This window comes from Battus philenor, unplaced genomic scaffold (genome assembly GCF_028537555.1).
Source record: "Battus philenor isolate CCGP_79_NKW_IND1 unplaced genomic scaffold, ilBatPhil1.0.hap1 SCAF_10, whole genome shotgun sequence".
NCBI classification, from domain to species: domain Eukaryota; kingdom Metazoa; phylum Arthropoda; class Insecta; order Lepidoptera; family Papilionidae; genus Battus; species Battus philenor.
In genome coordinates this window covers 869,632-1,157,989 of record NW_027181662.1, presented here as the reverse complement: position 1 = coordinate 1,157,989, position 288,358 = coordinate 869,632, and the positions used below count along the sequence as shown (strand labels likewise).

General features: G+C 34.4%; 9 protein-coding genes across 13 annotated transcripts in view; 4 read left to right on the top strand and 5 right to left on the bottom strand.

Moving 5' to 3' along the window:
- The window catches only part of LOC137926317 (zinc finger protein 423 homolog), a 123,777-nt gene extending 25,209 nt beyond the window's left edge, over positions 1–98,568 (top strand). The window contains exons 2-4 of the mRNA XM_068769921.1: positions 85,247–85,474; positions 96,763–96,850; positions 98,371–98,568. Coding sequence (XP_068626022.1) covers positions 85,247–85,474; positions 96,763–96,850; positions 98,371–98,521 — 467 coding nt within the window. The 3' untranslated portion in view covers positions 98,522–98,568. The remainder of the gene's footprint in view (positions 1–85,246; positions 85,475–96,762; positions 96,851–98,370) is intronic.
- On the bottom strand, positions 79,610–82,940 carry Daao1 (D-amino acid oxidase 1). Its single transcript, XM_068768194.1, has 2 exons — positions 82,802–82,940; positions 79,610–80,897 (listed from the first exon to the last, which is right to left on the bottom strand). Exon 2 carries the CDS (start codon positions 80,892–80,894, stop codon positions 79,884–79,886), a length of 1,011 nt encoding a protein of 336 aa, XP_068624295.1. The 5' UTR covers positions 80,895–80,897; positions 82,802–82,940; the 3' UTR covers positions 79,610–79,883.
- Positions 87,983–92,793, top strand: LOC137925185 (uncharacterized). The gene is made up of 3 exons (XM_068768586.1): positions 87,983–88,315; positions 89,821–89,972; positions 92,304–92,793. Exons 1-3 carry the CDS (start codon positions 88,130–88,132, stop codon positions 92,572–92,574), a joined length of 609 nt encoding a protein of 202 aa, XP_068624687.1. The 5' UTR covers positions 87,983–88,129; the 3' UTR covers positions 92,575–92,793.
- Positions 98,569–102,004: 3,436 nt separating the features above from the next.
- Positions 102,005–137,689, bottom strand: Fmr1 (synaptic functional regulator FMR1). 3 transcript variants are annotated; one of them, XM_068769645.1, is made up of 15 exons: positions 137,533–137,689; positions 137,107–137,159; positions 136,873–137,026; positions 121,785–121,948; positions 120,379–120,588; positions 117,058–117,144; positions 116,671–116,818; positions 115,048–115,191; positions 112,750–112,887; positions 112,042–112,192; positions 110,439–110,529; positions 109,440–109,599; positions 108,344–108,449; positions 104,662–104,727; positions 102,005–103,053 (listed from the first exon to the last, which is right to left on the bottom strand). In XM_068769645.1, the coding sequence occupies exons 1-15, from the start codon at positions 137,581–137,583 to the stop codon at positions 102,842–102,844; spliced, it is 1,935 nt and encodes a 644-aa protein (XP_068625746.1). In that variant the 5' UTR covers positions 137,584–137,689; the 3' UTR covers positions 102,005–102,841. The 3 variants fall into 3 exon arrangements, with proteins under 3 accessions (XP_068625746.1, XP_068625753.1, XP_068625759.1); XM_068769652.1 differs by having other exon boundaries at positions 120,379–120,528; positions 137,533–137,688; XM_068769658.1 differs by lacking the exon at positions 104,662–104,727 and having other exon boundaries at positions 137,533–137,687.
- On the top strand, positions 137,330–145,460 carry Gmer (GDP-L-fucose synthase-like protein). Of its 3 annotated transcripts, none has more exons than XM_068769669.1 (8): positions 137,330–137,419; positions 138,503–138,654; positions 139,780–139,894; positions 140,421–140,549; positions 141,153–141,226; positions 143,223–143,362; positions 143,912–144,040; positions 144,936–145,460. In XM_068769669.1, the coding sequence occupies exons 1-8, from the start codon at positions 137,345–137,347 to the stop codon at positions 145,169–145,171; spliced, it is 1,050 nt and encodes a 349-aa protein (XP_068625770.1). In that variant the 5' UTR covers positions 137,330–137,344; the 3' UTR covers positions 145,172–145,460. The 3 variants fall into 3 exon arrangements, with proteins under 3 accessions (XP_068625770.1, XP_068625779.1, XP_068625784.1); XM_068769678.1 differs by lacking the exon at positions 137,330–137,419 and adding an exon at positions 138,179–138,266; XM_068769683.1 differs by lacking the exon at positions 137,330–137,419 and adding an exon at positions 138,288–138,432.
- Positions 145,461–146,632: 1,172 nt separating this feature from the next.
- Positions 146,633–160,068, bottom strand: LOC137926453 (glutamate dehydrogenase, mitochondrial-like). Its single transcript, XM_068770054.1, has 11 exons — positions 159,808–160,068; positions 158,644–158,767; positions 157,544–157,651; positions 156,088–156,180; positions 155,542–155,628; positions 154,519–154,685; positions 153,199–153,336; positions 151,388–151,549; positions 148,804–149,008; positions 148,071–148,213; positions 146,633–146,873 (listed from the first exon to the last, which is right to left on the bottom strand). Exons 1-11 carry the CDS (start codon positions 160,066–160,068, stop codon positions 146,757–146,759), a joined length of 1,605 nt encoding a protein of 534 aa, XP_068626155.1. The 3' UTR covers positions 146,633–146,756.
- A 2,196-nt stretch (positions 160,069–162,264) lies between these two features.
- Positions 162,265–169,316, bottom strand: alpha-PheRS (phenylalanine--tRNA ligase alpha subunit). Its single transcript, XM_068768017.1, has 6 exons — positions 168,973–169,316; positions 167,359–167,713; positions 165,283–165,560; positions 164,444–164,584; positions 163,905–164,112; positions 162,265–162,523 (listed from the first exon to the last, which is right to left on the bottom strand). Exons 1-6 carry the CDS (start codon positions 169,243–169,245, stop codon positions 162,303–162,305), a joined length of 1,476 nt encoding a protein of 491 aa, XP_068624118.1. The 5' UTR covers positions 169,246–169,316; the 3' UTR covers positions 162,265–162,302.
- A 1,105-nt stretch (positions 169,317–170,421) lies between these two features.
- LOC137923149 (saccharopine dehydrogenase-like oxidoreductase) lies at positions 170,422–194,394 on the top strand. Its single transcript, XM_068766298.1, has 9 exons — positions 170,422–170,529; positions 170,956–171,124; positions 182,431–182,618; positions 183,844–183,973; positions 187,012–187,126; positions 188,665–188,751; positions 189,269–189,656; positions 190,898–190,992; positions 193,654–194,394. The coding sequence occupies exons 2-9, from the start codon at positions 170,956–170,958 to the stop codon at positions 193,748–193,750; spliced, it is 1,269 nt and encodes a 422-aa protein (XP_068622399.1). The 5' UTR covers positions 170,422–170,529; the 3' UTR covers positions 193,751–194,394.
- Positions 194,395–197,741: 3,347 nt separating this feature from the next.
- LOC137923935 (homeobox protein Hox-A1-like) lies at positions 197,742–259,977 on the bottom strand. The gene is made up of 2 exons (XM_068767191.1): positions 259,427–259,977; positions 197,742–198,536 (listed from the first exon to the last, which is right to left on the bottom strand). The coding sequence occupies exons 1-2, from the start codon at positions 259,929–259,931 to the stop codon at positions 198,142–198,144; spliced, it is 900 nt and encodes a 299-aa protein (XP_068623292.1). The 5' UTR covers positions 259,932–259,977; the 3' UTR covers positions 197,742–198,141.
- Positions 259,978–288,358: the final 28,381 nt, after the last annotated feature.

Here is a 288,358-nt window from a genome sequence, read left to right as displayed (position 1 = left end):
TTTAGAAACAAAAAGTCCTTAACATTAAAAATGTTAGAAGCAAACGAGAGGCCAATAAAGGAGGCCACGAAAAATCGAATGGTCTTAAACCTTTGTGATAGCACCACAAGGATTTTGGGGATAGGTTGGACTACTCATACCCTGAGACAGGCTGTCTAAAATTGCAAAACACGAGGTTAGATCGCATTGTGATGTCTGACCGAGAGATACCGCGATCACTCACATCGCGCAGAGGGCGATTACTGGGAGGGGGTGAATCCTAAATAACCCTGTTCTCTCCCCAAAAGCAGGGTATCTGATGAACTACCAGAGAATTTCCTTTCAGATACCATAAAAAAGGGGAAAGTCATCTGTTCATCATTTGGGTAGAAATTCTACTCTAGGCTTGCTGGCCGATGTCTTCACTCCAGAACATCAAAACTGCCACTTAAACCTGTTATCTGTTAGGCTATATCGGTTACCTTCGTTCGTCTACGTACCTCAACATCCTGATTCGATTTAGTAAAGATATCTCACATATATCTCCCTCTTTATCTAATATATAAAATTCTCGTGTCACGGTGTTCGAACTTGAACTCCTCTGAAACGGCTTGACTGATTTTTACCAAATTTAATATGCATATTCAGTAAGTCTGAGAATCGGCTATCTATTTTCTATACCCCTAAGTGATAAAGGTTGTTCACACTTAATTTTTTTTTTTATTTTTTTAACGAAATATTTTGTTTTTATTTTTTTATGATACAGCATACAAGAATACATACAACCATAAATTTTCACCCCTGTACGATCAACCCTTATTTTTTATTTGTAAATTAAAATATCAATTTTTTCTGCAAAACAACGTTTGCGGGATCAACTAGTATATGATAAATTAAGTATTTTAGGTAGTTATTTTAGGACCTTGAATAAGTTCTCGCTGTTTTTTGAAAGATGGTGTTGCGGCACTCCGTGCCTGGAATTTCGTACGGTAACAAATCACCAAAGTAGTGCTATATGTAACCTCAAATTATAGTAGAATAGAGTTTACCACAGTGTCAACTACATATTTATTTGCCTTTTGTGAAAATGTGTACTTTTGTGCCAAATAAAGTGTTTTTGCGGGGAATTTTATTGCACTGCTTTATTCAGAAAAAATCTGCAGCAGAAGCACACAGAATTCTCGTATTATTATAATATAACTTATTATGTATCAGGTCATTAACCTTTTAAGTTTGATTCAAGTTGAAATGAAGTCAGCAATCACGGACTACTTACAATTAAGTTCTATACTTGGAACAGCGCCATGCAACTCGACCTGCGGCTGCCTCAGACGTGACAAGTGGTTGTGCAATTAGTATTAATTGGAGGTGTACTTACTTCTTACTTAGCGTTGCAGACTCGAAACGAAACTATACTGGAGTGTTTCACGAGTTACTGATAGAACAAATGTATTTTAAAATAATAAAAATTTTCAATACTTCAAAAATTTTATTTATCACATGTATCGTAATCGAATTCTGGAAAATGATTTAAATCTTAAAACAGATTCTATTAAAGATTCAAATTCCAAAAATTTTTATTCGAGTAAAGATTTCCAAGACTTTTAAATCGCTAGTAGACATGGCGTGGATAATACCACTGTCGCTATTGCTAGATAATAGATGGATAAGACAGATCATCGTGATGATGTTTGGAGGGGCCTTTGCCTTACTTAGACGTCTATCAGCAGATAGATGATGATAAAGTACGACAAGTACTTCGTCATCAAGAACAATGATAAACTACAACCTGCTCGGAGCGTTGATCTGTTCTAAAGAGTCTGACAGAAAAAATAGTTGCTATTTTAAATGGAATTTAACATTTTTTAATGTAAATTATAATATAAATCATGTAAATGAGTCAAAAAGTTACATACATTTAAAATGAATGCTATAATTTAATTTTCTAATGGATTCAGGCGTTACTTTGCGGAAGTCCGTCCCAAGTAAGGAAAGGACTAATAACGACTGCTGCTACATAACGGAAGTAGCTATACTTCCGCTATGTAGCAGCAGTCGTGCAATAAAGCGCACCGCCCGCCAGCCCAATGCGAAAACAGTGCGAACTACACAACTGCCATCGTTACCGTTACGTATTGAGTGATTTAACCTTTTAGTCCTTTTCTTACTCATAATTTAATTTATTTAATAATATACCATTTAATTTTATATACAAAAATAAAAAAGAAAATACATTCAGACCAGGAACTACAAGTTTATTTTAATTAATTTTTATTATTGTGTCTGTCACTATTTTTATATAAATGTATTTAAATCGTAGCATATAAATAATATATCATTAAATATATATTGAAAAGCGACTATTGAAATACTAATTTTTTAAAAACTTAAATCTTTAGCTTATAAAATTTTTGGATACAGGAAACCTTTAAGTTATATAAGGAGTTAAAAGTACGATTTACATAAGTAATATGATTATAAATATATGTATAAATTTAAAAGTAAAAACTGACAAATTAACTGTACTCACGTAAATACAGTTCCGCAAAAACAAAATAATAAAGGAGAACCGAATATACGATATTTACTCTATTTAGGTTACTTAGTCTAACAAAGAAAATATTTGATTACGAATAAAGTTATTTTCGATATGTAACTTCCTTTATTATCATAAAACCGTTACAAATCACGAGTTACAGAACCCTCTAAACCAGGGCTTCTTAAACTATGGGTCGCGACCCCAAATGGGGTCGCGTAGCAAAATTCTGGGGTCGAGAGATTTTAATGTCAAATATTTATATATATCATTTTATAACATCACTAGAGTTGGTGGAATACATTGGACATTCAGCGTCTAGACACGCGCATTTGTTGAAGGTTTTAAACTAGTATAAATACAATTTTATAATTTTTTGTGCAATTTTTAATTTTAGAATTTTGTATGTTTCAAAACTAATTCTTCAACTATATATTTTCATATGTATATGTATATTGTTACCTAATAAATAAATCATGGAAAAATATTAATTAATTTTTTTATATTTGTATGGGGTCGTCAAGAAACTAGCAATCATAAATGGGGTCGTGAATGACAAAAGTTTAAGAAGCCCTGTTCTAAACAATAAACACAGAACCCTAGAATCAAAAAGCGCCGTAATCATGCATCACCTTGAAGTTATTCATAGATTTTTGTGTACGGTTCTCGGAAATTCTAACCGAGTACTATCTCGAACTTACTAGAACCTTCTCCGTAGTATAAGTCTACTCCCCATGTCGACAGTTCAGTGTTGTTTTTCGAGTTATAAAATTAAGATCTGCGATCAGTGATACAAAGTGACTATTTAGTAAGTTATTTGACCAGTGATTTCTTGAGCGATTTGAAAGCGTAGTTTAGACTAAGCGAAAATATACTTTGTGTTAAAGTAGGGTGACCATCTGATTTGTAAATAAAGGACTCCTTGTGAACCTGTGGTGTTTCATTTCGAGTCAGAACCCACAGTACTTATTAAAAACGTATAAAAAAAGAAAAACTTTTCTTTATTCCGTTTATCTGTGATTTCGTTGTTGAAGCGAGAGGAAAAACCTCTATATTTTCGTGCAAATATTTATCCGGGGAAGTGTTTGAAACGGCGAATTGACTCTATTACTTGGGCTTAAGTCAACATCTTGACTTTACTCGACAAACGATCAAAGAAAAATCAAGTGTATGAAGAGAAAAATGTTGGCATTTTGTTTTGTTTTCGCTACTTCGTTTATTAGATTTTTTTATATATACATTTTATCGGCAGACATTGTTCTATCTTATTTACAGTCAATGGACGCTCACTGCAAGGCTTTTTCTAAAAGTCACCACCACGAATGATCCTGCACTACCTGTATTCAGCGATTTCCCGTAACCTATGTTTTCGATCTACCTAGTGGACTAGCTTTGGTAAAGCCGCGTCTACCGTCTTCCTTCGAGACTTTCGGCCACAACTGCCTTCAGTTTCACGATTACTTCTTTGAGCTGCATCGGTAATATTAATTCTTCTTCAAAACTCCTCTTTTCTAATTCGATCTCGCAGCGAAACTCCGAGCATAGCCCTCTCCGTTGCTCTCTTGTTGATTTTGACCATTTTTAATAGGACCGTCGTAAGTGACCACGGATATGTATGGCGCTGTGAACGCTGCCTATTCGAATCGGACACTGTGCAATAAAGACAATGCTCTACAAAACGAACCCCTGCAGATTTTAGTCGTAAGTCATACCCTACTATCCGATGTGCCAAATCAAATGCCGGGTGCTGTATGACAGTCAAAGATTTTTAGTGACCATGTTTCGGATCTATGTGTCGCTGTGAACGCTGCCCATTCGAGTCGGACACTGTGCAAGAAAGACTATGCTCTACAAAACGAACCCCGGCAGAATTTAGTCGTGAGTTTTACTCTATTATCCGATGTGCCAAATCAAATGCCGGGTGCTTATTACAGTCAAAGATTTTTTTTAAGACCTCCGTTTCTTGGGCGTCTGATCTTCTTTTCCTTGTGTGGGACAGAGACGTTACGAATTCGGGTAAAATGAGATCTCTTATTTACTCCTTTTATTTTTTACACGACCTTTGATTCTTTGCTCGCTGATATTCCTTCTTGCGTCTCCTTCCTTGATCTATATTCCAAGATCACAATTATTTACATTAATTATCACAGATAATTTTTTGTTATCACAGAACCTTTATATTTATTTATATTTCTTTAGTAATTTATTTGGCACTGTTTTTACTTTGTTTCTAAAAAACTTTTACTAATATTTTTTCCTAATACCTAAAGGCTGTGAAAGTCAGAGCAAGGTTTATCTTAATGCAAATTATCTTGTCTCTATCATGTGCCTCGCAACTTCCATATTAGTTTCATCACTTGGAAGTCCCACACGTGGGCCATCACCTCGATAAACCTGTCGTAAATCAAAAGCTAACTGAAATCTATCGTCGTATTGTATGTTGTATTATAGTTTGTTACTAACGAAGCCTTCAGCCCATTTTCACATGTTAAATCTATAATTTCAGTAAAATATAACTCCTGTGTTAACATAAATTTGTGAATATAAATAAATAATGATATAATTCGTTAAGTTAAATTTACGAAATGTAAAATTATATTTTTAATAAAATTTTGGGGTAGTCATTTATAAAAGCTTTTAGAGTCATGAATGTAAATAGTGGTCTATTATTGATTTAATTTGCTGAATAAGGTTTAGCTTTTAAGCCTTATTTGAAGTATATATATATATATATATATATATATATATATACACACACATAATAAGAATAATAATGTTCATTCTAGAATATTTTAATTTTCAAATATGCACAAAACATCATAACAAGGGGTGCAAAAGTAATGTCATAATGTGAATGTCACTTAATTATTTAGCTATATATATATATGTGTGTGTGTGTGTACTACAAATAAAGCTTGTTACATCTCTAGTATGACTTTTTATATCTAGTAACTTCTTTGTAGACGATCGTATCGACGTTTCAGTCCATATACGCAAAGCATACGTATAATATATATACGTATAATATGTACTATAATCGCCACGCTCGGTAGGCGGGTTAGCGATCGAAGTGTGGTATTATGGTACCCAGAGAACGCTGGTGCCTGTCCTTTGGAAATTGAGTTGTAAACAGTGGCAATCCTATATAATTAATGCACAAAGTGTGAATTATATAAGTATAGATCTCTATAATTGAACCCGTGACCTCCGATTTCAAGTAACAGTCCTTTATCTCTAGGCTACCATTACTCACTCGACAATTGTACGTTTTTACAATTGCTCACTTTAAGTTCCTCAAAATTATAATATGATAGATTTTTTTAAATAGCGCTTGCTATTGGGGACATCTTGTCCAACCCATATCTTGGTTTCACAGAGACAGTTTTTTACTTTTTAATAACTCTCTCTCATTCTTTTTTTATCCGTCACATTATTTTACATTCCTATTCATTTCTCTACCTTTTATACCTTGCCTCTTATTTTTCACCGTTCTTCTTGGATTGTTACTTTACAAATTAGATTCATTTATTTTATTTCACATTTTGCTATATTCTAATTTCTTATTTTTATTGTTTTAATTTATGTCTGTATCACAGTATATTTTGTTATCAATTAGTACTGCCTTTTATCACCTTTTATTACTATATTTACTACCTTTTGGCAGTAATCCAAGAAAGTCTGGCAGCTTCCCTCTTTACTTATCAATGAGGCGATGTTCCATTATTCTATTATTTCTTGTAACCAAAATTGTCATTCATCGCGCCAATTTCGTGACAGCCGGTGATCAGGTGAATATAATACTCGTATATTTAAACGGTTTTATTTAGTTCGACCCGTACGGAATTTATTTGGATCAAAATTAGAAATTGAAATTTAAGCACCTTCCCGTTGTCAGATTGATCTGAAATTTGGTACACACATTTAATTTAGATGACAATACAATATAATAAACTCAATAACATTATAAATCTAAGATGGCCGCCGATACAAAATGGCGGATTACGTATTTTTCCTTAACCCCCTCAATATGGGTATCAAATTAAAGGGCTACACTAGTAAAACACGATGATTATGTCAAAATTTAAAATTCAAGATGGACAACGTTCCAATATGGCAGACTAGGTACATATTTTTCTATAACCACCACAATATGGGTATCAAAAAACTGTTTAACTTAAAAGTTTTTTAAATGTATTTATGTTAGTATATATATATATCATGACTTCATTTTAACTCAGGAAAAAAACCGACAAATTTGAAAGTATTTTTTTAAGTTTATTTCGAGTTAACTTCAACACGGTACAATGATGCAGACAAGTGCGTATTTAGGGAGCGTTTAAAAGTAATTACAAATGGCGCCATAGCTCTCCGCCGGCGCCATACTTTTAATGAGTGTTACCGCGCGTTCGTGTACACAACTTCAAACTGAAACTTTATTAAAAGTGCATTTCATTTGTATAAAACTCTTTTCAATGTAACATCCTGTTTTCTTGATTTATACAGAATTATTTCTTATAAATGTAAAGGATTTAAAGGTGATAATGCATAGATCATCTACTGCGAAATAAATTAAAATATATTTTAAAAATTAGTTACACTTTTGTGCAAATATGTACGGTATTAAGATACCTTATAATATCTCCCAACTTTTAACTTATCCTTTTATAAAGCATATACATATTTCCAATCATTCTGTATATAAGAAATTTCCATTAATGTACAGATTTATCACTATATCTCAGAAACTATACGGCTTAAAGAATTGAAATTTGGTAGAAATATTGCCGAGGTAATGTTAGCTAAGTACGTTTTAAACGAAATTCCACCCGCATGAAGGGTTTCAACGATATAAAAATTATATAAAGATTACAAAGCTTTTTATGTAATTACACGAACAAAAGGTAATGAAGGTTACGCGGCAGGGAAACATAATACTCTGATAAAAAAGTGAGGTGAATTTGTTTATAAAATGTAAATCCTTTATTTATTCTTTCAAATCAATTTCACCCCCTTCAAAATAATCCCCTTCCGATAAGCACTTTTGCGAACGCTATTTCCATTAACCCAAACTGTCGATATATATATATATATATATATATACACCTGTCCCCCGATTTACACGGTAGATACGTTCCTGAGAAAAACGTGTAAATCGAAAATTAAATATTTTCAACTCAAAACCGTGTAAATCGAAAAGCTTGCAGAAAATGCATATTTTTGCATAATTTAACAGTTGTGATTATTTTTTTCAATATTTTTAGGTGTACACAGAAATAAAAATCAAATGCATTGGCAAGTTAAAATATTTAATATATTACGGAAACAATGTTTTTTTATTTTAAAATGCATTGATAAATTAAAATATTTAATATATTACAGAAACACTGTTTTTTTTATTTATAATAATCCAAATTATGCACTCACTTGTAATTTACGAATATGGAAAATGAAATCTTTCTGAAACTGTGAAACTTTCACTCAAATACAATTTTCCGTAGAAAAAACTTTAATTTCATGCGAAGAAATAAGCTCGGGATTCCCCGTGAAATGTGTAAAAAGTACACTTGTTCAGTCACAGTAGCATTTAGTAGAGTGCGATAAAAACAAAAAAAAAACCTTATTTGGGAAACCGTGTAAAAGGGAAAACGTGTAAAACAAGTACCGTGTAAATCGGGGGATAGGTGTATATAGTAGTTTCTGTAAATATAAAAAATAACTCTTCCTTTCTCACTTTTACAAGCAGGTAAAATGGAGGATATCAAACATATCCTCAGGGTGACTTGTAAAGCTTAAGGCTTTTATGAATTTCAGTAACAGTTGAGTGCCGGTTTGACAACAAAAAGGTTTAAAGCCTTTAAATCTATTTCTAACAACGTACAATGTGATCATTCTGAAGTACATATAATACATTCATTTATTATTTATATTGGAAAGCGACATGCAAATAACTTCTGGATGTACATAGTCTGCAGCGACAGAGTAAAAAATAGAGTAAAAGTGCAGTATAGTAAGAGTAAAAAATCCTTTAAGTGATATAGCATATAATTATTTCCTTATTCACTATTTCATTATTTTCATTTATTTAAAATTGAACACTTGCTAGAAACAGATTGAACTATTGATTAAGTTATCATTAAGTTTAAGCATACGAAGGTTTCATGCGCTCTAGTCTTAAAAAAACTTACACGAACTCCCACCGGATTTTTTTGTTTTCATTTTTATTACATTCTTAATTTAGTAGGTAGTGCAATACATTTCCTAACAATATTATCGATTAAAAAATTCTTCATGCTACAATTGGTTCTTTTTACAATTTCATTGTTTAATTTTTAACAAATATGTATATATATATATATCTATGTATATATATATATATATATATATATATCTTAATATATATAAATCTCGTGTCACAATGTTTATACTCAATGGACTTCTAAACCACTTAACCGATTATAATAAAATTCGCACACCATGTGCAGTTCGATCTAACTTGAGAGATAGGATAGTTTAAATCTCAAATTATAGTCGCAATTTTAATTTATTGCTAATTATTGTCTGTTATTATTTGACAGTCACAATTATCTGTTAACTCCAAATGATTCTAACAGATGTCGATACCTTTCGACTGGGTTGAGTAAGTAATCAATAGATGGCGCTGCTATGGTAAATCTACGAACGTGTCATATAAGCTACATTTTAACAGCATAATTACCACGTGTTGTTGACGCTATAAAATTAATTAAATTTATTTTGTAGTGAACGAAATACCGTATAATTCAATTATTTCCACTTTTTAAATTTTCACAGCAACGCGTGGCCGGGTCAGCTAGTATAATTATAGATGGATAGATAGATATTACTATACATGTGATAATAATGTGCCGTGCAATCTTAATTACCGCAGCGAATTAATTGATATGTGAGAATAATATAGGGTGTCCAAAGAAGTTACATTTTCAATAAGTCCACCTTTCCCAAGTCGGACTGACAAATGAGCTTCTAGCAGTAGAGAGTATGTCGGGCCAGCAAGTTATTATTTTGTTTATGCTATATGAAAATTTCTTTCAGAATAATTTGGAGAAAATGGTAATACAATTACATAAAATTGTAGTGTCTGTTTGTAATATTTAAATAAACGCCTTATAGCACACGCATATGTATATATATATACAACAATTGTACCAAAATTACGTTTATTTTTTAAAATGTTGGTCTGTCCATCTGTTTGTTTGTTTGTTCTAGCCAATCTCTGAAATGGCTGAACCGATTTTGACAGTACTCATACTGGAAGATAGTTGAAGTAATAAGGAGTAACTTGGGCTACTTTTTATTTAGAAAAAAAATTGTGACGAAAAACACTAAATATTTTTTTTGGTAACTTCCACGCGGACGAAGTCGTAGGCAGAACTAGTATTATTAATAAATTTGAAGATAAAAGCCTTCACCATCCGTGATTATATGATTAAATCATGATTTTATCGATTTCCCAATAGCACAGATTAAAACTGCCTGCAACTACCTTTTTTAATGACAATGTTTTCTATATCCCTTGTGAGCAGATATCATATGCTGCGCTTACCTGTCTGTAGTATTCACTCACTAACCATAAGATCGTAGCAGCTATCTATTTTACTCGTGTTTTGTTCATCTATGGGCAAGTCATATGTCCACTAGTGGACGTACTTCGATTGAAATGATGGTGACGATGACTATACTTTTAAATGGAATTAAATGAACAAAATAATGAAATGACAACACATTTTTTTAAAAAAATATAAAATACATTCACAAATTGACTCTTAGACAATGGCATGAATGAATTAATAAAATTTGTTTTTTTTTTTATCGTTTTTAGTCATTTTAGGGGTCATTTAGATCTCCTAATCAACGGTAATTCGCTAGGAGATATTAAAGGAATACTAGGTGTGTTTTAACTTTATACGATACTGTTTACTGCTATTTTTATGGACACCCTGTATAAACATATTGTCAATATGAATAATGCATTCCATGAATACATATCGGGTTTATATGGTTAATTAATAATATGACGGATATGAGAAACATTTATAATATATAGTTAATGTAGATTTGGCGCGGGCGTTTTGCGGTAACTAAGTCCTTCGGCCGTCAAACCGGAACCATTACGTTTCGCTCCGGAAGGTATTGTCATGGTTGAGATTGCTCATCTAATGAGATGTAACATATATTTGCATATAGTATAGTGTTAAGTTTAATTTTAATGTAATTTTAATCTGAATTTTACATATTTACTAGCTGATCCCGCAAACGTTATGCAAAAAAGTAATGTTTTTAATTTACAAATAAAAAATAAGAGTTGATCGTAGAGGGGTGAAAATTTAGGGTTGTATGTATTTTTGTATGTTGTATCATAATAAAATAAAAACAAAAAATTTCGTCAAAAAATTAAAAAAATATATTTATGGGTGAACAACCCTTATCACTTAGGGGTATGGAAAATAGATAGAAGCCGATTCTCAGACATACTGAATACGCATATAAAATTTAGTGAAAATCGGCCAAGCCGTTTCGGAGGAGTTCAAGTTCGAACACCGTGACACGAGAATTATATATATTAGATAACTATTATGGTCTGTTTGTCCTGTGAAAGGTTTCCGAATGGGGAAAAGTAACAGGTAGACGCGGCGTGGGTTCCCCCTAAGTCGACCTATGACAAAGTCCAAAGTCGCGGGAAGTCAATATGGGCAGTGCAAGGCCAGTTATTGTGGCGATATTTAAGGGAGAGTCCAGTGCCTTGCACTAGGCGTTTATCCAAAAAGTTTTAAAGAGATCGTAGAAGAATACAATAGAGACAAGAGAACTAAGATATTTAAGTCACACGATAAGAAACTCGAAATACGACCTACTGCAACTTATCGTGCAGAGTAAGATTCACGGAAAAGGAAGTGTTGGTAGAATACGTGGTACAGATCAGTATTTTCCAACGTTTTTTAGTACCACGCCCCACTTTATCCTTTCTAAAACTCTTACGCCCCCCCCCAAAGCAAAACTCCCCAAAAAAAATAAGCAAACATATTCAATTATGTATTTTGTTAAATACAACTATTGTAAACATACATTACGAATTGCAGTTGGTGTGCATATTGAAAACAAATGAATAAATATAGATTATGAAAATCCTAATTCAATATATATATATATATATCTTTATTGAAATAGTCATTTACACGTGCTTTTAAATTAATAATTATTTTAACATTATAAGTGTTAAGCTACCACATCTTTTCAGAAGTTGCTAATTTTAAAATAAATTTAATAATGTAACATATGTACATTATAATATCAATCATGTAAATGAGTCAATAAACCAAGTTGTACACATTTCGATCAACTAAAAATTCTTTAATGCTATTATAAGATTTATTTAATAATGTCATTTTAATTTTTAAGTTTAAAACTAAGTAAAAGGTCTAAGACATCTCGTGGAACTAAATAATATATGAGTACAATCAAACACACAAGTCGCGGTAAATCACTTTTTTGGGAAGCGTATGCCTTGCAGTAAGATTTTTCTTACTTGTTCAACCATCGTCATAGGTGGTCAGGGTCTAAATTCACATATTAATTTTTCTTTTTTTTTTGGCTAATTTCAAACATTCATCTTTCATAATTCACACTATCTTTCATTCGCTTCTATATTTTTCTTTCATACATCACCTCACTTCTTTCGCCTTCCCTTCAGAGTTCTACAATATTATTTAATGGATACAGGCGTTATTTTGCGGAAGTCCATCCTAAGTAAGAAAAAGACTTATATTTAGCCACTTCCGCACATGGAGTGGTAGTCGTGCAACAAAGTGCACTATATTATATAGCTATATATAATTAAGTGATATTCACATTATTTATGTGATGTTTTGTGTGTATTTGACAATCAAAATATTCTAGAATGAACATTATTATTCTTATTATATTATAAGCACACAACTCAATAAAGAGAGTGTATTTTGAACCTTTTTTTGCGCGAAAGTCGAAATGAAGTATTCGTATTCCGAGTTCTGAAATTAAAGCAATTTTTCTTTTCTATCCAAAGACATTCTTCATAATCCTGGCATCAAAGCGCTTTCGCCTTCTTTATATTCATCCCATTTGTTATGTAATTTTTGATCTTTTTTTATGGATTAATCAAATTTTGAAATCATATTTCTTCTACTATCGTGTCTATATGAAAAGATTACGTTATAATATAAAAGTGTCTCAAAATAAAGTTTAATCTGTTTAAATTATTGTGTGAATATAAAATAACAATGAGAAAAGTTTTCGCTTTCTCTAATCTTTTTACTTTTTACGTGCTGTTAATGTCACGAAATTTTCTTCACTATGATTCTTGGAACAGTTCATAGGGCTGCAGTATCATTGTCGCCAACAATCCACTTTTCTGGTAACCAAAAGTTTTTTCAAGCTGCCATTGCTTTTCTAGCCTTCTTGTTATTTTTCTTTTCAGCAAATGGACGCGCTCTGCAAGATATATGTCGTCAGTCCCTCATATTTAGGGGGGCCTACACTTTCGTAATTGCCACCCGAGTATCTTTCCTGGTTGGTTGCACAAGCGATGTGCTACGTTCATTACCACTTAAAAATATAGATACGACTAGTACCTATGTAATACTGTCATCAAAATCTTAGAGGAGTTTGTATATAAAATATAAATTATTTATTCGTTCTTCAAAATCAATTTGTTCCTTTCAAAGTCCGATAAAATGCATTTTTGAAAACGCTTTTTTTAGTCCTCAAAACAGTGGGAATAGTCTTTTTCCAATATAGCCTTTCTAGACATTCGATTAGGTTTTTATATCCTCTATCGCATCAAAACGACGTCGCCCCATTGGCCTTTTGAGTTTGCTGAATAGCCAGAAGTTGTACGGAGAATCAGGAGAATACGATGGTTTCTGAACTAAATCAGCCTAGCTTTAGACCGTTTTTTTAATAAAAAGTTAAGCGATTTTGATACCAAGACTTGACGCTTTTGAGACATAAAACATCCTTCAAAATAGTTTGGGGCGAACCGCGTGATATTTCAACCTTTGGTAAACGTTATAGACAGTCCTAACAACCTAGAAAAAATAATTACATGCATTTCTAAAACCCTGAAGTTTTAACGACAATTTTTTTATGGCCCCCGCTATTGGGATCCTCTCGTACCCCTATTTTGTTTGAGACAGGGACTTTATTTACAAATAATTTTTTCATTCCTTCTTGCTTTCATTGCCTTCCTTTCCTCATCTTTTTTACTCTTAGGTGGCTAGGTACAATTTATATTATTTCTAATCTTTATTTTATTCTTACATTTTCTATCCTTATCTTTTAATATCACAGATTTGTTTAGATTTGACTTTTTAATACATTAGAGTCTTGTCTTACATTCTATTATTATTTAATAAGTTCTTCTACATGTGCATATTATACATTTTGGTTCAAGTTTTCCTATTAGGTTTTGTTATTTTTTATTGCATTGCTTACCACCCTGCGAGCAAACGACAGAAATGATGGGCGTAGGTTGTCGTCGCCCATCATTAAAGCGATAACGACATTTTCTCCTCACTTTTTGATCACAGAGTATATAGTACAATTGGCGATAAATATTGCACATCGACCTTTGAAAAGAGACAATCGGCTAATTTCAGCTTCGTAGAGTATTATCTCTGTCCTACAAAATTGGTGTACTTTGTACAAAGAATAAAAATGATTATCAAAAGATTCAAATGGTACTTGTTTTAACAGCTCCTTATAGATACCCGACTGTTTGTATTTCGTGCGACAGAGATAACGCTATACGAAGCCGAAATTAGACGATTGTCTCTTTCCAAAGGTCGATGTGCAATATTTATCGCCGGGTATTGTATATAGTTTTTACATCATTGTTATATTTATACAAGTGTTAGTGTTGTTTCTGTACCATTCTAGGTTGTATGGTAGGGAGTGCAAGTTTAGAAATAAAATTGTGACAAGTAATAATTTGACTCGCCTTTTAAACTTAGATAAATATATGATCACGTATTTCAAAATACGTAAGTTTAACTTAATATTTTCTTAATTACTCTTTCGTTTCTGTCTGTTACCGCCTGAAAAGTCATTACTCACAAACACAAATTACAATTAAGCTGTTTCGTGTATTTGACGTTTGCGTTTTCACGTCGGAAATTTAACTAATTGTTACTTATGAATATTCAAAACTCCGATTTGAATATTTGAACAGCGAACACGTTTTATGGGAGCTGTGAAAACTCGTTAACTTTATTACTTTATTTTGGATTACGTTCTTTTTTTAAAAGAGAAAATAGAAAAGAGAGCATCACGTTCATATGTGTTGTTTTATTTTTCTTCCAGCCTTCTTCGGCTTTATCAAGTTTTCTAGTAACAACAGGTCTCCTTTGTATGGATATTTCTTATCTATATTCCATATACAACATCCATGCCTCTATTTAATGGAATCAGGGGTTACCTCGCGGAAGTCCATCCTAAGTAAGAAAAAGAGTTGTGTGTTTCGCATTGTTTGCCGCATACGCATTTATCAACGGGCTGGCGGGCGGTGCACTTTATTGCACGACTACCACTGCATACGCGGAAGTGGCTAAATATTGGTCCTTATCTTTTTTATCCATGCCTCTATTTTAACAATTACATGTAAATTTTGGAATTTTTTTAGCACTCGTTTCTGCGTGTCACGGTGTTTAATAAGTCTCTAAATTTCCAAATTTAATCTAAGCATGTTTAATTATAGTTTTCTTGTTATTTCACGACGTCGTAACAATATTCAGCTTTTAACGTTACGGTAGGGCAGTATCGCCTCATTTATTAGCGACGATCAAAAGACAGGCCGGCGTTCCTCAAATGCTGTAGTCAAGGAAGCAATTAAAATAAATAGAACCGATAAATAAAACTGGTCGGATATTTGATTAAATAAATAGGAGGTAATAAAACAAAAATTAATTTCAAACAAAATAGAGAGAAATAAATAAAACAGAAGTAATGTAAATAAATTAAAAATCATATCCGTGATAAAATGTTATAACCTATGTTAAATAAGCATAAGAAATAATATAAAATATTATATCATGAATATAAAGGTAAATACGAAAAAATGTGATAGTTACCTAAATCTATGATATTTGAGGAACGAGGTAAAGGAAGAGAAGTAATGCATGAAAGAAAATAAGTACGTAGAGGAATGGTAGAGAAATATAGAATGAAAGAAGAAATAAAGAGATATAGGAGAGTACGAAAGATCCCTAATAACGGGTGCCATTAAAAAAAACATTATGGTTCGTGTGACCACTTCCTCATTCCTACTCCTAATTGCCATCTTCAGGTTGTACGCCAGTATCTGTGCGGAGGTTCCATCTAGTAGATCACTCTCCTCTGTTTTAGATATGTCCATTTGCTGCTATATATGATGATATCATTTATCATCATCATATAAAGCCTTTCGTATAGCTTTTTCTGAAAAAATAATGTCTCTATTATTTCTGAAATATAAGTACAGTATAAATAAAATGAACCGTTCTAAATTTAAATAGTTACATATTGTTTTATTAACGCTCTTAATCTTGCGACTTTGGACAGCTTATTTATGGGCCCCCATTGGAACTCCTCTTTTCCGTGTGAATGGGATTTTGTTTACAAGGGTAAATGATTGTTTTCATATTTAATGGAATCAGGCTTTACCTCGCGGAAGTCCATCCTAAGCAAGAAAAGGACCAATATTTTGCTGCTTCCGCACATGCAGTGGTAGTCATGCAATAAAATGCAACGCCCGCCAGTCCGCTCATAAATTATAATTGACTCTGTTTTTGTAACACATCGGTGTAAAGCACGTGTTGAGTGATATGGCGGTGGCGGTTGTGTGATTCGCATTGTTTGCCGCATGCGCATTTATCAGCGGGCTGGCGGGCGGTGCATGTGCGGAAGTGGCTAAATATTGGTCCTTTAATTGATTGTTTTCAGTTTTGATTTTTATTTTATTTTCTACTTTCGTGCTTCAAATTTTCTTTTGTTAATCATCTTCCGTTGTCTTCACTCGTTTTGCTCGGTCTTTCAAGCCGAGCTTCTCGCTATTTTGAAAGCCTGCTCGTGGGCCAGTTCAACATACCCGAACACATACACTATTATTCACACGGACTCACAATCTTCCATCGCCGCGCTGCAGAATAGAAGCAACACCCACCCCATCGTCACACAAATTTACAATCAGATACACGCACGCGCGCCAGCTACATTACACTTTACATGGGTCAAAAGCCACACAGGCGTCGTCGGTAACGAGGAAGCCGACTTGGCAGCAAAGAGTGCTGCCGCAATGCACTCTCCACCGGCTTATGTCTACTTCCCAATGAGTTTCGTGAAGAGCGCAATCCGCGATGAACACAACCGCATTTGGCAGGCTAGATACGAGAGCTCGACTCAGGGTCGACATACAATAGGACTCCTTTCGAAACTCACCGACATAAACAAACTGCGAAAACTCATCAAGACATCTTTCCATCTCACACAACTACTAAGCGGGCACGGGTACTGCAAGCAGTACTGCACCGTTTTAAAATAATCGATAATGAGACTTATCCATGTGAGGACTCCACGGTACAGACTTTTGATCACTTACTCAGACACTGTTCCCGATTCGAATCCAAAAGACGTAACCACGTGACCTTATGTGAAAACCTTAATATACCTCCGTTCAACTTACCGGACATTCTCTAGAAAAAATCTACAGCAGAATCTCTTGATGAGTTGGCCCGGCACATTATCAAGGCATTTAACGGTCTGTAGCGCTTGGGCAGCGACTTGAAATAAAATAATTTACCAACTAATATATAATTGAGTAAAACTTCCAAATTGTATTGTTAATATATATAAATTTTAGCTGTATTTACCCATAAGAGATAATTGTGTAAGAAAAATTGGTGGGAGAAGAAAGATCCGTATCAAATAGCGGCAACCCTCTCCCAACTGTCTGTGTTTAGTAAAAGCGAATAAAAAAATATTGTAAAAAAAACACTAGTGAAACAAATTAGAATTAATAAAAAGAAAATCATCTTCCGTTCTTCACGATATCTTTACATTCTTTGCATTTCGTACAGATTTCCTCTTACACCCCTCACCTGTTATCCCAAAATATCACAGATTTGTTTCAACTATCACATTACTTTTCTATCACAGACTTAGTTTCTTGTTTACGACTTGCGTCCGTATCTTGTGTTTATTTTGTTCATTTTACTAAACATTTATTTTAATTAGAAATTCTATCTCAAATATTTAATGGGATCAGGCGTTACCTAGCGGAAGTCCATCCTAGGTAAAAAAAGGACCAATATTTAACCACTTCCGCACATGCAGTGGTAGTCGTGCAATTAGTGCCAAACACAGAGTCAAACTCTGTGTTTGGCACTAATCGGTGTAACATAACTCCTGAAGATGCCCCGTCAAGGGGTGAAACACATGTTGAGTAATTTGGCGGTGGCGGTTGTGGGATTCGCATTGTTTGCCGCATACGCATTTATCAGCGACCTGGCGGGCGGTGCATTTCATTGCACGACTACCACTGCATGTGCGGAAGTGGCTAAATATTGGTCCTTTTCTTAAATTCTATCTCAGTTTTTATTTATGAATCTCTGTCTTTTGGTCTTACCCGACTCTGTCTTACGTAACTGTCTTATTACTGCGTATTGCACTTTGTATTATTGTTTTATACAACCTTAGGAATATTTATTTTTTTTGTTTAGTAAAAATATAAAAAATAAAGCTTGCTATTCTCGTAATCAACTAAAGAGCGAAACGAAATATAACAAGATACATGTAATAACAAGTTGAACAAGCGAGAAGGCAGAAGTGAGGTAATTCAGTTCGGACTAATGAGCAGCGAGCAGACAGCGTCGCATTGTGTAGGCGTCGTGCCTTTTTAATTCGTATACTTTTAATCAAGGCAACGATGTTTCTGTTGATTATTACGTAACGGAATTTGTATGCGAGATTATCTAACGTATGTGAGAAATTGTGTTACGAATATGAATTCATTTACAATGTGTATACAAACAATATTAATGTAAATTTATGTGTACTTTACAAGAAAACCACTAGATCAGTGATCGTAGAGATCTTTTAAGAGGATAGGCCTTGCAATGGATGCCCATTGTCTAACGAAGATCTGGATTAAAAGTAATATGATTCAATACGATTGCCAATGTTGATGTTAAATAAAATCTAATTAGGTGATGTATGTGATGAAATATAGGAAGGTTTTTTTGCGTCAAATCATGCGGCACCCAAACATCAAGCTTTTTTTTGTATCCAGCCTTCTGCAGATGGTTTAAAATGGTTTGGTGACTAACTCCCATCTCCTGGGCGATGTCACGAGATGCCACATGCCGGTCTAACTCGATGTAGTCCATGATTTGATCGGTATTTGTCGTCAAAGATCTTCCGCCGGCTGGCTTATCCATGGTGTCGTTTTCGCCGGCTCCGAATCGTCGAAACCATTCCTCCGCAGTTCGAAGTGATAGAGTACATTCCCCCAAAACACCATTAATCTCACGGAACGTTTCTCTAGCGGATTTGCCTTTAACGAAGGAAAACTTTAAAATAGCGCGAATTTCGGCGTTAGTGAACTCCATGTTTACACGTCTATAACTGTTGAACGCAATATCCAAACTAATCATGCATAGCGTCGTTTTGTAGGTTATGTCAAGATCTTTCAAATTATGTATAGTATTGCCAGATACGAGCTCTGTAGAGCTTTGTACATAGCCGCGAAATTCAAAAGACAAAAAGGCGGAAGGGAGATATTTGACAACCTTTTATGATGCTATTACTGTAGTCATTTTAATATCAAAACAACACAAACAGGGATATTTCTGTTTTAAGAAAATAAAAATTTCTCTTCAACAATAACAGACTTCTCTGATCCAGGTCGAGTGCGGGTATCGAAGAACACACGTGTTTGTTCAGCACATACGGCGGCAAATTGGTTCGAATGTTTGCGGTTAGAAATTGTATTCCGTGTGTTTTCAGTTGAACACCAATTGAACTTTTTTATTCGAAAATATTAAAAGAATATTCCTTCATTTTAATAACTTATTACAAATTTGCAGAAACGACGGACTCTTAACTGTCAAAAGTACTTACAATTCTCATTTTAATGGAAAAAAATAATTCCTTGAACATTTATCTGCGCAGTTACTTCAATAGATTTAATTACAAAAACAATGGTTTTCTTATACAGCGTGATTGTTCATACGTGCAAAATATTTGTCATTAAAAGCATATTAAAATGTTTTAATAATAATATTATAAATTTTATTTCAGAATCAAGTGAGTCGATATATGTAAATTAGTAACAAAATTTATTTAAAGACTATATTAATAATGAATTAGTATGTCATACAATTTAATTTTTCAACTTACTTAGGATAATTTATAAAGACTTTGGGCTTGTTGTTTAAGGAACAGAAATGGGCATTGTTAGGGATGCAGAGTGGAACGGTTCTTCATCTGCAGTGGACTGTCAGACCAACTTCACCCCTCTTCCGCGAGGATTAGATTATTTGAACGACCACTACTCACAGTATAGTTTATTACATTGTGGTCTTGATTATAAATTTATATAAATTCAAGCAACAACTTTTCAACCGTCATTCAACAAGAAATGTCGTATATATATATATATACTCGTATATATCTATATATATATATATATATTATATATATATAAATATTAAAAATTCCGGTCTGTATATATATTTATATATATATATATAGACCGGATTTTTTTTTCTCTTAAGTTAAATTCACACGACAACATTTTTTACAAGTTTTTATTTCTAATTAACAATATATTTTATTTACCTTCGTTATCAACAACTTTTTGCCATCTAGTATACAAATCAATGCCGGAGCGGTAAAAATCAATCGGTTTTTCCGTAATATATGTCGACAGAAACGACATTAATTTCTGGTCCTCCTAATATATATACATATAAAGACTTTATAATAGATGTATTAAATTATCATATAGTAATATTAGAGTATTGTATTATGGTTCTTTTAAAAAAAAAACTAAAGGTTTTTGTTAAATTAAGAAATGTAGGAAAGTCGTGAAAGCTCACTTGAAAGCTCAGAAGCGGTCGTTTTACATCTCGTTCAAACAATCGTCTGAAACTTTTCTGTGACATATTTTTTTTTAATAACGAACTCCTTAAAGGCAACGGCATTGTTAATGAGAAAGCGTTTGTCGCGTAAACTCTTTCAAGGATTTCATCTCGCGGCCATTGTTGAGAAGCTGAGTAGAATTAAATAAATAATAAGGCTGTAGTTTGCTTTGGAAAATTAAAAAGTTGAGACGTGTTCAAAAAATAATATTTATCTTTACCTGTTTTCTAACTAAAATCAGGTTATATCTCCTCATTAAGCCTTTTTTTATGGCCCCCGTTTTAAAGGACCTCTAGTTCACCTTTACTATATGTAAAGCTACCAAATGTTACGATTTACATTTTTATTTCTTTACAAATTCTTTCATTCTTTTTTCTTTCCATACATTCTTTATGATATCTTTCATTCCTTTGGTAATCTCTTTTAACTCATTTCCTTTCATCCCTCCTCACCATTATCTTTCTTTTACATTTATTTATTAACTTTAGATACATTGATACTGATTACCTAAGTACAATATACAACGAGTTTTTCCGAAGTTACCACCGGAAGGCTGTTCTGCTGAAAGCCGGCGAGGAAGTTAACAGTTGCTCTTTACAAATATACTTTTATAACATGCTTGACAATAATTAGCTTCCATGCGATGTTTTTAATAAACAGTTGAAGTTAAAAGAAATATAATGCAGGGAAGCTGTGTTAAAACTCTACCAGTCCAAAGGTTCGTGAAATGAACCGCAAACTATTTACATAGGCAAGTACTTTGCGACCACTAACTTCTTTTTACTTACTACATCTAAAATTTCTCTTGCACAGTCACTCCTTCTCCATATTCTTGATTATACAAGTATCAGCTATCTAGACTTCACTGAAAATCAACTAAATAATCTTAGCGCCTTTAAACTTCTGTACTCGTTTCATATTTGGACTCCGAAAATACGATCATATTTCCCACACGGCTTCGCCGGAATGAAATCCGGTCACTTCCTCTTATCTGAAATTAAAAATGCCGGCGCATTCTTCTTTGTTTACTGGCAAATCTTTTACCACAAATTCCGTTTGATTGTAAAATGCATTACCGTTGAATACTCGTATAAGACGTTGTAAGTCACAACATATTTTAAAATAATGTTTAAGAAATATTTACGAGACCATTGAATATTTACTTTTTAAATTTTTTTTCCTGTTTATTCTTTCCGATTCAAATGCTAGTAAAAGTAAAAGTTAAGTCTCTCTTATCTCATATTCTTCTGTGTTTGGCACTAATCGGTGTAACATAACTCATGAAGATGCCCCGTGGAGGGGTGAAACACGTGTTGAGTGATTTGGCGGTGGCGGTTGTGTGATTCGTATTGTTTGCCGCACACGCATTTATCAGCGAGCTGGCGGGCGGTGCACTTTATTGCACGACTATCACTGCATGTGCGGAAGTGGCTAAATATTGGTTCTTTTCTTACTTATTATGTTTTATATTGTATTTATTATAAATATTTATAAGTAAATACATGCTATATAAATATGCGTGTATCTTTTGTCTATATATACACGTCAACCCTCCGTCATTTATACTTCTACTGTTTCCATATCATGTTTGTCTGAAACAAATTGCCTCGTGTGATAAGACCGCCTTTTGTACTTTTGTATTTACTATTATTCTTCTACGTAATGTTAAATTAAATTAAATTAAATCATCATTTCAAAAGCAGAACGTCCAAAGCTGAACATAAACTTTCCCATAGATTCTTATTTGGACATGGTATTCTGTTCTTCGCTTGCGTACATACGAAATAATATTCCTGAAACTCAATGCCTAGATTCAAGTTCTTAAATTGACATCTGTAAAACAATCCAACACTGAAACGATTCAACATTTAGATATTTTTATAAAATATCAAATGTATTAACATAGACGCAAAAAATGGTAGTACTATATTTGAACATATTATGTAGTATATCATGTTCTACAAAGCTACGTTTCGTAGACCCGCTACGAGCGTAGCATTAAATCATTGTGACGTACCAGTACGTCGCGTAGCTTTGTCGTCTACGCTCAAATCCGCCAGCTACGAACGACGCTACGAGCAGTTGTCGTGAAATACGATGTTGTTGATTTAGAAGGCTTTTATTTACTTACTATTATTACACTATATAGAGTACACCATATTTGAGGTTATAATAATTTTTACAACTTATATTTATGAAATACAGCAAAAATAAAAAGAAAATCTTTCGTCGTAGCCTTTAGACGTACACTTAAAAGCATAGGCTTCACACATGGATATCTATTGAAGCATATATTATATAATTACCACGCATGGCGATCGCAGTGTGGTGCGGTGTGGTCGCTGCTGCTCATCTTCTGAAAACTTCTTTATGAGCAGTGACAATCCTGTAATTATATACAAGACAGTATCCCAGGTATCGAACCCACAGCTTGTGATCCAAAGTCTCAACCCTCTACCATTGTTCTATCACTCATATCTTTATGTCTTGTATGCAAGTATTTGGACATAAAAAATAAAATAAAAACAATTCCTTTATTTACATCGCTGTACGAAATGTCGGTAAAATGTTGTATAAAAAGAAAGTCCAAGATTTATAGTTTTTTATAGAATATTCTAGAAAAATAAATACATTTAAAAAACTTTTAAGTTAAACGGTTTTTTGATACCCATATTGTGGTGGTTGTGGAAAAATATGTCCTAGTCCGCCATATTGGAACGGCGTCCATCTTGAATTTTAAATTTTGACATAATCATGATATTTGAGAATTAACACTGACGTTATATTCGTTTTAAAGGTTTCATAATTTTGTTATTAAGGCTTCGATTAAATCGAGAGGTAAAATTCATTATAAACGAATTGACAGAAACAATAACGGTGGTTTATCGACGATATTACATGCATTCATTGTGGTTGATTGAGGCTGTCAGTTGACGTATTTATATTCTACAGTTCGCTTCACCTGGTGAAAATTTAAATACATAACGAACAATCCATTTATTTATATATATTCATTACAGGTACAAAGGCTTTAAAGGAGTAAATCTATGTATGACTATGAATGAATATATGTATGAAAATATAATAAATATAATATAATCTATGTATATATGTATGAATATGAATCTATGTATGTATATATATGTATGACTTTTGTAAAAAAAATAGATTGAAAGCTTTTACAACTATTTTCTTTTATATATCTTTATTGAACACGATAGGATACATTTAAATAGTTTCATAATAATAAACAAAAAAATATTTGCGGTTTATCACAGGATGCAATGTGCAATGTTTCACAGACAACCATAGTATTAAAACAGTAGAAGTATAAAAGTTAGGTAGTTAATGTGTACAAAAACATACACATATATACTTATGTATATAAGATATATGCTCACAATAAGGTGTTTTTTTATTATTTAAGTGGCTACGCTATTGGGGACTTTTCCTTCCACCCCTATTTGTGTGGGAACAGAGATTTTAAATTTCTTTTTTATTTAATTTTTTCACATTCAATTTTTTATTACCTAACTCTTCTTCCATGCATCGCATTATCTATCTTTACGTTCATTCACTCTACAATTCTATCTATCTTTCTCTTCTATTCTATCCTCATCACTGCACTTTGATCCTTTTATATTACAGTTTATTCGAATTTTTGTTTATGTACTTTCTTATAGTTATATTTATCACAGTTTTAATACAGCACAATTAATTTAATTTCATTTTATTTTTTTCCCTTTCATTTTATTTACATTATTGCATTTAATGACACAACCCTGCAGAATCTAAAGAAGGTGTCTCTCACCCTTCTTTTTCAGCCAAAAAGGAAGCGGCAGTGGCTACTTCTATATAATAAGGTGCTATATATATTACAGCAATATACATATTATAAATATAATACAATAATAAAGAATTAAGGTGTTAAATAGTCAGGTGAAGTGGGATAAATTGGAGAAAATGTAGTTAGTGTTAGTAACTTATAGAACTTTTAGCAGCTTATGCTGTTACGTTATCGATTACGCTGTCATTTATGACATGGCTTTGGCAACTGCGGTATATTTGCGGGGAATACCAAAGTTGCAAGTACATTACGGCAATCTTCTGACGGGAGGCTTCATTTGACAGCTGACTCCTCTTACATGTTTAAGAAACATTAACACAAAAACAAATTAAATTATATATTAACTAATGTTTTTATAATCTTTTTATATATATAAATATATATATAATAGTAAATACAAAAGTATAATGGGCGGTCTTATCACACGAGGCAAACATTGTTCCAGACAAACATAGTATGGAAACAGTAGAAGTATAAATAACAGGTAGTTGACGTATATATATATATATATATATATATATATATATATATATATAAATAAAGTAATATAATGTACTTATAAATATCACACTATGTTACGTCATGTTTGCCGGTCTTCGGCGGTGTGTATTGCTTCAGACCTGATATAGACAGCGCATATAGCTGCAGTCACATGGTCACCGTTCATACACTTATACTGTTATCGAAAGATTCTACTATCACCGCTTTTCCTAGATATGTAACCGAAAAATTCCGAAATCGATTTTAAGTAATATTTAAAATCGATTTTCAAGTATCAAGTTTCATGAATATCGATTCGTTAGTTTTACGAGTTGACTCTAAGCATTCAAAGGCGTTTAATTTAGCTGAAGTAAAAATAAAGAGTCGTTCCAACAATTTGATATAGAGAGCTATGTCGGATGAGATTTCCTCTCGGGACGTTCGTCGGGAATGCGGGGCGTGTGCGTTTATGTGAGAAATCTGCGCCGATGATTACGTTAATCCAATGTTGAATTTCACTTCGAGAAATATTTGAAATGGCGAAGTGTTTTTAAATTCAACACTTATATTTATATTTCTTCGCCATCATCATTACAATATACAAATCGTTCACATAACGTAATGCGTAAACCCAGATCTGTGAAAGATTTGTTAACTTTTTGAAATTTTGGTGTTTTTTATTTCTTGTATTTATCTTTCGTCTGTCACAAATTGTGCGTAAAAGATATTATATTATGGCATAAAATTATGTTATTTAAAATGCATATAATACATATTTAGTCACGAATTTAGATAGCTCGATAAAAATGAATGAAATGAGATGTTTTTCAGTGGTAGTCGTGCAATAAAGTGCATCGCCCGCCAGCCCACTGATAAATGCGTATGCGGCAAACAATGCAAATCACACAACCGCCACCGTCAAATTACTCAACACGTGTTTCACTCCTCCTCGGGGCATCTTCAGGAGTTATGTTACACCGATTAGTGCCAAACACAGAGTCAGAGTCTCTGTGTTTGGCACTAATCGGTGTGACATGTGCGCAATTGGTAAATAGTGGTCCTTTTCTTACTTAGGATGGACTTCCGCGAGGTAACGCCTGATTCAATTAAATATTTGAGATGTTTTTGTTATAAACAATTCTTTTAAAAATAACGAGTAAAATATTCTTATAAATTGTCGAGTGATCTTCAATAAATTGATGCAATTGTATTTTCATATGTTAATGATATGCTGTTTTTATACGATGAATAAATCGCGATGCACCGCGCTATTTTAAAAACCGGGGTGAGCAGGCACGCGGATGGTTTGTTTTGAATATTCATCCAACTCAATGTTGACCTTTGGCACGAAGCTGACGTTAATATTCAATTGCGGATTGTCATACATTATTTATTTTTCTAACTTCTGTTTAGCAGTACTGCTATAAGCTACAAAAGCAGTTCATATAATTATATGAGTTACTCCAGAAGGTCTAGATCAGTAATTCCCAAAGTGGTCTATATCGACCCCTAGGGGTCTATGACTACCTTCAAGGGGTCTACGTCAGCGAAAAAAATTTGGGGGTCCATGAAATGAAAATGGGGGTCCACGATAGTGGATCTCAACACGTACACTGATAGTACCTTATTTACTTACATCATTTCATCTTATAATGTCAAAACATTTACATTATTTATAAAAGTACCTATGAAGTAAACAAATTATTATATATGTTTATAAAATTGTGTAAGTTGTAGGATGTTGGTATTCACTTTATGGTCGCAATACATGTTTATTTAATGTTACGTATATTTTACGTAACAGATGCAAAATTTTATTTTGAGTAGTTTTATTTTAAATTCAAATAATAAATGTATAAATTGTTATTAACATGAGTTTTTACTTTAAGTTTTTAACACTAAACTTCACTACAGTTAGAAATTTACAGGAAATCAATATCAGGTAAGTAGGGGGTCTACCCAACACGGAAAAACATGGTAAGGGTCTACGACAACTACCCTTGTTAACATTTGCATGTTTTAAGCATTCGAAATTTAAAAAGAAATTTTTTACGACTAATTCCTTCTTATCAAACATTGACAACTGTTAAGACTCTATTATTATGCAGAGATAATGGAATTTAAATTTAAATTAACGTGTATTCATGGTCCGTGAAAGCCTGCCCTAGAGAGGACCTCGGATTTACCTGTCACTAAACACGCGTTAGCATTCTGACTCAAGGGCGCCGCCCGAGAGTGTCGAACCACGAATTGGGCGGTTTCACTGAACTAGCTAACATTTACGGTAATTTTGTTGCACACAAGCGTAATGTATTTTTTTTTCTTATTTTTAGGTCCTTAGTTTTTGAGTGATTTTTGAGTTCCACATCTATATATGTGGGAAAAGGGATTTTATTTCATATATAAAATTTCTCACTTTTTTATTTTTTTTATTCACTTCTATTACTCACAATATCTATCTTTCTATCTCTTTCATTCCATAATTCATTCTATATTTCTCTTCCGCCCTTTAAACCTTTCATCTATCCTCAATCACTGCGGTTAGGTCTTATTACTACTTTACTATATTATACTACACTACTACTATATTACTATATTATCACATTTTATTACAGTTTTCATTTTTATATTTACATAACATATTTTGATTTTTTTATTATTTCTCCCTAGTTCGTTTTTATTCAAGTAGTAAGTTTTATTTTTAATTTCTCTACTTCCTGTTTATATGATTGCTTACTCGAAACTCTACCAGTTTTATTTCTATTTATTGCGTTCTTCGTTATCTTCCGGCAGCATTTGAGGAACGCAGCAATTGTCGATTGAGGTGATGCTATCCTCACTAATCTTTTACAGGCAGTTGGGGCTGAAAGTTTTTCAAATGGCTACCACGACCCAATATCCTTAGTTAAGATCATATGATGGGTCACGGTGGGTGGGTGGTCACGATGGATCATGTGATCACAGATCTTTGAAAGTTACCTGGGTAATAATATGAATATTTATTGACTAGAAATATCATCAAATGATTCGACTCGACGAGAAAATATATAAACACATTTTGGATTCATAAGAATACAAAACTTATGCGTTTCATTGTACAAACCCGTTTAATAAATCCGATGAATAACTGAATCAAATGAATTTAGCATGCACAGTGCACGTAACAGCACCGCACACTGGGCGAAGTATTGAATACACTCAATTTTTTCCGGATTAATATTCAAGGCATGCGATGCGGTGCATTAAGCTCGCGTGATATGCAGTGAAATTACTCTGCGTGTGATTGCAGATATTTCATAAGGCATATGTGTTTAAGTAAAGGCATTTGGCTTGCTTATAACTTAGACTTAATCTTTTTTTTAATAAATGCAGGCTGTAATATCCCACGTTGACACAAAACGAAAATGAAACATAATTTTTGTGTTCTAAAACAATTCGGAGTTGAAGATGTCGCGGGGAATCTATTTTGAAATCTGTTAAAATTCACCCTGTATATACTTTCAAAGACCTATCTCTATGAAGCAGGTCTGTATCCAACAGTGGATGTGGGTGAAATAATTAAATATTAAAAATATAATTACATACATACAAACAGTCACATATTTAGGAAAAGCGGTGATAATAAAATCTTTTGATAAAAGGAAAAGTGTATGAACGGTGACCATGTGACTGCAGCTATATGCGCTTGCTCTATCAGATCCGAAGCTATACAAAGTGTAGTGTAGAGTAACATAGTGTGATATTTACAAGTAAATTACATTACTTTTAAAGGTTTTAGTTACATTTATATATATATATATATATATATACATATATATATATATTATATATAATAAGTTAAAAGTTTTATATATTATATATATATATATATATATATATATATATATATATATATTTATATATATTAGACTTATTTCAGCAACACTCACTACTACATACAGGCCTGCTTTATACATTTTTGAAAGTATATACAGAATGATAGGTTATAAATACATAAGATTTAAAGAGATAAACGTATAGCTCATTGTCCAACAAAAGAGCTTTTAACTTTTTGCACCTATTTCCAATCACCCTGTATAAAGTAATCTGATAAAAACTTCTGACAATGCAGCGTCTGCATGGACAGACTTTAAACAATAATTAATTTGAATATATTGTAATTCCAATTTTGAAAACGTTTTTTCTTACTGTATTATTATTATGTTATTCATTATTTATTAAACTATTGATTTTTGAGGGTATCCCATATATTAATGGATATCAAATGAGTTTTTTTAATGGAATCAGGCGTTACCTTGCGGAAGTCCATCCTAAGTAAGAAAGGACCAATATTTAGCCACTTCCGCACATGCAGTGGCAGTCGTGCAACAAAGTGCACCGCCCGCCAGCCCGCTAATAAATGCGTATGCGGCAAACAATGCGAATCACACAACTCTTTTTCTTACTTAGGATGGACTTCCGCGAGGTAACGCCTGATTCCATTAAATAGAGGCATGGATGTTGTCACTGTATGTGCGGAAGTGGCTAAATATTGGTCCTTTTCTTAATTAAATGAGTTATTTCATTCCGTTAATGCTTTTATATCTAAAACCAATCATCCTGTATATATAAAATGCGTAACATGTAGTAGCATTCGACATTGCATCTCAATTACGTGTACAGGGAATACAGAGTTTTTTGGATATAAAAAAGGATGACAAAAAATGTTGTTGTGTAAACCATTTCAATGCATCGCTTTTTTATAAATAAAAAACCTGTATGTATACACGATTTTACATCCGGCCCAATCGAAGCATTTCTATTCACTTGTTGTTGAATTTTGCTGCGTGTAATTCTGGTAAAAAAAAAGTTTATTCCATTCAAATATTTTTTTTACTTTTAAATAAATCACTATATAAATACATTTACATATTAATTGCACATATAACATTTTATAAATAAAACTAGGGAATAAAAAATATAAAATAAAAATGAAACTGCTTGGACGTTGAGGTCCGTGGGGTACCCTAAATAGACTGCAAAGATAGTCAAGGTCGAGGGAAGTTTCTGGATGCAAGCAATACCAGACATCGTGGCCATCTTTGGGAGAAACCTGTGCTCTGCAGTGGTTACCTAAACAACTAAAGTTTAAATTTTAATAACTAAAATAATCATAGTTAAAAGAACTAAGATTGCTAATAAAAATGAGTAATAAATGTAATAAATCTTTTGTATTATATTACAGTTCATTGTTCCAAGCTGTAATGTCGCTATGTTTGTGTGAAAGCGGAACTATTTAGCATAGGATCGCTGGCCAGCTGCGGCTTGCTTGTATTCCATAAGCCGTGTGTGCGCGGTCGCGTTCAATTTCAAATAGGCGTTCCAATTTCAATTCAAATGAGCAATAATAAATTAATTTTAAAAAGTATTTATTGCTGTGGTGGCCAGTGTATGTGTAATATGAAGCATTTTCTCATCACAGCTTTATCAAATGTGTAAGAAAGAATTGCTGCTAAAAATCAAAATGTAAAAATAAATATCTAAGGCAATTAAATAGTAAATTTCACATTAATAAAACATATAACAAATTACGAAGCCATAAACGATGTCTTGGTTAAGTATCAAGATCATAAAAGTTTTTACAGACGCTCTCCGGTCGTATCATTCCTTTTTCATTCTTTTCCTTTTAATGTATCTTTACGACATGAATCTTTATGTTGACAAAGTGTAAATGCAAGCAGGCAATCTTTTATCCCACAAACACCTGTCTAATCTTATTGAAAAGGTATATTTATGGACTTATTTTAGTTTTTTTTCCCAATATATAAAAATTAAAATGTGCGAAGTATACAAATGTATTTATATACACACGTAATATATAGTTTCATAGTCAGGTGGATAAATCGAAAGGCTTCATTCTAACTTGAGGAAGTGGTGGCGTACGTTGACCACTTTGGATCGAATATGGTGTTTAAATTCCGTGAATTGTATTTTATTTATTCAAATATTCACGTAGATTTTTAGTGGTGTATAGGAAATATCAACTGCAGTGCGGGAGAATAAAGATTGCACCACAGCTGAATAGAAAGACAAACATGTATGCTTGATGTTCTGTTTATGTATCCTTTTCTATCTGTTCATACCTCATTTATTATTAAACGGTTTGATTTAGTTCGACCCGTACGGAATATATTTTGATCAAAATTAGAAATTGAAATTTAAGCGTATTCCCGTTGTCAGATTGATCTGAAATTTGGTACACACATTTAATTTATATGACAATACAATATAATAAAATCAATAACATTATAAATCTAAGATGGCCGCCGATACAAAATGGCGGATTACGTATTTTTTCTTAACCCCCTCAATATGGGTATCAAATGAAAGGGCTACACTAGTAAAACACGATGATTATGTCAAAATTTAAAATTCAAGATGGACGCCGTTCCAATATGGCGGACTAGGTACATATTTTTCCACAACCACCACAATATGGGTATTAAAAAACCGTTTTACTTAAAGTTTTTTAAATGTATTTATTAGTATATATGCTTCGTACATATGTATATTTGTATATATGTATGTTTTGTACACGTTAACTACCCATTATTTATACTTCTTCCTTTTCCATACTATGTTAGTCTGTAAGAGATTGTTTCGTGTGATAAGACCGCCTATTGTACTTTTTTTTATTATGAAACTATTTAAATGTAACCTAGCGTATAATAAACAATATTAAATAAATAAAATAGTGTGTAAGACTATTCTTCATGTGTACTAAGTGTACTAAGGTTGCTGGTATATTTAAAAAACAAGTAACGTTAACCATTATAATCTCGTTTTATAAATCGGTACGCTCTGGGAGTAGTTTTGTGGCCTGAAATTGGAACACCACAATGCTTTTGCACATTAGTATAGAATTTCAGTCGACCTGGATTGCTTTTGATAAGATTCACAATCACGTAGATTGCTAAAGGAAATCCAATCGCTAACGAAACGTTTGCGGAAAATCGTACGTCAAAGCGACATGCTGAACAAACGCCCTTACGCCTTTGAAATAAGTACTTCTACAAATTACTTGTATTTTATTACGTTCTTTATATGAAAAAAATGTTTGTCTTCCAGTTATTAGATTTGATTTATTTTAATTTTAGAACGTCATATAGTCTTCACCGACATCTTTAATTACGTTCTTTATTTAAAAAAAATCTTTGTCTTCCAATTATTAGATTTGATTTATTTTAATTTTAGAATGTCATATAGTCTTCACCGACATCTTTCCTTACGTTCCTTATTTTAAAAAAAATCTTTATGTCTTCCAATTATTAGATTTGATTTATTTTAATTTTAGAATGCCATATAGTCTTCACCGACATCTTTCATTAAGTTCTTTATTTTAAAAAAAATCTTTATTTCTTCCAGTTAGATTTGATTTATTTTAATTTTAGAATGTCATATAGTCTTCACTGACACCTTGCGTTACGTTCTTTATTTTAAAAAAATCTTTATGTCTTCTAGTTATTAGATTTGATTTATTTTATTTTTGAATGTCATATGGTCTTCACCGACATCTTTCATTACGTTCTTTATTTTAAAAAATATCTTTATGTCTTCCAACTATTAGATTTTATTTATTTTAATTTTAGAATGTCATATAGTCTTCACCAACATCTTTCATTACGTTCTTTATTTTAAAAAAAATCTTTTTGTCTTCCAATTATTAGATTTGATTTATTTTAATTTTAGAATGCCATATAGTCTTCACCGACATCTTTCATTACGTTCATTATTTAAAAAAAATCTTTATGTCTTCCATTTATCAGATTTGATTTATTTTAATTTTAGAATGTCAAATAGTTTTTAACGACATCGAAAATTTATAATACGCCTCGATTTAAAAATAGGCAGTTAAGAATGTTTTAATTCTAAGATCATCCCGATTTATTTAATAAACATAGGTTAATAAATCGATAAATTTTTTAAAAAAATACATTACTTTTTTTGTATCGAACTTGGTATTATTTTTGTTTAATAAAATCATAACAAAAAAACCTTCGATTAAAAACTCTAATACACTCCTATTTATTCCAGTGAACCTATTATTAAAAGAAAATAATATTCTGTATTGTAAACGCTAGAAAATATATAATTGCATAATAGTAAAAACAAAAGTACAACTGGCCATCTTATAACACGAGGCGATTTCTTCCAGACAACCATAGTATGGAAATAGTAGAAGTATAAATAACGGGTAGTTGATATGTTTATATATAGAGACAACATATAAAGATTCACATACATATGTATATATCATATTATAAGTATACATGAAATTTTTCATATATATTAAGACACATTATAATATTAGAGGGGCCAGAAAGTAATGTCGCTTTCTTAAGTTAAATTCACACGAGTACCTTTTTAACAAGTTGTTTATTTCTGATCAACAATATATTCACCTTCGTTATCAACAACCTTTTGCCATCTAGTATACTGATCAATGCCGGAGCGGTAAAAATCAATAAGTTTTTCTGTAAAATATATCGACAGAAACAACATTACTTTTCCGGTTCCCCTAATACTATGATTTATCAGAAGGCTGTGGTGAAGGAAGAGAAGTAAGGTGTGAATATAAATATAATATAAATATATAAACAAACATAATATAAATATATAAACCATAGTCTTTGATCCCTGTTTAGTAACGTTATTTGTTGTTTTCATTGTTTGACTATAAATCATTATAAGTTCTCAGTGAGATAGTTATAAGGTAACAACTGTAACTAATTTTATATTTCTAAGCTTCTAATTTTGTACTTTCTTACTGCCTTTTGTTACTGTCTATCTCCAATAAAGTAAATAAGTAAATAAATAAATAAATGAATGTAATGAAAATAATTGTAAAAGAAAGAAAGTTTGAAGAATGTTAAAAGAGTAATAGAGGTTGTTAAGAACAGGAAAAGGAGAGTCATCCTCAATATATAAAGTCTTTTAGAAATCTATGGGATAGGCTTCAATAGTGTGAGGGTCCAGCCGTGAACTTCCTACTACTGGAATGATGATTATGAGTCTACTATGTGCGTGGGAATCTTATGTAATAATACCTCTAAATCTTTATCTATATTATGATACCAGATTTGCGAAAAACCACCTAAAAACAAGTGTGACACTGTGCTACGAACACCGCACACGTAGACATCTACGAAATGATTCTCATTAGACCTCACCGCACATAAAGTCCCTAGGGGCCACAGTTGTACGACCGCTTAATAAAGATTTATGACACCATTATACAAGTTACGTAGACAAGCGTAGAGGTACGTTGTTATATTATTAAGTGCTACGAAATTTGTCTATTGGTACTAATCTACGTTTAAGCGTAACGTAATGGCACTTTGCTTTATTGTTTATAGGCTCTAAACATTACTTTGTTGTTGGCTGTATTAATATAAAGTTATGTCTTAAAATCAATGCTTCCAAAGTCATTCAACTGTTATGTGTTACATAGTTTTTTTTTCAGTTTTATCTACTAACTAGCTGATCCCGCAAACGTTGTTTTGCATAAAAAATTAATGTTTTTAATTAGCAAATAAAAAATAAGGATTGATCGTAAAGGGGTGAAAATTTAGGGTTGTATGAAAATTAAAAAAAAAATTTTAAGGGTGAACAACTCTTATCACTTAGGGGTATAGAAAATAGATAGTGGCCGATTCTCAGACCTAATGAATACGCGAATGAAATTTGGTAAAAATCGGTCAAGCCGTTTCGGAAGAGTTCAAGTTCGAACACCGTGACACGTGAATTTTATATATGTTAACACCATATTCAACAATAATTCAGTTCATGCTTAATGTATTTTAGAGGTGGTCGTTTACGATGGACCTCATAAGAAAACTCGATGTCACTTAGAGAGTATTGGAGAGCTATGTTTCGACCCATTGAAAAACCTATGTCATTGAAGTAGCTCAAGAAATAGTCCAAACAACCGCAGGTAGACGTGCCGAAGGTAGTTCCGTCGCTAGATGGGCCGACAAAGTAGTCAAAGTCACGAAAAGTCGCAGGACGTGGTCACCATGAGAACGGTCAACAAAGCGATAATTGAGGAGACAAATACCTTGCAGGTGACATCTATAGGGTGACATAATGATTATAAGTGCTGTGTAAATCTATAGCTGAAAAACAACACCCTTTATATATATAAAAATTACTAATTTCACATTACTAAGTTTTTTTTGACAATACTTTACCTGAGTAGTTTTACCCCAGCGGTAGCGGACTAAGAATATCAGTCTTAGTTGCAGGATAAGATCAGTGAAGACACCATCATCTCGTTGATGGAGAGTCAATATAGTCACCAGATCTTGCGGGAGTAACGCAGGAAGGTCATGGATGAGTGTATAAAAAAGAACAAACAGGTTGGATTAATAAATAAAATAATTATTTATAAAACTGTGATAAGAATAGGAATAATAATAATAATAAAGAAGAAAGAAATAAAAATGTAATTTTTAAATTTAATGTATTACATAAAAAAAATTAAAAAAGCACAAATAAAGCAACACAGAAAATGTACATACATGTTAATACCTGTACAATTCGGCGAAGAAAGGCGACAAAAGATGAGATGAGGTATGCATGGTATAATAATAAAAATGAATGAAAGAAAATATGAGGATTTTACATAGTTGTAATGGAATAGGTGTTTGTCTTCCATCTCACCTGATGAAAAGTGTATATAAAGACGAAGGTGGTACACGCTTATCCAAAAGAAACCTGTTCACTCTACTCTTAAAGGCTTCATGATTCAACTTATCAGGAAAAATAGATCCAGGCAGGTCGTTCCAAATCTTGGCGACTCTCACCAAAAACGAACTTTCAAACCGTTTAGTTCTTTTGGGTATGTCAACAACGTATAGATGAAACTTTTTTCTGCACCTAGTAGTGCGATAAGAGAATGAAGATGGCTCAATCAGTTCAAAAAGGTTTCGGATTTCGAAAAAAAGATAAGGATGAAAGGTGAGGATGTATGTAATAGAATCCTGCGAAGAAATTGTTATTGTTCTAATATCCTCGTGTACTTAAGACAGTAAAGGGGACAAGGGAAAGTATGAGAGGCTTCCAATAACGGAAGTCAACAAAAAAAACTGTAGGGGTCTGAGATTTCATCATTTGTGCACTGATTATATGTAATTGCAACTGCTTACAAAACAAATATTCAGAGGAAGAGCAGTAGAATCCTATGCGTTACGTAATATTACACTGCGATCGAAAACCCGCCGGCCAAGCATAGTGATTGTGGTTTATCCAGAAAAATATATTTAGGGAGGCCTTTGCCAGGCAGTGAGCATCTATGGGCTTGAAAGCCTATTAAGGCTGTACCGCTAATGAACCAAATGTATATGTAATGTAACAAGCGGCGACGGACTGACCTCACTCTGTGTTTGGCACTAATCGGTGTAACATAACTCCTGAAGATGCCCCGTGGAGGGGTGAAACACGTGTTGAGTGATTTGACGGTGGTAGTTGTGTAATTCACATTGTTTGCCGCATACGTATTTAACAGCGGGATAGCAGGCGGTGCACTTTGTTGCACGACTACCACTGCATGTGTGAAAGTGGCTAAATATTGGTCCTTTTCTTACTAGGATGGACTTCCGCAAGGTAACGCCTGATTCCATTAAAAACCAAATGTATCGCCTAAGTAGCTATCGAATTAAAATCTTACAATAATGACAAGAAAAATATATATATTATCCACAAGTGAGTTGAAACAAACAGACAAAAGGAAAATTGTCAATCTTAAGTTAACTGACAACAAAAGGATCATCTTTGTGTCGCATCTTCTTTAATATTCAACACGCTCCCGCGGGAACAGCAGCTCCTATTATCCCGATCCCTGGCTCAAATTTATGGAAATCTTCAAACATGAATTTTCCTCAACAATAATATATTCCGGGGGAAAAAATAAAATGAGCAAACATTTAGTCGAAGACATATCGGTGCCTACTTGTTCGGATTTATGATTTCATATACAAATTATATTTGTATATTTATTTCGAATCATTATTTGTTATTTTCAAATCATAACACCTTCAGAACCCACGCAGCCTTATGTTAAAGGATGCCATTACAGGTTCTAATCAGATTTAAATTTTTGACCATTATTCTCATGTACACAAAGTTTTACAATTCCATCCGGTTCGAGCCCTGGGTTTCGGCACCAGATGTTTATACGAATATGAAATAAAAATCAGATATCAATTTCGAAGAAATTACTATAGAAAAGGTTAAACTCGTGTCGAGTCCATTTTCGAATTGCTCCCATTAACAATCAAATTGCCCCCTTGTGGGGCGTGGGCATTAAATTGGCAAACATTGACCTGGGCTTTCAGTTGAGTATACAATAAATGTGTAATAGTAAGTTTATTTATGTTTTACTATTAAATAACTTGCCACATAAATGTAAGAATATACCTTAGCATCGTTATATTAGAACGTCATGTATTTGACAGATTATATATTCTCCTCCTAGGATAAAATCTCATTACTACAAAATCGAGCTACGCCGTAGTGCTTTAATGCTACGCCGTAGACCTTTAATGCTACGACGTAGCGCTTTGATGCGTAAGATAATTTTTATGCATGTATAAAGAGAATCGTTATTAAAGCTTCAAGATTATTTTATAACAAACATTATATTTTATAAATTTTCCCACAATAAAAGATGACAAAAGAAATAATTATTAGTAAACAATGTAAATTTAAATCAGAGACAAAACGAATGACGTAACAAAAACAAGAAAATTAGCAAATAAATCTCAGTTGTATTATTAAAAAGTGGGAATTAAACGAAATTCATATAATATTATTTTAAATTATAATATACATTGAAATTCACTGAGTATCCAAACTAGGTCAAGCCTGTAACTTGGGAAATCAAATTAATATTAACACGTCATTTGCATTGTTACTTAAACATAGAGCAAAGTACAATTGCAGGAAAAAATGTAAATACATGTCACATGAATAAAAACAAAAATATTGGACACTTAGGCACCAGAATATATTTCAAAGATCTTTAATTTAGTCTTCGAATTAATTTACTTACCTGCCTTATATAGGGTGATTCATAAATATATAAATCTTAGAAGATTGTATAAATAGCCTATTTATTGGCATATATGCAAAATTCATGTTACAATACAATTATATACAAATCAATAGTTACAAACAGATATAATAATTAAAGTAATGATATTAAAGTATGAAATGCTATTTTAAATTCTGATTAACCCTTAAATGCATAACATTTATTTATACTTAAAAAATATATATATCTTGCAAATAAGTACACTACAATGCACTTAAAATAGAAAAAAATATATGTTTTATTTTTTATATTTATTTATATTTAAAAAAACCTTGTGTTGTAGATATACTACACTATGCATTTACTGTTACTTATGCTGTTTAAGTGGTATGTTGCAGTTTTTCATCATTATGCATTTAAGGGTTAATACATATATAAATTTAATTATTTTTTTACAATCTGTCACTGTAGACTATACTACTAGAAGTTATTGGCTTATTCAAATTAATATAATGTAACGACCGTCGAAATATCTAACACAAAAAACCGCCAAAAACAAACAACGATTTTCATAATCGAGCCCATCGGGGCTGACGACGAGATATCAAGAAGGTGCATATGTAGTAATAAAGGCAACAAAGTTATGTGTGTCGTTTTATTGCATCTTTCACTACAGCCAGCAGGCAGTGAGATTAAATAATATACGTACTGTGATAGAGGCTCATCCGAGGCTTTATTATTTCTTTACCTCGCCTCCCCACTGAGTGTCGAACCGTCTCGAAATTACCTGCCTGTTATACTTAAAGATCTTCAGGAAGGTCGAGAGTTATTAGTCAGGCTTCTCGGGGCGATAACGAAGCTATAGTCGACATATTGCTGTGGGTTAAAATAAAATTCGTAGCGTGATTATTGAAGGTATTCTAGGATAAACAGTATAGTGACGGAGTAGTTACGTCTGTTTCTATTTGTTATCTCCGTGTCGTAAATAAATATATCTTTTGGGTAAAAGTGGCATTTTAATTCATAACAATAATATATTTCAGAACAATCACCTTGTATATCATATTAACTGACATTGAACGTTTAGAAATATGCATAGTAAATAAGCATGAGCTTATTACCTCATAATTCAAAGTGTTAAAATATAATAATTTTAAATTACAAAATTTAATGTTCAGGCGGTAGATACCCACTGTTTAGGCATAGGCCTCCACCGAATATCACCACATAAGTAAAGAACTAATATATATCTACTTTCGCTATGTAGCAGTAGTCGTGTAATAAAGTGCACCGCTCGCCATTCCGCTGATAAATGCGCGTGCGGCAAAGAATTCGAAATACAAAACTACCACCGTTAAATCACTCAACACGTGTTTCACCCCTCCACGGGGCATTCTCCGGAGTAATGTTACACTGATTAGTGCCAAACACCGAGTCCACTTACTTAAGACAGCCTTTTTGTATTTGAAGTAAGTACGTTTAAAGTGCGTTGTAGCAAACAATGGTAAAACGTGGAGGGCCCACGGGGCATCCTCAGGAATAATGTTACACCACACTCCGGTGGTAGTTGTGTAATTTATAAGCGGTCTGGCGGGCGGTGCACTTTATTGCACGACTACTGCTGCATAGCGGAAGTAGCTATATATTAGTCCTTTTTCTTACTTATGATGGACTTCCGCAAAGTAGCACCTGAATCTATTAGATATTGAATATCATCACGATGGCCGGTCCTTCGTTAACCGAATCCAGGGACTTCCTGCGACCTGAACTATGTCGTCTGTCTACCTAGTGGGAGGTAGACCTCTGGGTAGACCCATGCCGCGTCTACCGGCCCGTGATCGCCATTTGAGAACCTTTCAGCGCCAACAGCTATTAGTTGCACGTTGCAATTTTTATGATACGTCAGTAATCTTGGTTCTTCTGCTGATCTCTTTATTTCTTATTCGATCTAGCATCGAAACTCCCAGCATAACCATCTACATTGATCTCTAGGTGACATTGAGTCTTCTTATAACGCCTGACATAAATGACCACTTTTAGGATCCTTATGTCATCACCTGTAACACACATTGTTCAAAGACCTACGTCTTCAAACATTATGATATCCTCTACATGTTTCATCTAAGATATAAATAACAAAATGAAACTTTACGTTGCGATTTGTTTGCGAGAGGCGAATGATTTAGATGACTTTCAGCGACATACATCTGTTCGCGATGCTTCAGACAAGGCAATTTTTCAACTTTGCCCTTTACGACTTAATAAAGATGTCACTTGCCTTTCTCCTCAATTGTTTTTTTTTTACTTTTTGTTTTGAAATACTTATTATATGCTTAAAAGACAAAATAAGTAATAAAACCTGGTGACCCCGACGTGATCCAGGGTAGGAGTGGTCGTAGTACTGTAGCTTCTTGTTCTTCTGTAGCCTCTTGTACTTCTGTAGCCTCTTGTCCGTCGGTAGCTTCTTGTTCTTCAGTAGCTTCTTGTTAATGTTGACCGCCACCTCCGTTAGCACTTATAATGAGCGCGGAGACTCTCAACAGCGCGATGCAAACTTTTGTTGCGTCTACTGTGGCGCCATCTGTCATTTATCCGTTTCATTGCCGCCGCCGCCGCGATGCGATCAACGGTCACCTGGGTAAGAGCTCGTTGTTAGGCAACACGTGTTTGAGTGTCGCGCGATATGCACGCCACAAAGCAATCTGTAAAAACACGTGTATAACAGAAGCACTTACATATTCTCTCTAAAGAAAATGAAGGTGGGCTAGAACAAAGAGTTGTAAAATGGACAGGACCACGAGGTACCAGAGCGAAAGGCAGACCTTATGCCAGATGGTCTGATTAGACCGTGGTTACAGCGGGTAGCTCCGAATTGCCAAAAAATAGAAATAAATGGAAAGCTTCGAATGAGGCTTTACCCTGAGGGTGTCCATACAAATTTAGAAAAAAATTATTACAACTGTTATCTAAAATTTTAAATTGTTTGAAGTTAGTTGTATAGAATGAAATAAAGCTTTATTATTATTATTGTATGCTCATTTAAATGGCTTTTCATTTTTTTTCACTTTCAAAACCGCCCATGATTATCACCTAAATAATTATAATCATTATTATTATTATGTTTCATCTGTCATATTGTTGGCAATAGTACCAACAAAAAATGTTTTAGTTAAGATATTATCTATGGTTTGGCGAATCTGTAAAATATGTTTTTATCTGTGCTCTCTCTCTGCTCCCTACCGCCACCGAGCACACGTGTTTTCGCTTCCTTGTAAAATTACTTAAAATTATACACATATGTCCATCGACTCTACCGTTGTAAGGCATAGGTCTTATCTAAAAATAGCTATTATGACCGGTTTTGCGCTGCCTGAAACCAGCGACTACCCGCGACTTTGATTAAGTGGACTATCCACCTAGTGGGGGGGGGACTTGCAGCTAAACGGCCAGATAGAATAGACTAAAGAAGAATGATTAAATGAACGAATGGAATAAGAAGGAAAGATTGAACGAAAGACTGCCACGTTATGAGATGTTTGATGAGTTTAGAACAGAGTTGCCCAACCTTTTTTGTGTCTTAGACCCCTTGCCATGTTTTTCCGTGTTGGGTAGGCCCCCTACTTACCTGATATTGATTTTCTGTAAATATCTAACTGTAGTGAAGTTTAGTGTTAAAAACTTAAAGTAAAAACACATGTTAATTTATACATTTATTAATTGAATTTAAATTAAAACTACTCAAAATAAAATTTTGTATCTGTTATGTAAAATATACGTAACATATTAATATTTTTTACTTCATAGGTACTTTTATAAATAATGTAAATGTTTTGATATTATAAGATGGTATGATGTAAGTAAATAGGTACTATCAGTGTGTGTGTTGATATCCACTATCGTGCACCCCCGTTTTCATTGCATGGACCCCAAAATTTTTTTCGCTGACGTAGACCCCTTTGAGGTTTTCATAGACCCCTAGGGGTCGATTTAGACCATTTTGGGAATCACTGGTTTAGAATACAATAATTACATACAGATTTTAGACAGACAAAAGAACGAATCCGACGCATAAAATGTTCACTTATAATATAAATTCGCCCGCGAGAGATAATAATGAAAGATGTGTAGGTAATGAAATGAGAGATATCGATGATGAATCAAATTGATCTCATCTCCGGCAGGGGCGCGTGCGTTCGACTTTATTCAATTTAAAGCGACACTTCGTATAAACAGATTTGCATCGGTTTTTTTATTTTATTCATTTAATATTTCTACTTCATATGTCTTCTTATAAATTGCCTTTATTTACTTCATCATGTCCACCAAAAGCCTACTGCAAGGCAGTGGCGTAGCTAGGGGGTGGCGAGCGGGGCGGCCGCACCAGGCACCACAAGCAGGGGGGCACCAAAGTTGAAAATAATTCTTTGAATTTTTTTTTTTGAATGATGAATAATTTAAAGTAAATAACATAAAAATAATATCGAATTATACTATTTTTTTGCTAAAAAAGTTGTTAAATAATATGATTATTAAAAAAAGTAAGCCTTTCATTCGCAAAACACATAAAGTGTTTTTAAAAGGGCCCTAAATCACAAAAATGCATATCTGTGTTTCAAACTAGTCGACACTATTGATTTTGAAAATGTGATTAATGACATTGCAGGCCAAAAAGCGAGGAATGTTTCTTTTTTAAATTTTCCCAATAAATTTTATTAAGATCTAATGATATTTTATATACATTTATTATTATTTTGAACCAAAAAAAATATATATTAACTACATTCTGTTCTGAATTTTGAAATTATTTAGACTCTTTAGGAGAGAGGGGGGGGGGGCACCAAGCCCCAATCTGCCCCGGGCCCCAAATACCATAGCTACGCCACTGATCCAAGGTATAAATCTTCGTCAATATCGCCTCGATGACCTTGACTTGTAATGTATGTTGTGCCTCCATCTAGTCGGAGACATAACAATGCGTCTACTGCCTTGTGATCGCCAGACGATAACTTTTTAATCCCAACGGCAGTCTTACGCGGTTGAATAACATAGTTTACTGTTAAAATTCAAACTTCTCGGAGATGAAACTGGATGAAATAGAATGTCTAGCTCGTGGAGAAATACTTCCGAATCATTTCAACAGTAAGACGTCCACTGCTATACAGGGTTTAAGTAAGAAAAGGACTAATATTTAGCCACTTCCGCACATGCAGTGGTAGTCGTGCAACAAAGTGCACCGCCCGCCAGCCCGTAACATGCGTATGCGGCAAACAATGCGAACTACGCAACCGCCACCGTTAATTCACTCAACACGTGTTTCACCTCTCCACGGGGCATCTTCAGGAGTTATGTTACACCGATTAGTGCCAAACACCGAGTCTGCGTGTGCGGAAGTGGCTAAATATTGGTCCTTTTCTTACTTAGGGTAGACTTCCGCAAGGTAACGTCTAATTACATTACATATACAGGGTTTACACATAAATTAACTTTAATACCATATGAAAAAGCTCTCTCCGTGATCATTTTTACACTTTATGGTTGTGTTCTTCTCTGTATTTACCGGCCAGTATTATCCATTCTAAACATAAGATCCCTTCGGTCATCATCCTACTTATTGCTACTTCAACTTGCCAATCCCCTAGGCTATTGATTATCCTTCGTAGCAAGTAGATCTTCTTATTACAGATTTGATTTCGGTAAACTTGTAATATAATATGTTATCGTATTATTGGGTTACTGAAATAATATAAGGATAATTACACTAGTTAAAGGTTATGCCACACAGGATGCGATAAAATAGCAAGCGATAGCAAGTGACTTATTTATTTTATTATTAGGAATTTTATTCCACAGATATTAACGTCCGTGCCCTTGTATTACATTTACGTTTAATATACCCTTTTTTTTCACGTTTTTGCATGTTATAGTGTTTAATAAGTGTCTTAATCTATTTTAACGACGCAGTAACAATGTTCAGCTTTTAAAATTACTCTTACTGTGACCATTTCCTCATCCCTACAAACTGAAGATGCCAATATGGAATAGGCATCTTCAGGTTGTGCGCCAGTATCTGTGCGGCGGTTACCGTATTCGCCACATCGATGAATCTTGCGATCGCATCTTGAGTCTCGTCCGTGCAATACACGCACGTGTGTAACGTGATATTGTTACCACCGCACGGACTCTGTTATACAGCCCGAGTGTGCCTCTTGTTCGACAGATAACGACAATCTTATACGACCTTCTTTATCGCCCAAATATTTACATTTTTGACAAGAAATACATTGTTAATATTAATTTTGGATCCCATTTTAGAGTCATAAGTAAGGAACGAACAACATGCGGCCCGTTAAACATGTTTATGCGTCTCGCCACGCATTTATAATTGAATTTATTGTATCGTCTTTCTCTCATCAATATATTGTTATAAAATTAATTATAATAAAATAGTGGTACTTACTGAACCCAGTGATGCACTATTAGAAAGATTCGTACGGGTATATATATATATATATATATATATATATATACTAGCTGATCCCGCAAACGTTGTTTTGCAAAAAAAAATTAAGTTTTTATTTAACAAATAAAAATAAGGGTTGATCGTAGAGGGGTGAAAATTTAGGGTTGTATGTATTTTTGTATGCTGTATCATAATAAAATAAAAACCAAAAAAATTGTCTAAAAAAATAAAAAAATAATTTAGGGGTGGACCACCCTTAACACTTAGGGGTACGGAAAATAGATAGTAGCCGATTCTCAGACCTACTGAATACGCATATAAAATTTGGTAAAAGTCGGTCAAGCCGTTTAGGAGGAGTTCAATATATATATATATATATATATGTATATATATATATATACGTATCCCCTGGTATCAAAGAAACGACTCTAATTGAAAATAAATTTACACATTTACGTACAAGTGGCCATCTCCAGTATAATCCAGTATAATTAATTGCACTCGTTTTTACAGCTTTTTGAATTGTTGCAGCTCTTTGAAAAGCGATGCGATATTGCGTTATGTGCGACAAATCTCAAAGCGTCCGGTAGGTCTTTTTTAAAGTTCCTCGTAAAAGCTTTCACAAAAGCTTTGCGGTTTTATCGTTCCATTCTTATTTCATTGTTGCTGCATAAGTTGTATTTTATTGCCGTAATTTTAAGAAAAGCTCAATGGATGTAATACAAGGCCTTAAAAATCGCGCTTTTCTTTGTTTCTATTATAGTCATTTGTACCTTTTATTTCTATTATATATTGTAATTAAAGTGTATTATCACGGAAGTTTGTAGACCATGTAACATTTTACAAGGCGTTAAAATCGAAAACTCTACGAGACGAAAGACGAGAGAAAAAAAAAGATAAAATGAGACGAAACATTTAAAAATAGTATCGAGTAATATGTAGATAAGAATCGAAATCAATTGATAGATACAATAGCCGAACATCAGACCACAGCAAACCATTGAAGACCAAGTGATCCGAAGAAGAATTAGAAGTGATAAAGTGAAGTGGAGAATAGTAAGACGGTATGATAATTTACTTTCATTCATATCCCTTTGTAAAGAGATCGCCCAAAGGGCGATAGAAAGAAACAAAACAAACAGAGTAAAAAAAGATAAATAGATTAAAAATTTAAATAGAATCTAAACTGTGATAGAAAATAATTATAGAATAAGTAACAATGTAAAATATAAATACAAATCGAAAAATGTAAAAAGAAAAAGGGAAGAATGATAGACGAACAGAGCAAAAGGGTAAGAAAGTAGAAATGTAGCATGAAAGATAGAAAACGGACCGAAAGAGAATGTGAAGAATGAAAGAAGAGAGAGAAAATAAAAGATAATGTGAAAAAATTAAATGCTAATAAAGTCCCTATCCCACCACAAATAGGAGTACGATGGGCCCCCAATAGCGGGGGTCATAAAAAAAATTACTTTTGCATTACGTCATGCGTGAAGTATCCGATGTGGTTGTAGTGGATAATTAAATAAAGTACATACGATGTGATGGCCTTCCACTAGTTAGAGTTACAAATAAAGGCAGCGCAAGGCTTGTGTGTCGATCTTTAGGGCGGCTAGTATAGCAATAATTACGTCATACAATCGTAAAAGGTACTCCGGTTGACGCGCATTATTTGTACAGATAAAATTAACATATTTATTGTGTTTATCATGTTTATTTAAAATCGTTTTTATTGAATAATTTTACAATTAATTTCAGACTTCAAACTTTCGTGTCTAGACCTTTTTTTGCTAATAGATCACTAAATATTTAACTTGTTTTTTTACCACTTAGAGTTACAAAATTCTAACAAAAAAAATATTTATAAATAATAATCGCTGAGCTTCTTAAAATATTATCTGTCTAGATGGACGACGAAATATGAGATGCCTCTTTTTGAAATGTGTACCTCTATTTTGTCATCCCTGTGGAGGCTATATTGGATTCTTGAGGGTTCAACAGGAAAAACTAATGATCTGAATGTTATTATAAGTATTGTAAGTCTTGAATATTTTTTTAAACGATCTTTCTCACAATGTTTACATACCATAATAGATGATCACGTAATTTTATTTATTTTATCTTAGATGCGTGATATATTAACTTATACATTTCATAACCTAAAAATTGTGATAAAACTATAGTATTTAAACTAGTTTTATCTAAAGTAATCGTAAAATAAATTACACTATTACTGTATATTAACTATTTTTTACTGTTATAAATTAATATAATTAAACTAATTTATTTGTGAGAGAGAATTTTACATATTTAATGGAATCAGGCGTTACCTTGCGGAAATCCATCCTAAGTAAGAAAAGGACCAATATTTAGCCACTTCCGCACATGCAGTGGTAGTCGTGCAACAAAGTGCACCGCCCGCTAGCCCGCTGATAAATGCGTATGCGGCAAACAATGCGAATTACACAACTGCCACCGTCAAATCACTCAACACGTGTTTCACCCCTCCACGGGGCATCTTCAGGAATTATGTTATACCGATTAGTGCCAAACACAGAGAGAATTTTACATCCTTCTGCTTATGGTTTGGCGCCCATCATCATGGCTTCAGCTCTAGGACATTCATAACAGCATATGAGCCTAACCTATTTATTTCCATCAAGATCTGTCGGAAGCTTCCTACATTCAGGGTCTTCAGACAACCTTAAAACTAGGTCACCGGTACAACGAGAAGTTCCTTGATTGCAGTTACCAGTTCGTGATTTCAACTCTGTTCTGCGCGGTATATAGCCTGCCAATTTACGGATCACCTTCACCCTGATTTGATCACGCAGAAAAATCATGAGTATAGACATCCCCATGGTCAGTTCAGCGACTGTAAACTTTGCAATGATGCTCAGAGAGATCACGTTTCAGTTCGCAAAACATTATTATAACACTTTAAAACAGTAGTTCAATTAGAAACTATATTTAAAAGAAAAAACTTTTAATAAAAACACAAGTAGTGTTGTAATTAATGTTGAGTTCAGTTCGAGTAGACGAAGCGCTGTTTAAGTAAGTCCAGTGGACGTGGCAGCTACTAATTACATCTCCAGCACTACGCTTAGATCAATTCAAGTCACTAATTACAATTAATTGGAATATTTGAAGTAATTTTCGTAATTTGATCATAAAAATAACGAATAAATAAGGAAAATTAAACTTAGTTTTAGTTCGCCAACAGCCACTGCAAGGAATAAGCCTTCCTGAAATATACATAGGAGGGGATATAACATAATCACCACGCTTAGAAGGCGGGTCTGTGATCAGAGTTTGGTATTATGGTACGCAGAGGATGCTGCTACTCATTCTCTGGAAAATTGTACAGCTGTAGCAATCCTATATAATTAATGCACAAACTGCATCTCAGGAATCGAATCCACGACCTATTATCGCATGTCTCAATTCTCTACCGTTGTGCTAAAACGTGTTGTTACAAAATGATCTTTATTGCTATAAGCTATAAAAATAATTTTACATGTAGCTTCTCAGCGATCCATTTGGCTTGTATATACTCTTTGTATGAACTGAGCTGTTAGATTAATGTGCCTATAAACAACAAAAAAAAACAAAAAGCCTCAAAGAATCTGAAAAGATCTGCCTCGTTTAACAGCTGCATCGATTATATTTATCGATTAAAAAATCGATTAATTTATTTCAATGCGACAGATAAATAAATTTTGACAGTGCAAATTCTGTACGCACGGCTGATAAAATATATAAATTGAATTCACATATATTTGTTAAATTATATCGCAATGACGTTTGAGTGTTTGAATTGAAAAGTTTGCTTTTAGTTACGAACCAGAATAATAGATGAGGGTTGCTGTATTTGCATGAGAATATTTATTTTGTAAACACTTTATTTGCACGTGATATTAAGTTAGTTGGGGTCCGGTTCATTCAACTTGCTTCTGTACTTGAAACGTGTTTGTACAGTACCAGATTTGCTTCGTCAAATAAGCTGGTATATCCGTCACACTCTTCTGTCGACATTTGTTACAGTGTGTGTGTATGGGGTATGTAAGTGCATGTGTACTTGCGAGAATGAATGTAGGGAATCGAACCTTATCTTAAAAACATTACGACTCAAATTATAAAAAACATGAATAGCTTCCAAGAAGGATACCTATGTTATATTATAGTATCATTCTAAATTTGAAATATTTATATCTCGATATTGAGATTGGAAAGAGATAAAACATCTAGTGGTTATCTGCAGCCATTACTCAGCAAAGAGACGAGATGCTGTTGGCACAACGCCAGACGAACGACTGGCAGCCGGTATGCGGTTTTCGTTCAATTTTAAAAAGTGGCAAGCGTAATAGCACATTCGAAATTGGAATGTTACATTTTTAAAATTCGAAATATGAATCTAAAACTTTTTCGAATTGCATTTTTAATTCACGAATAACTTTATACAATCGTCTTTCTTATATTTTCTCTGTAAATAAACAAATGAATAGTACATTTTACATAATCGATTTAATGTTTTTATATATAGTGTGTTCGAAATATAAATCATACTATTAAATTGATATTATTTATGCATATAATTTTTTAATTTAAATCATGTATTATTTCACAACCTATCAAGAGTAAACAAAAAGTTTTATATCTAAATAATTTACATAAAGAAATACAAATACACATCTAGATTATGATAATTCATAAACACTTACAATAGTATCTCTGTGTACATGAAAATTTTTATTAAATAAAAAGAAAATTAAAAAAAAAAACTTATTATTCATTTGACGGTCTAAGAACAGCCTTGGACGAGTGCCAGAATAAACCAGAACTCCTCTCTCTTAAGTCATTAAAAAAAATAGGTGACGTCTTCACAAAAGAGACCTTTTAATTTCGGCACAGGGAAACGAAGTTAAGATCCTCACAGGTACCACGTAAACCTATTAAATCAGCCGCAACGTAACGCAAACCCATCCCGTAAACGTTACCCCCCGTAATTAGATTTCCTAAGTCTCGTACAAAATCGTGTGGAGGATGTAAATTAGGAACGACATTGATAAACGCAGTTAGACATGTTTGATGCCTCATTAAAAATAAATTGAACTTTAACTTAATTTAAAAAATAAGTATACACCTATCCCCCGATTTACACGGTACTTGTTTTACACGTTTTCGCTTTTACACGGTTTTCCAAATAAGTTTTTTTTTATTTTAATAACTGATTTTATTACCATCTCTCATAATGTAAATATTTCTGCTTCAAACGTCGAATCGGCACAAATAATTTCGAGTGATGAAAGTGAATTCGAACCTTCGATTCCGAAAAAAAGAATGAGAGTAATTTATTTTTTGTTCTTCCGTTTAATGTACATTGTAAATTAATAATTAATAACGTAATATAATAATTATTTTACCTTGTCAATACATTTTATTTTTATTTCTGTGTACACCTAAAATCATTAAAACAAATCACAACTGTTAAATAGGAAAATCATGAATTTTCTGCGAGTTTTTCGATTTACACGGTTTTGACTTGAAAATTTTTAATTTTCGATTTACACGTTTTCATTTTTACTCAGGAACGTATCTACCGTGTAAATCGGGGGATAGGTGTATTCTCTCTCTTGTACCCACTTTATAATTTTAATTTTTTCAGCCTAAACTTATAACACGACCGATTATGAATGGCCCGCATCCGTAGAAAGCTTTGTTCACAGTGACCAATTGAAGTAAGCCCTTAAGAAGCTAATCTTCATAAATAGCCATAATACTGCTTGATGGAGGCCTCTCTCTTAGATTTCAACCAGGATATGTTACTTCAGGATAAACTTAACAAGCCTAACTGTCCATCATAAGGCTTCGACGGACATTTGTATAAAAAATTATAAAAAGAAGACAAGAAGTAATAGACATACTAGGTAGAGACAAATAACCAAAGCCAAAAAATAAATTGTACAGTGATATAAAAAAACCCATTGAGATATTTTAAGAACGAGGAAGAAGAAAAGAAAGATGATGTATAGAAGAATAGTAAGCGACAGGAATATGAGATATTGTAAAGAAAAATAGAGAAATTAACGATTGAAGTTGTGAAGGAAAGAAAATGAGAGAGATTAAACAATAAAAAACACCCTGTACCTCCTGCAATAGGGGTGTACTAGACGACAAATGAATCAAAAAAAGCCTTCGTATATTCTGTGCGTTACTTTAGGTTATATCGGTCAATATATTTCGTCTACAGATATCCTAATCCTTGATTCGACGTTGTAACCCCAAGTACGGCTCCATCGCTAATTGAGCGAATGTAAGCTAGGTCCAACAGTGGACAAAAAGCTAATATAATAATGATGATTAAACATTAATTCTACATAGCTTGCAAAGCGATATATAAGCTTGGTAAGATAAAAGATAACATAAAATTCATTTATTCAAATTTGGAACGTTTAGAACTCTATATATAGACATTTATATTTAATGGAATCAGGCGTTACCACCTCGCGGAAGTCCATCTTAAGTAAGAAAAGGACCAATATTTAGTCACTTCCGCACATGCAGTGGTAGTCGTGTAACAAAGAGTCTGACTATGTATTTGGCACTAATCAATGTAACATAACTCCTGAAGATGCCCCGTGGAGGGTTAAAACACATGTTGAGTAATTTAGCGGTGGCGGTTGTGTGATTCGCATTGTTTGCCGCATACACATTTATCAGCGGGCTGGCGGGCAGTGCATTTCATTGCACGACCACCACTGCATGTGCGGAAGTGGCTAAATATTGGTCCTTTTCTTACATCGACATTTATTTTAAATATATTTTATTTTTTGACTCTACTTTGGTTTACAGTGTTATAATTGTGGAGAAGAAGCAACACATATTTATCCATATACACTTTAACATAGCCTAAATTAAATCAAATTGATCAGGCGACATCACTGTCAAGGATTCTTGTCATTTAAATATTAGCTTATTGAATAATATGCCTTATTCGTCAATTTACTTTTAATTTTGCAAATTGTAGTCCAATAATGTTTTGCTAATTTAAAAAAATCTTATTCCGTTTATTATAAATGAATTAGACTTTTCTTTTTGCCTAGTTTGCGCATTATTCTGTAATAAACCATCTGCTGTTTTACAACTATCAATCTACCCATGTGACAACAAACCAATGATTTATACATATTAATATATATATATATATATATATATATATATTAATGTGATTTAATTAAAAATTCGAAAAGAAGAATTCTAATTTAAAAAAAATTCTATTTACAATATTGTCATTACATTATTTATTGTTTCTAAAAATGTTGATGTTTATATAGGGTGTACTATATGTTAATTGACTGCAAACGATCTAAAGATTTATTCCTTCAAAGATTTTATACCTATTTCTAATCGTCCTGTGAAAGCATACAAAGAAAAATATTACCAGTAATGAAAAAGGAAAGATAATTGCTACGTAAGAGCCTCGGGAGATTGGAGATAATTGCGGTCCGCGGAGATGGGGCATCCGATGAAAACAGTAATTTTCCAAGAGATGAAAATTCTTACAAAACGTTATATCATTTTCCGTAAGCTCTTCGTAATTTGTTTTTAATATCGCTAATTGGTTCTCATTCCATTTTTGAATTTTAATTAAAGTACAGTATAAGAGAAAAATGTAGCCGATCGATCACGAGGTGCGGCATGGGTATGCTTCCCCACTGAGTGATCCGACAATATAGTTAAGATGTAAATAATAACTCTAAGCAATGTGGCGAAGTATAGATACGTAAATGAAATGTAAATGAATGTTGTGAAATGAAGAATAAGGAAGAAACAAAGAATTTGTGAAGGATGAGAGACAAAGCATGAAAATAAAAATGTAAAATGAAAAAAATATATCGTAAAATATATCCCTGTCACAAAAATAAGATAGGGGGACGAGGGGCAACCAATAAGGGGAACCGTATAAAAAATAATATTAAAAAAATCTAGTTAAGATCGCAGGATGTCGATGGATGTAGCCAGTGCAAGGCATGTCACTTGTCGACTGATAAAGTGATAAGAGAAAAATGTAATATTTGTTTGAAAAGTATATACGATGTTTAGCTTTGCCATCACTTGTATGATTTTGTTGATCACAACACATTTTCAACAGCAAAATTCAAAACGCATATTAAAAGTAAATTGATTAATTTGATTTTATTTATACTCTATCTGATATAGTGTATATGTATAAATCAGTATTGTTAAACTGTTAAAAGATGATACATTTTCTTCCTGATTCTTCTCCACCTCTATCCCTATCCCAATCCCTGTCCCTATCCCAATCCGTATCCATATCCCTATCCCTATCCCTATCCCTATCCCTATCCCTGTCCCTGTCCCTGTACCTATCCCTATCCCTATCCCTATCCTTGTCGCTATCGCTATCCTTATCCTTGTCTTTATACATAACTCTATCTCTATCTCTGTCCCTATTTCTATTTATTTTATTTATATATATATATATATGTATATCTTCCCATAGATATCTTTGGGAGAAATGTATGCTCTGAAGTTGGCATCCATGGGCTGAAAGAACAATTCGAATTTAGAAAAAGCATTTTCTTACTAAATCTATATCATAACATTATTTATTATTTCTAAAAACCGTTTGTTTTTGGATAAAATAAACATATAAATTGACTATTAATGATATTTATGTTAAACACTATAAAGCTTTTACATCTATTTCACCCTGTATAACACACGCCTGTCTATAAACACGATAATCCTTTAAACGCAGACGAATAAAAACATCTCAAGCGATCTAAAGTAACAGTGTACTGTATAGAATGTTTATTTCCCTTTTAGAGTGTTTAAACGGGTTTTATCAGAGCTACTTATTGTTGGGTGGAAATAAAACGGTTCCCTGTAGAGGAAGCTGTCTCTTTTATCTTCCAGACAGTGCAGTGAGACGCGAAACTCTCTTTAACACAGACCCAATGTCTTGTGAACAGAATAATTTATATCGTTCATTGCGTGTATGTAAAACTTTATTATTTACGTTATAAATTATTATTTATTATTATTAACTTTGAAAGAAGAACAAAAACTGCTTGTGACGGAACGCAAAATCATGCGGAAGATCTTGGGACCAGCGAGAAATCAAGACGGATCTTGGAGGCTCCGAAAGAATGCCGAAATTCAGACTATAGTAGCACAGCCAAATATCATTAGCGAATATAAAGCTCAACGAATCCGCTGGCTTGGTCACTTGGAGCGAATGGGATCGGATCGGAGCGTGAAGGTAGCGTACCTGGAAAAACCGAGGGGTCGAAGACCAGTGGGTAGACCCAGGTATCGCTGGATCGATCGCGTTGAGGCAGACTTGCGCAAATTGAATGTCAACCAATGGCAGACGATGGCGCAATATAGAAGAAAGTGGAAGTCTCTCGCTTCGGAGGCCAAGACCCACTTTGGGTCACTGAGCTGGTGGAGTAGTAGTAGTATAAATTATTATTTACTTTATTGCAGATAGACAGTAACAAAAGTTAGTAAGAAAGTAAAAACTTAGAAGCTTAGAAATATAAAATTAGTTACAGTTGTTACCTTATAACTATCTTAATGAGAACATAATTATTTATAGTCAAACAATGAAAAAACAAATAAAAACATTACTAAACAGTGATCAAAGACTATGGTTTATATTTATATTATGTTTGTTTATATATCTAAAAAAATAAGATAAATAAACAATTTATAATGTTAATATAGATCTGTCTTATTAAAAATGGGATAAGATCTATGTCCATTAGTGGGTGAAGCAAGATTTCCAGTACTAGAAGTCAATACACATAGAAATGGATGAGCCATGAAGAGTGCCGAGAAGCAAGAAGCAACTGCAGCTGTCGTGATCCCGACTGCGTTTTATGGCAGGGAACATAATCATGGTCTTTTTAACTAACATCTATTTACATTAGGCGTTACGTACAGTTCGTCCAGAGCATGCCTGGAGGAAGACGAAACTGTAGCTCTTGTACTACTTCGGTGTACAGAAGTAGCACTCTACAGGGCCATCCATCTTGGATCACTGAGGTGCTTCTCCGAGATCACCTGCAACATTGATTCTGCTGGGATATCCAGGGAAGCTGGGTTGGATTTAGATGGACCACGACGCAAAACGAGCGCATTGCCGCTTGGTTGTAAATACCAGTCCGCTGAGATAAGACAAGATACGTTCTACAGCTGAAGTGACTTTTGTAGAATGTCCATATATAGACAGACTATTTATATGACAGATATAAAGGTGGTGAATAAATCTTGTATTTTTAGAGTATACTATATATTATTAACAGAAAAGAGGCTATATATCAACGTCTTTATGGCTTTTACACCTATAAGTAATTATTCTGTATACATATGTTGGTCTCCTTAATAACTGCCCATTTTTAATCTATGGAAATACAACCGTATCTTTGCTCGTCGGTATTTATTTATCTGTTCTCTATTCTTTTTTATGGTCAACGCTTTACCTTCCTATATAACCCAAAACATGCAAATCCTTGATGCAAACCGTTACCGTGTGACATTGTAAGGATGTAGTTAAAAAGAAATAAGACACCGATGATTTAATAATAACAATCATTATAATTAGTTGACTTTAACTTAGTTTTAAATAGTTTATTATTTAAGTTAGTACATAGTTTAAGAGATTTGAACATACAATGTTCAACATTCAAAAACGTGAGCGAAAAAAAAATTCAGTAATTGTAAAAACAAAGGCACGGACGCTAATGTCTGTGGAATATAAATGCTAATTTAAAAAAAAAAAAAAAACAAAGAAATCCGTAACATAAATCTACGATCGTCAAGTAATCTTTAACAGCATTCTCTTTCTCATAAGTCTGACTCCATTCCTCTTCTTCTGTCCAAAGCGTTCTGTTTTGAAATAAACTTCCTCTCGGAATTAGATACTCGATAGATGCTACAAATCGATGTAATTCAAAAAGTAGGTTCCAGAGCTAGACTGATGAATATATTTTACTTATCTGCACTTGTATATTAAATTATATATGTGTGTGTGTGTGCGTGTGCGTGGGCGTGTGCGTGTGTGTGTGCGTGTGCGCGTGCGCGTGCTTATTCGTGTGCGTGTGCGTGTACAATCAAACTGCCCTCCAGAAGAACGTTGGCCCCACGTTAAGAAACACTTGTGTAAAGTTTTCTATTTTAGTCTAAATTCAGTCTAGAAGTTAGCATCGGCAAATAGTGAAGTGCTCAAAAAGAAGGTTCGAGACTCATAAGCGAAATAATTCACGTATTTATCTATTTATTTAAACACTTTTTGTATACCTTATTTATAACGGCGAATTTAATGCCGAACGCATTCTCTTACTAATTTACCGGGCGGTGCGAAGATAAATTAATAAAGGTAGGTGAAACTAGTCAGTATCATAATACACTAAAAATAAATATACTAATCATAATGACTACTGTGTGTGTGCGTGTGCGTGTGTGTGTGCGTGCGCGTGCGCGTGCGCGTGCGCGTGTGCGTGCGCGTGCGCGTGTGCGTGTGTGTGTATTAAACCAAGACAATTACATATCTATTTATTAATTACCTGTGCACCACAGTGCGTTGACTAATTAGGGTCTATAAGGCATTTAGTCTGCCATTACATAGTATCCAAAAAGACAGACAGTACTGTAATACTATTTAATAAATTTAATAAAAATCAAATATTTAGCGTGTTTTTCAACATAATCTGCAATGTTTGCATTTTATTAAATACTTTCTTGAATTTTACTTTAGTTTGAACTTGGTGACATGTTTTTCACTATCGTACTTGATTCTCTTATTTAATTAATTTCATTTTTGTATTTATAGTGTTGGCAATATGTACAGTGTACATGCATTTTGATTTTAATATTTGCTTCGCGCGTCGCGACCTAGATATTAAGTTCATTGGCTTTTGACTGTATATGCTTTATTTTTTATAAAATAATTTAGTGCTTAATTAGATGTTGATCGGATTACTTGAATTTATTTGCCGTTCTCGTGGCAAATTTGGGCACCTACATTGACATTCATTTTGCATATTGCATAATTATTGACATTTTGACATCTTGCATTGGCATTCAACGATGCGAAAAGAAAAAACAATATTTCCCGCCATGTCAAGCGTATTTCTCTTCATCCATCAATAAGATTATAAAACCCATTGTTTTATTTGAATGTTATTAATAATATTTTTAAAAATCGATGTTTTTAACACAGGAGATGTTTAATGATATTTACCATTTTTCACTGCTATATTTATACTGCTAGAAGTTTTTTTTTTTGCGATCCAAGAGTATTAATATTAAGGTTATATCATAGTGTTACCTTTATACAGGTTGATTGGAAATAGATGTACTATATTCAAATTTGAGAGAAAATGAGATATATATCTAATATATAAAATTCTTGTGTCACGGTGTTCGAACTTGAACTTCTCTGAAACGGCTTGACTGATTTTTACCAAATTTAATATGCGTATTCAGTAGGTCTGAGAATCGGCTACTATCTATTTTCTATACCCCTAAGTGATAAAGGTTGTTCACACTTAAAAAAAAATTTTATTTTTTTTTACGAAATTTTTTGTTTTTATTTTTTTATGATACAGCATACAAGAATACATACAACCATAAATTTTCACCCCTCTACGATCAACCCTTATTTTTTATTTGTAAATTAAAATATCAATTTTTTTTTTTTGCAATACAACGTTTGCGGGATCAGCTAGTTAACTACGAGTATAAAGATTTTACATCTAAAATTAAACATCGTGTATATCTTTTAATTAAACTTCAGCGTCAAGTTGATACATTGTGTCCGATGAAATATCATAAACGTAAATACATGAAATATCAATTAGTTTGAACCACATTAACCTGTCCCGGACATAATCCAGCTCTGCGGGTATACGATCAGGTAATACTGTTGAGAGGTTGCGACAAAGCGATTGCAATGTAATTACTTAAAAGCTCAACCTCTGATTAAGCTGCAACTTATCTATATACCATGTTTTTGTGGTCATATATAAAACAATCCTGTTCCGCTTTTATATATAAAATAAAATCGGTAAAAACACTTTTAAGTTAAACGGTTTTTTGATACCCATATTGTGGTGGTTGTGGAAAAATATGTACCTAGTCCGCCATATTGGAATTGCGTCCATCTTGAATCCTAAATTTTGACATAATCATCGTGTTTTACTAGTGTAGCCCTTTCATTTGATACCCATATTGAGGGGGTTAAGGAAAAATATGTAATCCGCCATTTTGTATCGGCGGCCATCTTAGATTTATAATGTTATTGATTTTATTATATTGTATTGTCATCTAAATTAAATGTGTGTACCAAATTTCAGATCAATCTGACAACGGGAAGGTGCTTAAATTTCAATTTATAATTTTGACCCTAATAAATAAACAAATAAATTCCGTAAGGGACGAACTAAATAAAACCGTTTAAAAATACTAACATATTTAAGCGGATTAGTAAGTTGAACTGGCTTTGAAAAGTCCACAGGTTTGGAGACCGCGGAACAATCGCAGAGTTGGAAGTACGACAAAGTGGATATATGACTTTTGTTAGATTATCGGAAGACACTAGATACAAATCGTTACAAATGTTACAAAATTAATAAATAAAAATAAATATACTATATTTATATATATATATATATATATATATATATATATATATATATATATATATATATATAATTATATGTATATGTATATATAATTATACACTTTAAATTAGATTTAAAAAATTGGAAAAAAAGTATTATATGTAACTATCTGATCCCGCAAACGTTGCTTTGCAAAAAAATAGTTTTTAATTAACAAATAAAAAATAAGGGTTGATCGTACAGGGGTGAAAATTTAGGGTTGTAGGTATTTTTGCATGCTGTATCATAAAAAAATAAAAACAAAAAATTTTGTATTAAAAAATAAATTAAAAATTTAGGGGTCGACCCTAACCTAACCTAACCTTATCACTAAGGGTCATGAAAAATAGATAGTAGCCGATTCTCAGATCTACTGAATACGCAAATAAAATTTGTTAAAAATCGGTTAAGCCGTTTTGGAGTACGGTAACTAACATTGTGACATGGAAATTTTATACATTAGATTACACACACAGACACATATGTGTGTGTGTGTGTGTGTATATAATTATATATTATTATGTAGTAGCCATTATGATTAGTGTATTTATTTTTCGTGTTTTATGATATTTACTAGTTTCACCTACCTTTATTAATTTATCTTGGCACCGCCCGGTATAAAAAGTGTTTAAATAAATAAATAAATACGTAAATTATTTCGCTAATGAGTCTCGAACCTTCTATTTGAACATGTCACTATTTACCGATACTAACTTCTAGACTGAATTTAGACTAAAATAGAACACATAACACAAGTGTTTCCCAACGTGGGGCCAACGCTCCTCTGGAGGGCAGTTTGATTTTTAAAGTAAGCAATTCTATACTGGACTCTATTAATGTTAAAGGCGTAAGGATTTTATAAAGGCTTAGTTAAAACAGGACATAAAAGATTGAAAAACACTGCATTAGATGGTATAATAAGAAATAACGAAGTATAATTTCAGAGATATAGTAATAAAAGATTATTTAATCATAGCATTATTCTAAATGTCTTAACCCTTATTAGCCAGATTTACGAAAGTGATTTTTTTTTAATATTACTGTGTTTGCTTGTGGGTCTAGATGAAGGGAAAAATAGTTTTTTTTTATTTTTGTTGGAAAGAATATTATACAACAGTAAAATTCGTACAGCCAACCTATAAAAAAAAACTAATAGTAATGGGAACATTCGATTTAAAAGATTGGTATCAAAATTGGAACTCTAGGCTATTAAGGGTTAAGTCAAAGGTTATAACGTAAAAAAGAAACATTTAACATAATTATTAAATATTTTAAAAGAGAATTTTTCGAGTTTAAACGTTCCATCCATTCTCAGCAACGCTCACAGTAAATTAAAACGTCCGCTTTATCTTGTCCACTGACTTGAATACAGATGAAATATTAAAAAAATAATTTCTACTTTCATCCTGAAAAAAAAAAAAAACATTCATTCTGGACATTTATGAAAAGTGACTAGTAATTACAGATAATAAATCATATCGCATATATATATATATATATATATATATATATATAATAAAGAAAATTTTAAAAATAATATTCTGTACGAGATAATAATTGTGCTGAACATAAAATTGTTATTTCATATGAAATCTCATCATTTCAAAACATCAACACAACAACTGCCAGACATTAAAATCAATTATTGTTTACAATTCATGCAAGCTTCGTACGGATGATAGAAAAAAAACTTCTTTTACTTCTTCTTATTCGATAGACGAATACGATAAAAAGTAAGAAGTAAATGAACACAATTTAAAATGAATAAATTCTATAAAACAAAAGAAATGAAAATGAACCAAATATACAAAAAAATTTATAGTTATTTGTTAAGAAATGGCGACGTAAGTGAAACGATGTACGAAAGAAATACAAAGATTGAAATGGAATGCAAGAATTTATTACGAAAGATGAATGAATGGATGACATTAGGATGGAAAAAAGCACAGTATGGATATAAGCCAATTTAGATAGGACAAGTACAAGAGGCCGCCAATAGATGGAGCCATAATAGAAACATACATATAGCTACAATGATATATTAAATCAAAACTGTGGTACTGTAACAAACTATAATAATGTAGCAAACTGTGTCAAGGAAAGAAGAATAGGGAAGATTTTTTGCAGAAAGATGGAGATTGAAGAACGGGAGGATATTTTTAATGGAATTAGGCGTTACCTCGCGGAAGCCCATCCTAAGTATTAAAAGGACCAATATTTAGCCACTTCCGCACATGCAGTGGTAGTCGTGCAATGAAATGCACCGCCCGCCAGCCCGCTGATAAAAGCGTATGCGGCAAACAATGCGAATCACACAACCGCCACCGCCAAATTACTCAACACGTGTTTCACCCCTCCACGGGGCATCTTCAGGAGTTACGTTTCACCGATTAGTGCCAAACACAGAGTCCAAAGAGGATATTGTAATAAGAGATTGAAAAAGATGAAAGGAGAAGACTAAATAAAAGTATAACATAAAAAAGTATTTACGCAAGTGTCACTTCACAGCCCCACATATAGCAGGACGAACAAGAGATCCACAAAAAGTGGGGGGGGATATAAAAAGAAACATCACCAAGATGATCGACCTTCGCTGGTCATATCCAGCGACTTCTTGCGAGAATTACTATATCATCGGTCTATACAGAACAGAGCCTGCTTATTCCACGACTACCGTTATGGGATTCCATTCAAGAACTTTTTGGCCCCAACCGCCATCACCTGTATAAGTTATATGCCCCGCCCACTTCTATTTCAGATGAGCAATTCTTCAAGCTGAACCGGTTATCTTAGTTCTTCTGGGGATCACCTCAGATCTAGTACCGAGTCCATTTCTCTCTATGTGACCTACACCTTTCGTATTAAACCCGTCAGTATAAATATAACGTCTAAAAGTTATAACTGTTAACATTCCAATAAAGAAGATATATGCGATCTATATATTGGGATGAACGTAACCTTCGATCGAAACCTCTCCGAAATATTACATTCAATTGACTTATTCATATCGTGAGTAAGAAAAGTACCAATATTTAGCCACTTCCGCACATGCAGTGGTAGTCGTGCAACAAAGTGCACCGCCCGCCAGCCCGCTGATAAATGCGTATGCGGCAAACGATGCGAATTACACAACTGCCACCGTTAAATCACTCAACACGTGTTTCACACCTCCACGGGGCATCTTCAGGGGTTATGTTACACCGATTAGTGTCAAACACAGAGTGGCACTGCATGTGCAGAAGTGGCTATATATTGGTCCTTTTCTTACTTAGGATGGACTTCCGCAAGGTAACGCCTGATCACATTAAATATTTATTTATATCACTCGTGCAGCCAGCAATAGTCGTTGGGGGTAAAAGGTTATCGACTGGTTTCCACTAGGTAGACCAACAACATACTTAAAGTTATGGGAAGTCGATACTGTCGCTGATGCATAACAAGTCATAGTGACGATTTTAAGTAAAAGAAAAAGATTATTCTTCTAACGTATATAAGTAATCATTATAAATGTTTCAAAGTTGCTTACAATATGATTTTAAGTCAATTTAACTAAAACTGAAAGCGCCGGTGTATTATCAAAACTAAATTCAAATTAGTCCAACCTAAGTAAACAAGTTAGAAATTCACTTAGCCTGATTTAATTAAGGCAATGCGACTTAATTAGATCGAGGACCTTATCACTAGTTGAGTTCTGGCTAAGTGTTTAAATGTTGGAAATACAGACTAAAATACAGTTCTTGTTGAACGCTGTCTGGCTGGATAGCTACAATGTAGAAACGTAGCTAGTCTACGATGAATATATAGTGCAATATATTTTACTACTGTCCCCGTAGCGGTGCTACGAAGCTTTTTAACGTAGCAATTCCGTAGTATGTTCATTCTTTTATTTCTATGAGATAATGGACAAAGAAAACAATGTATAATACATTTATTTTCATTATATTCCAAGTTATTTTAATCCTAGGTGTTTATAAGATGTAATTAATTTATTCAATATTGGAACTTTTAACAGAACTAACTGTTCGTCAACATATTATCTATTCATATTTTTATTTATTTTGCCTTTCACTATCTGCTTCGCATGGTATTATAGTCATGGAGAAGAAGCAGGAAGAAACTCCACAACAACACATGTTTTAATAAAGTTTAACAATACAGATTTATATTTGCACTTTATCAGATATAGCCTACGTGAAATCCAAAAAATCAGGCGAAATCACTGTCATGGATTCTTGTCATCTAAATATTTATTGAATAAAAAGCGTTTTGAGTTTAGTAAATATTTTGCGGAATTTTATTAAAAAAATGATTCCGTTTAGTACAAATGAATTAAAGACTTTTTCCAGTCTTTTGATCCAGTCAGTTTTTTAAGGTGCCTTGTAAATACACTATGGATGTCCCCTATTTTCTGGGGAATGTTCGAGAACTTTAAAACAAATCCAGAGCTATTATAATAATATAAAACAATATAGATACCATCAAATACCATCGTCTATGGGTCGTGGTCACCATTCGATTATCTTTCGGCTCCACGAGTTAAAATACATGCATATATCGCTTTTTCATTTTTTTTTGTTACAAAGTGACAGAGATATATATTTTATTAGTTTAATACAAATCATGTATAAATCGAGCTTATTGCTTACTTAGTTTATACAAAAGTTAAAATATATTTTTACACAAATATATGATTCCATAATAAACTACCAAGAAACAAGGTAAATTTATCCCTTGGTAAATTCAAGAAATTTATAAAGCACAGGCTCTGTCAAGAGGCATATTACAGAGTATGTTCATTATAAAATCCAAAAAGTTTTTAGTTAGTTCTCAATAGGTGACATGTTACTTCATCATTTCCTGGAGGTCCATGGAATGTGAATGTCTCATTAGTGTTATTAGCGTATCTGATTTCAACTTGATATGTTGTCTTTATATCTAATATATAAAATTCTCGTGTCACGGTGTTCGAACTTGAACTCCTCCGAAACGGGTTGACCGATTTTTACCACATTTTACATGCGTATTCAGTATCTCCGAGAATCGGCTACTATCTATTTTCCATACCCCTAAGTGATAAGGGTGGTCCACCCCTAAATTTTATTTTTTATTTTTTAGACAATTTTTTTGGTTTTTATTTTATTATGATACAGCATACAAAAATACATACAAACCTAAATTTTCACCCCTCTACGATCAACCCTTATCTTACATTTGTTAATTAAAAACTTTAATTTTTTTTTGCAAAACAACGTTTGCGGGATCAGCTAGTATATGTATATATATGTCCTTTCTATGTTTGTATCTTTCAAGTGATGCTATGTGAATATAAGATTAAAAATAATCCGAATAGAGAAAAGAGGGTCCTCGTATTCGGTGGAGACGTTTGTTGCTGACATAGACCGCTATAGGTTTTATTTGGACCTGTTGGATGCTGTCCACCTTGTGGGTAAAGTTACTTCGCTGTACTTAACGATTTTTGGAACTGAACTACCAGACTGCAAAATCTTAAGGCTCCAGCAGCTTGTTGTTTTGTTAGCTATGCACCATATCTACTGCCACTTGGACTTGCCAATCTGTCCTAGAAGAAAAATCCTGAGAATAGAAATCCCTCCGATGCACGTTGAGTGTCTGTAACCAATGAGGTACAGTATCAGATCACGTTAAACTAAGTGAAAGTAACACAAACCATCCATTAAATAATAATTCAAGAGCTTATACTCAAACCGGCTGTGTTGAACTATGTTAAAGGGTACACGAGTCCTGAATACACAAGGGGCGGCCGCATACGATGTATGCTATGCGACCGGTCAATATTTGAATTGGGAAACCTTCTGGAATATTCTTTATTCATTCATAATATCTTTTTAATATATAGAATTTCCATGTCACGATGTTAGTTACCGTACTCCTCCGAAACGGCTTGACTGATTTTTACCAAATTTTATATGCGTATTCAGTAGGTCTGAGAATCGGCTACTATCTATTTTCCATATCCCTAAGTGGGGTTGTTCACCCTTAAAACAAAATATTTTTTTTTACGAAATTTTTTGTTTTTATTTTTTTATGATACAACGTACAAAAATACATACAACCATAAATTTTCACCCCTCTACAATCAACGCTTATTTTTTATTTGTAAATTAAAAACAATTTTTTTTTGCAAAACAACGTTTGCGGGATCAGCTAGTAATTAATAATTATAACCAATTTTCTTCAAGTTTAACGCAACCAATATATCATATAACATCACCTTTTATTTTAAAAAAAGAACGTGGATTCCAAACGCATTCTGATTTAAAAAAAACTCACAATAAACCCAGACAAATTTGCATTTAATCGCGTCATATATATGCAACTTGTAACGCCTAAATTACAATTTTCAAAAACATTATAAATTCTTTACTGGTCTGAGTGTATATATAGTAAAGTTCCACGAGATATCTAAGACATTCCTTTTTTTGAATTTTAAATCTAAAATTAAAAGTACAATGTACGATTACAAATGCATCCAAGCAAGTTTTATTATGAGATTAGCAACACAAGTAAATTTTTAATGGAATCAGGCGTTACCTTGCGGAAGTCCATCCTAAGTAAGAAAAGGACCAATATTTAGCCACTTCCGCACATGCAGTGGTAGTCGTGCAACAAAGTGCACCGCCCGCCTATAAAAGTAAATTATTAAATAAATCTTATTTTTGAATTCATTAGTTTTTAGTTTATCAAAATGCTTGGAATTTTTTTATTGACTACTTTATACATTTGATATTATAATGTACACATAAAAAATTCTTTAATTTCGTTTTAAAATAGCAACTGGTGAGTTTCTTGCCAGCTACTGCTCGTAATGTTAAAATAATCGACGATTCAAAAATGCTTGTAAATAGCTATATAAAAAAAGATATGAAAATTTGAATTTGGAACGTATTTCATAGAAAAAAAATATTACACAAGATATTACTAAAGCAAAAGGATAGGATTCTGATTGATGACCCAAATAAATAACAGTGCGAGAGATCAATTCAGTTGATGACGTCATTGGGTCGCTAATTGGGATCTCCCGGTGCACGTGCACCGGTTGAAGCTGAAACTTTACACAATTAACATAACGAACATTCACTTGTTACGTCACTGTTACTTGAAATTTGCAACAAAGTAGCAACGTTGTTTATTTTTTATTGTGAAGTAGAAAAGAATACAATGAAACTGATGTATCTCGAAGAATTGCTCGTTTAAACTGGCAGGGAAGAATAACATGGCATCATAAGGCTCAACGACACCCAGAGAGAGAAGAAGGATGAGAGAAAGAGATGATCCGAGTTTGAGATGATCAGAATGAGAGATACCAAAAGATTAGCTGATAAAATATATTCTACAGACATATAACCTTAATGTTATGTCGTCGATCCATCTAATGAGGTACCTACCCATTTTAAATCACCCTATAGACATAATAATTCGAATAATTGTATAAATGCTAGAACTCTTCCAACTGACTCTACCGCAAGAATGAGAAAATCACATATACGATAACAGTTCTACTATAATAGTTATCGAAACGCAAAAAAATCCTACAACAACCTTTTGAACTCGTGAAAAACAACCGAATTTCTAGTTTCACGATGTCGATTTCCAATTGTGACAAAAAAAGTGTTTTGTCGGCAACAAACAGAAACAAGTTTAGATTGCTTTTCATAACTCTTAGAAATGTGAAGCGGCCAGTCCATGTTAGTGTTATTTGTGTTAAATTTTCTATAGCTTTAGCGACATAGATAAAATTAAGTTTGTTTCTTATTTTCTTACAGTTACACAGGGTGATTAATCATAGGTATTAAAACTTTAAATCGGTGAAGTTATAATTTCTTTATAAATCGATCATTCTGTTACATTAATTTATTTATTCTATTACAATGCGTTAGGCCAATAGCTCTTAAGTAAAAAAGGGACTAATATATAGCTACTTCCGCTATGCAGCAGTAGTCGTGCAATAAAGTGCACCGCCCGCCAGTCCGCTGATAAATGCGCGTGCGGCAAACAAACACCGAGTGCTACTTTTTGCTTTGGCACTGGTCGGTGTAACATTACTCCTGAGGATGCCCCGTGCAGGGTTGAAACACGTGTTGAGTGAATTAACGGTGGTAGTTGTGTTTCGCATTGTTTACCGTACTTTAGTTCCTTACTACTTATTCTGCACCGACTGTATTATGGATATTCAACAAACTAAAAAGGCTAAATGTGGTGACCCCTTGACACGATTAAGGAAATATAAACCGAATCGAAGGTTGTGAAAACTAAACCGAAAAAATACTATTCTGATTGTTTCAAGGAGTGAAGAAAGCGTTGGCAAAAGTGCGTTTTATCGGACGTGGATTACTTTGAAGATGATGAAATTCATTTGTAAGAATAAAAAGATAATTTTCATTTTATAAACAAATACTCCTTACTTTTTTATCACAGTATCATATCTCTCTGCTGTTTCGCGTAGCATTCATTGCTTTTTGTGCGTAATTTTATAATATCTTTGCAATCTTTATTTGATTTTTAATGACCGTCCACTCAACCCTTCATGCGTATGGAAATTAATGATAATTGTACTTAGCTAAAATCTTAACAATATTTCTACCGAATTTCAAATCTCTAAGCCTTGTGTTTAACGGACATTAAAGGTAAATACCATAGGAAACATTTGTAAAAAAAAAGAAAAGAATCTACTGTAAAATTTTAGTAGCGGAAGCGAATGAAGTAAGGAGACAAGTAATCCAGGAGAACGTGAGATATTATGATGAATAATAGATTACGAATGAAAGAAAATATGAAGAATGTAAAGAGAGAGAATAAAAACACAAAAGAAGTATCTGAAAAAATTATTGAAATATTAAAAAGACCCTGACCCTCATAATGACATAAAAAGCCTGATTTCTGAGATGTAGTGATAAGTCAGTACATTAATTGAAATCTCTTATATACAGGGTGATTGTAAACAATGGTAAAAGGATTTCAAGTGAATCGTCTAACGTATTGCTGAGCCCAAAAATCGATAACAGCTCAACGCATATATATCTTTTAAAAATAACATACAAACTATACAGAAAGAGTCAATTAGTAAGGTTACACAAATGAAAATCTCGTGAAAAACCGAGTCATTAGTACAGGCTAGATTTATTGTAATTGCATTAATTAGGAGTCCCAGGTCGCGGTGCCATCTTTATGAGGCCGTTAGCATCCGACCAATCTATTTAATAGCAGCGGTTACAACTAGGAACACTTTGTAGCAACAGTTAGAAATTTATGGATAATATAACGACAGTTTTAACTGTTTCAATTTTACGTGTGTTTATGTTATAACACGCTTGCTGTAGGGGCAATATTACGTAACTTTCAGCGGCGCATCGAAAAGGGGAAATAAAATTGTTTATTCGCGTTGGTATATATATATATATATATATATATATATATATATATATATATAAATACGGGTAAAGCTCGTATGAAATAAACTGAGCGGTGGGGTTCCCACAGAACACTCGCCACACCGCACCCCCTGCAGACACTGCAAGCGCAAACCACTCAGCATCATCAGCAACCACTGCACCTGCAACACTTTTTCCCGGACGTCACTTCAGCCTACCGCGTGCTCCGCAGTGTCGAGATGGATACGGTCTTGGCCCAGCTCTTCACGGGTCACGGGTGGTTCTCTGAGTACCTTCACAGGTTCAAGCTCAAGGAGGACCCCTCGTGCTTCTGTGAACCGGGCGTGGGCCAGACCGTGGTCCACCTTGTGGCCCACTGTCCGGCGTTCGGAAGACTGCTCGCAGATTCCGAATGCCGGATGGGCAAAAAGATAGATGAAAGGAATATCTCGGCCATCATGCAAGACGAAGGGGAGAGAGTATGCTTCCTCAGCTACTGCAGGAAGGTGGTAATAAATGCAATAGGTAAAAATAAATAATGTTGCAAAATAAAATAGTAAGGAAACCTAGAATGCAGTGGTTGAGGATGAATGTATGGCTAATGGAATGAAATGAAATGGGAAAATTGTAAAATGAAAGAAACAGTACGACAGATAAGATGATATATGAAAGAGAAGAATGATAATAATAAAAAAAATGAATAAATTACTAGAATTAAAAAGTCCCTGTCCCACACGAGATAGGGGAACGAGAGGTCACCAACAGCGGGGACCATAAAAAAAAAACACTTTACACAGGTCGTCGCGTTCTACATAACAAAACAAAACATCACCCACCACGCCACAACACCCGCGAACAGTGTGGGCGAACCGTGGTTGGATCCGGATTCCTCTTCGGCTCGCCTGTGGTCCACGCTGCCGTCCTAACCCGCAAGCACACTCCAGCAACACACCCCGTCAAAGCTCTACCGCGAAGAGCCTTAACAACGTGCGAGCGTCCCCGTGGGACTGGTAGGCGCCCCACCAGCTTTTAGTTTCTAGTTTTAAATTTAGTTCATGGACCCTTCAGCTCCGTGAACTCAGTACCGATGAAGCTGTAAAAGCCTTAGGGCTAACAGCATTAACATCTTCAGAAACAATAGATGAAATACACACTTCTACTTCGGGGTCAGTGTTGTTACTACCTCAAAACCTATCGGCCCCAGGAAGAATCCCACAACCTTTTTTTTACTACACTCATAATCATATTGACGGTATATATAAAAAAACACATTTTTTTTTAAATTTTTATCTATCTATCTCAGAGTTCCCCAAACTTTTTATGTGTCGTAGACCCCTTGCCATGTTTTTCCGTGTTGGGTAGACCCCTTACTTACCTGATATTGATTTCCTGTAAATTTATCCTTCCTGTGAGTTTTTACAAGTTCAAAATGTATTGCGACCACAAAGCGAATACTAACATCCTACAACTTACACAATTTTATGAACATATATAATGTTTTTTTTACTTCATAGGTACTTTCATAAATAAAGTAAATGTTTTGATATTATAAGATAGTATGATGTGAGTAAATAGGTACTATCAGTGTATGTGTTGAGATCCACAATCGTGGACCCCATTTTCATTTCGTGGACCCCTAAATTTTTTTTCGCTGACGTAGACCCCTTGCAGGTTGTCATAGATCCCTAGGGGTCGATATAGACCACTTTGGGAATCACTGGTCTATCTGTTTGTATCGGCTAATCCCTGAAATGTCTGGTTTTCGTGTTGTTACTACCTCCTCGGCCATAAGGACCCTAGGAAGAATCCCATAAGGTCCTTATTTGTGAGGATCTCTAGTACACTATGTTAATTATGGGATAGAGTATTTATATTTTTGAATAATTCATTTCACGTGATTAAATAACATTTCTTTACTCGCCTTCAATGCGTAATAAGATCTCTCTCTTTCTTTTCACACAAAAGTTTCTTTCAAACATCGTTCCTCAATTATCACTGGTATATACTTTTGCATATATCAATACAATGCTTTTTTTAATAAAAGTCATCACATTTTCTGAAAGTGGATTCGAATTTTGTTAATATTATGTCTATTTTTTAAATATTTTGTTTAAAGATTAATAATTTAACTTTTAATTTTATTATCTCCTATTTCTCATTGCGTTAGCGACTAGCATTATTCAATGCCTCCGAATTCAAATCATGATCCGAACTTATTTTCGAACACAGAACTATTTTAAATAAAAGTATTATAACCGTAGTGGCCAGCAATATAAAATAAATATATATAAAAATATTAAATCCTGCTATATACCTTATAAGTTATTATATATATTACCTTATAAGTTGATATGTTTCCAGCTAAATATAACTTGGGAGTCAAGTTAAGAGTGAAAAGGTTTCTTCTAGACAAGCATTACTTCACTATCACAAACAGATGTCATATACTTACACTATAGTCGATTAAAAAATTCCATATATATGTATTGACTTATCACAATAACTCTTGAGGCATTGTGTTTGAAGACTTATGCGAATATTTATTTTTCTAAGTAGAGTTTACCTAAGAACGAATATTACGAAATTCCGACCGCAAGGGAGACAAGGGAGTGTTCTATTAAAATTGCACATTTTAAACTATGGCTATATTCATTCATAATAAATGATTAAATAAAATAAAATGTAATATTACTCTACTCTTAGGCGTAGGTTTTGTATTGTAATACGTAACACAGTTACCCAGAAAATAGTAGAGAAACGCATTACATCTTTATGTTTATTTAAAAATAGTTAATTCATCACAAAGTGACGTCACGATCATTAGATCATGATAAAGTGACGTTTCGATCCAATGACTATCTAATGATTTGTTCACTTTTGGAATACCGACACAATCTAATCTAAAAACGACTTTAAATAAAAGAATGCTGGTAAAATAACACACAGATAATAACATATTTCATCTGCTATAAAAAATAGATCAATATGGAAGGTTTTTTCAAAGCCGAAACTAATATAGGGTTAACATCGGAATCGATTCGTCCGCCCGGAACAGCTCGACTACTTCTGTCTTCATGTAGAGGCAGTTTTTATTGACATCATATAGCGCAATACGAAATCATATGTACAGGATGATTGGTTTTACTAAAACCGTTGTTTAAAAAGACTTTATCAGAGTTGTAACGTCCATGATCCAAACATGGCAGTGTCAAGAAATGAGAAAAAAAAAACAAAAATATACATCAAACATTGACAAATTACATTTAAAAAAAGAACATTTTGACTTTCTAGCCGAATCTTCTCGGCTAATCAGCATCACGAGTAAGCTGTACTACTTCATAATCATCACCTTTTGTGCCGATAAACGCCAATTGCTGGACATAGGCATCCACCAAAGATTACCATGGTGTGAAAGAATATCAGAACATGAAGAATGAAAGGAGATGTTGCTATAATAATAATAAATGAAAAAATTATATACACACTCATCGTAACATCCTTGCCCCAAACAAAGCTTAGAGAACTAGAAGAAATAAAATTGCCACGATGACCGCTCATGCATTGTTCTTAAATATTTAATGTAATCAGGCGTTACCTTGCGGAAGTCCATCCTACGTAAGAAAAGGACCAATATTTAGCCACTTCCGCACATGCAGTGGTAGTCGTGCAACAAAGTGCACCGCCCGCCGGCCCACCGATAAATGCGCATGCGGCAAACAATGCAAATCACACAACTGCCACCGTCAATTCACTCTACACGTATTTCACCCCTCCACTGGGCATGTTCAGGAGTTATGTTACACCGATTGGTGCCAAACACAGAGATTCCTACATGTCGTATCTACTGGCTTTTAAATCATTACTTATAATGTTAACATAATTAACAAATACAAGTTATAATAAATGTCTACTTAATTAAAGGAATTATGAACTTGAATTAGTTAAGTTAATACATGTGAACCCGCCTCTCTTTCTGACTTAATTCATTGTTAAACCAGGCACGGGCTTAATCGTATTGCCTTCACTTAACCAAAACACACCGCAACCCGCCGGGTTACCGAATTTTGCGTAATAATCAGTTTTAAAATTAATATTACGTGAACATATTCTCAACTTACGTAAAAGCTTTCAGAGCTATGAATATTTCATACCGGTTTATGAATATACGTTATAGTTTTCAAATTTATATATAATCTTGTAACATTTATTATTAAGAAGTAGAAAATTTAAAAGGTAGAGAGAATTCTCTGTACTAACTGAAATGTGGAACTATTGAAGTATACCGCATTTAATATACGGCTGTTCTTTATACATGTTGATTAAAAATAGGTGAAAAGGATTTTTTCCTCTTTTTTTGGCCCCCGATATTAGGGACCTCTCCTTCCACCCCCTATTTAATTGGAAACAGAGGTTTGTATTTCTTAATAATCTTTTCACTTGAATTTTTATTTTAGTTCTCGTCTTCCATAGTACACAATGTCTTTTTTTCCTCCTTCTATCATTCTACAACTCCATCTTCCTTTCTCAATCATTCCATTCCTTTCGTACATCCTCAAACACTTCAGTTATCCATTTCTATTACAGTATCACAGTTTTAATTGGTTTAATTATTTTCTCGTGTACCTCAATTTTATTACGGATTTATTTAACAATATTTTTTTTATATCAATGAATCTATTTTAATAACTTTGCAATGTTTTATCCACCTATGTTTTGTTCCTGTCTATTGCGTATTGTGCAACTTTTCTAAAGAATTTCAGGACGCACTCTCTTTCATCCTTTTCCATTATAATGGAGGCAAGTGTTGCCTACTCTATCTCTTTGCCTAGCCGGCATTCGGTCTCATATCGGCCATCCAAATGCGGGAGGGACATTGGTGTAAAGGATTATAGTCCACTTATTCATGCCAACAACTCACAAGGTATAGGCCTCCACTAAACACCACAATGATCGATCGTACTGCCCATATTCCGCTACTTTGATTATATCGTCAATGTATAACTCATCTACTCTCAATATATGTTCGTCTTGCTCAAATGCCATATAAAATACAAACGCCGGAACAACAAACAGCTATTTATTTAAATTGCGAATGATTGTATTTACTAGTAAGAGCTCTGTGTTTGGCACTAATCGGTGTAACATAACTCCTGAAGATGCCCCATGGAGGGGTGAAACACGTGTTGAGTAATATGGCGGTGGCGGTTGTGTGATTCGCATTGTTTGCCGCATACGCTTTTATCAGCGGGCAGACGGTGCATTTTATTGCACGACTACCACTGCATGTGCGAAAGTGGCTAAATATTGGTCCTTTTAATACTTAGGATGGGCTTCCGCGAGGTAACGCCTGATAAATACGAGAGTTCTGTAACTCCGTGTTTGGCACTAATCGGTGTAACATAACTCCTGAAGATGCCCCGTGAAGGGGTGAAACACGTGTTGAGTGATTTAACGGTGGCAGTTGTGTAATTCGCATTGTTTGCCGCATACGCATTTATCAGCGGGCTGGCGGGCGGTGCATTTTGTTGCACGACTACCACTGTATGTGCGGAAGTGGCTAAATATTGGTCCTTTTCTTACTAGTAAGAGCTTCCAAAAGCTCTCTTTAACATCACGTTCCATCTTCAGGTGGTGGTACGGATTTATGGGTAGACAGCTGTCAGAGCGTTCCTTTCCCTAAATGAAACAAAGATAAAAAAATGCCAGAACAACTAGAAATTTTTATGTAAATTGCGGAAATTTCATAGTACGTGACCAGATTTGTGGGGTCTAGTAAATGCTTCTGGAAGTGCTTATCGACCTCCACCTTCAAGAAGTGGTTGGGATACACAGATAGAAGGCTATGAAAGGATTGTCAGATAAGCAGTCAGCTTTTCCACATCCAGCAAAGAACGGAGTCGTTGAACATGTGTCTCTTTTGAGAGATTAATTAATCTTCTAAAAAGTGATATTGGACTTTGAGCTTTCCAAGATGATGTCATACAACCTCTCGTTTTGTATTTGGGCAATGTCATATCAAGTTTTAAACTGACGTTGACGGATATATCTACAGTTCGGTTCAATCCGGTACACGAAGAGCATCGTCTGTTGCGGCTCCGTTGTTGAAGACGAGTCGTATTTCAACAAAACCTTCTAAAACCTTTTCTCTTCGTTCAAAACGTGCCATCAATCAGGACTTACGGATTAACAATTGTGCCCTTATATGTAGCTTTTACTGTAGTAACTTTACTTGCAAAAACTCATAGTATATTAACTTATGATCTATTTAGTATAACTATCATATTGTCAGACAGTGTTGCACGTATTCATTGGTATCCCGTTTATAGAGGTGAAATAATGGAATACAAGGTAGATTTGAAAAGAACAAGTGGCGATGAATTTCGTTCAACATTCCTGGACTTTTTCAGGAAGATGGTGTTGAATATCATACGCCTAAATATAACTCAGGTATAAAAGAAGGACCCGAATAAGGCCCTGTGGAAAAATTTACATAGATATAGTAAAGTAAACAAGAAATGTTGTTAAATAAATATATTTAATGGAATCAAGCGTTACCTTGCGGAAGTTCATCCTTAGTAAGAAAAGGACCAATATTTAGCCACTTCCGAACATGCAGTGATAGTCGTGCAACAAAGTGCCTCTGTGTTTGACAATAATCGGTGTAACATAACTCCTGAAGATGGCCCGTGGAGGAGTGAAACACGTGTTGAGTGATTTAACAGTGGCAGTTGTGTAATTCACATTGTTTACCGCATACGCATTTATCAGCGGGTTGACGGGCGGTGCATTTTGTTGCACGACTACCACTGCATGTGCGGAAGTGGCTAAATATTGGTCCTTTTCTTAAATAAATATATTAATGCGGTGTTTACTGTTAAAGGTGCTGGTAAAAAATTAAATATATTGATAAAATCTAAACTGTATCATAAATTGTGATACTGTTAAACAAATTGTTATTTAGAAATGATGTAGGAATAAAATGGATCCATGGAAGAGGATATGTACGAAAAGTAAAGAGAATGCAAAACTAAAGTCTAATAAAAAAATTATTCACCAATTGCAACAGGGGCCATTAAACAATTGTATTATTAATAATTGGTTAAAAGTGTCTCAAAGGGGGTACATGACATTACATGTAAGATATATAATAACAGAGAATGATTATAAACATAAATGACAAAATTTTAATTTATAAACGGTGTATATTACATTAAATATGTAATTAATAAAGTATATATGAGTACACTATCCAATTCGTAGTAATTATGCGTCACACATGATTTATTTGATTCTAGGATCACTTATTCTGGAAAGTTCTAATTCCATATGTATTACTGTTTATAGTAATATTGCTTCCATATAACCGCCATATTTAAAAACTCCCGCGGACGTCGTCACAACGCTCCTAACCGTTCTCTCGTCTCGCTCACTCGCACGGCGTGCACTATACGCGCTCTTGCTTGCACCCTTGGCACGCAGCCAACGCGCGCCTCCGTTTGTAGTTCTCTGAGTCTGTTTGGAATTGGCGAATTATTCATTTTCCGCGCACAAACATTGTAATTGTTAAATTCTATTAAATAAACGTTTTTCTAAACCACATGATTTTTTTTATTCACCTATCTAAATTGCGACAGAGACTTCATTTCGTAACTTTTTTTGTTCAGATTTTGTTTTATTTTGTTCTCTTTTTTCACTGCTTCACAAATTCTTCCACTCTTCTTTCTTTAATCTCTTACAATTTTTGTGACTTTTTTTTACCATATTTTAGACACATCCACACTCATGCTTCTTTAGTATCTTTTTGTTTCACATTTACTTTGGTTTAAGTTTCAATCTTTCGTCTAAATTTTTAAATTTTTACTTCCACAGCTTTCTAATGTTTACACATTTTTTCGACATTATTTTGTTTTATTTTTATTAATAATATTCTATACCAGCCCGTAGTGCATTACTCTTTGCTTTTCTAAGAAATGCAGCACGTCGTCTTACTAATTTAAATATATTTGCATATTCAAAGTATCAAACATGTTAAGGTTTATTATGAAGCTTCCGACACTAAGTAGAGTGATTTGCGTGTAAAACTTAAAAAGTCCGAAGTAAAACAAACACCCTTCGGTCCCTAAAGCTCAGTTTGCTTTTACGAGAGCCCTTCCTGTTTTACTGCTAACAGAGAACGTTGAGTGTTAGCTAAATTACCCTTGTATTTTTCTACATATATTTCGTTATATTTATACATAACTTTACATTCTTTATGTTCATAATTTATTTAATTAAAATCTAATAAGTTAGTAACAAAATTTTCTGGTTACAAAAAGGTATATATTTTTCCAATTTATTTATTGGCAGAATTATATTATTTTGGTTTTTTAAATGTTTACTTTGTTCAATTTTCTATTTAAAAAGTAGTATTTTCGTAACCCTTGGAACCTATCTTCGATCTTTACATGGCTTGCTATAGAAAATCTTAATTCACTTTGCGTCGTGTTGTTTTGGAACGTAACCACGACGCAAAGTGAGGTATTGGTGTAGAACAAGAAGATATACATCGTGCAAAAAAGCACTCTACAATACTTCTAAACTTGCGAAACTTTAGAAACTTTTGGTGTACTTCGAGCTGATCTGTTGTTTAGTCAACATTTTTTGTAAACATCTAGTCACAGCAAAATAAATTAACTAAATGATCAATTCTCATTTTCATTTATAAACTATTAATTCGTAGTTGGAAATTCAGCCTCAACGCAAATTTGTATAGTTAAATATAATCTTTACATTTTTCTTAGAGTTTTGAACAAACCTCTGATCTAGACGCAAAAGCCTCTAAGAGAAAAGCAGTACCTGGACTGTATGTGCCTGATTGACTAGAGCCTTTTAACAAACTAATTACCTAAGTTACTGTTAAGGTTATATGTTACAAAACCTTCGACTATATACTTGAATTTAAGTTTATAGGTTAATATAACATCGCCGTAAAGTAGAAAGAAGTTCAAGTGGAAAATTTAACTGACACTTGCGAGGGCCCCGGGCAATGAAGTGTCGTAAACTTGGGAGGGTGAGGGCTATCGGGCTGGGAGGGTGAGGACACACGGACGGCTGCGCAGGGTGGCGGGAATAATAATTGTTTGATGTGTGCGGTAACACAAAAACTGTTTCCATTTTTAAAATTTTATTTCATTCGCATAACCTTAGTTTTTAATTTTTAAATGGAGAAGATAATTTTTATCTATGGCAGAAATAATATACACGAGTAACATCTGTATGTCAGTTCCTTATTGATCCTTCGTTACTAATTTTTAAATAATTTTGTATCAATACCCCGAGTCAAACGGCGCGAAACAATCAACAAATAACGCCATCTATTGGTGCCGCTAGAAACTACATCGTTTCGACATACGTATACAACACAAAAACGTATAAATATTGATTTAAAAATCTCATATAACTAATTAAGTATTTATCATAGATCAAATTAATGTTACGAACTGTGGGTTCTGACTCAAAATGAAACACTACCCGTTCACAAGGAGTCCTTTATTCACAAATCAGAAGTATACTTTGTGGTAAAGTAGGGTACTTTAACACTAAGTATACTTTCGCTTAGTATCAACTACGCTTCCAAATCTCTCAAGAAATCACCGTCCAAATAACTTACAAAATAGACACTCTACATCACTGATCGTAGTTCTTAATCTTATAACTCTAAAAACAAAACTGAACTGTCGACATGGGAAGTACACTTATTATACTACTACTCGGTAAATATATTAAATATCTATTATACTAGTACTCGGTAAAAATTTCCGAGAACCATACACAAAAATCTATAAATAACTTCAAGATCACGCGTGTTTACGGCATTTCTGATCCTAGGGTTCCGTGTTTATTGTTTAGAGGGTTCTGTAACTTGTGCGTTGTACCATTAACAATACTGTGTTTATAAAACGTTTTATGTATATTCAAACTAACCTAAAAATCTGTTTTTGTTAATAAAATAAATATTTTGCACAAGGATAATCATTGGTTGTCCTCATAGTATCGCTAGCTGCCATTAAAACTACATAATTAAGTGAGAGTATCATAAGAAATGACTGTTATGAATGAGGATAATCTTAGATAAAATAATAGTGGAGACATTGCTTCTAAAAGCAGGAATGTGTGTCGGAGATATATCCCTTCTATATTAGTTGTAAATGCGCACGCCCTACAGCAGGGTGATTTAAAAGAGGACCCGACACGAGTTAAACCTTTTCATGGAATCAGGCGTTACGTAGCGGAAGTCCATCCTAAGTAAGAAAAGGACCAATATTTAGCCACTTCCGCACATGCAGTGGTAGTCGTGCAACAAAGTAAATCGCCCTTCAGCCCAGAATCAGACTCTTCGCTCTTCTAGTCTGAAGCTTCGAGCTGGTTCACTGATCAATCATATGGCTATAGTATTCTACACGTAATCTATCTTAAAAGAGGTTTTAATCTAAGGTTCCCCTGCGACCCTGAACTCACGGATCAGTTCGAAAATATACACACATCATTTACGTTATATTGAATTTGATCTATAAGACTTTTAAATAGTCTTTTATTGTATAAACTAGTAAATTTTAATTTTAATATTACGACTCCAATATAGGTCACCACGGTTAAAATATTACATTTGAAATAGAATTTTGAAAGCTTTAAAACAACTTCGGATATGTAAAAATAATTGCTTCATAACATGCAATAGAGTAATACAGAAATAAAATTATATTTCGGTCAAGTTGGTATAAAAAAAAACATTAACAAAGGTACAGCACCCGGCGATAAATATTGCACATCGACCTTTAGAAAGAGACAATCGGCTAATTTCGGCTTCGTAGAGCGTTATCTCTGTCGCACGCAATACAACGATTGCCAAAACGTTACATAGGTAGTGTGGGACAGAGATAGTGCTCTACGAAGCCGAAATTAGCCGATTGTCTCCTTCCAAAGTTCGATGTGCAATATTTATCGCCCCGTACTGTACCATCGGACAAGCAAGAGAGATTCAGTACTTGCTATGTATATCATTGAATTTTTCTATTAATGGCATTGTCTTAGTTTATAATTAGTGAATGAATTTAGAAAAACATAAATGTGGTTGCAAAGATTGTATATTTTGTTTACTTGTTTCCCAATGGATGGTAAAATACAGGATGATTGAATATAGGTGTAAAAACTTTAAAGGGTGTCAATTGTATGTAACACTCTTTCTAAAATAGTTTCAGAAATAATAACACAATAATAATATAATAAAAAATTTGTTTTAAATGTTCGGATTACTACATATAAAAATTAATTAAAGTTTATCTGTCCGTGTAGATTTTGTACTGTCAGATGTTATTGTCTTGTCGCATTCATGTAGTTTTAGAGTGATCACTTTATAAAGGGTGATTGCAAAGATAAAGCTTTAGAACTAACAAACGAGCTCTACATTCGACCCTTTTAATGTTTTTAAACGGTTTTATCTAGTTCGACCCGCACGGAATTTATTTATTTGGGTCAAAATTAGAAATTGAAATTTAAGCACCTTCCCGTTGTCAGATTGATTCGAAATTTAGTACACTTATTTAATTTAGATGACATAAAATCAATAACATTATAAATCTACGATGGCCGCCTATACAAAATGGCGGATTACATATTTTTCCTGAACCCTCTCAATATGGCTATCAAATGAAAAGGCTACACTAGTAAAACACGATGATTATGTCAAAATTTAAAATTCAAGATGGACGCCGTTCCAATATTGCGGACTAGGTACATATTTTTCCACAACCACCACCATATCGGTATCAAAAAACAGTTTAAGTTTTTTAAATGTATTTATTTTTTATTATTACATATAAAGTCATTTTGTATACAGGTGATTTTAATTTTTTTTTTTTGTAAGTTATAACTTTTATGCTATCTTTTTAATGTAAAGAAAAAACTTTGATATAAAAAAAATGTTTAATTCATAATAACACGTAAAATAACTGTTCATGTTTTTATGTCATTATCTTATGTCACATATTTATTATACACATATATTATGTCACATGATTATTATTTATACATTTAACAAAATTAATATATATAAATTAGTTAACATTTTACGATATAACAATAGCGGTAACGAACCAATGGAATAACAAAACGCAACCACATATTTCATTTAAAACTTGCTTTATGGAGTCTGACCACAAATGAACGTAAATCGTTTTATGGTCATCCCTACAATTTATTTCTGGAGTTATTTCGCAGCAAATCCATTCCGATACTAACAGCGTCCATAGCTGTACCGGGAGCGCACATCACACCGTATCCGCCGTGTCCGTAACAATGGACTACTTTCACACCGTTTATGATTTCCGGCGCAACTCGCACAGGAACTCTATGCGGTCGTAAACCGACTTTATGCGCCACGATCTCTGCATTTTTTAACGCCGGCAACATATCACAGCAGCGTTCCAAAATGGCGGCGGCGTCGTATTTACATACCTCCATATTGTAACTGTCATATTGACGTACACCGCCCAGTGTTGCTATACCATCGAAACCTGGTATTACATATGTGTCATAGTCTCCATAAAATGCAGATTTCAACCAAGGCGCCTTCACTCTTATTATTTGACCCCTCATTGGCACTAAATCATGATCGTTGCATAATAATTTCGCACCTAAACCTGTACAATTGAACACCAGATCGTATTTATCGGGTAGTGATGTGAAACTATCGATTTTCTTAACGATTATCTTTCCGCCATTATCGATAAATTGTTTTTCTACCCACGGTAAATATCTTTCGCATCCAATTTTTATTGTTGAAAAGTACGAACCATATTTCCAGCCTTCACCGCATAGTTTTAGTTCATTCTCATCTACAGATCTATAAATAGGTAATAGATCTTCTATCAAATGATTTCTAGTTACGTTGTAATTATTTTTCGAGAATATATAAGCGGAAAATGTCATCAAACCCGCTTGAGGTGCTTCTGAAGTTTTCAAAATATCCCTCCAATAATACCAAGAGTTATTGATCCATTTCTTGGTGATTTCATCTGTAGTTCCTCTAAAACTGGTTCCAGGTCTAAAAATACCAGCTGCTACTGCACTAGTCGTGTCATCTTTAAATGAATCCGCTATTACAGTCACTCTAAAGTTTCTATCTTCCTCTTGCAATAATTTGGCAAGCGTCATTCCGACCACCCCTGCGCCCAGGACAGCAATATTTGGTCCAGACATTATCTAGAACAATCGAATATATAAATAGCTTATTGTAACATTGCCTTGGGATGTTATTACTTAGCTGCAATATCCGCCGATAAATATTACACATCGACGTTTGGAAAGAGACATTCGGCTAATTTCGGCTTTGTAGAGCATTATCTCTGTCCCACTCTACCTATGTGACATTTTGTCAGACGTGCGACAGAGATGACGCTCTGCGAAGCCGAAATTAGCCGAATGTCGCTTTCCAAAGGTAAATGCAATATTTATCGCCGGTTACTGTACGCATGTTGTCAAATTAAATTAGAAAATCGTGTTCACACTGACCACTCGAATAAAGCCATTCTATCAATTTCAATTACAATGTCAATTTACTATAAAATAATTCATCGTCATCATCATTTTAGTAATAGGACATCAACTTTTGAATATAAGCTTCCTCAATTTGCCTCGTCCAAGACCTATAGGAATAGAGGAGTGTAAGATCATCTGTTCTTATGGGTCCGTCCTAAGCGGCACATCTTGGTCTGTGGACACCCAACCACACCATTAAGGCTCCAGTGGCCATCTGTTCAGTGCTAAGCCTGATTTGACAACCAGTTGGACTATGTCGGTATAACCTAATTTGTAGTACTTGCTTGGTTTCAGTTGAAGTTGACGCTGTTAGCTCAAGAACTTTTACAGCTTCATCGGAACTCATTTCACGGAGCAGAAGGGTCCGTGAAGTTAAAAATAGAACTGGTCAGACGCATTCCAGTTGTACGATGACATTCGTAGTAAACCGCTCTACCCGAGTAGAGCTGTGTGAAGTTATGTATGCGGCTTGGCACGGCAGCGTGGACCAGAGGTGAACCAAGGATGGATCCGGATCCATTCTCGGTTCGCGGTCAGGGAACAGACAGCCGCACCCTAAGAATGGGTGTTGTGATTCATAGAAGCGTAGTTAAGCTGAATAACAATGTACGTAGAAATAATTTGAATGCTTACAACAGTGCTACTAGAACCGCAGTACGACGCCTGAAGCGCGGAGAAGGGTCGAGGAAAAAGCCGCGTGATCGGCACGAGCATTGACGGCAGACTAATGAAACGGAGCGACCGATGCTCCCTTCCAACCCCTCCATCTTGCAACGCGCATGCCTATTCGGTCTTCGTAATTTGAGATGAAAAGTGAGACTTTTACCAGCGGTAACGCTTTCGGAAATGGTATTAGTGATATTAGCCAGGCAATAGAAACTGACTGAACCAAGGTTGGGTTCTCTCAGGCGTCCTTGTGTCGGAATGCTAAGCGGGTATTGTCGAAGAGTGACAGTCCAAACAGAGGTTTTTGGGGAGACCTTGAGCTTAGTCACTCCATGGAGCGTTCACTGAAACGATCTAACAGCAAGGCGACCTCCAAACCTGGTAAAATAGTAATATGGAGCAGCCCGAGACGATGTTAAGAGGCTAGGAGCACTCAGTGCTCTGCCACTCTATACCCGCGGAATCTGCAAATGCCATTTGGACCACAGTGAAAATCCTATACAAATATAGTCTCGAAAGCTAGAATAGCACATTTGAGAATTTCAAATTATTGAGGATAACCCTTCATTGCGCCCATTTGCCACTTTCTTATCAGTGTTTAATATATTGCACTGTTCGCCAACATTAGTTGACTTCTCAATAAGCAATTTTTTAGCATCAAATACACATACGAAGTCTATTTCTAATTTGTCATTAAAATATATAAACAAATTCACTTAATGATTCAATCGAATAACCATTTAACAGTCAAAATAGTATTTAAACTGACAAAATTAAAATTACACATCTATATATTTTTAAAATATATTACGACTATACAAAAATAAATATATACTCATAGAGATATAAGAAAATATAAATGTATATTTTAAATTATAATATAAGAATAAAGCTTTACTTACATGTTTGTTGGTGTTAATATGAAAATACAAAGTCGAAATAATTATCTATTCAACCTTCTCGTTAAATGACAGCATCCGATAAATACAAAATGAACGTCACTTGTGATATAATCCACTGTTCCATTTCACGCTTTGTTTACCTAATTTATTATCTCAGAACAAACATAACATCAGAGATAAAGTGGTATAATAAGAAATCCTATTTACCTAAGTGGTCGCTGTCTCTTTTGTCAATATGTCAACACGTTTGACAATACGTCTGTCATTATATTAACATTAAAAAGTTGAAAGTTCATTCATTCAAAAAAAATAATAACTTTCTAATTTTAATATTAAAACACAAAAATTTCACTAAAGGATAATTAAAAAAATTTATTAAAAATTATTATATATTACGAATATATCTACGGAAATAAATCTATTTTTTTAATTGTGGTCTTCTCGCGGTTAAACTTATATAAATATAACCAAAACAACAAATTATTAAACTTAGATATGAATATAACTAAATAATTTTAGTTTTTGTTAATAATAACAATACGAAAATTGAAGACGCATAATAAAAGATTTTGTGATTAAAACATAAGTAAATTATTTATAAAATTAATTTTTAAAAAAACTTGTCCTAAATGTACTAAATGATAAAATAAAAAAGTTAATTTTAACAGATTATCTATAAGACATATTTATATATGGCGGAGGTATAACCTCAATGGTATATTTAAAAAAAAGTAATATCTGTAACTCTACCATCATATTTCGGTAATAACAATGTACTTCTAATACGATATAGTTTTGAAGAATTTAAATAATCTTCTTAAATTCAACATGGCGTAACATCTTCCGAGATCCCAAAGCTTGAGCGGTTCAAAAAGCGATTTTCTTTTTTCGTACCGTCGGTGCGTCGATATCTATACTAACCTTACAAATATGGCTGCCCTCGACATTGAATTAGATTGATCAGAACATAGTTTAATTTTTTGGTGAAAATAAAATGATTTTTCGAACGTATATTTTTTATTAAATTGTGTATTCTCTGTCATTATCGATTCTATGCCTATAAAACTTGTCCCAATGACATTTTACGTGCTGATTTAAAATGGTATTCCCGCCAAAAATAATTTCTCACAGATCAGAAAAAATTGTAGTCTATATGTGCCAAATAATTTTATTTATTTTGACATCATTTTCTAATAGACTATATTTATACTAGTAATTGTGTAAAAATTATTTACAAATTCTATAGATTAAGCCATAATTAAAGAACGATTTGACTGATTGCATCATGTCTTTTATGACGTTCTCTATGTAGATAAAAATACTAAAAATTTTAACTCAACCTTATATTTACAACTTTGATAAATCGCAAGAACAGACGTTGAGTGTTTCCGTTATCAATCTCGGAAATTTATGTTTCCACATGGAAAATTACATTTTCTGTGGTGGAAAAATCTTAACAATATATATTTACGCACCAGAAAAGAGAATAACCAGTGTAATTTATTAAAAATCATCATAATAAACACTGTTTTTAAATAAGTTATTTATTAATGTTAGAATTGATTTGTTTATCATGGCAACCAGTTGCGTATATATTTTACTAGGTGTGATTAAAAATATGAACAAAAAGAAAGTATGTTTTGATACCTAATAAACTGAAAAAAGAGACAATTATACAAAAAATCTTCCCCGAACATACTTATACATATATATTATGTATTTGCAAATTTTCGTTCCAAAGTACGTAACATAAATAAATGATCAGTTCTGAAGAGGTATCCGGTTGATATTATTAAAAGGCGGTAGCAATTTATAATTGTGTTGTGATGAGTTGCATAACTAAATTCTTAATAGTCAATTCTGAATTTATTTAGATTTAATTTTATCTGTCAAAGTGACTAGGCATATATTTTCACAGATTATTAAATACAACTTTTTGTTTTAAAATAACGTTATTTTATTTTCAGCTATATTTGATTTCAAAAAAGACATCAAGCTTTCACAACGACCATCTTCTAATTCGATCTTTGACACATTCCATGTACATCATTAATTTTGTTGATGAAATGTGCCAAAAACAGAACAAAAAGGAGTCATTATTGAAAAAATAAAATTTAATCTATGCGATGTTCGCACTTCGCAAACTTTTATTAAATCCTTTTATCAAACGCGGCTAAATTATTTCGCAGATCGACGTCCTGTCTTCGCAGTGATTGATTAAATAGTTAAAGGGTTGTAGGTGTATGATGGACGCAATGGGGTTGTCATATCCTAAAAATAAAACCGCAGATTAAAAATCAACATTTAAAAAAACTAGCTTATTTATATCAACAAGCTTTCTCCTCTTCAATTCTTTATTAATTCTTAAAAATGTAATATAAGCGAGATATAACAGATAAATAATTTCAGGCTTCTTCTTTTTTTAAATATTTTTTTTGTTTTCAGATCCAAGACCACCTCGAAAGAATTACAACCAGCTGTCGTCGAATGAGAAATGCGATAACAGACAATCAGATGTCCACATTGAGGAAGCTGAACCGGAATCTGATGCTAGCAGCACTGATGCAGAAGAACGAGAGGAGCACGGCGTGTGCCCGCCTTGCGCCCATGACCGATACAACAACAACATACGCCGTCATGCCCACGATGACTTCAGTGACGACACCGATTACGGTAATTTATTATATTTTACGGTAAATACGTTTCTGTGCCGCAACTAGCGTCCACGAACCGGTAAACGCGGAAGATCTAACGATCGATGTAGTTCTAAAATCACCAAAATATGGAAATGAATGAGAGATAATGAAAAGGAAATATGAGGAAAGAATGTAAGACATTAGGACGAAGAATGAGTGTGGAAAAAAAATATAATGTAAATAAAAACCTATTCCATCTTTGATAGGGGGGGGGGGGGTTAAACGATATAACTAGGCCATAAATAAAAGACTAGCTCACCTGAAGATGTAGTAAGCGGAGCACATCGTTCTTTTAACGGACGACCATTGAGAACGAATAGTTCTCTAGTAGCGCCACCTATCATGGTTGCGGGTAGTCGCTGTATGCGGGCGGCGTAAGACCAGTTATCATGGCTTTCCTTGATTGAAGCCTAAATCTCATAGTGAGAGGCTATCGGCTGATATGATGATGATAATGTAATTACTTACATTCCAGAAAAGTACTATTAGATTTGAGTCTCTTTGGCAAACTTACAATTGCTCAACGAACCATAAAGAAAGAGCTATGCTCGGGATTTCTCTGCAAGATCGAAATCAGAGATGAGAAGATCAGTAGACGAACTAAAGTAGCCGATATTGACCGGCGGATTGTCAATTTGAAGTAGAGAGGTCGCTAGGCGCGCAGAACAGATTGTCGCATGCGTCTTAACGTTCTAGAATGGAAACCACAGACTGTCAAGCACAACGTAGGATATCCACCCATAATGTTGTAGCTAAATAATCAAAGTTGTCAAAATGCTTTCGCCTATCTGTCAATCCATCGGTCTACGCATGCGCAAAAACTAAGGACGCGCGGCGCTTATTTTGTAGGCGGTTCTCAAAACCGCGTCTCACGACGAAAAATATTATGAAATATAATAATATAAGAACGGCGTCAAGTGACATATGTGTTGTTGTTTGTGAATTTGTATTAAATCTTTAGTGCTGTGATGGAATATGAAATTAAAGACTATCTCATATTAATTTGTGGTGAAAGTTTTATATACAAATTATTTCATTCGAATGCAAACAATTTATTACGGCGTTGGTGTATCTGAAGTTGTAGGCGGATGACCTTTAAAATAAACTGCGTTTATCTTTCATCCAAGCGTTTTAATTTTGGTGCTCCAGCTCGCTAGGTGTTGTCTCTAACATTGCTTACCTAACGTGTTAAACTCCACCACGAGGTAGACAGACGATCGTGTAAAAATCGGATGGATGGAGGCTACTTCTAACCAGTCGTATTGCAAATCTTTGGGAGAGACTTATGTCCGGCAGTGATTGTTTTACATAATACATTATTTGTGTATATTTTCACAAAAAATTGACCACTTAATAAAAATGGTCAAAGGAAAAAGCATCACTTAAGTAAGAAAAGGACCAATATTTAGCCACTTCCGCACATGCAGTCATGCACAAATGTCAAAAGTGCAAAAATGGTCAAAGGAAAATACATCACTTAGTTCATTACTCTATAAAATTTCGTTGTGTGAGTATTAATTTTATAATGTTGCCACATTTTGGACAAAATGTGTGATTTCGGTTTGACGTCAAGCCTTGAGGCTATGTTACAGCTTTGTCAGTGTCATGGATCTTGATCCGAAACCGTGATCACTTTAAAGAAGGACTGTAAAATAATAATACATAGTACATTTAGCTGGAATATACACCAGTTTTCTCATAATTATATTTTTACTGTCGCGAGCAGAGATTTTATAAAATTTAGGCATTGCTTAAAAAGACCTTTACATAACACTAAGTAGTAGATAGTGAACTATGGTCGCTAATAATTTCAATTCAATAACGAAACCAATTTGTGAATACTCAACCAGCAAACTTGCTATGCAGTTGAGTCACAAATAATTTAAACTTGAAGATTATATGAAAGAGCCTTTAATTAAATTTATTTTGCTTAAATACGAATTTTGTTTTTAAAACGTTTGATTATAAGAAATATATTAATAGTAATACTACTGAAGCAACTAAAGGGCAAAACTATATTTTTCAAAACATTAAATAAAATTTTTATGCGTATTAATTATTGAGCGAAATTGTATTGAAGGAGATAAAGTGCCCAATAATTGCAAATCACTAACCTATATTGTTGTGTAGCCCACATTTACATTACTAAATTCTTAAATCATTTATTTAATTTTTTCTCTTAAAAATCTACTTTTTTCTTATTTATGGTGACAGTTTTTTTATTTTATATATGTCAAGTTGTAGTTGCTTGTCACTAAAGTTACAATTGTTCTTTACTTTAATGATATTTATATTTGCATTACATGTATATTTCGTTAGCGATTTAAAGTAAATAAAATTAAACAAACTAGATAAACTTGTTTACTATTAAAAGAATAATTGTCAAGTGAAAAACGAAAAAAATGAAAACTTCTTACTGGCAACCTATTTCGTCATCTGACATTAGCGTTTGACATAATCTAAATGTCAGTTGTCAGACCTCTTACGGAAATAGTTGTTTGCTGATCGTTGGCATCTTTTTACTTTTAGTTACAAATATTACCTGTTTTGTATATACATCAGTTTACGCTTTGTTACTTCACAAAGTGATCGAAAACTAACTAATAACATTAACCGCTAAGTTAACGTCGCAATGGCGACTTTAAAATCGGATTTGGACGACTATTTACTGCAAAACGAAAGCCGTAGGAGTTATAAATTTGGACTGCCATCGTTTTCAACACCAAGTTTCCTATCTCGGAGTAATGATGAGAGTCCAACCAGCACGAGTTCCACAAGCACGTGGTTTCAGAACGTTCAGAAGGAATATTTTACTTTGGTAAGTACCCATCACAATATTAATCAAACAATGAACAATTTGTCATTTAGATATCAAAGTATATTTAGTCTGCGCTTTAATAAAATAGGTCAATGCGTTTTATTAATAATGCTACAATGTAATTTATAAAAACTTTTCTTATATTCTCTTAATATAGATGTATATTTTTACTTCGATTTTTGTAAATAAACTAATGACGAAATTCAAATTGAACAGTTAAGATTATTGCATCAGATAACCATACATTATTTTTATAGAGTTAGCAAACACAGATTAAAAATTACAAAAAATTTTGCACTGAATCATCAATTTTGTTATAGTAGTTAAACAACTTTTTATGACTCACACTTTTAGCCATTTGATCCCTGACCATAGAAGTTGGGTTATGATATTTCAAGTTTCCATAGGAATTTAAATTGACCTGTATTCTTTTTTATCTTATTACTATTAACTTTTGTCTTAAATGAAATAAATGAAACAGGATAGCAATATTGTAATAGATTAAAGACAATTTTGAGAAAAGTATGACTGGTAAAAATTTACTAAAGATACTTCATGAGTTCCTATGGAGTATATATATAAGCAAAACTATTGAGCCAGGCCAGTCAGAAAAGACAAAGTAACTCAAATTAAGAAAGGAGTAATAGACAGGAGGGATGTAAATATTTAAATAGTGAAAGAATTAGGTAAATTAGCATGTAAAGTCTGCTACCATCAGTTACTGATTTATAATCAGTCAACTCATCATATAAAATAGTATTTTTTAATATTTTATGTGCCATGCCCCACCTTAGCTTTTCTAAAATTCTTACACCCCCTATTGCGCCTCTGTCTGTATACCCCAGTCCCTACTTTGAATTACTTGGGCTTGTGTGCTGGTAGGAGAAATCTCGGGATGTGGAACGGGGTTCCGCATATGCAAATTAGGAACATGCCTTATAGGTGTGGAGAAGGGGCTTCAAGTAGGTCACTGCAATGCCAGCTGTCTGTAGCATCCCCTATGTAACAAATATATTTTTTATATTAAAATGAAAGCATTAAACTTGTATTAAGTTCACTTTCCATTTGCTCCTTAACAATCAAGTTTCCTCGCTGTGTGGTGTGGGCCCCATGTTGAAAAATGCTAGGCTGAAACATTGGACCCATTTTCTCATTTTTAAATCAATTTTAGCCATCTATTACTCATATGATATTCTCTGTCCTGGTTTTTTTAATGTTGGTAATTTTGTGTCTAAGACAGTCTTTGTCCAAGCGTATTTCTTTCTATTGAATTTGGACACAATAATAAATTTCCGAAGATTAAGTTTTTAAAATGCAATATGTGATGATGAAATGTAAATATGTGAAAGAGTTTCTTCATATTGTATGTTAATTTTAAACATTATTTTTATTCAGTTTTTATGTAATTTTTAATTTTCTCAATTACATTAAAATGCTTTGTCTTATATAGCTTTGTCTAATTTTAACCGTTTCTGTATATATTATATTGTATTTAATTGTTTCAGAGTCGGACACAAAGGTTCATGGGCTTTGGAATATGTTTGTCCTTTGGCCTTTTGTGTTTTATTCTCTCATTTCTATATATACCCATATTGTTGCTTCAAGCGAGGAAGTTTGCTTTGTTATTCACTTTGGGAAGTCTGTTCTTCATATTCAGGTTAGTATTATATTTGTAAGGTTACTTAAAAAATACAGATATTCTTTGACTTGAAAAAATCAATTGGTAACACACAGGATGATTAGTTATGTGTAAAAGCTTCATGGAGTTAATATAAAGATTGTGCTTCCAGCCTTTAGATGGCCACTGCAAGACATAGGTCTCCCCTAACTATATATATATATATATATATATTTATATATATATATATATATATATATTATTATGTACCCCCCTATATATATATATATATATATATATATATATATATATATATATATATATATATATATATATATATATATATATATATATATATATATATATATATAGGGGGGTACATAATAATCGCCACACTTGGCAGTAGATGTAATCATTTCATTCAGACAATGGTCTGATGAGTTGTATAAGTTGGCTTTCTTTGAAAACTGGTTCAAAATTTGCTGAATAGCTTCTTTAAAAATGGAATCCCCGAGTTTTAATGGCATGGCGTAATTAGAAACAAAAGTGTTGCCATCTTTAAGAAAAATTTCGAGACAAAGCAATTTCTGAAATCTAATGACGCAGAGAAAATTAGTACTAAGTAAGTAGCGATGCAACTTCAAAAAGCTGATATGATATAGAAAGAAGATGTGTTCAAAAATTTTAAAAATAAAAATAAAATGAGAATTGTAAAATAAAATGTAAAGATAGATATAATATCAAATGTTTGGAAAAAGGAGTGTAATATTATAATAAATGCGGCAAAGAAAGCATGCATAGAAGAAAGAGGATAAATGCCGGATATTGTAATAGATGCAGCCACAATGACAGACAGAAGAATAGAAGGAAGCTTGGAAGTGGCTTCTAGAAAGGACAATGCCAATCTCCAAAAGTACTATACATGAAATGATAACATAAGGTTAATAAGTGGGTTTATATGTACCTATGATTTAGTGTTAAAATGATTATTTTGTAAAACAATACGAGTGTGTTCACCTCAAATGACAACATATTTTACAATAGATAATGTATGTAATTGTATACATATTTTATTACTTCAGATATCGACTTTTATTAGTTGGCCATTTGGTAGAATGTCTCTGAAAATGTAAACATTGTAACCTGATTTACATACATATGTAGGAGATATTTTTTATGGGATATTGCTATGGAGAGAGGCCAATAACTCCAATTTCTCTATTATCCAACATACGAAGAACATGATGAAAGAATATAGTATATACCAAGCAAAGAATGAATTGGAATTAAGGAATTGCAAGAAAAATATTTCAGACAAGAAATTTTCTTACTTCTAAATGAGTGGATAATATCTAAATTATTGAAAATCAATTGTATTAAACCATAATCTCATATCGCATTAAATATAGTAAATACGCAATTCAATATGACCCTTTGGTGAATTTTTGTATAGACTAAATTTTCTCATTGGGGAGAAAGTAATGTCGATCTTAAGTTAAATTCACACAACTACATTTTTAACAAGTTTTTATTTGATGAACAATATATTCACCTTAGTTATCAACAACCTTTTGCCATCTGGTATACAAATCAATGCAGGAGTGGTAACAAATCAATCGGTTTTTCTGTAAAATATGTCTACAGAAACGACATTACTTTGCGGTCTCTTTTATATAACGCTGATCAAGAAGGTGAAATTGTCATTTAAAACTCACGGGCGTTAGGAAGGCAGGTAAAGTTTTTGTAGGTTTTTATTAATCTAGTTTTCCTAGGTTGGTACGACTGTCTGTATAGCATGGGTGGCCAAGCTCCTTGATAGTTCCTGCCGTTGTTTGAGATTTGACATTTTTTTTGCGAGTCGCAATTGAATACGCTTTTAAAATAAGCATACGAATTTTCTTTTAAGTTATATTTATTAAACTTATATGACAAAAGTACAAAATATGTGTATTGAAGTTAGATGTATATGACAGCACTCCCAATAATACTTAAGATGCCGGTTAGTCAATTATGATCGGTGTTTGGATTTCATTAATTTTATGATGGAATAATAATAATAATTATTCACACCGGTAATTTGTTTTGATTTCCAAGGAGCTGGCATGGGTTATGTAAATACATTCTATAACACAAAATACAGGCTATAACATTTGACAAGCATCTGTTTGTCAAAATTTGAAATAAGTTGAAATATGTTTTGTGTCTCAAATAAATGAATGATTGATTGGTGTCAGTATCTATGTTCTGATATACTCGCACATATGTATGTGTGTGTGTATATATATATGTGTGTGTGTGTGTGTGTGATGGTATACTTAATGATATGTAATATTTTAATGTCTTATATGTAAACGTGTTTGTTTTTTACAGTTTCAGCTTCCTGTACGGCCCGTGGTCACATTTCAAATCATTGTTCACTAAGGAGCGAGCTCTGACCACCTGTCTATACGGGTTTACATTGATAGCGACGTTATATTGCGCTCTTCACCTGCAGAGCACTCCGCTGACAATAATATGTGCGGTGGCACAGGTCCTGGCGCTGCTTTGGATGATGATGGGCTCGATACCTGGTGGTTCGTCCGGGATGAGGTTCTTCGGAAGCATGTTCAAATCATCAGTGTCAAATACATTGCCGATATAACAAAAGTTTTATACTGTGGACCATGTGATGAAATCTTGGGATACGCTTAGGTTAATTTGAATATGGAATTTATGCAGTTTATTACTGTTCACTTGCCAGAGTTTTAAGATCGCACAACTAAGAGATGTTTTACGATTTATAAAGTTTTTATGTCTAGTTAATCGGATATTGGATTCTTATGTGAACCAGAATGTCCCATAAATCAACGTTACGCCTGAATCAGATGATGGAGCATAGAGAGGGTAACCCTAGAAATTAAAAAAAAATTATCAAGTATTTTTATAATTATTTCTTTTTATGATTTCATGTTCTTTTTATAAGGAGGGCCGGAAAGTAATTTTGTTTCTGTCTACATATTTTACAGAAAAACCTATTGATTTATTACCGCTCCGGCATTGATTTGTATACGAGATGGCAAAAGGTTATTGATAACGTAGGTGAATATATTGTTAATTAGAAATAAAAACTTGTTACAAATGTAGTCGTGTGAATTTAAAAAAGCGACATTACTTTCCGGTCCCCCTGATATTATTATAATTAAAAATCTATTTTTTGTACTATCTCTACATCTATTTCAACTTGACGTTGATTTATGGGACATTTAAAAATAATTATCGTAAAATTTAATGAAATAACAGTTTTAGTACGTCTAACCTAACCCAACCTATTAAATAACAGGAAAAGTTCAGATCTACTCCTATATAGATTCTACGACAATTACACATTTATTGATATTTTTGATGTTCAAGCAGTGAGATCAAAACAAGTTAAATTTTATTAATTTTGTTATATCCACTAAATATGATTTACCGTAAACCGAACGAGTCCAATTTGATAAAAACTAGAATCAAATCGACCCCACACTCCCTTACCTTGACCTTCTTTTTGATGCTTATATTCAGAAGCTTCTAGAAATATAATCCTTTTAAAGTCTACTTAAAATCAATGGCAGCTCTTTTTCAAAATGGCCGAATTGAAACTTGAATTGTGTCAACACTCATCATGAAATGTCAATTTAGCGATATCATTTACCGAAAATTGGCCACAATTGACTAGATTCTGATAAACATATCATAAAAAAAAATACGAAGTGTAAATATTTTTGACTGTTTATTTATTATTAAAAAAAAGTATATAAAAATGACAGCTTCATGTCGCACCGTTGATAAAGTGACATTAGCGAAACGTCATAATTAGAGACGTCAATTTCAAACCATAAGTTTTTTTTTAAGAAAACATAATTTAGAGTGTAAAAAAAACAAAAGTCACTGCAAAACTTAAATTACTTTTTTTGTGTATTTTCTAAACAAAATTACTTAAATCCTAAAATGTATAATAGTAATTCTTAGTAAATAGTATTAATATTATACGCACAGTTATGATATGTTGATATGGGTACTCGGATATTGAATTTTATTCTACATCTTCGTGCATTCATTCTTATATTAAATTGTTCATATATATATATATCATATTCCTTACTTCTCTTGGATACACCATAACTTGAGAAAGACTATCGATACTTTTATAAGTAATCTAATACTTTCATTATAGATTCTTATGGAAGAAAAAAAGAAAATTGCGCAGAAACTTTGCGTTTTACAATTATTTAATAATAAGAGCGGTGAAAAAAAGTACTCCTTATTATGTTACATTTTTTATTCTATTGGAATGCGTCAGATTTATAGTCTGGCAATACAGGCTGTCATAAAAATTGAATTTGTTTATAATTACTTCAATACATTTGTAAAAACAATCATAATTCCTTGTTTTGAATCAACAGAGTAACGATAATATTATCTCTTATTGATCGACATCTTTTACTCAACTCTGCTCGCAAAATATAGTTGTGGAGAAGAAACAAAAATAAACTCCACAATACATTTAAAAAGTTTAACAAGACATATTTATGCTTTACTTTATACATTAGTTTTCGTTTACTATAGATTTATTCACAATATATCTTAAAGAAATCTCTGTCTAAATTTTAAAACAGTATATTTATGTACATACAGAAATTGTAATAATTTAGGGAAAAGTAAATTTTAATGTGACAACCCCGCATGTATAAGGGCGATCTTTGAGGAAGACACATGCCTTGAAATAAGCGTCTATAGGCTGATATGGTAATAAATAAACGAAATTAAATATATATCCACAAGCAAATTGCGAATGTGCCTTGTTACATCAAAATCATTGACACTTCATCTAAAAATATCTTTTGTCGTTTATTTCTTTAATAATTATATTATACAGAAAACATTATTTCAATAAGTTCCTTCCTACTTGTCTATAAAATGCCATTGTGTAGATCATTTACAGGATATGTAAAAATAGGATTGATTTTATAACTTAAATTATATTTGCTACAGATCACAGTAATTAATAACTTTGAGGTTATATTAGAAAACTAACAAATCGAAATTGTCAATATTTACTTTGTTTGACAGATGACGTCACCAAAATGGCGGTCATGCGCATTAGCTATTTGCGACAATACTAAATTGAAAAATGGTAATATTTATTTATTTTCAAACTAATAACTATACCTTTGCAAGATTTTCCATTTAAAATTTCTTCTCATAACAAACACCTAAAATATTTTATTATCTCTGATAACACTAATATATAACTACAGATTATATATTTAATATTCATGTTATAATTGACAGTAATTACAATGGACTTTGGATATATGTATCTGTATTTAACACACATTCCTTTTTTATTGAGTTGCCTCGTTTTAAATATTTATTACAGTCTGACAAAGGAGAGCCTATTACTGAAAAGGAGAACCTATTCCTGAACTGTCATTTGAAATTTTAATTATTTTTTAAGTGTATATGGTGTAAAGGAACGCAAATGCGGTCTTGTACTATTGAGAGCTATTTTGTACTGTAATTTTATTGTATATAATAAATAAATCGAAACAAATCTATGGTTTTATTGTTACAAATGTAATGTTATTTGCTAAACTTTTTTACTTACGGATAATATCGTTATAGTTTCATTTGGTCATGTTTTTATCAATATAGCATCCTTTACTTATTCTCGGTTTATGTTGGTGCTGTTAGCCCGGGGGCTTTTATAGCCTCATCGGAGCGGAAGGGTCTGTGAAAATAAAAACAGCACATAGTGAACCGCTCTACCCAAGTAGAGCTGAGCGATGTCTATGTTGTGTGTATGCGGCTTGGGACGGCAGTGTAGACCACAAGCGAGCCAAGGAGAGATCCGGGTTCAAACTCAGTTTGCTCACCCTTTTCGCATTTAGGGAGCGAGCGACCGCTACCTAAAAATGGGTGTTGTGGTGTGATGAGCAGCGTTTGGTTCCGTTGTGTATGTTGGAATGTCGCAGATGTAGTGGTTGCTGGTGGTGATCATTTACAATTACTTGCTTACTTCATCAGAAAATTTTCAAAAGCAGAATTTGATATAAATAATCATTTTTGATCCATTGATATGTCAAACTTCTACGATGGTGTACAAAAGCATTCGTTGTGTCAAAAATAGATAAAAGGAGGGAGAAGCCTTTTTCAGCGGGTAGGAGCAAGGCAAAACATCGGCGAGGGGGGAATACCCCTTCAAGATAATCTTCGGATTAGAGTTGTTTGACCTAACGGAAATGCAAAACTTGTGTGAAGTAAACTTTGTCTGATTTATACGAAATGCTTATATTGTATGGAATGTGTTGATATTTATTTTGTTGGCTGTTAGGCTTTGTACAGATTCATTTAAATTGACCTCACAGAACTGAGGTCTGCGAACTAAGAATATATTCCTAGTATTGACCATAAATGTCCAGACCGTAAAAAGCCAGATTTGTTATAACATTACTTCATAAAATTCGTTACCTTCTAGCATATAAGAATCAGAACCCACAATACGTAACAATATCTAAAGCGCCTTGCACATGCACCGTCGGTACCCTTGACGAATTTTATCAATAGTAGCTTTATGTATAGAAAAGTCATGAAGTTTACTTCACACAACAGGTTTTCATTTCGATTAGGATAAAGAACCACTCCACTCAATATTAATATATAAAACAAACAATTTAAATATTTCAACTACAATTTTAAGCAATTATATATTCCCGCTAACTTTACCAAGATGGCCGCCTGTCAACGATGTAGCTATAGCATATATAGCAATGCTATATTTAGCATTAATAAATACCGTTATTTCCAGACGAAGCACTGACATGCAACGTGTGCGACCGGTCTTTCTCCACACGCCGTCAGCTCAGCGACCATCAGCAGAAGAAACGACACTTTGGGTGAGTTTTTATATTTTTTAATGAGACGGCTGCACGCTGAAGATATAACAAATTAGCTGTAGAAAAACTTATTGTATTAGCATTTTTATATAACGCGCTTATTTAAACCCGTATATATAACATAGCATTTAATAAAAAAAATCGCTCTTATACCTATCTCTAATCGCCTTTATAAGGTTATCGCTTTGAAATATTACAATTTATTATTTCTATCAAATAAGACTCTTTTGACATTCTTCTCTAGTACATACGCAATATTCTTTTGTGCAATAGTTTGGAAAAAAATGTTTTTTGTCTAAAAATAATTAAACATCAATGCCTGTGTTTCTATATAGAAGCATAAATTAGGAAACATTAGCATAATTTTAGCTGTAAGATGTCTAGTAAATAGAGATTCCTTAGATATTTATAAGACCTATTGGAAGTGGCCTGCTTCCTCCTTTTTAAGTGTACTATAAGTGTATGTGTTGAGATACACTGGACGCCCATTTTCATTTCATGGACCCCCAAATTTTTTTTCGCTGACGTAGACCCCTTGCAGGTTGTCATAGACCCCTAGGGGTCGATATAGAGCAATTTGGGAATCACTGTGTTAGAACTTCAAAGTCAATGCTATTGAAGGTATTAATGAAATCAAGAATAGCAAGAACTGTCAACTCACCCTCCTCCATACCTTGTCTGATGTCATCTGTAATACGAACTGAAGTGGTGATGAACTAGCCAATCCGCTAGAATATACTGATATTGTAGAAAATTGCATGACACATGCCATGTTTCGTTTTAATGTCATGATCACCATATGGAAAATAAGAGCAAGGCATACCACCTTCCAACCATGATCACATATCTTACACTACATCCAATGACTCCCCGAAACCTTAATTATACACCAATACCTCGCTTTGCGTCGTTTCGTGTTTTTTCCAAAGTTGCGTCGCTGCTTAATTAGTACTAATTTTCACTGTGCCTCGTTAGATTTTCGAGGTTGCGTTGTTTTAGGTTCGAGTCTTTAATTCTTTTTTGAATTTTTTTTTTTCTAAAAGATGGCAACACTTGTTTCTAATTGCGCCATGCCATCAAAACTCCCTTTCTAACTAAAAATCAACGCAATTTGAATACAGTTTTATTTTCACTTTGTTTTGCTAATTTTAAGAGTTCAGTTTCAATTACGAAGTGTGTTGAGCTCTTTTAAAAGAGAATATTTAATTTATTTAAATTTTTACGTGCTATTTCTGGTTACAAAAAAGGTAAATATTATTCCAATTTATTTATTGGCAGAGTAAAATTATTTTTCTTTTTTAAATGTTTACTTTGTTCAATTTTCTTTTTAAAAACTAGTATTTTCGTGATCCTGGAACCTATCTTCGATCTTTACATGGTTTGCTATAGAAAATCTTAATTCACTTTGTGGCGTTTCAATTTGCGTCGTGTTTTTTTGAAACTAACCTAACCTAACCTAACCACGACGCAAAGTGAGGTTTTGGTGTGTCGTCGATACATGACTTTATTTGTACCCACAGATGCAGTTCGTGCGATAGCTTGTTTCCCTCGCTGATGGCGTTGGAACATCACAAAGAGGAGTTCCAGCATTGGAGTGACTCCTCCTACTGTTCCCACTCCGACAGTGAGGACAGCGAGGAGTGCCACGAAGACCGCCATCGTCTACTCTAATGCCACCATCTCATTATTGCCGGGGACAAGCCAACAGAGCTTGGAACCTTCGTCTGATACATTCCAGACTACTCCGGGACCTATAGCTCCATCAGGTACGAATTTTGTGAGGAAACCAACGCCCAACAGCGATATCTTCAATTCAAATATGTAATACATATCATAATTTCAGAATTGAGTTATAATGTAAAATCACATATCATATTTATTTCTTGTAAGTATGTTTTTTATAAATATATTATCTGTGGTAAATGTCTCTTTTCTCTGTTTGTGTAATAAGGTTAATATTTGCACTCATTCTACCACTCTAAATAACTGAAAGAGACAGAGATAATTGCGGACGTCAATAAATATGAGAAGTCTAAAGATGTGTTTACATGTGATTTATTTATATATTGTCTTGATAGACCGAAAACATCGACCCATCACTTTTTCTGGGTTTATTCTTGTCCAAGGGCACTAACACACTATAAAAGATAAAAAAAAACGATAAAAAGAAACCAGTCCTAAACAAGTCAAATTGTACGTTAACCTTCTAACTGCCAAGCTGTTTTGGCCATGACTTCCCCAGGTGCCAAATGGAAATATCAAGTGTAGGCTTTCCTTGTGTAAAAATTTGGGATCATTACATTCTATGAATGAATATAACACATTATGTATATCATTATGTACTGAGACCTTCATGGGACTTAAAGGCAACAGAGTACTCGGTGTGCCATGAGGTCGCCGGCGGGTCACGTTTTTGTAACACAGAAAACACGATAGGTTTTCAAAGCCAGCTTTGAAATATTAATAAATTGTGAATTCAATACAAAGAAAGGTTTCTATATATATATTCTAATGTAAATTTTATATAAAAAGTGAGGCCGCCCGCGGTCTCATTGGCACCCATGGTAACCGCTTCTAAAACATGCTGCAAATCGTATACCATCCCGTGATCCAGTTGCTAGGTGCCTAATGAAGCTAATAATTACCGGAGGGTCGGAAAAAAATAATATTAATTAGATGTACAGATGAAAAATTGTGAGGTAGCCGGCGGCCCTCACGGCACCTATTGTTGGGTATCGTGAGGTAGCCGGCGGTCCTCATGGCACTTAAAAGGTTAACCAATCAACATAACAGGAATAAATACCAGAAAAACTCATCTGCAACTTGCACAAAATTTATGCATGTAAACACATCTTTACCATGTTACTACTAATCGATAAGTTGTCATATTAACTTTGTCCGGCGAATACATTATCCCGTGTACTAAAAACCGATGTACGGGGGTTTAATGTGTTTTATAACCATTTCAGTGGATAAAATATTTATTTTTAAAAATATTTTCTTATAATTTTTTTAATAATTACAGATCTGTCTGGCTATTCAATAAATTATTTGTTTTTTTTTTTTAAATAATAATGTAATTTTTTTTTATTTACATACATATATAAATCCTACAACTATATTTAAATTATATAACTGATATAAAAATGTATCATATCAGAGTTTTTTTTATTATAAATTATCTCGAAATATGTAATATTTATGTTCTGTAGCAAGGGTGGACAAGCATGTCAGTCATTTAAAAAAAAACATACGTATTTAAATCTCATTACATTATCTATTTATTAAAGAAAAATATTTGTAATAAATTTAAATATTAAAAACATTTATTTTACTTAAATTTGAATAATTGACAGAAAATTACAGAAAATTTTAGAAATTCAAATGCTAAAGTGGGTTAAATTTTTTTATATAAATACACCCAACTCTTTTTTTGCACGGTTCGTTCCATACAAAATCATGCAAAAAATAGTGCTAAAAAATACATGCGACAAATCGAATACGTTGAAAAGAGTCTAAACATTTTCCAGAATAACTTGCAAAACAAGTATTAGTGTAATCTATATTACAACTATTTGTAAAACAAAAGCAATTCTTTTTTTAGGAATAAAATTTAAATCAGGGATTAAAATAAATTTGATACCGATTTATTGTTAAAAGCAAGTCAATTTTGCTTACTTATATTAGGGGAACCGGAAAGTTATATCGTTTCTGTCGACATATTTTACAGAAAAACCGATTGATTTGTTATCGCTCCGGCATTGATTTGTATACTAGATGGCAAAAGGTTGTTGATAACGAAGGTGAATATATTGTAGATTAGAAGTGAAAACTTACGTAAAAATGTATTCGTATGAATTTAACTTAAGAAAGCTACATTTCCGGGTCCCCCTAATATATACCGATGATTATAGTATTTAGCATATTATACAGTACAAAGCGATAAATATTTTCAATCGACCTTTAGAAAGAGACAATCGGCTAATTTCGGCTTCGTAGAGCGTTATCTCTGTCGCACGAAATACGACGACTAACGAAACGTCACATAAGTAGTTCGGGATAGAGATGGTGCTCTACGAAGCCGAAAGTCTCTTACCAAAGGTACTGTATTTTGTTGCTATATAGAAGTTTCTGTAAGTGCAGTCAAAATTAAAATTAAAAAATTAGGTATTATTGCTAGATAAAAAAATTCGTGTCATAAAAGTATGTTATTGGTGAACCGTGTTATTTTATAATCATGTAAAAAAAGAGTTGGGTGTATTCCGAAATGTGAAATAATTTGACAAAAAATTGAAGCTAAAATGAATATATCAAACACAGATTGACCTCCCCTGTTACAATCACTTTAGTAAATAAAATTGTATTTGTTATATTTAAAGGCCAGAGATCAATATGATATTTAGATGCATGTATTATTAAAGATTTTATGAAGTTCTTATATAGATTTATTATTAGGTAAATTAGAAGTCTACCCGCAAAAAGAATGTGTTACTAGTATAAAAAAATTTTCTTCATTAAGTGCTTTTTAGTTTGGCAACACTTAGATCAATGTGCATATGAATATCATATTGTCAAATGTGTAATGAAATTTTGACAATTTTGTCTATCATTTAGTTTTTACTGTCACAAACAGTGACCATTAGAAGTTATATTTTCTGTAAACATATATTTTAAATCGGTATATGAATTTTATAATTTTTTTTCCAATGAAAAGAAAGATACTGTATTGATATATTTTAACGCCAAAATTATTTAGTTTCACAAGTTATTAACTTCAAAACGATGTGAATTTATCTTTAAGTACCATATTGATGGATATATTTTGGCACAATTGTATCATCTATCGATTTTTTTCTTGATTTCAGAACGATGTCAATTCATATTTAAGTTCTGTGCTAATATTTTTGGCCTAAAATTATAGTCTATCATCATGAACGATGTGGATTTATCTCTAAGAGTACAGTTTTGATAATTCATATAATCTTTGTTGTTTTGTTCTGTAAGTAAAGCGTTAAGCTGTCAAATCGGAAAGGGTTCAAATGAAGAATACTGAAAAAGGCTTTATATATAATTTAAATTATTACATTTCAATCAACATACATATGACTATGTTGCAGTGTTTGTCGTTGGGTTGTTGCAAATGAGAAGGCGTCGTTTTGTATTAAAATGTTAATTTATTACAAAATAAACATGTTAATGAAAAATGCCAAAGATCCGTATTAAGGTACAGTCGACATATCAGGTTTCACAAGCTGCATTTACACAATTCGTATCTAAACGTCACGTGACTTAGCTGAAAGCGTATCTGAACCTGTAAATATTCTAGTGAAGTCCCGGCAATAATGCGTCTCACGGCCCGCCTGCAGCTGTGGATCTCTGCGTAGATACCGCGGGCAGCGGCGCCCTCTAGTCTATAAGGTATAATACTCTAAATTGGGAGTTTGGCCTTTTTGGCGAGGACAGAATAGGTATTGTCGTCGATCACCTGGTCGAGTCACCTTGAGTTTACGAAGTTCCGAGTGTCACAGTAGAGCACCCCCGAGGTGTTGCGTGTGGACGTCCCGCTGTACGAGAGTACGAGTAGCGCATTTACCCAATGTAAACGGACATCCGCGAGTCGCGTCCGTGCGCGGCGCCGGCCACTCCGCCGGCGACAACAAATACAACTCATAGTATATATGTACAGACACGTCGGCCGCCCCTGCTGCATCCCGCCGGGGGTAGCGACGTACACGAGATTAATTTTCAATCGAATAATCGGGAATACAAATGAGGAATCTCTTACAAAAGCATAATACGAGTGGGTCGCGGCGGGCGGGGCGGGGCGGTGAGTTCCAGTCACGCGGCCCGCGCGCGCGCCGCCTCGACAACGTTACATCATCTCCGGCTCCGAGCGGACGCTCCGCGCGGGGCCCGCCGCGTCCCGCACGCCCCGCACGCCGCGCGCCCCCGGGGCCGCGCCGCGGGTGCGCGCCGGTGCCGGGGGCGGGTCTACGCGGTGCCGTTGAGCAGCGGCTCGGGCTTGGGCTTGGCGAGCGGCGAGCGGCGCTTGTTGGTGCGCTTGTCGCCCTCGCCTCCGCCCGCCGCGCCCCCCGGCCCCGCCGCCGGCGCCCCCGCGGCCGCAGCCGCCGGCGCGCCTCCCGCCGCCGGGCCACCGCCCGCGCCTGCTCCTCCGCTTACGCCGTTCTTCCATCCACCACCGCCTGCAGACAGTAAACAAATATATTTAAACGTGGCCGCTTGTAGTGAAGCCTTATAAGGTCATCATTCAAAGAGCTATGTTGACGACCATGTCCAAAGCTTTTTACCATATAGACGCGGCGTGTGTAGACCCCCCCCCCCTCCCACTAGGTAGACCGACGACATATTCAAAGTTGCGAAAAATTCCTGGATACGAACATTGCAATGTTTAGGTTAGACCTATGCTTTGCAACGGGCCGATGTATCCATAGGATCTAACACGACCATTTGTATACAAACGTTACTTCTAGTGACATAACACCACTAACTTTGTAACATTAGCCGCTATTTATAGAATTAAAGTACATACACGTGTATATTTCCTAAAAGTTTTAAATAAAAACCTTTTTAATAATTAATAAAATATTAACGAACTTTTAAGTGACGTGTGTACAATTGTGTTTCATTTCAACCTCATCGTCGTAAACTCCCCTTACTATTTACTTGATACAATCAACATTCCAAACCTGTCACTAGTATAGAAAGGAAATTTATATCAATAATATTATATATAAATTATACCCACATCATATTTATTATTCACTTTTTGAATGTGCTTAGTAAAACATTACAAAGAATAAATATTTTTTTAAATAAAAAAAATACAGTGGCAGCATCATTTACATGCCCTTTGCCTACAAGTAAAAGAAGAAGAGATAAGCACTGTAGCAATTTCTATTATGATAATGACAACACCATTAATTAAACCTAAATATTTTTAGAAGCTACAATACATCAGTCATTTTTGTTGTGTGAAAGGGACAGCGCTCTACAATATTTATCGCCTTGCGATTGGCTGACAATATTGTTATTTTATTGGTTAAATATAATCAATACACACACACTTATACTATTGGTTTTGTGTTGTTTGTGTCACTATCTCCCAGATCTACCAGCGCTGTGAAGAATCCCATTAAATAAATAAAATTTTATGTCATAAAACTACAAGTCTGTTCATATTCATGCATCATCTACAGTAACTAAAACTACAATATACTACATTATAAGATACTAAAGCCCTTAATAATAGCATGCTATATTAAATCTAGTCCAATGTGAAAATAATTTTTTGAGGGTAATCAAATATTTGCAAGTGGTGTCGGTGGGTGTATAGAGTAGGCGGCACCAGTGATACAGCTAGATGTCAGCCACTAAAACATTGGGATCTTATCTTGCTGCATTATGTTAGGCTGTTATTCGAACATGAGATTCTCTGAAACTGTGTTCTGATTACAAACAGAATTTAGTGTTGGTGGTGACATCAGCAAAGCTGTTAAGCACTTTTAAAAAAAATTGTCAATACTCCTCATAGTATAAATTTTTAGCTACAAGTGTAGAGTAGGTAGTACATAGAAAGTTGTTTTATCGTATGTGTGCAATGGTGATATTAATAATTACTACTGATACATTTGTAAGGTTAATGTGAGTGTGCACGTGCATATATATATATATAAATTTGCACGTACATATATGTGAGTGTGTATGTACATTTGCAATCCGAGAAGATTTGTGCTTAGATGTTTATGGGCGTGTAGATGCGTGTTAGCATGTGCGTGCGAGCGAGAGGGTACCTGTGCGGCGGCGCCGGCGCCGCCTCGTGCCTCCGTCCGCGCGGGCCTCCTCCTCCGACGCCGACTCTACAACACACACGCTGCCGCTGACACCGCCGCATTCTACTCCCCCCCCCATCCCTCCCACCTCTACGACACTCCCACACCCTCTCCCTCACACGCTCTTTACACACACCTTAATGTTCTATTGGAAGTACACTGCACTTCATCGCTAACATATATATCAACATAAAGTCAATTCATTCACATACTGTAAGAAGCGATAAAGTAATTTTGTATGCAGAAATAAGAAATAAAGTATGCATTAGAAAAAGGCAAACGAAACTTTAGAACCCACATACTAAAACTTTATAATACTTGCAAAGCAACTTAATTTAACATATACAAGTCAAATAAATACATAGTATATACTAAGGTTAAACTCGATGCGAAATTTTGTGAAATATGTTCCTAATCTCTCGACACAAGTTGTTTGGTAGAAAAGACAACAAGAAATACATATAGATATTATCAAATAGTTTCTATATAGTGTAATATATTCACCAGACAGAGGTAATATTGCTTTTATTTTAACTGAATTTTGCTATGAACCATGATGAAGTTTACATATGGCCACTTCTTTAAACTCGTCATAATATTTTAAAGTTTTTTTGTTATGGTCAATCAATTTTTGGCCTCCACAGCGTGTTTGATACAATTTTTCTAATTGATATTTAATTTTTAAAACATATCTGTCGCAAAAAATGATAGGAGATTAAACCAAAACCAAAAAACCCTTCTCCTCCAATTCGCAAACCGACCTTTGTTTTTGAATACGGGTGTGGACATAAGTTCAGCGGTGGACATCTAATGTCTAAACTTGCTTGTTATTCAATAAACCGGTTGGAGATTTGCATCCAGTGCAGCCTACAGCATCTTCCGAGGACATTAACAAGGTCATCTGTCAATCTTGTACATCTTACGTTCGAGATTTCTATATGAGATCAAACCAGATACATGGATACCCATTGACTTATAAGTAAAACCATAGAATTTTTCTACTTGACATTTAAATTTTAAAACATTACTATCGAGTACACTTCCATTATTGGAATGCCTGTATTGATCCTGTATAATTTATGTTATTCACTGCTTAATAAATTATCAAAAAGAATTGTTGTACAGTATTCCTCAATTATTGCAAGTCACGTCCAACAAGTGTTATTGAAAACCTTTTGGGAGGCTTTGTTCGGCAGTGAACATCTTCAAATTGTTTTTTATTAACATATTCAGCTAAAGCTTGCCCGTTTCATCAAAACGTATTCATGTTAACTGATATGATACACTACTGCATGGCATAATTATTATTAAAACAATGTATACCCATTCTTACATTATTAATAACCAATGAGAAGAGTTGTTAGTTTTTTTGTAACCTATTCTGATGAATATAGTACAAGCAAAAAGATGAAAAAAGATCATTTCGCTTCGAACTTAAACAGAAGTTTGCTTGCTTACCACCATCACCAACATAAACCCAGAGTGGTTATCAAAGAATCACACACACAAGTAAAGAATCATTTAAACACAGTTACAGTTGATATATTAATTAGAATCTATTACATAATATAAAGTGACTAGGCTTGAACCAAAACTAATAGTCTGTCTAAAAACCAGTACATATGCTAGTAACTCATTCTGGGCCTATATGGTGGATTATGGTCTAGGTCATAAAAAGAACCACTAAGTCTACACATATCTGATACATTACATATTTTCAGATAAATAAATTAATATAATTGTTATTGAAGCTATACTTGACTTTTTTGACACTACACAACTGTCTTTTTATCACATTCAAATAAATATAATCCTTATTATATTTATATATAAATATCTTTATATGTAAGCATGCTTTTGTAGGTAGTAGAATTATTGTGATTTTTTTGTATTTTCTTAATACGTAATTTGATTAGTTACGAAGGCAATCAAATGTGCTAGTTGTTGCATGAGTATATATATATCAATGTCCTTGTCAAACCAGTACCTGCTGATATTTAATCAAAACAACTTGTATATTTTATTTATTCGTAATATATATTTAAGGTCTCTAGATCTGTGAGCCCAGTTAGATGAAACTGTACTAGAAAAACCATATGTAATGCATAAAGCTTGATTTAGTGCCTAAAGTGGTTCTATTGGCTTAACCGGGTTCTACTTTGACATGGAGTTATTATAGGGGTTCACAAAACTTAGTCTTAACTTCATTAGTAAAGACCTAAAATTTTGACTGGACTTCACCTATTAACCCTTCGTTTGCCGCAACATGTCTCTCAGTTTAGGGAGTGAATTTTTTTAAATGATAAATGTAATATTGTTTATGGTCCTGTGGTATGCTGTAATACATCCAGAGAAAGTGATTTCAAACTGTATTTTTAAGGTGATTTGATATAATGTAGCCTTCTTTATTTTGGACAAATCTGACCCATACACACCTAGGGAGTTCAGACAGATAAGTCCATATGCAGTTGACAGGTTAACATAGACATTTTTTAGGCAGCAAAGCAACAATTACTTGTAAAAACTTAGATTCAAAACTATTATTTCATATTTATTACAAGAGGCACACAAAGCACAAAAAATGCTTGTTCAAAAGTACAAAAGTACTAAATATAACTTGTGTAGTTCACTTAAAACAGCTACAATATATATGCATATGATCTTTACATTGTTGTGTATTTAGAAATTATTCCAGCTTTGGGGAGAGATTTCTGACTCAAAACACTGAGTCATGTTAAATTTACCCAGCTATGGGAGAAACAAGTTTTTATATGAGGACATAAAGATCCCTACCGTGAAACAGGATATGAGAATGTTAATACATATAAACAAACTGGCATAAAAGATTTAGGGCAAAGGCTCCACACATTCCCGACTGAAATAGCACAGTGTGTCAACACTGGACATGAGACTAGAGCAAATCTCTGAAACTCATAATTTCCTTCTAATATCTCAAATCGAAAATTATCACTGGCCCCGCAGAAAGGCTGATTTTATATCGCAGATCACCACATTGCAGAAACAAAGAAAAAAAAAACAAATTTAGAATATAATGGTAATATGTAAACAAAAAACAATGCTGAATGGAGCGGAACCAGCTAAATTTTGTAAGTGATCTATCACATATTATAGTTCGAAAACATCTGATCTAAGGTCATGTAACCGACTTTTATACTTCAAATTGGTTCAGCGGAGCAAACAATAATCTAATATATAAAATTCTCGTGTCACGGTGTTCGAACTTGAACTCCTCCGAAACGGCTTGACCGATTTTTACCAAATTTTACATGCGTATTCAGTATGTCTGAGAATCGGCTACTATCTATTTTCCATACCCCTAAGTGATAAGGGTGGTCCACCCCTAAATTTAATTTTTAATTTTTTATACAATTTTTTTGGTTTTTATTTTATTATGATACAGCATACAAAAATACATACAAACCTAAATTTTCACCCCTCTACGATCAATCCTTATCTTTAATTTGTTAATTAAAAACTTTAATTTTTTTGCAAAACAACGTTTGCGGGGTCAGCTAGTAATGTTATATATAAGGAGTATGCTGGTATTGGTTTGACATTGTGTAAGTTTTGTTTACGTGCAATGTTGCATATTATAATTTGAGATGCGTGAACGTGTTCGTACCTCGGTCAGCGCTGGAGGCCTCCTGGCTGTCGAGCAGCGAGCTGTCGTTCTCTCCGGCCCGCCGCCGATCCTCGCGCACTTCACGCCCCTCACGCCTCCGACCGCTCTGAATCGAACACAGACCACTCACTTCAATATTTGCACTTTGGTTCCAATACACTGTTGGTTGCAGCTATATTACATCATCGTTAGGGGCGCGTCGAAAAGGGGAATTCCACAGAAATATAATTCCTTATGCAGTGGCGTAGCTATGGTATTTGGGGCTTGGTGCCCCCCCCCCCCGAGTATAAATAATTTCAAAATTCTGAACAGAATGTAGTTAATATATATTTTTTTTGGTTCAAAATATATATAAAATAACACTAGATTTTAATAAAATTTATTGTGAAAATTTAAAAACGAACATTCCTCGCTTTTTGGCCTGCAAAGTCATTAATCACATTTTCAAAATCAATAGTGTTGACCAGTTCGAAACACAGACACATGTGTTTTTGTGATTTAGGGCCCTTTTAAAAAACACTATGTGTTTTGCGAATGAAAGGTTTATTAAACACTGTGTATATTATATTTTTGTAACCATTTACTTTTTTTTAATGTTCATATTATTTAACAACTTTTTTTGCACAAAAATAGTAACATTCGATATTCTTTTTATGTTATTTACTCTAAATAATGGTTATCATTTTTCTTTTAACATTTCATTATTCATCATTAAAAAAAAATAGTTCAAAAAAATTATTTTCAACTTTGGTGCCCCCCCTGCTTGTGGTGCCTGGTGCGGCCGCCCCGCTCGCCACCCCCTAGCTACGCCACTGCCGTACATCAATGGCATGTATCTTTATTGAAGTAACTTTGACAACTCTATAAAAAATCTCAGCTAGAACCATTACAATCTATATATTACTAGATTAGGATAGTCAACAAAGTTTTTCTACATACGACAGTCTTCATTTAAGTTGGAGACTTTGTAAATAAATATCCCTGGAGTTATTTACAACTGAGCTTGTGGTCTTCCATGGGAGTGCCAGTATTTCCCAACCTATGTATGTACACTGCACTAGATGCAAAGCGATTTTTATAATAAGTGTTTACTCACAGCGTCTCGCTGTTCGCGTGGCTCGCGCGGCTCCCGTGGCTCGCGTGGTTCACGTGGCTCGCGTGGCTCGCGTTGGTCGCGCGTGTCGCGTGGCGGGCGTGGGTGTGCGCGCCCGTTCTCTAGCGGCACGCGACGCTCCTCGCCGCGTCGCTCACTCGATCTGCGCGTACAAACAGTGATAAGTAAAACAACAATGAAATTCCTAATGGACAGGTATGTAAAGCTTTTTCAACTAGAAACGTCAGAGGACGCTTAGCGAGGGATATTTGTTCAGAACCAATAGAATCACACCATTTACAAGAGAGATTATTGCTTTCTATAGGGCTTATATATGAAGACTCAGAGTCACCCGGAATTCAATTGCATGGGATATGTTTGGAGCTCTGCTGCAAAATTGTATCAGAATTAAAGAGAACCGCAGGAGGACCAAGGTCATTGAAGTAGCTCAAAGAATTGCTAGTCTGAAGTGGTAATGGGTAAGGCACATTACTCGTGAAACTGACAGGTATTTGAACCTGAAGGTTCTCGTGTTGCCACCAGGAGCTGATGGAGGCAGAAGGGGTAGGCTCGCACTAGTTGAATCGACGACATAATAAAGATCGAGGGAAGTCGCCGAATCCGGACAGCACAAGACCGGTTATCATTGCCATCTTTGACGGAGGTTCACGGACCAGTCCGTTCCTTAAACTCTGCTCCGATGAAGCCATAAAAGCCACTGGACTAACAGCATTAACTTAAACTGAATTCTGAAATAGAGTGAAAACCAAAGTCAAAGTCCCCTCTTGTGTTTTGTCAATTCATGAAGGATTCATTGAAGCAATCAAAAAGTTCAAGTTCTTGCACCTTGGCCTCATACATGATCCAGTAAAAACGTATGTTGCGGTGATCGTTGGTGGCCAATTGCAATGGGCTTCTAATGGCTGACATTCCTGTTTGATCAAATGTGATTTCGATTGCCCAGTGTAGTGTCCCAAGTCTGTAAGGCAAAAGGGGGCGTACCTGTTGGGCCGCGGGGGGCGTGTTCGGCCCCGGTAGGCGCCCCCGCTATCGCCGCGCTCCTCGCCTAGCTCGGGCGTTGTCCTTCTGCCTCCTATAATAAAATACATAATATCAATAAATAAAAATGTAAAATATTAAAATTTATTTATTCATTTACACTTTTTGTTCAACCTTAAGTGTTATAGATATGACCATAGGCAAATGTATAATTATTGAAACATTTGTTAGAATAATACAGTATATATAAGAGACTTCAACATGTATCCATAGAGGCTTTAACTTTGATGGACAGGTCAGGTCCAAATGAATTTCATGAAATCTCACTCACAAGAGATATTATTAACTCTTTGCACTCGAGAGGTGAGTCTCACTCACCACTTTGTATGCGATATTTGTTTACGTTTAGTTCCTTCGACGCGTGTTCCTACTCTCTCTTTGTATAATCTTATGAAGTGTAAAATGATATCCCTTCAAATGGAGATAAAACTTTCTTATCTAAAATTAGTACGCAGCCATGAACTAGACTCCATTTTTGTTTCAGATCGAACCTGACAGCCGTTGCAGAGTCTAGAAAAGTTAAACTTTTTGATCCCCATCACCATGAATCGTGATAACGAATTACACCTGGCAAAATCAATCAAACAACGTACTATTGTGATACTTGTCCCGATAAGCATGCATCTTGGCAATTGTTGCATAAAATATCACACAAAACAAAATTACAAGGAATAATGTTAAACAAATTATCCTTGTAAACATGTAAAGATACATTAAGTATTAAAATATAAAAGTTATGTATGTTACTATGCATGTGTAAGCATTTTATGTTAGCAGTAGAAAAGTCACGAAAAGCGCTAAAAAACGTCTAGAGTTGCTAGTAGATCCGGAAGCGGCCACGAGTGCAAAGAGTTGGATAATTAGTTAGTGTAGCCTATAGCAAAAATATTTATGGGGGATGACAGTAACAGTATGGGTGTTATGGTATGCAGAAAATGGTGCCACCTTGGAACTTTGAGCAGTGACAATATTATTATAATTAATGCACAAAATGTGAATTACATACAGTATCATATAGTATCAATAAAAGTACAATCACAAACCTCTTCAATATTAGGTAGCAAGCCAGCAAACATGTAGAGCTTTTCTTATGAACATAAATAAATATTAGAGGGACCGGAAAGTAATGTCGCTTTCTTAAGTTAAATTCGCACGAGTACCTTTTTAACAAGTTTTTATGTCTAATCCACAATATATTAACCTTCATTATCAAAATTTTTTGCCATCTAGTATGCAAATTTTCAATTCCGAATTGGTAAAAATCAAGCGGTTTTCCCGTAAAATATGTCAGACAGAAACGATGTTACTTTCCGGTCCCCCTAATATATTTGTAATTCTGGAAGAGATTATTCCACTAGAAAAATTCACAGCGCCTAACAACAAATAATGCTAGTAACGATAAAGCAAGTCCTTCACATGGTAGAAAATTATTTAACCCTTGTGTCTTCTATTAAAATAATGATTTTATTTCATGTTCATTATACAAGCGTAAAAGCAAAACTCAAGCTTTCATAGGAAACTCAACTTCTAGAGAGGGTGCACTGACCAGGTGGATAGCGTGATGGCGGGGGGCGAAGGCGTCGCGCGCGTGTGGCGGGAGCGCCGCGGGGCGCAGGGAAAGACGTGCCGCTGCCGCCAAGCACTACACGCAGCTGCTGGTCGATCTCCAACTTCTCTGCGCGCAACTGCTCCACCTCCTGCTCAAAGAGGAAACGTGACAATTAAACCATTTGTGTACAGTTAATTCTATAAAAACTCAAAGTTTTTGGTACACCGCTGTGAAAGTTCCGAAAAGAATTGAGTTATTTGCTAGATAAAGTTGAATTATAATTAAGTTTTTTAATTAATATACTGTGGTCAAAAAGGTGAAATCGTCATTTAAAACTAAATGGGCTACATACAAAAAATTAATGATTTGGCGCTTGAAAGTCATCAAGACTTGACAATTAGAGACCTTGCTGATGTTGGAATATCATTTGGCTCAGACCAAACCATTTTGAAGGATTTTTTGTGTTTCAAATGTGTCAAGTCTTTAATACACGCTTGTGTAGGCACTTTGGGGATCATCCACAGGCAGACATATGTGGATGCTACATAAAGTGACAAATGCACTGCAATGGGGGGAGCGGGGCCCTTGGTTTGGTTTAGATATGGACTTGAACACTGGGTTCTTGATTGCCTTAAACAGACATTTCATGGTGTGACTTGGTCGCAATGGTCTAAAGAGGGTACCTTGGCTAGGGCAGTACGTTACCTTGAGGTGCGCGACGTGGTACTCCACGAGCACCTTCGCGTTGGCGATGTTCTCGCGCGTGCCCACGAACACGAACGACATCATGCCCTCCTCGCGCGGCGCCGACGGCTGCGGCTCGTTGTCGCCCTCCACTTTCACCTGAAATCACATCACTTATTATTACTCATATCATTAATTAAAACTACATTATGTCTTAAAGAATTCCTTTGCACATAACCTGTGCATCAGTGTTACAAAACTAAAAAATTAAATACAGTAATACCCCGCTTTACGCGACCCCGTTATACGCGGTTTCACTATAACGCGGATTGCAAATTTCGCACTCAAATGCCTCGAATTACGCGAAAGAGTGCGTATAAATATAATGTAGTCATCAACTTCTCTGTGGTGTCTTGACCATCTGTCAAACAATTAAAAACAGTGTTGGGTGTTATGAACGTATTTTACAAGAACGTAAACAAAACGTTACCCAAAAGACAATAGATGCATTTTCCCGTAAAAAATAAGAGTATGTATTGCATAAAGTGTTCCTAGAATTAAAGTGATTGATTAAAATGATTTGTATTTTTTTGTAATAATTTTTGACTATGTTTAATCATAAACCTCGTTATACGCGAATTTCAGTTAACGCGATTTTTTTTTGGAAGGTATCCCTCGCGTAAAGCGGGGTATTACTATATAACAAATCACTTTGGTTTTAGTACTAAATTATTTTACTTGATAAACTTTTTTTTAACTTGAACATAAAATGCGTAAACACGGGTAGGCCCACAATAGCTGGAGTGACGTCATAGTTAAGGTCGCAGAGTCACTGGATGCCGGCAGCGGAGGAACGGTCGTCGTGGCGATCTTTTGGGGAGGCCTATACCTTACAGATGGCATATGCTGAAAGGAAGAAAAATAATTCGAAACTACTATAAATATCAGTGAATTTAAAACCTCTTAATTGGCTTGCTTATTGTATTAATTTTGTTCTACATCTTAGATGGTGACAACTTTAAGCCGCTAAAAATTCTTGTCCCTTAAACAGTCTTATTGGTGAACATTCTTAACCGTAAAATAGTATTTGGATGTATGTGTACTGCAGTGTGAAACGAATTTGTGACCACACACACAATGGTGGACTCGGTATCCGCACAGCAAGCACGTGGAATATTGTATCCCCTCTTTCACAATGTCATGTCGTTTTAAAAACCTATATCTCATATATATTACTGATAATTGATGTCATATGTTTAGTGTTGACAGCATCTTGCCCATTACGGAGAAGTATGAGAGGTGATGGTTGAATGACAATAATAATGCTTATGGTGTACATTTTCTGATGGAAAAAGCATGAAAAATAGTATAAACAGTATTGCTGAGTTCTGTTGGTATTTAATGGAATCAGCCGTTTCCTTGCGGAAGTCCATCCTAAGTAAGAAAAGAACCAATATTCAGACACTTCCGTTTGGCACTAATCGGTGTAACATAACTTCTGAAGAGGCCCCGTGGAGGGGTGAAACACGTGTTAAGTAATTTGGCGGTGACGGTTGCGTGATTCGCATTGTTTGCCGCATACGCTTTAATCAGCGGGCTGGCGGGCGCTGCACTTTGTTGCACGACTACCACTGCATGTGCGGAAGTGGCTAAATATTGGTGAGTTTTGTTGGTGTTTTGTTTAGGTAACAATAAGTTACACACGTCAAAAAGTTTTTGGTTTTTATAAGTACTTGTGCCCTTTTATCATGGCAGACAAAATAGATGACTCGATTATTTATGATGAATGCGCGGACGTCTTGTCCGACGTTCCGGACGATTTGGCCGATTCGGAAGCAGACATTGGAGATGAAAAAAAGTGAAAGTGGAGCAGAATCGTCGGTAGATATTGAAATATTTACAAGGCCAATTCGAAGTTGCATCTTAGTGTTTTGCTTCATACCATATGAAAGAAAAATTCTTAATAACAAAGAGAATAGAAATAAATTTTGTATTTATTTACGTAAATTCGAAATTTCATGAAAGTAAGGGAACAGGGTTGAGAACGCATGAGAACTGGCGATGAGTCGATTAAAACTTTACAATTCATAATTTCCCGATAATGTCAAAAACAGCTGACTTGTCCAAGTAATCCGAATTAGCGCTGCCGGCGTCAAGCGAATAAATTTTTACGAAGGTACGGACGGCAAAGTGTTAATATAAAAACATATGTGAAAAACTAATTACTCGAAATTGTAATGTGTAATAAGTGGAATTTTAAAAAAATATACATGTTTTTGAAAGGCATGTGTTTGTGAAGGTGCTCGTGTTTACACGTACCCTGACGACGCCGCTCTTGTCGACGATCTCCTGTATGACCTTTCCATTCTTGCCGATCACCTTGCCGACCAGCCCACGCGGCACCATGATGGACTCCTCCGCGTACTCCAACAGCGAGCGCGCGCGCCGCACCGCCTCTGACGACTGACAAACACAAATATACATTAATATATATAAAAGCAATCATTGTTACAATCACATTTACCATGTACTCTAAACATCATTGGTTTCTCAACAAGATTAAGTAAGTAGTTACTAGTTTAAATTGGTTAAGCCTTATAAGCCAGTGTTTAACCTTTTAAGTGCCACGAGGACCGCCGGCTACCTCACGATACCCAACAATAGGTGCCGTGAGGACCGCCGGCTACCTCACGATACCCAACAATAGGTGCCGTGAGGACCGCCGGCTACCTCACAATTTTCCATCTGTACATCTAAGGAATATTATTTTTTTCCGACCCTCCGGTAATTATTAGCTTCATTAGGCACCTAGCAACTGGATCACGGGATGGTATACGATTTGCAGCATGTTTTAGAAGCGGTTACCATGGGCGCCACTGAGACCGCGGGCGGCCTCTCTTTTTATATAAAATTTACATTAGAATATGTATATAGAAACCTTTATTTGTATTGAATTCACAATTTATTAATATTTCAAAGCTGGCTTTGAAAACCTATCGTGTTTTCTGTGTTACAAAAACGTGACCCGCCGGCGACCTCATGGCACACCGAGTACTCTGTTACCTTTAAGTGCCATGAAGGTCGCCGGCGGTCTCAGTACATAATAATATACATAATGTGTTATATTCATTGATAGAATGTAAAGATCCCAAATTTTCACATAAGGAAAGCCTACACTTGATATTTCCATTTGGCACCTGGGGAAGTCATGGCCAAAACAGCTTGGCAGTAAGAAGGTTAAGGCTTTCTAAAATATTCACGTCCCCCTATGTAATATGCATATTAAAGCGAAGGAGGGTAAAATCGAGTAAATTTTTGAATTGTCCCTCATAACAATCAAATCGCCCTCCCGTGGGGCTTACGCTCTACATTGGGAAATACTGGTATGAACTCTCAATACTCGCAGCCAAAACAGTCTGCAGGGACAGTTCATTAGAGCTGATGGTCACTGGTGATGGAATACTTTAACGCTACACTAACTATATATTCATGGGACAAACAGTTAAAAATTAATTAATACTCCTTGCAAGGGGTTAAATTAATTATCAAATGTTTTGCGTACTTTTTTTTGTTTTATTGGCCTCCACTATTAGGGATCTCCCGTTTCCCTATTTTATTTTAGGGGCAGGACTTATATAATAATTTTTACATTTTATTTTCTCTTATTCTGACAGCATTCATTTACACATCGCCTCCCATCTTTCGCTACATTGCTTAGATTTTTATGATTTAAATTTTCATCTTTATTATTCTATTTTTTATTTATTTTACTTCAATTAATATAATTTAAAACAATACAATGTCTTATTCGTTTTTTTTCGTTTAATTACGCCAAACTTAATGACTAAATTTGAATTCTAAGCATTGAATTGAATTCTAAATGCATGGCCTTTTGAAACATATGCATTATTAGGCTCATAAAAGTTAAACATGAGTACTTACCTCCCCACAGATTTTGAAGGTGCAAGACACCTCTTCCAATTCAATATTAGTGACTCCTGGAACTTTGCGAGCTTGCTGGATGTTGGCGCCGTGGGTACCGATGGCCAATCCCATTAGGTCCTCGGGAACGCTGAACTCGTCCGTGTATCTGAAAGTGGGTTATGGTAAGAAGTGTTTTGATGATCAGATTATCAATAGTAGGGAGACCTTCCCTTCCTTAGCCTGTCTACTTCCTGGCTAGTCCATCAAGCACCAGAAGAATAGATTGTATACATGATAAACCAATTTTTATTTTCAAGTTAAATCTTCTCAGGACTCAATTATCTCCAGGCTTGATGAATAGAGATATGAAAGATTTGTTGATGATCAAAATAGGAAATCACTCACCCTCCTTGACTGTGAATTTTCGTAGATTCTAATTGTCTAGCCGCCTCCTCAGTCTTTTTTAGCAATAGCAGCTTCTGTGTTAGGTTTCTACAACAAACAAATTGATTTATACATAGAAACATATTTATTACATTACATATACTTATAACTATCATGTATAATACTGTGATCAAAAAGTAAGATGAATTTATTAATATGTAAATGCTTTATTTATTCTTCAAATTCAATTTCATCCTCGTTGGATCAAAACACACTTTCTTCAGTCCACGAAACAATCTGAGTAGTTGTTTTTCCAGTGTAGCCTTCAAGTACTTTGTTGATTTGTTTTATCTCCTCAATTATGTCAATCCCCATATTGGCATTTTAAGTTTGGTGAATAGCTAGTAGTAAAAAAGTATTGAAGAACCAATGCAGTATTACATCAACAAACCAAGACGAAATTGATATTCCAACTTTTGACAAATAGACACCTCGGTAAATGTTATAGATAGTCCCACCTATGTAGAAAAAAATTCACGTACCTCCCTAATACCCCGGTCTTAAATGACAATTTAACCTTACTTTTTGAACACAGTATCTATATCAAAATTCTCTTCAAATTATTGCAGTTTAGAATTAAAAAAAAAGCATTTTTAAATATTCATTCTATACTTTTATATTTTAATGGAATCATAGATATGTTATATAGGTATCTCAACTAAGTCTAACTTAGATAACCGAGATATAATATACTTATCATAACCTACATCAATATTTTTGCTGAAGGTATACATAGCAAATAAACCGGCATATACTATGACAACATATTTCAAAGTTTGTGTCCATCAAGCCTCCTACTTATCAGAAAGCCAGTATGTTCTACTGGTACAATAATAGATACACCTTAGTTATGTTTTAAAAAGCTCTCAAAAATAATTATAATTTAATTTTCAATAAATAAATATTAAATTGTATATGTAAAAAAACCTGTTGGAAAATAAATACTACCAGCCCAACATGTGTCTACACGCTGTCGGCCCTGTACATTCCAATATAATGTAAGCACCTGTCTTGCCTGATCGGTGAGTCTGCCTTTCAAGACAAGAGGACCTCAAACAAAGCTCATTGCTTGAAATCCTTGTTAAGTGCTATTATCAAACATATCCAAATGTACTTAATTTAATCATATGTATCAGAATAAATTGGAGTATTCTTCAAGAAGTTTGGGATACACAATGCGATTAAAATAAGAATAGGACCGGCCTAGCGCCATGTTGTGACGTCACAACGGGAACTTGGTATAGTGTGCAAAAAAAGCAATGTTAAAAAATAATACCAGTGGCTAAAGTCACTCGCTCGGTTACCTTCGAAGCAGTTTCCAAATGCTTAATGAAACTTCCAAATACATCACGCGATATATGAATATTGCCATCTGGCCCTAGTACAATTCTTGCTTGTTTTAACTGGTCCAACATCATAATGGCACGTTTTTTCTCTTCCTCGAAGTACTTATCAACATTGCTGATAATCTCTCGAGCTCGCCGATGTAAAACACTACCTCTTTTGCTCATTGTAGAACAAATTAAACAATCAACAAAAACAATTATTATTTTTTTTTTTATTTTATATATTTAATGCTGACCGTACTTATATGAGTGAAGTTAGCCGAGAGCCCGTCCTATTCTTATTTTAATCGCATTGTATATACATAACTAAATATAAATCTATGGCCTATGTCCATCAGTGGATCTATGAGTAAAGTCAATATACATTGATTTTCCCAAACCAGTGAAATTATAGTAGTAATGGTCCGAGCCAAGATTTTCTAGAGAGCCCTAAAGCTTTGCTACCTTAAAAAGAGTTGTTAGACTAAGCACACTCAGCACCCTACCTCCCTCGCACCCATGGAATCTACAAATGCCATTTATATACATTACCTATTGTAATTAGTTCATGTAATTTAATGGAATCAAGCGTTACCTCGCAGAAGTCCATCCTAAGTAAGAAAAGGACCAATATTTAGTCACTTCCGCACATGCAGTGGTAGTCATGCAATAAAATGCACCGCCCGCCAGCCCGCTGATAAATGCGTATGCGACAAACCATGTAAATCACACAACCACCACCGTGTTTGGCGGAAGTGGCTAAATATTGGTTCTTTTCTTACTTAGTTCATATAAGTATTAAATGTTCATTCGGCTCTAGACTAAAGCCCAGAGCATTAAAAGTAATAAAAGAAAAAAGTACAATCGAGTTCAACTGTCCCCTACATATTTATGAAACAGGTGTCTTTTCTCTTTCTTATCTAAACACATAGCTTACATTTACTACCTTTACAAATGACCAGAGTATGAGTTACATAAGCAATACAAGTGAACCCATAAGAGTCCACTGAAGACATAATAAATTGAGTTCAGAACATGAATGATCACGCAAAATTTACCTGCTTATAGTGAAGTTGTAAAATGTTTTCAACTTCAACTATCAATGTTAACAAATATTTTAAAAAGCTCAGTGACTTGTAAAATTTTGGTAGTTTGGTAGAAATGTAACTGTAGGGGTTTCATTAGAACCAGTTAAATTTTGAAAGTGGTTCATGAGAAAATAAAAGTACCAGGATTAGGGCCTGTGAAGGAAACCTCGGCTGGGGTTGTTACTAAGTTACAACTCTGTCAGTTGTTGTGGTTGATGTTGCATGTACATTGCATTTCATATAAGCTCAAATAATCTGAATAAGCTAATAGTTGCCAGCAATGTAGAGGGTAAAATGGACAAACACCACCATGCTCAACAGATGCTATGGTGCTCTAATGAGAAAAATGGTAGCGTAGACATAACACCTTCAACCACAGCATATTTATTCTTTTATATATGCTTCATTAAGCACTTTGATATAACATACATAAATATGTATTTGTATACAGACTACTGCTAGGTGTGGAAACATCTATTTTACTGAGAACAACTTGGAAAGGAACTCTATAATTACTGTTTCGAAGACAAGTGTACTATATTTCTGTTGTAAGTTGTATCAAGTCATATTTCAATAGGCTTTATTAATCCTTCGCGGTCGACAGCCTTATCTGGCTGGGTAAGGTGGAAGTCGACAAGATTTTCGGGCACATTTTAGGTTACATAAAATTACATCATAAATGACATCAACGCTTTAGGACCCTTCTCAAATACCTGTAAAGCATTTCCATCACTTGAAGCTAACGTAAGCATTAGAGACCTACGGCCCAAATAGCAGTCCAACCACAAAGGATTAATCACACACTACTTTGACCACAACCCTCAGTCATGAGGAAACGACTAAGGCATAATTGATAAAGATGAGCTTACCTGAAGTGCATCTCCTGCAGCATGTTGGCGCGGCGCTGGGAGGTTTCGCAGCGCGAGATGACGGCCAGCGCCCCGCGCTCGGGCACGAACCACACCAGCGCGGCGCCGATTGCCTTCTGGAACTCCTTGTGCGCGTTCTCCACCTTCGCGCTGCGGACCACAGTAACGTCTTCATAAGTCGCAGTCGCCTCTAGCCGCAGCTGACCACAGCTGCATTCATTCATTTACACACATTAATATTCTGCACTGGTAAACATTATAGCTTTCACATCTCTGGCAAATCTGAAAGTAGAAAACTGAATACACAGGGTGATGGTGATTGGTTGTAGGTATAAAACCTTTAAAGTTGTGAATGTAAAGTTGTTTGCTATTTATCACAGTTTCATAAATAATAAATAATGTAATGATAATACAAGATAAACTATTTTCAAGATTTGATTTACTAAGTTTAAAACTTTGCTGACAAATGACTTTACATTCAACCGTTTAAAGCTTATGCACCTTCATATTTCTAATCACGATCATACATCACTTATGAAATCAATGTAATTTTCAATGAATTATATATATGAACATATCCAACACCTCAGTCTTATAAGGTTGAAATTATTATTTCGTTATTTCTCAATATAGTCTCAGTTGAAACGATGAAGATATATGTACTATAAGACAACAATTTCCAATCTATGGTGCTTGTATTTCTTTTAAATTACTTTATTTAAGGCACAAACACTGACAAGTTAAAACAGGTAACTTACATAAACACATTAAAACACTTTACATATATAAACACATACCCCACATACATTTTTTTAAAATTATATTTACTATGAGAGTCTAAAATTGACTATACCAGTAACAAAGTTCATACTTGTGACTACGAATGTTAGGTTGGTAGAATTGGTTTGTACAATACATGCTTACACAGGCAGTTTACAAGAATCATCATTTTAACTCGGGATGAGAAGCATAGGGGAATCTTTGAAACATCTCATCAAAAATACTGCAATGTCTGAAAATGAAGGTTTGACCAGTGTGTTGAAGGTGATGACTTATGGTTTTGAGACATGTTTGTTTGCCATATGCCTTAAAAGACTTGGTCAACCAGAGAATAGTAGATAGGAGCTTCTCTGTCAAGTTGAATCAGAAATGAGGAGAACATTCAATCCAGAATAGCTCGTCTTGAACCACTTGCTAGTAGACGCGGCATGGTTAGGCTCCCTCCTCCTCCTCCTCCTCTACCAGGTGGAGCGACGACATGGTCAAGGTAGCAGGAAGTCGCTGAATACTTTTCGATCTTCGGGAAACCCATGCCTTGTAGTGGACGACATAAAGAGAACCCAACAATAACAGTCTATGCAACAATAATCCAGGACAAAAAAGGTTCGCTCAAAAGTTAAACTCACTATTCTTTGAGATCATCTGGTACGGGTATTTCGAACTTGTGGAAGGTGGTCTTGTCGATGGGGGTCTTCTGCGTCTTCACGCGCACCCGGTCCTTTGGCACGATCTCCGTGTAGCAGTTGTCCCACTCCAGGTATTCTATCACCAGGAATTCTCCCCTCATCATCTGGAAACGAAACCAGCGTCATTATCATCGCGCTCCAAACAATTACAGAAATAATGGAACTGATAGGGAAGTACGCTACCTTTAATTTTTTTTAATTTTGGACTAAACCGTTCATTTCATCAAGGAAAGCGACACACCCTCGAATCGAAAAATGTAATGCGTATAAACAATCCAATGTTTTACGAGGGTTATGTCATGAATTAACTGACCCCCGATTTCCCATCATCTCTTAGAGATTTTGTGATCTCTCGAGAAATATACCCTACTTTTAATTAATTTTTATATTTCAATTAAAAAATATATCATTTCGTACGTATTTCAAAATGTCTTAAAGTAATGACTACATATGAAAAGACAGTGCAAGTATACAATAAATCCACATATACTGTACTTTTATGTTTTCAATAAATACAATTTATTTAAATAAAATTATATAAGACAAGAGACATGGTTGCTTACGACGGGCCTTATAACCTTCAAGGTCACCCAGAGAGCAAGGGAGATGGCTATATGCTCGGAGTTTCGTTGCGAGAACGAAACAGAAATGGGATCGGCGAGGCAACCAAAGTCACCCACGTAGTTAGAATTGCCAGTCTGAAGTGGCAGTATGCGGAGCACATTGCTAGTGCAGCTAGCGGCCGTTGTGTGAATGTGAAAAGGTTCGATAGAGAAGTTGGGTCACCCTCCATGTGGCCCGACGACCATCAAAGTCGCGGGGATGTCTGGATGCGGTCACTGGCTATCTTATGGGGGGGGGCTAAACCTGACCTGAGTGTACTCTTTAAATAGGCATTTATTTGCGGCACGCCAAAAAAAATTTTTTTTTCAAAAATCAAAAGGATTATGATGCTATCTATGTAGGACACTGAATACAGGCCGCTTCCCAACCGGTCTAAAAATCTATAGAAGAGCCCCATGTCCAACAGTGGACGTTCTAGTTAAAAATAAGTGCGAACAATAAAATAGAAAATAAAAATGAAAAGTATATACAACAAAATGTTTAAATAAAATTAAAAATAAATAAAACTGAGAAATTAATGTTATCGTGAAATGAAAGAGAAAGGCGTAAATGTGGAAATAAAGATGAAGTACGAAAGATTATAAGAAGAATGCAAGAGCGCAAAGAAACGTAATGTGCACAAAAAAATATTAAATGGAATAAAACGACCCTGTCCTTCCCAAAGTTAAAAAAAACAGTGTTTATTATATCTGTGGAGTTAAACACAGTTATTGTTTCTGAAATTAAATAAACGACATTCAAAGCAAACTCGTATTGATTATTTTTAACATTAATTCTCGTGATTATATATTACAGATTAGAAAAAAATATAAAATTCGTTTCACACGAATCATTGACACATTGTCAGTTAACTAAGAGAAATGAACTAATATATAGCTACTTCCGCTATGCAGTAGTAGTCGTGCAATAAAATGCACCGCCCGCCAGCCCGCTGATAAATGCGCGTGCGGTAAATAATGCGAAACAACTACCACCGTTAAATCACTCAACACGTGTTTCATCCTTCCACGGGGCATCCTAAGATTTTAGACCGACCAGTGCCAAACACAGAGTGACCTATATATTAGTCCCTTTCTTAATTTGGATTGAATTCCGGGCGGGTAACAGATCTATTAGATATTGACAGTTAATTATGGATATTTCAAATAAATAAATTACTATGTAAAGTATATTTTTCCTTATATATACACACAGTACGATATAAAACATTTAAATTCTCCGCTAAATCGTTAAGAGAATCTATATATAGTAGTCCCTTTCTTAATTTGGATCGAATTCCGCGCGGTAACAAATCTATTAAAAAAAGTATTTTGAAAGTATTTTTTTCCCTATATCTAATATATATAAATCTCGTGTCACAATGTTTATACTCAATGGACTTCTAAACCACTTAACCGATTATAATAAAATTTGCACACTATGTGCAGTTCGATCTAACTTGAGAGATAGGATAGTTTAAATCTCAAATTATAGTCGCAATTTTAATTTATTGCTAATTATTGTCTGTTATTATTTGACAGTCACAATTATCTGTTAACTCCAAATGATTCTAACAGATGTCGATACCTTTCGACTGGGTTGAGTAAGTAATCAATAGATGGCGCTGCTATGGTAAATCTACGAACGTGTCATATAAGCTACATTTTAACAGCATAATTACCACGTGTTGTTGACGCTATAAAATTAATTAAATTTATTTTGTAGTGAACGAAATACCGTATAATTCAATTATTTCCACTTTTTAAATTTTCACAGCAACGCGTGGCCGGGTCAGCTAGTATATATATATATATACACAGTACGATATAAAACATTGAAATTCTCTTCTCAGCTAAATAGTTAAGAGAACCTACAACCTAGTGTATACTGGTATAATATATACGGGAGGCAGCGCCGGAGAGGCACTTAAAGTTTCCGTACAAACAACACTACGAAGCTTTTAGGTTCGAATTCGTTATGTGCCGAGCGTATCGCTCTGAAGGCGCAGCTATTTCAAGACTTCAATAGCGTACGATGCATCGACTTTCAATTGAGATGTTGGTCTCTCAACCTTTTATACACAAAACAAGTATTGAATAATCTAGTTTTGTAGTCACTCTTTATACAGGATCACATGGGACTATGTGTAAAAGCTACAAAAGGGTGAATCGTCTATATCGACCCCTAGGGGTCTATGACAACCTTCAAGGGGTCTACGTCAGCGAAAAAAAATCTGGGGATCCATGAAATGAAAATGGGGGTCCACGATAGTGGATCTCAACACATACACTGATAGTACCTATTTACTTACATCATACTATCTTATAATATCAAAACGTTTACATTATTTATAAAAGTACCTATGAAACAAAAAAATTATTGCTTATGTTATTTTATGTTTATTTAATGTTACGTATATTTTACATAACAGATACAAAATTTTATTTTGAGTAGTTTTAATTTAAGTTCAATTAATAAATGTATAAATTAACATGTGTTTTTACTTTAAGTTTTTAACACTAAACTTCACTACAGTTAGAAATTTACAGGAAATCAACATCAGGTAAGTAGGGGGTCTACCCAACACGGAAAAACATGGCAAGGGATCTACGACACAAAAAAGTTTGGGGAACTGTTACAGATCATTTTTCAGAAAAAAAATACTTTTTACATCAATTTTCAGACAGATAAACAAATAATTGAGCAACTCGGAAGCCAATGTTAAGTCAAAAATACAAAAATTGAGAAATTAGTATTTTTTGAAACATTCTGTATATGGATTTTATCCCTGATAAAAGTTCATAAAGAAATCCCTAGCAAAGCCGTCTCCATACTTTGCTTGATTTGAACAATAGATAAAACACATGTTCGAAGTCAACGCCCGTATACGGCGTACGGATAATGTGGGTGGTCTTGGCACGCGGCTTCGTTCGTAGGTGCCAAAAATATAAAGTCTGCAAAACTTACATGTCTACATCTTACGTATTCTAGTATTAGCTTTCTCTAACATCAGACGAACATTTTGTTCTAAGATATAATTGACACATTTAATCGAACTATCCATCTTAGATATTTAATGGAATCAGGCGTTACTTCGCGGAAGTCTATCCTAAGTAAGAAAAGGACCAATATTAAGCCACTACCGCACATGCAGTGGTAGTCGTGCAATGAAATGCACCGCCCGCCAGCCTGCTGATAAATGCGTATGCGGCAAACAATGCGAATCACACAACTACCACCGTTAAATCACTCAACACGTGTTTCACCCCTCCACGGGGCAACTTCAGGAGTTATGTCACACCGACCAGCGCCAAACACAGAGTCAGAGGAAGTGGCTAAATATTGGTCCTTTTCTTACTATCCATCTTAGGACAATTATTTTTTTAACCCCATGGCATGTGGAGCGTATACGACCCCCGTTGCACTATCCGTTCAGGCCATTTGCAGTTCTCATTGAAAAAAACAAAGGATTCTTAAACAAATGAATTGCAGGGTCGAATATAGATAACTACACATCACGCATGCGCTTACGTAATGCATATTAAAATTAACAACTTTTTCCCACTAATTATTGCTTTGCAGTATTGAAAAATGTAAAGCAATGTTTTAAACGACTTATTTTAATTTTTAAAGTACGGGTCGTACACGCCCCACGCGGCCCGTATGGAAAAATCTTCAAAAATTGCCGCGGCTCAGAACGTGAAAAAAAAAAGTTTTATCAGTCTAGTTTTTTTTTTATTATTTTACAATATTATTTTTTTCGTTTTTACTAAACGCAGACAGTTGGGAGAGGGTTGCCGCTATTTCTTTCTCTTTAGATCTGCGAGGCACGACAGCGTTTTATATTTGCAATTTTTCTTACACATTTTTCTCCTACAAGTCAAATACAGTTAATCTATGTCATCTCATAAATGTTCCTCTACCCTCAACAATTATTTTTTGAATATCAAGCAATTACAATATACATACCCACCTTATAATAATCAATATTAACAATTTATGATTATATGTGTTATAATACGTCACCCTTGAGTCAAATTAATACATAAAAAAGAATAAAAAAACCAAACATATATTAGTTTAATTCCGATTTAAGTTTGAGAAGCGCCGGGTAAGTTAACAATGACTTAATGTTTAAATCACCAAAAATGAATAGAAATTATTGGTTTGATAAATATACGAAACTCGGCCCATGTAAGGGATATAAGTCATATTTATGCTAATTGTATATTCAGCGACGGGCACGTAAGTTAGCAATTAGCGGGCGATCCTTGCGAGTGCCGAACCACTGGCCGTATCGAGGCTACGGTCACCATGCAGGCGCAATAAGCGGGATATTCCTATTCTACATTGCAGTTGAATTAACCGCACACACACGCACGTACACACACACACACACACGCACGCACGCACGCACGCACACGCACAAACATATAGTTAATTTAGTGTCAATAGTTTATTGTGTAGTAAAATGTTAACCGAAAAGTTTCAGGAATAATAAATAATGTAATGATAATATACTACATATCGCTGCCTCCATCTAATAAAATGAAAATCGCAGATATATATTTTACCGGATTTAAATATTTGCACAATCTACGTATTCCAATACATCTTGTCATTTTTTTATCATAATTTTCTGGCTAAAAATGGCAGAGATATGCAATTTATTTTTGGCTCCAAATAAACAAGATAAACCACAAACGAGAATAAAAATATTTTACGGTAAACTTTCTTTTAGATATAAATATTCAAAGAATGTTCAGAATAAAATTAGCTTTCAAAACTACACAATTAAAATAATTTTGGAGACATTATTATTATATAGTTTTTCGTGTCTCCTGAAAAGTTACATCTTCGGACATATCAAAATTATTGTTTACTATACATTAATGAAATATGTTACATTAATGTAACATATTTCAGAGTGATCACTTAATACAAAGTGAAAAGCAAGTGTTAAAGCTTTATAGGTTTTTGTTCATATATGAGCTATGTAATGGCCCTCTTTTAAAGCATACATTTATAACCAATCAATCTTTTACAATAATAAGCGACAAATAACACGCGGCGACGGACTAAGCTCACTCTGTGTTTGGCACTAATCGGTGTAACATAACTCCTGAAGATGCCCCGGGGTGAAACACATGTTGAGTAATTTGGCGGTAGCGGTTGTGTGATTCGCATTGTTTGCCGCATGCGCATTTATCAGCGGGCTAGCGGGCGGTGCACTTTATTGCACGACTACCACTGCATGTGCGGAAGTGGCTAAATATTGGTCCTTTTCTTACATAGGATGGACTTCCGCGAGGTAACGCTTGATTCCATTAAATAATCAATCTTTATACATGTCAACGCAGTTACAACGGACGACAATAGGTGGCGGTAGTTGCAGATAGCCTCTGGCTACCTATAGTAAGGCGGGTTAGGTTAGGTTAGGTTAGGTTAGGTATAATATGTCACACTTAACCCGTTCCTTACCGCAGTACGTTCCGCCAAAGTGACTATACGAACCAGACAGCGCGCCGCAAAGTGTGCACATTGCATGACCAGGTAGCCTGATGTTCGAATTTTCTCATAGTGTTACATATTTAAATATTTTACCGGTATATCAATTAAAAATGTAAGGTTGGATAATTCTTAGTAATTTTTTTGGCTGTGATAAATCTTAAAACAGGGATTGACGTTCATATTTAGATTCCCGTCTATTTCCCTTTGCACAGCAAACAACGCACCTTGTACTTCGATTTATTACTACTGATTTATAACTTGAAAGTAAAATGTATTTCTATCAACCTTTGTAGATTATTATTGCAATGATACTAATGTTCCAAATTTTAGTTTCCAAATAAATACTGTACTTTCAAATAATATTTTTTGAGTAAAGGCGCATTCAATAACATGATTGTACTATTAGAGGAATATATTGAATAACAATGCAATATAAGGTACGGCAAGTGATGATAAATGCGGCGCTGGTACATCACGGCGTGTCCAGTTGAAGCATGCTAACTTCGGCATTACCGTCAACACAGGGACGCGCCTCGCGACGACCCTCCGGTGAATGGTGCTCCCCTATCATAAACGGGGCCTTCGGAGTCGAGTGAGTTTAGGGTGGGGGCCTTAAACTCTCAGTACCTTCGGCGACTCTGAGGTGGACAATGGTTCGACGTGGTTTCGAACCATCGTGATAGCACCACGAGGGTTAAAATAGCACGGCGCGAGGGCAGACCGCGTGGCGATCCCTGACCGGGAGATACCGCGGTCCCAAGTGTAGCGCAGAGGGCGACCACCGGGGGGGTTTAGTGGGTGGCAATCCCACATACCCCTGTCCTCCCCCCAGAGGCAGGGCATCTTGAACACCGGAAGATTTCCCCCACCGAAACAAAAAAAAAGGCTAACTCCGGCACTGGTAACGAAAGGGTAAAGTTGAGTCCGATTTATCTATAATAAGAATTAACAGAAACTCGGCATATATTACTTTAATTCAGGTTTAAGATTCTCGCGGATTGTTAACAATTTTTACAGCCTATTTTAAATCGATTGAACTCTTTATTCTATTACATTAAATACCTCTATTAAAGATTGTCATTGTTTAAATATGTTTACCATGTGTTATCATAATTATTAAATATGTGATAAGATTTCCATTATCATTACGTGTTGTACTACATATTTGACGACGAAACAATTTTGCCTATAACACGGTGCGTTATCTATTGGCATGTACTAAATGTATAACAAGCAATAGCATTATTAAGCAATAATATTGATTAATGTATTATTTTTAGTAAAAAAAAATTATTGTTATACTGTCCCGTGAAATGTACGTTAAATTATGGTCACCCTATTCGGAAATATAGACCGCCGACTTACACCGCGTATACGAAATCATTCCGAGCCGAGGCGAGTTTTTGCCAACCGGAACACGGAGCAGTTTATAGGGTAGAAATAATATTGTATAAATAGAAACAGGTTCTACATCGCGTCTCTGATTACCTACCCTGGTTTCGTTAAAGATTGCTTGGCTTTGTTCAATATATTACCTATATTTATTTATTATGGATATTACATTGACTTCATCTCTCTCTAATTATAATACAGTCATACCCCGCGTTACGCGAGGGATACGTTCCAAAAAAAATCGCGTTAACTGAAATTCGCGTATAACGAGGTTTATGATTAAACATAGTCAAAAATTATTACAAAAAAATACAAATATTTTGAATCATCACTTTAATTCTAGGAACACTTTATGCAATACATACTCTTATTTTTTTACGGAAAAATACATCTATTGTCTTTTGGGTAACGTTTTGTTTACGTTCTTGTAAAATACGTTCATAACACCCAACACTGTTTTTAATTGTTTGACAGATGGTCAAGACACCACAGAGAAGTTGATGACTACATTATATTTATATGCACTCTTTCGCGTAATTCGAGGCATTTGAGCGCGAAATTTGCAATTCGCGTTATAGTGAAACCGCGTATAACGGGGTCGTGTAAAGCGGGGTATTACTGTATATTTTTAATCACAATTTACTTAACTCTGTACGTCAATTTAGGGTCTTAAAAGTCGTGGTTTCAGGCTACACACACCCATTGTAAGGCATCTATGTGGGGATATACATGCATTTGCATTCTGTGTGGTATATTAAAACTCAGAGGACGCTACGGCTGACACTCTGGAAACTTGTATATTCTCTACTAGTCCACTAACAGTACACTTGTGTGTAAATGAGAGAAAAATTATACAAAAACTAGAATACTGTGTGTATATACATACAAATTGCAACCGTCAACGGCTGACAACTTAAAGATTCTCAAGTGCGAGTCGATAGGCTTGGTTAGCACTGTGACATAAAAATTCCAATAAAAAAAAATCGAAATATTAAACAATTCAAATAACTAAGGCACGGAAGATAATCTCTGTGGAATTTAGAAATAATAGTATAAGGAATCAAGTCCAGTATTTTTACATTATAATATATTAATATGATATTTACAGTATAGGGAGTCGCCGAATCAACCAATAGTACGTCAAAATTAATACCTAGTGCTGTCTCGCACGCACAGTACCTACGCGCAGACCTGTGCGGGGCGCTCACTCACCCACTAGTTGTAGGCCCCAAAATGCATCTATATAGCGACAAAATAATGAAGCCGAATGTATCTAGTTCATGGACCCTTCCACTCCGGAAACTCAGTACCGATGAAGCTGTGAAAGCCTTAGGGCTGTCAGCATTGACATCTTCAGAAACAATAGAAGCCGAATGTTGATTGCCTTTGGGAAATTGCCCGCAAGGACTTACATCGATTGGTGATTGTTGCTGTTAATTTTTCAGGCTCTTACAGCTTCATCAGACTGTGCTCCGCTGTGGAACATTGGAGCCCCAAGGGTGCGCGCGAGAGAATGTCGCTCTGCGGAGCATGAGAGGATCAACCACTATCGAGGCGACCAGTAGGGTAAAAATTAGAATAGCTCCATACCCCGTTCACGGACCCCTCCGTTCCATGCTGAAAAGCCGCAAGGCTAGCAGCAAAAACTTCACATGAGACAATAGAAGCTGAATGTATATAATTCACGGACCCGAGCCCTTACGTTCCGTAAATTCGTATCCGACGAAGCTTTAGAAACAGTACAGAAGTCGAATGAAGCAATGAACAAAGAAGTGTAGGAACAAGCCTTAAGAGAATCAAGAACTAAATCGACTAGCGATATTAAATACAGCGTTTCCTCAACGACATAACAACATTGATTCAGTTTCGGTTGAAGTTGATGCTTTTAGCCCGGAGGCTTTTACAGCTTCATCCGAACTAAGTTCACCAAACGAAAGGGCCCGTGAAACTGAAAGTCCTGCAACGTGGTCACCACAATCGCTCAACGAACCATGGATCGGATTTCTCTACGAAATCAAACCATCCAGATCCGTAGTACTAATGCTCACAGTAAAACGAAGGAAAATCGCTTACTTGGGACACGTTCTTCGACACCAACGATACAATCTCCTTCAACTTATCATGATGGGAAAGGTCGCTGGTAAAAGGAAGGTTGGTAGGAGAAAGAAGTCGTGGCTTCGTAACATTAGAGAGTGGACCGGAATCGCCAGCGCTGCTGAGCTATTACGCAGAACCAAAAATAAGGAAGAGAGCAGGAAGCTGATAGCCAACCTTCACTAGTTGGAGAGGCACTTCAAGAAGAAGGAGAAGATCCGTAGTAAAGTATGTAACCGACTTAGTATTGAGCATTGGCCAGGTGAACAGCGAGCAGGCCACTCGAAACATAAGGTGAACATGAAGACAAACCCCCAAACACCCCACAAGTTGGATACCGTTTTTAAATCTATAGGATAGGCCATGTTTAGCAGTGGACATTCTTAAACTGTAATGATGTTAATACACAAAAATTACGAAAGTATTCTGATGTGAGTTGCTGATTGAAAAAATGCTTCATATAGGATGCTCCAATAATTTGTTGAATATATATACAGGTTGGAATCTTTTAACGCCACCTGGAGGTAAAGTACTGTACATACTACAGATGTACAATTTTACTTAAATAAAACATTCCTTTATTTAGAAAAAAAAAATAGAACTACATTCACAGATTTTCGAAATGCGTAAAATCCGAAAATAACAGGTTGTCAAATATCTCCCTTCCGCTTTTTTGCTCTTTATTCAATGCTTTATAAAAAGTGTTACAGTGATCGGATTTAGTTCAAATATGCGCCGTTTTGTTCGATAATCTGTTTCCATCTAGACGGCAACTTCATAATACCTCCCTCGTAGAAGCTCCCCTCCTTATTTGCGAAGAACTCGGACAGCCACTTTTCACAAACCTCTTTTGAGTTCAACTTTACACCACCAAGGGCGTTCGCCATGGACAGGAACAGGTGGTAATCACTTGGCGCTATGTCCGGGCTATATGGTGGATGTGATAAAACCTCCCATCCGAGCTCCCGTAGCTTCTGACGAGTCATCAACGAAGTGTGTGGTCTGGCGTTTTCCTGGTGGAACACTACACCCTTCCTGTTGGCCAATTCTGGACGCTTCTGGTCGATCGCCTGCTTCAAGCGGTCCAGTTGTTCGCAGTAGATGGTAGAATTAAGCGTCTGGCCACATGGGAGCAGCTCATAGTGGATGATTTCCTTCCAATCCCACCAAACACACAGCAAAACCTTCCTGGCCGTCAATCCCGGCTTGGCCACTGTTTGGGACGATTCACCGGCCTTCGACCACGACCGTTTTCGCTTGATATTGTCGTATGTGATCCATTTTTCGTCACCAGTCACCATCCACTTCAAGAATGGGTCGAGTTCGTTCCGTTTCAGCAGCATATCGCAGGCGTTAATTCGGTCCAGAAGGTTTTTTTGCGTCAAATCATGCGACACCCAAACATCAAGCTTTTTTGTATCCAGCCTTCTGCAGATGGTTTAAAATGGTTTGGTGACTAACTCCCATCTCCTGGGCGATGTCACGAGATGCCACATGCCGGTCTAACTCGATGTAGTCCATGATTTGATCGGTATTTGTCGTCACAGGTCTTCCGCCGGCTGGCTTATCCATGGTGTCGTTTTCGCCGGCTCTGAATCGACGAAACCATTCCTCCGCGGTTCGAAGTGATAGAGTACCATCCCCCAAAACACCATTAATCTCACGGAACGTTTCTCTAGCGGATTTGCCTTTAACGAAGGAAAACTTTAAAATAGCGCGAATTTCGGCGTTAGTGAACTCCATGTTTACACGTCTATAACTGTTGAATGCAATATCCAAACTAATCATGCATAGCGTCGTTTTGTAGGTTATGTCAAGACCTTTCAAATTATGTATAGTATTGCCAGATACGAGCTCTGTAGCGCTTTGTACATAGCCGCGAAATTCAAAAGACAAAAAGGCGGAAGGGAGATATTTGACAACCTTTTATAAAAACCTGCACTTTTACACATCAAAATCTCTCAGGTTATATATATAATCCCTGTTTATTTTTATTTTAAATATTTTTTGTATTTTCGAATTCTAATATTTATTAAAAATATTTTTAAGTGTTATGTGCGAAACGCCCAAAAAATTAAAAAAAATTACAATTGAGTTGTTGATTGAAAAGGTTGCTCACCCCTGTATTATACTAGAGCAAAAAATATATGACCATTGTACCCTACGGAGCACGGGATAATAAAATAGATTACTAATATAACAATATTGTATTAAAAATCTTAGAATCAAAGCGATCACTCGCGTGCCTCAAATGAATTCAAGAAACAAAACCAATTTTATAGAAACTAGAATCATTTTATAGCGATAGAGGACTGAGATTTGTCATCACAGGTAGCGGATTCAATTCTCGGGATACAATCTTATAATTAACACTGCATTAATTATATAGGATTGCCACTTCTTACAGACAATGTTCCAGAAAATTGACAGCAGCGTCCTCTGCGTACCATAATACCACACTATGATAGCCAAACCACCTGCCAAGCGTGGCGATTATGGTATATCCTTCCATAGATATCATTGGGAGAGACATATGCTTTGCCCTATCTGCCCACTACGGGCATCTATGAGTTGAAACTATAATAGCATATCTAAATATCAATGATTTTAGAGTTAAACTAGCTGATCCCGCAAACGTTTTGCAAAAAAAATTAAAGTTTTTAATTAACAAATAATAAATAAGGGTTAATCGTAGAGAGATGAAAATTTAGGATTGTATGTATTTTGGTATGCTGTATCATAATAAAATAAAAACCAAAAAATTTATTTAAAAAAAAATAGGGGCGGACCACCCTTATCACTTAGGAGTATGGAAAATAGATAGTAGCCGATTATCATACCTACTGAATACGCATATAAAATTCGATAAAAATTGGTCGAGCCGTTCCAGGAGTTCAAGTTCGAACACCGTGACACGAGAATTTTATATATTAGATTATTGTTTACTATCTGTCATCGCAGAATTTGTATTACTATACCATTATGGCATATCCCCAATAATTAATTTTATCCATTTGAAGTCAATAACTTCTGACAGTAAAATCTACCCGGATAGATGGTAAACAATAATGAATTTTAATATGCGGTAAATCTTTTTTGAAAACGTTCTTTAAGCACATTTTCAATAGGATGTACCAAGCATTAATTGTTACAAAATGTTTACATGTATTACATTTATAAAGCATCATCCTGTATGTGGAATGTTATCCTGCCTGCATTGCAGATGTTATGCACACTGCATTATATAGTTTGTCATTGCCATTGTAAAATTGATTGCAGCAAATATTAAAATAAATATAAAGTGAGTATAAAACCATAATCACCTTCACCCAATCACTTGTAACAAAGATTTTAAATTATACACAAAAAAATAAACCAATCAACTTAAACCTCTATACAGGTCAATAACCTATATTCAAGGTTATGTAAATTATATATAGATTTGTAGACAAATGTATATAAAAAACTAATATAAAAAGGACTTCGAAATATATTTAAAAAGAATTCTCATTAAAACAAAGCAATTCTAACACTATATGAAAATATTAAATAGTTTCACATGGAAATGACTCATAGTTTTAAATATGCAATTATTAAATACAAACATTAAATCTTAGAGCAAACAATTAAAATAGACGTCTTTGTCTAATCAAAATGGAGGTAGTTGTGAAAAATATAATTTACACTGAGACATGCTACTTTGGTGTAAAAAGCTTGAGCTTGGATCACCAAGGTGCCTTCCTGGCATAGCCGGCGACCTAAAGTGCATGCTGGGATTTTCTCAAGGCTGGTTTGAGTAAGGTTAACTCCAAAGCAAAATGAACAGAGTACCACTATGTATAGCATGTGGAAGCTCAGAATTAGGGTTTAAAATTGCCTTCATAGATTTGGATACCATTTAAAGATAGCTTCATTTAAATTGAGGTTTGACAAATGATCAATGTAAATATCCATAGTATTTGATTAAATGATTATCTCTTTGCAGTCAATGACACAATGACAACATTTTCAAATTGTCATAAAGTCACAGCCGGCAGTATGACTGCAAACTCTTTACGAAGAAAGGTAAGAATTCTTGGATCTGTAAAGTTGAAGATCAATAAAAAGCTGCTCACTCTGCATGTCACACAAAATTTGTGTTCTAAATTTAAATAGTGTAATTCCCAAAAATGGATGAATTTAGGAATGATTGTGATGATGTTGAATTGGTCATGATGACTCTAGGAGAAAGACATGAAACATGTATGCACTGTGATACCTATACTCTGAAGCCATGATACCACGCCATATCACACTTAAACATTACAGAAATTAAAATTTAATGTTTTTAGGTATTATTCAACACAATAAACCTTTTTCAACAATTTATATCATTTCTGATATCCTCATATTTGCTTTAAATCAATATGGGAGATATAACCCTTGAAAAACTATAATTTAAAACTAAATTTGCACCGACTATCTAGTAATTTGGTCATAGCAAAGGCATGGTCATAGCATTCCATAGAAAAAGCATTAACATTACTATCAAATACTTTAATGTCCTAAACTAAAACTAACCAAGTATTAAAAATGATTTATATTTATATATATATATATATAAATCATTTTTCAATATATTATATATATATATATATATATATATATATATATATATAGCATATAATATACATACAGATGATACATATGCAATTTTGAAATATACTGCACTATATCATCAAAAATGGATGCAAATTGAGGTGCTTTAGTTAAAGTTAGTCTTAGGAAATTACTTTTTGAAAATATATTTAATTTAAAATCAACATATTAATGTGTTTAATACATGTACAATCATGTACATATATAATACATTATGAAGTATATATGTAATCATCCCCTAAGTACATCACATCTTCATGTTTTTAACATTTTTAAGAGTATATAGTCTAAAGCTAGTTATAAATCTACACCTAAATTATACACTCTCCTAGGCCAATGACACAAAAGTTGCACCAATGGAACACATTGTTGAATTAAACCGGATTTCAATTTCATTCACATAATATGAAGGACACAGATGCAAGGCCAAACTTGCAAACATATGCAAATTAACACCTGGACATAAGAAAAAGGGGCTCTGGACTAAAGACTATGAAAATATATACTAACAGGCAATGCAGAAAATTTTAGTAAAAAAAATCTAAAATATTCACTACTAATCTAATTATCATGTACATATTTCTGTGAGTTATAAATAATATTTCAGTGACACTATTTAACACTTTGACATCACTTTTAAACAAGTGATAAAAATAGCATGCACAGTACGTAATTTTTAACATATAACGGTGGATTTTTTTCACAAAAATCTTGACGTACATTAAAAAATATTAATGTGGGTATCAAAAGAAAAAAAAATCGAAATGACGATAGCAGAGAAATATAATACCTGGATATTTGCTGTCCACCAGCCACATGCTTCCTTTTCGTTCGATCTCGCAAATACCTCCACCTCCTGATTTACCACGAACTCTGTGTGTTGGCTGGTGTCTTTTGGTGGTAAGAACACTTGAGAGAAAGGAAATTTCGATTCCGGCTGCCAGCTAAAAAGGAATATACATGTAAATAAATAGTGAACGACACGGTTAAAATCAAATTGTTAGTGAACAAATTATCAACTCACTCATTTTCAAAGGTTACGAGAACCTCGTTGTCGAGCACGTCGGTGACAATGGCCTAAAAATATAGGAAATTATTACAATATATAGTGATGATCCAATATCTTGGAAATGCGCTAGAAATAAGTGATCTTTTCTGGGTCATACTAGTTTTAATGTGCAATTGCAAAAATGTATTTCGTGCCGCTCCAGTTCGGAACTGCGGACGCGGCTAAAAATACAAAAGCGGCTCTAATAGAACACATGGAATATTCACGCCCTGTCAGGCAGACATGGCGTCCATTCCAGCCGCGACGATCTTCCCGGAAAAATATTTTAGTAAGTATATGATAAAACTCAATTGCAACGCGTACGTATAATCGATTACGTAATCCACGAATTTATGTAATGTAATTTAAGGGTAAATGTGGCGTAGTTCACGATTTACAAACCTTATAATAAGCACCATTTTCACCGTACACCTCGACCGACAAATCCTCCATTTTGGTTTGAAAGCGTATTTGGCGTTTGCAGAGCGAGAATGAACGCTCAGAGGAAAACTGTTAGCCAATCATCAGCGAGGATTCCTTCCACAGACACCGGTGTTTACTTTTAAAAGACACTGGTAGACAGATCTGGCAGCTTGCAAACAAATTCTTTTAACATTTAAACCATAACTAAGCCACAGACAAATTGTTTTTGATTTTGGAATTACCGTAAAATATTTTTAAGTTATCAGGTAGACTTTAAAACAATATATTTATAATATACTCATTTGCTTAAGTAATTATTGCATTATATTTAAAGTATAGACGCAAAATAATTGTAATGCCATACATGTTCGGATGAAAATGATAAAAGTATTCTTTATTATGTGGTAGTTAATGAACCATTAAAATATTTAGCTTCAAAATCTCATAGAACAATATTTATTTCTAAAAAAATGAATACTCATATTAGATAGATACTCTTATTTATTGTTTCGGTAACTATAATTTATAAAAATAGGAGCCTATTTCGCCAATTTATGCAACTATGTTTCATAAACGTCAATCTGTCATAAGCAAATGTCAATAAAATGTAATAAAAATAGTATATCATACGTAAACATTGACTTGACTGTAATTTATTTGCAAAACCTGTATAGATAAACAAACTGTTTTATAATAGTAATATAAAGCAAATAGTAAGCCATTAATTAGAATCTTTCAGCAATTAATTCAGTATTTGTCAATCGTAAATAAACTAAGTCTAGAATTAAAAGAAAACTTGTCGCCACGTACATGAATCAATTGATATTTCTTATCTGAATTTAGTTTCAAGTTTTTAACTATAACCATTTAGTCAATAATGTAAGACTAATGTACTATACGTTTTTAAAGATTACCGCTTTATTTAAATGTAAATTTATTTATTTTTAAGATGTCTGAAGAAAAGAAAATATTGGTCACCGGCGGCTCGGGTCTTGTCGGGCAAGCCATCAAAGCGGTTGTGGAAAGGGAACGTCTTGAAAAATTAAATTCTAATGATAGCGAATGCTGGATATTTTGCGGTTCTAAAGACGCAGACTTGAGGTAAATTATTTTTTAACTATACAACATAGTTTAATACACGTAAAGTATGATTTGAAATTATTATTTTGATACCACAGTGATGAGATATAAGCAAACATTTTGCTGCTTTGATGGTGATGGTGTACTGATGAGACTTAAAATGCTTAATTCTGCATATTTTCATGCATGTAATCATAAATTAACTAACAGTATTTGCTATCTGTGGTTCTCTTGACTAGACAACAATGCTTGCCTATTACTGTTTTAAAAGAGGAATAAAAACCCTACCCCAAAACAAGATAGTGATACGAAAGATCACCAATACTGGAGGCCATGAAAAAGACATCAAATCACAGCAAATATATATCTGTGTATATATATATATGTCTCCTTATTTATATTTAAATATTAATCAGTTAAGCTCCAAGCATAGCGCTCTCTTTACCATTAGTAAAGTTAAATTAATATATATACATTTATATAGTAAATATATACATACATATATATATATATATGGATAAATAGGATAAAATGTACACTATATTAATGTCTTGACACTTGAAAGGTGTTAAACAAGGCTGGTTTGAAAGAATAAATATTTGTTTTTTTTTCCATAGATCCACAGTGTGGGCTTTGGTCTTATGCATTGCAGATCTAATTCCTTATGTCCAACTAGAATTAGTTACATATCCCAAGCAAGGTGTTTGTTAACTTTTGTTAACTAGCAATAAATTCCTAGTGATTTTGTATTTTATGGAGGTATGCATGCATATAACAGTGTAATCTCTTTATAACTCGCTGCAGGATGTAGGTCTGTCAACTCACACTTGTAGTACACTTTGTAAATACTACATTATTTAATGGATTCAGGCGTTACATTGCGGAAGTCCATCCTAAATAAGAAAGGACCAATATCTAGCCACCTCCGCACATGCAGTGTTTGTCGTGCATGAAAGTGCACCGCCCGCCAGCCCGCTCGTAAATGCGCATGCGACAGACAATGCCAACTACACAACCGCCACCATAAATTCACTCAACACGTGTTTCACCCTTCCACGGGGCATCTTCAGGAGTTGTTACACAAATTAGTGCTAAACACCGAGTCAATAGAGTAATACTACATTAATTGTTTTTTTTTGTTTCCAGAGATAAAACAGAAACAGATGCTCTGTTTGAGAAACATAAACCTACACATGTAATACATTTGGCGGCAATGGTTGGTGGGCTTTTTCACAATATGGCGCATAACTTAGATTTCTTTGTAAGTATTAAGTGTTATATATAATTTAAAAAAATTTGGTATTAGTGTATGGAAGTCCTACAATTGATTCATCTTAATAAAATTAGACTAAGTTATTCCTTATTACATCAGCTACTTGCCAGTAAAAATCAAGTCGAAATTGATTCAGTCATTTCAGAAATTGGCCGAAACAAGCAGACACACAAAAAAATGGGATTATAATTATTTATTTACACTTTATTGTACACTATATATTATAACTAAAAATTATTTTTATATACAGGTCCAAGAGTTGATCTCTACCAGAAAACCTTTAGATAGAGATGTGAGATATGAAGGAGTGGATAGTTTCAGGTGTACATATATGCAAATACATACATTTATATATACATATGCACATATACATATGAACCGTATGTATATATTCATATGTGTGTAGTAAAAATCGGTTATTTTAATATTACAAACAGATACATCGATTTTACTTATTTGTATTGATTAATATATGTAATTTTCAGTATAATCATGTGTAAATTTGTTGTTTCAGAGGGAGAATATGTCTATAAATGACAATGTACTGCAAGCCAGCCACAAGTATAATGTGAGAAAAGTTGTTTCATGTTTATCTACATGTATCTTTCCGGATAAAACTACTTACCCAATAGACGAGACAATGGTAAATGAATTTCTTTTTACTGCTTAAAAACTGTAGTAGATAAATATACAGGCTTATAAAATAGCACTCCAAGAGGATATGGTAAAGGAAAAGAGAGAAAAAGGAGGAACGTGTGAGAGAAGGAGAAGGATGAAAGAATAACAAGTAAATAAAATTAAAAAGTGAATAAATTATTATAAATTATCCCTGCCTACACAAGACCCTTAGATAAGTTAAACAAAAGAGTAAGACGTATATATTTATTTTTGTATTAACTTTTCAAAAAAGATTTTTCATATTTATGAGACTTACTATATATATATATATATATATATATATATATATATATATATACACATAATACTATATCTGTACTTTGAAAACTTCCTACTATCAAAAGTCATTGCCTTTCGTATACCGAAGAAAAAATTAATAAACATATTTCAAAATTAACATTCATACAAACATATGTATATGTGTATATAAGGAATGATTATTGTTTAATAAAAATTAAATAATTACTTGAGTGGTTTTTAACAAAAGATGTGTAAACGCATCTTTACATTTATTATTAATTGATGAAAATAATTATATACGTTTTAATTTAATATTACTCTACTTCAGGTACATAATGGGCCACCGCACTCTTCCAACTTCGGGTACAGCTATGCGAAGAGAATGATCGATATTCTTAACAGGTTTGTCTTTGATTACCTGGTATCTGTGAGCTGGTTTCCACAACCAAACGGCACTGCGCTCATGCGTAGGGGTTAGTCTTGTTCAAACCATCCTAACTCCTGGAGAAATTTTAACAGACCTTTGATTTTTGAAGGTGATGATCCAAATTGGTAGCCTTATAAGCCGCTACTCCCGAAGTGTAGTTTCCATGGGTTTATGGTGGCAAGGTGCAGAGGGCACGTATCTTAAGAACTACTTTTAAATTAGCGAAGATCAATGTATTTCGGAGGAGTTTTGGATCAAGCTCTTAGATTGCTTCGAGGGCCCCCATATAAGGATCTTGCAGAAATTAACATCATCATCCTTTGAGCCCACAGACGCCCACTAGACACGCCCATAGATATCTGAGAAGTAACATACCATAATTATCACACTTGGAAAGGGGGTTGTTGATCTTATAGACACTGAAAGAAACTTGTTTAAAAGTAGTGGAAATCCTATATAATTAATTCATACAATGTAGTTTACATAGGCTTGCATACCAGGAATCCCAAATCCCAATCCTGAAATACCATTGTCCAAATTTACATATAATCTTCATATCAGTCAATAAATGCAGTACAGGGCATATGTCTGATTCTAAGATCGCAATGATGTCTGGTCTTGCGTTGCGCACATTCGTAGTCTTCCCGAGATCTCAGCTACGTCGGATCAACTAGTGGTGGTCTTGAGAAGACCACGGCTTTGGCTATCACTCGTCAATAGAGTGGGTGGAGGTTGGATTTGGTCGATTACTACCTGACCGACATTACTACCACTTCAAGGATCAAAAAGGAGATATAAAGGAGAAATGGCTACAATGCTTCTATATAGAATGATTATATACATCAATACCTCACTACGTCGTGGTTACGTTCCAAAAAAACACGACGCAAATTGAAACGCCGCAAAGTGAATTAAGATTTTCTATAGCAAACCATGTAAAGATCGAAGATAGGTTCCGGGGTCACGAAAATACTACTTTTTAAAAAGAAAATTGAACAAAGTAAACTTAAAAAACAAAAATAATATAACTTTGCCAATAAATAATATTTACTTTTTTGTAACCAGAAACAACACGTTAAAATTTATATAAATTTATTATTCTCTTTTAAAAAAAGCACAACATACTACGTAATTGAAACTGAACTCTTAAAATTAGCAAAACAAAGTGAAAATAAAACTGTATTCAAATTGCGGTGATTTTTAGTTAGAAAGGGAATCCCCGAGTTTTGATGGCATGGCACAATTAGAAACGAAAGTGTTGCCATTTTTTTAGAAAAAAAGAAAATTTCAAAAAAAATTAAAGACTAACCCAAAACAACACAACCTCGAAAATCGAGATCGACAACGACGCAAAGCGAGATATTGGTGTATACGTCAAAACTATCACCAATAACTATTTCTCTTAAATAGCCCTAATGGGGGCATTTCGTTCACCTATCTTAATCTGTGTCAGGGATTTGGTACACTAATTTTTTTTTTCAATATTAATGTTCTTCACTTATGATCTTCCATTCTTCACATAATCTCGTATTCCCTCTTCTTCCTACATAATCTCTTTTACTCTATCGCTTTTATTTACATTCTGTTCATATATCGCCTTGTATCTCTGTCATTTTTAAAAATATTTAATTTTTATTATTACATTTATTTATATCATCTGTTAGAATTTTTTTATGTATCACAACTTTATATCGTTATTACCTGCTCTTAGATTTTTTTTCATAGTATGACTTTATGACCTATCAGGGAGTCGATGTTGCTACTCTCTACCTTTCTAGCTCTATCTCTATCTGTGTTCACTGAATAAGAGACGGCAGGCAATTAAGTGGATCTCTGCCTGGTACTGCTGGGTATATATGCCCAATTATTGTAGATCGTGCTTCTAAAACTAATATTACTTATAAGCGTTGGAAAAAATATCCTGAAATTACGTATCGCGCAGCTGCATTGATGTGAAATGGTTGTGTGCAGGGGGTACAGTGAACAACATGGTTGCACCTTCACGTCGGTGGTGCCCTGCAACGTGTTTGGTCCACATGACAACTTCTCCCTGACATCCAGCCACGTGGTACCAGCTCTGATCCGTCGCATGGCCGACTCCATTGCAAATGGTAAGTTATTTATTTATTAATACTTTTTTGTACACCATAGATAATTAATAGAGAAAAAGAAAGAAGAAAGTAAACAATTCATACGGTACAAGAGGTGGTCTTATCGCTCGAGGCGATCTCTACCAGACAACCTTTGAATGGAGGTGAGAGGCATGAAGGAGAGGGCAGTTTAGGGTATATAGAAATACATACATACATACATACTCTGACGTGGGATTCCCCTGTTCGATGCGCCGCTGACGATTATGTATTCTAGCCCTTACTGCCTAATTATCTTCTACAACTATACTTCGATTTTTAGTTCTCTTCTCTTTCTACCTGCCCTCTTCTTTACATCTCTCATCTCAATCCAAGGGTTGTTTGGTAAAGATCGTCTGAAGCAGTAAGACCGCCTCTAGTGACTATATATGCTATTTTATTGCATTTTCTTTTTTTTTTTGTATAATTTTGGTAAACAATAAAGTGCCTTTAATTGTGAGATTTTTCTGTTGCTTTCATGAAAGTATAAGGAAGTCGGAAAGTAAATATTGGGGGTTTTATGATGACCAGGTGAAAGCGAGTTCACGGTGCTCGGCAGTGGTCGTCCTCTCCGCCAATTTATTTACTCCCTGGACCTCGCGCGGCTGTTCCTGTGGGTGTTGAGGAACTATGACAGTGTGGAGCCCATTATACTCTCAGGTATGTGATCCAACTCCCCTTCCCCTCCCCCACACAGGATGATTACTTATAAGTCTAATAATGGATGTTTCCCAGTGTTTCCTAACGTGAGGCCCACGCACCACAGAGTGGGTAAAGTGGACTTGACACACCTTCGACCTGGTGGAACTGAGCCAAGAATGTTGCATCTAGGGTCTCATTTCAGAACACCTACAGAAACCAATATTGATCAAATACCTATAAAAATACTTAGCACAGAAATACACACCCCTTTCTCCCATTACCAAGAGAGGCTGATCTAGTCGAAGTTCAGTCTTTTCGAGCAACTTTGAATATTGCTAAATAAATATTGAGTACCCAAGCCGAAATATCTTCTCTCCATAGTATTAATAGCAATGTTTCCCAACGTGGGGCTCACGCCCAAAAGTGGGGCAATTTGAAAGTCGACTCGACAGAAGTTTCACCCTGTGGCTTTAATATAAAAAATATATACGTTACAGTAAGCTGCGATAAATATTGCACATCGATCTTTGGAAAGAGACAATCGGCTAATTTCGGGTTTGTAGAGCGTTGTCTCTCTCGCACGACTGATACAACGTTACATAGGGTGGGACAGAGATAATGCCCTACGAAGCCGAAATTGGCTGATTGTCTCTGTCCAAATGCCGATGTGGAATATTTATTGCTGGGTACTGTACATAAGGAGGCGTTTAGGAAGGCAGTGGGGCATGACACATTTATTTTCTTCATTGAAACGCCATTGGCTTGTGACTTGTGGCAAGTATAAATTAGACAGGGATAGATAGTAAAAAATAATTAATTTTAATTTGTAGTAATCGGTTTAGTCGCCACAAAATAAAGTTTGTATTAATAAACCGTATTTAATAAATAAAAAAAACATTCTTTCCTTTCCCAGTTGACGAGGAAGACGAGGTGACAATCAGTCAAGTTGCGGAAGCCATAAAAAAGGCTCACGGCTTCCAAGGGGAAATAGTCTACGACACCACGAAGGCCGACGGCCAATACAAGAAGACCGCCTCTAACAAGAAACTCCGGTCTTTGTATAAAGACTTCGAATTCACGCCCTTCGAGATCGCAATCCAGGAGACCGTGGATTGGTTTAAAACTAACCGTGAGTGCGCTCGCACTTAACGAGGGATTTCCCTGGGAATTAGTACAGTTAGCAAAAAAAATATATCTTCAAAAATAATATTTGTAACAGCAATACGATTTCATATAATTTTTAAGACTCTAAATATATTTACATATCCTACAATATCGACCGACGATATAGTATAGTATATTATGTGGATACGCTAAAAGTCGCTGCACAGGTTAATAAAACTTAACGAAATTATCTTTGTTAAGATGTGGTTTCGATGGGCCTTATATGAAAAGTCAAGGTCACCCAAAGGGCAACGAGGGATCCGCAAAGAATCTAGGTCATAGACGTAGCGATGAATTCGTCTGAAATGGCAGTGGCTGTTGGGTCTGGAAGGTTTTCAAGTGGCAACCACGAGCAAGTAGACATGGCATTACTAGGCTCCCCACTAAGTGGAACAACAACATAATTAAGATTGCGAAAAGTCGCTATATGCGGGCAGGGCCTAATCGGTCATGGTAGCGATGTTGAAGAAGAAGGAGGGAGCAATACCTTGCAGAAGACGTCTATCAACAGACAAAAGATCGTATAAGTTATCATTATATATTTTTTATCCATTATCATAGCTTATATGTTACTGTTCAATTTTCACACCTGTATCATTTACCAGTGGATTATGTGAGAAGTTATTTTATTTGCATTTGATGTATCCAATTAGTTTTCCCAAACGTATAAAAATAAAGTGCTATTAAGGAAAAATATTAAAATTTTTATCAATGAACGTGTTTTATTTTGTTTAATTCTTCGTTGGGCTGGTAGGTCTTATAGATACTCAAAAATATGAAAACAACCATTAAAAACCGTCAGCCAATCACAAGGCGAGAATTAATGTAGAGCGCTCTCATTGGCCCATCGTAAATGTATAGCGCTCTGGCGCGGGATTCCCCTGTTTGATACGCCGGAGTGTTTTACCTTTTTTTGTTGACAGTATTTACTTATATCTCATCAACATGGATGGAAATAGTAGCAGTGAGAACGTGTCGAATCTAGAACTAAATGACGTCTTCCTCGCTCCCTTCCTCATCCTGATCTCCGATTCCTCATTATAATTCCAACAGTCACGGTAAAATAAAATTTGCGGAAAAGTACAAGGTCACCTATGACCTCATTAGCTCTACCTGGCATCCGAATCCACAACGCATAGCCTTGTTAGTTATTATTACCTTAATGTGTGATTTGTTGATTTTCATGTCTGTTTACCACTTGGCAAAGGCCTCCCCCAGCCCTTTTTATGCCACGTTTTTTCCGTCACAAAATAGCTGACTTTTTCTAGTTTCATTTTGATGTGGCAGTACCTTTCTGTATTTCAGATAGAAGATGGTAGTATATTATCCAGGTCTGACTAGATGTATTAAGGAAGGGAAATAAATAAAGTTTTGACTGCCTAAAATAAAAGTCGTAATAAAAACAATAAAAAATTTTATAGCAAAAAACTCAATTCTCCATTTACTACTACACTATGTTTAGAATACACAAAAATGGCGCCAACTGCACAAGATGGCGCCGGCAATACAAAATGGACGATTAAAATTGCGACGCGTCACAAGATGGCGGCAATTAACTAGCGAAGTGAATTTAGAGCGCCAGGCCGTGTTCGTCGTAGGTGACGAAGATCTTCTCGATAGCGGTGATGTATGCAGCAGTGCGCATGTCCAGCTGCAAATTATGGGTGGTGGCAGCTCTCGCGACGTTCTGCGACATTCCAGAAGTTTCCTTATTAATGACGGCTCAACACATCAAATGTTTTATCTATGCCAAGTAATTTACACTGTTGTTCAAGTGTCATTTGTAGACTGGACGGATGCGGAGGGGGGGGGGGGGCAGTGTGCAGAGGGGCCTGGCATAAAACGTCTTTTAAGGTAGCGTTGTTCGAAAGCTGCCTAGTGAGCTTCAGCTCGGGCTGGTATATACACAAGTAGGGGGGGCACCAAAGTTGAATTTTTTTTTGAATGATGAATAATGAAATGTTAAAAGAAAAATGAAAACCAGCAATTACAGTAAATAACATAAAAAGAATATCGAATTTTACTATTTTTGTGCTAAAAAAAATTTGTTAAATAATATGAACATTAAAAAAAAATAAACGGTTACAAATTATAATATACACAGTGTTTAAGCCTTTCATTCGCAAAACACACAAAGTGTTTTTTAAAAGGGCCCTATATGACAAAATAATAAATTATTACATTATTGCAAGATTATTTAATGATAAATAGATTAAATAATCTTGCAATAATGTCAATAGAACATGAACTAGTCGACACTATTGATTTTGAAAATGTGATTAATGACTTTGCAGGCCAAAAAGCGAGGAATGTTCGTTTTTAAATTTTTCTAATAAATTTTATTACGATCTAATGTTATTTTATATATATTTATTATTATTTTAAACCTTTTTTGGTTTATATATATATTAATAATATTCTGTTCTGAATTTTGAAATTATTTAGACTTTGGGGGGGGGGGGGGCACCAAGCCCCAATCTGCCCCAGGCCCCAAATACCATAGCTACGCCACTGCTACAATTTTACCAGATTTGGAGATCATGGAGCTATTATTCCGCTTACGTTTCAATGATTGTCTAGACTTGAGCCCCCATGAGTGGTTTTCGGCTTCAGTTGTCGCTGGCCGATAATACAAGCTAGCATACCGATTCAAGTTCACTTGAGGAAGCCGAACCTCGTGTGCTGGGAGAAAAGTGGAGGAAGAAACTTCAGCTAATAATTATTGGCCATAGACCGCATCTAGCAGCTTCCCATGACCTTTACTGAGTTGTTTGTTCCCCTAGTAGAGATTTGTCTCACGCCGACAAATTTCTCTGATAATGTAAAATGATATTTTTCCTATCACTTGGTTTATTTTGTCGTAAAATATATGATAAGGCATGACCTGACAGGCATTCGTCATTGAATACTCGAGTCCGGACGTGACGATATGTTCCTCGCTGGCCCCAGACATCATGGACTGGAACAGCGGCGTCGGCTCGATCTTCGCGTCTATCTTGCACGCCTTCAGCGACTTCTCCACGGAGTCTGTGAAGAATCTTTATTATCAGCTATCTCTCATCTATCAGGTCCATAACCAAATGTCTATAAAAGTAAATATTTTAGACATTTACCATGATAGCTTATCTAAAAAGTTCATGAGCATATTAATGACTTAATTAAATTAAAAAAAAACGTTAATATTAAGTAAAGAAATATTAATATATAGTTATTTTAAGAAAAATAATTACCCACACATTTTTAAAAAAAGTATTATTTATCTAAGTATATTTTTAATCTATCGTATGTTATGGTTGCCTGTTATTCAAATTGCAATTGATCTATTGTTAATAATCTTTAATATATATTTAATCCTTCATAAACATAATACAAAAATTTATTTTTAAAAATTGATATAAATATAATAAAAAAAATAAAAATAAACTACATGCAGTAAATACAGCGGAAAGAGAAACTATGCATATATTTTTAATTTACATAAAACCTCTTTTTACTTTTATGTGTTTAAAAACGTGATTGTTTTTATTCTGTACTTAAAAAAAAATTGTTAACCTCAAATATTGGAAATTTAATTTTCGAATTACAAGTTGTCGAATAATAATTGAAGTAAATGTTACCAAGAAGGGCCGTATTGGAGTCCCGCCAGAACTTTATGTTGAGCTTCCCGAAGCTCACGTGATTGAGGTTCTTGAGGAACTCGAAGTACGAGACGGTGACGCCGCCCGCATTGGCGAGCAGGTCAGGCAACACCAGGATCGAGTTCTTGCGAAGGATGACGTCCGCTGCTGGGGTGGTTGGACCGTTGGCACCTTCCGCTAACACCTCAACAAACAAATCTTTATTTTAAAACTTTATTGTACAAACTTATATCGTCACAGAGGTATAGACAACACGAAGTCTAAAGTAGAAGTTTGTATATTGATTGCTATTTGCTATTTGATGTATTAGATCAGAGGTCCCCAAACTTTTTTGTGTCGTAGACCCCTTGCCATGTTTTTCCGTGTTCGGTAGACCCCCTACTTACCTGGTATTGATTTCCTGTAAATTTCTAACTGTAGTGAAGTTTAGTGTTAAAAACTTAAAGTAAAAACATATGTTAATTTATACATTTATTAATTGAATTTAAATTAAAACTACTCAAAATAAAATTTTGTATCTGTTATGTAAAATATACGTAACATTAAATAAACATAAAATAAACTATAAATAAAATAACTTAAGCAATAAGTCAATATTTTTAGTGAAAGGATGAACCTGATGGTTTAATAATAAATTATCAACATTAGGCGTCAATTTTGTAATGGATAATCTTAAATCTCGTCGGCTAATGGTGTCCAGTCTGTTTCTTTTTTTCTTCACTTACTACTTTATGGTACTTTTATAAATAATGTTTTGCCATTATAAGATGGTATGATGTAAGTAAATAGGTACTTATCAGTGTGTGTTGAGATCCACTATCGTGGACCCCCATTTTCATTTCATGGACCCCCAAATTTTTTTTCGCTGACGCAGATTGTCATAGACCCCTAGGGGTCGATGTAGACCACTTTGGGAATCACTGTATTAGATGTTCTGCTGCTAGCCGGTCTAGGCTTTGTACAGCTTCATCGAAATTCTGCCCGTTGAAACAGGGGTCCAAGGACTAAAAATTTTACGCTGGGGATCGTACCTCAGTTACGACGAAAACGTCTACACGAGGAGAATTTTAACCGTGTAGGTGTATAGTGTAGTGAGTGGGGTGTGTATATTGATAAAACTAAGCCCATATTTATGGCTATTCTTAAAAATATGAAAACAATATTTAACCAATAAAAACTGTCAGCCAATCACAAGACGAGAAGTATTGTATAGCGCTGTCTCTTTCATGCGACGTAAATATAGACCGCTCTGGCGTGGGATTCCCCTGATGACGTAATATAGCTCCTATAGACCAGGCCTTCTTAATCTTTTGTCATTCACGACCCCTTTTATTATTGCGAGTTTCTTGACGACGAAAATAAATTAATATATTTTATGATTTATTTATTAGGTAACAATATACATATACATATGAAAATATATAGTTTACGTTTTGAAAATTGCACAAAAAATTATAAAATTGTATTTATATTAGTTTAAAACTTTCAACAAATGCGCGTGTCGAGACGCTGCAAATCCACTGTATACCGCCAACTCTAGTGATGTTATAAAATAGTATATATAAATATTTGACATTAAAATTTCTCGACCCCAGCGTTTCACTACGCGACCCCATTTGGAGTCGCGACCCATAGTTTAAGAAACCATGCTATAGACTATAATCGATGATGAAGAATCCATTGTACAAATTGAAACAAACCGTGGAGGACATATACACTGGACTCATCGGTCACAGGATCACAACCCTGTAGATTTTTTATCTGCGGTTATTACAAGGAGTTGATATACTTAAAAAAACATATCATCATTGGGCTTATATATTAAGTTTAACATTAAGCGGAGCCTGAATAAAAATCAGAGAAAGCGAACATGTGTTTGAAAGGCTAAAAAAATATATAAAAAGATATGGACATATCTAGTTCCAACACGCCCGTCGCATCTGCTTTTGTAACTGGTTTTTGCGTTTCAAAGCTTCAAAGCTTTTTGCTGATCAATGAGCTATATGTTCATTGTAAGTAAGAAAAAGGACCAATATTTAGCCACTTCCGCACATGCTGTGGTAGTCGTGCAATAAAAAGCACCGCCCGCCAGCCCGCTGATAAATGCGTATGCGGCAAGCAATGCGAATTACACAACTGCCACCGTTAACAGTCTGTATTAAGTAAGTTAAAAACACACTATGTGTTTGGCACTAAATAGTGTAACATAACTCCTGAAGATGCTCCGTGGAGGGGTGAAACACATGTGGAGTGATTTAACGGTGGTAGGTGGTAGTAATTTGGCGGTGGCGGTTGTGTGATTCGCATTGTTTGCCGCACACGCATTTATCAGCGGGCTGGCGGGCGGTGCGCTTTGTTGCACGACTCCCACTGCACGTGCGGAAGTGGCTAAATATTGAACCTTTTCTTACTTAGAATTTACTTCCGCAAGGTAACGCCTTATTCCATTAAATAAAAGTATATACCTACTGACCTCTCACACTCTGCAATACTATTATGAAATGAAATCCTAGTAAAAGAATAAATTTGATAAAAGATTTTGCGACGATAAGCAATCACTAACCTTACACTTGATCTTGCCCGCGTTCTCTTGTGTGATAGTCTTCTCCATGGCCGCTACAACAAGGATGTCACACTTCTCATACAGCAGATCAGGTCCTGTCTCTTTAGCGCCTGGAAAACCTTTTGCACTACCCTTATGCTCCTTCTTGAAGTGGTGCAATTTCTATACATCACAAATAATTGCTTTTATGTTAAGGGAACCGAAAAGTAGCGTCGCTTTCTTAAGTTAAATTCACACTACTACATTTCTAACAAGTTATTTTTAATCAAAAATATATTCAACATCGTTATCAACAACCTTTTGCCATCTAGTACACAAATCAATGCCGGAGCGGTAACAAATCAATCGGTTTTTCTGTAAAATATATCGACAGGAACGACATTACTTTCCGAAACAATGCTACAAAAATAAAAAATGAATACTTTTGAATGTAATAGTTTAAATTTGACAAAATATAAATCCTACTCTGTACTATTATACAATAAACTCACACATAATGTCGTTGAATTTTAAAACAATAACTAAACATAACTCTATTACAGTGTAAATCAGTATTTTTAACCTTTTTTGTGCAATGCCACTTTAGTGTAAAATTCTTAACCTCTCCTATGTAACATAATTTTTATATTAAAGCGAAAGGAAACTCGTATGGAGTCCACGTTCGAATTGCCCATCTTAACAATCGAATTGCCCCCTTGTGGGCCATGGGTGTTGTTGGGAAACACTAGTGTAAAGCATTTTCACTGATAACACAACATTACGCCATCCTCAGCGGTGCATCGAAAAGGGGAATCCCACAGAAATATAATTCTTTATATACATCGTGCGAAAGAGAACGCTCTACAATATTTCCTGCCTTGTGATTGGCTGACGGTTTTAATTGGTTGAACAATATTTTCATAGTTTTAAATCGGAATAAATATGGACTAAGCTTGAATATACACATTTCTACTTCGGATTTCGTGTTGTTATCACGTATTTGCGAGAACATTACACTAAACTGTAGACTTTTCTAAAGGAAATCCTATAAAGCAGAGTTCCCCAAACTTTTTTGTGTCAGAGACCCCTTGCCATGTTTTTCCGTGTTGGGTAGACCCCCTACTTACCTGATATTGATTTCCTGTAAATTTCTAACTGTAGTGAAGTTTAGTGTTAAAAACTTAAAGTGAAAACACCTGTTAATTTATACATTTATTAATTGAATTTAAAGTAAAACTACTCAAAACAAATTTTTATAAACGTATTTGTCCCACATTCGTATTTATAGAGTGACGAATTGAACAAGTCAGTGCAAGGTAGCGAAGCTCTGAGACTGCGACTCTCAGGTTTTTACTAGTTCAAAATGTATTGCGACCACAAAGCGAATACCAACATCCTACAACTTACATAATTTTATAAACATATATAATAAATTTTTTATTTCTTAGGTACTTTTATAAATAATGTAAATGTTTTGATATAATAAGATATTATGATGTAAGTAAATAGGTACTATCAGTGTATGTGATGAGATCCACTATCGTGGGCCCCCATTTTCATTTCATGGACCCCAAATTTTTTTTCGCTGACGTAGACCCCTTGCAGGTTGTCATAGACCCCTAGAGGCGATATAGACCACTTTGGGAACCACTGCTATAAAGCGTTTTTAATAACGTCGTTTCCAATTGAAATGAGTTTCTAAAATCAATTGTAATGGAATCTACAATAAGTGCTTTCTATATCAAAACTATATACGTTTTTGAATCACACATATTTTTGTGCAGTTCATATACACGTATGAACTGCACAAAAATAATCAGCAAAACAATTACCTGTGTGTCGATTCCGTCTTTGTTAATCAGGTTGCAATCGAATTCCAGAACGCCAATGATCTTGACTCCACTCTGCTGGAGGTACATCGCCGCGTAGCTTCCCACGTTGCCGAAGCCCTGGATGATAGCTGTCTTGTTCTGGAACAGTATTGTCTATAGCTAATGCATCCCTTTTTTACCATGGACCAATGTTTCTCAAACTGGTCTAGGCAGACCCTTGCGTAGTCACGGGAGACCAGGAGTCTAGGTAAGTGTAACAAAAAAAATGGAAGCTCACAGTTCGCAAGTGAGGGTCCAAGAAAATTTACCCAATTTCTATAGTCGCTTCAGTCCAAAGATGCCTGCTGCAAGACATATGCCTCCCACAAAGATATCTCTGGGGGTATATACCATGCCACGCTTGGCAGGCAGGTTGACGATTGCAGTATTATGGTACGCAGAGGACGCTGCAGCTCATTCTTTGGAAACTTGTTTATGAGCAGTGGCGATCATATATCATTAATGCCAGTGTGAAATATATAATGTTGGATCTCGGGAATTGCTCCCACGACCTACGATCACAAGTCTCAGTCCTCCACCGCTGGGCTACCACAACTCTATTACTTAGGTAGCAATAAAATCAGCAGATAAATATTATTAGTGAGGGTACTCTTGCAAGTGGTTTTTATAAATGTAGGGTAGTCTTAGAAAAAGAAAAGTAGTCAGTGTCGGAGACACATTATTCAATGAGTCGTTGTGAGGGCGTTAGTATCTCATGTAACATGTAATAACTGATCCATTGAGAAATGTATACATGTCTAGCTTCTTTAGTTTTGAACGTCGCCGATAGATGGCGTTGGTAGTTCTGCTATAAAAGGAGCATCGTGCGGAGGAATCGACGAAACGACATATTTCATACTAATATAGAAACGACTAAAGTATATGACTATCACTCGTCGGAAGACGCTGTACGCATTTCACTTCTAGCTTGGACCTATTGGAATTAACTGGGGAAACCTGTGTACAGCAGTGGAAGTCTTATGAAGCGATGGTAAGGTTTATTATTTCTTTAACCCTGTGAGATTTGATCAGATAAGCTAGTTGAAGTGGCATTGGAGAGGTCACGTGGCACGCAAACATACGGCCTGGGACCTTAAGATTCTAAAGTGGGATCCACGCACCTACAAGCGCCACATAGAGTCCCCTCCCCCCTCTCAATTAGAACATACAACTTTGTTAAGGTTGTCGGAAGATACTAGATACAGGACACTTCCAGCCAGCTTAGAAATTTCTGGTGGAGGTCTATCTCCAGCAGTGAATATTTAAAAAATGCATGCCGACCTTAAAGCCAGGTTCCAGGCCAATGAGCTTCATCCAGTTGTTATCGTGCATGAAGTAGTTGATCGTCATGTAGACACCACGTCCAGTCGCCTCCACTCTTCCGTGGATGCCTCCTCCGTTTATGGGCTTCCCGGTGACGCACGCGGCTGCGTTCAGGTCGTTGTACCCTGAATACCAGATCTTCTGATGAAAAAAGCTGCCAATTAACAGACTGTGAAGATTTTCGTGTAGCGACCACGTGCCGACAGACGTGGCGTGGAGTAGCCTCCCTCTAGGGCAGAGTTCCCCAAAATTTTTTGTGTCGTAGACCCCTTGTCGTGTTTTTTCGTGTTAGGTAGACCCTCTACTTACCTGATATTGATTTCCTGTAAATTTCTAACTGTAGTGAAGTTAAGTGTTAAAAACCTAATGTAAAACACAATTGTAATTTATACATTTATTAATTGAATTTAAATTAAAACTACTCAAAATAAAATTTTGTATCTGTTATGTAAAATATACGTAACATTAAATAAACTATAAATAAAATAACATAAGCAACAAGTCAGTATTTTTAGTGAGAAGGATGAACCTGATGCTTTAATAATAAATTATCAACATTTGGCGTCAATTCATTCTGTTTTAATATTATAAGATAGTATGATGTAAGTAAATAGGTACTATCAGTGTGTGTTGAGATCCACCACCGTGGACCCCCATTTTCATTTCATGGACCCCCAAATATTTTTTCGCTGACGTAGACCCATTGAAGGTTGTCATAGACCACTAGGGGTCGATATAGACCACTTTGCGAATCACTGCTCTAGGGGATCGATGAGATAGTCAAAGCTGCCCTTATCGTGGCAATTTTGGGCGCTGGGGGGGGGGGGCTATTCCTTATAGTGGGCGTCTATCGACTGACATGATGATACGTCGATTTGCGACGTAATGTTTTGGTGAGATGATCACATGGATAAAGTTTCCTGAATACCAGGGACCGGAATTCCCCTATGAGCGGTTCCTGATTAAGAAGGTTTAACTTACCCAGTGTCTTGATATACGTGTCCACAATCCAGGACATCTCTCTGCCGGAAGTGTTGACGTCAGGCGCGGGCACGTCTATTCCCGCCCCTGGAAAAATCATTTTACATATGAAGAAATCTCACAAGGAATATGAGCTCCAGCGACCAATAAAAATGATTCTTTATTTGAATTCAAATTCATAAATTGTTTATTCGTCATAAAATTAATTGGATCTCTTGTTGACGAGTTGTGTCTACCATCTGTTCAGGTGAAATGGTCTCTGACCTTGGAAGAACAAGCGAAACAAATTCATTACCAAGTTGTGATATCTTCTATGAAGTCATTTACAGTGTAACCTTTTGCACACAAACGTTCTTTGACATGTAGGAGCTACATTAAGTCTTCGTTAGCGGCGCGAACAGGGGAATCCCACGCCGGAGCGTTCTATATTTACGTCTGGCGAATAAGATCGCTCCATAATATTTCTCGCCCTGTGATTGGCTGACGGTTTTTATTGGTTAAACATTGTTTTCACAGTTTTAAGAATTAAACAGAATAATAATTTACCAATGTAATTCTTCTTGGCCAATTCTAGAGTGTACCGACGCGTGATCCTCTGGAGTTCGGCCACCGTGTACTTCTTTGGGTCAATGGCAACACCTGGAACCGGATAATATAAATAGAATAGACACAAGTGAATATGACATTTCACACGGTCTGTGATGAACCAGACCATGGTGCACCTGATCACCGGCTGTCCCCTATTTTGCGCGGTAAAAGCAGAATACCAGTCTCGGTTAGCAGAGAGAACAGAGGAAGAGAACATCGTTACACAGGTGAGTAAAGAAGAGTAACGTCAAACCTTAAATTAAAAATAAGTGAAAAATTTAAAAGTAAATTAGGACCGTGTCCACCCATGATAAAGATTGAACGAGAGGCCCAAAAAATGGGTCCCTACAAAAAAAAAAAATTCAACACGGATGGGCAGCGTTCGTGAAGCTCCGAAACGTCTTGTAGTCCAAAATACCGCAATACCTAAAGACATATGTCTTTGAGCAGGTGTGTTGCCGGTGATGATTTATCCGATATGTTTTCGCTTACGGCAATCATCATAAGGTCACCCAAAGAGCAATGAAGAAAGGTATCCACGGTATTCGTTGAGAGATCGTACCAAGGTCATCAGCAGAATCTTCATAAACGAAAACTGAAAGTTCGAGACGAGGTTTTCAAAGAAGCCCGGGACATGAGTTATATACGATAGAAACATGAATAGAAATAAACTTATGAGTATTATCAAACGCCATCTGGTCCGTCATGCGCCTAAAACAGTTATTTACGAACATCTTAACCCTTAATAGCTTGATTTACGAAAGTGGTTTTTTTTTTAATATTACTGTGTTTGCTTGAGGGTCTAAATGAAGGGAAAAATAGTTTTTTTTTTTTAATTTCATTGGAAAGAATATTATACAACAGTAAAATACGTACAGCCAACCTATAAAAAACTAATAGTAATGTGAACATTCGGCTTAAAAGATTGATATCAAAATTGAAACTCTAGGTTATTAAGGGTTCTTCAACGTTCACACGACACACAACCACCATTGGAAATATCCAGCTGCGTATGACATTATTCAAGTCAAAATCAAGCCTGGGACTATCCACGCACCGTCTACCGACTTGTGGTCGCCACTCTAGAACCTTTCGGCCACAACGACCATCGGTCACACTTGATGAGCCACTACGAATCTCCTCATTATTGATTCGACCTTACAGCGAAACTCCAAACATAGCTCTTCACTGCTCAAGATCTTAAACCCTATTATGTTCTGTCGTAAGTGACCACGTCACGGATCCGTGTATCATCACCGGCAACTCACATTGGTCAAGGACCTTCGTCTTCAAACATTGCGGTATTTTTAACGAGATGTTTCCGAGCTTCCCGAACGCTGTCCATCCGAGTTGAATTGCTGCATTAATTTTACACACTTTCACTTGAAAATGGGTGTAGAATAAATATACTTACCTCCCTTAGCACCGCCGAAAGGTACGTTGCAGCATGCGCATTTGTATGTCATAAGAGCTGCCAGTGCTTTGACTTCCTCCAGGTCCACCACGTTTGAGAATCGGATTCCTGAATTTTAAAACAAACAAAATATATTGAAGCTCTCATCACCTCAAATCGAGCATTCATTAATGATGATCATATCATAATGATGAATTATCTGCATATTGCTGTCATTATTATAAATATCACATATAAGACCATTGGTTTGTAGGAGCTGCACAACGTCATGATAAGGGCACATCGAACACGGGGAATCCCACGCCAAAGCGCTCTATATTTATGACGAGCAAAAGAGAGAGACAACACTCTACAATACTTCTCGACTTATGATTGGCTGACGTAAAACCGCCAGCCAATCACAAGTTTGAATTTTTTTTGATCGAATTTTTTTTAAAAAATTTGTATAAATATGGGCTAAGTTTAATCAATATACACACTTCAACTTTCGACTTGGTGTTGTCATTATCTCCAAGACCTACCGGCCCTAGGAAGAATCCCTTTAGGTTATAGATATAGATTTATATGTGTGGAAGAATAAGTCATTTACCAGCAAAAAGTTTTAATACCTATTTTTAATCACCATGTATTAAGTAATCAATCTAAAATATGTTACATTAATTTATTTTTTATATTGGAATGTGAAAGGCCAATAATTACTTAGTTTGAAGTATGCAATAACAGATAGTAAACTACAATTAACTTTAATATTAGGAGGACCGGAAAGTAATGTCGTTTCTGTCGACATATTTCACGGAAAAACTAATTAATTTTAACCGACAGCATTGATTTTGTATTCTAGACGGCAAAAGGTTTTTGGTAAAGAAGCTAAATATATTGTTGATCAAAAATAACAACTTGTTTAAAAATGTGGTCGTGTAAATTTAACATTTAATAAACGGAATTTCGAAAATGCTTTTTTACTATATTATCATTATATTATTCAATATTTCTGCAAAGCTTTCACACCCATAAATAATCCCTCTGTAAAAAATCGATTTACAAGAATATCGATACGCAAAATGTACAGTCAAGAGCAAAAGTTAGAAAAGCTTGCGAACCTCCTTTGCAAGGGAGCCGATGCACGCTGTGCTGCGACCTGTACCCGTGGACAATCTCATATTCGCCATTTTTCCGCTGCAGAGGAAACTCAAACTGCAGCGAACTGTTGCAGGAACCCATCACCTTTGGATATACATACAAACACATATATAAAGCATAAACGAAAAACGTATCGAATGAAATTTATTCAAATTAAAGTTTCATGACCGTAGACATTTACAGTCTTATTGGTTATGCCGTGACATAGCCTTAGATATGCTTAACTTGTACCTCTTTAAAGTAACAAAACCTGACGTCTTCTTCAGGACTATCAATAAGATATTTTTCCGCCAAGTTTTTAGGATTTAGATCGACGCTCCATGGAGTTATTGCCATATTTAAGAGATTTTGCCATGGGTTCTTATTCAAATCGAGTTTAATATCCCGAATCAAGAATGTCTCAGAGAACCGAACCTAGATTTGATCGGTTGCTATTGTTCGCCTAGCTTTACTCCCACTTACCAACCAGCCATTTCAAACTTCACCGCTTCTATGATTGGACAAAACCATATCCCCTACGGTATGGCAAGAACACGAGTTTTTGCCGAAGGAGAATAGGTGATCTAGCTACAAATCAGTTCACTTCAAGGGCTGCTTTGTTTCGGTTGAAGTTAATGCTGTTAGCCCGGGGGCTTTTACAGCTTCATTGGAATTTAGATTACGGAGCTGAAGGGTCAGTGAACTTAAAGACTTCAAGGGAACTATAGCTGTTACACTTAAAGCTATATACATATAGCACAACCAATAAACCACGAGCGCCGATTGACGGCACCCCTTTAAAAAGTTAGTTCGAACATTAAGGAAAGTCAACAGATCTTCCTAGAGCTAAAAAGTCGTAGGAATAATTTCCTAAGAAGATCATAGAACCTACGATAAAATCTAACAAATATAGTTTTATTGTTATAATTGAAATAAATCAAAAGAGGAAAGACAAGTGATGATGAACTGTGATCATTTTTAAAGTCGATTTAAAATAAACTGTGATATAAATAATATGAAAAGTAAACATATTAAACTGCTGCAAATAAATGTAATAAACATAATTTATTTTTATATTATAAAATGTAAATTTAAGATCGCATAGGAATGTAGGAAACACTGTCCTGTATTTAATTTAAACTTGCCTTTAAAATACCCGCAACCCTTTGTTTTCTCTTCCTTTCGGATAAATGAGTGTATTTTCTGAGATAATCCAATAAAGCCGGCTCCACCATGGCAACAGCACGATGATAGAAATACTCAACCATCCTGTAAAAACTCGGATTCGGATCCTTTACAACGCCCTCCAGGTGCTTCGGTATCTCGTAGAACCTCACAATTAGCTTACAAAAGCTTTTCTCTTTCCCAATCGCATTGTTTATATTTAGAAATCTTTGTTTAAACATTTCAAAGTGTATTTACTAATAAACAGATATGAAACATACTAGAGTATACGTCGTATTGACATCTATAGAAAAGTATTAACATATTCGTTTTTATGACCAGAATTACATGGACTTTTTGTAATAGGTCCATAATATATATTTGATAATTAAATATTATAACATTAGGTTCTCGAGCTGGTATAGGCAACCCCGCAAGATAAATCGACGACATGATTCGGGTCGCAGGAAGTTGGTAGATGCACCCATATTTTGGGAACTATGTGTTGCAGTGCAACAGTAAATATTACTTAATTTTTTGTCGTTTTCTTATAAAATGTTTTGCGAATTGAATTTTGACAGTATTATTAATTATCTGTGAACATTGTCATATTGTTTGCGTTATCTGTATTCAAATATTATCTATATTATTAATTTTAATATTTATAGATGACATTGATGACTCAAGAATTATTTCTAGTAAGATTCATCACAGGAAGAATTCGAGAAGAAGAGAATACATATTATGATGGCCTTTTAAAACTCAAGAGATTATTTATGAAACGATTGTTTGAAGTAAATGTATGAAAAGATGACACACTGTAATAATATTGCTATATAAAAAGCCATATGTGAAAGTTCCCGCGGACGTCGTCACAACGCTTAACCTTTTGTTCGTCTCGCTCACTCGCACGGCGTGCACGATACGCGCTCTTGCTTGCTCTTGGCAGGTAGCCAAGACGCAGCTCGTGCGCCCGCGGCCGTTGGAGTTCTCGGAGAGTCGGATTTGAGCCATGGTTCGATGCGCAACTGCGCGTAGGCGAATTATTCATTTTCCGCGCACACATTGTTTTAATAATTAAATAAACGTTTTTCCACATCACAACACCTATTTACACACTTGTGGGTATAATATACTTTTGCGTAGTTTTTAATTCAAACTGCGTGGACCATTGCAACGGTAATTTAAAGAAAAGTCCCTCGTCAAATAAGCTGGTTCTCTCTTCTCTTAAAGTATATTGCGTTAATAGTTTTGCGATATGTAATGTGTTGCTGTTACCATATTTTATCTGTCGTATGCTAACACGCGGGTCTAGTGCACAATCATCTTATTGATAGTCGTCGAACTTCGAGGAACGGCTGAAGTGTATAAATAGCCTTATATATAAATCTTTGATAGACAAGCATTCCGTCGGAAACTGTCTGTGAGATCGTTCTTAGGGCACTATGTGAAGTCTAAACTTTTAGTGTGTATATTGACCAAACTAAACTTATATTTATACCGATTCTTAAAATTAAAAAAACAATATTCAACGAATAAAACCTGTCAGCCAATCATAAGGCGTGAATTAGTGTAGAGCCCTCTCATTGGCCCGACGTAAATACAGAACGCTCTAGCGTGGGATTCCCCTGTCCGATGCGCCGCTGACGATTACGTAATGTATCTCCCCCAAGTCGTTTGATTTATTTCAAACAACAGTTTAAGATACTTTACTCAATTTTCTTTAAATTGCCATAAAATTAATAAAAAAATTTCATGAAACAAAAACTCTTACAAAGTAAGAAAAGGACCAATATTTGTATGTCAGTGGTAATTGTACAACAAAGTGCACCGCCCGCCAGCCCGCTGACAAATGCGCGTGCGGCAAATTATGCGAACTACACAACTGCCATCGTGAAATCACTCAACACGTGTTTCACCCCTCCACGGGGCATCTTCAGGAGTTATGTTACACCGATTAGTGCCAAACACAGAGACAGAAACAGAGACTTTTCTTACTTAGGATGGACTTCCGAAAGGTAACGCCTGATTCGATTAAACTTTTTCAAAACCTTAGAAAAGTGTAAATTATTTTTATTACTACAAGTACTGTGTTAAGAATATTGAAAGTGACCATAAAATCCAGGCTGCGTTTGTTGATTTGTGGGGTTCTTCTAGTACCTATATATATAAATAAAATCAGTCTGTTTGTAATATTAAAATAACCGCTTTTTATTACATGCGTGTGATTATACACATTGTCTGTCTGTTTGTTTCGGCTAATCTCTAAAATGGCTAGACCGATTTTGTCGACACTTATACTGGCAGGTAGGTGACGTTATAATTATTAACATAGGATACTTTTATTTTAGAAAAAATCTTAAACGAAAAAAAAAAAAATATTTTTTGTTAAATTCTAAGCGGGCGAAGTTGCGAGCGCATCTAGTATTATAAAGGTCATAATAAAACACATTTAATGTACATGATTTATTTATGTTTACTTGTCGAGCCTACAGATGGGGTTGGTTTGGACCATCTGCAAGTCTACTTTAGGCCCCACGAGGTCGCGGATGTTGTTGAGGCCGTATTTAATCATGGTGGGCCGCTCCAAGGACAGGCCCCAAGCGATAACGTTTACATCTTCTGGCAGACCCATGGGTAGAAGCATCTCAGGTCTGAACACACCTGAGTTGCCAATCTCTATCCATTTCCCGAGACCTAGAAGTTGAGCATACAGAATAAATATATTATAAATGTAATACAAAATCCTAAAATAGCTTTAAATCTATTTATACTTATATAAATTTAACAAAATCAAAGCATAATTAATAAATAAAATAAACAACGCAAAGAAAACTATATTACATGAAGGTGTGCAGTTGTAAAATAACGCATTGGGTAATTGTTTGAATAAATGTAAAGATATTGTTATATTTATATTATAAACTCAAAACACATGCTCACACATGCATGCTTTGGTATATAAAATATCAATACACCCAGTTTCAAAATCATGTCGACGGTTAGGATTCGTCCCGTATCCACCGTCAGATTCGTCCATCTTGTACAATAATTCTGAGCGTGATTAAGCGTTAACTCCGAAATAAAACCTTAGATTTCACGTAAACAAGGTTTTAATTATATTTCGATAGTAAATTACACAAAACTATGTAAATTAACGCGGATTAAAACGGATTTCGGTAAGATGTAAGCGATCCGTCATCACCGACTGTTACGCGCCATGTTGAATTTTGAACTGTCAAAATAAACATCGCTGCACGGAGATTCTGACGTTTCACTAGAGTAGGAACTTCCGTCAGTTCCACTCTCGTCCTCGTTCGGAAGGAACTTTCCTTCCACTTGTATTAGATACGCCACCGAACGACGAAACTAGAGATCCGATATATATGTTTTTTATATACATTTACGTTACAAATTTCTAATCTTTTATTCAGACAATATCAACGAACGATAAAAAAAACCTGTCTAAATCTGTAGTTTTAAGTTTAATAAATTACAATGGGCTTTTAACTACATATCCTTAAATATGCAGAACGTAATTTAAAATTCGGCCGGCGAGGTATCGTACTGCGCAATAGATGGCGCTAGTAGTAGAAAATCCCGTGTTATAATTTAGTCGAGAGTGAGGGTAGTCGTAAAACAGCGCACCAATAGGTTGAGATACAAGTAAAATTTTTTTTGGGTTTGCAATTTCACTGCTGACGAGTGGGATTTGCAGAAATCAAAGCTTGGGGCTCCCAAAGGAGCTGAACTGCTTCGGCGGAGGCTTCATAAAGTGACTAGGCTCAAAGGACCCTATAAGGGTATCTTGTCTTTGGGTTGCAACTCTTCAAAATACCCGTTAAGCACACAATAGCTTTCGAGAGGGCCAAACCTCGACTTAGGTCTGTTGGTATTATTCGGCTAACACCACTACCACTTTGTAAGTGTTAGCGCTGCAAGAAGTGGTAAAAAAAACCATCTACACTTCTATCTACCATAATAGAATCAACGAGAATCCGACATATAAATATATGTATGATGGTATCATCAAATATATAATAACACACAAATAAAAATTTACTATATATGTACTCACCAGTATGGTACGCGAATATCTCCATACTTGGCTCCGTGTAGGGGTTGTAGGCAGGCTTGAACTGCAGTTGTTGAAAGCCTAGCCTCTGAAAGAATGCGTCCAGTTCGCCGATAAGGTCTGCAAGTCCAAGTCCTCGACCAGCGACCACACCTTCCACCTGGTGGAACTCCGCCAAGTGTGTTGCATCTAGGGTCTCATTACGGAACACCTGTGGATACCATGAATGATCAAATACCAATAAATTAATTACTAATAAAATGTCCACAGCTGGTTATAGATTCCCAAAAGGGTCGATTAGAAACAGCTCTTCCTTCTTCTGATGACCTTAATAAGGTTGCGTATTTACTCCAGTACCTTAAGGTCTGAGTGGTCATCTGTTCTGAGAGTTTTAGGCTTTATCGCAGCCAACACAATTTGGAAATCTTCGAACTATGTTCATCACTCTTGATTGTGTGATATCCCAAAGTGAGAGATTATGGTTCAGCACCATAAACCATCACTGATAACAGATATTGGCAATACCTTCATTTTATTCATACCTTATCAATGCTGAAATACTTCTGCGGTGTGAACTCCTTCTGCTGTGCCAAGTGATAGAGCATCCTGGCGCTGACGGCAGTTGTGTGAGTACGTAGCAAGTTCTTTTGAGCCTCTTCTATTTTCCACTCATATCGGTAACCCTAAGGAGACAATTTCAAAAAATAATAATTGACTTAAATTTAAATCACATCGCTAAAACATCTCTAAACATAATTATGAAGCAGATAAAGTCAATACATGTATTTACCTCTTGCATTTTAATGTTACAGTAAAATCTCTTTATTTGCGTTTTCACTATTCGCGGTTTAAAAAAATGTGACTCAATTCCCATATTCAGCTGAACATCACATTGAAAAATTATACTTTTTTAAATTATTTTGTGAACATAGCATTTCGTTTAACGATCATGTTACACTTTTAATTTTAAAATTCATAATAAAAAGTGGTTTTACAAGAGCTGGTAACATTATTTGCAAATTTGACACATGCAAGTGTCAATTCATGCGCCATTGAAGTAGACAAGGCGTTAGTCGGCCTCCCAACAGGTGGACTGATATAGTCCAGGTCATGGGAAGTCGCAGGACGAGGACAACACTAGACAAGTCATCGTGAAGATCTTAGGAGACATCAACCAGCTAACATGATAATGGGCCAATTTATTCTCTAAAATTAAAGATGGAATACCCTCTTGTTTCTAATATGGTGACAACAGTCTCCATATTTACCACTTGAAAGGAGGATGTCACCTGGTGGTGACATCCTCCTTTCAAGTGGTAAATATACGGTTATCTTCAGGAATTCCGTACTGTTTCTCATAAGTACCAAATTTGGTACATACCTGTGAACCGTAGCCTCCTTTGCTATGAACCTTCTTCACCTTTTCCAAATAATCCATAGGAAAATCTGTAGTCACAGATGGTGAGGAAATGAAGAATGTATCATGAGCATCTCTGGCAGGATGCTGCTGAGGCTGGAAAAGTGCATCGAAGTTCCAGAAGGAACTCTCCACATACATGTTTGTTGGCATTTCCGAGAAACCCATCTCCAGGAATATCTCCCGGAACTCTGACCTCACTTTGAGGAGAGGATGGAGGTGACCGCATTCTGGTGGTTGACCTATAATTAAAAATAATTAACCATGTATTTACATTTAGTATTTTTATTAAGAAAATTATTATTATACCAGCCTATAGACACCCACTGCAGAGCATAAGACATAACTGTATATCGCATAGTGGGGAGCCTACCATCGCCGGGTCTACTGGCTAGTGGTCACCATTAGAGAACCTTTCGGCTCCGATGGTCATCAGTTGCACCAACCATTGCCACTTCTAACAAACAATTATTCAAGCTACTTCAGTCACCTTGGTTCTTTTGTGGATCTCCTCATTTCTAATTCGATCTAGCAGCGAATATCCAACCATATGCCTTGCATTACTCTGTGTGACATTAAGCTTTCATATAAGGTCTCTCACAATCACTCATGTCTTAAAAAGCTAAGTTAATTAAGCTTCACAAAGCTAAAACTATTTTTAGTAATTTCGATTTCATTTTTATTAAATTAAAATCCCTAAACTGTTTTTGCTTACTTATTTTCTATCCTAATAAAGGACATTTTCTATTACATTTAATAAAGGACAATCTTTTATTTTTGGCACACCAATAATATTTTTTATTGGCTGTACCTCTAAAGAAAATAAATTATTGTTTTTACTCATTAAGAAACAAACAGTATTTAAATTTATAGATTATTCTAACACCGTTTGAAATATATAATTAGGTTAATAAAATGTTTACATGGATACCTAGTTAGTATTTTATATGCAGACAAAAGAATAAAAAAATAATTTATAAAAAAACAAATGTTAAGGTAGTATTGGAAGTCAGTGCCTATATTTAAGTGAGAAAGATATTAAATCAACATAATTAATAAAAAACTATAGAGAAATTCATACAAACTAACACATGTTTTTGTGCAATATATTTATGGCAAATTTTGTTTTGACTGGTTTCCAAAAAATTCAATCATATAGTACGATCTTGCTGAAAAAATATCAACTCTGACTGCTAGCATATTCATGTGATGAAAGCAATTTTAAAACCTTTACCACAAAAAATTCACATATAGACTTTCAGCAATTCCTATGAAATATATAAGGTTGTTCTCTAGGTTCTTTTCTAGGTGATATTTTTTTATTTACATCAAAGTAAAACACCTGAGGATAAGTTAACCTTGTAATAAAAACTATTGAATGTAATAATCAGATAAGGTTATTTAAACATAATATGTCAATACAATAATCGGCGATAAATATTGCATATCGACCTTTGAAGAGAGACAATCGAATAATTTCGGCTTTGTAGAGCACTATCTCTGTCCCACACTACCTACGTGATGTTTTGTTAGTCGTTGTATTTTGTGCGAGAGATAACGCTCTACGAAGCCGAAATTAGCCGATTGTCTCTTTCCAAAGGTCGATGTTTAATATTTATCGCAGAATACTGTAATGCGATTCAATCTACTGGTCACGCCATCTAGTGTTGAGATTCAGGAACTAATCGAACAATTTATTCATAATGTTCAAACCATTTTTCACACTAGCAAGGGGATTTATAAATGAGTTTTCTTTAACCCTTCATGGTTCCTTCGATAAGTTCCTGTATTATATCCAGGGCAAGCGATTTTAAACTGTATTTTTTAGGTTATTCGATGTAATGTAGCCTACTTTATTTCTGGCAGATCTGACCCTTACACACCCAGAAAGTTCCTAAGGATATGTCCATAGGCAGACAGGTGAAGGTCCCTGTCTACTGTACAAAAAGAAATTTGGGTGTGCTATATAATTGAGAATGCAAATTGTATTATGTATTACTAACTATTACATATGTGATAAAAATATGTTATATGACTGACCTAAAGCATCAAAGTTGTAAGGTTTGAATTCCAACTGTTTCCAGGATCCAGTGAGAAGCATTTCACTGGTCAAATCCGTTTCTAACTTCTTAATTGTGGTCGCAAACTGAGGCCCCTTTGTTAACACGAAACTCTTTAATGTTATTTCTTGAAGAAGCTTTCGCTTCTTGTAATCATTTCGGATGTTATCGGGCAAACTGTCTAAACCTTTTTTTATCTCATTCAAATGGTCCTGTACCATATCTGTTATGGTATCAATTTTCCGTTTAACTATAGGCGCTCCTCCGGATTTATCTAACAGTATCCATCCTAATGACATTGCTTTGCTGAAGCCTACTTTAGCATTTGGTACAGTCTGAAATAGATAAAGAAGTCAAAAGGTCAAAAAAATATGACATGCTGCAAAACTAGAAGTGTTCATATTAATACATACTTTTATATACACCTTTCTCTGTCACACATCTTTTGTCGCTCTCACACAAATGACAAATGTGATTGCTTGTTAACCAGAGATTGTAATTGGTTATAAAAAATGGAGTTAGCTCTAGGATTCATTAACATAGATTTAAGGTTTAGTATAAGCACAGAGTTTCAGACTGTTTTCACACTGTTTTCTGCAATAGTTTTGTTTTTAACTCCTTAACAAGCTTTTAAGAGTGTATGTTAAGCAACTATTTACAATCAACTTATTAAGGGGACCAAAAAGTACAGTTTCTGTCAACATATTTTACAGAAAAACCATTTGATTTTTAGCACTCTGGCATTGACAATTTGTTTACTAGTTGGTAAAAGGTTGTTGATACAAAGGTGAATATAATGCTGATTACAAATAAAGGCTTGTTAAAAATGTAGTCATGTGAATTTAACTTAAGAAAGCGATGTTACTTTCCGGTCCCTCTAATATATAAAGGGAACACTCTGAAATATGTTACATGAATTGTTATGTCGATGTCTACACATGCATTAAAGAAAAAAAATATAAATCAATTTGTTTAAGTCACATCTACACCCTTTGCATATAATCAAGAATACCAATATGTAATTTGGAAACCTGCTTCATTGCAACCAAGGCAATACTTGGAACTTAAACAACGTACAAGACAACCAAACATTTATTTTTATTATATTGATATACTGTAGTAACCTCCTCAAAGAAATTGTTAACCTCTTTGGTACAGCACCTGCTGAGTATTCAGAATGTAAATGTCAATAAAAACTTTTTGATTTCAGAAGGACGTGGCCTAAAAAAACCAAGACCTTTATCATTTCAACTATCTTTAAGAACTAGTTAGCATAGAACCATTATTTTTATATTTAAATTAGAATTTACTTTTCAGAAAACTGCTTTTATTAACACATTGCCAACAAGTAAACACAGTTAATAAAAGGAATTATGTTAAGAGTTTCTACTTGTGAACAAGCCAGGGATTTTTTCAGTGCTTCCCATATATTATTATTATAAAGCACAATTTTGTTGTTAATTATAAATAACTTTAGGTATTTATGCATTTGAATTTTGAGCAACTTGTTAGAAATTTTCTTAAATAAAACAAAAAGTAAATAATCATTGTCCTCATGTCTAGGATCAGTGAAATATATAACGTATTAGTATACCTTCATAAGTTCAGCTTGAGGGATTCCATTATCAGGAATACTCCTGTAAAGAACAGCTTCGTGGCTACCTTTCTCTGCAACGAGTTGGCCCTCTTCAGTTAGCTCCCATTTTGTACTTTTTACCGGTTCAGACATTACCATATCCAATGCTTGAATACTTTTAACAGCACCAACTATTTTTTGATGTTCCTCATTGAATTCATTAGCTAATTTTAACGTATCAACTTGATCAACGTTATTAAGATAGTTCAAAATCCTTTCGTTTAATTCCATTTTAATATATATTATTTTTTAAATATTAGGTTAGAGTTTAAATGTACATAGGTACTACTAGTGACAGCTGTCATCTGTGGCCCACGGTATCAATTGTTGACGTTGACACTATAGTAATTTGTTATGAAAGAAAAGTCTCATTCAAAAATTTGTTAAAAAAACCGGCAATTAGTTATTTATGAAAAAAATATAATATGTAGTTAAATCTATTATAAATAATATCTAGATATAAATTATATATTTACCTAATTATTAGGTTATTTCATTTGAACAATTATGACGTCTATATTTGCTTTTAAGTTAACTAAGCCTCCAAGGGTATGGGTGGAAGCATATATAACAAAGTTCCACAAGATGCTTACTTACATTCTGTTTCTTACTTTTATGCTTAAAGCTAAAAGAGTACTATTAAATAAGTTTTATTATAGCATTCAAGAGTTTATACTTGATAGAATTCAGTGAAACTTCATTTGTTCACTTATTTACATGATATAATTAAATTTAATTATATTATTTATTTAATTTAATTTAAAAAGCAGCTGCTGAATTTCTGGGTGGCTCTTCTCAACAGATAAGCGTTCCATGCCAGTCTTACTTATTTAAAACATGACATTAGTCTACAATACAAAAGTGCATGTAAATTCTTATTTTAATAAGGACATTTAAAATTTGAATTCATCTTTTTTCATCAGCCAAAATGATTTTTTTAAAATAAGAAGTTTTTTATAATAATACGACAACCATTGTAGGATTAACATCAGTCCTACATCGTTAGCTTTGGGAGTACATTCTCAACATTATTTCCGCCACGTTGTTTGTCCTTGCAAGCTAAAATGGAAAATTTTTCTGGTAGTTAAATTATTTAATCTTTACTTTGACAACCGGTCAATTCCGATTAGATTTCAAGCAGTAACGAAAAAAGGTAATAAAATGGTAAAAAAAGTTACATTTCAAGCTATCTTATTAGAAACTGCAAGATAATTTAAAATTGGTGAATTATTATTAGTCAACAAAAAATTTAACGAGAAGTATTAGCGCAAGAAATTTTATTGTAAGAAAAACGATTTATTTTTGTAAGTCACAAATAAATCGATTTTCTTGAGTGTTCTATTATTAAAAAATCGATAGTGACAACGCCATCTGCGAAAACATTATTTTGAATTTCTTCGCAGTGACTGTTTGATGAATGTTTCGCCCGGAAAGTTTAATTTAAACTCGGTGTCCGTCAATCGTGTATTTGTTTAAATTAGTGATTTATTTTGTTTATTTCTATTATATTTTACGGTAAGCATCTTTTGTATTATTAAATGATCATGTTTGTTGCTAAATATTATTTACGAATTTAATAAATTATTTGTGTAGGCGTTGCGGCAAATTCATATATCTTACATATATCGGATATTATAGGAAGGTATTTATAGAATGTGATAAAATATTGATAACATAAAATTGGTTTCTTTTACCACAATGTAAATATACATAAATTGATAGAGCTTATTAAAATACTACGCAAATTATTCAAAACCGATATTTATCGGGCATGAGTAAAATTATTACGATCGTTATTTAGTTCTTTATTTAACCGCAATTTATTTATCGTTATTTCTAATGCAACGGTTGGAATATATTATCCTAGTTTAAAGTAGCTATAATTTATTATAAAATTAGAGTAAGTTTAAAAATTTTTAAAAATATTATTGATAATTTTAGATGTCCCGATTAGACCTGGTAATTTTTGGTGCAACCGGTTTTACCGGAAAGAATGCTGTGATAGAATGTGCCAAGATTGCAAAGAAGAGGAATGGGTTGACTTGGGGCATTGCAGGAAGGTCCAAGGCTAAACTAGCAGCCGTTTTAGATGAGGCATCAAAAAAGACTGGTGAGTTTTTTTGTTCTATTTAGTTTGTTTTATTTGTTCAGTATTCTTTCCAGACTATAGCCATTGCAAGGAATAGGCCTATTTTAAAGATTGGCACAAGACCCGTCTTTATAAGATCACCAACATAGCTTGTAGAGTTACTCATCTTGGTTTTAAGGTTTTCAAGTGATATCTATCAGCCGAAAGACGGTGTGGGTGGGCCTCCACTGGGTGAATCAATAATATAGTCAAGGTTACTAGATATGGGCAGAGCAAGACATTTATTGTGTTTGTTATCAAGACTTGATATGTATTATAAATCAACATAATACCAAAATAAATTATAGGTGTTATAGATATTGGTTGATTTACATATCTTCACACCATATTATACAGAACTACAGTATGTTTTATAAACTTATTTACATATCTTTAAAATTAATATAAAAGTGATTTTAGTATGTTTTTCATTACTTAGATGCTTCTTTATGAGTAGGCCTCCTTCAGTTAAATCCATGTATCTCTTATCTTTTGTCTTCTTTATCTAGTTCTTTTTACTACTTCTGAAATATCTTCCCACCCCTTTCTGCTGCTGCTATCTTTTTCCTGTAAAAACTACCCTTTTCAAAGACAGTAGCGAGTTAATTGAAGAAATACCCTCTGTATTCATGGCTATGAATCTATTATATTCTTATTGTTTATACCAATGTTTCCTAACATTTGGACCACACCCCACGATGGGGAATTTAATTTTAACATAAGGTAATTCAAAAATAGGCTCACCATGCTTTTAATCTTTTTGCTTTAATATAAAAATTATGTTAAATTACGGAATAAAAATGGCATAAGGAGTATGGCACAAAAAGGTTGAGAAATGCATGTTAATACTGTAGGTACACAAACAAAATGTTTTATATTTTTTGTGTATATTTTCTTATGTACATAAAATATTTAAAAATCACAAATCTCTTACAAGAAAATATCTACGTATTTAATAGCAGGTCATATAAATGCCATGTATAGTCCATAGGGATCCATTAAGGTTGGGATATTAAACAAATTTCAGGCAAACTACAAGTATTATGGCTATGTTCTATGGAGAGTGGATGGTCATATGATGAGGAAGGTTCCGGAAATACCTATGTATGGTATCCTGGTTGGAGATAATAAAAAGATACGTGTTGGTACTTCACTTTCAAGTAATGTGACTAAACTCAGGATCATTTAGATGGTTAGACAAAATATTAAACTGTTGATCTTTAGTTCTCCCAAGCTAATACTCATCTTCTAATTTAATACTGGTCTGATGTATCAACTAGTATGCAAACAAACTTTTATAATGAGTAGAAATTGTGTGTTAATAGTAATGATATATGAAATAGAAATATGGTCTTTGGACTTCATGGACAAGGTCACAGTGACTCAACAGCCTATGTAGAGGGCTATGCTTAGGTTTTCTCTGACGAGAACGAATCGGGAATGAGGAGATTTGCATGAACAAAAGTAGCTGACCAAGCTCAGCGGATGGCAAGGATTGATGGCCTGGGGATTTGAGGTTCTAAGGTGAAGGCCACGGACCGGCGTAGTATAGGATCTATGTGGACAGATATCTTCCAACCGGCGGCTGTTCTACCATTCAAGAACGAAAGGTTCATGAGACACGACCACGAGTGGGTAATCGCAACGTGGGCAGACCCTCTGCTATGTGGACCATCGACGCGAGGAGTCGCTGATCACAAATGTGAAGACTCGCAAACGGCCATTGGGGTGAAATTATTTGTCAGACGTGGGTAGACCTATTGAACTGACACGAGTCATGGGGCAGGCAACCCATGGTACCCTCGTAGGTTTAAGTTGAAGGATCGCATTCAAGCAAGGGTTGTGGAAAGATCCACCGAGTAGTCCTTGCTTCGGAAACCATAACACTACCACGCTATATCTACAGGAGTATAGTCCCACATCTTGCGAACGACATCGATATAATTGAAATACGATCGTCCAAACCCACATAATTCTATCCTAACCCCAGAGAGCAGGTTATGTCTTGACCATCACGTAGATATCCTCTCGATACCAAAAAAAAAGATTATTCCACATTATTATCGATATCTAGAACAGGGGTGTTAAACTCGCGGCTCGCGGGCCGCATGCAAACTGAAATGTACAATTTAGTAGTCAAATCAATATATCCAACATAATTAAATGCTATAAAATTATAATACGGATATTTTAAATAGCAACCGTGAAAATAAAAAAACTAATATATTTTAGATAGTATATATTAGGTGAAATGAAAACTGTTTCATACTAGGCTATCAATAGAGTAGATATCACAGACACTCCGTTTTATAGTTTTAAATCTAAAATTAAAAATGTATTATTAAATGAATCAAATAGACGTGTTGAACTTCGTTTGTTGTCTCATTTACATGATTGATATTATAATGTACATATGAAAAATAGTTAAATTTCATTTAAAAGAACGACAGTTGAGTTTCTGGCCGGATTCTTAACAGATCAGCGTTTAGAGATAGTTTAATGCTATGTTAAAATAATCGACGACTCAAAAGCGCATGTAAACTATTATAGATACACTGTTATAAATATAGCAGATATGCAATAAACAGTATAATATGATAATTATAAAGAAAAATATGGTAAGGAAACCTAGAATGTAGTGGTCGGGGATGGATGTATTGCTAATGGAATGAAAGAGAAAGACTGGGAAAATTGTAGAACGAAAGAAACAGTACGACAGATATGATACATGAAAGAGGAGAATGATAATAATAAAAAATTATATGAATAAATTATTAGAAATAAAAAGTCCCTGTCCCACACGAGATAGGGGAACTGAGGTCCCCAATAGCGGAGACCATAAAAATATAGCAGATAGCTTATAGCAGATTAACACGCAAACCAAGAAAGAGATGACATGTATTTATTAGACTTATTTTTTGGAAGATGGTGTATATATCCGATGTCCTGTTTGAGAAAAACAAGTAAACTCGAGTGATAATGGTAGAGTCAGTTCTAACAGGCTGCAGGAAGTCCCTGCTCACCAGAATTCTGGCTTAGATTAAAAGAGATCCAGAATAGACTAAAGGCGAATCAATCTTCTTTTTAACACGTTCTATGCCGAGAAAAAAAAAGCAGTTTCCTGTCCAGGCCGTGTCGGTCAATGCTGCCTGATGTTATTTCCATAAATAATGAATAAAAATTGACTTTTGTTATAACTAAGTAACATTTGAGTAAAAGAAAAAAAAACAATTTAGTAAATTTCAAACAGGTTTATGATCTTTAATAGGCCTAAAGGGAAACTTCGCTGATGGTCAGCACTGACCGCGTTGGAGAACGTGTTAAGACTTCCAAAATCGGCACTTAATATGTTCAACATATGTTGTAAAATAAAGTGCTTAATATAGTTTTTAAGTAATTATACATTCTACGATATAAAAGTAAGTTGAAATTGTCATTTGAATCTCCCGGGCATTAGGAAGACAGGTAGTTTTGTTCCTAGGTTAGTAGAACCGTCTATAACAGTGATTCCCAAAGTGGTCTATATCGACCCCCAGGGATCTATGACAACCTGCAAGGGGTCTACGTCAGCGAAAAAAAATTTGGGGGTCCATGAAATGAAAATGGGGTTCCACGATAGTGGATCTCAACACATACACTGATAGTACCTATTTACTTACATCATACTATCTTATAATATCAAAACATTTACATTATTTATAAAAGTACCTGTGAAGTAAAAAAAAATATTATATATGTTTATAAAATTGTGTAAGTTGTAGGATGTTGGTATTCGCTTTGTGGTCGCAATACATTTTCATAACATAACATGTGTTTTTACTTAAAGTTTTTAACACTAAACTTCACTACAGTTAGAAATTTACAGGAAATCAATATCAGGTAAGTAGGGGGTCTACCTAACACGAAAAAACACGGCAAGGGGTCTACGACACAAAAAAGTTTGGGAAACTTTGGTCTATGATATTTGACAAGCGTTCGTTTGTCAATAGTTGTAAAATCATTTTGCTCGGCGCAAAACTTTTTGTAGTATATTTTGTGTTTCAAACGCATAAAGTTTCTATTTTTGTTATAAACTCGGCAACTACCGTATTCGACTGATTTGAACACTTGGGAATTTTGTCTATTCAGTAAATTCAGAAAGCCAATGCGCGGAAGAAGTTGTTTTGACATGATTATAAATAAAAATTTAATCGAGTCTTGTAGGGTACGGCTGGAAAAAGCGTTGGCTAAAGAATTTACATTTATAAAACATTCACCTTACTTTATCACAATAGTACATATTTTTAAACGGTTTTATTTAGTTCGAATCGTACGGAATTTGTTTATTTGGGTTATATATTTTTCCTTAACCCCCTCAATATGGGTATCAAATGAAAGGGCCACACTAGTAAAACACGATGATTATATCAAAATTTAATATTGAAGATGGACGCCGTTCCAATATGGCGGACTAGGTACATATTTTTCCACAACCACCACAATATGGATATCAAAAAACCGTTTAACTTAAAAGTTTTTAAAATGTTTTTATTAATATTATTTTTATTTGCGGCCCGCTCTTTTGGTCCAAACTATCATTTAAGTTCGACACCCCTGTTCTAGAATATTCCACGCGAGCTGTCTGCGTTATAAATGACCGATATGTTTTCTTTTTGCAATATTGTTTTCGTATTCTGGTTTCTGTTCGAACCGGTTTTTAGAATTGCTTGACATTGAAATTATTTACATTCAATAACCGGTATTAGTAACATAATATGAAGATTAATATTGTCTGGTACATCCAATATGGCTGGAAACAAATTTAAGATGTTTTGGGAGAAATAAAAAAAATTAAATTCTTTATTTGAAATTTACTTTTTAATTCTCTCTTCCACCGATGTCACGCCATGTTACCACCTCTGAATGTAATGCGTAGTTAAATATTTTTTTTATAACAAAGAATTTTAACAGCTCGGTGCTGAAAAATTTTCGTATTAATTATAATCACATAATTTTATATGTATTATTATGTATTAGGACTAGTAAGTAATATTGCTTTCTTAAGTTAAATTCACACGACTATATTTTTAACAACTTCTTATCAACAACTTTTTGTCATCTAGTATACAAATCAATAGGTGTATCTGTAAAATATGTCGACAGAAACGATATTACTTTCCAGTCTCCCTTATATATAAAGGCGTAAAAATCTGACACGTGGTCGCTTAACATGGAATAAGCTTAAAGTCAGAGAGAGTAACATAGAGGGCTGTGCTTGGACCTTCACAGCCGGTTCGAATATAGACAAGGAGATCCGGGGACAAACGTAATGCTACAACATTGAGACCGAAAGGTTCTGGAATGGCGACCACCATCACGCATGTGTAAACCCTATACTAAGTTTTTCGACTACATGGTAAAAGATAAACTTGGTTTACGACCGTCAATTTATTATTTTATAATCTACTAGCTCAAAAAAAAATTAATATTTTAATTTACAAATAAAAAATAAGGGTTGATCGTAGAGGGGTGAAAATTTATGGTTGTATGTATTTTTGTATGCTGTATCATAAAAAAATAAAAACAAAAAATTTCGTTAAAAAAATAAAAAAAATTTTTTAAGTGTGAACAACCTTTATCACTTAGGGGTATAGAAATTAGATAGTAGCCGATTCTCAGACCTACTGAATACGCATATTAAATTTGGTAAAAATCAGTCAAGCCGTTTCATAGGAGTTCAACTTCAAACACCGTGACACGAGAATTTTATATATTAGATATATATGTATATATATATATGTATAAACTCTTATAACGCAGTGTATATATAAATTACATATAAGGTCTAGAAATGTGAAATAGAAAAGATGGTTTGAAAAGTTTTAAAAAGTTCCATCATAAATAAGATAAATGATAAAATTCGTCTATTACACTTTGGAACTTTTTACAGAACTCTATTTTTGACTCTACTCTGCTTTTCAAGGTGTTATTAGTTGTTGAGAAAAAGGAATAAATTCCAAAAGTTAAATGGAATATATTTTGATATACGGCGTATAAGAATCTATTTTTAAATTGTTTCTAGAAGGTACTGACGTCTATCTTGCAAGGCCAATAAAGTTCTCCAATGCTACAGATGACTCAGTTTGCAATATAGTTTTGTTGTTCATGTATATACGTTGTTTATCGTTTAAATATAAGGAAATTACGCTTCAACTATATTTATAACGTAATGTTTGTTGTTTCTTATTTGCACTGCCCGAGTATGATACTATCTGTAGGTATAGATATAATAAGATATATCCCAGGTCCCTTCAGGGTCAATGCGAATATACCTATTAAATCCGCGTGTGTTGTATTCGTTTAGGCGAGTTGGTGGTGAAATGTTTACAAGAAAAACATGTAACAATCGTAGAATTATGTGAACTTGGGACTTGTTTTGAAGATGAGATTACATACCTGCAAGTTCATTTGGAAAATTTTGGATATCTGTGATGTGCAGGGGCGGCTATAGCTCGTGTACAATAAAACCCTGGCGCCCCCTAGGCCTGACCAGAGGAGTCAGGCCCCGCGGCTATAACTATTAACTTTTCCGTCGTAACAAGAAAGTATTTTTCATATTCCAACAAGCAATTTTATAAGTATAGCTTACAGTATGGTATTAGTTACGGCCTTTCTTCTTATGACGGCAGAATAACACTCATTGTTTTTATGCCTGTAGCACATCTCTGTTGTGAAACTAAGCTCTGAACAGCGATAGATTCCAAGACGATGCTCTTAGCTGTGTCAGGAAGCGCCGCGTCCATGTTCATTGCACACCCTGCAAGGTTAAGCCGCCCCTGGTGATGTGAAGTGTGTTCAGCTCGCTGACTTTCTATGGTTGATGATGATGGCTTTATCCTATAGAATATAAATATAAGTACTGTGAAAAACAATAAGCAAACATATTGATTTTTTTTGTAATGAAGAAAAAAAATTAGTTGAATTTAATCTAGTTTAAAATATTCCATGCCATGTGGGGCATACAACCCCCGCTGTACTTTCCGTTCAGGCCATTTGCATTTGTTGAAAAACAAAAGATTCTTAAATGAATTGTAGGGTCGTATATATTCACGTATGCGCGTACGTAATGCATATTAAAATTTATAACCCTTTCCTGCTAAGTAAGAAAAGGACCAATATTTAGCCACTTCCGCACATGCAGTGGTAGTCGTGCAACGAAGTGCACCGTCCGCCAGCCCGCTGACAAATGCGTATGCCGCAAACAATCCGAATCACACAACCGCCACCGCCAAATCACTCAACACGTGTTTCACCCCTCCACGGGGCATCTTCAGGAGTTATGTTATACCGATTAGTGCCAAACACAGAGCTTTCTGCTAATTATAGCTTTGCAGTATTGAAGTGTAAGTGTTCGTTTTAAACGACTTTTAATTATTAAAGTGTGGGTCGTATGGCCAAGCGATCTGAATGGAAAATCTAGAAAAAAATTCCGTGGCACGAAACGTGTTAAAATAGTTTAAGAACACAGTAGAGTAACTAAGGTTAGTAAACACTTTGACACGCAAAAACGTATGTTAAATAATAGATAAATATTAACTGTTATAGTAAAAACAAAGGTACGGATACTAATGTCTAGTATATTGATTTAATAAAGAACAAAAGAAGTTAAAACATTCATATCCTAGCTCGCAAGTGTTATTATATGATATAAACCAGGGATGAGCAACCCGCGGCCCGCGGGTCGCATGCGGCCCTCGAGGCATGTAAAAATTAAATTAATTTTTATTTAAAAAAAAACCGAGAAGCAAGGCTTAAAGATAACAGTGTCTAATTAGTTTTGAATATCTTAAATACAAACATACATGTTAATACATGTTTTGAACCTTGTATATATACTTTATTTTCTTCATGGTTCATGGTTTTGAAACTGCCACCCACCGAGCTAAAAGGTTGGTCACCCCTGAAATAAACTATAAACGGATGGTTGCGTGTGTTCAAACATTTATTTCGTTTCCAGTTTCAAATACGTTAAAGTTTTGATGGTCGCAAAAAGTTTTTTTTTTTTAAATTTAAAACGATATACATGTAGATTGGTAAATGTAAAAGATATAAAAATTTGAATATATGACTCACTTGTGAAATCTTTAAAACTGTTACTTTTGTTTCTAGTCTCAATGTAGAGTTATCACTGTGATAAAAAAGTAAGGTGAATTTATAAATAAAATGTAAATCAGAGTTCCCCAAACTTTTTTGTGTCGTAGACCCCTTGCCATGTTTTTCCGTGTTGGGTAGACCCCCTACTTACCTGATATCGATTTCCTGTAAATTTCTAACTGTAGTGAAGTTTAGTGTTAAAAACTTAAAGTAAAAACACCTTTTAATTTATACATTTATTAATTGAATTTAAATTTTAACTACTCAAAATAAAATTTTGTATCTGTTATGTAAAATATACGTAACATACTAATAATTTTTTTTACTTCATAGGTACTTCTATCAATAATGTAAATATTTTGATATTATAAGATAGTATGATGTAAGTAAATAGGTACTATCAGTGTATGTGTTGAGATTCACTATCGAGGAACCCCATTTTCATTTCATGGACCCCCAAATTTTTTTTCGCTGACGTAGACCCCTTGCAGGTTTTCATAGACCCCTAGGGGTCGATATAGACCACTTTGAGAATCACTGTAATAGACAGTCCTACTAACCTAGGGAAAAAAATTATACCTGCCTTGATAATGACCAGGAGTTTTAAATGACAATTTTATTTTATTTCATGATCACAATACAGTACCCAGCGATAAATGTTGTACATCGACCATTGGAAAGAGACAATCGGCTAATTTCGGCTTCGTAGAGCACTATCTCTGTCCCACACCACCTATGTGACGTTTCAGTTGTTGTATTTCGTGCGACAGAGATAACGCTCTACGAAGCCGAATCTATCCGATTGTATCTTTCCAAAGGTCGATGTGCGATATCTATCGCTGGATACTGTAGTAGTAATAAACATTTATTTTTAGTTATTTTTTTAAATGGCAGATGGTATACAATAATTAGTTTTGATGCGTAGTAATGTGAAATATAAAAAATTATTTTGTTACTACAAAATTGTTACGATATTTAATCATTTCGAAATCATGATTTCGGATATGGTCCTCAATATACGTTTAAATATTATACATCTATATCCAATCATTCTGTATATATTTAATGTAATCAGGCGTTACCTCGCGGAAGTCCATCCTAAGTAAGAAAAGGACCAATATTTAGCCACTTCCGCACATGCAGTGGTAGTCGTGCAATGAAATGCACCGCCCGCCAGCCCGCTGATAAATGCGTATGCGGCAAACAATGCGAATCACACAACCGCCACCACCAAATCACTCAACGCGTGTTTCACCCCTCCACGGGGCATCTTTAGGAGTTATGTTACACCGATTAGTGCCAAACACAGAATCTCTGTGTTGTGCACTTTATTGCACGATTAACACTGAATGTGCGGAAGCGGCAAAATATTGGTCCTTTTCTTACATCCTGTATATGTATATGTGTACTTCGATTTAGATAAGATATAGATGAAAACATTAAATATAATATCTGACCTTAAATATACGCCTGACCTCGAGAGGTCTCATGATAACTCAATATAGTAAGCAGGTGTGGCTTGTAAATAATTTATTGGTTCGTCATTATATATGATATATTGCTTTATGAAATCTAGTAAAAAATCTTTCTGTATAATATATTTTATACTGACAAAAATTATTGGTTTTGTATTAGTTACTTATTTTGTGTTGTTATATACTGAACGTAGCTGTTTATAAACTATAATTTAACCCTTAATAACCTAGATTTTCAACTTTGATACCAATCTTTTAAACCGAATGTTCACATTACTGTTAGCTTTTTTTATAGGTTGGCTGTACGAATTTTACCGTTGTATGATGTTCTTTTCAACGAAATTAAAAAAAAAAAATCTATTTTTCCCTTCATCTAGACTCTCAAGCAAACACAGTAATATTAAAAAAAATCACTTTCGTAAATCAGGCTATTAAGGATTTTAAATAAGCGTTTCCCAGCGTTGGGCCCACGGTCCACGATGGGGTAGTTTGATTGTCAAGAGCGGGAATTCGTAAGTGGACTTGAAATAAGTTTAACATTTTCGATTTAAGATAAAAAAATATATAGTATGTTATATAGTAGGCGTAAGAGTTTTATAAAGGTTGAAAAATGTACACTGATGAATGATAGATGATAGATTTGTAGGTCGCGAATTCGATCATATGTAATTCACACTCTGTGCGTTAGTTATATAGGATTGCTATCGACAAGTAGCTGATTAATGAGCAGTAGTATCTTCTGCGTACCATAATACATTGAGATCGCCAACCCGCCTGTCAGGCGATGGCGATTATGGTATATATATATCCCCCTCAAAGATGTCTCTGGGGCAGACCTATGCCTCGTAGATACTGTAAAAATACGCGATGTTGTAATAATTGTTATGTTGTTGTTTTTCTTACAGTCTTTCCATATTTTTTTTTTAAATTTGGCCCCCGCTATTGGGAGCCTCTCGTATCCCCTATCTGGTGTGGGACAGGGACTTTGTTTTAATTTATTTAGTTTTTCACAATCTTTTTCATTTTCGTTTTTCCATCTTCAATCACACGAGGTAGACGCGGCGTGGATAGACAGACCCCCACAGGGAAACCAACAAAATAATTAAGGCCCTAGGATCCTAGGGGAAGGCCTATGGTTTCCAGTGTGCCTCCTTTCAATCCTGAACCTATGTTCTGTCGTGGACATCCTATGGTTGAAAATCTCTTGTTGCTTTAAACAAGTCTTTTATGAAGAACTAAGAAGAATTAGAACAGCTAAAAACGGTAAATAATTAGATCCATAGACGAAAGAAATTAACAGACACGGCTTAGCGGATTGGAAAATCGATGTGTCAGCGAGAACAGATGGCCGCTCCGGTCTTAGGGTTTTGTAATGTAGACCATGGAACAGCAATCACAGCGTAGAATGTTCATCCGCAGGGTGGGCAGACCTTAAGCAGGTCCTATTGAAAATTAAACTTAAGGGTTTGGTCTCAACCATGCAGTGTCATGATAACGTGTCTTGTCTTGCCTGCATTCATCAACTTCCCGCCTTGACTATGTGACATCCTGCCCTGTGGTGCGTCTGTCGGCTTCGATCATCGGTTGCATGATCTGTGAGCCTTGCACACTGTTACGTCGTTGACCTTAGTTTTTCTCAATTTTGACTAATCATAATAATACAACATGTTCGTTATTTAGGCGATGATCTATCGTCGATTCCGGTGCTGGTAGCAGACGTGGGTGATGAAGCCTCCTTGCGTGCGATGTGCGAGCGGACCAGGGTGCTGGTGAACTGCTGCGGCCCCTACCGGCTTTACGGAGAACCTGTGGTCGCGGCCGCTGTCAAAGCTGGAGCCAACATGGTAGACGTCAGCGGCGAGCCGCAGGTAAGCATTCGCTTGTTTCATCTCTTGAACAGCAGTAGCCAGCTTATACTAAACAGTTTTTTAGTTCGACTCGTACGGAATTTATTTGGATCAAAATTAGAAATTGAAATTTAAGCACCTTCCCGTTGTCAGATTGATCTGAAATTTGGTACACACATTTAATTTAGATGACAATACAATATAATAAAATCAATAAAATTATAAATCTAAGATGGCCGCCGATACAAAATGGCGGATTACGTATTTTTCCTTAACCCCCTCAATATGGGTATCAAATGAAAGGGCTACAGTAGTAAAACACGATGATTATGTCAAAATTTAAAATTCAAGACGGACGCCGTTCCAATATGGCGGACTAGGTACATATTTTTCCACGACCACCACAATATGGGTATCAAAAAACCGTTTAACTTAAAAGTTTTTAAAATGTATTTATTATATATATACAGGTGATCTGAAATTGAAGTACAAGCTTTACAGTTTTTTGCTGTCAAATGTGCTATCCAATGAACTCTATCTTTTAACTTAATGAACGTATTTTACAAGAACGTAAACAAAACGTTACTCAAAAGACAATAGATGTATTTTTCCGTAAAAAATAAGAGTATGTGTTGCATAAAGTGTTCCTAGAATTAAAGTGATTGATTAAAATGATTTGTATTTTTTTATAATAATTTTTGACTACCTCGTTATACGCGAATTTCAGTTAACGCGATTTTTTTTGGAACGTATCCTTCACGTAAAGCGGGGTATTACTGTATATCCTCTTATAACGTAAGAATTCACTTTACATTATAGTACTCTTATGAATATGGTGATTTATAATTGAACTCTGTACTATAAACTTCTTCAAGATTATTCAATTATAACTTGATACCATGTAGAACATGGATGCACAGACCGCGGTTCGGTTGAACACTGGTGGCCGCCGACAGCAAAAATAATACTCTCGTACATTCGAAAAATATTGAATTCTATTCCGGAATAAAACCATAAAAATTTAATTACCTATACTTCTGGCGGCCAGATCAGTTCATGTTTTGCCCCAATGGCCCCTAGTCTTAATAAGTCTTTGCAACCATGATGTAGAATGTAATAAATAAATACTAAATACAATTCAGCGTTTTGTAATAGTTCTTCTGAATTTGTTTAGTTTGAATGTAACGGTTTTTACGTTTCAAATTTAAATAGATTAATAGTTATCTAATGCAGCTTTTGTTTTCAGTACATTGAGACCATGCAGCTGAAGTACAGCACAGCGGCACGAGATGCCGGCGTGTATGTGATCAGCGCTTGCGGCTTCGATAGTATTCCCAACGATTTAGGTGTCATTTTCCTCGAGCAGAACTTTGACGGTAAGTTCATATTGGTATAATTGTATGATTTTTTCTTTTCAGCTGCCACTATGACCATGAATCCAGCGACTTTCTGACACCTTAGTGTGCGTCCACACTGAAAGCGCGGTGACTGGAGCCTAGGCGGGCGCGGCGAGCGGGGGCGTGCGGTGGCCACAGTAAAGGCGCGAGCTCTTGTAGCGGTTTGACGTACATCAGGTGTTGTAAACTATTATGGACGAGGATTTGCTATTTTTACTAGACAGTCCGATTCTGAGATGGGAGGTGTTGAACACTAGAGATGGTGTGCACGAAATAAATAAAAAAAGAGCAATAACTGGTGAATTTGTTAACTTATATGAAGAATTGAGATTATACCCTACAAAATTCTTTTAGTATACTCGAATGCCCGTGTCAACTTTTGACTACATACTAAGTAAAATATGGATGTTTGCTTTGCCAAATCGGTGGTTTAGATTGAATTGCACATATAAAAGATTCAGTATCTATCGCCATTTTACGACAAACAAAACAAACAGACGCGCATACGCCGAGCGACAAGACTGAACTGGTTTGTTACCCCCGCCATCCGCGCTTTTGGTCGCTCGCTGACTAGGCCCGTAGTGGGGCCAAAACGCGCGGACAGAAGGGTTTGAAACTTAGGCGCGCTGTCTCGCCCAGTCCCGTCGCACTTAGTCACTACAATATGGACGCAAAGGCGTGTTTCATATGTATGATACTTCGCGCCCGTCGTCGCAACCGCGCTAGGCTCGCACTATGGACGCACACTTAACTATGTCAGTCCAGCTAGTGGAAGGTCTACATACGCCACATCTACAAGCTTGTGGTCGCCACTCGAGTACCCACAGGTTGCACGAGCGATGGCCCACTGCAATTTCAGACGAGCAACTCTTCGAGCTACATCCGTGATTTTGGTTCTTTTGTACAACTCATTTCTGATTCGATTTATTTATTGCATCCGTTTTTGGGGATCTCTTATAATACAGACATTTTGTGCAATAATTTTTTCGTTAGGATTTTCTCACGTACTTCACAATTTCTTCCGTTGTTTTCTATTTAAAACATAACATTTTCCTATATACTCTTTGGATGATTAAAAAAAGAAACTATGTAAGAGATATAAGAGGCGGCTAGAGGCGATCTCTACCAGACAGCCTTTGGGCGGTGATGAGAGACGTGAAGGAGTGGGCAGTTTAGGGTGTTCATACATATAAATATGTTACTATACACACATAAATATATATATATAAAATTCTCGTGTCACGGTGTTCGAACTTGAACTCCTCCGAAACGGCTTGACCGATTTTTACTAAATTTTACATGCGTATTCAGTATGTCTGAGAATCGGCCACTATCTATTTTCCATACCCCTAAGTGATAAGGGTGGTCCACCCCTAAATTTCATTTTTAATTTTTTAGACAATTTTTTTGGTTTTTATTTTATTATGATACAGCATACAAAAATACATACAAACCTAAATTTTCACTCCTCTACGATCAACCCTTATCTTACAATTGTTAATTAAAAACTTTAATTTTTTTGCAAAACAACGTTTGCGGGATCAGCTAGTATATATATATATATATATATATATATATATACGTAATTGTACAATTAAGTATTATTGTACTGCAATTGTAAATATCGTATAAGTGAACAAGGTCGATGCACTCAGCACGTGACAACATTGCTCAATTAGGGTCGCCGACGTATCTGTGTCGTAATATTTGTATTGGTATTAATACAGGATGTTCGGATATAGGTGTAAAATTATTATTATTGTGAATCTATAGCTCATTAATAACAATATATATAATCTCTCAAATATCAAATATTTTTGTCAAAAAATATAATCATAACTTCTGGTTGCGCTATCGCCTTTTCTTATTATTTTATCATGTATTGTTGGATAGGTTGTACTATAAAGAATTGGGAATTCCCTTGTGAGATAGGGACTTTATTATACAGGGATTCAATTACTTTTTAATTTTTAATGTTTATTTTATTTTCATCTTTTATTCTTTATATTCTTTTACGCGTCATTTTTCTTCATTCATATTTATTCATTCTTGTCAATTTTACATATCTTTCAAATTCGATGCTTCACATTCACTCAGTATCACAGTTTGGTTTCTATATTTTTCATCATAGTACATTTTTTATCACAGTAAATTTTTAGCGCAGCACCATTTCTATCATTATGCATTTTTATCATAGTACATTTTTATTACAGTACTTTTATATCACAGCACATTTTTATCACAGTAAATTTTTTATCATAGTACATTTTTATTACAGTACATTTATATATCAGTACATTTTTATTGTAGCAAATTTTTTATCACAGTATTTTTTTTCATAGTACATTTTTTCATAGTATATTTTTACCATAGTACATTTTTTATCCCAGTACATTTTTATCACAGTACTTTTTTTTTTCATATAATAGTACATTTATATCACAGCACATTTTTATCACAGTAAATTTTTTTATCATAGTACATTTTTATCACAGTACATTTATATCACAGTAAATTTTTATCGCAGTATGTTTTCATCAAAGTACATTTTTATTGTAGCAAATTTTTTATCACAGTACTTTTTTCATAGTACATTTTTCATCGTAGTACATTTTCATCATAGTACATTTTATCCCAGTACATTTTCATCATTGAAATTGTTTATCCCAGTTCATTTTTATCACAGTTCATTTTTTATCCCAGTGCATTTTTTATCATAGTACATACATTTTTTCTATCGTAGTACATTTTTTATCACTGTACCTTTTTGTATCAAAGTACATTTATTATATTAATTTTTTTAATCGTAGTAAATTTTTTTGAACTACGGGCTTTCTAATTGATAAGTGTATTTCGTTTTATTTCTATTCTCTTGATACAAAATTTATTTCTACTATTTTATAAGAATTTTGAGATCTTACTGACCCTTATCAGCTAAGTCCCGTTTGACCCAAAAAAGGGAGTCCACTAAAATTACAGAGAACTGTAGGTTTAGACTATTTTTCTGCTATCACCAGGCACGCTGAACTCCGTGGAGTCATACCTGAGTGGTAGCGTAGCACCGGCGGCAGCGGAGGCTGCGAGGAAATACGGCCTCCTGCACCACGGCACCTGGGAGTCCATCATCCATGGGTAAATCACTTTTTACAGGTACAAAAGCTTTGAAAGTGATGAATGTCTATCTTTATTTACAGCAAAAAGTTTTAAAACTCTTACATAAATATTAATCACCGAATATAAAGTGATCATTATTAAATATGGCACATTAATCTTTTATTTTTGTTGTAATGCGAAAGGCGAAGCTTTTAGATGTAAAAAGTCTACTCCAGAGTTCCCCAAACTTTTTTGTGTCGTAGACCCCTTGTCATGTTTTTCCGTGTTAGGTAGACTGACTACTTACCTGATATTGATTTGCTGTAAATTTCTAACTGTAGTGAAGTTTAGTGTTAAAAACTTAAAGTAAAAACACAGGTTATGTTGTGAAAATGTATTGCGACCACAAAGCGAATACCAACATCCTACAACTTACACAATTTTATAAACTAAATTTATAAAATAATGTAAATGTTTTGATATTATAAGATAGTATGATGTAAGTAAATAGGTACTATCAGTGCATGTGTTGAGATCCACTATCGTGGACCCCCATTTTCATTTCATGGACCCCCAAATTTTTTTTCGCTGACGAAGACCTCTTACAGGTTGTCATAGACCCCTAGGGGTCGATATAGACCACTTTGGGAATCACTGGTCTACACGGACGGATAGTAAACTAATTAATTTCAATATGTAGTAATTTGAATTTTTAAAATGCTATTTCTTATTATATTATCATTACGTTGTTTATTAATTCTGAAACTATAGCTTTTTGAATAAGGTCTTCCATACATTCACCACTTTTTTTTTACACCTATAGTCTATCACTCTGTATATTTAATTGTTTATGAAAATACATTCACGGCCACTGTAAGGCATAGGTCAAAGGTCGCCACTATTTAATGGAATCAGGCGTTACCTCGCGGAAGTCCATCCTAAGTAAGAAAAGAACCAATATTTAGCCACTTCCGCACATGCAGTGGTAGTCGTGCAATGAAATGCACCGCCCGCCAGCCCGCTGATAAATGCGTATGCGGCAAACAATGCGAATCACACAACCGCCACCGCCAAATCACTCAACGCGTGTTTCACTCCTCCACGGGGCATCTTCAGGAGTTATGTTACACCGATTAGTGCCAAACACAGAGTGAGCTCAGTCCGTCGCCGCTTGTTATATATATGCCACCTCCTCCCCCACTACTACTCGCCACTACGACCAGGTTTGCGCTGCCAGCATCCAGCTACTTCTCGTGACTTTGACTATGTCTACCTAGCAGGCGCCTACTCACTATCTACCGTCTCGTGATCGTTGGCTGCACTGCCACTTGAGACGAGTAAGTAATTCATCAAGCCAAGTCGGTGATCTTGGTTCTTCTATCCCTCTCATTATTTCTGATTCGATCTCGCACTGAAACTCCATGCATCAAATCAATCAAAAATCAAAAATCCATTAACTGTCAATTTATTTCTGTATATATTTACTAAAGCCGTTAATCGATTGTGTCAACGTATATAAAACATTGAGATTTGATATTAACAATTGGTTTATAAGTGAAAGACATTTTTTTCTCCAGAGTGAGGTCACGCAGCGAGTTAGCGCCGTTGAGGAAGAAGCTGTACCCTGATCCGTTGCCAAGCTTCAAACCGAAGTTGCAGAAAAGGTATGGATTTCTCAAATATCTTTTTTTACACATAAAACGATTCTTTACTTACAATATTTAACATTCATACATTTAGAAATCGATTGCATGCGAAAGTCAAAATTTTACTGTATTATAGTGCGACCGAGACCGCTGTACCGCGCATAGGGAAAGGGCGGCGTGGTGGGGGTGGACTGATGGAACTGAGTGATCTGTTACGGGATCAAAAATTGTTATATTTATCGACAGAACATAGTGTTTTAATATAATAGAATGTGCTGATGGAAGAGTTGGTGAAGGGGAAAAGGGTATACCATCATCATAACAGCTGATAAACGCCCACTACAAGGCATCCAAAGATCGCCATGTTGATAGATTTTTGAGGGCTTCCAGTGACATCCCTCCAACTTAACCATACCGTCGGTTCACCTAGGGGGGGGGGGGGGCAGGATTGTAACATGTGTACAGCGTGGTACAGCAGTTTCGGTGGCACTTGTTTTCATAATAAAATTAAATTTATACTCTTACCATTTTTCAGGTCGGTGATTCACAAACGAAATGGGAGCTGGTGTCTCCCGTTCCCAGGATCTGACGCCTCTATAGTGTACAGAACTCAACGGGAGTTGTACTCCAGCGAGAAGAAGCGTCCGGTGCAATTCCGCGTTTACACAAAGTTCTCCAGTCTCATGTACGCGCTCGCGACCATCTTTGCCGGAGGCATCTTCCTTCTCCTGACCCTGTGCAGCGTCACGCGTCAGTGGCTCATCGATAACCCTCGATTCTTCTCCTTCGGTGTATTCACGAAAGACGAGGTTAAGGAAGAGGTGATGGAGAATACATTCTTCAGTATGGAGCTGTACGGCGAGGGTTGGGATAAGGGCGTGGATATAAACACCACGTCCCCTAATAAGAAAATGGTGGCCAAGGTAATATTTTCAATGGGTTAAGGCATGTCATCATCATTATTCTTTCAGCTACTGGACATAGGCCTCCATAAATTTCAATAGGACCAGTGTCTTCTGAAGACTTTAACAAGGTCATATCCACCTGATGGGTGGACATCCTGCGCTACTCTTGCTAGTCCGTGGTGATCCAGAACTAGTTCTCCAGGGGATTCCTCAGGGGATAGTAAAATCTCGTTAATTTGTATATCTTTTTGTTAATTACCTTATATGCTCCATGTGCCAAAGACAAAGTTTAGCCAAAGCATATGCCTGGTGGGCTTTTATTGGCTGATATGATGATATGTTTAAACCAAACTTAGCTTAACTTAGAACTTAGTTCTTTTATAACCCCCGCTATTGGAGTCCTCTCGTACCCCTAATTAGTTGGGATCAGGGTCTTTGTTTACAATTAAGTTTTTCAGATTTTTCATCTTTATTCTTCACTCACTGTCATACTTCTCAATTTCTTTTATTCTTACCTTATTTCCATCACAATATCTTTCGTTTTGTTCTTTCATTCCTTCTTGCTTTCATCGCCTTCCTTCCAATATTACTCTTAGGTGGCTAGGTAAATTTTTTTATTCTTTAGTCTATTATTGACATATTATATTTTTTTATCACAGTTTTCTTTGGGTTGTGCTTTCTTAATACATTACTACAGTTTTCTTATTCTATTTTTCCTATTATTAATTGACTAGTTATTTTATGTGCAGTTTATTAAGTACCTACTTGTCTATACTGTTTTGTTTCTATTAACAGTGTCACTCACCACCCTACGAGCAAACGATAGGAATGATGGGCGAAGGTTGTCGTCGCCCATCATTAAGGCGATGCTCTCTAAATCTATCTTTTACTTTATCTCCGCTTCTTTTTTCATGCCCCACCTTAATATTTGTGAAAATCGCCCCAATATATTTTTTTATTTAAAACTTATATCATAGATTTCTAGGAGGAAATCACTGGGAAATTCTATACATGATTAACGAGATTTTAAAATTTCCGGGATTCCCCCAAGTTAATTGACGACGCAAATGCCTTGTTCATGTTATAAATTATATCTAATAACTATTTAAAAATTTGCTATTTGCATTGAATTTATATGGTCTGGTGCGAAATGATTAAAATCGTGTCAATTTTCGAATCGCTTCACTGTGGGCCGTGGGCTCCACTTTAGGTTATATAGGAATTTAGAGTTACAACAATGTGATATGTTTAAAAACCAGGTGTCCGGAGTGAACCCAGGGTACGGCGCGACAGTGGTGGCTCTGCTGCAGTCTGCGCTCACCATCTTGGACGAGAGGGAGAAGATGCCCCAGCCGTGAGTTGAAGCAATTGACAATTTTTTTATGTTTTGGGCTTTTTATTCTAACAAAGAATGTCCACATTGCGTCTATAATTGCCCACAATATCTACAGTAAATTAACTTTGAAAGTACACATACTGTGTGTGTGTGTGTCTGTATGCGTGTGCGTGTATGCGCGCGCATGCCTGCGTGTCTCCTTGTCTCTCTTTCTCTGTGTGTTTGTGTGTTGCATGAGACCGCGCTGTACGGTACTCTGCGATAAGTATTGCACATCGACCTTTAGAAAGAGACAATCGGCTAATTCCGGCTTCGTAGAGCGTTGTCTTTGTCGCACTAAATACATGCGTGTCTCCTTGTCTCTCTTTCTCTGTGTGTTGCATGAGACCGCGCTGTACGGTACTCTGCGATAAATATTGCACATCGACCTTTAGAAAAAGACAATCGGCTAATTCAGGCTTCGTTGAGCGTTGTCTTTGTCGCACGAAATACATGCGTGTCTCCTTGTCTCTCTTTCTCTGCGAGTTTGTGTGTTGCATGAGTACGCGCTGTACGGAACTCTGCGATAAATATTGCACAACGACCTTTAGAAAGAAACAATCGGCTAATTCCGGCTTCGTAGAGCGTTATCTCTGTCGCACGAAATACATGCGTGTCTCCTTGTCTCTCTTTCTCTGTGTGTTTGTGTGTTGCATGAGTACGCGCTGTACGGAACTCTGCGATAAATATTGCACAACGACCTTTAGAAAGAGACAATCGGCTAATTCCGGCTTCGTTGAGCGTTGTCTTTGTCGCGCGAAATACATGCGTGTCTCCTTGTCTCTCTTTCTCTGTGTGTTTGTGTGTTGCATGAGTACGCGCTGTACGGAACTCTGCGATAAATATTGCACAACGACCTTTAGAAAGAGACAATCGGCTAATTCCGGCTTCGTTGAGCGTTGTCTTTGTCGCACGAAATACATGCGTGTCTCCTTGTCTCTCTTTCTCTGTGTGTTTGTGTGTTGCATGAGTACGCGCTGTACGGAACTCTGCGATAAATATTGCACATCGACCTTTAGAAAGAGACAATCGGCTAATTCCGGCTTCGTTGAGCGTTGTCTTTGTCGCACGAAATACATGCGTGTCTCCTTGTCTCTCTTTCTCTGTGTGTTTGTGTGTTGCATGAGTACGCGCTGTACGGAACTCTGCGATAAATATTGCACAACGACCTTTAGAAAGAGACAATCGGCTAATTCCGGCTTCGTAGAGCGTTATCTCTGTCGCACGAAATACATGCGTGTCTCCTTGTCTCTCTTTCTCTGTGTGTTTGTGTGTTGCATGAGTACGCGCTGTACGGAACTCTGCGATAAATATTGCACAACGACCTTTAGAAAGAGACAATCGGCTAATTCCGGCTTCGTTGAGCGTTGTCTTTGTCGCACGAAATACATGCGTGTCTCCTTGTCTCTCTTTCTCTGTGTGTTTGTGTGTTGCATGAGTACGCGCTGTACGGAACTCTGCGATAAATATTGCACATCGACCTTTAGAAAGAGACAATCGGCTAATTCCGGCTTCGTAGAGCGTTGTCTTTGTCGCACGAAATACATGCGTGTCTCCTTGTCTCTCTTTCTCTGTGTGTTTGTGTGTTGCATGAGTACGCGCTGTACGGAACTCTGCGATAAATATTGCACATCGACCTTTAGAAAGAGACAATCGGCTAATTCCGGCTTCGTAGAGCGTTATCTCTGTCGCACGAAATACATGCGTGTCTCCTTGTCTCTCTTTCTCTGTGTGTTTGTGTGTTGCATGAGTACGCGCTGTACGGAACTCTGCGATAAATATTGCACATCGACCTTTAGAAAGAGACAATCGGCTAATTCCGGCTTCGTTGAGCGTTGTCTTTGTCGCACGAAATACATGCGTGTCTCCTTGCTTCTTTCTTTCTCTGTGTTTATGTGTTGCATGAGACCGCGCTGTACGGAACTCGGCGATAAATATTGCACAACGACCTTTAGAAAGAGACAACCGGCTAATTTTTGCTTCGTAGAGCGTTATCTCTGTCGCACGAAATACAACGACTGACAAAACGTCACATAGGTAGTGTGGTACAGAGATAGTGCTCTATGAAGTTAGCCGATTGTCTCTTTCTAAAAGTAGTGTGCAATATTTATCTTCGGGTACTGTATATATATTTATATCTATATATATGTACATTTATTTGTGTAAACTTATGAATATTGATTCCAATATCCCAGATCACTTCACTTTTGTGCTAAATAAACCTGCGCATTTAGCCTCCTCAGGATTGAGTAATCAACGAAGTGGGTTGATAATGCTACATGGTTTCCGGTGATCGATCATACTGAGGTCCTCGTGGAAACACCTTCCACTTCGGAACTTGAACTAAAGAGACTGCGAGGTTAGATCATTTGAAAATGTCACACGAAGGAGAAAGCGTAGGGCGTTTACTAAAAGATATAGGCGTCCAAGGAGTTTGAAGTGTTCTGGATCCATATACACTTACCCAATGACTTCAACTTAGAAAATATTAAAAGATGTTTAAAATGCTTTGGGTATAGAAAGAGACATTACGGAAACTTTAAGAATACTTCAATAAAAAAATCAGCTTTTAGCCTTGTATATATGTGTGTATGTGTATGTATGTAAACGTATCAGTTAAATGATCACAATTAATTCCAGGGGCGGCGTGATGACCACAGGTTTCGCCTTCAAGGACACCACCATCATAAAACGTCTCCACGAGAACAACCTGAAGTTTGAAATCATCGAAAAATAAAATAAATCAACTCAAGCAACCTCTACAACGCGGTGCTTTTATAACGCGTATAACGCGATTTAATGTTCCCTCGTATAACAATTGTGTCATGTTTACTGTGAAATAGTTACATAGGTGCATGGTTATAGGTATTAAAAAGGTAATTGTGTTGCTTTTATTCTTTTACTTTCAGCTGATTGACGCTCACTTCGAGACACATTCCCCCAAAGCTCACCACGATGACAGGTCCTGTGTTTTCCACATCCAGCGACTTCCCGGAACGTTGACTATGTCGTCGATCCAGTCTACCTAATAGGGATCTATTCACATTGCCTCCACCGTTTCCTGGTCACCACTTAGATACCTTTAGGATACTATCAGCCATCAGTTGCACGAGCGGTGTGCCACTCCCACTGTCACTTCGATGAGCAATTCTTCGAGCTGTGTGTTGCTCATTTGTTCCTAATTAATTTATGTCACACCCTATTCATAAATAAATAGATAATATAGTAAGATAAAGAGTTTTTAAAATTCGAAATAATTATTGTTTTTAATCTGTCCCTGTAGATTTTACACTGCCAGAATTTAATGGCCAGTTGCATTAAAATATTTGATATAAATTAATGTAACATATATCACAGTGATAAATTTGTACATGGTGTTTCGCAATAAGTGGAAAAGTATTAAAGAATTTTGTAATATGCCATAGATTTTCCCATTTAAAGTTTTTACACCTATCATTAATCAGCCTGTATATAAGAGATATATTTGATTGGCAAATTCGGCCGGGATTCTTTTTTGGTATGTTAAAAAGACCAAATATGGTCTTTAAAAATTTTATTAACAAAAAGAAGGTACGGGCCACGCGATGTAAGAGTTTGGATATGTACGTATAATTTTTGTTGTAATTAAAATATTCCTTGTTTTATTTACTTTCATATATGATTAAACCCCCCTATAGCGAATATATAAACATGTATTATTTTTTAATTAACGCGTTATACGGGGTCACATTAGCGTGCTATAAAGGGATTGGTGTATACACTATGAACGTAATATGTAAGTGCATTAAACTAAGATATGTTTTAAATAAACTTTATGTAATTGCTAATAATTATTTTCACTTTATTAACGATTGTAAGTGTCTATAATGAATTATAGGACCTTGAATAAGTTCTCGCTGTTTTTTTTTTCAAAAAAAATTATTTAAAATACAGTGCTTATGACATTACTCAAAGTATTGTCCATCATTAGAGACCACTTTCTACCATCTCTCTGGTAGCAATTGAATGCCCCCTCGGAAAAATGACTCATCTTTCGAGGCAATCCATGAATCAAGCCATTTTTCGGCTTCTTCAAATAAAATGGAAGCGCTGCTCGCTTAAACCGTGCGCCATCGACCGAAATAAGTGGTAATCGGAGGGGGCTATGTCCGGTGAATACGGCGGGTGGGGAAGAACTTCCCATTGAAGTGTTTCCAGGTAAGTTTTGACTGGTTTTGCCACATGTTAGTGTGTAGTTATAGTATTAGTGTAGTTATATCTGGGAAATAAAATAGCTGAAACGCTGTGTTATTTTTCCGTAATATGCTATTATTAGCACCTGCTATTTTTATTACACCTTGTCAAATATTTTAAGATTTTTTATCTAGGTTAAAAACATATTATTCAAATTATTAATATCTTTATTTGAAAATAATTTAATAGTTACCATTAAAAAGACGATTATTTATACATAAGTAGTAAGTTGCTAAAGGCTCGGAACCCTGATTTCTTTAGAGCCGGCTAGAAACTCAACAGTTGCTATTTTAAATTAAATTTAACAATGTTTCACGTATATACTATAATGTCAATCATGTAAATGAGTCAACAAACCAAGTTTCTCACATTTCGATCCACTAAAAAATCTTGAATGATATAAAATTAAGAAACGGATTGTCTAACATATATTTTGGAACTTTATTATATTTATACAATGTGACTAAATTTTTTTTTTAAAAATAATACTTTATTTTTAAAAATAATGTATATATAATGGTCATAAAAACTATTTTTTATTTATTTGACAAGAATTATAATTTGGTGTAAATATATGCTGTGGTAATATTTAATGCTTGAAGCTTCGCTGTGTGATTAAAATAGACATAGAGAATCTGCAGAGGAACCAAGGTCACAGACAGCTCTAAGAATTGCTCGTAATGACAGTGGCCGGTGCACACCATGTAACTGATGGATGTATTGGCCGAAAGGTTCTCTAGTCGCGACCACCAGCTCCTTACTAGTCAAGGTTGCGGCAAGTAGATGGCAGCGGAAGACTGATCAAGGTGGTAATCTTTAGAGAAAGCCAATGGCGTGCCATGCGTCTATTGGCTGAAAAGAAAAAATGTTTTATGTACATTGTTTTTTATTGTCTTACTCAAATAAACACATTTATATTACTTCTCTCGTTGATTCTATAAAATTTCGTTAATATTTTTCTGGCAAACTTCTTTCTATTAAATGTTGATTGGTTAATATAGAGCTATTTAAATCTCACTATGATAATTTTTGTAACGAAAATAGAACTAGACTACAATTCACTAAAGCGACAAATGTTCCTTCAGAGCCGCAGGTTGGCTACCCCTGGTACAGAGGTTCAACCAGAGCGCATCTTCAGGTGGACCTGTGAATGCACCTTCGTAAACACAGAATCTGCAAATGCCATTTTAAAAAATAGATGGAGGCAATCAATGCCAAAAAGTTCGTTCATAAAATGATAGATGCTTAAATACATTTAATTTTTTCTGTTGAATTTGTTTTTAATAAATATACCGAATATATGTAACAATTAATACAATTGTTAATTTATGTTGAAATTATTGAAAGGAATGAAATTTTTAAAAACATTCTTTAAAAAGGTTTCTATTAAATCGCTAGATGGCGCTATAATCAAAAATATGTAAGTGTATAAAGCATTCAACAGATGTCACTTTCTTCAAAGTAATGAAACTTGTAGTAATAATGAAGTATCTTTTACAGAGCTTTTAAACGTAATGAGTCTAAATATTTACATAACAAATTAGCCATAAACTTATTTGTGTTTAATTCAATTTGTATTTCAAGAGTAATACTACTATTTATATCTATTTGTATACTGTAATTATGTATGCCGGTTGCTAGATGGCGTGACATTAGAGCCAGGTGTGCATTTCAACTTGTCATTTTAATTAGAATAATATTTTTTTAAATATGAATTCTGTGACATCCATTTCAAATGTGGTAGCATGGTCATACAGTTAAAATGTTTGTAAATTACAATGATTTAATAGTTCTTCTTTACATTCGGCGTCGTATGATTGAGATTAAATATATTAAATACATTTGATGCAATACATTTAGTAAGGCTGAATAAAACTTCAATTGAAAATAGATATAATTAATTTATTGAATAAGTAAAAGGTCCTAACGATAAAAAATGTACACACAATCCAATCTACCTCGCAACCTCGCTATATACACTGACGGCATGAACCAGCGCTTTACTGAACTACCACAGATACCAAGTACTTAATAAATAAAAAAAAACAATAGCTTTGGTCTATATTATAAGATTGTACAAAATTAAATAAGTAAAAAAGCAAAACGTATATTGGAACCAAACCAAATCGAAAACAAAATTCACAACTCTCGACGAAAGTTTGACATTGACACATTGACATTTCACTCCTGGCAATTCAATTTCGTCGATTTTTAAGCTAACTTAAAACGAAATATCAATTTCTTATGATACCAAATAAATAGCATTTCACAGAATAAAAGAATAAAAAAGTTTTTACACATTTTTATAACATTATTTGATATGTTGTAATATTTTTTTTAAATTTGTTTTTATGCAAATAAGAAATATATATTAAATTATGACAATTGGTAAAGAAAACAAATTTTATGACAGTTTGAATAAATGACAAGTGCTGTCAAAATTTTTTCTACAGACAATATATTTTTACTTTTATTTAAATAAACTATTTGTAATGCTATTTATATTATTTTTAATTTTAAAAGAAAATTGATACATCTATTTACGTTAGTGAAAATTTAAAATGCCATGCCATGTACATTAAACATGACGCAAAACATTGAAACCTTTAAAATTATTATGCTGAATTGTTGACAGTGAACCATTCTACAACTAATATATACGGAGCTTTTAATAATTACAAGTTAGCCTATTCAATGCGATAAGTTTGAAGTTAATAAGTTCAATCTGAATTTCACATGAGCATTAGATTTTACTAACGAAATATATACACGATACTTTGACACATATACCAGTGTTGAAGTCTGTATTTATTTGAATCTATTTCACTGTTCACATCACAAAATAATGACGAAAGCCTCCTAATTTTAACGAGAATAGTCCTTAAGTTATTCACTTTAACTGGATTCTCGACTATTTTCGCTTGATCCAATTGGATTGGAATGAGAGGACGTGGTTGGTGTGACCTCCGGCGCAACAATAAGACCCTCTTTGATCCTTTTCTTTTGCTTCATTCGTCTATTCTGGAACCATATTTTAACTTGGGTCTCATTAAGTTGAAGGGCGGAGGCTATCTCTATTCTCCTGGCCCTGGTGAGGTATTTATTGAAGTGGAACTCCTTCTCGAGTTCCGTCAGCTGTTTGTTGGTGAAATTAGTTCTTCCCGTGTTGTTCAAGTTAAGCAGTGGGTTTGCCATCATCTGGCTGCCAGTTGGTGTACGGATGCCGTCTTGAGGACTGCCGAGGACGCCTTGGTTGGTGAAATCCGTTTGTGGTATCATCAGTTTCGGTGCTGGAAAGAAAACATGAGATATATTAAAAAGTTATTCTTTCATTGCATGGGGGTTTCTCCAGGATTACTACGCATCCTGTGGTTTGTGAAATATTATTTAAAAAAAAAAGAAATACTGTAATAGTACATTTGGTTATGTGGGGAGTTGAATCAGGTCGGTAAAGGTAAAGTCAGCGCATTGCACCGAGGTGTCCCTGAACATTTTGACCGGGTCGTCAGCCCCGACCACTGCGTTTTACTCTTTTCACAGCAGCGTGGTGGACCCGTCAATTTCACGGTGGAAATGTAGAATAATCAGTGGAATTCTAAGAACATCGACTTTCCACCACTATATATTATAAAGATGTGTCCACCAATTCGCTCTTAGTCTGCGTGGCAAAAGCCTACTATCTTTTCTCTGTAAAGCTTGTTTCTTAAAAGTTTAACCATTTCAATATATATATATGAAAAATCTTGATTTGTCCGTATAACATTTATTACGAAATACATGAAAAAAATAAATAGTAGTAGTAGCTCAGCGGTAAAGGATTGAGACTTGCGATAGAAGGTCGCAAATTCGATTACTGGGACATGTCCTATATAATTCATACTTTGTGCATTAATTATACAGAATTTCCTATGCTCATAAATAAGATTTCAGAGGATGAACAACAGCGCCCTCTACGTACCATAATACTATACTGCGATCGTGAACCATCCTGCCAAGCGTAGTGGACTCTGTGTTTGGCACTAATCGGTGTAACATAACTCCTGAAGATGCCTCAGGAAGGGGTGAAACACGTGTTGAGTAATTTGGCGGTGGCGGTTGTGTGATTCGCATTGTTTGCCGCATACGCATTTATCAGCGGGCTGGCGGGCGGTGCATTTTATTGCACGACTACCACTGCATGTGCGGAAGTGGTTAAATATTTGTCCTTTTCTTACTTAGGATGGACTTCCGCAAGGTAACGCCTGATTTCATTAAGTAGTGTATATCTCCCTATAGATATTCCACGGAGTATACTGTCTTAAAGAAGACGAAGATACTTTGTCAATGAAATTACTTTGTTTGTAAATATAATAAATATGAACAATGGATATACATCGCAGCGGCTGTAAATATTTGAGTGCGATGTTGTTCTCTAAGTAACGATGACTTCATTCGGTCATTGTGCTCTTTCCATCCGTGCATAATTCTTGTTTGTCCGGGACAGGTATGTTTACACAAAAGCCTCATTGCGAGGATAATCTTACTAAACGCAGATCGGTTCGTGGGAGCCGTTGGGAACGTCAATCCGTGACAGGTGTCAATTTTTTGTTGCAGCACAGATAAAACACACTTCAATAGTCCGGCGCCCCGCCGCGAATGCCCGGCGTCAGCGCATTTGACGTTTATTATGTGTAGATAAGTAAACATGTATTGTGACCACTGTCTATCTGTATCATACCTGTGCCATTTTAACAATTACTTAGTTCTATTGTTATATTTTGACGTTTTTGTTTTCATATAAAATAGTTTTAGTAGTTTAATATATTTTTATATCGACTGCAAGTTAACACGTTCACTGCGGGCCCAATTTTGAAGAACTTCCTAGTAGTGCGGTTGAGGCCTTTTCTGCCTCATGTTTCAATCATTTTTTTACAATATTGAGTCAATGCTTCGCAGACATAAAGAAAGCTATTAGTCTTTGTCATATCTCATACGGTTGAGTGTAAACAGCCGCCGCACTAGAGAGAAAACACGAGTTTTACGCGCCGCACCAGTGCAAAGTCTACCATGAGGCTGAATCGACCTCAAGCCGCAGTGAACGTGTTAAATACACCTCTATCTAGCATTATTTTAAGCGATGAAGTCTACAATGCTACATGCTTGTCTAGAAGATACCTATTCACTCTTGACTTGAACGCTACTAACTTAAAGTTATCTGGAAACAAGTCCGGAAGGTTTTTCGCACTATAAAGGTAGTATCAAAATTGTGCGGGTTGAAGGAACTTCAACCGTGTGTGGATGTCGAGAATCTGTGCGTCTTGTCCGATGGAAGAAAGGAGATCGAAGAATTAATAGGTCTAACTTCTCTCTCTAAAATGCAGTCTATAGAAAATGTCAAATTCATTTTACAATTAAAAATGAAAGACAATAGTTAGTTAATGTTTTATATATTGTATTATGAGATGTTATTTGTTACATTTTAAAATTTACTTTATAGCATTATAAAATTTAGATTTTTTTTATACATGACTACAACAGGACTATAATTACGTAATTAAAGGTATAATATAGTTTATACATATAATCGTTGAAGCTAGTTTTTTATTTTAATATTTCATAGTCGTTTTGGCTCTTAGATGCCCATTGCAAGACAAAAGCCTTCTGTAAAGGTATGTATAACGGGATATACCATAATCACAATTCATATATTAGTGATATTGATATATTATCGTGCTCTTTCGTATCTTTTAAAAGACAATTTCTTTCGAATTTATTAGATACTAACAATATAATTTAAACCTCATTGGAACGTGACGGCTTGCTGTGACTCGTAATTATTGCGGTGTGATATGCAGTATTGTTTAGTAATGTTTTTATTGGTTTTTTGTTGTCATTATTCGACTTTAAATTATTAAATGTTCTTAGTGAGATAGTTATAATGTAACAATTGTAACTAATTTTATATTTCTAAGCTTTTAAGTTTGTACTTTCTTACTCCCCTTTGTTACTGTTTATCTTCAATAAAGTAAATAAATAAATAAATCGCCACGCTTGATTGACGGGTTGGCGATTGCAGTGTGGTATTATGGTACAATAAGGACGCTGCTGCCCATCCCCTGGACACTTGTGAGTGGAAATTCTTTATAATTTATGCACAAAGTGTGAATTATATAAGAGAGGGAGAAGCATGGACTTCAGCTGCTAGATACAACTATTTTACCGGATTGGAATGCCGCTGAGGTCTGAGATCTCTTCGGTAAACGTTTCATAGTGTGAACAGCCTCAAGGCCCACGACGAGAGGATCTCGGAATGGGCTGACACTTAAATAATATCCGCGTAACATTTTGACACAAGGGCGCCCTGGAGGACCGTACCATAGTCAAAGCAGAGATCTCCCCCACAGATAGATATCTTGCATTGCAGCAGACATCTATCTTCTTTTCAGCTGATGGAAGCCCACTGCAAGGTATAGGTCTCTCCCAAAAGACGCAACGGTGACCTGCATGAGCGATTCTACTTCGTGTAGCGCCCGTGTAATAAAACCCTGCCGCCTCCTAGGCATGCTCCCCCCTCCCGCGGCTATAACTATTAAATTTTCCGTCGTAACAAGAAAGTTTTTTATTCCAACAAGCTATTTTATAAGTATAGCTTACAGTATGGTATTAGTTACGGCCTTTCTTCTTATGACGGTAGAATAACACGCATTTTTATGCCTGTAGCACATCTCTGTTGAGAGACTAAACGAGCATGATTGTCTAAGGCGATGCTCTTAGCTGTCGGCGGCAGCGGTGAAGGTGGAGCCCGTGTGAATTGCACACCCTGCACTATAGGTTAAGCCGCCCCTGGTGACCTGCCCTGCGCTGCTCGCATCCAGCAACTTCCTGCGACCTGAAGTATGTCGCCTGTCCATCTAGTGGGGGGCCTATCCACGTCGTATCTACCGGCTTGTGGTCGTCACCCGAGTACCTTTCGGCCTGGACTGTTTATATGAGCAATTTTTCAAGCTACACCGGTGAACTTAGTTCTACGAATCTCCTTATTTCTGAATCGATCTCGCGGCATGTACAGTAATACCCCGCTTTACGCGAGGGATACGTTCCAAAAAAAAATCGCGTTAACTGAAATTCGCGTATAACGAGGTTTATGATTAAACATAGTCAAAAATTATTACAAAAAAAAAATACAAATCATTTTAATCAATCACTTTAATTCTAGGAACACTATGCAACACATACTCTTATTTTTTACGGAAAAATACATCTATTGTCTTTTGGGTAACGTTTTGTTTACGTTCTTGTAAAATACGTTCATAACACCCAACTCTGTTTTTAATTGTTTGACAGATGGTCAAGACACCATAGAGAAGTTGATGACTACATTATATTTATATGCACTCTTTCGCGTAATTCGAGGCATTTGAGCGAGAAATTTGCAATTCGCGTTATAGTGAAACCGCGTATAACGGGGTCGCGTAAAGCGGGGTATTACTGTATATAAATATATTATATGATTCAATATATAAAATTATTTACAGCGTATAGTAAAAGATATAAATAATTTTTGAAAGAAAACACGTAAGTGTTTCGATACAGATAAGATATGATTATTATATCAGTGCACAATCAGCAACCAAAAAAAACAAAGATTTCTTTTTTTTTCATATCGAGGATTACAGATAAAATATATATATACGATTACATTCGTTACACTATTGCTGACGATAATCCGGCGACCGATCGTTATCTGTGCGTAATCGATGTTTACGAATCTAATCTTTTACGGGTTTAAAAAAAAATATAGGCTGCTCCGTTCTAGAACGTGTTCTAGAACGTGTTCTAATGTTTAAAATGTACGCACAAAACATAATACGTTTATTTTGAAAGTGACATAAGAAACTTTTTTTTTCAGTCTCGATATTTTTTAACAATGAGAAGATACGAATTGTATTTAGAGTTGCCATTGAATAATTTTTAAAAAAAAGTGACATGCCACTTTCAAAATAAACGCCTTATTTGGTGCCTTTTCATATAAGAATATGAAAATTTAATAAAAATTAAAAAAGCAAAAAAATCTTAATAATTTGAAAGTGGCATAAGACACTTTTTTAAGGTCTTAATATTTTTTAAAAATGAGAAGATACCAATTGTATTTAGTGTTGTCATTGAATCGATTTTTTAAAGGTGACATATGTCACTTTCAAAATAAGCGCCTTATTTGGCGCCTTTTAATATAAGAATATGATTATGTAATAAAAATTACAAAAAGGCTAAATAATCTTAATAATTTGAAAGTGGCATAAGACACTTTTTTTAGGTCTTGATGTTTTTTAAAAACGAGAAGATACCAATTGTATCTAGTGTTGCCATTAAATCGATTTTTGTTAAAAGTGACATATGCCACATTCAAAATAAACGCCTTATTTGGCGCCTTTTCATATAAGAATATGAAAATTTAATAAAAATCTTAATAATTTGAAAGTGGCATTAGACACTTTTTTTAGGTATTGATATTTTTTAAAAATAAGAAGATACCAATTGTATTTAGTGTTGTCATTAAATCGATTTTTTTAAAAAAGTGACATATGCCACTTTCAAAATAAACGCCTTATTTGGCGCCTTTTCATATAGAAAGAATATATAAATTTTATAGAAATTAAAAAACAAATTAAAAAGGCAAAAAAATCTTAGTTACGTAATTAATAATTGAGTCAAAAGTATTCATTTAACAAATATGTATGAGTTATTTACTTATAAATGATGTAACGAATTAAAATTAAAAATATCTTTATTCAACTAGACATATATATGCGCTTTTGAATCGTGGATTATTTTAACATTATAAGTAGAGGTACGGAATTTTCGCAAAAAAAAATCACCAATTTCGCATTTAAATTTTTCAAACATTGCAAATTTCGCATTAATTTCGCATTTATACTTTAAAACTAAAAAACTTTATGAGTTCATGGATTAGCCCATTGATGGCAGAGTTCGAAAAAAAGATAAGGCGTTTTTCTAAAAATTAGGGATTTTCAACTGACCAGAGGTCTTTTACACAAAACAAAGAGCTTCTTAACTGATAAGTAAGCCAAGAAATATATCCCGTAGGCCTTAGGGGTCTATGATACGGGGTTGATATCACTGAATTTACCTATGAAAGTGTGTATATTCATCAATTAACGCATTTAAAAATGATCTTGAAAAACGGAAAAATTGCATACATTTCGCATTTATTCGCATTTATAAGAAATTTTCGCATTTATTCGCATCTATTTCGTAAATACGAAATTTCCGTACCGCAAATTATAAGCAGTAAGCTACCGCCGGCTCGGAACACTAAGAAGCGGCTAGAAACTAAACAGTTGCTGTTTTTAAATGAAATCTAACAATATCTGATGCATACATTATAATATCAATCATGTAAATGATTCAACAAACAAAATTACACACATTTCGATCAGCTAAAAACTCTTGAATAATATAATAATATTTATTTAATAACTTACTTTTACTTATAGATTTAAAATTAAGAAACGGAAGGTCTAAGATATCTTTTGATCTTTATTATATTTGCGAACATCCATTCATTATTCATATATGTAATTGTGATTATAGGCCTAACCTAAAGATATAGTGGTATATACCATAACAACCAGGCTTGGCAGGTGAATTGGCGATTGCAGTGTGATATTATGGCACGCAGAGAACGACCCTGGCTATCATCTGGATACATGCATAATTAAACCACAAAGAGTGAACTATATAAAATTGTATCTCGGGAACAGAATCCTAAGACACTCGAACGCTAGGCTATCATTGCTCTCTATCTTTACATAATTATATTGTACAAAATAATTGTTAAAAAAGAGAGACACATGCCACGCCCACTCTTTAGACAATGAGCAATTCTTCGAAGTTTGTTACCTTGATTTTTCAGCGGATCTACTCATTTTTGATTAGATTTCGTAACGAACCGTGAATTTGACTATTCGTATAAGTGGCGTAGCTAGGGGGTGGCGAGCGGGGCGGCCGCACCAGGCACCACAAGCAGGGGGCACCAAAGTTGAAAATAATTTTTTTGAATGATGAATAGTGAAATGTTATAAGAAAAATTAAAACCATAATTTAAAGTAAATAACATAAAAAGAATATCGAATTTTACTATTTTTGTGCTAAAAAAGTTGTTAAATAATATGAACATTAAAAAAAGTAAACGGTTACAATTTATAATATACACAGCACACATGTTTTAAGCCTTTCATTCGCAAAACGCATAAAATGTTTTTTTAAAAGGGCCTAAATCACAAAAAAACATATCTGTGTTTCAAAGTAGTCGACACTATTGATTTTGAAAATGTGATTAATGACTTTGCAGGCCAAAAAGCGAGGAATGAGGAAACAGTATAGTAATAGTTATTTTTATGAAATACGCTTCGACTATTGTTTGACATGTCTAAGCTTGTAGCTTTAGTTAAGTATCAAATTAAGTTGCTAAGTGATATGTCCACCCTTCCTGTCCGAACCGTATGTTCCGATTTCATCTTAATCCTTCCAAGTTACTCTAATTGACACACCGGACTTCGTATGAGGGGTTTGGTACACGATGTTACAACAAATTTTATTAAAGAAATCTCTTTCGGCGATATATCCTTTATTAATATTAATGTTATAGTTTGTCAAGGAATACTTCGTTGGTCAAAGATTTGCCATCATTATCTTTATTATTCCAGCTGTAAAATGTCCACAGCTGGGTAGACATCTTCCGTTGACTTATATAAGGATCGATAGGAAGCGTGAACCTGATCATCTGTCCACTTTCGTCCTATGCTCCCCTCTTTTTTGCCCCCCGTTCATTGAGATCTCTCTTTCAACTCTACATGTGGGATAAGGACTTTGTCTACAAGGCTAAATGATTGTTTACATTCTTTGCATTTCGTTCAGACTTCCTCTTACATATCTCTCCTGCATCCCCAAGATATAACAGATTTGTTTTAATTTTTCCATTATTTTGCTATCACAGACTTAGTATGGAAAGGACCAATATTTAGCCACTTCCACAGATGTAGTGGTAGTCATGCAACAAAGTGCACCGCCCGCCAGCCCGCTGATAAATGCGCACTACTACTGCATGTGCGGAAGTGGCTAAATATTGGTCCTTTTCTTACTTAGAATGGACTTCCGCAAGGTAACGCCTGATTTCATTAAATATCACAGACTTATCTCGTTTTTATTTTGTTCTTTCTATTATACCTATATTAATTACAAATTTTAATCTCAGTTTTTATTTATGTATCACAGTATTAAGATCTTACCTGATTTTTACGTAACTAAGTCTTATTGCAACGTATTGCACTTGTTTGTACAACCTTATGAATATGGAGCGATTTCCTCTGCTTCGCTTAGTAAGTAATCTCCAGTTAAAACTATGATATATATATATATATATATCACAGATAAAAGCTGGCAACTATATACTATCATTACATCGACTATTAGCCTGAATGCTTTTCTAAAGAAGATTGAGGAGGCGACCAGCACCATCATGTTAGAGGAAGAGGAAAGAAAATCCCTCCTCAACTACTGTAAGAAGGTAGCCAAAATAGCAATAGAGAGATATAAAACTTAATTATAGGCTCAAATATTGTCAGAAAATAAAATAGTAAGTAGGCACTAAAGTAAAGAAAGAAATTATTAATTAAAGAAGAAAAGATTAGAAACTGTGATAAATATATGTAAATGTATAAAACTGAGATTTAAAGAAAAATTTAAATAAAGATACCTAAAATATGGTAGTTGAGGATGAATGTATGGCGAATAGTACGAAAGAGAAAGACTGAGAAAATTGTGAAATGAAAGAAGTAGAAAGATAGATTATTTAACGTATGAAAGAAGAGAAGGATAAAAAAGAGCGTGAAAAAATTAATAAAAAAAAATGAACGACCCTAAATAAACTATACCTAAACACCCACAAAAGAGCTTTCTGGTATGGTTTTATTGCTTTTTTGGGAGCATCTAGACGTCTTTACCTTATTCTGAGGCATCAACAAAAACAGATCATAATTACGAATCTATATCATTGGACTTTCCAATTGTTTATGTTATGGATTCCACGACTAAAATGTTTGCTTTGTTGCGAACAACGCACCTGGTTGAGCCACGTTCAGCGTTCGGCTTGCGCAAACATGCAAACAGAACGATTGTTTGCACCCGCAACGGGTCGCCTGAGTGGAAACCGACTCGCTCCGTATACAAGCATAACTGGAGTGATATTTGTACTTGGGCCACATACCTTGCAGAGCGCTAAAGCCTTGAAAACCTTCGGATCTTATTGGCCAGGATAGACTATTACATCCGTAGATGAAAGTATACATTGTTAATCCGATCCGGCACGAAGGACCAGAATTCGATGTCGGGTATCGATATAAAACAAGCACATTTAATTAATTTTTTAATGTAAAGAAATCAAATATGTTACACTTATAATGTCCGTGAAAAGCCGGTGAAAGACGCCCTGCGTTCCGATACACGCACTCAAGTATAATAAAAAGTGTTACGTTCGGATACAATATCGAACAGAATTGGTGGCCGCTGTAGTTTTGAGGTTATGAAGATATCACGGTACGGAAAACTCATCGAAGCACTTCCACTCACAAGTTGAACAGTTTTTTTTTAAATTGACTGTAATGTATGCCCCAGTGTATTTCTACACGAAGCCTTATTTATATAATAAATTACATAGTTAACTATTTTTATTTATTTAATATTCTTTATTGTACACGTTAAGATACATTTAATAAGTTTTACAATAATATACAAAAAAGTACATTGGGCGGTCTTATCACATAAGGCAATCTATTACAGACAACCATAGTATAGAAAAGGTAAAAGTACTTACAAAGGGTAGTTTACGTGTACATACATAGACATACATACGTATACAACATATATACTTATAATAAATAAGGTTTAATACACATTATAAATATAATACAATAATAAATAATAACTTCTTACTGACTTCGATCAGTATTGGTTCGATCGCACTTGCCTCAGAAAGAAACAGAAGAAGAAAAAGAAATAAAATAACATAGATAATCATAGGCCTAGTAAATATTTCTTAACAATTTTCTTGAAAATATGTAGTGAGTTAGCACGTCTTATATTCAGCTGTAAATCATTCCACAATCGAACGACCTGCGTGGTGAAAGATTTGGACATAAACGAGGAAGAATGTGTCTGTGAACTATTCGGGAAAGCTTGAAATAAAATCACAAAGGAATCGACAAATTGATCCTATTTACGTAGCGGTATTAGTCCTCTAACAATCTGGACATACGACTGTGAAGTTCATCGAAAAACATATAGGCTTTCAATAGGTCTTTTTAGAAATCCATAGAGGATGCAGGATATAGGTCTCTGCCATATGGTGAAGTATTGATGATGATTGTAGTACAGTATAGCGGTGATAACCCATCCCATCGCCGCGAGTTCGATTCCCGGGATACAGTATTATATAATTCAAACTTTGTGGATCAATTACATAGGATTACCACTACTCACAAATGAGTTTCTAGTGAATAGGCAGCAGTGTCCTCTGAGTACCATAATACTAGACTCTGTGTTTGGCACTAATCGGTGTAATATAACTCCTGAAGATGCCCCGTGGAGGGGTGAAACACGAGTTGAGTGATTTAACGGTGGTAGTTGTGTAATTTGCATTTATCAGCGGGCTGGCGGGCGGTGCACTTTGTTGCACGACTACTACTGCATGTGCGGAAGTGGCTAAATATTGATCCTTTTCTTACCATAATACTACTCTAAGATCGCCAACCAGCTTACCAATTATGGTATATCATCCCAAGGATTTCCTCAGTGGAGACCTATGCGTTGTAAGGAAGCAATATAACGAAGCAGTTTTATTAAAGTAATCGAGTAAAAACATTTACCGCTGTTTTATGACATTGCATTTATTGCCAACACACAAAAAATATGGTAGAACTTGAAATTAATATTTATGTGTATATAAACATCTGTTTTAATATTTATTTTTCGTTTATAAAATTGTAATTCCGATAATTGTATTGTTTACAAAAAACTTAGAATCCTACGCCGTGTGTGATAATATTAAATATTGAATCTGTCACAAGAGCATAGACAAACATAGTTTTTTTTTTAAATTTACTGAGCGGTTTTTGAGTACGTTTCCTTATTTATAAATTCATAGTTCATTATACGAAATTTAAAATGGTGTTCAATATATGCTTGATAAATAAAACCTTATTTAATTACGCAACGGACGTGATAAAATCAAGGATTAGCAACCTTTGGCGCCATTTATACAACGCATATATCAAATTTACACTGGTTAATATTTGACCAACTGTTCACGGTTTCCACCTTTTGTTAGTTTAATTATAATTCTCCGAAACGATTCACTTTGAATAAATATTTGATAAGTGTGTCAAAATATAATTATACCAAAATTTATTAGATACGAATTCTTAAAATGCTTGTTGTAAAATAAATTTATTTCTTTACCTTCTTCCAATAATCTTATTTTTTACTTGTTTTTTTTAGGTAGACGAAAAATAATTTTAAACATTTGAATTTTAATGTCTCCGTGCTTGAGTACTGTCAACTGTCAAAATAGTTTACTTAAATATGTAATAAACATAAATATTGTCATATTTGACGATTATTATTCGGAGTAAGTTCGTCCTCATTCATTTAAGTCTGCATCAATATTGAAATGATTACTCAAGAGGCATCATTGTGATTCTAGATTAAGTTTTCGTTAAGACTAGACAAAATTTTATTCATTATAGTAAATACGAATAGATATAAAACCATAGATTAAGAAAGACGCCGTTTTCAATAGTCTAATTATAAGTTTCCTATTACTTTTAGAAGTATCTTATAGAAAAAAAACAAATTAAAATTATAATTTAAAATTTAAATCTCATTTAACAGTTCGCTTTGAAATTCGCGTGTGACAGTTCTTGGGCATTAATAAAAAAATCAATTACTCTAAAATATGTTATATTAATTTATTTTAAATAAAAATATTCCTTTTTATTCGAATAATCATGTTATAAATTAATTTGTGTTTTAAAAATATATATCTAAATCTATAAAGAACGATTAAATTAAAAAAGAAATAAAATGCGTAGATAAGAAATAAATGTATATTTTATTTTCCCGCCAAATCTTTGACATTGCTTTGTTTTCCCTCGTTTTTAATCTGCGCAAGAGTGATGTGCCGGCGCGCGGGAACCGGTGTTTGTTCAGCCCGAGCAGAAGGCCGCGACATCGCTAATCCATTACGCCGAGTGTAAATGTTTGCGGAGCAGCGACTGTCCGCCATTTTTGGCTTTTACCAATCTTATTTTTCGAACGGCGGTGTTCGGTTCCATCCGATTGCGTAACCTTCTTTACATTGTATTCCTTTTAAAAACATATCCATGCGTATAATTTAAGTTAATAAAAAATAAATATATTATCTATGTTGTTTAATTTGTTTCGTCTATCATTTTATGTATAATACGCATATTTTTATTACACAATAACTATTCTTATTACATTATTATTACGTATTTTGGTGTGTTTTAGTGTGAACATTAATTTACAGTAATTAAGATTTTAACTCCTATAACCAATCATCCTCTGTGTTAATGCTATTGGACTTTGATCCTTATACGGTGGTAATTAAAATGTAGTGCATGAATAATTTTAATGCTATCTTCAATAACTTTTACGATTTTAAGTAACCGCATACACCAATACCTCACTTTGCGTCGTTTCGTTTTGCGTTTTTTTCGAAGTTGCGTCGCTGCTTAATTAGTACTAATTTTAATTGTGCGTCGTTAGATTTTCGAGGTTGCATTTTTTAGAGTTAGTCTTTAATTTTTTTTAATTTTCTTTTTTTCTAAAAGATGGCAACACTTTTGTTTCTAATTGCGCCATGCCGTCAAAACTCGAGGATTCCTTTTCAAACATTCCTATAAAAAATTAATGTGACATATTTCATAGCGATCACTCTATACAGGATTATTAAAAATAGGTGCAAAAGATAAAGCTTTCTGTGAAATGAGTTATACATTCGAAGTGAATATAATTTTTTTAAACCCATTATCAAACATACTGTATAATATTAGTGAAAAGAATATTTTATACAAATCTTAAAAGTATATGAAAATCATTGATATTTTAAATAGATTAGAAAATAAAAAGGATCGGTCAATGACGATTCCTTTTTTAAATAATTTTTTGCAACATGGCGTTTTTCACATTTCGTCAAAATGGCGGAATTTTAAATGCGTCACGGCTTATAACTTTTATTTTTGCAATTTAATGTTTACTAAAACAGTTGCATAAGAACGCATAGTAAGGTAGAACTATTTATAACTAATTATTTTATGATTTTTGGGAATTAAGTTTGTAATAAAATGTCTTATTGGATGTAATTCGAAGAAGTGATTGTTTGAAGTGACAGTTGACAGGCCGTTGGAGACGAAAGGTTCTCGACCACGAGCTGGACGTGGATTCTGTAGGCCCTTAGGAGTTCGAGGACCTAGTAAAGGTCGCTTGAAGTTGTTGGATACGGGCAGAACAAGATCGGTCATTGATCACCTTTTAGAAAGAGACTATCGTCTGACATAATATTGATGGTGATGAATCAAAACTTCTATCGTATTCATATCTGTACTTTATGTTAATCGAAGAACCAGAGGATAGAAAGTTTAAATGTAATTTGCCATCTTATAATTGTTCTTTTTGTGTTATGTAGATGGATGTCGCAGATTGCCGATAGGGTAATATTCATCCCCTTGGTATTCTAGCTTGGGGTGTGAATTTTTATAATGAAATTAAATTATTCATTTCAAATTCTCAATTGAGTATTTTAAATGTGAAATTGAACGGATAACCGCGTCACTCGAATGGCTGACTTCATGCTTCCGGCCGCCATTTGCAATTTCACCAATAAACGCGTCGGTTGAAATGTTACCATTAAAATGTCGTTAAAATATTTATTACATCCTGCTTATATATTATATTTTTCTTATGTATTATTATACTCCTTTATTTTATATTTTATTTATATTAAATATTTGTGTATTGTGTAAGTTTTTTTATAATTTATTTTTTATTTTAAAATATGTAGCATACAACCATTTAGAATACAAGCGTTAAAATCTCTTATAGGCTAGTTCCGAATCCACAGAAAAGCTATTGCTTTTCTTTGTTAATCTGTGGATTCGGAACTATCCGTGGATTTAGAATTTGAAGATATGACAATGAAATTTAAAAAGTTTATTAATTAAAAAGTATTTATGAGCGATTTATAAAAATAACAGAAAAACAATAATCATTTAAGAAAAATTTAATTGCATCGTACAATATATTTTATTATAAATTATTATTTATACAATATATAGTTATTATTTCGCTTCAGTCGATATCTCGCCATTCAAATACAAATCTTTCAAGTCCCCAAGTATATATGTATATATTTTGAAAACTTTTTTTACCATTTTAAAAAGGACAGAGCGAAGAATAGTATTGGCCGCGAAGTCTTTATATATTCTTTTCTAACAAATATGTAAATAAATACTAATTGAAAAATTTTACTCTTATTGAATGCTCTTTAGTTCAAAATCACAGTTTTTTTTTACGTTTTATAAATTATTGGCATCCAACTACGTTCGTTGTCTAATAAAAACGTTTATTTTTTAAAATTAATGACTGTAACGTCGCATCCGTTAGTCATTAAGTGTAAATAAAATGAATAATAAATGCCAACATTTTACTTATTCAAGTTACATCAAGTTAAATACTATTTAAATTGTAAATAACGTTACATTGTAAGCACTTTTAAACGGTAATTAAAAAGCTATATTTTCATTTACAGCTTTTATATTTACCCTTCCATTTACAAATTCGATGCGGGTGGCAATCTATAACACTCGCGACATGTTCAAATTACCCGTAATTCAATCAATTCAATTGTTGAACACGACTGGCCGAATGGCGTCGCGTCAACGCCCTACACCCCGACGAAAAAAAAACAGAATGTGTACAGATAATATAACTGACGTATATGACTATTTTTAAATATCATTCGATATGGCATTTATCTTTATATTTAATTTTTTTACATTATTAATTTAAAAAAAAATTTCTCTCTTTCTTATTGGCTTTTGTAAACATCTTTGTAAAGTCAACATATTTAAATAATATACATTTAAATTCAGTGTTATTTATTTCAAGTTTTTCCTAGATTCTGCCATAAAAGCAAATACATTGGCGATAGAAAGATTTGCTTCCTCGATGAAATCGATCTTGGATCTAAATAATTTGTTTTTACTTTGTGACGTCATTTTCTTGTATTACTTTACCACTATAGGTAATACTCGTAGTAGTGATTAGAATATTTATACCTGGTTTTTTATCTCAATTATTTGTTTACCTACCTTTCATTTTAATGTTTCTCTTTTATGTTATTGATATATTTCATCTATCTTTGTTAGTTTAACAAACAACTAGTTGAAAATCCCTTCGGCGTTAAGTACGCCGTTATACATTGTATGATAAATATAAAATAAAGAAATAAACTGTTAATGTCAATTGTTGAACAAATAAAATTAATTAATTTTAATGCTTAGTATCGATACTAAGGAACTGGCAATAATAAGAATTGACAAAATAAAAAAGAAGAAATATTTCTTTGTTAATGAATGGACAATCAATACTGATCATCATTGTCATCACCCTGATAACTTTCCACATGATGAGGGGTGTCATGCAGGCAATGTCAAGCATCACCGAAATTCGGATTTGACAACAGGGGCGCGGGAAACGTCGCGATTGGTCGAAATTCGAACAATGCGGCAGATGTGTTCGCAATGTTTCTTTTTTATAAGCGGCCATGTTTGCTCGAATTCTTTACCGAAAAATGGGTGTAGGTTACATAAAAACAGTACATGGGCAGCTGGACGTTTCAATTTCGGCAAGAGGCGACAGGAGAAGCGAGCGATTATATCGTAGGTGATATTTGAATACGCGGACGGAATCCGTAGGAATAATTATGATCGCACGGTGTGACAGGCTGACATAAGTGATGTATCACTTTCGACTTTTGTGCTTATGCTAATAGAAAATTAAAAAAAAAAACGGTATTATAAAAGTGGAATTTATACTTTAATTTTTACATTTATATTGATGTAACTTTGAAAATTCATGACATTTAAAAAAAGTGTTTTAGTACTGTACTGTTTCGAAGATATTTTGGCTGTTATCCTAAGGCTTTTACAGTTTTGTCTGACATGAGTTTACGGAAGGGTCCGTGAACTATACTAAAAACTAAAGCATTCGTGTTTCAGAATCTACATCTGACACTCCGATGGAAGTGGAAGCAGTGAAGACGATGTTCACCTGATCAATGTTGATGTTGGTGTAGTGAGTATAGAGTGTGGATTGGAGGGCAGCGTGGACCACTCGGCAATCTAAGGTTACTGATCCTATCTCGGATCGCCCACGTTGGTCGCGAAGACGTGGTTGGGCGGTCGACGCCGTTTGCGATTCGGACGATGAAGAGTGTTGTGCTTATCTTTTGTACATCGCACTAGTTTTTTCGTGCGCTGAGCGGTCGTCAGTGCAGTGGCTATCGCTGTGAGAGTTTTAGCGCTTGCAGAGTTGTGAGTGTCTGAAGCATGTGGTTTGTTATGACTGTGATGTGGGATATTTCCAATAGGATCCGCAAGGATGTCTTTAGGACGCCTTACGAGGTTTCTAAAGGAGGTACCTGGGGAGTAGCGAGTACAATTATCTATAAGGAGGTTAAGGTGAGAGGAGGCCTTCTTGAAGTAGTGTTTTAGTTTTTTTTTACTTTGTTTAGCGGCCTGGGTAGGCCTATTTGGTAGACCGACGAGATAGTCAAGGCATCAGGCATCAGGGCGATTTTTGGAAGTTGCCTGTACCTTGCCGTAGATGTATATCCGCTGATGAGAACGCTTCTTATATATGTTATTGTATAATTTATCCAACTCAACGCAGATAAACATTTTAGCTGTAACTAGTATTAAAAAAAAATTCTTTATTCATTCTTTATCCACTGCTATTTATTAGCATATAACAGATGTTTTCCGGGTATGCAAACAAGCGTTAGTGTTTTTAATAAACACGCTATAATCGGTCGCTATCGCCACAAATTGGAAAGCAGGACAAACAGAGCATTAACAATATCCCAAATCCGCTAATCCGTCGGCTTCTGTTACCTCGATATCGGCCCCCAAATTGTCACCAAATAACGCTCATATCAAACTGGCTCTCTCTAGTTATAATAAAACAGAAACTAAAACAATTACTGCGTTTATTTTTTACAAATAAACAAGTTATAATAGTATTAAATAACTGGTAGATGTTTAGGCTGAACGCTATGCAGCCTTTGTCTAAAATTAATAGGTTTAAAAAAATGTGGCGCCATGATTGATTTTTACGCGGTAAAATTATGACAAGACAATGACAGTGGCGTTACGGAAGTTAAAATAGGCGTATTAGTTATAAAAGATTTATTTCATGAATTTTGATTATTATTGCTGATAACTTCGAAAATTAATTATTAATTATTAGATATGATTATATTACTAATTCATTGTTAAATAATTAAAATTAACTTTAAAAAATGTTTTAAATTACTAAAATTATCACTTAATACGTAAATATCACAATGTTGCTATTTATATTGTATTTAATAATAGAAATAATATGTTAATGTCTCTCACTTTAGTTTTAATTTCAACCTCACAGACTGTCAACGAGATATGTAGAGGGCAATGTTTTGGATTTTTCTATGAAATGGAATAGGAAACGAAAGCGACCGACAAAGACTAGAGAATTGGCAAGTTGATACGGGGATGCCACATAGTTTGTCAAACAGATGCCTTAAAGTATACATAGGACTTTGTTAGGCTTGTCGGAAGAAGATGGTTGCAGGTTGTTATGGAAAGGCATATGTCCAAAAGTAGACATCCATTTGCTCAAATAATAATAAAGCCTTTGTGCCTTATTTGGTAAGTCCATAATAGACTTCTGTGTATGCTTTTACAATAAATTACGCGTAATAAATGTTAATTTCAACAAACATAAACTTCTAAAATAACTCTATTGCGTATGAGATTTTTAATACGATAATATAGCTTGGGAATATATTGTTCTAACTACGTTATTAAAGATATATGTGCGCGTGAGAAAAATAAAACAATTTTGAATTCATTTCATACTTCTCAAACTATATTTCGAACTATCATTGTCATGTATTTTAACATGAATTGTGACTTGATAGGTAAGCTCATATTGACCTGGGTTTTTGTAAAAAAATACTAAATCGATTAATCGATACGATGTTGATAGTTGTGCAGATATGTACTCTATATACTATAATCGTGGCAATTATGGAATATCCCCCCATAGGTATATTAGGAGTGATAACGAAAAATGTTGGTAATTTGAATGATATAAAGAGAGTAGCAGAGTATAGCGTCCATCCGTTGAATGCAGGTTACCTACCGTTACCTTCCGCTTCTATTGTAAATCAAAGTAGGAGGTCTATTTCTTTTTTTTTTTTTTTAATTTTTGAAATGATGACAATCTTAACACTACTACCATTCAAGAGTTTTTGGTTGATCGAAACGTGTGGAACACTTTTTTTTCTCGTACGTTCCTGTCTAGTTTTGATTGTTTTTTATTACATTATTTCCAGTTTTTTATATATGTTTTATTACTCTCTTTATATTTTGTAACTTTTCGGTACTGTTTCTTTTGATCACGTCCTGAATTTTTGCTCTGCAGTATTAAAACGCAGGCTTATCTTTATCGACATTTATCAGTGAGGCTATGCTGTCTTCACTAATATTTGTTTTCTAGCAGGAGTTCGGAATCGTATCGGAGTCCTACGAATGGCCTGAGTTTAATCGAATTGAGTCATTTACAGGGTTGATGTAGTAATGTATATATCATGAAAGAGAAAGACTGGGAAAATTGTAGAATGAAAGAAACAGTACTACAGATAATATGATACATGAAAGGGAAGAATGATGATAAAAAAAAATATAAATAAGTTATTAGAAATAAAAAGTCCCTGTCCCACACGAGATAGGGGAACGAGAGGTCCCCAATAGCGGGGACCTTAAAAAAATGTATATATCAAAACAGGCCGGTTCTTCTCAAAGATCAGCATTTCGAGTCGGTCGCAGTAAACTACATATATTGTTTCAATAATTTACGATTAAAAACTGCGTGTAAATGTCTACTTGATAAGAATATATGTTCTCTTTTCAAAAATAGACTTTTGAAGTATTTTACGTTTTTTTTTCATGTCATAATTCGATCTGTCTTTTTCTTTCATTCTGATTCGTTCATCCTTTTCCCTCATTTCTTAGTTTTGACAAAAAAAAATGACGTCACAGAGATTGCGAGTTAGACGTTCTCCCACATTCTCCCAGCCTGCCCCTAAGTAAATAGAGCATCATATTTTTTGGCGAGCGGCCCGGGCGGTGATCCGTCACGGCCTGTCGTATCGTAATACGCGGGTATGACGGTAATAATATTTCGCGAGGGGGATACCCTACACGCGCGCGGTGTTGCCAGTTAATTGTAAATGATTTGAACGCTTTTCGGGGTAAATTTTTTTTTGTCAGAATATTATTGTAGAGCAGTGCAAGTTATTTATAGATATAAATAATATAATACGATGTATCTGGTTTTGGGTGTGAATGGAAGGTGACCATATACCACCATGTTGACACAACACTGAATTCTGAACGCTTCCTACAGGAAGACAGCAATGAATTGAAAAATATATACAAAATACAGTTACAAAGTACAGTTTAAACCGTGATTATTCGCAGCTATTTACTTAAAAGTCGGATATAAACCACCAATGCAAAGCTTGTTAAAATTGGTAAGTACGGTAAAAGCTCTTTATTCGCGTTTTCACTCTTTGCAGATTAAAAAATGCACGAAATACCCACATTCACAGATCTAATAAGTACATATATAACAATAAAAGGATTCCAATAGGTATCTTACCCAATATCTTATTCAAATGCCGTCAAGTGGAGTAATAAGTTATGTAAGAATGCCAAATTCACAGCCTGTTGAAGAAGAGGCTTTATCGAGCACAGGAAACGTGACATTTAATTTGAAAAATATTAATGAAGGTTTAAGAATGGCAATCAATTTGTTGTACGACTACCACTGCATGTGCGGAAGTGGCTAAATATTGGTCCTTTTCTTACTTAGGATGGACTTCCTCAAAATAACGCCTGATTCCATTAAATATTCCATTAAATGGCAAATCAGTTTTGCGATTTCTTTATAAACATAGATCTGTCTATGGAACGAAGTCTTGTTAAGACGCAAATTGCTAATACAACTGCTGCGTATCAATCTGAATTGAGCTTTTAAAAACAGCAAGAGAAAATAACAAAATTATTCAAACCATTTAAGCATTAATGCAAAATGTTCAAAAACTTTAATTAAATCGACTCTTATATTTTTTTAATTTCCTCCTAGAAACGTATCATATGTATGGCATATCTATGAAGCTTATACCCCGCGAATAAAAAGGTTTTACTGTATAAAATAGAGAGTTGTGGAAGCCCAGCGATAGAGTACTGAGACTTTAGTAGGTGGAGGGTTCGATTCCGAGGATCAGACTTTTTGCATTAATTATATTATAAAGACAATGGCAGAGCAAAGGTATAGAATAAAAAATGATTGTAAAAAGAAAATAGACATAAGGAACTACAGAGAAGATGTGCCTCAATGGCATATGTTTGAGGAATAAATTACACACAAATAGCTTAACTACCACTGTCTTGAACATGGAAGTCAGAAGCCAACTTTCTTTTTTGTTGTTTATTTGCTTATCATATTCAAATGCTCAGTGGTTTGAAATCTAAATGTATAGATAGAATTTAATATTGTATGTATATGATTAAGACATTCCTACGTCTTAACTAAGGAGACATTTATTTCAGATTTGCTATTATATACAACAAAAACATTCTCTGTAACATAATTATATATGTATAGTTTAATATGTTCTACCATTTATTCATAGATAACATTTGTTCTGACTGTTTTATTATTGTTCTAAAATCTCCTATAAATACCCACACATACACTAATGAATATACACACGTACGTATCCTATATAAATAAGTCTAAATTTAGTTTTTAATGAAAAAACTCGTTTTGAGTAAAATCCATTGGCTTAATTAAAATGTAAATCCTTGGTACACGAGAAGTCTCTCAACCTGATCCGTCGCCCCGGGAAGTTAATCCTGGGACTCGGTCAATATTTACCAAATCAAATCTGGCAAATTTATGCGGCAGGGGAACCCCCCTTTACAAAAAAAACTAACTTCTCTCGAATATTGTCTAGTACTTAGCAGTATTAGAGTCTTTTGTTCTATCACTCAACGAGTATATGTACTCCTTATTACTCTAGTTCTAAATGGTGATGAATTAAATCTAGATATATCTAGAAATCTAACGTTAACTTAATCTAGACTCAGATTTGTTTCTGATTATATATTTATAAATAATCTACATTTCTTTTCTGTGGTATTTTGACAGGACTGTCATATGTCATTATATTGATTTATCATAGAAAATCTCTTTGAAGGTTAAAAAAACAATAAAATAGCAAAAAGAACTCTACACTAAATTTTAAATGTAGTTTTTTTTGTTATCAGCGGAGATTTTTGTATAATAAAATGTAAAATATACCAATGTAACCTAAGTACGTACTAAAATAAAAAATGTTTTTTTCAAAATCAATGCTTTATTGTTAGTATGTTTTTACTGTAGTATTTATGAACATAGTGTGAAATGAAACGTAAAATAAATATAGTACAATGAAAATTTACTGTAAAATCTATGTATAATTAATTATTATTATAAATATTAATGTGTATCCGTCCATCTATCTGTACTCGAAAGATTCAAAAACTATATATCCAATCGCATTAAAAATTGTTAAATTATTAGATGTATTCCTGATAATGTTTTGCATTTATTCTCTTCAGTTTATGATTGAGCTACCTTATAACGATATGCTTTTTGTTCTTAAAACAGCAAGAAAGTCTGTCGTCATATTTATTATTTTTTCAAATATGCTTAACATAATAGTTAGAGAAACTAATTTTACGTGCTGTGTAAATTACTAAAAGAAAAATCCTAAAATCTTTCTAAAGAAATTACTAATTAAAATTTCTTAAACACTGTGAATAAATTTTTTAAAAATTCTCAAAAAGTAATTAAGGAAATTACTAAGAAAATTCCTAAAAACTTACTAAAATAATTACTACAATAAATCTCTTTAAACTTACTAAAGAAATGACATAAAAATTCTAGGTATCTTTAAATGCTTTTTTATGTAAATTTCAAATTAATTTCATGATAATTTTAAAGCATTCCTTCTCCCTTCGTCGTGTTCCTCACTACGATATTATCGTGTCTTTGGAAAGTTTAATGTGGAACAGTACATAGTTACCTAAAAAGTTACTAATTTTATGACGCTTAAAGAAAGGTATAAGAGGCCTATATTTGAGTTTAAGAATTCCTTTCCCAAGTTTTTTTATGCCATACTCTACCTTAGTCTTTCTAATTTCTTTCGTCTCTACATGTACGTGATTTTTTTAGTAAAGCGAAAGTTTTAAACTCTTGTCGAGTCCATTTTCTAGTTTCTCTTTCTCCTGTGGGGCGAAGACTATTCGTTGGAAGACACTGTTCTCTAAGTCAAGAAAAAAATAGAATAGCGTAGTTATGTTGGAATTTAAGAAAGTAGAAAAAATTTCCCACATCGCGTGGTTAGTTTAAATAGCGTGTTTAATCTTAACGTCTTAGCAAAAACGAATGTTTACAATTAACGAAGTATTACTCACGTATGCTCTAATGTGTATAGAAAACATACGTAAATGTAATTATATTTTAGGGCTGCGATAGACTCTGAGAAAAGCTAAACATTTTATGTTAAGCGGAAAAATGTAATTTTTGACTACGTTTTACGTATTTAAATAGGCAAAACGAGTTAAGAAAATCTTCAAAATCAACACCGTATGGTGATTTGACATCCTGCGATTGAAATTACTTTCAACCGCAGGATATCCACTACTGGGTATATGCCTCCAAAAGGATCGGAATCCTCCTTGATCTTGAGGTTGAGATGGGCAAGAAAGTAGAAGAGAGAAGTACCCCTCCCCCCACGTGGGCGATGTCAAATGTAGCCATGCTAATGTCCACAATGCCAATGGTTTAGTCCAGCTTTTTCTGAGGATATTACCAAGGTCGGCTTCCAGTCTGTATCTTAAATAAAAATGGCGACTCAAATAAAAGAGTATAAATAAAAAAAGTATTCAGGATATTGAATAGCAAAGGAGAAATGTTAGTGTAATTGTTCAGGAAGGAGGTGATGGAAGTGAGGCAAAGAAAATTGGTATAATATGGAATGCCAGAAAAATTGTAGAACGTAAGATGAAGGAAAATGATACGAATGAACGATAACATAAGATTGTAATGCCTGTTCCCTAAATACGATAAAAAAAATATTGACATTTACAATGAAAATGTTTCATGAAGGTATATACGGAACAATTCGCAATACGAAAGCAAGCAAGAGGAAAATAAAAACAAGGAAAGCACATCCCGCGGGAGGCGATCAATCGAGCAGCGCCTCCCGGAGGGCCGACGGCTCCGCCCCTCGCACGGGAGGCCGCGTCCTTCCTCACACGGAACCCATTTTCAGATTGCTTCCAAAAATCTCCTTTTACTGATTGCATTTGTATCGTTGACAATAGACGATGGAGTACGGTCAGAGAAAAACTACTCTCTTCCGAATAGATTCGAATAAATCTTATGGAAAACATATATTTATATATATTCACATATATATATATATATATATATATATATATATATATATATATATATATACATAAGTGTGTGTGTGTGTGTGTGTACTTAGCGAATTGACTTGGGGTATCATCCGTGAATGTATTTTTTTATTACGAAAATGAAAATATGTTTCATTGGTCTTTGGTTCCGAAAGGTTTTCGAGGATCGGTCATCGTGGCGATCTTTGAGTAAAAGAAGAAGAAGGAGTGGTGTGTATACATATACAGGATGTAACTAAAAACGCACATGGGTAGAGACAACGACATGCTCAAAGTCACAGGAACTAGCTTAATGCACAGTACAAGACAGATCATTGTAGCCATGTCAGAAACAGGCCTATGTCTTGCATAGAAAGCTTCTTGACCCATCGTGAATGAACACGTCTAAAATCTGACAACACACACTGGTCAAACACCTTCGTCTTCTGACATTGAGATAATCCTGCTCACTCCCGCTTACTCCCTCTTACCTGAAATCTAGATTTCTTTTCTCACTTGACTCATTGATCATTCGAGAACTTGAAAATGACTATGCCTACTCATTCTGCTATGTTTATGAAGAAATCTTTCACTGTTGTCGCTGTCAGATTATCGAATGAGCTATCAGAAACAATTAGATGCGCTAAATCGCTGTTAGCATTTAAAAAGATGCTAAAAGAGCATTTCCTTCGTCTCTAAAATAAGATATTGCGTAACATTTGTTGTTTATTCGTATTTATGTAAAACCTTATCCACGTAAATATATATACTTTTGTACGTGTATAGTAATGTATATATGTATGTACACCATAAACTGCTATCTTCTTCATGTCTCTCATCTCCATCCAAAAGGTCGTCTGGTAAAGATCTAACGATTATACTGCCTCTTGTACCTCTGAATTTTTTTTTAGTTATTATCTATGGTGTACAATAAAGTAAATAAGAGATATAATTTTAAAGTAAAGATTTTTCGTAGCTTGTCCGGTGCCCACCTGTGTCATTCAGTGTTTTTGTGTTAAACATGAAAATTATTTTTTTGTCTGTTACCGTTTTTTATAAAAATTATAAAAGTGTTATTTTTTGTATGTTACCGTATTTTATCAATATTATATACGTATTATTAAATAAAGTTATGTCATTAAAAACATAAAAATAAACACCATGTTATTGATAAAAAACATTTTTAAATTTATTAATGTTTGAAATAAACATTCAAAGCAAAGATACGACATACGTCGGGTCAAATAGATATATTATTTCAATAACTGCTTGATATAGCCTGATTAGGCGCTGTCGCACGTGTTACATCAAACCGGATGTGACGTATTGATAGCTTATCAAAAATCTCCGCTATCGATTGCCCAAAAGATGTTTTCATAGCTCTATACTTGGCTTGTTCATTCAAGCGCCTTCACATACTAAATATAGGCGTAAAGATACACGCAATTACGCTTATGCTATTAAGATATTTTATTATGTAATTATATATACAGTAGTCTTGATTTATATATGATTGCATTTAACTGTTCGGAACTGTTGTCCGAGGTAAACTTTCGAATTCCTGCAACAAGAACGCGTTCTAGATCTCTCTTCTTTTTTAAACGATTTTATTTAGTTCGACCCGTACGGAATTTGTTTATTTGGGTCAAAATTAGAAATTAAAATTTAAACACCTTCGCGTTGTCAGATTGATCTGAAATTTGGTACACATATTTAATTTAGATGACAATACAATATAATAAAATCAATAACATTATAAATCTAAGATGGCCGCCGATACAAAATGGCGGATAACATATTTTTCCTTAACCCCCTCAATATGGGTATCAAATGAAAGGGCTACACTAGTAAAACACGATGATTATGTCAAAATTTCAAATTCAAGTTGGACGCCGTTCCAATATGACGGACTAGGTACATATTTTTCCACAACCACCACAATATGGGTATCAAAAAACCGTTTAATTTAAAAGTTTTTTAAATGTATTTATATCGACTGCTGAGACAGATATCGGTAAACGTGCAACCTTATACAGGATGTGTGACTTCCACAATTCATATATTAGCGATATTGATATATTCTCGTGCTCTCTCGTATCTTTTAAGGAAATTTCATTCGAAATTATTGAGTACACACAATACAATTTAAACCTCATTAGAACGTGACGGCTTGCTGTTACTCGTAATTATTGCGGTGTGATCTGCAGAATGTACTGGATCTTTGATCCTTGTTTAGTAATGTTTTTATTTGTTTTGTCATTGTTTGACTTTAAATCATTAAATGTTCTTAGTGAGATAGTATATATCATAGTTGTATAAGGTAACAATTGTAACTAATTTTATATTTCTAAGTTTCTAAGTTTTTACTTTCTTACTGTCTTCTTTTACTGTTTATTTTCAATAAATATATGGCCACTCCTTACAAACGATTCTAAATGATTAGCAGAAGTGTCTTCTGCGTATCACAATACCGCACTGTATCGCCAAACCGCCTGCCAAACGTGGCGATTATGATATATCCCCATATAGATGTTTTTGGGAGAGGTTTATGCTTCACTGTAGGTGTTTGTTGACTGTAGAAAGTAAAGGCGTTTCTTCCGCGAATAGTTTCCTAGTCTTCTTAACCTACTGCCTTATTTATACGAAAAAAAACCTTCGAATATTGTTAGAAAAACAGCTAATCGTGATCATTGGTGTACGTATGTCATGAGAGAAGAAAGAAAAAAAAGAATTATTAGATGTAAAGAAGGATCAAATAGAATGAAGGTAGAAGTAGTAATCTTTCGATTTTTTGCGCCACGGTTAATATAAAAATAATCCTTGTTTTTTGGCAACTATGTATGATATTTCATTATATTCACGTGTAATGTCTCTGAATTATTATATAATAATAATTTTTTAAGATATCTGTGTGATGATATACCATAATAATCACGTCTGGTTGTCTGACTAGCGATCATAGTGTGGTATTGTGGTACGCAGAGAACTTTGCTGTGCTACTTTGGAAAGTTATTTGTTATCTGTGGCAATCCTATATATACATACAAAGTGTCTTATAAGATTGTATTGCATAATTCGAACTTAATACTAGAACTAATGTATAAGTGGTGTCATGTAAAACTAGATCTCATTACGTAACATCGCTGTAACGTATTTTAAGTTGAAGAATGCCTTTAAACAATGCTCAGTTAATTATAGTTTTCATGAAATAACACTGCGTGGACCCTCACTAGATGGAACGAAGACAAAGTAAATGTTGCGAGAAATCACTGAATGCAAGCAGCGGTGATCGTGGCGATTTATGGAGGAAGCCTATACCCTGCAGTGGCGTTCATCAGCTAAAAAAGAAGACTCTTCTTGAAATATTCTCATAACTCATAACTGGCTATATATAAATAAATAACACGAGTCGAGTACAGATTATATCTACCTGATTATAAGTACATACAGTTTATCTATATATAGATGACATTCACAGATAAAAATAATGATATCGAAATTATTTTTAAGATATTATATTATGTAAATTATTATTGTTATGTATTATATTTTTATTAGAACCTGTTTTCTAAGACGAACGTGATTACTGTTCGTACTACGTAGAATTTCTTTCTTGCACTCTATAAAAATATTATTTAGACTGCATTTTGGAGAAAGATTTCTATGAGTCGAAACGACTATTAAACATTGAAATGAAAAACAAAACTTACTATATAAACTACAACATACGTATAATTACATTATCATAGCTCTTTTTTATTCAAATATAAAAAAAAACTATTTTTTTATCTAAATTAAACCCGTTAATACAACATATAAAACATTAACTAACTATTATCTTTTATATATAAATCAAAAATAAATTTGACATTTTACAATTCTACCAAGTAAATATAATCGTGTTCTATAGACTGCATTTTAGAGAGAGGAGTTAAACCTATTAATTCACCTGTCTCCTTTCTTTCATCGTACAACAAGAAGCACGGATTCACGACATCCGTATACGGTTGAAATGCCTTCTACCCGCACTATGCGTTTTGATACTACCTTTATAGTGCTTGCCAAGGTATGGAACAACGTACCGGCTTGTTTCTAACTACAACTTAGGTGTCTTCAAGTCAAGAGTGAATAGGTTTATTCTAGGCAAGCATATAGCATCGTAGATTTCAACGCTTAACGTCAAGCGAGACAATGCAAAAATAGTTTGAATATAATCAATAAAGAAATCTACAAGTCTTTCAATTTAAAGTCTTCAACTAATGCGTGTTATCAGTGATGACTTTTGACACCAAAGGCATCATTGGGAAACTGGCTAGAAGGGCGATTAAAAGGCATTTGCCCGGATTTATCTAAGAGATTCAACGAGGAGATCCGTATACAAAGGTAAGTAATAGGCATAGCCTAGTAGACTGGTAAGTTAAAAGAATGTTGGTTAGCAACATAACGGAAGAGGTGATCGCTAGGTCCAAAAGGTTCTAAAGCGGAGACATGGTGAAACGACGACCGTTCTAAGGTTTTTGGAAGAAGGTGGAAGCAAGTCCCAACCAAGCGGTCCAAATGGAAATCTATCTGGGAGGCCTATGCCCAGCAGTGGACATCATTTATATGTCAATATAATAATACAAACAGTGTAATAAAAATAAATAATTTAAATTCTCTGATATATACAGAATATATTAAATTATCAAAGGTGTTTAAATATACTTATTTACTCTGTATTCATTCGACAGAATCATAATTCTATAAATTGTTTAGCCTATTTAATTGATTAGAGGAAATGTGGTAAGAATTTTTAACCTTGTAAATAAGATACTAAACTAAACGCATCTCTCTAAATCTTTTTGCAATTATTGAAGCGTATTTGTGCAAGTAATTTTATTGAAATATGTGCTAGGTTTGTTTTTTATCATTGCAAACTTTTGTAATAGTTACAAGTGACAGTATAGACAGTTTAATTACATGTTGGTAGCTTATAACTGTACAAGTTCATAATACAACCGTAATTATCATTTTGACAGGTATAGTTATCACACGTAAGTTAAATTATAAATAAATGAAATATCAAATGTTTTATAAGCGGTTTTATAATGTTTCGTAATAATAACGGTGTAACAATGGTTTAAAATGAACAATAACCAAATGCTCCACGCATATAAATAAAGATATAATCCCGCGTTGCCACAATATAGATGTCAGTTTGACATTTCGGCCGGCCGCCATCTTGAATACAGCTGCATTGCTCATCGATTAGGTCGCCGGCGATCGATCACCGCGGACATGCGGCCACTATCGCGTGCTGTTTAATAATTTATTATATTTGGAGTCCGGCTTCCGGAGCACCAAGCCTTACACTGTCAACACCCAATAAATCAATTAGGCGAGTGTAACATCCCTGACGAGATAACTCTGTCGCCATGACCTGGCAAACACCGTCATACTTATTACACGTAAAAAAATAGTAGTTTTAACACTGTGATAGATTGAATATCATATTTAATTATACAGTGTGATTAAATATTATTTTCAACTTTAAAATTGTGAATGTATTTTTAATTGTACTGAAAAATATTACATTATTTTTTTTAATGCGACATGTTAATGACATATGGCTGTATAAAGTCTGCAAATTTAAAAAGTAAACAATAATTTTAATATCTAATGATTCTAATTTTGAAATATCATCTGTTTTAAAAAATACATGTGTTAGCAAAACCTGTATTGAAATCTTAAAACTAGTAATAGAGATTCAGACTTCAGTAATGCGTTATATATTTGAGATGTTTACTCAGTTCCATCTATCTCGACTATCAAACTCGTACTGGAATGACAGCCGATCTGTTTCAAGTATCAGGACACGTGAACTATTTTCATTGATAACTTTAAAACACTTTGATATACGAAAACGTGAGTTGATCAATGCGCAATTATCCTCATTATTGTAGAGTACAGAGAGATTGGTTATATATGTAAAGGCTTTTAAGGAGTTAATGTATAAATCATTTGCTGTCAATTAATGAACGGTGCACCAAATCTAAAAATCAATGGTGTCAAAAATAATAATTAACGTAATGATAATGTGCCAAGGTTTTTTTTTCAGTCGACAGATGTGATAAGGGAAAGTCCCGCGATATAAACTATGATAGTTCACTTAGGAGGGAGTCTACTTTCGTGGTCGTCACTCCAAAACCTTTCGGACTCAACGATCAATTGCACGAACGATGTATCCCGCTGCCATTTCAGATGAGTAACTACGGAACTCTTCATTTCTGATTTAGAATACTACATATTAAAATAATTTATTATTTACCATCTGTCCTTGTAGAGTTTGTACTTCGGTAACTTAGAAAGTTATTGGCCTGTCGTGCATTAGGGTGATCACTTAATAAAAGATGATTGGAAATAGGTGTTAAAGCTCTAAAGGTTTTGTGACCAATGTGCTATATATTCGCATTTTTAATTACTCTTTCTATAATCATCCTGTATATATAATCTTACATTAATTTTGGCTTGATAAAACATTGTGTTGTAAATCGACGCGGAGAAACAATGTTTTTAAACGTGCCGATAAATAATAATGTATTTATTGTAGAAAGTGTATTTTAAACTTTATGGAGTTTTGATTTTAAAGTTTTTCTATAGTAATTTTAGTTTTGAAATATAAATAAAATAAAGATTTTTCGATAAAATCATTAAATTTTTATTGCATTTTATACATAGTTTTCTTTCATCTCGCATATGGATATAGAATTTTTAATCAAAATTTTCAAGCAAATTTTAATTAAACGTTCAATACGACAATAATAAGCTTTTAATTAAAATTTTATAAATATTACAAATAGGTAATATCTCTACTATTTCTAAATAAATCTTATATGTATATTATATTTATATGACAGGATATATAACTTCGTCACTCTTCCTATAAGGTTTCATACAATGTTTAAAAAAAGTGTATATATAAAACTAACACATAGTGTGTGTTAGTTTTATATATTTATATATAAAACTAGAAAGTATAGTGTAGTAGTAATGTGTAAACTACGTGATAAATATCCCAGTAACTTCAAAGTTCCATGGGTTTACCCGTAAAGAGATAGAGTATACGACAATTTTCCTGATAGATTCTCTTATCGGCCTATATCCGCGAAGGATTAAAACGACAAAGCCATGACATCTATGAGGATGCTATCGTATACAACGTTGTTATCCTAGCCACCGCAAATCCAATGCTGATAAGATTCAAGTGCTTTGGAATGTGTTAAAACTATGTTCATATTTGACACATACACGCGTGGAGTGAGTCGACATTTCACGTAATGTTTGAAATTAATCTTAATAAACTGAAAGATTGAATTGATAATCATAATTTCATATGCCATCCACTGGACATATATATATATATATATATATATATATATATATATAATATTAAATATTAAATATGTCATCGGAAATATATACATATATATATTTCCGATGACATATTTAATAATGGCCTCCCGGAACTCTTGTCATGGATGAACAGGATATTTATTTATAATTTCATTCGTTATTTATCAATCTCAATGTCTTTCATTTCTTTTGATACATCGCCTTCATTCATTTGCCTTCCGGAGTTTTGAATATATTTTTATCACTTTTTTTAACAATTTATTTATTAATAATTCTTGTTTATGTTCTTACTGTTTATACGCGATTTAATTCACATTTCTTGTTTTTTTTTATTTATTTATTTATAGCCTCTATTGTTTTTACTATTACCTTGTTGCAGAATTTGAAAAAGATCAGGCGACTGGCGATATTTTCCTCTATTCTCTCTGTTAGCCAAGTCTTGCATTCAGAATTACATAGTTTGGAAGAGGCCAGTATTTGGTAATTTTCTGACATTTATAAGGTCACGTACCCGCCTTGTGGACGTCCAACACTTTGTGGCCTGTGGCTTCCACTCCTGAACTTCAAGATTTCAGCGTCCTTCTGTTCTTCGTGCTATGATTACTATAAACCAGTATTCAACCTTTTATATGATATTTTTACGCCGACCTATATGACTTATTTATTTTTCGAATTGCCCCCCTTTGTGTGTGGTGGGGTGGTGTGGTTTCAAATTGGAAAATAATACGTAATATTATTAACAATTGAATATTTTAATTTTTAACCATTTACGAACGCGTCGTTTGCCTTGTCTATGGTTAATGTCATAAAGGCAACACAAAGATTATCTTATCTGTGTAGACGCGTTGAAAAATACGGAAGTTTACTTCGAGCGCATAGATAAATGTCAAAGCTAGGAGTACAATCGGCTTCCTGTAACACGCAATGTGTTTGTTTAATGTACGATTTTTTTTAAATAACCATCTGCTCCGATTGACTTATAAAAGTCATTGGCCTGTTGCAGACTATCATAAATATATCTGCCTATAGATCCTCACAGCAAGGCATAAAAATCCACCAAAAATCGCCACGATGACCGGTCTTGGGCTCTCGCATTCAACGACATACAGCGATCATAAATATATTAAAAGGTCGGGAAAGCAAAAAAAAACAAAAAATTTAAATACTGAAATAGTAAATTATATAAATAAAAAATAAAATAAACCCTGATAAAATGTAAAGTCTTAGAAAAAACAAAAATAAAAATAAAATTAAATTAAAAAAATTTTATATTTGAGGAATATGGTGAAGACAAAATGGTATCGAACCAAAGGCAAAATTGGTATGGAAGGGTACGCTAGAGGTAATGTGGAATGCAAGAAGAAAAAGGCAGAACTTAGGAAGATCGACAGAAGAGTATAAATATAAGAAAACGAGTGAAAAATTTATTAAAACTAAATAAAGATCTTGTCTCTAAAATAAGATAGAAGAGAACGAGAGGTCCCCAATAAAGGGAATCACAAAAAAAAAACCAGCGATCTTAACAAAGTCATCAATCCTACTAGAACTTTTTCCAAGCCAATCAATAGAAATAACTAAATTAATTACATTAATTAAAGTATTTCCACGTGATCATTTGATTAATTAATTTATTGTTACATTTATAAATAACTATTGATATACTGATTCATATAATTTTTCAATTTCGTACACTATGAGACATTAATAATATGAAAATGATTTATGGCACACGTTATATTTTTATTTGACAGCTAGTGATAAAATTTTATTTTATTCTGTGGTTTGTATGTAAAAATAATAATTATTTTTTTACCACATCGCTTTTATCTTTTGACTCCATAGGTATCTTCACAGTCTCTTAATGAGATTTAAAATAACAGAGGCGATGAAAAGGTTTCTTAGTTTTGCGCTTAATAACAGATATTGATAAACTTTTATATCGATTTAAATTCGTTTCTATAGTGTGTGGATTTTTAATTTGATAAATTTATTTTCATTTTACTTTCCATAATAATTAATTTATTTAAATTATCTATAATTTTATAACTTCTTAACTGTCAATGTCAATATGTCAATGTGTCAATGTGTCAATGACCTGTGTGAAACAAATTGTTTTTTCCTAACCTTTAATCTTAAACGAGAATTAACGTTAAAACTAATCAATAGGAGTTAAATGCTTTGAATGTCGTTTCTTTAATTTCAGAAACAATTACTTTCTTTGACTCCACAAATATAATAAAGCATTATATATTATATCTTAAATATTAAAAGTAACGAGTAGTATTGTTAGCCACTACGGCCGCTAAACTTTTTTTTTAAATCTTTCTTGAATGTTTCAAATTCGAACGCCAATTTGAATTCGAATGTCGTTAGTGATGTAAGCGCTGTAATTACATTTTGGTAGATTTGTAAGAACAATTACATACACGGTTAGGAGTTCATCTCTGCCTACTAAAGTGTATATTGATGATCTCGCTCTCATGAAGGTTATATGTGCTCAGGTGGTGATGAATGTTCAAATTAAACGCGTACTTCGTGGCCTTGACGTAAGTCCAGATCTCGAAGCGTACTTGGAGTCAATACAGTGAGCAACGAGTGCCGAGAAGCAAGAGGCAATGTCTACCATAAGTTGCCGGCTCTCCAGCACCCTGATCCGACTCCTCCTGGTGGGAGGCATCGATAGAGATAGTCCACTGTGCAGGGTGTGCCTGGAAGAAGGTGAGACTGCTACCCACTACTCCCGTGTACACGTGTTACGTGGTAGTAACCTACAGGGCTACCCATTTTGGATCATCGTGGTGCCTCCCTGAGATCGTGGGCGACCTGAGTCTGCTGGTATTTCTCGAGAAGGTTTGGCTTGAGTAAGGCTAACCCTGACCCAAAATGTGCACAGTGCCGATTGGTTGGAAACAACACAAGACCTCGATGTGATATGGATATGAAATCTTTTAGTTCTTTCGAATTGAAATTCGAACGAGCTAGAATTATTTAAAACCAAAAAAGTGTTGAGGTCGTAGCGTTCAGCAATACCAAAAGTTCTTACGTGAATTCTACATCTTATTGGTAAACATAAATAAATTTGTGTATTTACATATTAAATTTATGAATATAATAAAATATTCAAGTTCAGAATGCATTTACACGCATTTTTATATCGCCAATTATTTAGTAGTAAGCTACCATCGATTCGGAATGATGTTTTGCCGAAAGCTGGCCAGAAAATCGAATATTACTACTACTACTACTCCGCTGGCTCGGTGACCCAAAGTGGGTCTTGGCCTCCGAAGCGAGAGACTTCCACTTTCCTCTATCTTGCGCCATCGTCTGCCATTGACTGACATTCAATTCGCGCAAGTCTGCCTCAACGCGATCGATCCAGCGATACCTGGGTCTACCCACTGGTCTTCGACCCCTCGGTTTTTCCAGGTACGCTACCTTCACGCTCCGATCTGATTCCATTCGCTTCAAGTGACCAAGCCAGCGGATTCGTTGAGCTTTATATTCGCCAATGAAGAGAAAAAATCAATGAAGAGAGAAAATCGAATACCAAAAAAATAAATTAAAATAAAAAAAGACTAATACGATTATGAATGTATAATAACATACTCGTGCCGATATAAGTTACAAATTACGTAGAAAATATAGTCATATTTGCTATTTCGATGTTTGCTACGAAAAATCTCAGAATTTGAAGGCGGACCATGACCGATATCGATTTCCTAGTCGTAAATCTTGCGCGATATCGAGTGCTCCGATATTACATTGAAGTGTCTGTGTTTGTTCATAAGCTAATACAGATTTTAAGATTGCCATGTCCCGAGATTACGACGCTGTATCAATATTATATTTATTTTTGTTTGTTTTGAATACGTTACGATTTTCATTCGTTCTTTATCGAAGTAAACATTAACTAAGTCTGTTATATCAGTGATATCTTAGAAATGATGGAGATGTAGGAGGATATCTGAATGAAACGCAAAGAATGTAGAGTGACAGATGCTGTGAAGAACAAAATATAAATTACTAGCTGATCCCGCAAACGCTGTTTTGCAAAAAAAAAAATATTTAATTAACAAATGTAAGATAAGGGTTGATCGTAGAGGGGTGAAAATTTAGGTTTGTATGTATTCTTGTATGCTGTATCATAATAAAATAAAAACCAAAAAAATTGTCTAAAAAATTAAAAATAAAATTTAGGGGTGGACCACCCTTATCACTTAGGGGTATGGAAAATAGATAGTAGCCGATTCTCAGATCTACTGAATACGCATGTAAAATTTGGTAAAAAACGGTCAAGCCGTTTCGGAGGAGTTCAAGTTCGAACACCGTGACACGAGAATTTTATATATTAGGTTTACATTTGTAAATAAATTCTCTGTACTATATGTATAGGGTTCAACGAGATGCACCCAAAAACATGAACCATAAAAAAACCTTATATAGTTCTTACATAAAACCTCTTTAGATTACAAATCTATAGATATAAAGATTTAATTTTGTTATCAACACTAAAATTATCTGCAACGTAACAAGTTATGATAACGAATTAAAATCAATTTATTCGCGTATTTTACTTGTAAAATCACTGTAATTACCCCGTATAATACCGATGTTTCTGTATTATGGGTTAATTATTAATTCAAAAACATACTGTGGTTAAATTGATCTATAATATAAGAATATAATTAGGACGATCTCATCGAAATATAATTAATATAGCCCAAGAAGATATAATCAGAACGAGCTTTTCGAATCATAATCAATATAACTCTAGAATATGCTTCAAGATCGATCTTCTCGAAATATTATTAAAGCGCACAGTCCAAGAACACCATGAAGTGAGATTAGGGTTTTTAAAACATACAGACATCAGATGATTTTTTTTTACGTAATTAAAAATGCTTTGAAATATGTTAACTTCGTGATAGATCTAATATAATTAATTTATATACGTACGTATTAATATATAATCGATCGAATTATAATTAATTTAGCCCAAGAAAATACTATAGTTTGGTCAATCTTTCTGAAATATAATTAATACAGTCCAAAGAGATTTTAGATCACATTTTTCGAAACAAAATATAGTTAACGAAACCACACATATTAAAATATTAAAACATGAGACAGTACAAAAAATACCATGATTATGTCGCCCAAGAACGTACTTCAGTTATGACAGCCTATTTGGAACATAATAAATGACATAAGAACATACTACAGTCACGATGATGTATTTTGAACATTAATAACGGCTTAATAACATACCAGTTATGTCGATATATTCGAAACATCATTAATGGCTCAATAGCATACTAGTTGTGTTAATGTATTCGAAATGTTACTAAGTTGCGGCTTAATAACATACTAGTTATGTCGATGTATTTAAAACATGTTTAACGGCTCAGTAACATACTTGTTATGCCGATTTATTTGGAACATTACTAACGCTTAATATCACATTTGTTATGACGATCTATTTGGAATATTATAAACGGCTTAATAACATACTAGTTATGTCGATGTATTTAAAACATGTTTAACGGCTCAGTAACATACTTGTTATGTCGATTTATTTGGAACATTATTAACGCTTAATATCAAATTTGTTATGACGATCTATTTGGAATATTATAAACGGCTTAATAACATACTACTTATGTCAATGTATTTGGAACATTATTATCGGTTTAATTTAATAATGTACCAGTTAGGTCGATGTATTTGGAACATAATAAGCCCAATTAACAAAGAGCATGTCTATTTCCCGTAATAAAAATCCGATTCGCCCTTCTAAATGCGGTCGTGATAAGATAGCCGGTGTTATTTGAAGTGGCGACAAGTCACGGCACGTAATCGGCGGCCGCCGGGCTGCCTCTAATTTGCGATAATCGTTCGATAAACGCTCCGTTTCGAAACCGCGATCGTATAATCCGTGTGACGCAAATCGAAGTTTAGGCAAATTCCTCATAAACTGTTTTACCTGTTGTGTCATGATTAAATGGCATTAATTGCCGCAAATGTTCTTTTTTTTATTGGTCCCCGCTATTGGGGACCTCTCGTTCCCCTATCTCGTGTGAGACAGGGACTTTTTAATTCTAGTAACTTATTCATATTTGCCTCAAATGTTCGGTTGCCTAGTGGTTGGGAATACCATTTTTTGTTAGCATCCTTGCTTGTTGGGGACGTTTTTAGGGACCAACTTTGTGGGAAGAACAGTAAATCTTTCGACTTAAAATTACTTTTATATATATAAATACTAGCTGATCCCGCAAACGTTGTTTTGCAAAAAAAAATGATATTTAAATTTACAAATAAAAAATAAGGTTTGATCGTAGAGGGGTAAAAATTTATGGTTGTATGTATTCTTGTATGCTGTATCATAAAAAAATAAAAACAAAAAATTTCGTTAAAAAAAAAATTTTTTTCAGTGTGAACAACCTTTATCACTTAGGGGTATAGAAAATAGATAGTAGCCGATTTTCATACCTACTGAATACGCATATTAAATTTGGTAAAAGTCGGTCAAGCCGTTTCAGAGGAGTTCAAGTTCGAACACCGTGACACGAGAATTTTATATATTAGATATAAAGTCTATTTTTTTCACAATGAATGTATAATCCGGGAGTGCCTTAAAGCTGAAAAAAAGTATATAAAAAAATCTGTGCCAAAAATATGGGCTTATCTAATATCTAATATATGGGCTTATATAAAATATATCTTACTGTAATTTGAAATGTATTAGTTTTCATCAGTGATAAATTATGTAAAAAAGTTCTAGCATAATTTTTTTTAAGAAATTTGTTTTGTTAAATTATTTAGGCAGTCTTAGGATTTTTAGCAAATATATATAAAAATCTAAATGATTAACTACTATGAATATATGTGTAGTTTACAAAACGATATAACACATAATTATATTTATGATATAACATGCAAAAAGAGTGAATTCGACTAAAAAAATCTTAATAATAAGAAATTAAGTTGAGAATAAATCAATATTTATTTTAAATCAATTGATCAAATTGACTACTATCAATTCTGATATAAAGATTTTGATCTACATTATGACATATATATATACATGTATGTGCGTGTTTGTGTGTGTTTTTAAAGAAGTTGGTAATTTGAGAGTCGCTCCTTTCATAATATATTATTATATATATTTGAATAACATAGACAAATAAATACAAGAAACAAAATTAAAACTGCGACGATTGAATTTAGTTATGCTTGCGTTATGCATGCGCATTTATCAGCGGGCTGGCGGGCGGTGCACTTTGTTGCACGACTACCACTGCATGTGCGGAAGTGGCTAAATATTGGTCCTTTTCTTACTTAGGATGGACTTCCGCAAGGTAACGCCTGATTCCATTAAATAGTGATTTTGTATATATATATATCCCCGAAAGATATCTATGGGCTGAATCGACAATCGAATTATTCAAAAGTGCGGTTGCTATTGTTATTTGAATAAAGATATTATGAATTTAGAATATATTTAAACTAAAACAAGACGTATTAGTTTATCAAAACCATTCTATACAAATTCATTTCTTTTTAATAGATATCTCTTGTCCGAATGAAGCAATTTACTTTTATCGTAAGTCTTTGTGAGTAAAACATTAAGTTGGACGATTTAAGTAAGTCAATGGCCTGGTTTAAGTTACTCAAAGTTGAAGCTGAGGGCGGTTAATCAAAAGTAAAGCACACTACTGCGATACGGTGAATGAAACAGAATTCTTGCTTCGAGGTTCCGTATATCAGCGGAAAGTATATATTGATCTATTTTTTATCTTCAGTTCACAAACATTACACTACTAAAATATGTTAAGTTTAACGTATATAAATATAAAGTGAACAACCTAATCAATGTAAAAACGACTTGTATTAAAAATATACATATATGTATAAATGGTGATGCAAGAGAAATGTCGTAAATTTTTAAAAATGGCGCCTAATGTCACATTGTTTTAACATTTATGTATTATAATTTAAATATAGATATACGACATAGTTTATTGATAACTAATTCTCTATATGTCTACGTCATAAATGTCAAAGCCCAGTGACATTCGGCGCCATTTGTAGAAAATTAAGACGCGTTCACGATATGACATTACTTTTGAGCAACGTTTTATATATATGTATATCAGCCGCTCTTCTGCAGCAAAACAGATTAATAAAATAACATATACAATAATAATATTTAATTTAATAGTGACAATGGTTTGTAAGGATTATAAAATTGATATAATATACATTTTTAAACATTTTTAAATAAACACTGAAGATATCGACTTCCTTTTGACTGTACATACACAAAAACACATATGGTAGATTTGCGAGTGTTGTACGTCTGTTTGTAAATAAATATATTTGTATATTAATCGCATTAAGCGGACTTAATTATTTAAATTTAGAAGCAAACGCGCGATGTAAATTTGGTGTATTTTATACAAAGAAATATGTCCAAAAAGTTAACTGGTTAGAATAAACAAGAAATTCTGCCTGATGTGCCAAATCATCTGCCGCTCTGTAGATTAACAATTTATGTCGTGGTATTATTACAGGCTTTTAAAGCTTTCGTCGTTATAATCTCGGAGGCCTAGTGTCCTTGGAGTACTTCTTTCTCCGACCTGAGATAAGGTTTCTGTGCCAAATAATTTTTAACGGAACTTTATAGTTTCGGCCGGCGTTAACAGATGGCGCTAGTAGTGTCCACGCATAAATGTATAAAAGGGGCACCGCGCGTGAGAATCGACACACTACACTCACAGCATTGTGCGAAGAGGGACTACAGCTGACTATGTATAGTACATCTATATACAAAAGTCCTTAATGTATATGGGATACGATTACCCAGTGTACATTTTTAACACGCAGTCTTATAATGTCCATGACATAACAAACATAGAATCGACACATAGTACAAAGAAAAATCGATAATGGTACATTTACAAAAAAATCGGTTTATTTAAAATTAGAATCCAAATGAAAAGCAATATAAAAGTTCGTTCTGTTTTTAAATTTAGATTTATATTGTAAGTTAAAGAGGTTTCATATTTAAATTTGTACAGAACCCTTGTAATATAGTTTGTTAATGATTTATTCAGTGTTATAGATACCCCATCATCAAAATGTCCAGCCGCCCACGTACTGACGTCGCAATAGGCGCGCTGCCATCGCTTGCGCCTCGAAACAATGGCGCGTATCACCCGGGAATGCCTTTTGGATCTTTTACATTATCGTGTATCGAAAGTTTCTTTAATAACTTGTGGGATATCTGGTTAGTGAAGATGAAAGCTTTGAGATGTTTATTTATTTAAAAGTTAATACAAGAGTATATATCTTATTCTATTGTTGAACTTATCTAATATATAAAATTCTCGTGTCACGGTGTTCGAACTTGAACTCCTCCTAAACAGCTTGACCGACTTTTACCAAATTTTATATGCGTATTCAGTAGATCTGAGAATCGGCTACTATCCCTAAGTGATAAGGGTGGTCCACCCCTAAATTATTTTTTTTATTTTTTTAGACAATTTTTTTGGTTTTTATTTTATTATAATACAGCATACAAAAATACATACGACCTTAAATTTTCACACCTCTACGATCAACCCTTATTTTTTTTGTTAATTAAAACCCTATTTTTTTTTGGAAAACAACGTTTGCGGAAACAGCTAGTTATTATATATATTATGAGTCGATTTGGTGACTCTGTGAGTCTGTGCTAGTGCTCTGGTGAACAGCGACTTCCCCGGAGCCTGATCCAGAACTGACGCCATGACCATCTGATGTCCTTCACATATTAGTCGGGTTTCTTGGAAGGGATATCGGATGTATACATCGTTTTGCAGACAGTTTATTTGGCAGTTAAGTCTAGGAAATAGATTCTTCTTGCCTAGTTTGCATATTATTCTGTAATAAATATCTGCTTGGATCTATATTCCACAGACATTAGCGTCGGTGCCTTTATTACAAAGTTTCTAAAACTATTTTAACGACGCCTTGACAATGTTCAGTTTTTAAACTTAAAAAAAAAGTTTCAACACACTTTTTACTGTTAAAAGGTGTTGACATATCGTGATACAATACAGTAAATAAATAAAATATATTTCATAATGTTCAGCTTTGTTTAATGATTAAACGTATCTTAATAACCACGGTTATAAAAAAGGTAAGTAAGACGCCCACTTATGGACATAGACTGCCCCAATAATGTTCATTTATGTATTATATTATAACTAATAAATTATAAAAATTGTATAGGAATGAAATTATATACACTAATACCTCGCTATGCGTTGTTTCGTTTTGCGTTTTTTTCGAAGTTGCGTCGCTGCTTAATTAGTACTAATTTTCACTGTGCGTCGTTAGATTTTCGAGGTTGTTTTGTTTGGGTTAGTCTTTAATTTTTTTTTTAAATTTTCTCTTTTTCTGTCTACGTGTCATCATTATATATATATATATATATATATATATATATATATATGTCATCATGTTTTTTATGACTGGACTCTCACTGTCTAAATGGCATTTGTGTAATCCGCGGGTATGAGGTGGCAGGTGTCAGGGTGTGTCTAGGACCTCTTTTAAATTAGCGAAGCCCTTAGGGGTCCCGGTAGAGCCTCTATTTCTCTCTCTCTCTATATATATATAGATATGTATAGAAATATATTAACCATAAAATGACTAACCACTTGATATTAAAGAGCGCCACAAGAATCTTTGTTCCGTCAAAGCTCTCCATTTACAACATTGCATAATAGCTAAGGAGTAGCAACAATATTTGAACAAGAACCAGGGTTCTGTATAAAAGGGGCAGCGAGTAATATTATTGATATGGGGCAAGTGGAGGGTCATTACCAGGACAAAGCGTGGCGGAGTGCGACCGCCGGGCCGCAGGGGAACCGCAGGGTTGTGTATTATTCCCTCTATTTATAAAGCACCTATAATTTTTAAATTTATATATGTTCTACAAAAGAATACATAACTTTTGTCTACATCATAGTGTATGTATGCATGCAGTGCCAAAGAGTCACTCTGTGTTTGGCACTAATCGGTGTAACATAACTCCTGAAGATGCCCCGTGGAGGGGTGAAACACGTGTTGAGTGATTTAACTGTGGCAGTTGTGTAATTCGCATTGTTTGCCGCATACGCACTTATCAGCGGGCTGGCGGGCGGTGCACTTTGTTGCACGACTACCACTGCATGTGCGGATGTGGCTAAATATTGGTCCTTTTCTTACTAAGGATGGAGTTCCGCAAGGTGACACCTAATTCCATTAAATGCTGGAGAGTAATGTCGTTTCTGTCGACATATTTTACAGAAAAACCGATTGATTTCTTATCGATCCGGAATTGATTTAGTATACTAGACGGCAAAAAGGTTGATTACGAAGGTGAATATATTGTTGATTATAAATAAAAACTTGCTAAATATGTAGTCATGTGAATTTAACTTAAGATCGACATTACTTTCCGTTCCCCCTAATATATACATGGTATGTAAAATAAACATGAATTTTTCATGTTATATTTAGATTAGACTACAGGAGTAATTGTTATTAAAAGAGTTCTAGGTTTTTTCCATGTTCTTCTCTATATAACACTTATATAAATATACGTTTTTTTCACTTTAGGAAAATACTTTACAAAGCCACCACGTTGTGGGCGAATGTCCCACCAGACCGTGGCTACCACTTAAAAGTATGGCCATCACCGATCTATTCTGGTAGCTATGTGGCATCCAGGGTGTAAAATGGAGAAGGGTTGCAAACGACAGAAGTCAATGGAAGTTTTTGGAGGAGGCCTATGCCAACAGGCACACTGAAATTAGAGACATACCTTTAAAAATAAATTTAGTTTTAAAATGTGTAGCAATAGATTATTTTGTAATTACTAATTTCGGAATAAAGGGCTTTATTATTATTATTATTTATGTGGCATCTTACTTCCACTAAATCTTTATAATCAGCTGGCATAAGTTGGTTACTTGCATTCTTCTACATATCTCCACATATCTTTATAGAAATCCAGAATTTTTTACCATTTTGTAGTTTGTGTGAACAATGATCTACCTCACCTACATTAACAATTTTACTTTCCTGCCAATTGACGCCCACAAGGGACAAGCTTCCCTCGAAGACCGCCACGATGACCTGTCCAGCGCTGGTCGAATCCAGCGTCTTCTCGTGCACTTAATCATGGCGCTCGTCCACCTAGTGGGCTAATCCATGCCTGGTCTACTTCTACCAGTGCCCTCCACTTAAAAACCTTTCGATTCTGAAGGTCATTGGACCTAGCTACAATTTGACGTATGCCTTAATAAGATGTAGAGTAGACATCACCTGAGCAAAAGATGACCACTGGACCCGAAAGGTTCTCCAGTGGCGTCTAAGAGCTGGTAGATATGGATATCCCCCCCACTAGGTGGTCCGACGACATAATTAAGATATGCCAAAAGCCCCACATTGATAGAAACTTGAATCAGATTAAGCTTCCCTGTATTGGTATTCTATAACTTAAAGCCATGAGCTTTTAAAGTCATCGGGAGACGCTACATAAAGGTCGCTACCAACTAGTTCGATCGTAAATCTTTGAAGAGGTTATATTCAGCAGTGATCATCTTATGGTTGAAATTATGATAAAATCATTTCTGTCGATATCGATTATTATATACACATGATGATTCCGGTAAAATAGAAGTATGTAGCGGCCTGAGCCAAGGCTCTCCCGGGACTCCTAGGGCTTCGCTAATTTAAAAGAGGTCTTAGGAGCACTCTGACATCTGTCATCTCATACCCGCGGATTACACAAATGCCATTTAGACAGTGAGAGTTTAATCATAAAAAAAACATGATAACATATAAGTGTGATATGAATATATAAATATTTCAGGTTCTCTGGAGCAGTTTTTATATATCTACTCTACTATATTAAAAATTACTAAGCATATATATTTAATAAAACAGAAAGGTGACAGCCCTGCGAGTTGCGTGCTAGATGTCGCGATATGCCGGCCCCGTCGGTCGCCCGTAATCGGTTTACTGGCCTAGCGGCGGTGGGGTGTGGCCCGAGTGACGGCGGGTCGGCGGGTACTTCGTATAAAAATTGCTCGGATTTTGGACGGAGATCTCAATTTTATATTTAATTTATTGTTGGAATAATTAAGATAACTAACACCGTTATGGTACGTTTTCCGTATAGTGGCATAGTTGTAAAACGTATATGAACATATAAAGACAATAATTAAGGGTAGAAAAAAATGTTATAATTAAAGTGGGTGTGTATTTATATATGTATATGTGTGTGATCGTGCATGATTTCATGTGTGTGCAAAATTAGATAGATACAAATAAAATACGCATGGTGTGGGGGTGGGTCTAAAAATTATTTTTGCTCAGAGACCTACTTTTAGACAGCTCTCCTCCCACCAGATCTAATAGAGAGCGCATCAAGCTACACTCCCTGCACCTCAACTGAGACCAGGAGGCGTTCCAAAGACGTACTCATCACTCCCATTACAGGGCTCCCGTAAAACAGGCGCTGCATCACATTCGCTGCAGACACAAAACTGCAAGCGCTAGCCACACAAAATCAACACTGCACCTACGACATACCATCGATACCACGTTCTAAATAATAGAACAAGACATTTGTAATCCTTTTACCTGAAGACGAGGTATCTAATTCCTACAATTACGTGCATTTTTACTATACAACTTGTATTAAATTAAGTTTATTTATAAAACTTAATTTTTTTAAACTATATAAAGTTAATAAGACAATTACTAACACAATCCAAATTTTTACAAACTTACAAATATTCTATGAACACTGTTTGAAAATGATTTAAATTTATTCTTCTATATTAACTGATGATAAGCCATTGACGTATTTAAGTCACTTATATACTTTCAAAATTTCAAAATTTACGTTACCTGCTGTAATGTTACAACTTGGACCACCGCACAATACACCGGCTAATGCAGGTGACTTGCAATCGTTAGCTATTACTTCTTAGCCACTTTCGACTCTACTAATGACCGTCGCTCGCGAATTAGCCGGCCCAGGCTTCAGCTAAAAGCCCTGGACCCTGATATTATGGTAATACACGGCTCGCGTTGTGGCAAGCTTATATCAACATAAAAAGTGTAAATAATATTGTATCACGGGAATCGACCCCGCAACCTACGATCACAAGTTTTAGTCAAATATGTCAATAAAAAGCCTATTCTCATAATAAAACTTGAATCAATTTAAGTTATATCTATCAAGTCACACTTAAAGTACAAAGCAATTATGGTTTGTAAAGACGTCCTGGTTTGAGAAAAGCACAAAGCAAACTTAAATTAGTTTTATTTTCTCTACCACACAAATATGTTTAATATTGTAGTTAAAACATTTCATTTCTAAGCTATCTAATATATAAAATTCTCGTGTCACGGTGTTCGAACTTGAACTCCTCTGAAACGGCTTGACTGATTTTTACCAAATTTAATATGCGTATTCAGTAGGTCTGAGAATCGGCTACTATCTATTTTCTATACCCCTAAGTGATAAAGGTTGTTCACACTTAAAATTTTTTTTTTATTTTTTAACGAAATTTTTTGTTTTTATTTTTTTATGATACGGCATACAAGAATACATACAACCATAAATTTTCACCCCTCTACGATCAACCCTTATTTTTTATTTGTTAATTAAAAACATTTTTTTTTATGCAAAACAACGTTTGCGGGATCAGCTAGTATATATATATATATATATATATATATATATATATATATATATATATATATACTAGCTGATCCCGATATATATAAAGAATTAATAATAAAAATCCCTGATATATATAAAGAATTAATAATAAAAATCCTTAATAGTCTTTTGAGTCCATAGATGCCAACAGCAAGGTATATGCCTCCAAAGATATCTAAGGGGTGATATACCATAATCGCCACACTTAGTTGGGGGGTTGGCGATTAGTGTGGTATTATGGTACGCAGAGGGCGCTGCTGTCCACCATAAATAACTTGTTTCTGCGCAGTTTGATATAAAAATGTATCCCAGGAATTGAACCAGCGATCTTCGATCCCAAGTCCATCTCCAAGATCCAAAGTCCGTCCAAGTCCAAGATCCCAAGGGTTGGCGATCGTACTGGGGTAATATGGTATGCAGAAAACGCTGCTGCCTATACTCTTGAAACTTATTTATAAGCTGTGGCAATTCTAATTCTATGATAAATGCACTTAGTGAATTATTTACTTATTTAAGACATTATTTGTGACTGTATTCCAGGAATCAATAATTAAAAAAAAATATAAATTAAAAATAATAAAATATTAAAAAAATCAATAATTATTTAAGACTGTATTTCAGGATTCAAACCCACGATCTTCGATTCTAAGTCTCATTCCTCTACCGCTGAGCTACTACTTCTATATAAATAGAACCAATTCCTACACTTATGTACATGTGTATTGTAAAATTTACTTCAAATACAGGATGATTAAATTATACGTGTAAAATATTTATAGGGATGAAAGCATAGCTTATTTCTCGTCAATTGTGTCATATAGGTTATTCAACAATCAATAGTCTATACTTAATGATAAGATAGTAAGAAAAAGCATATGTAAATTAAAATTAATGCACATTAAAAATAATTATTGTTAAGTACATTCCAGAAGAGATATCTTCTAATATATAAAATTCTCGTGTCACTGTGTTCGAACTTGAACTCTTCCGAAACGGCTTGACCGATTTTTACCAAATTTTACATGCGTATTCAGTATGTCTGAGAATCTGCTACTATCTATTTTCCATACCCCTAAGTGATAAGGGTGGTCTACCCCTAAATTTTATTTTTAATTTTTTAGACAATTTTTTTGGTTTTTATTTTATTATGATACAGCATACAAAAATACATACAAATCTAAATTTTCACCCCTCTACGATCAACCCGTATCTTACATTTGTTAATTAAAAACTTTAATTTTTTTTTGCAAAACATCGTTTGCGGGATCAGCTAGTATATATATATATATATTTCACAGTTAACAATTTATATTGAAAATACATGTAAAAGTTTTAAATATTTTCGCTGACCAATGAGCTATATATACACTTATTTAAACCTTTTACACCTGTATATATAGGACAGATAATTGTCATATTCGTGATATTTTCATACGGTTTTGTAATCATTTCTGAAAGCTTTTTTACTTTATTGGCATCGCAAAAAATAAATTTTATTTATTCATATAACTTTGTTAATAGATTTTAAGTTTTATGTTGAATGTTAAAGGTTTAAATTTGAGTGATGTGTATATAATATAGAGATGAGGCAGCGTGATATATCCGTGGAGGACTCAATAGCCGCGACGCAGATCGTCTCGCGGGATCCAGATAAAGGCTGTGTGTCACGGTGGTTCGACGGAAGGTGGCGCTGTCAGTTAGGGAGATACAATCACTTTGACAGCTCACGTGAAGGTTTTGCAAATATGCGGTCACGTGGGAGGTGATGGACAAAGGGAACTACGCCAACCACTCCCCAGGGTGTCTGCCGGATAATCTAATATATTATAGATTTTAAAAGTCTTAGATTAAAATTTAGTGAACAATATGCTATGGTACTATACATATATATACTAGCTGATCCCGCAAACGTTGTTTTGCAAAGAAATAATGTTTTTAATTTACAAATAAAAAATAAGGGTTGATCGTAGAGGGGTGAAAATTTATGGTTGTATGTATTCTTGTATGCTGTATCATAAAAAAATAAAAACAAAAAATTTAGTTAAAAAAATAAAAAAATTTTTTTAAGTGTGAACAACCTTTATCACTTAGGGGTATAGAAAATAGATAGTAGCCGATTCTCAGACCTACTGAATACGCATATAAAATTTGGTAAAAATCGATCAAGCCGTTTCGGAGGAGTTCAAGTTCGAACACCGTGACACGAGAATTTTATGTATTAGATATGTGTGTGTACAGAATTAATAATAAAAATCCTTAATACAGTCTTTTGAGTGACACGAGAATTTTATATATTAGATATACAACTGATAAACAATTTATTATTCCATTGAAATGCGATATACAATAAACTTCTAGCACAACAAAGTCTGTATACAAATCTTCGTCGCCGTTTCAGACTATAGACGACCAAGGAGATATAGAGAGAAAGAGAGAGGGCAGAGAGAGAAGCCTAAAATGAACAAAGAGATATACATAATAGAATTACTAGTTTTACTTTGATTTAAAAAGGTTTTATACATCAAAATTTTAGGTGGTTGACGGCTTCGTTTTAAGTAACACACACCCACTGCAAAGGAGAGGTCTTCTCCCAAAGATATTTATGGAGAGATGATGATAATCATCACGTTTGGTAGTCGGGTTGGCGATCGCAGTGTTGTGTGGTATGCAGAGGGTGCTGCAGTCTATCCTTTGGAAACTTAAGTAAGAAAAGGAATAATATTTAGCCACTTCCGCACATGCAGTGGTAGTCGTGCAACAAAGTGCACCGCCCGCCAGCGCGCTAATAAATGCGTATGCGGCAAACAATGCGAATCACACAACCGCCACCGCCAAATCACTCAACACGTGTTTTACCCCTCCACGGGGCATCTTCAGGAGTTACGTTACACCGATTAGTGCCAAACACAGAGAGTCTTTGTGGTCTGGCGGGCGGTGCACTTTGTTGTACGACTACCACTGCATGTGCGGAAGTGGCTAAATATTGGTCCTTTTCTTACTTAGGATGGACTTCCGCAAGGTAACGCCTGATTCCATTAAATACTTTGGAAACTTATTTGTGAACTGCAGCAATCTTAGATGAATGCTTGTGTGAATTATGTAAGACTGTATCCAGAGAATTGAACCCGCGATACACAGCCGCAAGTCTATCGCTGGGATACCACGTGCAGATAGATTGTAAATAATAATTAATTTTAATATCTATATAATTCGAATTTCGAAAAAAACTTTTTTTACTATAGTATAATTAAAATATTTATAATAGTAAGATTCATTGATTTTTTAAATAGAATTTACGGTACATAAATTGACAGTAAATATAATGGCAAAGATAAAATTAATTTATTTAACATCGCAACTTTTAACAGAATTTTTATTGATCGACAACTTATTATCTATTTATTTTTTAATCTACTTTGTTTTTTACTGTACTCCGCTTCGCAAGGTGTTATAGTTGTGGAGAAGAAGCAGGAAGAAACTCCACAACAACACAGATTTAAAAAAAGTCTAACACATATATATACACTTTATGAGATATAGCCTAAATGAAATCAAAGTAATCAGGCGACACCACTGCCAAGGATTCTTGTCATTTAAATATTCGCTTATTGAATATGAAGCCTTTTCCATCAATTTACTTTTAATATGCGTTATAAATAGAATAATATAATTAATATTACTAAATTGGATATATCATATATAATTATCATAATACATAAAACTTAAAAAAGCTTTTACGATTTGTTCAGAAAAAAAATATATTCTTTAATTGACTTCTAGAATTATTAGCACCGATAGGAATTTTATTTATTTATTTATGTCACAAATAAATTAAATCACACTACCTATTTTAATATGTAATATTAAATTTTGAATTAGAACTTAAATTTTTTATTTATTTATTTTAAAGCTATCCAGCATGTGTTGTTTTATTTAATTTATTATACATAAAAATATACATTGAAAATAAGGTTTGTTAAGAAAAAATATCAGTTTATTATTGGAACGAGTTCCTGAATTCGTAGGATCATTTAAAATTTGTAAACGGAAGGATAGGTTGTACTGCTATATATTGCAAAGAAACATTTTGAAATTAAACCCATATATGAGATGCTATATTCACATGTTTTTAATATTTTCCGTGTATGTCATTAGTGTTTTTATCCCGGGAAACAACAAAGCTTGGACAAAGTACAATATAAAATAAATATCAAAAGTTCCAACTGGTTTAAACATGTGAATTTGCAATACAGTGTGACAATATTTATACTGCCAACCCTTTATTGAATAAATTCCCCGGTCACCGTGACTTTGCGGCCGAAGACGAACCGTGTTCAAGTCGACTTTGCCAAATACCCGAGTGACAAATTGCACGCTTCATTAATTTACTGAATTTGATTTTGTCGGATGACTTGGCGTTTCTTGCAATTTATATGATCCTTTATCCTGTACAACCTGCGGTGTATCGTAAAGGAAGAAAAAGGCTTCTCTATAAATATATATATATATATATATAGAGATATACAAGGGGCGACAACATAATTAAGGTCTATGGTATACCTTAATTATGTTGTCGCCCCTTGTGGGGAGCCTACCCGCGCCGCGCATATATATATATATATATATATATATATATATATATATATATACTAGCTGATCCCACAAACGTTGTTTTGCAAAAAAAATATTTTTAATTTTCAATTTAAAAATAAGGGTTGATCGTAGAGGGGTGAAAATTTTAGAGTTGTATGTATTTTTGTATGTTGTATCATAAAAAAACAAAAACAAAAAATTTCGTCAAAAAAAAAATTTTAAGGGTGAACAACCCTTATCACTTAGGGGTATGAAATATAGATAGTAGCCGATTCTCAGACCTACTAAATACGCATATAAAATTTGGTAAAAATCGGTCAAGACGTTTCAGAGGAGTTCAAGTTCGAACACCGTGACACGAGAATTTTATATATTAGATATATATATATATATATATGGGCCGAAAGGTTCTGAAGGTGAATGGTGACCACGAGCAGGTAGACGAGGTAGGACCCCAACTAGGTAGACCGTCGACATAGGTCCCGGAAAGTCGCTGAAAGCGGGCAGCGGAGGACCGGTCATTGTTGTGATCTACGGTGAAGGCCTAAGAAGAAATAAATACAGCATGGTTGGTTCTAAATGTTCATGTTAAAAGCCTTAAAAAGTGTTATAGCTTTAATTAATAATAGAATGATGATTTAGTTTAAAAAATCCTTTTCAAAATTCGAATTACGACATAAGTTATTGGCTTATATTCCAATAAAAGAAATAAAATAATATAACCTTTTCAGAGTGATCACTTTATACAGTATGATTGGAAATAGACGTAAAAGCTTCACAGAATTTTGCACAGCGGTAACAAATCATCCTGTATATCAGCGTAAGCGACAATCATTACAGGTTGAATAGGAAAAAAAAAATTAAAAATGTAATATTCATATGTTGCACGATTCTATATTTTTTTTTACTGTCGTATTAGTTACCCCATTTCCGGGATCGCGCGTGTTGGTCCAACAACACGGTGGAATACGGGATTAGTGAGGCTTGCGTGCGATCGTAAAGCCTTATTAGATTTTTGGAACAATTCACATTTGGATACCAATAAGCGTAGAACAGAGAAGGAAATTTGACAATTTAATTCGAAATTTAAATATAATATTATACAGTACAGTAACTGGCTATAAATATTGCACAGTGACTCTTGGAAAGAGACATTAGGCTAATCCGTGCAACAAAGAAGAAAGTAATGTCGATCTTAAGTTAAATTCGCACAACTACGTTTTTAACAAGTTTTTATTTCTGATCAACAATATATTCACCTTTGTAATCAACCTTTTTGCCGTCTAGTATACAAAATCAATACCGGAGCGGTAAGAAATCGATCGGTTTTTATGTAATATATGTCGACTGAAACGACATTACTCTCTGATCCCCCTGATATATACACTATGGTATTTAATGGAATCAGGCGTTACCTTGCGGAAGTCCATCCTAAGTAAGAAAAGGACCAATATTTAGCCACTTCCGCACATGCAGTAGTAGTCGTGCAATAAAGTGCACAGCCCGCCAGCCCGCTGATAAATGCGTATGCGGCAAACAATGCGAATTACACAACTGCCACCGTTAAATCATTCAATACGTGTTTCACCCCTCCACGGGGAATCTTCAGGAGTTATTAATATTTAAATATTCGTTTATTGAATAATAAGCCATCTACACTAATTTACCCATTAGTCCAATATGTTTTTTTATAAGTAAATCGTTTCCGTTTATTATATTAGATATCTTTACCAGTCAAAATTTTGATGCAGCCAGTTTTTTACGATTCCCGGTGGCGATTATGGTATGTCCCCTCATAGATATATTTAAGGGAGGCCTATGTCTTCTAGTGAGTATTTATTGGCTGAAATGACGAAGGTTCCTCCGAAAACTTTCGAAGGAAGCTCATGAAACCTGTCAATGCCAAACAACAGTGTAGATTTCGTCCCAAAAATAACTATGTTTTTATATATTACCCTTGACATATTATAATAAATAATAAATCTATTTGCATGACGTAAGCACAACCTAGAATTGTTCAGTGATATATTTAAGTATATTAGGTCATAAGACATTCAATAAAATCTAGCCCGGGTCAAAGTCAACGGCCTGACATACTTGTTTGTATAGATTCATTCACATTGAACTGTTTATATAATGATTGAATTAATTTTATTTATTTATTTATTTAAAAAAGCATAATATAAGCTAACGCATTAAAATGATACAATTAGTCCATATTATAATTAAAAATTCTGATTAAACGGCTTATTTAAGATGCGTATATTATTCGCAATGTTTATAATATACTCTGTGGTTAGAAAGAAAGATGAAATTGTCATTTAAAACTGCCAGACAGGCAGGTATATATACAACATTTGTCAAGCGTCTGTTCGTCAAAAGGTTTAATAATCTCCGAGTTATAAGTATTTTTGTCAAATGTTTCAATTTTGTACAAATTTTAAGAAGAAAAGCATCAAAAATACGACTGATATCATGATTTCAGCAAACTCAAAAATCCATGCGGAGATGTCGTTTTGATACGATTGACTATATAAAAAGGTTTGTCTTGAAGGCTTTACCGGAAAAAGACTATTCCGTCTGTTTCGAGGACTGGAAAATGCATTCGCTAAAGTGCTTTTTATTTGGGGAATACTTTGAAGGAGATGAAATTGACAAACAAATTCACCTTACTTTTGAATAATATTATTATATTCACCCTTTTAAAATTTTTAAGCTTTTTATCATTCTGTATATCGATTGGTTTGAATATTGGTGTTATATAAATATTTTTTTTTCTATACCTTTTAAGTCATCTTTCTCCGTTACAACTTTTTATTTTAGATTTAAAGTTATAAAAAGAGAAACCCGTAGAAAAATTGAAGAAGGTGTTGAAGGCTGTTCAAAATATTATATTACTATAGTAATTCGAAATAAAAGATAATGTATATGGGTGTAAATACAGTTGTAAATTGCACAAATGTTATGTTAAAATTCAATTTCATTCTCCAACGCGATCCCTAAGTTCCGATATCTTGGAATAAAGCGCGTCAACCGTGAAAAACACGTTCTGACATTTTCGACAGTTTACGATTCAATTGATCTATACTTATCTGAAAAAGATCTAAAGTGAAATGCTTTACTGTTTGCAGATCAGAACGAATAAAGTGATTTCCTGAAAAAAAACCTCAATGCGTTATGTATATATGTTAACTAGCTGATCCCGCAAACGTTGTTTTGCAAAAAAAATTAAAGTTTTTAATTAACAAATGTAAGATAAGGGTTGATCGTAGAGGGGTGAAAATTTAGGTTTGTATGTATTTTTGTATGCTGTATCATAATAAAATAAAAACCAAAAAAATTGTCTAAAAAAATTAAAAATAAAATTAAGGGTGGACCACCCTTATCACTTAGGAGTATGGAAAATAGATAGTAGCCGATTCTTAGACATACTGAATACGCATGTAAAATTTGGTAAAAATCGGTCAAGCCGTTTCAGAGGAGTTCAAGTTCGAACACCGTGACACGAGAATTTTATATATTAGATATGACCGTACTTTTGGATGTACTGAATTTATATGGAACTACTCTGTGTTTTGCACTAATCGGTGTAACATAACTCCTGAAGATGTCCCGTGGAGGGATGAAACACGTGTTGATTTAATGGTGGCGGTTGTGTGATTCGCATTGTTTGCCGCATACGCATTTATTAGCGGGCGGTGCATTTTATTGCACGACTACCACTGCATGTGCGGAAGTGGCTAAATATTGGTCCTTTTCTTACTAAAGAATGTATTATTCTACAAAATTTTAGACACTTATAAAATACAAAAAAGCAATGAAAATACATAAAAGAAACAAATTTCGTGTACCTAAACACTAATTTCGTAATTTATATATATATATACTATAACAATAGTATTTTTAGAAAAATGAAAGAATATATATAACACACCCAAAAATTAGTAGTAGTCCGTAGATGTGGCGTGAGTAGGCCTTTCATTTTTTATTAGGATTTATGTTCCACAGACATTAGCGTTCGTGTCTTTATTTTTACAATTACGTTTAATATTTCAGATTTTATTTTACTAAGTCTCTTGATCTGTTTAAAATATGTTTTTGAAATTACGTTTCGTGCGACCACTTCCTCATCCTACTGCATATTGGCATCCTCAGGTTGTGCGCCAGTATCTGTACGGCGATGAATCTTGCGATCGCATCTTGAGTTTATATCACGTGTATATTGTTACCACCGTGTGATGGACATTTATACATCTCGAGGGTGTCTGGTTGACGGTGAACGATGACCGTCTTGATCTTTGAAGCTGTACAGACCCTTCACTAGGAGGTCCGATATAGTAGGTATCAGGCAACGCAAGATTGATCATCTTAGGAATCTTTGATGGTGGCTTATGCCTTATAGTGGGTGAAGATGATGATCATGAAATAACTTCAAAGATCATAATACCTTGGCAATGATATATTTGATTTCAGGCTATTGTTGAAACGAACTGATCACCTCCATGGGTTTCCGACGATCTGGGAGATGAAGTCATTCGAATTGATCATAGAGAGACTTTCTTTTTGACCAGAAATTTTATTGGTCTAAAATTAGCTATGGTAATCCGAAGAAGGATTTGAGTAATAAATAAAAATCATAGATTATAAAATGACTGTTTATAAATGCCGTCATTTTGACGACAGCGCAGCATGCCGCCTGATATCGACTCACCATCTACCGTGGCTGGCTGTCACGCTGTACCGTCGTGCCGTCAGCCGCGTGTGTGTTTGATTGACGTGAAACACATTCTGTGTTTCCTGGCATTTAATATACAATAAAATTCATTTATTTAATAATTTTAATATACTTTTTATTCCTAATAATAGAAGTACAATTAATGTTTTAAACACAAGCGGTCTCATATAGCAGGTTACGTAAGTACAACATTTTGGACTGGTATGTGTTTGACAAAACCGAGTAGTTCAATTAAATAGAATATCTTAAAAGTGTTAAATACTTTCATTGTCAATCATACTTTTCTTGACAATTTAATTTCTATATAAAATATAATAAAAATGTACAAGCATAAAGTAAAAAAGTGTAATACATATATATTATCTCAATAGTATTTAAAATTATTTACAAAAAGATATAATATAGGACTTATTAAAAAACCACTGCATGACACCTGCCTCCCATAAATATATCTATGGGGAGGATGTACCATAATCGCCACGTATGATACGTATAAAACATTGCTGTTCATCTTCTAGAAATTTCTTTATGACCATTGTCAAACTTTTGTAATTAATGCACAAAGTATGAATGATATAAGATTGCATCCCGGGAATCGTATCCGCGACCTACGATCTTATATCGGTGTTATACTACTGGACTATCAAATCAAGATTTAAACCTTCTTAAAAATGTTATACGGTCAATAAAAGCCCCCCTAAAAAATGTCTATGGGGGATATATTATGATCGCCATGCCTGGCAAGTGGTTTGGCGATGAAGTGAGATATTGTCGTACGCAGAGAACTCGGATGCCCATCCTCTGGAAACTTGTTTATATCCACAACCTATATAATCAATGCACAAAATGTAAGTTATATAAGATTGTATCCCGGGAATCGAATCCGCGATCCACGATCGCAAATCATAGTTTTCAACCACAGATGTTTTAAATCTTAACTTTTTAAATACATTACAAGATGAATAAGAAACATTACAGGCAAGTTTATTTCAAAACAGAACCTTATAAAAGAGGTAAATATTCCATGAACGCTATTTATTATCTATATATTTCACATAATAACATATAACATAGTATATTGTTCGCAGGTTAACAAGTTATTAACTATGTTATAGCAGCAACTATAAATATGTTCATTTATACAGACATACGTAAGTACAATTCTATTATTAATTTAAAAATAAGCCTATATATACAAAATAGATACAAAAACACTGACAGCTATACGTGATTAGTTTTAGATGTAAAAACTTTAAAGGGGTGAATGAATAGCTTATTTAATGGAATCAGGCGTTACCTTGCGGAAGTTCATCCTAAGTAAGAAGAGGACCAATAATTAATTCGCATTGTTTGCCGCATACGCATTTATCATCGGGCTGGCGGGCGGTGCACTTTGTTGCACGACTACCACTGCATGTGCGGAAGTGGCTAAATATTGGTCCTTTTCTTTCTTAATGAATAGCTTGTTTGTCAGCATGTACACCTGTATCATATATATATATTTTTAATATCAATGCGACTAGCCAATAGCTTACATCAGTACAAAGCCAACAGATACAGATAATAAATAATAATTAATTTTAATATATTATCATTACTATATTTATTATTTCTGTAACCATTGATTGACAGCAAATAAGTTATAAATTCACTTTAAAAAATGTTTCAGTTATTATCAACATGTGTATGTTGAAGATAGATCCGTAATTCCAGTTTTATTGCCAACGCTTGTGGTCTCGAAACTCTTGCTATTCCGCAGCCAGAGGTCCCGGGGTTGACCCGCAGCTGTCGGACACTGTACAAGCGGCTAGAGGTCACCTTTGACCTCCGCCCCCCCGTCCGTCACAATAGCGATTGCGACGTGCGGGTCAAAATAATTGACCGAATATATGTAATTAGTTATTTTAAATGGGAACTTCTGTTTGTTTGTTAAAATAATTATTATTTGTACGATTAATAATGATTTTAAAGATTGTCTTAAATACAGTGATCTTCTTATAACACGGTGTTTTTATAACACATTTTCATCTGTCTAGTTCGGTTCCTTTTCTAACTAAAAATCAACGCAATTTGAATACAGTTTTATTTTCACTTTGTTTTGCTAATTTTAGAGTTCAGTTTCAATTACGTAGTGTGTTGTCCTTTTTTTTAAAAGAGAATAATAAATTTATATAAATTTATACGTGTTGTTTCTGGTTACAACAGAACATAGGTAAATATTATTCCAATTTATTTATTGGCAGAGTTATATTATTTTGGTTTTTTAAATGCTTACTTTGTTCAATTTTCTCTTTAGTAGTATTTTCGTGACCCCAGAACCCGTCTTCGATCTTTACATGGTTTGCTATAGAAAATCTTAATTCACTTTGCGGCGTTTCAATTTGCGTCGTGTTTTTTTGGAACGTAACCACGACGCAAAGTGAGGTATTGGTGTATAGCAAAAGAGTTACTTCTGTTACGCGGGGATTTCCCTGTTTATATTTTTAAATTGTCAAATTTATAAAGATTTCAACAATTCAAAATTGATTGCTAATTCCTGTACATTGTGTTCTTGTAAAATTTTTACATAAAGTGTTATACGAGAATGTCCATATAATGCAGAAATAATCTACCGTCTTATACGGGGTGCTGAATATTGTGTTTATTAGGCCCAATCTTTTGCCCTCTCATGGTAAAGCAATGAATATTATTATTGTCATGCACCTATCTCATTCTTCTTGGTATCTTCTATTCATTTCTCTTATTTTCTCTTCACAATATCTTGTATTCCTTCTCTTAACTTTCGTACACGCTTCACTTCCATCGCCTTCTCAGGATTTACATTTTATTTCATTTTCGTTTATTTGTTTTTGCTTTTAAATTTTATTTCACATTACATTTATAAAATAGTTTATTTTTAGTTTACTTTTAAATCATGGTAACTAATTACTTTGTAAGTTTAAGAATGCCTTTTTAATTATCAGGTAATTTTATTTTTCTTCTATTCAAATTATGCTAATCTTGTAGTATTTTAGTGGTTCGTCAGAATACAGGATGATTGATTACATGTATAAAAGCATTAAAACTTTTACATCTATTTATAATCAATCTATATCAAATGGACTCTAACGCAACAGGTGCAACAACTTCTAGCAACTTCTAGCAGTACAATGTCTGCTAGGAAAGATAGTACATAATGAATTTCAATATGTAATGATTCTAATTTTGAAAAACCATTGATTTTTGAATAGTGTGTATTATATATTACTTGAAATTAAATGAGCTATAAACACACGCCTTAAAAGCTTTTTTTTCTAGAACCAAACACCATATATAAATAATCTAAAGTAGATAATTATATGTAGTTAACAATATTTAAAAGAAAATGAAATGATGAATGAATGAAATGTCAACATAAATATATCTTTATAGGCGCCATTATGCTTGAGTCGGTCCCGGCTGTCAGTTTTCGAGATCAACATTACAAAATATAATCTCATAAATGGAACGTAATATTCGAAATTTAAAATTGAAAAAAAAACACGAACAGACAAAGATAACAAGCTCCGCCCGACATAATCCGATGAAAGCTGCTTTGTTAATGTTACAGATTATATATATTATTCAGATTTAAAATAATTAGGTCTTTATGCATACGTTCGGATTTGATTACAGGGTGTTTTGATTATAAATATGAACGCTCTTAAACAGTTAATTTACAGCTTATTTGTCAGTTAAAAAAATTTAGAGTTTTTACACCTTTTTCTAATCATCATGAATCATTCCTAAATGCCCAAAGGCTTCTGGCAGCATAAAGTATAATACAGATACTATATAAAAAAAAACATGTTGCAATTCGAATTATAAATATTCTTTTTTTTACTTTATTATCCATGTAATATTTATTATTTCTTAATTAATTTAATTTTTTAATTTAGTGTGTATATTAATCAAAAGCAAATGAAATTTGCCCCTTAAGTTTTTATACCTATAATAAATCATCCTATATATAGGAGAAGAAGCTGATATATACGTTGTAATGTTTGTAAATAAAATAAGTTACTTCTAAAATATATTGTTTATTGTAATGCCTTTATCGGGTTCTTCTCCACGTTTGATCATCAACTCGCTTGTTGGAAAGCAACCATATGGTCCAAGATAAGGCACCCAGCCCCAGTAGGTACCTATTCACTCTGACCCTGAAGAGATCCGGGTTATGAATGCCGGGAAACGATGCTGTTATTCGTATTTTGTGGTGTGTTATATACGTATCGTGTAAGGATTCTTATTATGTAGAATTAATGTCAAAATAAATAATAAATATTCAATGCCCAGGAATGCAAGTCGCTTACCGTTGGTGCAGCGCTATGAATAAATATGAAGAGAGACTCTATATCTTCACTCTTCGAAGTAGACAGATCAATTAGTGCATAAGTTATATTTTTTTAATGTTTTTCACGCGAACAGATAACACACAATTTGTTGTGTGAAAAACATCGATTTTTAAAATCGATACTCTATTATTCGATTTCATTTTCGATTTATTTATCGATCATTTTTTTTTTCATATGTGTTTTCTACAAAATATGAATGATATATATCGTTATATCATGGCATGACTAAAGAAAAAAATGTTATATTACATATATAATATATGTTGAATCAGGACTATGGTAAACATTATTTCAATTAGTTAGTATTTATAAAGGATCGTATATATGTGCATTAATTATATAGGATTGCCAGCACACAAACAAGTTTGAAGAGTGTGAGCAGAAGTGTTCTTGGTGTACCAAACGTGGTGATAATGTTATATCAATCTATATACATCTTTAATGGAGGCCTATGCGTTGTAAGTAAGCAATATAATGAAGTATTTTCATTAAAGTAATAGAGTATAAATTATTATTGCAACTTTTATGATATGGCATTTCATCTGACTATTCATGTGTATATGGTATATCTTCGATAGATATCTTTGAAGGCTTTTTTATTAATTAAAAATTGCCTCAGATTATAATAAGTTATTTTAATTTGGTGTTTAAAAAAGTTTAAAATATGTTATATGATAATTAAGTGACATTTTGAGAAGTCATAAAAAACATATAAGACATTATTTGTTACTCACATTAAATTTAATCACTCTCGTAATTTACTTAAGCATTTTAATTAAGTTAATAAATGTCTAGAAGTCAATTTGTTGATGTAAATACTTGTATTTCGAACAGGTTTTTAGTTAATAGTGTGTGTTATAATAAATAAAAAAAATGTTTTAGTATAACTTTGTAAAAACTGGCCGTATGGAATTACTGTCCAAAACCGTTGCCCTATAGCAGTCAAATTAAAAAAAAAACAAAACGTCATTTAATATGATCACTTTATCGATTTCATTTCTTAATAACAACGATTTTATATAAAAATAATATTTTTTATGTTTTTTTTTAACAGTTTGTTTGAGGTCAAAGATTTGATTCAAAGTGACAGATGTTTCAAATAACCGTGTGGTTTGTATGGAAAAAGAATTGAATCGTTTTTACTACATTCCTTGCAATTTAAATTATATTTTCTAAATAAAACCTCCTTCGTGCCTTACCGAATATATGACAAGAAATCTAAGTCGAATTATTCTAGAGATATGAAGAAAAAAAATCTTCAGATTGATAAAGACGTTCTTGAGTTTTGAGTGTAATATATGAAATAAATAAACAAAAGAAGTTTTAGATTTATATTCGAAACATAAATAAACTAATTAAAGAGATTTTATATATAGTTGTAAAAATCGTGTTGAAAGGTACTCACCAGTGGGTTTAGGGACGTTCCGCTTGACCTGCATCCACTTGTAAGTGGGCACGGCCTGGGAGTGATGAGGCTGATGCGTCACCAGGTTGTGGTGGTCAGCCTCCCGTGGGAATCCGTCCCGCAGCGCCACGAACTCGTCTTTGGGCTGGTACGGGTCGAAGTCCGGGCATTGAAGTGGGCTCGCGTGGGTGTAGGATTCGTCGACGAAGTGCATGTTGTACTTCGTCTCCAGGAAGTGATTGTCGGGTTTGTGGTCGTGCGTGAGCATGTCGTGGGCGGGCGGTTCGCGGGGCTGGTGAGCGTGGACGGGGTACTGTAGTTCATAGTCCAGGTTCGTGTAGCAGAGTCCGGCGTCTGTGCTGATGACGGGCGGGTCTACGGGCGCCGGTGCGGTTTCGTAGTAATGCGGGGCCGGTTCGTAGTACCCCTCGTAGCCGTCGTAGTACTGCTGGTAGCAGTCGTAGCTGCCCTGATTGTTGTACATGCCTACGTCCATGGTCATCATGTTTGTCCGGGGCACTCGCACATCACCGGCGGCGGCGGGTGCCGTCCGCTCGCGTCTCGCGCACACTGACGGTCGCCGTCCGATTTTTCCTAATCGCGAGCGAGCCTACCCGCTATCTCTGTTCAACGTACCGAGGTAGACAGAGACAGTGGTGCTGTAGTGAGGCGCTAGTGGATGGATAAGATTTGGGGATTGTTTGGAGTGGTAGCGGCGAATGGAGAAGCGCAGTGCCTGCCCCGGTGGAGCCCGGGCGGGGCGGGGCGGGGCGAGGCGGGGAGGGCGGCGCAGTCGCGTCCAATAGTCGCCGAGTTCTGTAGGCGTCGCCATCGGTTGGTCGCTGCGAGATAATTGAAGCGAATCTCGGAGGCTGGATGGCCGGGGCAGCGAGACGGTTGAGCCCGCAATCGATTTCAAGGTGCGAACATGGTTTTTGTAAGCGCTATGTACCTCCGGGTGCAGTCAATACCTTCTGCTACTACCCGCCCTTCATTAGTTCCACTTGTAATTTTTTATTACCAACACACAGCCATCCATCATGCACGCACGCTACTTATTGTGTTTGTCTAATATTACAACGGAATCCAACTTTTATTTTCAATTCAATGATTTATATTGTTGTACTTGAAATGCGTGTCTGTACGACGAATAACATCTTTTACTTTAGGCGCTGAAAATTTGTATTGTACAGTTTATTTGTACTCGCGAAGTGAATACACTTGGGGATGAATACATGTATTTGATAATTCTGTATTTGTTATATCAGATAATATTTACTTCTACGAGCATATGAATCAAAGAAATAACGGAACAAATATTTATTCACAAATAAACATGTTCGAAATATAAAAATATTGATATAATGTGTCCGGTGCCAGAATTCGAGTTTTAAATTCAAATTTTTCTGTGATTTTTTAATAAAAAAAAAACAAAATATCGATAGAATTAGTTTTAATATTTATGCGGATTATTTATAAATGATGTAACATTGGACTAGAGAACAATATATGTTCTGTAAAGATTTGTACAATGTACATTTCTACATAGTGTTTGTACCAAATTGGTACCAATTTTCTCCATATACTATTGCCAGATTAAAAATGTCGATTCTATTGTGAATAAACTTGATACTTACCCTTTTAACACAGATTTTACAATTTTATTATGTTACAAATCTTCTATTTGTGATGTAAAAGAAAGCATGATACTAAACCAAAACATGTTTAACTCCTATATAATCTTTAACACAATAATATGGTATTTTAGTCAATCTTTCACCTCAATTGTAATGAAGCTAGCAGCATCTACACCAACAGAAGCAATAGAATCTTGCTTTAACATAAACTAAAATTACTTCTTCTTTCTTCTTCTGTTCAGCCGATCCACGTTCACTGCAAGATGTTCGCGGCACCCAAAGATATCTATGATGGATATATCACAACCATTATTTTTTACGGCATCCTTTTTGGGGAACGTTCGTTCCTTCTGCCATGGGTCAAGGACGTTACAACTCGGGTATAGTATCTTTTAATTTATTCTTCATTTCACTTTCTCCTTTCATACTTCTCAATCTCTATCTTACTTTAAATTCAAATCGATCGTACATCACTTTCCTTCTCTAGTCTTCGTTTCGAAACACAGTTTGCTACATAATCACAGTTTTGACTCAATTATTTCTAGATTTTTTTTACAATTATAGCTATTTTATTATGTCTTTCTTATTTACAAAACCTATATTGTTTTATTCATGACATACTTGATCCCACTCGACTCTTTTTGACTTATTTCTGTGTCTTATTCTATTCTATTGTATATTGTACTATTTTTTTTCAGGTTGGAAGGTTTTCGAGCTGCGACCACGCGCGACCATGCACCCCACAGGTGAGCCCAGGAAAGGTAGTTCAAGTCGCGGAAATTCGCTGGATGCAGCGCAGGACCATTCATCTTGGCTATATTAATAAGAAGTTTAACAAGAAAAATACCTTATTGGTCGTCAAAATTTATATAAATATATATCAAAGTTAATTATTATTTACAATACCTGCAGGCTTTATACTGCCAGTGTTTATTGATCTGTCAAATTGGAATAGAGAAAATAATTTCATGTGACATATTTAAGAGTGATCACATTATACAGGTTGCTTGAATATAGATGTACAATAGCCGGCGATAAATATTCAACATCGACTTTTGGAAAGAGACAATGGGCTGACTTCGGCTTCTTATAGCACTATCTCTGTCCCACACTACCTATGTGACGTTTTGTCAGTGAGACAGAGATAACGCTCTACGAAGCCTTAGTCGATTGTCTCTTTCCAAAAGTCGATGTGCAATATTTATCGCCGGGTACTGTAAGAGCTTTAAAGCTTAGGATATCGTCTTTTGTTTTGGTGCAATGAAACTAGGATAAACGTCGATTTGTATAATGTTACATAGATCCACAATGCAATCGAACAGAGAGATATATCTAAAACGCGTGAAGGAGTGACGTCAGATACGTTTAGTTTCGCGTTTAGAAACTTTGAATGTTAAGTAGGCTATACATTGACCTCTTTAAAGCCTTACTTGCTTGCCTTACTTGCCAATCATGTATTTTTTACACCACTAAACTAAAGCTGCAATAAAGAAAACTGTTTACGCAAATGGTTTGAAAATTTTGTTTACAATTCACTGCGCCTCCTAAACTAATATAATATAAACAGGATTCAAATGTTAAATTAGATGTAAAATAAAAATAATTGAATCTTTACCAAAAACTGAAGAAAATCGATGAAGCATGTATAATGTGACCAAATTAAGTAGCAATATAGTATTGTCTAGAATCAAGTGCTTTTACATTTCGCCGGTTAATCAGACGCCATGATGGATTACGAATTGTTGTCTGTTATGTGCATATACATCTTTGTTTTTGCTTCATCATTAAGTTTACTTGCTTGCTAAGTATCCAAACCACGTAATCTTGTATTGTATAGAAAAGGTTTTTAAATAATTGTAAATTCAATAAAGAAAATCATGTACACCATAAATTAAAACGTAGAAATAAAATTGGGAAAAATAATGTCAAGACAGAGGAAAAAAACGAAAGAAATTGTGAAGGATGAGAGAGAAAAAATATTAAAAAATATATATCTCTGTCTCATAAATACAATAGAGGAACGAGAGATGCAAAATGACGGATATCATTAAAAATACTGTCGAAACCGATTAGCTGTTTAAATTCAGCAAAATATGCAAAAGCCTGAAGAGACATGACCTGAGGCTGCATGAACAGATGTAGCTCTTTGCAAAAAGGCTTCGCTGAAAGCTAGTCCTACCCTGGCATACATCACTGGACTAATTAAACTCAGAGAAAAGATGGATTATTTTTATATTTTTTGTGAAGCCAGAGCATTGTTTATTTTAAAACGAATGATCCTGAGCCGGATACCAGCCGGACTATTTCACAGCTTTACTTTCCATGACAAAAGAACACAAGGCCCTGGACTTCTTCTATTCTTAAAGTCCAAATATTGATAACTGTGGTATTATTAAATATCTTGATGAAACTTGGTCATGAAGAAAAACCCCTCACTCTTACGGACGATAGAGTAACATTTTGCAGTCAACAGGTTCGAGATAGCTTTAAGAAAGCGAAGCTTATATACTCACTACAATTTTTTTATTAATGGAATCAGGCGTTACCTTGCGGAAGTCTATCCTTAGAAAGAAAAGGACCAATATTTAGCAACTTCCGCACATGCAGTGGTACTCATGCAACAGAGTGCACCGCCCGCCAGCCCGCTGATAAATGCGTATGCGGCAAACAATGCGAATCACACAATTACCACCGTTAAATCACTCAACACGTGTTTCACCCCTCCACGGGGCATCTTCAGGAGTTATGTTACACCGATTAGTGCCAAACAGAGTCAGTTTTATATTATATTATAGTTAGTTTTCAATTTAAAAAGCGGTGCACTTTGTTGCACGACTACCACTGCATGTGCGGAAGTGGCTAAATATTGGTCCTTTTCTTACATACAACAATTTCACTGGATTAGGAGGCTCGAGAGGCTTTTTGTTCGCTTTGGCGGACTTTACATGGAGTAACTACGACTAAGGGCCTCCAATATGGAACGCCGGTGTAAGCTGCCCCTTGTCGATTAATAATAAAGCGTTTCTTCTTCTTTTCAGCCGATGAACGTCTACTGCAAGATATATGTCTCCCTCAAAGATAGCCACGATGACCTGTCTTCGGTTCCTTGGAGGCCTACCCACGCCGCGTCTATGGACTCAATAACCTTTAGCCCCGATTGTCATCGGTTGCACACGCGATGTGCAACGCCTGCTGTCACTACAGACGGGCAATTCTTCGAGCTATGTCGATGATGTTGGTACTTCTGCGAATCTCTTCTAATCTCATTTCTATTTCTCGCAGGGAAACTCCGAACGTGGCCTTCTCATTTCTCTCTGGGTGACCATGTTCCTTCTTATCAGGTCCGTCGTAAATGACCAGGTATCGGATCCATGTGTAATCAGCATCATGAAAGTTTAAAACATCAATAATAACAAAATTAATTACAAAGTGTTAAATCATTGAGAGTGTTAACTAACATATTCGATAATGATCCCATCATCATCTAATGTTATTATTAGGTATAATTACGTAAAAAAATAAAAAGGATCTAATTTTGGACTCTTCCTGTAAACAAACAGATGTAATTTGACTTTGACACGATTTATCTGTCTAACTTGCCTTGCTCTTGCCTGACCACCTATTAACATATAAGCTTTGACATTTGAATATATATTTAGTTAAATACCTAAATCTGTGTACTACACTTATTTGGTTTATTGACTACATTTCGTGTACACTGCTTTTTTTAAAAATGGTTGATTAGTTGTCATTTGCTGCCAATTAATGTATAGTGCATCCTATACAAAAATCAACAGTTTCAAAAATAATAGATAATGATGATATAGTAAATAAATTAAATACGTATATATACCTACAGGCTTTGTACTACCAGAATCTATTGTCCTATAGGATTATAATAAAAAAATATTTAAATAAAATTTTTAGAAGTGATTTCTTTAAAGATTTTACATCACCAATAATAAATTACATCTAACTATTTATTTGGTATATAAATAAATAAAATATATAACGTATTTATAGCATGTTTCCTTGTATTATACGATTTAAAAATTAAATAAGATGTATTTAATAAGATTTAAAATGGAATGTATTCAATTGTTTTATTTTTATATACTAATAAAGTTTATATGTTTACAGGCACTATAAAAAGACGTGAAAATCATAATAGGCGTAGCTATACTGAGTGGCTATATTTATTCACTATTTTATCTGCACATTCAGTGCTGGACATATTCCTCCTTCATAATTTTCCAGTGGAACTGGTTGAAAGTTGCCTACTTCTAGCATTTTCACTAAAAGGTAGATAGGCGCACTCAATTTTTCTGCACTTGTCAATCAATAGTGATGTATGTTATAAGCATAGTATATATCAAGCGAAGGCTATATTCACTTTGTACTTGAAAAAAAAAATTAAAATCTCCATGACGTATGTCATAGCAATAGACATTGTCACACTAAAACTGGCCACGATAAGCCAAAGGCGTCAGTTGCCTTATGCAGTTACAAAACACAAACACGTTTGCATCTTATATAACCTCTATTGTAAAGGAATGGAGATTATTTTTGAACGCTAGAGGTGTAAACGCGTATTGTTCTTAACGTTTTAATGAGAAGAGACGTGTTAATGTCCGAGGCGCGTCAGATAGGGACGGATGTAACAGATTACACGAATAGTGATGTGCATGTGTCGTGATTTATTTATCGATAATAATAAATTTATTTTTTATTATCATGGCTTTTTTTAGATTAGGTTTATGCTTTTATGCTTTGGTGGTGGTGAATCAAGTAAAACGACTACTCGTATATATCATAAGATGGATGACAAATAAGTCTAATTTGATACAAAGTAGAATAAAGTCGGACTCTTCTATAGTTAGATCTTTTAATTTAAGGCCACAACTCAGATGGTTTTTTTTTTGCTATTACTTTTACAACCTTAATACAATTGAAGAGCAATTGATTCAAGGCTATGAAACAAACAGTTCTATATGCGGGATATCTATGATATCGAGTCAGTAGTGAGGAGATTAGTAGACGAGTGAAAGTAATAGATTTTGCCCAGCGGTGGGCAATTGAAGTGGTAGTAAGCAGGCCACATAGCGCATAGTAGAAGCAACAAGGTAAACAGACCAAGCCACTTCCGATTGGACATATTTGAAATTTATGACGTCGATTAAAACTGTGGTGATGATGAAATGTAATAAAACGAACTGAAGAATGAAAGTAAATGCGTGAATGATCACTAATGTGATAGATTTGATGCCGTCTTGAATGTTTTATTTTCTCCTGGTACAAAATTAATTTATTTAGACTCTGTGTTTGGCACTAATCGGTGTAACATAACTCCTGAAGATGCCCCGTGGAGGGGTAAAACACGTGTTGAGTAATTTGGCGGTGGCGGTTGTGTGATTCGCATTGTTTGCCGCATACGCATTTATCAGCGGGCTGGCGGGTGGTGCATTTCATTGCACGACTACCACTGCATGTACGGAAGTGGCTAAATATTGGTCCTTTTCTTACTAAGGATGGACTTTCGCGAGGTAACGCCTAATTCCATTAAATTAGTTTATTTTCTCTTCGTTTACATTAACGTCATCTACTTCTTCTTTTCAGCTGATGAATGCCTACTTCAAGGCATTGGCTTCCTCGTGACCCCGTGACTTTTACTTTGTCGTCGGCCCACCTAGTAGAAGCTCCCCCCCTCCCACTCATGTTGTCTAATAAGGTCGAAATGGCTATGATCCATATGACGTATATAGTATTACAGATAATTCACTAGATGGCGTTTATTTACAAAATTGGTATCGATAAAACTGCATATATTGCGACGCAATTGTGTGCATTTGTCCTCAAAAATTGAACATACCCAACCGTTGCTTATTCAATTAGTTGACGGTGTTAAAAGTTTTTCTGTCACTCGTATGATAAATAAAATATATTTTAACACAATTAAAATATTCAAAATGGGGTTACATTTATTCTTTCTTTTTTTTTTTAAATCGATAACGATCTTATCGTATTTTCCTGTCTCTACTACAGTGGGCATTCAATTATGTTGTCGAGCCGGCTGTCTTGCTCACACACGGTCGTAACACCTATATCCATCCTTGTCGCACGCAGCAACGGAAGCTCTCGTTATGTGGTAATGATTAATGGCGTATAGTCCGCAGGGGCCTGGGGGGAAAGAAGTGAGGCGAGGGGAGGATACCCGGTGAAGGGTTGTCGAGTACTTTATTTTATTTGTGTAAGCAATGAAAAGGCAATTAAACTCGTCTTAATGTTGTACAGGATGATTTATATTTAAAAATATTATCACGCTGTCTATCTGTAAAGGGGTGGACAGACATATTTTTTAAGGTAGAAAAATTATTATATTTATACACGGTAATTGGTTATTTGTCTCGTATATATACGTTTGGTTTTTTATCAATTATAATATGATACACCTTATACATAAATCTAAAATAGTAAGAAAAAGTGCTAACAATATTTATTATTGTTAACTATATGTTTCTTCAGTCTGTACTTTCAGAAGTTATTGAACTGTCGCATTTTAATAGAAAAAAAAAACTTTTTGTGTAGTGACCACTTTACACAGGATGAAATTTAAAAGATTTTTATTGACAAACGGAGCTAAATATCTATCACGTTAAAACTATTACACTTTAAATCAATCATCCTGTATATTTACGTATTGTTTCAGGAAAAGTGTGTTATCTCGTAAAGTAAGCAAATATTAAGGTAGATTTTGTATCTGGTTTTAGCACAACGTTGTGCACTGAAATAATTTTTTGTCAAAAACAAAAAGGTCCTGCGATACTTCTCTTTACTCACCAGTGAGGATTTATTCTCATCTCTATTCTCTCTGATATATAGACAAGTGTTCTGCTCTTACGGGGCCAAACACAGGACACCCTAATTACGTTTTGGTCCATCTAGTGAAGGGCAACTTTATCTAATAGCTTTGTGTTGTTCAAATCCGACGGCATAGTAGTATGTTGTATGAAAAATCCGTAACGGTCATATGAGCTATAAAATGTCCACCTCCTAGGTAGATCGATGACATAGGTACAGTCACGGGAATTTGCTGCATACAGGGAACGGAACACGGGTCATAATGGCGATATTTGGGTGTGGCCGTCCAAGAAAGGAAGAAAATATAGGACTCTTCCATAGATTTCTAATAGAACCAATTGGAAGTTGGACGCCAAGGTCGTCTGTCTACCTAGCTGGTCTCTGGTCCAAAACCAAGACCATAGAAGCAATTTATTCTGCGTGCTATGTGATCTCACTGCTATCTCAACTTGTCAATCCACAATGCTATATCTGTTACATTCGTTTATCAACAGATCTCATATTTTTTTGCGTCGCAACCTTTGTGGCACAGATAATAAATTATTCAATAAACTTAATAATTAATAAAGTAAACACTAAATAGCCTTTACTGTAATTAATTGTTAAGGCCTATATTTCGGAACATTATTAGACGCCTCTTTGCCGTGCCACCTCGAACGTTTGAAATATGCAAATGCCACTTGGACAGTCATGTGAGATAGGTAAATAAAATACTGTATAATATTCTTTCGACTTCCATATTCACTTATCAAGACGCAAGGGTACACTGATAAGAGATCATTCCGTGGGTCCACTTAAGCTCTCCTTCCACCAAACGGAGCAAAACATCTCGCTAATGAAAGCCCGGCTTTATCGTCGACGTCTTCATACCTTCGTGTCCGATACGAAAACAATGGCCTATCACTTTACAAACCATTAACGCGCTTCATACTAAATTCAACTTTAAGCATCCTACATAAAGTATATTTTAACTTGTATGTTCGATGAAAGCCATTTAGATTGAAATTTATAAGCAGTTAAATAATTATCAATGTTATTTGTAAAGAAATAAGGTTTAAATTTGTATTTAAGTGTAAATATATACCAATAATAAAAAGTAATATAAGCATAGTGGTGTTTCAAATGAAATTAAGATCTATAGCAATGGAGTAAGGTGTATATAAGAATGAGTGTTGTTAAAAGGGTTATTAGGTATTCCTGAGTGAGCATATCGTAATGTTTTGACGATAATTTGATTAATAATGGTAGAAGCGTGTTCGTTTCGAGTTTTTTTTTGTCGATCTGTTGATATTATAATGTCACGCTTTTATAACGAGTGCGTTGCTTCGGATCCCGGGACGTTCGAAAAGCGAAATATAAACAACTTTTTTTTTTTTATTTCATTTTGATTTCGGCTCACGTCAAATATTCCACAGATAAATAATGTATTATAGAAAATTTTTAGTTCGAAAATGTGATTTTTTTACTCTCCATAAAACCTTCATTGCTTATACAGGGAGATTGAGTAAGAAAAGGACCAATATTTAGCCACTTCCGCACATGCAGTGGTAGTCGTGCAACAAAGTACACCGCCCGCCAGCCCGCTGATAAATGCGTATGCGGCAAACAATGCGAATCACACAACTGCCACCGTTAAATCACTCAACACGTGTTTCACCCCTCCACGGGGCATCTTCAGGAGTTATGTTACACCGATTAGTGCCAAACACAGAGTCCACTAGGCACTAATCTAGCATTGTAAATATTGGTCCTTTTCTTACTTAGGATCAACTTCTGCAAAGAACCTGATTCCATTAAATACAGGGAGATTGGTTTTAGGTGTAAATGATTTAACGGTAAAAAGACTACAGAGGTAGATAGTAAAGTAGTGTAAGTCTCTTCCTAGGACTGGTTCGTTTTGAGGTAGTATTAATTGTATAACAAAATAATAGGTAGCTCATATAAAGTACTGCTAGCGACATCTAGTATAAGCTATGTAAACTTATGTATGACTGCAATAATAATAAATATCTTTTTAGTCTGTTCTATGAATGTGAACAAGTCGTTTCAATTTTAAGGTAGTAACGACACGAGGTCCAAAGTAGAAGTGTGTATATATATATATATATTCGAATATTGATGCGTGTTGTTAGCCGTTTTGGCTTTTACAGCTTCATCGGACTCAGGGCTCGCGGATCCGAAATCCTCGACCTACTAAACTATCTATACCGATGTAAATGAACAACTATATTTCTGTGGAATTCCCTCTTTCAATGCGGTGCTGTTGATGAAGCAATGTAGTAATATTAACTTTGAAAACGCCTTTTCTTACATAACCAAGACGTTCTTTATTATTTCTGAAACTATTGATTTTAAGATAAAATGTTTGTTTTAGTTTAATTGACATTACAAACTATATATTTTCCCGGACGCCATATCAGACTGTCGCGTACACTGGAAAGTCCAGCTGGACATGTGTCAGGTCCAGATGTTCACGAGGCACGGGGGATTCTTTGGGTACCTGTATAGATCCAAGCTCGAATAGAGTTCCTCGTGTATCTATGACTCTGAGGTGAACCAGAGCGAAGAGGATCAAAGAAGGCAGCATGGCTTTCCTCATAGGCGACGACAATATTACCCTACATTCTTGGAATTCTCCAAAAAGGTAGTATATATATAATAGAAAAGAATAAGACGCAGAGGTAAGTCAAAAAGGTCCGAACAAGATCCCATGCTAGACATGAATAAAGCGATATAAGTTTAGTAAATAAAAAAGATAATAAACTAGCAATAATAGTATAAAAAGAAAACTAGAAATAATTGATTCAAAACTGTCATAATGTACTAAACTGTGGTCTAGGAATGAATATGAAGGAAGGTGATGCACGGAAGACGATTTGAATGTGAAGAAGAAAAGAGAGTGTGAAAGATGAAAGGAGAAAGTAAAACAGAAGAATAAAATTAAAAAATAGTTTACTAGAGCTGTGGCGTCAATGCCACACCCTTTTTAAACTCTTATACCAATAAATAATCATACTGTATATAAGAAGTATGATTTTCATTTATCTTCTACGTAATTTAAAAAGCATCCGTCTTTTGAGAATCGAACCCAACTGCTTCGAACTTTACTCACAGTTAATAATATATAATTTATCGAAATGTTAATTAAATAAACACGTCAATCAAAACTTGTTGTATCATTAAACGGAAACGCTGTAACTAATTAAAGCGATTTGTTTTAAGCTACCGCAACCACCACTAACCCCAAACGGTCCGCAACCTCGAGCTGTCACCGCTGACAGCTGTCAAATTTGGCAGCTGTCAAACTGACAGCGCGGTGATTGAGCGGCGCTTGATTAATTAGCGAGCGAGTACATGATTTGAACAAGCTTTGTCTATGTTCGCGGCTTGGTACGTTATTAGTATCGTATTTTTACGACGCATAGATGGCTTAGACGAAAACTAGACACAAAAGAACAGACATCATTTTGTAAATCTATGTGGCAGACCTATGTCCGGAGGTCGATGATGATGTCTTGTCTTGTCTCAGCGGGCTGGTTCAATCAAGCGGAAATGCGCTCATTGCGTGGTGGTTGGTGTTAATCAAGCCAACCCAATTCCTCGAGAAATCCAAGCAGACCTTTGTCGTTGCCGGCGTTCTCGCAGAGGCACCTCGGCGATCCGAGATGCATATACAGCCATATACGGTATTCCGCTATGCTGCAGTAGTTGTGCTATGAAGTGCACCGCTTGTCAGCCCGCTGATAAATGCGCATGCGGCAAACAATACGAAACACAACTGCCACCGTTAATATACTCTACACGTGTTTCACCCCTCCACGGGGCATCCTCAGAAGATATTAGAGCAACCAGTGCCAAACACCGAGTGAGCTCCGTCTTGCCTATATTCGAATGTTGATGTGCGCTGTTAGACGTTTTGGCTTTTACAGCTTTATCAAACTCAGGGTTCCCGGATCCGAAATCTCCATTCGCAACCGCTCTGCCATTTATATGCTACCTCCTCCCCTACTATCACTCAAAGTTACGTGACCGATCACGTGAGTGATCTTTTTCTGCTAAACGGACGCGTAAGTTATAAGTGATTTTACGCAGTTGATGAGTGATTAGTATTCCTTCATGTCTCTCATCTGCATCCAAAGGTTGTCTGGTAGAGATCGATCTAGAGGTCCACTTTTTGTACCATATGATTTTTTTTTCTCTCTATTTATTGTGTATGATCTACAAAAAAGTATTAATAAATAAATAAATTAAAAATATACTTTCAGCGGTCTCATTAGACTTGTGTTATAAAATCTAAACATATATCCTTTTTTAAAATACTTCCAGGTGGCCCGAGGATGGTTACAAAGAAATGATTGTTTGGGAATCAATAGACAAACATTCTGATGGGAGGAAGCGGCCTTATCTCGCGCGGTGTCTTTGCCCGGTTTTAAAACTATGCGTGTAATAAAACTTAAAATTATCTATGAGCGTGGGAAGGCGGGTAAGTTCAGAAGGATCACTGAGATTTATGTAGTGTAGTTAAATATTTAATTTTGTACCGTAATTTAATCTATTTATTTATAGTGTGTAACGTACTGAAATTAAAAAAAATGTACAGTAATACCCCGCTTTACGCGAGGGTACGTTCCAAAAAATATCGCGTTAACTGAAATTCGCGTATAACGAGGTTTATGATTAAACATAGTCAAAAATTATTACAAAAAAAATACAAATCATTTTAATCAATCACTTTAATTCTAGGAACACTTTATGCAACACATACTCTTATTTTTTACGGAAAAATACATCTATTGTCTTTTGGGTAACGTTTTGTTTACGTTCTTGTAAAATACGTTCATAACACCCAACACTGTTTTTAATTGTTTGACAGATGGTCAAGACACCATAGAGAAGTTGATGACTACATTATATTTATACGCACTCTTTCGCGTAATTCGAGGCATTTGAGTGCGAAATTTACAATTCGCGTTATAGTGAAACCGCGTATAACGGGGTCACGTAAAGCGGGGTATTACTGTATTCGAATTTTATATGATATCGCTGGAAAAAGTATAAAAAAATTCGTGTAGACTTGTCTTTTTACGAACCCTCTTTTAGGTATACACGTAGTACATATAAGATAGTACATTAAAAGTTACCATATAAATAATGGTACTGTTACCTGTTCCTTTATAGGTGACACGATATTAAAAAAAAATTAAAGAGACAAGCGATCGCATGTAAGAGGAGACATCTGGTTTAAGACTTTAGACACAAATAGAGCTCTTAATTTAAAAATGTTTTCTCCGGCGCGCAAACTACAAGGCAAAACGATTTAGATGATTCAAATATTGCAAGAAATTATATTGTAAAGAAAGCTCCAAAATAGTAAAAATAGTAAAGGAATTAATTAATATGTAAAATTAAAAAGGTTAATAAATAAAATGGTGCGAAATTGTTATAAATAATAAATAAAATGAAATTGTAAACTAAAATTAGCATGTAGTGGCTGACTGGGAAAACTGTAGAAAGAATAAAGAAGAAAGAGAGATAATAAGAAATATGAAATAAGAGAATGTAAATAAATAGAAGTGTGTGAATATATTAATAATAAATTAAAAGTCCCTGTCCCACACAAGATAGGGGAACGAGAGGTCCCCAATAACGAGAACTATTAAATAAAAATCTACAAGGTTTTGTGCTTAAAAATACTGAATTAAAATTAAAAATATGTTATGGATACAGAGAATCATAAAGATGGTTTCTAAAGAGTCTATAAAAGCCGTGAAAGACCTGGATGGCTGGTAATTGTTCAAATATTCTGTTATACTAAACATTCGTAAGATAGGAATGTAGTCCAACGTTAAACTATGAGCAGTGGAAGCTTAGACTGTAACTTGGAATTGAAGATCGAAGGTTCGATTCCTGGGATACATTCTTATATCAAACTGCTCAGAAATAAGCTATTTCTGGTGGGCAGCAGTGTCCTCTGCGTACCATAATACCACACTGATCGCCAACCCGTCAACTAAGCGTGGCGATTATGGTACATCTCCCCCATAGATATTTCTAGGGGGATACATATACCTAGCAGCGGGCGTCTATGGATTGAAGCGAACTCGACGTTTGTCCAATAGTGGGGTCCACACAAGATGCTTTCATACGGTTTCGAAACTAAAAAAGGTTCTCACAAGATATATATGATATTTTAAGGCATACCTTGGAAAGACATTTCTTAGTTATTGTACTGTGGAAATGTCTTGTTCCTTATTCAGTTATTGAACCAAGGAAGTGTCTTGTTCCTTATGAAAGAGAAATAAAAGAAAAATAATATGTACATGTATTTATTTATTATCCACTTTAAATCATTTTGAGTGATCACTTGCGAAGGATGTAAGAAAAGGCAATTTTTTTTGGAAACTAGAAATAGATTGTACTCCTTTTTAAATACATCCTTCATATTACGATGATTCCTGAAGCGCCTGCAAAAAATCAAACGGGTTTTTCTTTCTTTCTTATTACTTCAACAATATTCTTTAAATATATGCAGAACATTTAATTTACAAACCTTATTGTTAAAGAGATTGTTTTATGAATACCAGACATGAAGTTACATATATAAGGTAAAAAAAAAAATGCAACAGAGATATCAATAGAGAGATATATTAGGGGGACCAGGAAGTAATGTCGCTTTCTTAAGTTAAATTCACACGACTACATTTTTAACAAGTATTTATTTCTAATCAACAATGTTCACTTTCGTTATCAACAACATTTTGCTATCTAGTATACAAATCAATGCCGGAGCGGTAACAAATAAATCGGTTTTGCTGTAAAATATGTCGACAGAAACGACATTACATTCCGGTTCCCCAAATATATTAAAAAATTAAGAAGATACATAAGGTCAGAAATTATCAGGAAATAAACTAAAATAACTAATGCTTTAGCATAGGTTTTAAAATTAAAATTTAAATGGACTTGTCATATCTCGAAGATAAAAGATAATAGATGGACAATAAAAGTGAGTGCATTAGGAAAGAGATATGTCGGCAGTCCAGCGAAACGGTGGGCAGATGATATTGTTGCAAAAGAAGACCGCAATTGGGTGACCATTGCAAAAAAATTGAGAATTCAGGAATGTGATTTAGACTTTATTCAAACGGGATACACATTGAAAAACCTAACCATATTAACAATATACTATTATGTTGATACAAACAAGGCCTAGTTAAAAAATATTAACTATTTATTTATTTAATATTCTTTATTGTACACGTTAAGAAACATTCAATAAGTTTTACAATAATATACGAAAAAGTACAATGGGCGGTCTTATCACACAAGGCAATCTCTTACAGACAACCATAGTATGGAAAAGGTAAAAGTACTAATAAAGATGATATCAAAATATTGACGTTTTATATATCTTTCACGATTTAATAGAATTTCTATGATAAAATTTATTTAAGAAACTTTTTTTTAAATTCGTTACAATACGATATACATACATATTTAGATTATTTTATAAAGCAATCAGTCATAACAAAGTTATCTTAATTTAATGTGTTATTTAATGATATATCTACATGTATGTTATATACTATATTTCTAAGTTGCAAATGAATATTAAATATATTAACAATTTTAATACCCAGAAACGCTCTCAGATGTCCCCTGTGACGTCATCGCAAATTTAGCATGGCTAAGTTTGTCCGGTGTTGGAACAAGATGGATGGCCACCGCGCGATACTCCCCCGGGACTGTCCCGGAAAACCCTCGTAAAAAACTAACACACTACATTTAATTTATTTATGTATGTTATATTCATTACGAAGATATTAACTGCATCTTGTACGTTGCAGGTCTATATTTAGACACTCACTTTTGTTATTAATAAAGATTTTTTTTGTTATATACCAGGGCTTCTTAATCTATGGGTCGCGTGGCAAAATTCCAGGGTCGAGGGATTTTAATGTCAAACTAATATAAATACAGTTTTATAATTTTTTGTGCAATTTTAAATTTTAGAATTTTTTATGTTTCAAAACGAATTCTAAAACTATATATTTTCATATGTATATGTATATTGTTATCTAGTAAATAAATCATCAAAAAATATATTTTTTTTATATTTGTATGGGTTCGTTAAGAAACTCGCAATCATAAATGGAGTCGTGAATGACAAAAGTTTAAGAAGCCCTGTTATACACTATCATGTGAAAAAGGTTTTTGACAAAGAGACGGCTATGCTGGGAGATCAAATCAGAAATAACTTATTTATTCTACGTTGATATTGATGCTGTTATCCTGAAGGCTTTTACACCTTCATCAGAGTTGAGTTCACGGATCGAAAGAGCCTGTGAACTTAAAAATAAAAAACTGCACAAACGCATTCCAGTTGTACGATTATGTTCGTACGAAGTAAACCGCTCTACCCGAGTAGAGCTGTGTAGTATTGATTTTGTGTATGCGGCTTGGGACAGCAGCGTGGACCACAGGCGAGCCAAGGATGGATCCGAATCCAACTTTGATTTGGCCAGGCTGTTCGCGGTTAGAGAGCGGGAGATCGCCACCTGAAAACGTGATCAGAAATGAGGAGATTCGCAAAAGAACGAAGGTCACTGGCGAAGCGAAGAGACCAACGCCATTGGGGCCGAAAGACGCTTTTTTGCATGTTGTTTTTTTGCAAAGTGTGACGGTATCCTATATCCCTCATCAGGATGTGTCTGTTATTCAAATTGCAATTACCTCTTTTCATTAGTTTTGCAATACTTAATATATATAATTAAAATTTTAATATTAAATACGTTCTATTTAAAAAAAAGAACTTACCTTGATTACATTTTAGTGGCCCGGCAGCGATAAGATTTCGCATGGAATGCTTTGTTTTAAATACAATATCATCGTGATTTTAACGTCGTATCTCATATAGCAGATAACGTGAAGTGATATCTTTTGTTTTTGATTTGAATTCTTTTCTGATATATTTACGATTGTAAATCTGATAGGCATCGCTATCATAATTTTTGTGTTTTTTCTCTCGTTCCTATGTTACTACTATTTATTAACTTTCTCTTTTTATCCTTCACAGTCTTTTATAATACAATTTCCTTCTGACAATCTCTATCGTTCTTCACATTCAATCGGTATTTTGGGAGGAGATTGAGAGATATTCTCTTATTATCAGCAGGTATTTTGAGAGGCCTGTATTAACGAATAGAGAGGGAATTGAGTTTTAATCATATGGATGGATTTGCAGTTGCAAGACATTTGCAAACACTAAACTCACAGCACCACCGGGTTATACGTAACTAAACCAAACGCCACTCACCACGCCAAAATACCCATTTTTAGTGAGTTGCCGCACGCTCACTAACCGCGAACAGCGTAGGCGTGCCGTGGTGGGACCCGGATCCCTCCTCGACTCGCCTGTGGTCCACGATGCCGTCCCAAGCCGCATACATCAGATATTTAATGGAATCAGGCGTTACCTTGCGGAACTCCATCCTAAGTAAGAAAAGGACTAATAATTAACCACTTCCGCACATGCAGTGGTAGTCGTGCAACAAAGTGCAACGCCCGCCAGCCCGCTGATAAATGCGTATGCGGCAAACAATGCGAATTACACAACTGCCACCGTTAAATCACTCAACACGTGTTTCACCCTTCCACTGGGGCATCTTCAGGAGTTATGTTACACCTATTAGTGCCAAACACAGAGTCTGTACTCTTTTCTTACATACATCAGAAACACATGCTTTCACAGCTCTACTCGGGTAGAGTTCTCTGCTACGAACGTCAATGTGCAACTGGTACACGACCACCTTTATTTTAAGTTTGTAAGTTTTTAAGTTCACTGACCCTTCCACTCAGTGAACTAACTAAAAGCCTACGGGCTAACATCACGTACTTCAACAGAGAATAAGTAAGCCCTGCTATGCCCCCGTATGGACGCCAAGACATTCGCCTCATATCATGCCCCCGTCAGGCACTATGTACCGAACATTCATCAAATACTCATGACACGGCGGCCGCGCCCGCCTAGCCCGCGTTCAAGTGAGGGCGGTCTGGTGAGGCCTGTGTCGCTTCCGACCGCCTTCGCACAACTTACACTACACCTCATTCACTACACTATACACCTACACGGGTATAGTCCATTTTCGTGAGTCTTCTTTGTAACTGCGGTATGATCAACTAGCGTAAATTTTTAATCCGAGCATCTCCAGTTTCTGTGCACTCAATTTCGAAGCTGTACAAAGCCTAAATCAACTAGCAGCGTATCTTCAAACATTAAATGCAATCCTGCCGTGAATAGGATGTTACAACTCTAGTAAATATTTTTTCATTTTATACTTTTGTTTAACTTTCTCCTTTCATTCTTCACCTGTTTGTATATTGAAATGACAAATATGACGGCAATTTGTGATATGGCAACACAAGTTATATAGATCAGTGTGAACAGAAGTACAGTACCCGGCGATGAATAATGTACATCGACCTTTGGAAAGAGACAATCGGCTAATTTCGGCTCCGTAGAGCGTTATCTCTGTCGCACTAAATACAAACAGTTTGGTATCTATTAGGAGCTGTAATAATAAGTATCATTTACATCTTTTAAATATTTTTTATTATTTGTATAAAATACACATTTTTTTTCTATAAGTGGAGGCTTTAGGTTGTGGTAAAATAATATAAAAAAAACATGTTCACACAAATTACAACTGTATATAATAAACACTGATCATGTAATATACTGATTTGTAAGACTAAACCCGTTTGGATTATTTTAATTACGTGTAATCTCAGAGGCGAAAAAAATGACGAAACAAAAAGGTCGCCCAAATCACAACGGTCCTGCATTAAGACGAAGACAAACCCGAACGCGCGGCACTAACTTATAAAATGGCACTGTCACCAAAAAATAATATTTCAAAACACACAAAAAAACACCGTTGAATGTCTGTCAAGAGACTTCACTCTCAACGACAAGCGATTATATATTTTAAGCCCATAAGATTAGAGTTTAAAATCAAATGTAAAATCATGTAATGGTCAAGTCAATTAATATGAAAAAAAATTCCCTTGTCTCTCTAATTATGTAGTGATGGAGGTCGTCGACAAGGTGCGGAGATAAACAAATAAGAAGACGTTGGGCCACGAAAAAAGGCGACGGGCGGGGAAAAAAGAAATTCATGCAATGTCAGCGGTTTTATCGAGATCGAAGTGAGCTTTCGGTTTTTAGTTGATATGGATACTTTGCTCGATGATTAGAACCATAATTTTAAGGGGGGTATGATTTTGGTAAGCAAATCGAGGTTATAGAGGACAAGATATTATGATATTTAATGTAATCAGGCGTTATCTTGCGGAAGTCCATCTTAAGTAAGTAAAGGACCAATATTTAGCCACTTCCGCACATGCAGTGGTAATCGTGCAGTAAAAAATATACTCTCTGTGTGTAAAGTAATAACTAATAAAAACTCTCTGTGTTTGACACTAATCGGTGTAACAAAACTCCTGAAGATGCCCCGTGGAGGGGTGAAACACGTGTTGAGTGATTTAACGGTGGCAGTTGTGTAATTCGCATTGTTTGCCGCATACGCATTTATCAGCGGGCTGGCGAGCGGTGCACTTTGTTGCACGACTACCACTGCATGTGCGGAAGTGGCTAAATATTGGTCCTTTACTTACTTAAGATATTATAATTAATAATGGTTCAGCACGTATTTTGAGAGACCAGCATTAACGAAGAGTGTGGAGGGAGAATTACATTTACATGCAATGATTTTTTTTCGATACAGCCTGTCTAATGACCGCTCGTTCCCCCTTATCTTGTATGGGTCAAGGGCGTTACAACTCGGGTAAAGTATATTTTCATTTATTCTTTTATTTCACTTTCTCTTCCTGTCTTTTACAATCTCTATCTTTCTTCATTCTCAAATCTTCTTCCGTGCATCACATTCCTTCTCTCAACTTCGTTTCACCACAGTTTTGACTGAATTATTTCTAGTTTTATTTTTCACTAAACTTATATTGCTTTATTCATGACTAGCTTGGGATCTTGCTCAAGTCTTTTTGCTTCTGAATCTTATTCAGTGGCATGGATTTAGAATGAACAGATGTGGATTTATGATAGGTTTGCCAATAGATCTGGATTTAACTTCTGCCTTGAAGAAAGAGGAGGACAGGTTGACATTTATACCGCTGGTCGTCAATCCATTCAAGTGTTTCAAGAAACGATATTCACCAATGAAGAAATTAATAGAAGGATAGGATATCCAATTTGGCCTGGATCCATGCTAGCATAGAACTCCTTAGGGATCAAGTTTTGAGGAGGATATTGACATGATGGGTTTATATTTTCTTTACAGGCTTACTTCTTTTTCTTTTGTGTTCTAATCTATCTGACTATATCAGTCTACTCCATATCTATTTATTGCTACATAATCATGCAATAGATTGTGTACTTTATGCTAATAATGCTATATCGCTGATATAGCATTGCTATAAATTATAGCAGGGAAAAAAGAAATATCAATAAACGAAAAGTATTGAAAGATCGGCTTGCTAATAGATAATGTGATTTAAAATCTTGTAACCCGATTTAAATACGAATTCTAGTTGGCTACCGTCCGTTTCATCCCTCTACTTTTGGGTGGAATTTTGTAAGATACTTTCTTAGCTGATTTTTAAATAATACAAGCAATAGTTGTACTAAATTTGAAGTTTTTAAATTTTATCGTTCCGGAGATATCGTGATGAGTCAGTATATAGCTAAAAAATTGTAAAAATAACGAAATAAATCAGTTTAATAATTTCATATAACGACCACTGTAGCAGTCTTGATACACAGATTTTTTGTTATAAATTTTTGTCTGCATCGTCGCAATACAACATTTAACTTTGACGTGACTTTTGACGTGTTTTTATAAAAAGTATATCTATACAAATAAATAAAATTGTAGTGTTTGTTTGTAATATAAATATATGTATGGTACATACCAAAATCACATTTTTAAAATTTTTGTCTGTCTGTTTGTACTTGCTAAAATCTGAAATGGCTTGATCGATTTTGACGGTGCTTATACTGAAAAGTAGCTAATGTAATGAGTAACTTAGGCCAGCTATTATTTTAGAAAAAAAAATTAACGGAAAAATGAATAAAGTTAGTATTCTTGTTATTAAATATCACGCAGACAAAGTTAAGTGCACTGCTAGTTATTAAATAAATATTATTGTAGCATTCAAATGTTGAGAAATGGTATCCCTGCGGTAGACTTCTAGGACTTACGATCAAAGGTCGCGAGTTTGATTTCCCGGATACAATCTTATATAATTAACACTCTGTAATGTACAAAGTTCATAGGATTTTTCACTGCTCATTAACAAGTTTCCAGAGGAAGAGAAGCAGTGTCCTCTGCGTACCATAATACCACACTGCTATCGCCAACTCGCCTGCTAGATGAAGAGGAAGTTGTATATTCCCTCATAGATATCTTTGTGCGAGGCCTATGTCTTGCTGTGGCGTATATGAACTGAAACGAAGGTTCTAGAGCATGGATGCACAGACCGCGGCCCGCCGGTCGAATACTGGTGGCTCGCCGACAGCAAAAATAATACGTTCGAAAAATATTGAATTCTAATTATTATCAATTCTTTATTGTCTTTAATTACCTACACTTCTGGCGGCCGGTCCGCCATCAGTTCATGATTTGCCCGAGTGGCCCCTACTCTTAATAAGTCTATGCAACCATGTTCTAGAGAAAGGTTGATATAACATTGTCAAATTATATGTAAAAAAAAATAATATTAAACTGTATTAAATATAAAGATAAAAATGTGATACAACAAAACTAGAAATTAAGAAAATGTAAAATGAAAAGAGGATGAAAGAATGGTAAAACAGAGCAAAAGGGAAAGAAAGCAGAATTGTGGTATAAAAGAACATGATGAAAGATTATGTGAAGAATGAAAATAAAATAATTAAGTGAATAAATTAAACGCTAATAAAGTCCCTATCCCACCATAAATAGGGGTACGAGAGGCCCCCAATAGCGGGTGTCATTAAAAACAAATAAAAAACATTGTCAAATTACATTTAAAATTGCAACTGTTTACAACTGTCTCATCTCAGCAAATTAGTGTACCGAACTGGTGGTAGATTACTACTTATAATGTTAAAGATATTTGGAATTTGAATTAATAAAAATCATTTCGATCTACCCACGTAAATTGTTTTAGAGTATAACATATACTTGCGGTCGACAGACATAAGTGCGAGACGAGACGAGACTTGTCGGAACGTATTAGATGAACAGAGAGAAGTAGGCGCCGGCGTGTGGACGGATACGGACGGTCACCTTCGCTTCTACCACTTGGGTTCCGTGATCACGTATCTAATGGCTCGATGACAACGTATGCCTTTGTCATTTTATAAAAAAACGTTTATATGGCTCCATGTCAATGTGTACCTTTGCCCTTTATTTTTTTTGTTTTCTCTATTTTTTTTCGGAAATACTTATGTCGTAATAGAGTAGAATTAAAAGAGTAAAGGCTTGTCTATATCTACATATTTGTTGTGGCTCGTTGACGATGTATGCCTTCGTCATTTTATAAAAAAAGTTTATTTGGCTCCATGTCAAAGTATGCCTTTGCCCTTATTTTTTTTTGTTTTCCCTATTTTTCGTTGGAAATGCTTTTATCGTACGAGAGTAGAATTAAGAGAGTGAAGGCTTATTTATTTCTACATATTTGTTGTGGCTCGATGACCACGTATGCCGTTTGACGTTTTATAAAAAAGATACATTTTTGACCTTAAATTTTTTTAGTTTTGTCAATATTTATCAAAAATAGTTTAGTTACAGGAGAAATGAATAAAGAAAAGTAAGACTTGTCTGTGCAAATAAACCTGGTGTGGCTCGATGTAAAAATATGCCTTTGCCTTTTTAAAGTTTTTTTTTTTAATTTTCAGCTGAGTATATATTTAATGGTTACATATGTTATAGGGAACCACGAAGGTTTTATATTTGGGCCGCCTCAATTTTGACGTCGAAACGAATTAAGAGTGAAATTCGATCTATTTGATGACAGGCGTGGTGGACGCACGCGTGCTCGGTGTTGAGGTTCCAGGTTCGATGCGGACTTGTGCGGTCGTGTACCTTTGGTCATCCGTTATTTTTATTTTTTAGTACAACATTTCGGTATTTTGATGTTTCTTGATGTTTATCAAACAATCGACTGGTTATATAAAATTAAATATGTTTCGATTTGCATCAAATGTACACGTAATGAAATTTCTCGGATTCGACTTGCGACCATGGGTCAATAAACATGGTGTAGCTTGCCCCCCCTCCATATTAAAGGTCGCAGGAAGTTGCTACGCGAGAATAAACATTAAGGCGATGTTTGAAGACTATGCCTTCCAGAGAATCAAGGTCTTTTGTATGTCTCAGAAATTACCCGGAGAGATTGTTTTGTTAATGGCAACACTTAAATAATTTATTTATGTGATGAACATAAGAGGTCAGGATCGAGTTGTAACCAGCGTATTTCAGGCCTCTCCAAAAACAATGTCAATCATCCGTCTATATATATATATATATATATATATATATATATATATTTATTTATATAGTAGTCGCAGATCCCGCAAACGTTGTTTTGCAAAAAAAAATAAAGTTTTTAATTAAGAAATGTAAGATAACGGTTGATCGTAGAGGGGTGAAAATTTAGGTTTGTATGTATTTTTGTATGCTGTATCATAACAAAATAAAAACCAAAAAAATTGTATAAAAAATTAAAAATAAAATTTAGGGGTGGACCACCCTTATCACTTAGGGGTATGGAAAATAGATAGTAGCCGATTCTCAGATCTACTGAATACGCATATAAAATTTGGTAAAAATCGGTCGAGCCGTTTCGGAGGATTACGGTAACTAACATTGTGACATAGAAATTTTATATAATATTAGATATATATGTGCGTATTTATATGTGTTTAAAAATAAATGAATGCTTTTCTATAAGTCTATTATAGATTGGAAAACTATGCAGTTGAGCCAGATCATATTAGATAGAAGATTTTCTGGTAGAACTTTTTCCACCGCTTCTTTTAGCGGACTCAATTTCGATGAAGCTGTAAAAAGTCTAAATTGTTTAGCACAGAGTTCCCCAAACTTTTTTGTGTCGTAGACCCTTTACCAAGTTTTTCCGTGTTGGTTAGACCCCCTACTTACTTGATATTGATTTCCTGTATATTTCTTACTGTAGTGAAGTTTAGTAAAAACTCATGTTAATTTATACATTTATGAATTGAATTTAACTTATTTTTAATTCTACAAGTTCAATATGTATTGCGACCAAAATGCGAATACCAACATCCTACAACTTACACAATTTTATAAACATATATAATATTTTTTTTACTTCATAGGTACTTTTATAAATAATGTAAATGTTTTGATATTATAAGATAGTATGGTGTAAGTAAATAGGTACTATCAGTGTATGTGTTGAGATCCACTATCGTGGACCCCCATTTTCTTTTCATGGACCCCCAAATTTTTTTTTTGCTGACGTAGACCCCTTGCAGTTTGTCATGATTTATGTTGAGTCATGTTGACCCCTAGGGGTCGATACAGATCACTTTGGGAATTACTGGTTTAGCAGCATAACTTCAAACACATCACGTGCTGAGACTGAGACATGCGCTTGAATATCATTTCCATTATATCATTCTCAAGAACATTTCACAGCTGGAAACCAACCTGCCTAGTCGGAGTCATGGTTGGCTTGTATGTTTCAGGGTTCAGCAAACCTTTTCCGAAGTGGCAGTAGTGATTTTTTTTGGCCCCCGCTATTTGGGGCCTCTCGTACCCCTAACTAGTTGGAAACATGAACTTTATTTACAAAATGAGTTTTTCAAATATTTTATCTTTATTATTCACTCACTTTCATACATCTCAATTTCTTTTATTCTTACTTTATTTCCATTACAATATCTTTCATTTTGTTCTTTCATTCCTTCTTGCTTTCATCGCCTTCCTTTCATCGTCTTATTACTCTTTGGTGGCTAGGTACATTTTTTTTTATTCTTTATTTTATTATTAACATATTCTATTTTTTTATCACAGTTTTCTTTGGGTTGTGCTTTCTTAATACATTACTACACTTTTCTTATTCTATTTTTAGTCTATTTTTTCTATTGGTAGTGATATTAGCCAGGAAATAGGAACCGGCCTAGCCGAGGTTTAGCACTCTCGGACGCCATTGTGTCGGAAGGCTAAGCTGGTATTATTAGCGAGCAAGCCTGGATGAAGCATGAGCTTAGTTACTCCATGAAGCCTTCACTGAAGCGATCTAAGAGCACGAAGGCCTTCAAATTTAGTAAAATAGTAGTGTGTAGGTTCTCAGAGGAGGGAGAGCTCCGGAACTTCGCTATTTTAAAAGAAGTCTAAGGTTTCATTGTTAAAGTCATCGGGAGATACTACATAAAAGGGTCGCTGCTAATCAGTTCTATTGGCTAGAAAAAAACCCAGACCTAAAAACAGTTAATTATCAAAATAAGAAATATAACAAAATGTTAACAAAAATTTAAATAATACAACCAAATATAAAAACTATATGTAACTGTATAAATGAATAATAAAATAATAGATTCAGGCGTTACTTTGCGGAAGTCGATCCGAACTAAGAAAGGGACTAATATATACCTACTTCCGCTATGTAGCAGTAGTCGTGCAATGAAGTGAATCGCCTGCCAGCCCGCTGATAAATGCGCATGCGGCCGCATATATCCCTTTCTTACTAATAATAAAATAGACCTAAGCTGTAATGTCTTGAGGATGGAAAATGTAATAATTAAAAATGAAAATAACGTAAAGTATAAATGATAAAGAATCGAAGAAGGTAACAGGGATTATTAATATTTAATGGAATCAGGCGTTACCTTGCGGAAGTACTTCCTAAGTAAGAAAAGGACCAACATTTAGCTACTTCCGCACATGCAGTGGTAGTCGTGCAACAAAGTACAGCCCGCCAGCCCGCTGATAAATGCATATGCGGCAAACAATGCGAATTACACAACTACCACCGTTAAATCACTCAACACGTGTTTCACCCCTCCACGGGGCATCTCCAGGAGTTATGTTACACCGATTAGTGCCAAACACAGAGTCAAACTCTGACTACCAGTGCGTGTGCGGAAGTGGCTAAATATTGGTCCTTTTCTTACTTAGAGATTACTAATAACAAAGAACAATTGAAAAAATTATTGCCCCTACTAATCCCTGTTCTTAAATAAATAGGGGGTGGAAAGATAGGTCCCCAATAGCGGGCGCCATAAATAAGGTTCTATTTTAATTCTTTCTGGAAGGTTTATATCAAGCTGTGGTCTTACGGTTGAAATGAAGGCTGTATTATTTCCACATATATCGATTATCATATATAAGTGATTCCGGTAAAATGGTAGTATATACAAGTTCCATCCGAGAGCCTTCAGGCTTCGCTACTTCAACCCTTAATAACCTAGAGTTTCAATTTTGATATCAATCTTTTAAACCGAATGTTTTTTATAGTTGACTGTACGTATTTTACTGTTGTATAATATTCTTTCCAACGAAATAAAAAATCTTTTTTCCCTCCATCTATACCCTCAAGCAAACACAGTAATATAAAAAAATCACTTTCGTAAATCAGGCTATTAAGAAAAGAACTAAGGCTTCTAGGTACACTGCCCTGCCACTTTATACTCGCGCAATTTAGGCAGCAGTGGGAGTTCAGACATAAAAATTGCATTAGATCATGTGATTATCTTTACAAAAGTTGTTGTGCGTATGTCTACGAATGTCTTTCCAAGTTGATTGGATTTTTTTAACCCTATATATATATATATGTCTTTCTTTCACCTTGACGTAACATACTGCGATAAAATTCAATTTCGTCAACCAAAAATACGGTGTTAGTACTTTTTTTTTATTACCAAGGTAGAGATCAACTATCTACTATCCATGATTGATCGTAAAACATTCCACGCGTTATTGGGTAGTGCAAATATATACGGTTTACTTTGCAGATAGTTTAACTCCCCTGAGGATACCTTTCTTGGAGGAATACTTTACAAAGATATATATACATTACGTTTTTAAATACATTTGTATTTTAAACCTTATGTCAATGGGTTAAGGATGTAGTGATTTGTAAAGTTTGCTAAGTAATATTGTTAGGAGTTGTAAACCGATCATTGTACAGGACACGCGCCGCCTCCGGGAGGCCGTCGGATAAGTTTTTTTTTGTATCCTTGTAAAAAAAACCTTCCAGAGAATAACTTACATTGAAATAGATAAAAGAAGATCGATTGAGAGATGAAATAAAGGAATTTACACTTGAATATTTGCATCTGAAAATATGACGAAGCTACCATAAGCAGTTGATGGGTGATCAGATGAATGTCACTGCTTCCTAGAATACTCCAAAGGACATATATATATATATATGTATATGTTGGGTTTCGATATAAAACAAGCACATTTAGTTAATTATTTAATGTTAAGGAATCAAATATGTTACACTTGTAAAATGTCCTTTGATGGTAGATGCAAAAGAGATCGTCTTTTGTTAGGAGCCGGTGAAAGACGCCGTGCGTTCCGATACACGCACTCAAGTCCAAATAAAAAGTGTTACGTTCGGATACAATATCGAACAATATATATTAGTTAAAGAAAATTATATCATTAATATACCATATATACATGATAAAGGCTATACTTATTGTCTAATTAATAACAAAAACATACATTTACTATTTTAAAATCGGAGAACAGACAAGGAAATGAACAATATACTTCGTCGTTTTCTAGTATAACTTGGGAGTCTTGAAATCAAGAGTGAAAAGGTTTCTTCTAAGCAAGCATGTAGCATCGTAGACTTCATCACTTAACATCAGGTGAAACGTCAAAGGCATTGTCTATAACAAATTAAAAAAAACATGTTCCATAAAAAAGCATGCAAAACAAAAAAATATACGTGATATATTCAACAACTTTGAAATATCGTATAAAATTAGAAACTAGTTACTCTCCAAAAAAACCTTATTACATAAGTATTTGTAAAACGAAAACCGTTTAAAATAAAACTAGTGAAAATTCAATCCATATGTATAAAATAGTGCAGTAGGGCCAGGGGTTGAGTGCTGAGACTTGTGATAGTAGGTCGTGGGTTCTATTCCTGCGATATAATATTATATAATTCACACTTTGTGCATTAACTATAAAAGATTGTCACTGCACATGTTTCCAGACGAAGGTAGCAGTGTCATCTGCGTACCAAAATCGCATGGTGATTATGGTATATCTCTCCATAGATATCTTTTGGGGAGACCAATGCCTTTCAGTGGGCTTTTATGGGCCCAACAAAGGAAATCTTTTATTATTTATATATTTTTTATTAATTTATT

Bases quoted from the DNA above. Each gene is read 5' to 3' on its own strand.
- Daao1 (XM_068768194.1), bottom strand. From the start codon at position 80,894: ATGTCTGGACCAAATATTGCTGTCCTGGGCGCAGGGGTGGTCGGAATG.
- LOC137925185 (XM_068768586.1), top strand. From the start codon at position 88,130: ATGGCGACTTTAAAATCGGATTTGGACGACTATTTACTGCAAAACGAA. The intron at 88,316-89,820 runs GTAAGTACCCAT...TAATTGTTTCAG, and splicing joins AGAAGGAATATTTTACTTTG to AGTCGGACACAAAGGTTCAT. The intron at 89,973-92,303 runs GTTAGTATTATA...TGTTTTTTACAG, and splicing joins AGTCTGTTCTTCATATTCAG to TTTCAGCTTCCTGTACGGCC.
- Gmer (XM_068769669.1), top strand. From the start codon at position 137,345: ATGGAATATTCACGCCCTGTCAGGCAGACATGGCGTCCATTCCAGCCG. The intron at 137,420-138,502 runs GTAAGTATATGA...TTTATTTTTAAG, and splicing joins CTTCCCGGAAAAATATTTTA to ATGTCTGAAGAAAAGAAAAT. The intron at 138,655-139,779 runs GTAAATTATTTT...TTTTGTTTCCAG, and splicing joins TCTAAAGACGCAGACTTGAG to AGATAAAACAGAAACAGATG.
- Fmr1 (XM_068769645.1), bottom strand. From the start codon at position 137,583: ATGGAGGATTTGTCGGTCGAGGTGTACGGTGAAAATGGTGCTTATTAT. The intron at 109,600-110,438 runs GTACGCCCCCTT...TTGTACGCGCAG, and splicing joins CGCCCCCCGCGGCCCAACAG to ATCGAGTGAGCGACGCGGCG. The intron at 103,054-104,661 runs GTACCCTCTCGC...TACTGTCTGCAG, and splicing joins GCGCCGGCGCCGCCGCACAG to GCGGTGGTGGATGGAAGAAC.
- LOC137926453 (XM_068770054.1), bottom strand. From the start codon at position 160,068: ATGTTTAAACAAAGATTTCTAAATATAAACAATGCGATTGGGAAAGAG. The intron at 153,337-154,518 runs GTCGGCATGCAT...ATACTGTTCCAG, and splicing joins GCCTGGAACCTGGCTTTAAG to AACAAGACAGCTATCATCCA. The intron at 151,550-153,198 runs GTAATTGTTTTG...TGTGATGTATAG, and splicing joins AAGACGGAATCGACACACAG to AAATTGCACCACTTCAAGAA.
- alpha-PheRS (XM_068768017.1), bottom strand. From the start codon at position 169,245: ATGGAATTAAACGAAAGGATTTTGAACTATCTTAATAACGTTGATCAA. The intron at 164,585-165,282 runs GTATGTACCAAA...TTGTCTCCTTAG, and splicing joins AAGGAGGCTACGGTTCACAG to GGTTACCGATATGAGTGGAA. The intron at 164,113-164,443 runs GTATGAATAAAA...TGGTATCCACAG, and splicing joins AGTATTTCAGCATTGATAAG to GTGTTCCGTAATGAGACCCT.
- LOC137923149 (XM_068766298.1), top strand. From the start codon at position 170,956: ATGTCCCGATTAGACCTGGTAATTTTTGGTGCAACCGGTTTTACCGGA. The intron at 188,752-189,268 runs GTATGGATTTCT...ACCATTTTTCAG, and splicing joins AAACCGAAGTTGCAGAAAAG to GTCGGTGATTCACAAACGAA. The intron at 190,993-193,653 runs GTGAGTTGAAGC...AATTAATTCCAG, and splicing joins AGGGAGAAGATGCCCCAGCC to GGGCGGCGTGATGACCACAG.
- LOC137923935 (XM_068767191.1), bottom strand. From the start codon at position 259,931: ATGATGACCATGGACGTAGGCATGTACAACAATCAGGGCAGCTACGAC. The intron at 198,537-259,426 runs GTGAGTACCTTT...TTTTCTTTCCAG, and splicing joins GAACGTCCCTAAACCCACTG to CACCGAAACTGATGATACCA.